This window comes from Lygodium microphyllum, chromosome 16 (assembly GCF_053477565.2).
Source record: "Lygodium microphyllum isolate KBCC chromosome 16, Lygodium_microphyllum_v1.1.10, whole genome shotgun sequence".
In the NCBI taxonomy this organism is placed as follows: Eukaryota; Viridiplantae; Streptophyta; class Polypodiopsida; order Schizaeales; family Lygodiaceae; genus Lygodium; species Lygodium microphyllum.
Window position 1 is genome coordinate 136,003,850 of NC_141150.1, and position 288,358 is coordinate 136,292,207.

Consider the following 288,358-nt stretch of genomic DNA (forward strand, 5'->3'; position numbering starts at 1 on the left):
ATACATTACTATGGGAGAAATATGAAAGTAATGTGAAAAAATAAGGAAACAAAAAGGGAAAAAAATTAGTTATGGAAGGAAAGGAAGCATTTCATTATCATAACAAGCCTCACCTTAAGAAAAGGTGGCAACATCCTTAGGGTGAAAAGCTAACTAATGAAAAGGTGGTCACTCTAGTTAGTTGAAATCCCTTTATAATATTCCACTCAAAATCATTTTTCCCTTCTTCTTATAACTTTTTTGTCCCAAAAGCACTTTAGTTCCTATTCCTTCGTATAAGGTCTAACATGCTCTTAGTATCTAATTAATGCGTTGTAAAAGTTTAGAATGATTAGTGTTCGAGACAAACATATATATGCTCTATTTTTTTGTCTTCAATGTTAAATGTTCAATACAAACATATATACGCTTTATTTTTTTTGTCTTCAATGTTAAATGTTCTAATTTAGCATTTCTAGGGGGTATTAGCAAAGCTAATGCATCCCTAGTTATGATACTAGCTAGGGGTAGGATCTCAATTACACATTCATACATATAGTGGACTTGATGAATATTATGGTCATGCATATGTGGTATTGAGTTGATGTTGCATCTTTCAATTGCTATAGTGGGATGTTAGACATAACTCTTATTCATTCAAGAGCTTTGAACTACTCCAAACAAGCTACCTCTCATATAGCTATCTCACTCTCTCTCACATCGATCCATCCACTCTCCTTTGAATTAACAAAGCAAAAACAAAATGTTGATAATGGTTGTAGTGAGCTCACCTTCTTACCTTCATGTTGTTTTGAAGACTTGATGGCTCATTGATGGCTCCACTATTCAAGTGATGCGCCTCTATGAGCTCTCCTACTCCATTGTCTTCTCATTGATCCACACAAGCTCCATGGATAGAGGAATGGAGAAAAGAAGAAGAAGAAGAAGCAGAAGACGGCAAAGAGCTTCTCCCTAAGGTCTCTCTCTCTCTCTCTCTCTCTCTCTCTCTCTCTCTCTCTCTCTCTCTCTCTCTCTCTCTCTCTCTCTCTCTCTCTCTCTCTCTCTCTCTCTCTCTCTCTCTCTCTCTCCACAAACAAAAGAATTGCAAGAAGCAAGAGTGGCTCTCACAAAGTTGCACACATAAGAATGAGCTCTTATATTCACATTTTACTTTTTATACATTGAATTTTGAGTTTGGGCTTCCCCCTATATGAAGTTGGGCACTCTACTGATCTTTTTGGTCTTTGGCTGGTCCTCTTTCAATTTATGTATACATCTTAGGACAATTGGACCTATCCTCTCACAAATGAATAGAACCTTAGTGCCCACAACCTCATCTACCTATGGGTCTTCCTATTTAACTCCAAGATATGTTACTATTTGCACAAGAGCGAACTCAACTCTCCAACTATATTACAAAACAATAATGCAATTGCAAAAATTAATTGAAATATATTATATTGAGATATCAAGCTCCACATGAGGTAGCATCCACTACATACCTTAGTGATGTGGTAGGACTTTACTCATTCATTGCCATGTTAGGTGATAGAAATGGAGGATATACCAATAATTTTACAATTGAACTACACCCACCATGTAGTCCATCTCTTGATTATGGCACGTTCATTATATCATCTCATCTATCCTTAGTAAGTTTACCCTTAATAACTGCATGTGTGTATGTTTTAGTACTTTTATATCAATCTTTCACAATATAGACTAAGCCTTTTGTATGGAATAATAAGAAAGAATAAGAAGATTTCAACCCTAATGTGCTTAAGTGTCCATTATGTGTTTGTGCTCTTGGTCGCTTCACCTTTCTCTCTTCTTGTTTGTTTACATGGTATTAGAGCTGTCCCATGGTTATAGGGATCTCAATTAAAGGCCAATGTGAATGTGACAAAGTGTAAAAGTAAGCAAGCAAGTAACAAGTAAGAAGCTCTTTCATGTTATTTGATTTGCCTTGAAATATAGATGTGAGAGACCCCTGAGGCTAGCAAGACTGTAGTCTTTGATTTTGCAATGAAACTTGGTAAACATGAAGAGCAACATATATATTGCAAATAAGCACCATAATATATTTTTTGCAATTGTTTTTACCATCTGAGGTATATAAGCAACTTGGTATATTACAATTCAATTGTGCTTGTTATTTATAATTATAAAAAGATTACAATTTTTTAATCTATAAGGTATATAAGCCCTATAAGCAACTTGGTATATTACAAATGTAGCTATGTTTGCTATTTACAGTTGTAAAGATTACAAATTTTGAATCTATAAGTAAGAAAAGTTGGGAGTAGACATAAAGTAATGTATTGGCTATTTGTGAGTATCACAAATAGTGTGATGAGCTATTTGTAAAAAAGTAAAACCCCCACTATCACTTGGAAAAATTTAGCAAGATTATTTGAGATAAACACAAAGGTGAGAAAGCTACAACTTAAGTCAAAGCTAAATCAAATTAAAATGTGGAAATTGTCCATCAATGCACTATGCGTTAAATGTCAAGAGTAGCGTGGAAGCTCTTGGATCTATTAGTATAGCATTTGAGGATGATGATGTTGTACAAACATATTTAGATAGACTTGGAGATGAATATAAGAGCTTCGTGTCATCTACAAATACCAGGGATGATATCCTCAACTTTGTAATTTTGATTTCTATACTAATGCTTGAACCTTAGCTTGGATTCCTCTTCTTCTCAAGGTAAGAGCTAGTTTGAACATATGTTTTACTCTACTAGCAAAGATAGAGGTCGTGGTCGAGGCCAAGGTGGTAATTGTGGTCAAAGTTGTGGTGCATAGCAAAATAGGGGAGGGCAATCCCGAGGAAGGCATAGCCAACTTTAAAGTTTAACCGATATAAAAATTCTAGTGATAGTAGGGAATGCTAACATTGTGGTGAGAAAGGCCATATTTCTAATAACTATATCAAAAAGAAAGGTTGAAATTAAACATGGGAAAAAGTAGCAAGGTAATTATGCTTCTACTTGTAAAAACGATGGTGATATAAGTGAGCATTTATTTGTCATGTAGCATTTTATTAATACTATGACTGGTAATGGTTCATATAAGAACAATATATTAGACTTAGGTGCCTCTAACTACATGATTTCTCATGGAGAGTGGTTTAAAGAGATGTGCAATGCAGAGTCTCTAGGTTATATGGAGATAGGGTATGATATCTACCCCATTACTCACATTGGAAATATTCCCTCGAGTATACATGATGGTAAAATAAAGTACTTGGTTGATGTGCTACACATGTCAAATATAGCTAAGAACTTGGTTTCTTTTAGTGAAATGTTGGAATATGGATTGTGGATTTGGTTCAAATTTGATTATTGTTATATAGACAACCTTGGAAATGGTTACAAGTTGATTTTAAAGATAAGAATGTTGGTAAATCATTTACTCTTGATGTAGGTTTGCTTAAAATGGATGCTAATATGGTTGCACAATTTACAAAAGCTCAAAGTTGATAGGATGCATAAAGTATGTGCATCGTATCAATTTGAAAAGTAGGCAAGGCATGCATTTCCACATGAAAAGCATATATGCAAGAAGCCACTTGAGTTGATAAATTCTATTGTGTGGGATTGTACAAAGATTGCGACTATGAGTGGTTGTAATTATCATTTCTCCTTCATTGATGACCATATTAGAAAAGTATGGGTTTGTTTTATGTATGAAAAAAATGAGGTGTTCACTCGCTTTAAAAGCTTTAAAGCTTTTTGTTGAGAATGAGACATAATTGCTTATTAGATACTTAGGGTTATATGGAGGGGGAGGTACTCCAATGAGTTTTATGATTTCTTGGAGTAATTGGTATCATGAGGCAATTTATATACAAGTATACTTTGTAGCACAACTGACTTGCTAAGCTCAAATAAATGCATATTGTAGAGGTGGCTCAAGCATTGATATTTAAAAGAGACTTGCCTCATTACTCTTGGACTAAAGCAATTGCTGCTACTATATATATTATGAGTAGGATGCCCACAACTAATGTATATTGCATGACACCTGAGGAGAAGTATACAAGTAAAATGCCAAATGTGTTCCATTTGAAAGTATTTGGATGTATTGCTTATGTTCATAGTCTTGATGAGTTGCCTAGTAAATTGGATTCCAAAGTAGAGAAATGTATATTTGTAGGATGTTCTCTTGAGAAGAAAGGATGTAGATGCTATAATTATGCTACATGTGAGTTGAGAGTTAGTAGGGATATTGTCTTTGATCAAATGAGTAGTTGATATAGTAATGTGTAGGATACAATTGGGGTTGATGTACATAAGAGTGTGGCTATGTAGAAAATAGGTTAGTAGTCATCACATATGTTGAGTGGACCATGTGAGTCTCCTAGTCATGTATCTATTGATAGTGCTTAGAGTTATAGACTAGAATCACAAGTCACTATGCCAAGTATATCGTGGGTGTTAAGGAAATGCAAGAAGAAGGTTAGGGGCTCACTTGTTTATGATTGATGTATCATCATGTTTCTCTCATGTTGATCCGATTTAGATGGTTTTGAGTAAAGCTTGAATGAAAAGTTTAGGATTCCATATATATTAAGCCCCTTGGTGTGAGGAAGGCATAAGAGGATGCTAAGGCACTTGGTAGTGATCCAAGTCCATACAGGTCAACTAGCATAAAAAAGCCCATGCAATGATTGATACACGATAGCTATGTAATTGATCACTATGCATGTCTAGGGTTGTGCAGGATGCAGAGCCTACTAGTTTTGAGAATGTAGTAGATGATGAGAATTAGGATAATGCTATGGATGAAGAAATCATTGCACTTAAAGCAAATAATACATGAAATTCAATGCCTTTACCATAAGGTAAGAAAGCTATTGGTTGTTGTGAATGGGTTTACAAGGTGAAGCATAAGTTCAATGGATATATTAAATACAATAAGGTGAGGTTGGTTGCCAAAGGGTTTCACAAACTAATGGCATTGATTATAAGGAGACTTTTGTTCTACTAGCTAAAATGGATATTGTGAAGGTTGTCGTATTAGCAAATGAATCGAAGGATTGGATCATGCAAGCATAAGATGGATGTTAAAAATTCCCTCTTGCATGGGGAGTTTCAAGGAGAAGTTTATGTTGAGTAGCCAACTAGTTGTGTGGATAATAGTTATCTTGATTATGTATACAAGCTTTGTAAGGCCTTTTATGGGTTGAAGTAAGCATCACGGTATGGCATGATAAGATTGTAGAATATATTGTTAGCATTGGATTCTATAGAGCATACGATAACTACTCGCTTTATGTATGTGAGAGTGATGCAAGTATTATGGTCATTACTATATATGTAGATGACTTGATTATTGTAGGTGATAGTGAAATAAAGGTTTAACCATACAAAGAGTCTTCTCAAGGCTGATTTTGAAATGAAGGATTTGGGAGCTATTTTCTTGGCATAGAGATAATCGAGACTCCAATGGTTGGGTATATGATTGTCACATAGACAATATGGTTTGGATATGCTAAAAGAGTATGGTATGGTTTATAAGCCAATCTTGATACCTTTGGATGTTAATGCTAAGCTTAGTACACATGAGGGTGATGTGATTGAGGATGCCACTACATCAAAAAGATTATGGTAGCCTTATTTATTTGATGAGCATTGGGCCATATCTAAAATACACAATTGGTTTAAAAAGTCTAAAGAAATTCAATTTTCCTTTTGAGCAAAAATAGAGGAGCTAAACGAGTGCATGCTTTTTAGGAAAATGATACTCTCAATAAGACCGATATTAAAAAAAGAATGCTAAAAAAAAGGGAAAACGGAGGAAAGTATGTTATCAAAGTAAAAGAATGCTTTTCAAAAAATATGGAGAAGTATATCACACTTTTTCTTTTGTCTCTCTCCCTAAAAATCTATATAAACCCCTCTCTTTGGTTAATGTGGGCCAACATTATTTAACAAGCCACTAATGCCCCTCATTTCCTAAAGTATGTTCACATTATCTTTCTCTCTTCCTAATAACTTATTTCATGCCCCCATTTTTCTCTATAATCCTCAAAGGCCCTTGAAAGGTACAAACGACTTCAGAACAAGTCATAAAAAATTATGGGAGTTTTTGTAGCTATACTCTACCCGTAAGGAATAGCAATCCTAGGTTTTAAAGATTATTTCTAAGTGTTTGTGATGATAATGTTCGAAAGTCTATTTGTAGGGCAGCAAAGCAATGTAGAGAAGCTGTGCAAGCTCCCACCAATTAAAAAAAGATTGTTGATGCTAAAGTTCAACCTGAAGATGTTCTTGATCCCATGCAACCCAAAGAAACGATCGTTGCAATTTGAGATTGCACTTGTCCTTGTAACAACAGTGGATGGTTGGGTGATAATAATTAGGTTTCGTGTAAGAATTAAGGGTTTTTTCAATGTCTAGATTTATTCTTAAATTTTTCTAAATTTTCTATGTGGTTGTTTATATGTACTTTATGTTAAATTAAAAAATGATATTGTGATGGTAGAAAAGGCAATGTAGGATGAGCCATTTTGCTCAAGACAATTATATATGGTTGTTCTACGTATAGTTACAACTATCTTTGTTTTTGAGAAATATCAGAATATATATCTTATGGTTCCATGCTTGAACAACTAAATGAATTGTGGATTATGGCAGTTCAAGATATTGGAATCCCTAGCCCAATGCTCCTTAGCATTCTACAAAATGTCAGAAAACTCACTTGAGGGTGGAGGTCCTACACTCTTGAAAGAGGTAGGTGTTTTTGCTTTTTTGATCACTTAAGCACCTTAGAGGACAATGGGCCAAGTGATGAGTACCCTCGATATGTAGGAAAACTCTCAAGTCTCACGAAAGCTTAGCAAGGCTTTGAGCAAATAAATTCTCTATTGTCTATATAAGGAGTGCAATCACATACATCCCAATTCTATATGATTGGAAGTGCCTATTTTAGGCTAGATAGTATTTTCTTTGCAACAAAGAAATGGTATTTGTACCACTCTGTTGAGTGAATTTTTGGCTATTTTATTATGAAATAAAGTATCAATCTTTAAATTATGTCATTTGCTAAAGATTGAGTTTAACCAATCCTATTTAACGAGATAATAAAAGAAAGCGGCTTTTACATGTCAAAGCAATGTGGCAATATGCTTTGCCTAATTAAAAAACCAAAGCAAGTCTAATTGAGAAACGTGGAAGGCTTCAATCCTAATGATTGACTACCTATGGTTGGGTGGACCCGAACTTTCCAACACTAAATAGAGCTATTTAGTTTGTGACCCCCAAGTTTCGGTAGGACTAATTATCGGGTTTAACATCATTTTAGGGGACTAGAGCTAAGATTTTATCTTATGGGTAGGGGAATCAAGTTACGCTCTCCCCCATCTCTTTCTCTCTTTGAACCAAGTGTGGTATTGACCCTTCTCTCACCTCTAATTGATAAAATAAAGTGATCTTTCTTAGGCAGATACTAGATTACTACTATGGGTGACCTATTTATGGTTCCCTTGCAAAGTAGAACCAAGATGGCCATGCTCAACTAAGTTTGATGTTTTCCACAAGAAGACTCGGTAGTGATGTGAAAGGATATGTGTAAAAGAGGCAATTCTCACAGCAAACAAAATAACTGGAAAATACAAGAATACACCAAATATGCCAAAAAAACCATAGCCAAGGTGGCTAGGCATGAAAATGTATTGCCATGAATGGCTGAGAATCAAAGATGAATGCTGCAACAAGATACTCACCTATTGCTATGGTGGACATAGGTACACACCCCTATGATAGGTGGGAGGAAGGATCCCTCAATCTTGTATTCTTCAAATGGCAAAAAGATCCTTCACATGTTACATCTCCACCTTTTATACCCAACCAAGCATATCCTAGACTAAGGTATTTTATGCTTTATTACAAGCCATCCGGCCTAGAAGAGCTTTGTCCTCAAAGTTGAGTTGGGAACAAATTATAAGGATTATTACAAGGATAGCTTGAAGCATATGGAATCATGTTGAAGTAGAGCTCTTATGTTGATGAAGAATCAAGAAGTTGATGAAGAAATGACCATGTAAATGGAACACACTGCTATAAGCTGTCCAAAACAGGCTATATACAAAATTGGCCATATCTTGAGCTAGAAATGTCCGATTTCCATGTGCTATATATAGAAACGTAGAGGACAACATGTAGTATCCATCCATCCCTTCAAAATCAAATTTTGATGAAGATAAGCCAATTAACTTTCTGATAGAAAATTATTACAGCAAGCTGTTTACTGTTCTGTTCATGAACTGTCCTCTTGTAAAAGCCATGGAAATTGCTCCAAGTATGATGCTTGTTGCCAAGAAGATTCTTTGATAGACCAACCTTTCCATTTGATAAGGTATTCCATAAGAATTCGGTTCCTTAGAACCTTCTCCCTCTTACCAATAATCTTTTTAGGCTCATAGATGATCAAACCATCATCATCCAAGGGAGGGAGTTCTCCAAGAACTTGGATTTGAGGACCAACATACTTTTTAAGCTGAGACATATGAAAAAATTTATGAATTCTTTTGCTTGAAGGTAAATCGAGTTGATAAGCAAGATCCCCAACTCGTTTGACAATGCGGTAAGGACCATAAAATCTATGAGCAAGTTTATTCTGCCCTCCTTTGAGAGAAGCATATCGTGACTTGGGAACCTTCAAGAATACTCAATCATCTTCCTCAAACTCCACATGTCTTCTTTTCTCATCTGCATAGGCTTTCATGGTCTCTTGAGCTTTCCTAATGTTGTCCTTGCATTGCTTCATAAGAGCCTCCATCTTTTCTAACTCCTCACACAAGCTTGTGGATTCACATCTTCATGGAATAAGGTGGAGGGTACTTGCACTTTGTACCATATAGAGCTTTAAAAGGAGGCATTCCAATACTCATATGATAAGTATTGTTATAGCAAAACTCCGCAAGGTGAAGCTAATGGTCCCAAGCATTTTTTGTGTCATGGCAAAAGTGCTGCAAGTATACCTCTAACCATTTGTTAACTCTTTCTATTTGCCCATCGGTTTACGGATGGTATGTTGTACTAGGAGTCAATAGAGTCCCCATTGAAGAGAATAAACCCCTCCAAAAGCTGCCCATAAACTTAGTGTCTCGATTAGACACAATCTTCATTAGCATTCCATGAAGCTTGAAGATAGATTGGATAAATTGTTCAGCCACTTGCTTTGCTGTAAATTGAGCATTGGTAGGGATGAAATGGGCTGATTTAGTCAATCGGTCTACCACCACATAAATGCTATTCCACCCATGCTTTGTTGTAGGCAATTCCACAATAAAATCCATAGTAATATCAGTCCACTTACCATGAGGAATAGAAAGTGGTTGAAGTAAGCAGCCGGGTAGAAGAGAAGAGTCCTTGTTTTGTTGGCATGGAAGACATTGCATAACAAAATCCTTAACATCCCTCCAAATACCCTTCTAATAGAAGCTCTTATAGATATTATCAAAGGTTTTGAACAACCCATGGTGTCCCGCTAAAGGTGAAGAGTGCATCTCATGCAAAATACGGTCTTTGAAAGAAGATTGTGGTGTCAAGTAGACTCTACCATGATACCATAGAAGACCGTTATGCCATTTGAAATTGGAATACTCTTCTCCTTTGCCTTGCTAAAATGCCTTCATCATCTTTGATGCTCGCTCATCAAGCAAATACCCTTCTTAAATATCATTGATCCAATCCTTATGCACAATTGAAATTGTAGAGATGGAGCATGCCCACATTCTTGATAAAGCATCCACTACAATATTGTCTTTTGTAGCCATATAGGATATTTCAAATTCATAGTTTTGAAGAGTAGCTAGCCACCTCTGTTGTTGAGACAAATTTTGTTGGCAAAGAAAATATTTCAACACATGGTGGTCACTTTTAACCTTGAAATGGCTACCATATATATAATGATGCCACTTTTTAATAGCATGCAAAATTGCTAGCATCTCTTGTTCATAGACATGTAGTTGACACTCCTTATCATCAAGCTTGCAACTCTCATATGCTATAACTCCATGGTCTTGATAGAGAACAGTCCCAACTCCTCTTCCACTAGCATCCGCGCATATAGTGAATTCCTTAGAAAATTCCGGGCAAACAAGAATAGGTGTTGAAATTAAGAGAGATTTCAGCTCGTTGAAACTCTTGTCGGCTATGGAGTCCCAAAAGAAAGACTCTTTCTTTAGCCTATCGGTTAAAGAAGCCGCCACATGAGCATAATTTTTTATGAATCTTCTATAAAATGATGATAATCCAAGGAATCCCCGCAAAGATGTAGAAGAAGTCGATGTAGGCCATTCTTTGACATACTTCACTTTGTTAGGATCCACTCTTATCCCTTTTTCCCCCACAATGTGACCTAGATATTTCACTTCTTCTTCCATGGAAGAACACTTTGACATTTTGGCAAAGAGTGTGTGTCTTCTTAATATGTCAAAGACCTCTCGTACATGCATCAAATGCTCCTCCTTGGACTTGCTATAAATGAGAATGTCATCAAAAAATACAAGGACTGTTTTGTATAAGAGAGGCTACAATATTTTATTCATGAGAGCTTGAAAAGTGGCAGGGGCATTTGAGAGCCCAAATGGCATGACCAAAAAGTGGTATAACCCTCTTTCGGTCCTAAAGGCTATTTTATACTCATCTCCTTCCTTCATTCGAATTTGGTGATAGCCCAAGCAAAGATCAATCTTGGTGAAGACCTTTGCATCCTTAAGTTCATCCAAGAGATAGTCAATACGTGGAATTGGGTATCTATTCTTCACTGTGGACTTGTTCAACTCTCTATAATCAAAGCACATGCAGAAAAATCCATCCTTCTTCTTTACCAAGAGCACATGAGAGGCAAATGGAGATTGACTTGGTTGAATTAGACCCATTTGCAACAACTCTTTGACTTGTCACTGCGCCTCTTCCTTTTCAAACTTTGACAAGCGATAGGGAGGTTTGTTGATGGGCTTAGTATTAGGCAACAAGTTGATAGGATAGTCAATTGCTCACTTTGGAGACAAAGATGATGGTAGCTGAAATAAATCTTTGTACTCCTCCAATACCTCTTCCAACCTTGGATCCTTTTTCTTTGAAGAAGAAGATGGCTGATTTGGTGGCTGTTCTTCATCTACTTTCGCAAGCAAAAGAGTGAAGATATATGATCGTGCATTGATTTCTTTTCTTAACTTCTTCATGGATATGAGTTCCAACTATTTTTTACCAATGCCCTTCAATTCTATATGCTGTCCATTCCATTTGAACTCCATTTGCATGTTCTCCAAGTCCAATGAAAATTTTCCAATGGACTTTGTCCAATCGCAGCCAATGACAATATTAATAGGTTCCATTTCCAAAGTAATCAAGTCCACTTGTATGGTACATGAAGAAGATAGAGTAATAGGAGTTTGTAGACACACTTCAGTGCTTGACTCATAAGCTCCATTCGCAACTTGGATATTCAATGGCACTTGCATTTGTTGAGGTAACAATTTTAGCCTATGTAAAGATTTGGTATTTATGAAGCTATGGGTGCTACCTGTGTCTATCAAGAGATGAACCACTTTGCCATTGATCAGCCCTTCAAGTCGAAGGGTATTTTCTCCCTTACAACAAGTCCATGCATCATGAGAAATGACACATAAAGAACCACCCGGATCAAAAGGAAAGCTATCCACAATGTCGTAAAACTCATCATTGGTTCCATCATCCTCATCATGCATGTCTTCAACCATAGGGTTTGCATCCACTTGAAACACATTTGCCTCTTGATTCTCTTATCCTTCATCTTCATCTTGTTCATCAATGATGACAAAATTAAGCTTGCTATTTTTAGATTTACATTTCAACATATGGTCTTGTGTCCACTTCTCTCCACACTTAAAGCATAAACCTTTGGCCTACATGTCCCGAATTTGATCATTAGAAAGGACCTTGCTGTAAGTGCTGTTTTGAGATCCCTTTTGTGTATTTTCAGCCCTTGTAAAATTTTGTTGTGCTTCACCCATATTTTTGAAAATTTTCCCTTGTTTTTGTGCATAATTTCCACCCGATTTTGAGGTATAAACAGTAGGAAAGATTGGTACTTTGCTGTTATAACTATTGGGACTGTTATACCCCCTGTTTTCTTGCCTAAAAGTGTCCTTTGGCTGGTTGAAATAAGCTCCAAACTTAGAGGACTAATTTGATGAAGAATACCCTGCACCTTTAGGCTGAAAACCCATTGAATCTTTCCTATATTTCTGTCCACACCTTTCATCATATTGAATAGCATCATGAATGCTCTTGGGCTACATTGCACCTACTTCTGAAGAAAGGGTCGGATCTAAACCAAAGATATATTTGTATAATTTTGCCATATCATCAATTCCATCAATGTACATAGAGAGGTTGAGGAACATATTGGAGTAGTCACGCATGGACATGCCTCTTTGTTGAAGATCATACCATCTTCGTTGCAACTTTTTCTTTTCCATTGGAGAAACAAACACCTCAACCATTGCCTTTTTAAAATCTTCCCATGAAGCAAAAGTATGACTAACTCTTTGCATGTATCTCCACCATGTATGAGCGTACTCTTCAAGATGGAGTGCCTCAAAGTAGATCTTAGCTTCATCATGGCAAGGAAAAAGAGTGAATTACATCTCTAGTTTGCTTACCCATTCTTCTAACTCCATTGGAGATGCATTATTATCCTTGAAGTTGGAAATGGTGATTTTATCTTTGTATTCCCTCTCGTTATATGTTAGCTGAAAATTGTTAGAATGCTGTCCAAAAGATGGTTGTCTCTAAGATTCTCTATGCATTGAATCCCTTCCAAAGGAGTTTGATCTAGAAGCATTACCGCCTTGATTTTGTTGATTAAATCCAAATGAATGATGCTATCCACTAGTGGACTGACCATAGATTGTGTTCTCTTTGTTAGTGATGTCTTGAAATGACCTTCTTTCTTCAAATCTTCCATGGAACTCTTCATTCTCCATTTCTCTTAAGTCTTCACCCCCTACATAAGTTGCCTCATGTCTTGGATTAAAATGTGGACGGGCATAATACTATGATGGATGACCATAGGTATTCTTCAATGTAGAAGGCTCTCCTCTCTCAAAAGTGGACATGATTAGTTGATCAATCTCTTTTTCTTTCACATTAGATGGCTAGACTGAAGTATTTTCACCATGAGTAGTGGGTCTATTTGGAGAAGAGTGTGTATTTTGAACCTTGATGGGTGGCTGATAATACTTCATCAAACCCATTTTTCATAGCTTTGCTACTATATTTTCAAACCCATATTGCATGAACTTGACCAATTGTTGAATACTCTCATTCATTGCATTGGTTGTCTTTTCCATAGTCCCCATTGGCTTAGAAAGTTGTTCAAATCCGTCATGCATTCCAATGCTCATCATATGTAACTCATTTGAAAGTGTAGGATCCCCAAAAGGTTCATGGAATGCTTGGTTCTCTTCATTTCCAAGTTGCATACTATGGGCATTACGAACACTTACATCATCATCATGTTGGTCTTGATTTTGGGTTTCATTAGTGTTATTTTTCTCATTGGCATACTCTCTAATGCCTTCTTGAATTGTCTCCATCACTTGGTCTTTCGTTTTGCCTTTGGCCTTGGAAATGGTTGCAGTAATAATGGACTGTCAATCACAAAATCCCTTGTATCTCTCAAACTATTGCTTCAATCCCGATGCTTAATAGCTCTAAAGAAAGCTTATGATGTAGGGATATACCAGATTTGAAGAGATTTCAACTTGGGATGAAGGTCTTAGGTGAAATACTGACAAACAGTGAGTCCATGTTATGTTGTCCAACTGTACCCACTGTCACTAAAACTAAAATATCTTGAGCTACAAATGTTAGATCTCTAAGCTTCCTGATTCAAATCGAAGCTTATTATGCCCTCTATCCAACAAGCTATTAATGTCCAATTATGGATTTATACATAATTTTTTGTAATAAGATATTTACTGTTGTCATGGAATTTCCTGCAACTTGTCAACAACCTGTAAGTGCCCTGTGTAAGAATAAACCCTACAAACCCCTGTAGGTACTTGGAGAGGGTAGTGGGGCACCTGTAGGGCTCAAGAATGACTTGTAAATAGTGGGTACCTGCTGTATAAACCTGTGAAAAACTATGCCTTGTAGGTATCAAGAGAGTATGAAATGCCATGTTCTTATTTGTGCCAATAGAACTTCTAACACTTGTAATTCCCTGATGTAATTGAAATGTCTCTGCTAATCACTGTTAAATGGATGTACCTGCATCTGCACCTAAACTTGAAAAGTACGTGGGTTCCGAGACTATGAGAGGTGTGCAAAGTTCCTCCCGTGTTGGGTTGTGCACCCTGTTAGGATCATAATCGGGAAGGGAGGGTCACCTCTCTTTCATCTTCCCAACTCGCCTGGCATCTGCTTTTCCTCACGAGTATCGACATGGCAAGTACATTCTAGGCTAAGAAAACAATGATGCTATGCATAGACGGAAAAAGCCTTTGATTCTTTGATAAAATGCAAGTGGGAAATGGGAAAGTTTGCTAAAATTGAAAGAGCTATGGATAGGGAATCACCCTTTCAGTGACTCACTGATTTTACAATATCCCACTTAACATTTTCATTGGCATTTTTCAGTCCTAAGCATCAGTGTTAGCTCAACTAAGTCAAGTACAAGTTAGGCACAAAATATGAGTAATGAATCACTCTATGCAATCATTTGGGCATCAATTTATGAATGGATAGAGTTGGAAATTAGTAAACAACCTCAATCAGCCCTAGGTAAGGTACTATATGATCATAACATCAATTATTTACTCTTAATTTCTTCCCTTTCAACAATTGGAAGGCTTGAACAAGTGGATTACTAGGGAAATTAAGAGTAGAGAACAAGAATTACCTCTTGATTGTTGTTGAAGAATGGTAGATGAACCACAATCGGTCAATATTCCATAAATTCCATCATCAAATTGATCCAAATTGAAAAGTATAGGCCCAGCTTCAAGCAAAAATTTGTCCCATGATGGTTGCTTCCATGTACCATAAGCATTACTTCTAATAGAGAGCTCCAATGATTCAAGAGAATCCAAAGCTTGAAGAAATATCCATAATGCTTGTAGGAGAAGATACTTTGAGCCTTGAAGAATCCAAATTCTTGATAGAATCAAGAATTGATGAAGATACCATACACTCAAGCATTCAAGAGAGTGAAAATGCTCTCAATCTTGATGAAATGCCCCAATGTAGACCGATTCTTGATGGAATGGCTTCAATCAAACCTTCTTGGAGTTGTAGAGCACAAAAGCCCCATGGCTTGAACCTTGTTAGACCAAATTTTTTGAAGAATTGAGTGGCTGCCCCTATTTGCCCCAATTCAAGAGAGCAAGAATGCTTCAAATCTCCTCAAAGAGCTCCAATGTCGGTTCTATTTCAAGCATAGAAGCTTGCCTTCATCTCTAGAAAGCCACAGATCTTGAAATCCCCATCAATACTTCAAGAAATTCTTGAAATCTTCATGCTGTCCATTTCCAACCATAGCTAAGGTTTGAGATAAGCTTCAATCTTGAAGAGAAGGGAAAGAAGGATGCCTTTGATGCCACTATAGTGTTCCAACTAGCCTTACCATGGTGCTCAAGGCCTCAAACATAAAATCGTTTTGATCATGTAGTAAGAAGACATGTTGAAAACTGGCGCAAATCTGCCATTGACATACTCCTCTACAACAAGCATCAAATGGAGTCCAAATATACCATATGGGTACTCTACACAAAGCTCATGACCTGTAGAAAAATCCTGCCAAGCCATTTGATGGATGGAAGTTCCTAGAAGGAGATATGAGTAGAGATTTCCATGGTAGCTTGTAGGGAAGCTTGAGAGAAAGAGGAAAGAGAAGAAGAAACCCTTGGTTAACAAAAAGTAACCTTGATTACTCCTCCCTAATCCTTGTTTAACTCCAGTTAGTCCAATCTCCCTCCAAAATGACCTATGAGTTGACCACAAGCTACTATTTTTACCATAAAGCCTCCATGCACCTCCAAGATAGTGATGACTTGATGCATATAGCCATGGCTAGTCACGGTTTGAATTGTAACTAGTCCTATGACCAAACTTTGTCCTCCCAATTACTTTGTACCAAGTCTGTGACTAGATCCACCATGAAAATGACCCTTCCCATGGATCAAAGTCCATACTCTGATACCAACGTAAAAGAGGCAATTCTCACAGCAAACAAAATAACTGGAAAATACAAGAATGCACCAAATATTCCAAAGAAACCATAGCCAAGGTGGCTAGGCATGAAAATGTATTGCCATGAATGGTTGAGAATCAAAGATGAATGCTGCAACAAGATACTCACCTCTTGCTATGGTGGACATAGGTACACACCCCTATGATAGGTGGGAGGAATGATCCCTCAATCTTGTATTCTTTAAATGGCAAAAAGATCCTTCACATATTACATCTCCACCTTTTATACCAAACCCTAGCATATCCTAGACTAAGGTATTTTATGCTTTATTACAATACATATTTCAATCAACAACTAGAGGACTCCTCCAGGTTTGTTAAAGGAGGCACCTTATACATTGTATTAGGACCAAGGCTTTAAAAGATAGGTAATCAATGAATAAAAGAAATTTATTGAATAACAATATTTGTTTAAATAAATATTGGCATTTATTGGTTTTAGTAAGTGCATTATGATCCATATGAAATCAAAGAAGAAGAGGCTACACAATTGAGTGAGATTTTCCCATTGATTTATCATGTGGTCTAAGATTCATGGGACTTCTCATATCACGAACCCATATTCGAGAGAATGGAAATAATGTTTATTCCTTTAAATGTGTTGCAACCTCACCAAGGAGATTGGTACGTGAGTAACTTTTGGCCATGAAATAGGTCACACATGGTAATATATATAGGATGTAACTTCTTGCTCCAATATGAGTTGTGAAGAATCCAATGGGTTGAGTAACTAAAAGGTGGGCTTCCTCAGCTATTGGCTTTTGTTTAAGCAAAAACCTAATGGTCCTAAGATAATTACAAGTAGTTATGAAGACTAGGTTCGAGCAAGAAGAGAAATCCTTGAGGAAGCAGTTGATGGATGGGCGCAAGTCCCCTGCTCTAAAGGCCATGCATTCCTCGGGAGTTGCTGCATTGACATTGTAGATCTTCGAAAAGTCATATCTACCATGCATCCCCCTATCGTAATCCACTCCGTGTTTGCAAGGGTAGGGCATGTAGATAGGATCATTCCGTTCTTCCTATAGTGTGCCACAGAAGGTGTGAACAGACTCTTCTCCCCATCATAGGCAAAACCGCTTCCCTCCTAATTCTTTTGCTCCATATACTTGTTGAAGCTTCCTAATGATCGTCCAACAAAGGTTTTTATTTTAAATCCCATCATTCCTGATGGTGGGTGTTAAGATATTCTCCTGGCATGATTAGGACAAAAGAGAGAAGAATTAATAGTTCAAAATTTAAAGAGTAGAGTAGCTATAAAAATGACCATTTTTTCTTTGGCAAGCAACCATGGAGGGAAATACAGTCAGTTAAGTAAGGTGCTCTATTTGTGGCTTTTGATGAACAATTATAATTAGTTTGCAATGATTTGGTATTGAAAACATTATGGGTTTATCATGAAGTGGGAGCTCACACTCAACCGCCAAGACCCACGGACCGCTTATTGCTTCAAGTGTTTCAAGCAAGCACAAATGGCTATCTCTCACCTAGTCGATGATCCCACGAGGGTGCAGTGAGCTTACCTTGATACCTGAATGAGTAGCCCCCTCCCTCAAGCAGACCGATAGCTCCATGATTCAAATGTGAGCTCAAGCCTCAAGCCTCCACCTCCAAGCTCCATCCTCCATAGTTGTGTGCGAGATAAGAGAAGAGAAGAGAAGAGAAGAGAAGAAGAAGAGAGGAGATGATGGAAAGCTTCTTCTCCAAGATCCCTTACCCTCACACACTCACTCCCTCACACTCTCACACTCCCTCTCTCAAGCATACACAAGCAAGCAAGAAGGAGAGAAGAAGAGACTACTTTAGCCACACACCAAAGAATGAGCTTCTCATTCACTTTTTGAGCTTATATACAAGCCCTAAATTCCTTGGGCACCCATCTCCTTTTTTACATGATTGGTCATCTTGCCAAGGTTCTCTTTCCCCATTCCCTTCTACTTGCCTTATCCCTTCGCCTATGCCTTTTTAGACTTTACAATTTACAAGAGGGAGCTTGGGATTCTTTTACAAAATTTTAGTGCCTCCTTTGCATTTTAAGTTGCGTGTTTGTCTTCGACTTGGCCTTTGAGGTCACCCTTGTGCTTTTGGCCTTTCTTCTCTTATTAATTTGCATAGCTGTCTTTTTTTGCATTATTCCACATTTTTGAATTTTATTTTTTCCATCTTGCATCGAGGTTAACATTACTCCCCTCTTAGACGAGTGCCAGTCCCATGGCACTTGCGAGTCTGTGTTGATGAGGGTTCAGTGATCTAAAGGGTGGTTGTGTGAGTCGATGATGATGGGGCCTTGTGGGGATTGGTCCCGGGGAGAAGCTGATCACATGATTAAGGTGGTGGAGGCCGAGAGTGGATTGAGTGGAGGACAGGGCCTTTGAAGTTGGTAGTTTGCAACATTTGGATTTACCTTAAAAGAAAAGAAGGTACACTACCTGGGGGATGTGTCTACCTTACCGTGTGGTGCATTGTGATTATGTTAGTGAAACTGGGAGTTGGGTCTTTGACCACATGCAAGCTTGGGTGTTGTCCCACACTTGAGGACCCAGTTCGTGTTTAAGGGTGGTACGGTGAGTGTGGCTTAGAGAGACAAGTCTAACCATAAGCGATGATGACCTCCTTAGGTATGTCCTGTCCTTAAGCATGGTGTGGGGAATCAAAATGGACTAGGGGGTTAGGGATGGAGTTGGCTGATCGAAGTGATCAAAGCCAATAGACGCAACTAACTTGAGGACCCTTAGGTGTAGTGATTGTGGCCTACATGTAGTGATATGATTCGTTTACTTTCTCCTGTGATTTTCTTCTCGTGATCTCTTATTCTTTTCTCTTTTCTTTGTCTTTTATCTTATTTTCTTTTCTTTTCTCTCTTTCACTCTTTAAAAAAAAAAAGACGAAAATCTAATCTTTGTCATCAGAGTCGTAAGAGGAAGGAGTTGGGGGCTTAAGAGATTTGTTAAGGAATTTCTAGCCTTGCATGTATCCTTTGAGGTTCATTCATGCCCTGAGAGGAGTAGTGGAAAGAAATGGATGATTACAATGAGTGAAGCAACTATCATTTATATCTTCTAAGAGAGCTAAGCAAAAAGAGGGAAGGAGGCTAGCTTGCATAATTAACCTAGTCATAACGTAGTTGTCTATGCCATTTGGATCAAAAAAGAGTGGCGGTAGGTAGTACTCTTGCGATGTAGACTCTTGCTTTAGTAGTACTCTAAGCAATCTAAGATAATTACACATAGTTAGGAAGGCTGGGTCTACGCATTAAATGAATTCATTAAGAAAGTGGGCTATTGAGTCATATAGGTCTTGCAGCATGAAAGTGAGGGCTTCCTCAGGCTTGGTGGCGTTGACATTGTATATCCTTGGGAAGTCATATCGACCGTGGATGTCTCGATGGTAATTTACTCCTATCCTTCTTGGATATGGCATGAAAGTAGGGTTATTTGGGTAGGGTGTTACAAAATGACATCCAAGCATCTGTGTTACCTTCCTAGATATGCCTCCTCCACTTCGATTGGCACTCATAACCCTTCACTATTGATAGACTTTGTTCCCCCACAATAGTCTCAACCCTCTATTCCCCATTGGGTAGGATTCATCTCTCTCTTAGAGGTCCACTTGTCTCCCAATATTCTTTCAATGTTAATCACCTCTTCCACCACCGTGCTTGATAATACTTTGCTCAATGTCGTGGGGAATCAGAAATCAAAGTCGAATGGTTCATGGTTATTCTCTCTTTGCTATGAGAATATGAGTTCAGCATTATAATTTACCATGAAGCAATCTTCCCTCGGTGGGATGGGCACTGCTGGCACCACTGCTCCGATTGAGCATTCAGCCTTCTTTGCGCTTGCTCTAGCATCTGTTTTCTCTTCTTTTTGAGCTCAACTTTCCTTTTATTAGAGGTGTCCACCTGCTCTGTTGCTGCACTTCAGGTTGTGGGACTAGCTCCTCCTCTTGTTGTCGCATTTTAAAGTGTTCTTCCTCTTCCTCCTCCCTATTTTCATGTGGTGCTCCTTTGGTGAATCCTAGGGCATCAACTTCTTACATCATCAAGCTTGCCCTCAGCAAATAGCTCCTCTAATCTTGTGGGCTTAGGTTGACTCCTGCGAATCAATGGCCTTCCCTTCTTCCGTTTGGGTGACATCCATGATAGTGTTGAGGAAGGCGTGTTGTTGGGATTCTAAGCTTACTTGTGTGGCCTCTGCCGCCTTGCTCTTTGTGAGCACCTTGTCCCCTTCTACACGAGCTAGAATGTGCGCTAAGTCTTTTACTCTTCTTTCACTTCTAGTTGTCCATTCTTTTGCCTTTTTTTTAATTTTGTTGAAGTTTTCTCCATGCTTTGTGAGCTAGGATCATTAGCCTCTGCTCTTGTTCCTCAATTTCCCTTTCTAATCTCTTGTGCTCTTCTAGCTTTAAGGCTAGATTCTTCTTTAATTTTTCTATGTCTTGTTGATATCTTCGAGCTCTCTCTTCTCTTGCTGCTTCTAACATTTTTGTGGCATCCTGGACATTTTTCATATCCCCTTGCAGCTCTTCATATAGCACTACTAGCTCTACATTTAGTTGTTGCATGCTCATGAGAGTCTGTGTTTCTTCAATGTGCTTTTCTTGCTACCTTTATTCTTCTCCTTCCTTGGCCTTGAGCTCCTCCTTTAGCTCATTTATTTCTCTTTGACACATGGCCACTTGGCGGGTTTTTTCTAGTTGAAAGGCTATCATAGTCTCCTTTTCAGTCTTTAACTGAGCACAACTATTTTCTTTTCTTCTTTGCTCTCTCAAGCTGTTGTGACAGAAGTTCCTTAACATAGTCGTCATAGTTCGTGGACGATGAATGTGCAATGGGGGTAGCAGTTGTGGACGTTTCAATTCTTTGTCTCTTAGGATCTTGCCTCGACTTGACATCTGCTGTTACGCTCATCTCTTCGTCCTTGTCGTAGGAACTCCTTAACCTCCCTCTTGGGCCATTTCTTTATTGACCAAAAACTACACCCAGGCCATGATGTTGCTGGCATTGACTTTAGGTGTAGAGCCTTGGGTGGTTATGGTTGTTGGGATGGTCGCCACTAGGCTGGCTGGAAGTGGGTGCAAGAGACCTTTACCCTTGCCCTCCGTAACTGGCGGCGCTGCGGCTTCTAGCACTTGGGCTCTAGAACTTGGGCCTTCGTCTTTGGGTGGGCTCATGGTAGCCAGCTCTTCTTCCCTTGAGGGTTTCTCCACTAATAGGTGGATGGCCAGGGCTATGTCTTCTTCTTCTCTCCTTCTAAGCTCCTCGGCTTCTTCATCTGATTTCCTCTTTCTCTCCTCTTTAGCCCTCTTGGATTCCTCTTTTATCATTTTTACCTCCTCCTTTTCTTTTCTCTTTCTTTTGTCTTTGATGTTTTTGGACTCTCTTCGGGCTCTTTATAGGTATGCTCTCTCTTTCTTTCTACTCTCTTGTTTGTCACTCTCCGTCCTCTCACTGGATTGTTCCTGTTCTTGGTGGAGAGGGGACCTGTCTGTTGGTGTTTCACTAACTCCCTCATCTTCTTGTGCTTTCCCCACTACCTCTTTGATGATGGCTATCAATACCCCTCCAAACCTAATGGTCGAGGCCTTCAACGACAACTTCTTTCTTGTCTTGGAGACCGAAGACTCACCTCTCCCACCACTAGTCTTCCACATGTGGCCGATGCTTTTGCTAAAGTTCCTATTGTCTTTCGCACAAAGCCGTTTGTTAACCCTAACACGAAGAAAGCAAAAGAAAATAAAAAAGATGCAGGGCAAGGTGGAAAAAAGGTAGCTCAACTGAAGAAAGAAGAGGAGAAAAGGCCAAAAGCGCAAGGGCAACCTTAAAAGTCCAAGGCAACTGCAAAAGGGAAAATGTACATTTCAAAATACAAAGGCGCACCCTAAAATCGTGTAAAAGAGTGCCAGGTGGTGGAAAATCTGGAAAGCTAAAATAAAAGACAAAGACAAAGGCCAAGGCAAGAGAAATGGAAGGCAAAGGTGCACAAGGAAAAGCGCAAGACAAAACTTGTGTAAAAGAGCGCAAGCGCATCACGGTTTAATTCAAGGAGCGTTGGGCTCTCACCCGTGCAATTTGTAAATATAGATGAGCGGTGGAAAGGAAGCTAGGAAGATAGAAGGACAATGGAGAAAAGGGCCTAGGCTACGATTGCGACCATGTAAAAAAGGGGAAAAGGGGATGACCACCCAAAAGGGATTTAGGGTTTTGTATATAAAGTTAAAAAGTGAATGAGAAGCTCATTCTTGTGTGTGGCAAAAAGCGGCTCTCCTATTCTTCTTCTTCTTATTCTTCTTGGCTGCTTGAGCTTGTGCTTAAGAGAGGGAGTGTGAGAGTGTGAGGGAGTGAGTGTGTGAGGGTGAGGGACCGTGGGGTGGAGAAGCTCTCCATCTTCTCCTTTCTTCTTCTCTTCTCTTCTCTTCTCTTATCTTGCTCACAGTGATGGAGCTTGGAGCGTGGAGCTTGAGGATGGAGCTTGCACTTGGATCGTGGAGCTACTGGAGTGTGCGAGAGAGGAGGTAACTCGAACGGCATGGAGGTAAGCTCACTACACACGTAGATATGGATGGCGCATCGGCTATGTGAGAGGTAGCCATTAGTGCTCGGCTTGGAACGCTTGAAACAATAAGCAGTTTGTGGGTCTTAGTGGTTGAGCGAAAGCTCCCACATTTTGGTTCCGTTGCCGGGACCAACGGATTCAAGCCTTGAGCGCTTGCGCGCTTCGAATCAAGCATCAAAGCAAGGGTTTTCCCCCGAATTGGTGCTCGAGATAGGTAGGAAGTCCTCGGGTTGAAGATGGTATTCGATCTCTTTGGCAAGTAGGTGTTTTGTTTTTTTTGAGGTTTATGTTGTGAGATGGAGTAGTGTAGGTATTTACTTTGTGATTTGGATGCATTAGAGTAGGAGAAAACAAATAAAAACAAAGAAAATCAACATTAGGATTTCTGCTATCAAAACATGGAAAGAGGGTTTGATTTGCTTGCCGATTTGTACTTTGGAGGTTATTTGCTATTCCAGGGGTATAGAATCCTTCATTCATGTCTATTCTTGCATTCTGGAAGTTTGTGTGACCCCTCAAGACCAAAATCATTAAAAATGAAGCATTATTCATCAAGTTTGCCAAAACTGCGCTACGCTCAGTGTGTCCAAGTGACGGCGATTCTGGGCCGAGTTCCAAAATCGGCCCTCGGCCCACTACCACTCGGCCCAGTACCACTTGGCCCACTTGACTCGGCCCACTCGACTCGGATACCCACCGCTCGACCTGTCCAAATTGATCATTTGGACCAACTTGAAATTCAGCCCTCGGCCCTGCCGACTCGGCCCACTTGGCTCGGCCCACGTGACTCGACCCTCGGACAACCAGACTCGGACTGGCCGAATTTGACATTCGGACCAGACACATCCGCACCTCCCCCAAGTAGGTTGGAGAGAAAACGCGTGCCATGATAGGTCCTCCAAATTGGACCCTAGTGTAGTAATGGCTCTACACGAGCATGGATTTTCAGTTGCAAAAGAGTAACCAAAAGCCCATACCCAAACAGAGAGAAACAAAGACCCTAGAACATCAATGGGCCAATTTAGCCATCAAGGGAAAAAAGGCCACACCACGAGAACACAAAGACATTGTGTTCATACCATGTCTAGTTAGAGAGAAATGCAACATCAGCAAGCTACAAATGCCAAGATGACTAGACATGACACTCTTGACGAGAGATGTACCTTGAGCAACACTGCACAGACATCCCAAGACATTGGTGGAGAATCCACGTCTGGTCGTGTAGTTGGGGACTCAAGGGCATTTGTCAGAAGGCTTAAATTTACAAGCCAAGACCCGGAAGATGAAGACATAGTACCACCTGCTTATCTTAGGGTCAAAGTCACCGTGAAAAGAGAGCATACTATCGATGCTCTGATTGATGAAGGAGCAGATTTTAATGTCTTGACCTATGAGGCATGGACCCTACTAGGCCAACCAGAGCTGACACCGACTAATGCAACTCTTAGCCCTTATGGGGGACCTCCACAAGCACTCATAGGGAAGTGCAATATCCTTACAACAATTGAAACTAAAAGCTTGCCTATCCTATTTCATGTTCCTCCAAATAGTGCTGAATATGGTAAGGAAACCTTCCTGGGAAGACCCTTCAAAAGGGCGACCAAATGTGAGGCCGACTATGTACAACAGAGGATACACCTGACACTACCGGGTGTGAGGATAGTCACAACCTTTAGCAAGGGTGACCTCATCGAACCTTGAGGGAAAGGCAAGGAAGGTGCTGATGTAACAGTCAAGCCTATTAACAAGAGTAAGGACTTGTTGGAAGAGTTGATACAAGCATAGGTCGAACAACGAGAACTAGTGAGTGAGGCCATGCCTGAAACAAGAAGGTCAAGAGACAATGCCAAGGACGGGCTTTGGACTTACAAATATCGTAGAAGACCCCAAAAGAAGCCCAAGCCTTATAGACGCAGGGATCGATGGAGGGTCAGCACAACGCCGCGATGGATATCCAAAGCGTTGCTACGTGCTCAAGGGTACTACGCAGGTAACCGATGGATTTGGGTACCAAAATCCCCTACTAAACCTCCTCTATCAGTTGAAGGCCAGAGTGCATCAAAAGCAATGAAGCACAAGAGGAAATCTAAGAGAAACTCTAGGTCTCAAGGCAAGAAACCAGACATGATTGTTCGAAAGAAAGAGCCTCAACCTAGCATGCTAAATAGACAGATGTCATATGTAGCCATTGAGCATGCACAAAAATCATTAATGCCCAAAGAGCCATTGATTTCCCAAGGGGAGAACAAGCATAATAGGCACAACATTGCTCATGGCAAGGCTGCTCGCTCAACAAAGCAAATGGCACAATCGTCTAATAGCCTTGAGCAAATCATTCAGCTAGTGCCACGTCCACCTATGAGTCCTAGATCTCCTACGCCCTCTTTTCCCAAACAGACATAGGAAGCACTACAGCAGTTGTCAAGGGCAACTGCTCAATTCCAATCTCTATCTCCATCTAAGCTTCCAAATTTCCAAGAGGTGGGACATGACACCATCTGTAGCTCTCGACCCAAGGATATGCCTAAGCAACCTAATGTGACTAGATCAACTCATGCTCAATCTACACAGATGAGTGCTCAAAGGGCAACAAAAGACACAACCATTTCCAATCACCCTAGGGACTTGACACCACAATCCACCAAGGGTAGTCAGGCCACTAAACTTGCTGCTACTACTTTCAATTAGGGATCACAGCAGTCACAGCCCTTGGCTGTGACAATGCCCCTTGCAGAACGTGTCCTTAGCATTTTACATGTGGAGGAGGTGTCGCAACCAACTTCATTGACAACTCCAATACTTCCAAAGTGCCTAAAGCCTAGGTTAGAGGAGTTAAATAGAAGGGAAGAGCTAGACTCTCCAAAAAGGGAGGCAATTGTATCCTCACAACCTAGCAAGGCTATTCAGCAGGCCACGTCTATGTCCAATAAGGACACACTAGAGAAAGAGAATGCTGAGGCCCAACCAAGCACATCAACGGTTGACCTAGTCCAGGGTCCTGAGTCGTTGAGAGATGCACCTTCACTGACCAAGAAAAAGAGGAGAAAACAACGAAAACAACAGCAGCTACAGGTGGTTATGGACCCCAAGGACATTGAGACGAAGAGTGCTAGAGAGCTGATGAATAAAGCATCGAGTCCATCCACCAATGAACCCATTGATGCCTCTCCTAATAGTGGTGAAACCTCAGACACATCCGTGTGTTTAGACAAATCAAAGTAGTTGTTACCATCAACAGTTGCTTGCAACACTCAATCCACTGACAACAGAACTCGCATTGACCAATCAAGAGTGGATACAACACTGTCACAACAGGATGCTAAGACCACGCCGGTCATATCTAAGGAAAACCATGACATAACTACCATAAAGCCTCAGGAGAAACATGAAAACCTCGAAGGCATAAGCAATCCTGGCATTGATCAATCTTGCTCATCTAGGCCTGAGCCCCCAGCTATGCTAAAGCCTAAGGAAACCCTTAGAACTTTGCATGAGATAGAAACCGAGCAAGCCCTCATAGAACATAGAGATGTCGTAGAGTGCTTGACCGAGTGGGACACTAAACTGAAATTATTCGCACGTGTCTATGTTCATGCAGACATGGGCACATTCCCTAGGGAGCAGCTTGAGGAATATTTGCCTTATTCGTTATCGTGGGAAGAGCAAGAATATCTTGATGGACATTATGACAAGCTCTTACATGAATGCATGCGACTCATCTCTGACGAGGAGGCTGACGAACTACCCTTAACCGTGACATTTAATGAAATGCTCTGCCAGTCAAATCTCTTAAAGATAGAGCAACTAAAGCGACAATCAGAGGGTAGAAGCCAATTTGAAAAACGTTGGTTTGAAAACCACGCTACAATGGCCGAACTTGGAGCCCAAATCATGACAGTCTCAGAGGAGCGACTGGCCAAATGGCGGTCCCAACGAGACCCGACCTATGTGGCACCAACTTCATTTCGAGTTCTAGCTACAGTTCAAGGTATGGACCTAGCTGGAACTAGCCTAGAGAGCCCTTTGATTGATAAAGTTCTCACTGAGGAGGAGCTACATGTTTCCAGTAGACTCGGACAAGGCACTGTGCTACTCGATGTTGCCAAATATTATTATTGCTAAGTAGGCTACCACAGAAGCTAGATATGTGTGCCACACTCAAGTACAATCCTGAGTTCTACAATTGGTTTTTATCCTCACGGAGTGACATGGTTTCATGAACATGTACATAAATAACAACGTGTTTTGTGACTATGTAAATAACACTAAAAGAAGCAAAGGCCAACACACCCCATGAGCAATGATGATCAAGTGCAGGTGATACACATCAAGTCAAACTAAGGGATTCAGGTTGGCGATGTCTTGTTTAGCTGGACATTTTCATTATGGTTGAAGCATGTGACTTGCATGTACTCTCACGCCTTTCTAAGTGAATGCAGAATGACACAGGTGAATGTCTAGAAGCGTTTAATATCCAAGTCACCACAATACCACCAACCCGACAAAGAACCATTATGGAGGAAGTGACAGGAATACCAAGAGACAAAAGCCATGATGGAAACGCCATTGGATGAGAATCCAAGGACACCGCTGCAGAAAGCACATATTGCAAGTGAGCATGGCCAAAGCATAATCATTGATTATCTCCTCCTTCTTAGCCAAACTCTATGTTCGGGCAGGAGCCATGGTCTCAACAAGGGTGAACGTCTCTTCATCATCCATGATTCAATTCGGAAGATGCTATGCCCTTGTCCATGCACAGCTCACTCCAAGTGCTACCTCAATTGTTCGATGTCTCACATGTTACAAAGAGGTTTGCAAAATCTCAAGTGTATCTCTTCATCTCAACAACAGTTCCTCTAGCATCAAGGCTAGTGACACAATCATCTCTGTAATATCCATTCTTCATAGCCTTTGGATCCCAACATTTCTCAATCCAAATGAAAGGCTAACAACCTCAATGTATGGCATTGATTGTATTCATTTTTTCCACCCAAAAAAAAAAAGAAAAGAAAAGAAAAAAAAACACACACACAATCACAGCACCGCACCTAGGGGTCCTCAAATTAGGTACTTCCAGTGACCTTGGTCGGCTGGCTCCGTCCCTAATCCCCTAGCCCTTTGTACATCTCCCACAATTGTTCAGGGCACATTAAGGGCAGGACATACCTAGGGAGCTCGCCTCGCCTATGGTTAGACCTATCACCCTGAACCACTTGCACAATTCTTTTGCACTCCATCTCAATGCCATTACAATCAATAGTGGTAAGCAAGGCATGAAAGACAATGGATAAGTACACCATCCTGTTCAAGCACTACAAGTAGCCACTGGCTACCAAAAGCTAAGACATCAAGGAGCTCAATTACGCTACACTGCCTTGACAAGACCATAATGATGTCTCAAGCAATCTTCAAGTGTACTCCTTGTCTTCATCGAATAAATTTTCCATCAACTTAGCCCCTTGTTTCACTGACCCATTGCTATACAAGGAACCAGGCCGATAGTCTTCTAACTAAGTAATACCTAAATACACACGTGTACTCACTTAATATTCTTACTATAACCTATACACGGTTTGGGTCTTCAAGTGCAGGACAATACTCTAGGCTTGCTTAGAGTTCGACCTATCTCCCAAACTAATCAAAATATGTCTTGTTCACGATAAGAAGACTAGCACTACCCCTTAGGAAGAGACCACATGAGACGTTTTTCAATTGCAGGTATTGACGACTCCAACGAAGGTGTTATTCGCTCTTCATCAACACTCAACTCTGAATTCCTATCCTCATCACCCTGTAAGCCTGCCAAGAATCAGTATGTACAGAATCCCCAACAAACTGCCACTTGTACTCCATCAGTGCAGCCCCCCCAAAGAACAGCTCTACCACCAACTCCCATTGCCCTACCACCTATCACTTAACCCACCAACATGCCCCCCATGACCTTTCTCCCCACCACTACCAACACTCTGCCATGGCAACCAAAGACGTCCTTGCCACCCACGTCTTTGGTGCAGCTAACGCCTGCTACCTACGACGGTGAGTGCCATGGGACTAGCACTCGTCTAGGAGGGGGTAATGTTAATCCCAACACGAAGAAAGCAAAAGAAAATAAAAAAGACGCAGGGAAAGGCAGAAAAAAGGTAGCTCGACTGAAGAAAGAAGAGGAGAAAAGGCCAAAAGCGCAAGGGCAACCTTAAAAGTCCAAGGCAACTGCAAAAGGGGAAAGGTGCATTTCGAAATACAAAGGCGCACCCTAAAATCGTGTAAAATAGTGCCAGGTGGTGAAAAATACAGAAAGCTAAAATAAAAGACAAAGACAAAGGCCAAGGCAAGAGAAATGGAAGGCAAAGGTGCACAAGGAAAAGCGCAATACAAAACTTGTGTAAAAGAGCGCAAGCGCATTACGGTTTAATTCAAGGAGCGTCGGGCTCTCACCCGTGCAATTTGTAAATATAGATGGGCGGTGGAAAGGAAGCTAGGAAGATAGAAGGACAATGGGAAAAATGGCCTAGGCTACCACCGACTATGTAAAAAAGGGGAAACAGGGATGGCCGCCCAAAAGGGATTTAGGGTTTTGTATATAAAGTTGAAAAGTGAATGTGAATCTCATTCTTGTGTGTGGCAAAAAGTGACTCTCCTCTTCTTCTTCTTCTTCTTGTTCTTGCTTTCTTGAGCTTGTGCTTGAGAGAGGGAGTGTGAGAGTGTGAGGGAGTGAGTGTGTGAGGGTGAGGGACCGTGGGGTGGAGAAGCTCTCCATCTTCTCCTCTCTTCTTCTCTTCTCTTCTCTTCTCTTCTCTTGCTCACGGTGATGGAGCTTGGAGCGTGGAGCTTGAGGATGGAGCTTGCTTGAAGCTTGCACTTGGACTGTGGAGCTACCAGAGTGTGCAGGAGAGGAGGTAACTCGAACGGCATGGAGGTAAGCTCACTACACCCGTAGATATGGATGGCGCGTCAGCTATGTGAGAGGTAGCCATTAGTGCTCGGCTTGGAACGCTTGAAACAATAAGCGGTCCGTGGGTCTTGGCGGTTGAGCGAAAGCTCCCACACCGTTTAGGTTTAATTCATCTAGGGATTTGGTTTCAATGCTTTCCAACATAGGTACATTGATCTGGTTCATCAATGCATTGTACATATGACTGGAGAATAAGGCATGGACCATATTTGCTTGTAACTAGACTTTTGGATTTGGGATGTCGGCGAGATTGATGCCGTCATTGGTGTGGACCAAAATCTTGTCCATTCCTAGCATATCATACACATCTCTTCTAGGCCGTCTCTCTCGACCTTTTTGGGTAGGGCCAATGCTCTCTCCACCAACTCAGGGCTTAGCTTGATCTCCACCTAGTAGGTTTCCCTTTCTTGATGCACAATTACGGTGTCGCGGTTCCTATTGAAGGTTTGGAGGAATTCCACACACTTTTCATAATCCACGGCTTATCCGACTTTCTCTAGGTTCTATAGATTGCATTGCTTCATAGTTTGTTTTACAACACGTTCTTCCATGGCCACATCCTCCACGTTCAAGACATGCCTGAACCCGAACTGGTTGAAAGCCCTTGTCTCCATTGACATGCCATACTTAGCTTGTTCCTCTCCGAGAATGGAAGTTTGTTGCTCTTCTCCTAACCTGCCATTGTGGGTCCCTGTCATAACACAACAACTCACCATTAGTTTTCTTAAGATAATGAGTAGAGAGTGATTGTGCGCTTATAGAAAAATGAAAAGCTTAAGTATAGAAAGAATTTTTATTTACAATTTGCACAATCCAATGAAGATCCATGAGAATTTTCTTACAGTATGTTTTTCCACCTTACCCCCTCCCCCTTTGGAAACGAGAAAAATCCTTCCTAGGATTAGAGGTTGAAGGGTTAAGGCAATTCACTAAATGCTCATGGTGTTTCACTTTTACATGAGCGAAGTATAGAAGTTTGGGTTGTACTCCATGTCAGCATAGTGGTCCACATCCACAGGTTGGATGCTTACATGAGTGATGTAGGTGAGGACATCCATTAGGAAATCACCAAAAGTCTATTTTGTTGGCAATGTGTACCTCCTCCTCTGTCAAAATGGGATCTAGGGAGGGGTGAGTCATGATGTGCTCTTTGAGGGGCCGGTTGCGAATGGTGGTCAACACCTTATAGGAAGTTAGGGCTATGTAAGTTGGATTGTTTTGAGGTCTTGATTGCATGTCTCTGCTCAGCGCTGGTCATGGTTTGGTAGCCCCTTTTCTCCCATTGAAGTCGAAGAGTATACCATTGTTGCAAGAAAGAGGAGTCGGTGGTGTCGGCAAGTTGTTTCAACTTCTCAATTTCTTGGTCGATGGCAAGGACCGCGTCCTTGTTGTAAGACATAATGAGGCATTTCTTGTGTGCTCATTCGTGGGAAATCTCGGTAGCAATGAGTTCCTTATCTGCTTGAGGAGCTTTAATGAACACAAATTCATATTCTTCCCATAAGCAAGGCAACATGTGTACATGCATTGCTAAAGGCTCGTTTAAAGACCTAGGTCTAATCGATCATAGCTTTTAGCAAGTGTGGTAGATGTGGCATCCAAATGCCAAAGGCAAACAACCAAGTCATCCCCGGTATTTGCAACTAAGTCTGTGGCCAATGTAAGAATCGATCATCATTCATAAGAGGGTTTAAGACCTGTCAGAGGCTGGGGTTTGTTGATTGGATGTCGATAGCTTAGCATGACTGACGTTTGTGGTTGCGGCTACTCCTGACTATGTAGTTTAGCCTCTTGTGTGCTAAGCGTGGTTTGTTATTTTGACGTTGTACTACCAGATGTTTGTGAGGCTTTAGGGGCACTAGTAGTGCTAGGTTGGGTCAGTTTGAAGTCAGCAAGCCGAGGTTTCAATCAATAGAACCGTTGAGGGTTTGTAGGCTTAACAATGTTGGGCTCTATGGGCTTCGCACCTTGAGTCTTTTGTGGCTTTAATGTCTAATGTGTCATGGGGCTTTGTGTGATCAAGTTTGAGGGTGGCTTTTGAATAGTGCCACTGGCCCTCTTGGTTTTAGGCACCTGTATCTAGGCATTGCCCTTATAATAGCCTTGTGCTTGCAATAAGGTTTTGGGGACCCATTAGGGTTTGACCGTTTTTTGATGTTTATAGTTTCTTCATTGCCTCCTAGGTTTCGAGTATGAGTTCCTAGGCTTGTGAGGTCGTGGTTGTATGCTCCTAGGCGCCACACGGTCCTTGATGTTTAGGCACCCAATTGAATTGTGGTTCAGGGTTTTTAGCTTTGTTCTCAGTGGTTTCCTAGCGATATGGCTTAGTGGGCTGTGACAAGCCTCGTTGAACCCCCTCTTTAGGCTTGGTGGTGGGTTTCTCTATCGGTGGCTTTATAGGCTCTAATGGAGTTGTGTTGCCCTTGCTGAAAGTCGTGACTATTCATACATTGCCAATAGCAAGGTGAATATGTTGAGACTTGCAGTCAACATTACAATGTGCTTGCTTTTTAAATGAGCATCTTAACAACGATTCCTTACTAGCATCTTTTGTATTCGATAACACATAAAAAAGTACGGGCATGCTTTCAGACTTGATAGAGACTACGACTTTGCACTTTCTTGAAAGAGCATACGATCGGCTCCCAAATGGGCTGAGTTTTGCATTGGTAGATTGTAGTTATGGGCAACCAATTTGAGTCCAGTGATTGTGAGTTAAGATAGTAAAATCTGCTCTCTCATCGATCAATGCATTGAAGGTATGTGTTTGTTGGGCAGTGATCATTATGTGCAGGTGAGCAATGCTACTACCTCTTTCTCCTCCTCATCATCAATTTCCGTTATTGTGACAACTCAAACGTTCACAAGGGACTCTAGCATGGGAGCCTTGTGTAATGGATGTGTGGGAGGGTAGTATTTCTTTATGCGGCTACTGTTGAAGAAGCTTATGCCTTCTCCATTTAGGGTCTTGAGCTCTATATTTCCAGTTCTGACTGATAGCGTGGACTCGGAAAGGCCCTAATCCCCTTAACTTCATCTTCTGTTTATGGCATTTTTTTGAGTACAACAACACCAAGTCACCTTGCTCAAATTCTCACTCCTTGATGTGCTTGTCAAACCAACTTTTGTGTTGTGACTTTTCGCAAATCAACACATGGGTGGCTAAAAGTTGAGTCTCTGATAAGCGTTCTAGCTCATTTAGGTGCTATGTCCATGCCTCCCTTCCATCCCATCTCTCTTGGATGGCTACTCTTACGCTCGAAACAAAGAACTCTATAGGTAGAATGGCTTCAGTTCTATAGGTTAACTTGAAGGGAGTCTGTCCTACTGTTGTTTTACTGGCTATTTGATAGGCCCATAAGGTTGCCATCAATTTGTTGTCCTAGTCACTGCACGAGGCATAGACTACTTTGGTCAGGATGTTCACTAAGATCTTATTGGTAGACTCAGCCTAGCCATTCGCTTGAGGGAGGTAGGGTGAGGATTTTCGATGGATAAACACAGAAAGGTCGATAGGAGATGAGCAATCACTTCATTAATGAAGTGTGTGCCTTGATTACTAACTAGTTCAATGGGGCAGTCGAATCATGAGATCACTTGCTCCTAAAGGAACTTAGCAATGGTTCTAGCATCATTTTTCCTCATGGCTCATGCTTCTACCCACTTTATGAGATAATTTGTAGCAACGATGAGGTACTTGGCCTATAAATACTATGCCGTAAGGCTAATTGACCCAATGAAGTCAATTTCCCATTTCTCGAATGGTTGTCTTACAATGATTGGACTTAGCTCCATTTTGTCCTTGCGAATGGATACCTTGGTTCGTTGGCACTCGTCACAGTGCTTTACAAATTGTGTTGCATCTCGAAAAAGAGTAGGCCACCATAGTTGAGACTGCAACACCTTGCAGGCCGTCGTGTCTTCGCTGAAGTGCAATTTTGCCATGTGCTTTTATAAGTATGTCATGCATTTCATATTTGCACACCTACCTATGCAGCAAGCTATCTTGCCCTAACTTATAGAGTTGTCCTGCTATCAACTGATACGGTTGTATTTTAAGAATGAGTCGCCTAAGTTGGGCCTTCTAGATGGGTCTTTTAGGTAGTCTGTGCTCAAGTACTTGGACTATGTCATCTACCCAATATAGCATCAAGTCAGCTCTAAACAAGTCACTTCACTAGATAGGCTAAACAAATGCACGTTAGGTAAGTCATTTGTGATGCCCTGTCTAGTGGCTTCTCGTGTGGGTATGCGTGTGGGTATGCGAGACATATGGTTGGTTGTGTAGTGCTGCTTCCCTTTGCATATAACCATAGAGAAGTCGAACTCTAGAAGTAAAAGTAACCATCGAGCAATGCATCCTGTAGCACAAGGTTTGTTAACAAGATAAAGCAAGGATTTATGGTTAACAAAGAAGATGAAATGTGTAGCCAAGAGGTAATACTAAAATTTCCTCACAGCAAACACCATGGCTAACCCTTCTCTCTTCGTAGTGGAGTAGTTCATTTTAGTATCCATGAGTTGTCTAGCAACAAAGCTCATTGGATAGTCTAAATTGTGTTCACTAGGCTGGCAGAACCTAGCTCCCATAGCAAACTTCGAGGCATCAATGTGAATGTGGAAGGTTATGGTCCAGTATGGGGCTCTTAGGATTGGTGTTGTGGTTAGAGCCTTCTTCAACTTTTCATATGCATATTGGCATTCCTTGGTCCATTCAAATATTATCAGCAATTTATATAGAGGTCTAGAAATTAATGCATAATTTAACACAAATCATCAATAGTATCCTGTATTGCCTAGGAAGCACTGAACTCCCTGTTAATCGCTTAGTGATGGAAGATCAATGATAACCCTAACTTTTGAGAAGTCGGTGGCAATGCCATTCTTTGACACCATGTGCCCTAGGATGCATCCATGCTTTACCCAGAAATGGCACTTCAAGGGGTTCAACGAGAGATATATACAATCTACGTCTTTCAAAGATTGCTTGGAGCTTGTCTAGGTGTTTCTTCCAATTAGAGTAAACACATAAATCGTCAATGAATACTTCTAAGTATTGCCTAAGCATGTCTTTGAAAATGGCACACATGAGCCTCTGGAATGTGGTTGGTGCATTCGTCAACCCGAAGGACATGACTATGTAGACAAAGATACCTTACTCGGTAGCGAATGCAGTCTTGTGCCTACCATTAGGATGCACTTGCACTTGATTGTATCTAGAGAAGCCATCCAAGAAACTATAGGCCTCTTTACTAGCTACCCTCTCGAGCATATGCTCAATGTATGATAGTGGATAATTGTCTTTCTTCATAGTAGCATTCGCTTTCTTGTAATTGATACACACTCTGATCTTTCCATTCTTCTTCATTACAATCACTATGGGTGAGACCCAATTCATGTGCTCGATTTTATAAATGAATCATGCTCTTAACATCTTATCGATTTCCTCTTTGATAGTGTGAGTATGTTTGGGATTCATCGGATATGGTTGTTGCTTGACTGGCATTGCATTGGGTGTCATCGAGATGTTATGAGTTACTACACTTGAATCTACCCCTTTCAGCTCATCGAGGGACCAAGTGAATACGTCTATGCACTCTCATAAAAGAGCAATAAGAGTTGCCTCCTCTTCCTCGATCAAGTCATTGGCCATGAAAATAAGTCGGGGTGTGTTGAGAATCAGCAATCACACTCACTAAACAGCCTCTTTGTATGGAGCTTCAGGGCCAAGGACATGCAGGCTAACCTATCCCATATGCACAGTGGTGCCTACTGCAGTTTCCTACTTTCCTATAAAGCATTGTACTTGCTTCCTTTTCTTAATGCAATGATAGTGCTCTTTTCTTTTTAGTGAAGTGTCAATGTCATTGTCCACATACACAAGATTGTGTTTATGAGTCCAAGTCTCAATCTTGGAACCTAATTCACTTGTGTAACAAACAGTGTCTTTGTCTTCTCCATCATGAGTCCACACTTCTCCTTCCATCCACCATAACTCACTGCCATGCTCTAGATCCCGCATCTTTAACATGGTATCAGAGTGCAGCTGAGCATGGCTTAGCATGTTTCAGGTCCTCTCTCTACTCTCTCAGTTTCTCACAATCTCTATCCAGCTCAGCTCAAGTGTTTGACTTCATCTCCAACTCCATTTTCACTCTCTACCCCTTGGCAGCCATAGCCAACCTGCAACCTACCTCTATTGGAGGAGCTGGATCTCCACTTACAGGGCATATCTTCACTTTCTTCCTTCTGAAAAATTGTCCCTCACTTCAAGGCACTTCATCCCAACACCTCAATCCATAACATTGGTGACCTGTAACTCTAGCATTGCGAAAATTCGTCGTCACTGTCCAGACTGCGCTGCTACTGATTCGTACGTCATATTCCACCTGCACATGTCACGATGCTGACGAATATCATAGGGCTTTGATAGGCCTTGGAAAGAGCTACATTTCCATAAAAAAAGTTTTGGAAATGATCAACCATAGCTCCTGCAATTTGCAAAAAACCAGGCCCCTATCTGAAACCCTAAACTGTCAGCCATAGCCAGTTTCATCAAAGCTAAAAAATCTCATCATTTTTTTCTCTCCTGCCACTTGGAGAAACCCACTGCCACTTTGATCTACTGTTCCAACACCAAATCAAGGAGGGGAAGGACCTGAGAAGATTGAAGAACGACCGAACGATCCCGAACAAGAAGAATCAAGCTCAACATCAAACACTGACATAGTGTGTTTTCACACTGTCATTAACTATGTCTCTTGACACATTGCAATCTTCTCTTCTACTGATAAAATCTCAGAATTCTGGTGTTGATTTGCTGCTGATCTTGCAACCTCAACATGGGAAAAGACTCTCCAAATGCTCGATTCAAAGGAGTCGGGTTCCACACTTGGCAAACCCGCATCAAGCTCATCCTGATGAAGAAGGGTCTTTGGGCCATCACAAATGGCAAAGAGAAGAAACCTTGAGATGCGGACCTTGCAGTTACTTGGTAGAAGAATGATGACAAGGCACAAGCCATCATCAGACTGGAATTGGATGACAGCTACATCCATCATGTGGATGCCCGTGACACGTCCCATGACACTTGGGATAAATTGGATACCCTATTTGGTGCACAGTCAAAGTCGTCTAAGTATGGTCTATTAATTGAAATTTTTTGACTTGATATGAAGCCTCATAAATCCCTGGCATCCCATCTGAACTACATGGAAAGCCTGCTTACTCAACTTGCATGAATAAAGCTAAAAATGGATGAAGATGTTTGTATTGGTGTCTTGTTAAAAAGTTTGCCTCTTGCTTATGATAATGTATCAACCACTCTAACCAATATGCCTAATCCTCAACTTGTTGACATTAAATCCTCTCTGCTAGAGGAAGAAAAGAAACTTAAAAGCAAAGAAGAGCCCAGCACTTCAAAGGATGAACAAATGTTATATGTAAACAACAGATACAAAGGTAAAAAGGAACCGCTCTTCTGTGACTTCTGCAAAAGGACCGGACATACTGAGAAGTTCTGTCATGATAGGAAGAGGTCCCAAAAAGCCTATCTTGCAGCTGTGAAAGAAGAAGAAGACCATGGACCAAAAGATGAAGAAGATGAAGATGAAGACCACTAGGATCAGAAGGACAAGACTCATCAGTCCTTCTACTCTCATTACTCTGATAGACTGTTTTAAAAGCCTTGTATTTCCTTGCCCTAATGCTTCCTGCCATAAGCTTTGTAAATTCCTCATGTAACTTGGCATTACTGTCCCTGTACACTTTGTGAGGCCCCTGTTACAGCCTCTGGATGTCCATCATGTTTTGGTGCCCACACTTAGCCTTTTTCTGCGATAGCCTCTGGTGTCTACCATGTTTGTGGTGTGTCCACACTTTGTAGGTGGTTCTCATTACAGCTTCTACACACTTTGTGCCTTTCTAGTTGTGATTGAGGAGGGGTGTTGAGAATCAGCAATCACACTCACTAAACAGCCTCTTTGTATGGAGCTTCAGGGCCAAGGACATGCAAGCTAACCTATCCCATATGCACAGTGGTGCCTATTGCAATTTCCTACTTTCCTATAAAGCATTGTACTTGCTTCATTTTCTTAATGCAATGATAGTACTCTTTTCTTTTCAGTGAAGTGTCAATGTCATTGTCCACATACACAAGATTGTGTTTATGAGTCCAAGTCTCAATCTTGGAACCTAATTCACTTGTGTAACAAATAGTGTCTTTGTCTTCTCCATCATGAGTCCACACTTCTCCTTCCATCCACCATAACTCACTGCCATGCTCTAGATCCCGCATCTTTAACACGGCATCTCTCCTTCCGCCCCTTAACTTTGGCGAGTCCTTCTATAGGCTCACTCACTTGCCCTTGTCTTTTGGCTCCCACCAAGATTACTACCCTATTGCCTTTTTTAAATCTCATGAATCATTTTGGTAGGTCTTGCAGCTTCATCTACTCCTTAGTTTGCAGATCCCTAGGCTGTTTCCTTCTTTTCTCCTTCAACCTTTGGTGCCTTAGGTGGATTGATAGGTCTCCTTTGGTGAGTTTGGTCTTAGATAGTTAGGGTATCTCAAGATCATTGTTTGAGCTTACTTTTAACTCAGAATCAAACTCTCCATCTTTGCTAGAAGAGGGAGTCTCTCCTAGAGGTTGTAGCTCTGATGGTGATTCCGTTGTTCTGAATACCGATGCAGCACTTGGTTGGGCAAGATTCGCTCATTCATAATCAATCGCTCCTATGTGCTCCAACCAGGTTTGATCACAATCCATTTGCATGGCTCCTTTCTTGATTCTGAAGATTTTCTTCTGCGGTTTGGAGTCTACCCGTTATTGTTCAATCACATGTCCCTCAGTGTTGTACTCCATGTATTGATCTCTTCTTTGCTCTCGTCATCTCATTGGAGGAACAATAGTCTTCGTACTCATCATTTGAACAATCCTCATCCAACTGCTCGTCATCTCCTAGGTCTTGATACTGCGTTTCCTTGTCATCGGTGACTAAGGCCCAATTGTACATCAAGTTTAGATTGTGCACCTTGGTCCATTGCCACTTGGGTTCATCCAAGAGATCTTTGAGTGGTTTAAGGTTTGCGGTTGGGCTACTAGCTAACTTGTCTGTTAGGTGCTCTAAGATCTTGTGGAGGTCTCGTTTGTTGTTTGAGACATGGAATGTGATAGAGGTGGGTCGTCCATGCGAGCTTCTAGCCATCATGCAAAAGACTGGTACTGAGGGCATGGAGTGTCTTTGGGCTCACCGACTACCTTAGCAGCTTGCTCCTGCTCATCATTATCTGAGAATGGAAGATTGATTGTGGCTAGCACATGCATCCAATCTCGCTCATCCTCAGGGCGGCAAGGGATGTACTTAGTCAGCGACCCGTAAGATTTTCCAATCTGAGCATCGCCCTTTAGCATAGCTGAGATGGTGTTTAGGTCGACCGGTGTAGTCTTCCAAGTATCCATCTCCACTCTCACCACTTTTGTTTAATTGCCTAGGAAAATCAGACCATTGCCCCAATCTTTTATGACTTGTGCATTGCACATCTAGGGTCGGCCTAATATGATATCGTAGTCCACTCCTTTCATGACTATGAAGTCCATAGAGAATTGGACTCATGCGATCTTCAATTGGCCAAAATTTCAACACTCCGAATGGCTTTACTTTTGTTCTGTTAGCAAGTGTGATGTTGAACATAACATTCTCGACAGGTGGGTTAACCCAAGCCTGGAATACTGCATGGCTAAGCACACTGACTCCTAGAGCTAGGATCGGCAAGACGGCATTACTGCATCATGGTCATGCAAGTCAACTCCCGTTTGCTCTAGTGATCCTTCCACCCATTGCTTTAACTCCTACCATATCGTTGGGTGCTACCTAAGCAGATCTCTTAGGCTTAGAGTTACAAGGGTGGTCGCTAGCTTTGTGAGAAGATTGTTGGCTGCTTGCTTTTCTGCTAATTCTGCGGTCCTTGGCCAATGGCCTCTACTAGTTTGTTGGCTCGTGGCATTTAAACTTTATTTAGGTAGCACAATTTGAGGTGCAGATGCGTCTCTTGGTCGTGTGGGAGAGATTGGTGTGCTTATGCTAGAGAGATCATTGATCTCATCCTCCAACATGGGCTCATCATTCTTTAGGTGTTCCTAGGCTTCTCTCACCCACGCCTTGAAATTTTCTATGGCTTCAAGTTGGCATTTTAGAATGGTGTACTTCCCCACCTTAGCACTCCCTTTCTCAACAGTCTTTGAAGCGGTTGTTTTTGCCTCTGCATTCGTGACTTTCTTCCCCACAGGTAGTGTCATTGAGCTCTCGATTTTAAGCATAACCTTTACATCAGTTTTCTTTTTCCTTTGCCTATGGCTCTGCTTCCCTATCAAGGCTATGTCCAGGTTACTGGGCCGTGGCAGTGATATGTGGGCTTGCTTTGTTTGTGCTTGGGTCATAACATGTAGTAGGATGGGTGTAGCCTCTTCATTGAGTGTATTGACTGTGAACAACCCTAATGATACTGAAGGTACGATTGCCGAACTAAAGTATGGTGTTTGACTAGGGAAATCGACAAAGAGGTGAGTGATCCCACACTCTACACATCTGAGGTTAGCCTTATCTTAGTTGGCTTGCTCCCTCTCGGGGTAGCATGAAGAGATGTGTCCCGGATGACCGCAAGTCCCAACATGAAATCGGCTCTTCGATCTACCCTCCTAAGCTCCTAACTCTTCCTCTTCCTAATGCCATCATTGGTACGAGTTGATAGTCCATGAGAACTGGATTGCCCTCTTCATCATATGAGATGTAAGGGTTCCTCATAGTTTGGCTCTAGTCCACTACGTGGAGGAGCCAAAGATGAGGAGTCCTAGTGGATTGGAGCCAAACGATGAGGAGACTTATGTGAATTCTTCATCATATGAGACGTAGTGGATTGGAGCCTCCGAGAATCTCTTAATTTTGTCTTCCATTTCCCAAAAAAAAAGGATAAACCAAGAGCCTATGTAATAAACTCTAGGAGGTTTATTACAAGTTTATTACATAGGCTCTAGGAGGTTTATTACAAGTTGTAACCTCCTAGAGCCTATGTAATAAACCTCCAAGAGCCTTGTAATAAACCTCCTAGAGCCTATGTAATAAACCTCCTAGAGCCTATGTAATAAACTTCCATTTCAAGTTTTGTCTTCCATTTCATAGGCTCTTGGTCTCTTGATTGCAACCATGTATGGTTTTATCTACCATACAGATGATATCACGTAGATCTTCTCATGAAGAGTTTAGTGAGCACTTTGTGTAGCAGAGTACTAATGGGCATTGGATAGTATCTTTACTTTATTCTTATATTAACATAAAGGTGTTTTCACCTTTAAGTGGAAGATTATTAGGGTAAAGGCCAATGGCCTACAACTGGGCAGGCAACCCTTGCATATGTACATCATGTATAGTTCTATATAAGTGAAAAAACAAAGAATAAGGATATCATTCATTTTGTACCCACATAACTCTCCTGTGTTCTTATCTCTCTCAATTATCTTGCAGTCTATGGTTTCCACCTTGCATTTCACTATTGCTTCTCTCTCAACTGTTGCATTAATAATGAGAAACCTCATTATTTTGTGCAAAAATCTAGGTATTGTGTGATATTGTAATACAATCTTGAGGGGTTGGGAGTCCTTGTAGGGAGTGAGATGACATTGTGAAATCTTGGATCCTTGTGGGGTTTGTAAGAAAGGGAATCCTTTCTACTTTATAAGAGCTTGTGAGCTATGCCTAGATAGGTAAGTGATGAGCCCTCATGAAGGCTTGATGTGAGTTCTCATGAGAAGAAGTGGAAATGCACCCTGAACTATTGAAGTGGTTCAAGGAGCCTAAGCTAATTGGACTTTATAAATATAAGTCCTTTGAAGGTATGTATATGGGTAGTAGGTAGAGAGTAGGCTAAGAAAATTTCCATGGCCCATAAAGAACCTCGTATAATTTCTTCACGATCAATCTTGATCGAATTAGAAATCATTGAGTTGATCTTAAGAGAATTTGATGGATGGAAAAGTTGAAATTAGTTTGTTGTTTCTTGTTTGAAGGATAAAGGACTAGTGATACTATTATGATAAATGGAGAGATAATGACCTTACGTTGTTGGGTTTATGATCGAGTCACCTAAGTTATACCTTCTAATTGTGTAGTGGTACATGGGACACTTGTCTAGAATGGATATGCTATCAATGGATATCCTCCTTTACCTATAACCCTTAGGACCTTGGAAATAACAAAGAACCCCCTATTTTTGTGACTATGTCATTGCACAAAGTTCATGATTGTAAATCTATAATATTTCTTTCTTTTGAGTTAATAAAGGTTACCCTAGTCTCTAAAACTATCTAAGAGAGAAATGACTTAAAATATTGAGTGATTGAATCTAACATTCAACTCGTGTATTAATTAAAATTTCCAACTAATGTGAATCGATAATACATACAAAGAGATTTAAGAGAAAAAGTTTCTTTTGAAACACACATCACCACCTAGGTTTAATGGGGAATGATCCAAGGTAGAGCAAGATGAAAAAGCTTGGATTGAAGACATGGATAACTATTTCTTGGTTGTTAAACCTATTGTTACAATCCAATCCATGACAATACTCCTTTGCCTCATTGGTGAAATTAAGCTTTGGTAGAAACAATGGTGCTAAAGTAAGGAAGTGATGGAAGCTTCCTAGAACTGGGAATAAATCAAATAAGCTGTAAAATGCTAATACCTTTCCCCATTCTTTGAGTTGATCAAAATGAATAAATTTTATAGCATGTGTAAACTAAGTCTAAACTTAGAAGGGTATTACTCCAAGTTTATAAGTTTTTACAAGTATGCACTGCTTAAAAGGTGAAGCAGAAGGTGGAACCATGAGTGGAAGCAAGAAGAGAGCAAGAGCTATGGAGGTTCAAGCAAGAAGAGAGAGACCAATGTGTGGAAACTCCAATAATGACAATGTGTGATATGTCTTTCCTTATTCTAGTACCACTGAAAGAGTAAAGTAAAAAGTAATAGTGATGGGTGCTTACCACCTATAGTGTATATGTGTGTAGATATTATATATAAGTAAATATAGGAGGCTAGTAGTAGGGACATGTGATCTTTAACCCCAAACAATCTTTCACTTAAAGGTGAATGTGCCTCAGTGAGGAGTGATAAAGAGAGAGAGAGAGAAAAGTACGATATGTATATAGATGACAATAGGATGTGGAAATACATCATCTTATCCTACACCCATCAACTTTCTAAGGAAGGCATATTGTTTCATTGGGAGACTTTTAGCGAGTAGATCTGCAGGATTCATATCCATTGGGATCTTGACAAGCTCAATGGACTTGCCCTCTACCACCTCTCTGATGAAGTGATAGTGCACCTCAATGTGCTTTGTGTTTGTATATGGAAGACTAGATTACAAGCCAATTGAATGACACTCATCGAATCAAATGCAGTATAGGATTCATAGTTATACCAAGGTCTGCAACCAAATGGCCTCACCATAGGGCCTCCATGCAAGCCTCACTAGCTACAATGCACTTAGCCTCATAGTAGGAGATAAGGAAATATATTTTTGCATCCTAGACATCCAAGAGATAGCATATCCAACATAGGTAAAGACATACCTAGAGATGGACTTCCTACTATTTGTATGTACCATTCTGCATATGAAATTGCTCAAATACTTTGTGAATGTACTCCTTCTAGGACAAGTAGATAAGCCCCTTAGAGTGATTGCATATAATATGCATATCAATTATGTGTGAGGCATGTCCCATGTATTTCATCTCAAAGGTCTTGAGCCGAGTCTTTAAAGCATCTATCATAGCATGAGAACTCCTAGCAATAAGCATATCATCAACATAAAGCACCAAGATTATAAGGCTACCACTATGGGCCTTCTTCATGTATAGACACGAGTCCATATCATTGCAAAAATGCCCCTATGAATGCATGAAAGCATCAATAATCTTATGGGACCACTCCCTAGAAGCCTACTTAAGCCCATAAAGACTCTTTCTCAATTTGCACACTAGGTATTCCCTATTAGGTTGTTGCATATAAATGTCCCCATGTAGAAAGTCCGTCTTGATATCCATTTGATAAAGATCTAAATATTATTGAGCAACCAAGGCCAAGACCAAGTGTAGGGTAGTCATCTTGACCATAGGAGAGAAGATGTCATCAAAATAAACTCCCTTTTCTTGATTAAAGCCCTTAGCAACCAACCTAGCCTTATATACTAGCTTAAGGTAACCTAGGTATTCTTCAACTTGTATATCCACTTTCATAGCAATGCACGCTTTCCATTATAAGCAATGAAACTAAGTCATATGTATGGTTCTTCTACAAAGAATCAAACACATATTGCTGCATATCCCTCTCCCAAGAATGAAGATTATATCTATGCATAGCTTCCTCATAAGTAAGTAGCTCAGAAGAGTTTTCCATCATGACATAATCCATAAAGAGCTCATAGCGTTAGGACAATATGAAGCTCTAGTAGAGCACCACGAAACTAGTGATGGGCTTGTACTGCTTGTTGTCTCTATCTAGTATCATAATCCTATACTTCCTATCCTCTCTGTCTAACATTATGATCCTCCACAATAAGCAGATCTTGGGCCTCTACATCATCAATAACTGCAATAGGCTGTCTCATTGGGACTGGCTATATTGTGACGACATGAGGCTTCTCTTGAAGGATTACCATGTGTACCTTAATCACTTGCTCTAGTCTCATATGCATCTTCTTGTCATGGAAAATAACATTGTGGCTATAGATAACCTTTCAAGAAGATAGTCCATCTCACCTACATTCCCATATCCAAGAAAGATGCATTTGATAGACTTAGGATCCAACTTACTAAACTTTTCTTTGGAATTATGCAGAAAGCCTCACATCTAAAGACTCACAAGTGTGCATATGAGGGAGGTTTACTAGACCATACCTCCTCTACAACTATACTAGTAAGAGCAGTGCACATGGGGATGTATTACCAAGATGCATGGTAGTAGTAATTGCCTTCGCCCAAAAGTGCCATGGTAAGCTTGCCTAACTAAGCATACTATGGACTCTTTCCTAAATAGTCATGTTCATGTGCTTTGTAAGACCATTTTGGGGTGGGGTGTATGGGGCAGTCAACAGACACTTAATACCCCACTCATGACATAGCTGCTCAAAAGCCAAAGAGCATATTCACATCATTGTTAAACCATAGGCATTTCAACCTATAACCAACCATTGCAAGAAAGTATTGAAACGTAGGCCAAACATATGATTTTTGCTTAGTTAAAAAAGCCCAAACCTTGTATGAATAACCATTTATGAATGTAACAAAGTACTTCGTGCCACCAAGGACTGGTAGGGTATGGGGCCACAAGCATTTGAATGCACAAGAGCCAAAGGCTCACCCATATGTGTAGAACCAAATTTCTTATGCAAATTACAAGTCTGCCTGCCATACAAACAATGATCATATGAATAAAAAAAAGAATAATCCAAGGACAAGATACTGTAAATAGGTAAATGCTTTCATTCTTTCAAACACATATATCCCTAGGGCAACAGTACCATAAAGATACATGTGGAAGATCGATCACAACAAAAACATGGTTAATAGACCCAGAAATAAGCAAAGGATAGAGGTTGCCAACCTTGGCATCTTTAACAAAAACAAGGCTACCACAAATGATCTTTCGTGAAGAATCACCAAAAGATACACGGTACATGTTATCATCTAATTGTCTAGCAGAGATAAGGCTTTTAGTCAAAGTCAAGGCATGATATACATCATCAAGCACAAAAGAAGCACTAGTATTAAACAGCTATTTAATATCACCTATGTTGATAATGCAATGTAGTGTTATCCCCTAGTTGAATAGAATCTGTAATAGTACGGTAGCTATGAAACCAATGGCAATGCACGGTAACATGGAATAAAGCCTGTGAATGAAGAAGCTAACATTGAGAGTAAGTGGATGGTGCATTAGACAATTGAGTAGCATCAAGAGATGAAGTTGCAAGAATCTAGTCATTAGAATTATACTCCAAGGCATGTATCTTCTCTATCTTCACATTGGACTTAGGCACAATCTCAGTGGACTTTGCATTTTTCTATACTTTTTCCTTGCCTTTCTCGTTGCACTTACCATTGTGCATTTTATGGCACTGTGGTCTAATGTGATCCTGCTACCTACAATAATGACATGTCAAAGACAATTTATGATTGCAAGACTTACTACAGGATTGCCCATGAGACTAAGACTTGCCCCCATTGGGATGTAAGCCTCTACTATGATTATTATTACCATTTCCATCGTTTTTGCCTCTAACAATGAGTGCATGAGAAGTGTGGGATGTATTATTATTATTCTTATTTACTTCTTTAATAGGTAAAGCACTCTTTATACCACTGCATTTTAAAACATCCTCAAGAGGATTAGCACTCATAGCAATACAAAATATATCCCATGACATTGGTAGCATGATAAGCAAGAACATAGATTTTATGTTATCCCTGAACTTATGTCGTGCAAAACAAGCTTGCTTAAAATAAAGTGGAACTCATTCAAATGACTAGACATAGGGGTGCCCTCCAAGTGAAGGTCCATAAGTTTCTTCAACTAATGCAACTAAGATACAAGACTTTGCTTGTCATAAAGATCAAGGATCTTCTTCTATAAATCATATGCATCACCCTTAATATTAAAATACACTTTCTTAGATAAAGACAATGTGATAGTGGACTTGTATGCTTTCTACCCTTGGTTTTTAAAAGCTAACTTGTTTCTTTTGCATTAATACTTGCCATAGTTTCCTTTTCTAGTATTAGAAGTTGTTACCATGAAGCTTTTCAATGTTGAAAATAGCACTATCGAGTGATGCATGAGAAGTATTTTCCATAATGACTACAAATGATTGCAAAATACAAGAGTATGGGCTATTGTAATTACAGCAAAACAACCCCAACAACTAAGCCAAAAGGGGGAGCAATAGGCCTGAACAAAAGAAAGTATAGTTGTCCACAAATAATATGTAGAAGAGTGCTCAAACAAGGTATGCCTTGTGCTCAAAGAAATTGCTCATAAACAATATTCAACATATCTATCCATAAAATTGTAGTATATGACTATAAATATTTAGACAAATGACCAATGGAGTAAGCTCTCATTGCTAGGAATATCTAGGTAGCAATTGAGGATATATAGTATGCAACTAGTAGTGTAGCAATAATCAAGTACCAATAACTGTCAAATCATGTGGAGTGTTAGATACATAGATGCATACAATCAATGTGTGTCAAGTATCCACCACTAATAACCACCATTGACAATGATAGACACTAGATATACAAATACTGAAAAGCAAATCATCCCACAAGAGTCAGTATCTATAAGAACAATGTATGTATATATTAACTAAGCATATACATGAGTAAGAGACTCCCATTGTCTCTAAAGAACCAAGCTCTACCAAATAAATACAATTGTCTCCCATCAGAAGTGAATCCAGATTTGTAAAGTGAGCAAGCAATGCTCAAGACATAGGTGTTAGCATTCAAGAAGCCCAAGTACATCATTAATATATCTAGGAGTATATACATTCAATATGCCTTCAATATGCAAGTGAATAATCAGTGAAAGAACTATCCAAAGCTCAAATACATCCAATGGAGCTCAAAGGCAAAGCTTAAAATGCATCATAGATATCTGCACACACATACATTAGCACCAAGCATCCATATAAACATGTAGAGTAGGCATTCAAAGCATGAAGCTCACTATTGTATGCTCATTGTCCAAACTGTTATTACAACAATAAACACTTCAATGACTGAGCTAATCAAGCTCTAATCAGCCCAAAATCTTTTTTGAGCATCAATAGATCATTTTGGTATTGCAAAACATTTCCCATAAGCAGCAGTAGGCCATAAATTGATCAAATGCTTACTATCCAAATTGTGTACAATAGTCTGCCTTGAATTTTAGAGCAATGGATGATCCAAAACTTTTCAATCAATGCCAAAGACAAAGTTGAAGGAAGTCGAAAATACCTCGAAATGGTGGGAAAGGCAAGAGAGTAAGATTGTTGGGCTCAATTGGTTGGGGGGATGACCACTAAAGGAAAGGGACAGATGCATACCTTATTGAGTGGTTGCCATGAAAGTTGAGTTGAAGCTTCTTTCCTAAGGTGAAGTAAGGATTGATAAAGCTCATGAAATGCTTGCTTTGATACCAATTGAAAGGTGGAAACATGAGCTAAAGCAAGAAAAGAACAATAACTATGAAGGTTCAAGCAAGAAGAGAGAAGTTAGTGTGTGGGACTACAATAGCAATCACAATGTGTGACTTGTCTTTCCTTATTTTATTACCACTAAAGGAATGAAGAATAAAGTGATAGTGATGGGCACCTACTATCTATAATGTGTACACATGTGTAGGTATTGTATACAAGTAAATGTAGGTGGCTAGGCATCGATGGCCTTTAATCCCCAACACTGCTGCTAATGATCGTTACCTGGAAGATTAGAAGGTTTTGCCAAGGATTGAATCCGCCCTTATACACTCACTCGCATTGAACCAATGAGATTAGCAATTGTCAAAGATGCTTTGATGCTAGTAAAGTCTATACCCAATGAAATTACTTGGAACGGCCAAAGGAACCACCCCATAAAGAACAACTATAGAATGAATTATCTAAATAGTGGTACCAACATGAGCAAGGCCAAAGGCAATGGTAGGGACAATGCCCTCACCTAATGACCAAATGGGATAGGCAACAAGAAATGCTACCAAAGTAGAAACACTGAACATCTAAGGCCAACTATCTTAATCATCCTCAAAATCCAAACCCAAACCAATTTGCTAGAAGAGGCTGTTGAAATGAAAACAACAACCAAGGCTCTAGACATGAAAGAGTGGTGAGAGCCTAAGTAAATATCATGATAGGGCAACTTGAAAAGTGTCCCTTACGTGAGGAGATTGAAAGAGGATCCACAAATGCAGCCATTAAGAAGCAAGAAGCGGACTCCAAATTTTCTATAATCTAATCTCTAGGCTAGTTACAAGGGCATATAATTCAAAATTGTGATTGCTTGTGGTAGGAATCATTCCTTTCCTGCACCCAAAATAATTAAGAGATTGCATTTAAAATCCATGGGAACGAGGAAAATGATAGTATAATCGGCTAGCACAAAGTAAATTACCTCAATTGGAACTATAAGAAAACTTCAATTTGAGCTAGACAATCATTCAAAACTGAAGTAGAATTTTTCCTACCATTGGGATGCTATGATTTCATTTAGAGAATGGATTAGCTTAAGAAAAATAGAGTATGCATTCTATGTGCCGAAGAGAAAGTGATATTTCAAAACCTAAAAGGGGATATCGTAAAGGCATATGGAAAAGTTGGAAGAACTAGGATCCATTCAAAGTGCCAACTCTTGGACTATTGTAATGTACTTGTTGCTTAATTGTAGAGGGTAAGGTTTGGCAGTCGGTCTATCCCAACTACCGCCATCCACACTCCACAAGAATAATTGGACTTTGGTTTGATTGGGCAATGCTGGGTATATCTTATTTTGAAGTGCTTGGCCTCAAACCATGAGGCCAAGCACTTCACAAACCAAGAGGATCAACTTAAAGGTTCCTACAAGACTTAATAGTTGAACCATGAGGATTAACTTGATCCTCGAACCACGAGGATCAACTTGAAGGTTCCTACAAGACTTCATAGTCTCTAACAACATTCTAGCACTTAGTCCAAGTGATCACATTGTGACCCTACAAGATTGAGAGTAGGTTAGGAGAGGAGGGGGAGCCAAACACTACCCCTCCTTCCATAAGGCAAAATCTCATCTTTGCCCCCCTAAAATGGCACATGAATAGTGAGTTTGTTTCACACCTTCATTAAGCACAACATGAAAGCAATGAAGATAGTCCTTTCAACCAAGGCAAGATAACTTAGAAAAGGGTTAAGGAAAGTTCAACTAGTTTATATGGTTTAAGTAAGGTCAAAAGCCCTAAATAAGGCACTCTATCTTCCCAAATCAATGATTTCAAAGATGTCTTTCTAGAAGACTAGCTCAGTTGCCCCTGAACTAGGAAGTTGACCATGAGATAGAGTTGCTTTTGGGAGCCGAACTAGTATCCAAGTGACTATATAAGATGTTTGTGCACCCAAGGCTATCAAGATTAAGAAGTAATTGTGGTAAGTGGTAGAGCAAGGACTAGTATCCAAGTGACTATATAAGATGTAGGTGTGGCTGAGGCTATCAAGCTTAAAGAGAAATTGTGTCAACTGGTAGAGCATGGATTTATCCACCCAAGGAATTTGCCTTGGGGTGCACTTGTTCTTTTCTAGAAGAAGAAAGATGGATCTATTAGACATTGCATGAACTTTAGAGGACTACATGAGGTATAATGGTCAAGAACAAGTATCCTATACCTAGGATAGATGAATTGCTAGACCAATTACATGGAGTAAAGGTCTTGTCAGCAAAGATAAATTGGAGGTTTGGATATTACCAAATCCAAATCAAGAAAGAGGACACCCCAAATATTTCCTTTAGTACTAGTTATGGTTAATATGAATTTTTGGTCATGCCCTTAGGATTAACTAATATCATGGCAATGTTCAACTAGCTGATGCAACATATCTTTGACCATAACTAGATGATGTGTTGGTGTTCTTTAACAATGTGCTAGTGCACTCCAAGTCAATGCACGATCATGGCCATTTAAGTATTGAATTGCAAACACTCCGTGAATGAGGTGGCACAACTACCATAAGTATGAACGCCTACTAACATGCACAAGTACAATAAGTGTGAACACGAGAGTTCACTAGCTATCCAACCGAATTGGCTAGATTTGTCTAAGATAAAGAGACCACCATGGCCAAAAGAGCCAATTGTTGGTGCTTCATCAAGGCGATCATGTGGAGATTGGACCGTTTATAAAAGCCAGGTGTTGGTGCATCGTAGGATTGATGGAAGCCATCATCATTAGATGGTCTTAATGCCTTTGGGCCACAAATCACAAGTTTTATATCTCAAGAGAAGTACAACAAAAAGATAAAAAGAAAGAATTGTCGTAGCCAATGCCTATAAGGAAGAGGACGATGAAGAGCATAGTGGAAATCAAGATGGAAAGAGAGACTATCCATGTAACCCTCAATAAGGAGGAGCCAAATCACCAATTCTTTAGATGATCTAGACATTGGTAGATCTCTACTATAATTCTTCAAAGTTTTGATTGACTATAGAAGCACACATTATTTTTTTTCCTTGAAATGTGCAAGAAGCTGAAATCTAGAAATTGCACCACTTTCTAAACTCCTAGTTGAATTAGCAAAATGGAAAAGAATTTGTATCTTTGTGTCAAACTATGAATGTGGAATCAAGGCTAGAAGTCCAAAGAGAAACCCTCTTGGATAAAGGAGTTTGTGTATATCCTTTCAAAGGAATTAACCAAACTTCTACCTAAGACAAAAAGTCAACAATGAAATCAAGCTTGTGCAAGGAGCAAGTCTAGTAGCAAAGAGGCCTTATTGGATGGCTATCTGAAAGGCCATTGAGTTCAAAGGAAGACTTAAGAAATTATTGGGTCAAGGCTACATTTGGTCAAGCAATTTGCTTATCAGATGTCTATTTGAAAGGCCATTGAATTCAAAGAATAACTTAAAAAATTGTTGGTAGAGTAATTCTCCATGGGGAGCCATGGTTTTGTTTTAAAAGAAGAAAGATGAAACCCTTGTCGTTGTATTGACTATCATGGGCTAAACTAGGATGCAATGAAGGACAAGTACCTAATTCCCATGATTGACAAACTTCTTGATACGATTCAAGGAGTGAAGTTATTTTCCAGGATCAACCTAAGATCATGGTACTATCAAATCATAATCAAATGAGGAGAACTATGTTACTATGAATTCATCATAATGTCTTTTGGGTTGACTAATGCTTGTTCTACTTTCAACAAATCAATACATGACATATTTTGGCCCTATTAAGCAAGGCAAATAATAAGTGCATTGACTATGCTTGTCTTTTACAAGAGAAAATTTTCCATGGGACTATAATCATCCATGGTGAGTCCCACATTCTCTAGGTTCCAACAATGGAATCAAAGAAAACACGGATTGCCTTTGTTGTGAACCTATGTGAGTTTCCAAGGCACTTTTGCCTAGATTTTGCTCTTCATGAATCGAAGTTGGAGACCAAGATGTCTTTATTCATTTATATTTTGTGTTCATTAGTGTTCTTGCATTGGAGCCCTCAGTACATAAATTCATGTACTAAGTAGCTTTAACAAAGTTGGAGATTACCCAAGCATTATCAATGTGTCACAATCTATCCTTTGCATATGGCATTTAGATGATGGTTTGTATTTGGAAGTGAATTTTGGATTTGATAGCTATGATGATGTATTCCTCATCTTAGTTTTGTTGGGCTCAATGATTGATTTTGAAGGGAACACCTAGACTATACTATTTTGTGTTTCATTTATGTATTATTAGCATTTGGATACGAGTTTTGACTTGGTAGGCTAGGACAATCTCTTTCAAATTTTGGAAAGGATGCTATCCTCCTAATTATGGCCTAAATATTTCTCTGTTGTTGTAGGATGGTGTGTCTGGTTTTGGTAGATAAAGGAGAGTAAATGTGCCCTTCTTATAAAACTATAGATTGGAAATAGTCAATATTGCATCAAATCTCATTTGTACATGGTTAGTCTCTTTCTAATTTTTGCCATAATAATGTCCTTCAAATTGTGGCCCAAATATTCTTTAATTAGTTTAGAGTGGTATGTTTGGTTTTGGCAAGTATAAAAGAGTAAATAGACTCCTTTAATAAAGGTAAAATATAAAAACAGCCTATCTTACACCAATTCATGTACATGCTTAGCCCATTCATGCACACTTTCTTACGTTCCTTGCTCTAGGTTTGCTCAGTTTATTACAATCCTTGCACAAATCTAATGTAGCAAGAAATCATGCTATACAATGTCCATATTTAAGCATCCCTTCCAATTACCAATTTCACACCTGATAAAGCTATCATCATCATAAACCACAAGTTGTGCAATGACAATACAATAAGTGACACCAAAGCTCTTTTTAATGTTTTATAAGTTGACCAGCTGAACAACTTCGATCAAACATTTTTATTTTTGTTTAATTTAAGCAACTCATCACTCTATATCTAAACAATTGATTCCTAAACTTACATGGATGGAGTCAAAGACTCTTGTGCTCTTCCTATAGTTAAAATGTTCAATTTATGCTTCATCGCTTCAAACACAACCTTGGTCTCAAAAGGTTGATAGCATATGAAGGTACATAATTATATATTTATGTCAAGGTCCTCGTAGTGAAATGAAACTTGATAATATGTATCAAAAGATATCACTCTATGTTAGGACACTTGTGGATGGAGATGATAATGCTCCACTCAAAGTAAAAGAGATGGAACCTCTCATGTGGTTTCAACTCAATTTACCCTAGCAATTGAGGCAATTTTCTCCATCTCAATAGGATCCATCTACAAAAAGACAAACAATTATATCAATTATCAAGTCAATATAACATGATGATGAAGGATGGGACTAGCTCAACACAATAAGATAGGGATTGTGGGACATCCTTATTATTTAATTGTATTGACCTATTCTAGGGTGTGTCTAGCCAACACAAATGATGAGCAATTTTGGGATGCACTCGTGGCCCCTACTCGTGTCTCTGTCATGTTGGTCTAATATATTATGATACTTTATTATCATATGGAGATTGATTATATCAAAATATACATTCTTATTGTAGAATCAAAACATTTAAAATGGATAGAAGAGGTCAAATTACAATGAAGTTGGGAAAGTACCCAATTTGATCAACATAGTGTGACAAGGCCTTTCCAAACTTTATTCTAGTTTTTCTGGATTTTGATTCCATCAAATTTATATGCTATAACAAAGTAGTTTTTTGATGTAGCTTTCTCTCTATCCAACGATTTCCTCCTCTTGCTTTGACACTACATAAACTAAATACAACAATAACACAATGTGACAAAAGATCCTTTAATGGTCCCAAATGTCCCTTATCACCTTGTGTTGGCACTACTCAATGAATTGAGCATGAGGTTCACACAATGTGATATTGGGCCCCTAATGGTCCCCAATGTCTAGTATCACCTTGTGTTGGTTTTCATAAGAAACTTGAACCCCAAGCCAACACAACAAGATTGACGGTCCCTAAAATTGACCAAGGGCCCTTATCATGTTGTGCTAGTTCTAAACCAACAATATGTGATTAATGGTTCTTAATAACAACAAGGCCCTTATTGGCTTATGTTTATCCTAAATTGATCCATGAGCCTAAATTGTACATAGAACCAATATAACATGATTTAATATTCCTAATGGTTACGAAGCCCCTTTATTGTGTTGTGTTGGTTTTCAATTAAGCCTTTAGCCCAAGTCATACCTAAATAGATGCGTAAAAACACATTATCATTCCTTCTACAATATTTTCTCTCTCCTATTGGGAACACAATATGCACTTGATTAAGAAATTCAAGTAGGAACTTTTTGGTCAACAGATGGTGATACATCCAAAAAGTGCTTGAAGTAACTTAAGAGTGATTGCACTCTTATCTTTTTTTCTTTCCTTGCCATGAAGACAATTGGATATACTTGTTCTAAGCAAAAGATCCTTGACATTTAGATAATTACTCTAGATCATGTTTAAGTAAAGATGGTTACTTGATCGGACAAATGAGCAATAGTATTATAGGTTAAAAAGTTACTTTAGTTTGCATATTTGGTCAGGTAGCAATGATAAAGTTATTTAATAACTCACCAATTTGGAGTCTCTATCTCACTCCAAATGGGAGTAGATTTAACCTTGGACAAGAAACAAAAAGATAGAATCCATGCCATAGCTAACAAAAAGATTAACCAACTACTAATCTTGCATCTTTTGAATTCTTGGAAAGAATTGATGCTACTTCAAACCTTGTGGGTATTACACGTAGAATGGCTTGAGCCTTTAACTACAAAAGTCTTTTCTCATCAGCCATTGTTTTGATGTATAGAAAGAAATGGTTACCCTAAAACCATTGTTTTGGGTTGCCAAAGAAGGCACTTGTAATTACCTCCCTGATGAAGGGTTAGGTTTTCTTTGCTTAAAAAACCATAAAAGGGTTCTGTAATAGCCATTTCAGAGCTTCAATGAAAGTGTTAGTAGCCAGTTTAGAGCTGTAATGAACTGTTATGGGTAACTGCTTCACTCTCACTAAGCCTTTGAACCTAGTCTTTGCTCGTATCTTTGCCATTTTGTGCATAACGGAAAACGGTTTACCCGAGGGGGTGGCTAATAATAGAGAGGTCAAGCCTTTGACACCATCATTTCAATGGTAATCACAATAAGCAGCTATCTCAGACTATTTGCTCGCCGGCGATATTCAACTTCATCCAATATTAGAGGTGGTATGGTCCATGACCCCATGGGAGAAGCTGTCAAGCTACTGCCACCTGCATTATAAAACAAGTATGCCGTCAGTTTTTCTTTTAGGATTTCTGCCTTAGACTCTCAATCAACGGTGATACACACGAAAGAGACCTTCAAGTGCTGCCTCTTGGCAGCGTCTCTGGTACTGAAATGATAGCCCTGGTTCTAGCTTCCCCAACAGGTCATTATATTTCTCTTCAGCTTCAGATATCGTTTGTGCCTTGGAAAGCAAGAAAAACAATCTCAGGACAAGCGGCACAACCTCACCAATCGTCCAACTGACATGAAATGTATAACGTGTTACTCTCTTTATCAATCAAACATACGAGGTAGTTCTATCAGTCTACTAGAAAGCTACGCTGAATGAGAGCTTCTCCTAGTCACTTTAAACATAGTTTGCTTGAATGCAGCATATGCACTTAACCAAAGCTGCTTTCTGGGTGAATGCTCTCTTAGATTATTACACTGATCAATTTGATTGCGCATGGCTTTGAGATATATGTGGCAAACAATGTTTCATCTCCAAGGTGCGCCTACAATTCCACTATTAAACAATGTCAGAAATGCATCAGCAGCTTTATAGCCGTGCAAAAACCCGTAGGAGAATGTCTGGCATGAGAGAGAGAGAGAGAGAGAGAGAGAGAGAGAGAGAGTGTGTGTGTGTGTGTGTTTGACGCACACGCATAAAGAGTATGCAAGCCTCATTTCCATGGATGATTTGGCATCTTGGCATGCTGCGGTCTTCAGTCTCCTTGCTGTAAATATAGTTCTCTAGTGACTTTTGTAATTTACATTCGTAGTAGCCAATACAATTACCCATTATGAAAAAAGGAAGTGCATACACATGCATGCACCAGTGCATGTGCGCGTGTTTTTCACTCTTCTGCTGTAATACTTTGTCCTAGCTGAAATGTAATTGGCTCTGCCGGAACAGAGTCACCATTGCAAAGTACAGACTCTAACCCCCAGCACAGTTGGACTGCTGTGAGTTTGACTTTTCGTTGGTTGACTTATGCTCCAGAGAACTGTTTCGCTGAAGCACTGGTGATTGGCCACCAACCAGGAAGACGTTCAGCTTATATACAATCCTCCGTGGTTGTTTGTGTGTTAAACTAGGCCCATGCGGTGGATGTTAGGGACTGATATCAATGGCACGCAGTTGACTGTGTGACTAGAGTGAATTCAGGATTACATTGCTTGGCTTTTGCAACCATTCCCATTTTCTGGCTGTGCATGAGCTGCTTATTGGGTGTCAACAAAACTAGTGTCATACTAAGTTGGAAGATTTCATACATCAAATATTAGCAATAAAAGAGCCGTTTATGTATGGCTGTAGGCATGATAAGTTAACATGTACTAAACCAATGATTTTGTTATGGCTCCAATAAGTACCTTAATTTTAAGATTTTGTTAACACTCAAATAAGTACCTTCATTTGACTATGTCTGAATGCCAAAAGTCATAAAATGTCTTCATCTTCCTTTAAGGCTCAATTTTAGATATTTATCTTCGACTAACTTCTAATTAATATTATGTGTTTCTAAAATGCAAGCATAAGATCAATTCCATGTATGGGAAGAAGGCCACTATTATGCCAGTTCAGAAATCTTAACACTTACACAGCAAAACAAACAGGAATTATAAATGACAACTCCAAATATCAAAACATAAGTAGTGCACCTGTAATCACAATTTCTATGATGTAAGTGACTTTAATAAATAAAATTGACCTAAACTTTGGTTTTCAAGGCCTCAGCAAATTCAGCTGGAGTCCTCATTCACCTGCAGGCTCTGAAATCCCTGATATCTGCTCCCAGCCCCAATTGCCTATCTCTATCTCACAGATAAAGAGTTAGGAACTCACCCACAAGCAAGGGTCTAAGGAAGATGTTTGCATCCAAAGCCAAAAGAATGGGGGTCTAGTTGAAGAAACGGGTGCCTGCAAGCTGCACCCAGCCCATGTGCACATGTGGGCTTCTGATGACTCGCATCATCTAGCGTGCGCACATTATGCATTTAAAAAACATTGTTCCACTCATCCAAACTCAGAATTAAGTGTTTGAAGAATCACTTGGTTTTGAGGTGTCCTAAATTCTGGATCAGCTGGCACTACAATATTTATCTAAAACACTTCATAAGAACTCTACAAAAATTACACATTGGGAGAGATTAAGCAGCTCCAAAATCTAGAGTCCAATTTCCATCTCAGGATATGTCCAATTCTATAATGGTGTTCCACTCATCCAAACTCAGAATTAAGTGTCTGAAGAATCATTTGGTTTTGAGGTGTCCTAAAATCTGGATCAGCTGGAACTACAATATTTATCTAAAACACTTTATAAGAATTCTACTAGAATTACACGTCTGGGGAGACTAAGCAGCCCCAAAATCTAGAGTCCACTTTTCATCTCAGGCTATGTCCAATTCTATAATGGATCTTGTAGAAGCTGTCACAGGGACATGAAATTTTGAGATTCTTTAGTCTTGCCGATAACAATTGATTAAGTTACTAATCAAATGTACAAGGTTGTTTAGCACATGTGATGCACATGGCAGTTATTTCATGGTAACAAGCCAAGGACCTTGCGAATGTAGTGGGTATCAAAGAAAAAATTATGATTACTTATGCTAACAAGGTTTTGGTGGTTAGTTGGTGTCAATTTTGACCCTAGGACACGCGTTTGGCTAACAAGTGTTAGTGGTGACACTAGGGACTAGGATTAATTAATTAATTAATGCCATTGCAAATGGCCTAGCCAATTTACTTATGGATGGGCACATTTAGTTTTGGGTAGGGTCAAAAGGGCTGAAATTAAATTTCAGAATTATTTCATTTCCCATGTGAAAATCAGGAATTTCTCTCTTCTCTGGCATTCTCTCACCTTTCCAGTCAATTCTCAAGGGATCTCAATTTATCTCAGCCATTTGGAGCAAATCTCAGCTAAATTTGGTGGACAACAAAGGGAATTCTGTTGTAAACCCTAAATTTCTGCAGCAATGAGAATTTAGTAGCCACCTTGAGACCTGTACCATTAGTAGAAGGCGTCATACACTGAAATCAGCACTTGGAATTTGTGGTATTGAAGGGATTTTAGATGCCAAGCCATCCTTTGTAAATTTGGGGGAGCATTTGGCTGATTCGGGTCCAACTAGATCAAGTCCTAGTCAAAATGCAAGGAGCAATTTGCCTAATTTGTGTGCTAATTGTTGGACCAACAAGGGGCTTTTGGATTAGCCAAGGAGATTGTGGGATCCCGGGTTTTAATAAGTCCATTGGGATTAAAAAAAATAAAGAAATACTAAAAAGGCTGCAAGTTTTAGCGCCAACAAGGTCTCCATTGTCCAAGAATTTTGAAGGTAAAGTGTACATTTCAACTTATGTTTATTTGCTAATTGCTGTAATTAGGTGCTTGATCAGAGAATTACTACCTTTTCTAAGAAGGAAGATTGGTTTATGGTTCCATAGCCAGGATACCACTCAATCCCTTGATTTGGTGGATCTGAAACAGCTAATTATAAGCCAAATCTTCATGCTAGTGCTGATTTTTACTCTCAACTGAGAAATTACAGCAATGTCTTCATATATTGAGATATAATCAAGCAGTGATGCTGCCTCTCAGTATGGATAGTCACATAGGGAAGAAGGAAATGCAATACCTTATCTTGGACAAGGCTCAAACCATGGACAGTAAGTTGAAAATGTTGCTGATGGGCAAGATGCATGGCCTTCAAGGCATAACGAGGTTGATGATCAACAAAGCGAAAAGGAATTTGATAGCTAGTTCAAGAATCGGATGAGGATTGCAAGAAATCTCTTTGCTGAATTGGCAAAGGATCCTCAATTTACCCAATTTTTGAATACTCTGAGGAAGGAACAAAAAGAGCAAGAAGAAGAAGAAGTCATCTTCTATAACTTTGGGATAGCAAGGTGTACCGAAGCTAATGTTAAAGTCTTCACTTGAAGCTTCCAAAGATGCTAATGAATCAAAATAAGGTACCTACGTGGTAAGGAATGCAGATGCAAGGCCATCATCGAAGTGCCAATCCAATGGAATTTGGACAACCAGGCATGCATGCTATGATGGGACAACTAAGACACTTTGGTGGTAGCACGATTTTTCATGCTATGATTGGACAAAGACCACATACGAAAATGTATGGCACAAATCCCTATAGTATGTAGCAGCCAATGTATAGTGTGCACATGGTGTGGAAGGTCTAATGCATTTGGATATGGTTGAAAATGTGCAAAACCCTATGTATAGCAGCATTGGCTTGATGCCTAGGACATAAAGTAGTATGTTTGGTAATGTATCTGCACCCTGAATGCTTATGGGGCTTGAGAAATGAGTGCCAGTCATGCAAATGCTTTGTTTGGTGTTGATTTTGATATAAATTCAACAAATATACCCTTCCATGTATAATAACTTAATACCCTAAGGGGCAGCAAAAGACTATGATGAGGCTGGAAAAGTAGTGAAGTTTGAGTCCTTTAGTGGTACACAAGATAGCCTGAAAGCTTTGACTTTCATTAAATAATTTGATACAACCTACTTAGGGGGGGGATTTCATTAGGTTCTCAAAGATTAGACAGGAAGCCACATCCTTCAAGGGGAATGCATTGCAACGGTGGTCCACTCTTTTAATGCAAGTTAGAGCACTATCAACATAGGTACAACTCAAGCAAATGTTTGCATTGAATGTGATTGACAAATACAAATACCTTCGAGATGGACATCTTGATAACGGGAATAAGCTGGATGCTAAGGAATGCAAGAATTTGAAGCAATATAATAAGAAGTTTTGGGATGCATTGTTGTCGGTCACTTCTCATTGCCCCATACCCCTTCATGAGCAAGTGAAAAAATATGTTTGTGGGCTGCCTAAAGGAATCAAGGATTTTTGCATTAAATTCATAGTCTCTAGCATGTCTCAACTCATAGAGATTACTACTACACTAGATGCTTTGCTGCATGGGAAGGATTTGGGCTTCCTAAAGAGTGAAAAAAAGCCGAATAAAAGATTGTTTAAGGCTGATAAAAGAGGTAGATCTGAAAATCAGCTTGAAAAGAGGCCAAAATAGTAAAGAAAGGGCTTGAAAACATTAGCACAATGTAGGAAATTGATGGTTGCAAATAAATGTTTCATTTGTAAACAGCAGGAACTATCCCAATAGGCAGCAAGCTGGAAAATCTGAAAATTAGGGAGGGGAAAGAGGCCCAAAACATCAATAGGATTGATGCCCAATGTTATTAGTGATTAGCTTAACGATGATGCTATTGAGTTGTGTTGAGCATGGGGAAAAATTAGGAATAAGCATTTATCGATATTCTTTGACAGTGCTACATGAGCCAATTTCATCTCTATAGATATGGCAGCCCGTCTAGGCATCAAAGAGGATGAGCAAGGATCCATGGAAAAAGCTGAAATGATATGTAAAGTTTATATAGAGTCTCCCACAGTGCTCATTGGAAAGCTTCGGTTGCATATATAGGAATATGTGGATAACAAAGAGTTCTTCATTACTCCACTTGAGGGTTGTGATGTGTTGCTTGATATGCCATGGCATCACTATATGCATGCAGTGATTGATTCATGTGCAAAAGAGATTACTATTCAATATAAGGAAAATATATTCACACTTGATGTAAAGTTAAAAGAAAAATCTATCCTTGTTCTATCTGCAAGCTACCATTTCTAAAGTAGTGAAAAATCATCTTTCAATATACTTACTTTTTACTAAGGATAAGGATAATAGTGAGAATGTTGAGAATATGTCTACGTTAGAGAAAGCTTGCATGTCATTTTTAAAAATATATGCTAATTGCTTCTCTCAATCACTTCAGGGTAGCTACTGCCAGAAAGGCCTGATGATCATAGCATAGATCTTATCCCTAGAAAGAGCCCTCAGCCCACCCAATAAGCCACCCTATAGAGTTAGTGCAGCCCAACAACAGAAGATAATGAGTCAGGTGAATGAGCTGTTAGAAAAAGAGCTGATTTAACCCAACTCATCTTCCTTTTGTTCTCCAATGTTGGTGGTGTAGAAAAAGGATAGGTCATGGCATATGTACATTGATTATCGTACTCTGAACAAGATCATGATAAAGAATCGGTTTCTCATCCCTTGAATTGATAACGTTATGGATAGATTGCAGGGGACAACTATATTCAGCCATAACGATTAAAAAAGTGGGTATCATCAAATAAGTATCAAACTAGAGGATGTGCCTAAGATAGCATTCAGGGCATCTTTTGGGTTGTATGAGTTTCTTATCATGCCTTTTGGACTTACAAACACTTCTACCACTTTCAATCGGATGATGGATCATGATATGATTCTCTATTCAAAGAATGAGGCAAAGCATAGAAAGCATTTGGACATTGTGTTCAATGAATTGGATAAGCATAAGCTAGTTATCAATGACAAGAAAAGTGAATTCTTTTTGTATGAAATCCACTTTTTGGCGTATATTGTATCGGTTGATGGTATTCACATGGACTCTGTAAAGGTTGAGGCAATATGATCATGGCCACCTTTGAGAAAAGTATATGAGATTTGTAGCTTCTTGGAGTTATATTCTTACTATAATAAGTATATACACAGGTTTGCTGAAATTGCATCTCCATTACATGCTTTCCAAAAAAAGAATGTGCCATTTAGATGGACAGTAGTGGAAATTTCAGTATTTGAAAAGTTGAAGGATAAGATGACTTTAGCTCGTGTGCTTGTGTTGCCCAATCTAAGGAAATCATTCTGGTTTAGTATGATACACGTGGTAATAACATTGGGCTATTTTGATGCAGGATGGTTGAGTTGTGGCTTATGAGAGTCGAAATCTCCATTGTGCAGAGAAGAATTTATAGGTTTGAGAAAGAGCTCTTGACTGTAATTCATGCATTGTCTACGTGGAAACATTATTTATTGGGAATTGATTTTAGAATGTAGACAAACCATCAAAATTTAAGCTACTTCTGACGTACATAAAGTTATTAGAGAAGCATATGAGATGGACAAATTCTCTCTATATTTCATTTTTAAATTGTACACGTTGATAGTAAAAATAATATTACGGCTGACGCATTGTCACGTAAGCCACAAATTTCAGTCTCGTCAACATGCTTTATTACTCTAAGTTGGATGCCATGAAAGTACAATATGCTACTGATTCCGACTTTGCTAATGTTTATGAATGACATTGCAATGGCTAAAGAAATGAGCACTTTTTGCTTAGAGATGGATTTCTGATGATGCATGGACGACTATGTGTCACAAAGTAGTCGAGGCCTAGAGTTATCATTGAAGGTCATACTCTTTCGTATGTAGGACATAGAGGTATTGATGCCACAGTCAAGGCAGTGGAGCATTTCTTTTATTGTGGCCAGCTTTGAAACATGATGTAGAGCAGTTTGTTAACACATGCATCATATGTCAGAAGGTAAAGCATGATAGGCAAAAGATGCCCGGCTTGTTGCAACCCTTGTCTATTCTAGATAGGCCTTGGTAGAGCATTGTGATGGATTTTATTATTTTGAAGTTTTCTAGGACACCTACAGATATTGATGGGATATTGACTATCATTTGTAGGTTTAGCAAAATACGTCTATTTCATTCCAGTGAGAAAGAAAATAAAGATTGATCATATGACACGATTGTTTTTACAAGGCATCTTTAAGTATCATAGTATGCTAGAGTCAATTCCGAGTGATCTAGACCCTCAGATGACCAGTTTATTTTGGAAGCGGTTGTTTGAGAATATGGTACCATGCTGAAATTCTCATTATCCTTTCATCTGTAAACAAATGGTTAGTTTGAGAAAGCAAATTTCATTGTGTTGGATCTTTTGAGGTGCTAGATTTCAGCCCACAAGCCACAGTGGGAGCAGTATTTGCCATTGGTTGAGTTTGCTTACAACAACAGGGTATATAGTTTCCTTGGGAAAGCTCTATTTGAGCTGGTTGAGGGTGGCAAAAAGGTACCACCTATCTTGTAGACCAAGGATAAAATCTTTGAGGCTAATTGTTATGTAAAAAACTTGGATGCAGCCTATGCAAAGATAAAATATGCACTTCAAAGATCACAAGAAAAGCAAAAGATGATAGCTGATTGCCATAGACATGCTTTGTCGTTTGCACAAGGCGATTATGTATTGCTACATTTTGAAAAGACAAGGCTGAAATAGATGAAAGAAAAAGAGAGGTTGTATCTGAAGTTGAGTATGAGATACTAACGGTCTTTCCAGGTGTTGGAAAAGATTAGTGATATGACATATTAGCTAAAATTACCTCCACATTGGTGGGTACACAATGCCTTGCATGTCAGTTTGTTGAGGCCTTTCATGGTGATGTAAATTTAGGGCAGCATTTGGCTAGTTGGGGTCCAACTATAGCAAGTCTTGGTGTGAAATTCAAGGGGCAATTTGCCCAATTTGTGTACTGATTGTTGGACTAGCAAGGGACTTTTGGATTAGCCAAGGAGACTGTGGAATCTCAGCTTGCAATAAATCCATTGGCAATTCAAGATAAAGAAATATTGAAAGGGACACTAATTTTGGGGCCAACACGATATCCATTGTTTAAGAATTTTGAATGTAAATTGTGCATTTGAATTTATGTTTATTTGCTGATTGCTGTAATTAAGTGCTTGATCAAGGAATTACCACTCTTTCCAAGAAGGAAGACTGGTTTCAAAAGGAGTGGTTCTTATATCCATAGTTACCAAGAAACCTATTTCATAAGGTTAGGAAACTCCAAACCTAGGTGTTGCATAAAGATATGAAACATCTATTTGAAACTCTCATAAACGCCATATCCTAAATGTCTTGAAACTTTCATAATCATGGTTTATCATGGATTTATCTAACACATTGACATGGGTATTGGCATTGATTGCCAAAGTTTTGCTTTGAGGAGTTGTCCATGATGATTGCATATATTGATGGCTCCTTTAACAGCTAAAGTTGATGTTGAGCATGGATAGTGGACCGTGATGTATGCAAATATTGATGCTATGTTGAATGTTCATTTGTATTGTATAGAATAATGAAGAATATTAATCTGTGTTTTCTATGTCATAGTTATATAGTACATGTATATAAAACTTTCATGCTTTTTTTCATCTCGAATGAAACCTGTTTCTAACATTTTAGAAGCTCATATGAAACCTATGAAACCCATTTCTACCTCCATGTAAAGAAAAATACCCTAACACAGAAACATAAACAGAAACTGTATGACAAAGCATAGATTGATAAAAAGAACACAGTTAAGGTTAGGGTTAGAGTAACTCAGAGACAATGAACACAATGAATAAATGAAATGATATGACTACTAATAATACGATGCTCATGTAGCAAACACACTATGCACTGAATGAATATTAAACCTCGAACTCCTGTATCTCTAGAATCAGGGTAGGGGTAATGAGTTGGAGAGTATGTTGTACTCCGAACAGATCCCGAATCGTAGCAAGGCAGCCTCTGGATGTCGAACACCAGCAAACGCAGCAGTGAGAAGCTGGATTTGATGCAAACAGCAGTGAAGAGAGAGAAAAACTAAAAATGGAACTTGTAGGAGAGAAAGACTGCAAACGGAGCCTGTAGGAGAGAAAGACTAAAAACGCAGGTAGGAGCCTGTAGGCGAGAGAAAGATTGAAAACGCAGGCAGGACAGCTTGTAGGAGAGAGAAAGACTGAAAACGCAGGCAAGACAGCCTGCAGGAGGGAGAAAGACTGCATCGACTGCAGATAGGAGAGAGAAAACTATCAGGGCGGTAGCTGGAGTCTGCAAATGCAATAGTTTACTGGCGTGAAAGGCTGTACGACAATAGTGCAGATGAACAGCAATCAGTCGCCAGGCAATAACAGCAGCAATCAGCGTGTGGAGGGCTGGAAATAAGCGCCAGACTGTAGGGAACAATGATGGATAGCAAGGGCTGAGATGCCCTCCGTGACCGGCGTGTAGGCAACAAGCTGGTAATACCTGAAACCTGCAAAAGCGAGATTGTAAAAGAGTAGAGGACTGGCTGCCAATTTATAGAAAATTAGGATTTTAGATCCTCTCCCACTTAACTTTCTCGATCCGCTCTCCGTTTTAGGATTTTGGCTAAAATAAGCATGTTTTGGGACTGTTTAAGTGGCTAAGTGCATTTCTTAGCACAACACCCCTTCTCACGCCCAAAATAGGGTGAGAAAAGTAGGCCATTCTAAATTTTGATTTGCTCAAGGCGTCCCACCCCAAAGCAACCAAGGCATCGGACAAAAGGTGCACGTTGACTGCCCAATGGCCTATCAAGACTACAGAGGCGATGGATATCTTACCAAGGGAGCCCAAGTGATCACCCCAGAGAGGTCAGGGCATCGGACCAAGGGTGCTTGTTGGCTGCCCAAGGGCTTACCAGGGCCTATAAAGGCGGATGGAATCAACAATGGACTTGTTTGTTTTATTTTTGAAAAGTGTTTTGAAAATACATAAGTAATATAGGGATAGCGGCCGATTAAGTGACAGATAGGAAAAGATAAAGAGAGTTTTAAACCCAAGTTATTCACAAAACTAGCAAGCCAATCTCTCGCACTGGCGAGGATAAGTGCCTACGAACAATAAAAGTGAGTATATGTGCCAATCATGTGTTGAATATGTGAGAGACAAAAAAACGGTGGGCTTAGCAAGACAAGCAAAGCAAGCAAGTAAGCAAGGGTAGGGAAACTGCCTTTAGGAGAACTGCCATGTGTTATCCTACGAATATGGTGGATCCTAGAGTCGACCACTCCAAAAGACCGAAAAGGGATAAATGCGCATAGATGCATGTTGACATGAACAGAATGCCAATGCATAGGGTAATGCAAAGGGAGATGCAAGATGTCATGCTCATGCAATATGCTATGCAACGGTGCCACTGGGACAGTGTCCTCGCAAGGAAAGTGTTCACTTGTCCAAGTGTCCTTTTACAATCAGGTCATCCTGATAGTGTGGATGAAGTTACAAATGCCCATAATACAATACAAAAGAATACGTGAATGTAATGTCTAAAAAACTGTAAGCATCATCATTGTCATGATCAAGAGTAGGAGCCGCTCCCTCTCAAATTGGAAAGAAAAGAAAGAGGAAAGTACCCTCTCCCCGTCAAGCTGAAGAAGTAGGGAAGGATGTACCCAAGCCGATCTTGGGTAGCAGGTATTGAAGAATTGGCCGGTTGATCACTTTGGTCAAGATATCTGTAAAATTATTTGATGAAGGCACAAACTCTAGGCGAATAGTGCCTAGCTTAACCTGCTCTCTGGAAAAGTGGAAGTAGACTTCCACATGCCGTGTCTGTGGTGTGATGATCGGATTTCTCGCAAGAGCAATGACACTTTGGTTGTCGCAGTACACAACTGTGGAAGAGTCACATGAAAAATGAAGCGCTGCCAGTAAACTCCTCAGATAGATGGCCTCGGTGGTGCCATCGAAGAGAGCCCGGTACTCAGCCTGGCCGTGGAAGCCACCACCGTCTCTTGCTTGCGGCTGGACCAAGAAATGGGAGCCGTGCCCAAGGTAAAGAGGTTGCTACCATGGGAACGCTGGGTGTCAGGATCTCTTGTCCAATCAGAATCAATGTACCCCTGCAAATATAAACCAGAACCATATGTCAAGCCATAAGAAAAAGTACAGCGCAAATGACGCAACACATGAAGACATGCAATCCAATGTGACATTCTAGGTGCTGTGAAATATTGACTGAGTATCCTAACCGAGTAAGCTAAATCTGGCCTAGTGTGAATTAACCGAAGAAGTTTTCCTACAACAGAACGATAGGTGTGTGCATCGAAGGGCTATCCTAGGATATCCCTCTTGTCAAAAACAACATTCCATCTAACGATCACCTTGTTTGTCCAAGGATCGAACAAACGATAGGCTTTCGCTTCAGAGGAATATTTCACAAAAATAAGGAGATTAGCTCGGAGAGTACGCTTACCTATCTTGTCATCAGGCGTGTGTGTATATACGCACGACACCTGAAGACTCTAAAATGAAAAATAACAGGCCGAGAGGCAAACATGCCTCATACGGGGTCTTCCGAGAAAGAGCCACAGTCAGCTGACACCAGTTGAGGATATACACCAAAGTGTTAACAGCCTTGACCCAAAGGCACTTAGGAAGCTCTGCTGTGAACAGCATAGAGCGTGCCATTTCCATGACTATGCGGTTGCTACGCTCTACGACTCCATTTTGAGAGGGGGAGTTGGTAGAGGTGAGCTGGCGAGAAATGCCATGTTTCTATAGAAACTCGGAAAACTCGTGGGAGATAAACTCACCACCGCTATTACTCCTCATACACCCCACACAATGACCAGCCTGGTTATAAACCAGCAACACCCAAGTAGAAAAATATGTGAAAGCATCTGACTTATGCTTGAGGAAGTATATCCACATGAATCGAGAATGATCATCCACTATAAAAAAAAAGTACAGCGCGCCATTTAAAGCAGCAGTGGATGTCGGCCCACAAAGATCAACGTGAATTAATCTAAGAAGCTCCTCAGCTCTATATGTAGATTGCAGAGGAAATGGGGTACGATGCTGCTTTCCAAGCTGATAGGCTTTTCAGACATCTCGAGCTAGCTTCAGGCCTGGAAGACCCTCAACCAGCTTACGGCATGACAACTAATAAAGTGAGTCATAACCAAGATGCCCTAAGCAAAAATGCCAAAGACGCTCATTTTGCGTAGGCTCTCGAGATGTGGCTAAGGCTTGGAAGCTATGAAACACGAAGCCTTCGGCAGTCGACTCGGTTAGAAAGTGTCATGTAGTATAGGTCATTAGGCTACGCCTCACCGCGAGCAATCACTAAACCAGTCAGAAAGTCAAGGATCTCGACTATGGTTGCTGTAAAGAAAATTGCTCGCCCCAATCGGCAAAGCTGTTGAACAGATAACAAGTTTACCCCAAGCTGAGGGACATGATATACATTGTTCAGCAAAGCCAGATCCGTATCCTTGTCAGTGGCAAAACTGACACAACCTTGAGCCTGAATCTTGACCGAGAAGTTGTTTCCTACACGGACCCGCCCGGCTGCAGGGACTTGGGTACGGAAAATGTCCTCTATAGGAGTCATGTAATGTGTAGCTCCATTGTCCACAATCCATACTGGAGTTGAAGTGCTCGGCTGTGATGAGTGGGCCTCTGCAGTAATCTCGTCGGGAGGCAACTCATAGATGTGGACGAGACTCGCATCTGATGTCTCTATGGAGATGATATGGACCTCTGCAGACCAGTCAGACAAGCCCTCTGGAGTTGAGAACGTGTCGACTGAGATGACTATGCGGTGGCAGTGTGAGTCTGGCCTTTAAACTGCCCCTTACCATCACCTTGCCTCCCCTGTTGGGGGTTGCCAGACTAAGGGGCGGGGGTCTGAGACTTGGGTTTTGGTGTTGTGCCTTGTGCCTTTGATCGACACTCGTCGTCAAAATGGCCAGCCTTTTGACAATGTTGATAATACCTATTCTTTTTAGGTACATTTTGCCACCCAAGTTTGAGTTGTGATGGGGAGTTTCCTTGAGAATCCCCAGATTGATTTAACTTTTGAGTGGAGATTTGGTTTGGTTTGCCCTTTCCTTGTTGCCCTTTCTGAGAATGAGCAAGAAGAGCCCCCTCTGAAGAGGAATTCATATGAAACTGATCGAACAAACGTGCGTAACGCAACAACTGACACTCAAATTCATAGAATGTAGGCATGGTAAGCTTTGAAACTATTTCTTCCACAAAATTAAAATATTTCTTCGGGAGTTTATTTAAGAACAATGTGACCTAATCGTCAGAGAACTTGGGAGTCCCCGCAGTGGAGAATTCAGCGAGGAGACGCCGATACTTAGCCAACTTGACTTTCAAGTCATCCCGGTCAGTGATTTTGAAAAGCTGAAGCTCATGGTCAAGATTAATACAACGGGTCCTATCTCAAGCCGCATAGCGGTCAGTCAAGTGTGCCCATCGCCCACTCAAACGCTAAGTCAAAATGCTGTGAGTAAGAAGGAGGGGAAAGAGGTGGGTAGGCAGACGTAGGCTGTGAGTGTCCAATGAGTGTCGATTGATGCGGAGGCACTGGAACATGAATGTTTTTATAAGGTGCCGATATAGATAGAGGCACTGGGACACAGTAGCCTTGTCCAAAGTAAGGCTAGAACACATCATTATGACTAGAAAGTCCACTTGGCAATGCCATGGAGGTAGACTGTGGAGACAACTGATCCACACTCGGGAGAGATTGAGTGGGATACCCAGGCTGTAATGATTCCGAAAGTGTGTATGAGGTAGGTGGAACACCACCCGACTTAGGGAAGGATGAGGTCCCAAAGGATGTGCCTATGTTTCCATAATCCCCTGGAGTGATATGCGGTGTGACATGAGGTGTCTGAAATGGAAATATAAATGGTGTAAACAGAAGTGATGAAGCAACGGAAAAATGTGGTGGGATGGGTGGGTTTTGAAAGTGAGGTGGATGAGGTGCAGATTCTTTTTGTTCATTTTTATCATTTAAAGACTGAAAATGAAATTGTGAAGATGATGATACACCATATAATGAAGTGAAAGGAGTACCAAATTCATTTTGATTATGTGAAGTAGAAGGAAAAAAAGGAAGAACAGAAGAAGAGTTACCTAGCTTTTTCTTATAGTCCCCGCGACGTGTGTTAACATACAAGAATAGGTTCTCTAGAGGACCTTTTCCATAGTCAACAAATTGGACTCTTTCTTCCACATGATCTCTATCAGTATATTGCAAAATAGAAGAGGTAAAAGAAGGAGGCACAAAAGACGAATCAAAAGTACCTTGCACCAGAGAGGACGGAAGAGTTTGAAAAAATGGAACTTGCTCTCTAAGAGAGGGGCCCATCCCTGATGGAGGTCTCGACGACCCTGCAACATCATCAGACTTACGCGCAACATCTGAAGAGTGAAATCCATGTATACCTTCATTTAGAAGCTTTTCTTGAAGGGCAATTCTTCGGTCCAGCTCCTCAATCTTCTTTTGTCGATAGGCTATGATCAATTTATATTCCTGAGAGGCCAGCTTGCCTATCTTTTCTTCCATGTACTCAGACCACCATGTTGGAACTTTGTGGAGCAAGCTGATCGGCCCACTCTCACTTGGTTCTCTGCATAGGCTGATCTAGAGACTGAATTGGTGTTGATGTGTTCGAAGTCATTTTAACCTATTGTTTTTCTTGCTTCTTGCGAAGAGCTTTCAAATCAAAGGCCTAGGTTTCTCAGAGAGTACCAGGCTCTGATACCATGTAAAGAAAAATATCCTAACACAGAAACATAAACAGAAACCGTACGACAAAGCACAGACTGATAAAAAGAACACAGTTAGAGTTAGGGTTAGAGTAACTTAGAGACAATGAACACACTGAATAAATGAAATGATACGACTCCTAATAATACGATGCTCATACAACAAACACACTATGGAGTGAATAAATACTAAACCTCGAACTTCTGTATCTCTAGGATCAGGGCAGGGGCAATGAGCTGGAGAGTGTATCATACTCCGAACAGATTCCGAATCGCAGCAAGACAGCCTCCGGATGTCGAACACTAGCAAATGCAGCAGTGAGAAGCTGGATTTGATGTAGATAGCAGTGAGGAGAGAGAAAGACTAAAAACTAAGCCTGCAAGAGAGAGAAAGACTGCAAACGGAGCTTGCAGGAGAGATAAAGACTGACAACGCAAGCAAGATAGCCTATAGGAGACAAAAAGACTAAAAATGGAGCCTGCAGAAGAGAGAAAGATTGAAAACACAAGCACGACAGCCTGTAGGAGAGAGAAAGATTGCAGCGACTGCAGACAGGAGAGAGAAAACCGTCAGGGCTAGCAAATGCAGCAGTGAGAAGCTGGATTTGATGTAGATAGCAGTGAGGAGAGAGAAAGACTAAAAACTAAGCCTGCAAGAGAGAGAAAGACTGCAAACGGAGCTTGCAGGAGAGATAAAGACTGACAATGCAAGCAAGATAGCCTATAGGAGACAAAAAGACTAAAAATGGAGCCTGCAGAAGAGAGAAAGATTGAAAACACAAGCACGACAGCCTGTAGGAGAGAGAAAGATTGCAGCGACTGCAGACAGGAGAGAGAAAACCGTCAGGGCGACAGCTGAAGCCTACAAACGCAGCAATTTGCTAGCGTGGTAGGCTGTACAATAGCAGTGCAGATGAACAACAGTCAGTCGCCAAGCAGAAACAACAGCAATCAGCATGCGGAGGGCTGGAAACAGACACCAGATTGTAGGGAACAATGATGGATAGCAAGGATTGAGATATCCTCTGTGACCAAGGTGTGGACAGCAAGCTAGTAACACTTGAAACCTGCAAAAACGAGATTGTAAAAGAGTGGAGTGTTGGCTGCCAATTTATAGAAAATTAGGGTTCTAGATCCTCTCCTACTTAACTTTCTTGATCCACTCCCCGTTTTAGGGTTTTGGCTAAAATAAGTCTAAAATAAGCATGTTTTGAGGCTGTTTAAGTGGCTAAGTGCATTTCTTAACACAACATTCTGGTCACTATATTTCTTCTCCTATACAGTTTGGTGGGCAGACACATCTTACGTTGCCATAGGTGAACAAATTGGGTCCCACTTGCAGCCAATATTAGGCTGAGCAGTATTGTGCCTTGTGGTGCGAGGATCGAGACACGCACTGCTTACACACAGTAGAGAGACAGAGAGAGAGTGCAGAGTAGAGAGGAGAGTGAGCACGACTTGTGGGTACAATGACGAGTGTACCTCTTTAGGTTTTTAGATAGATATATATATGAAAGTACAAGTGTGCTAAGGGTGTGTTCACACCCGAGCATATATAAAAGGCACGACGGTCCTTTATTCCCAACAATCTCCCACCACCTAAAGGCAATGTGCCTTAAGAGGAGAAAATAATCAGCTAAGTCTAGATATGTATAAAGCTGAAATAGATATATCTATCCAACTTCCATTATTTGTCGGCAATGAGCAGACCGCTCTATTGGAAGATCCTTCGTGAGAAGGTTTGCAAGATTATCATCTGTATGTACTTTAACAAGCTCAATGCTCTTGCTATCAAGTACATCGCTGATAAAGTGATACTTCACCTGTATGTGCTTCGTCTTTGCATGAAAGACAGGATTCCGTGCTAGCATGATAGCACTAGAGAACATGTAACTCTGTAATGCCAAGCTCTTCCACCAGACGTAAAAGCCATAAAACCTCTTTGCATACCTAAGTGGCAGCCACATACTCTACCTCTGTAGTAGACAATACAACACACTTTTGTAGCCTGGAGATCCAAGAAACTGCTTCTTCTGTGAAGATAAACACATACCCAGAAGTGAACTTTCTGCAATCTGCATGACCAGCATAGTCTACATCCGTAAAGCCAACGATAGATACCTTATGCTTTCCAAAGCAGATGCACAAATTCTCTGCGCCTTTGAGGTATCTCATAATACCTTTCATTGCTTCCCAATGCTTTTTACGAGGGTTTGCCATATATTTGCTAACCACTCCCATTGCAAAGGCAATGTCAGGACGTGTAGCAACCATAGCATACATTAAACTGCCAACAGCTGAAGCATATGGTATCTTGGCCATTTCAACCTTCTTATCATCAGATGTAGGGCTGTCCTCTGCACTGAGTTTCACATATGGAGGCAATGGAACCCCAATTGTTTCCCCCCCTCCATATTGAAACGCTGCAAAATCTTGGAGATATACTCCTGTAGAGATAGATAGAGTAATCCTTTTGACCTATCTCTGAGTATTCGCATGCCAAGAATGTGATTAGAGCTCATACAGATGGATGTAAAGACTGCGTTCTTATATGGTGATGTGCATGAAGACATATATATGCAGCAGCTTGAGGGGTTTATGGCACAAGGGAAAGAGAAGATGGTATGTAAACTCTAAAGAAGTTTGTATGGGCTAAAACAAGCACCAAGAGAATGGTATCATAAGTTTGATACATTTATGTAGCCTCAAGGTTTTCATAGAAGTCAAGTGGATCACTGCTTGTACACCAAGAAGGCAGCAGATGATAGCCTAATTATCTTGGTTCTCTATTTTGATGATATGCTGATTGCTGGTAGGGATACTCATGCCTTGGATTGTATGTTGATGGCATGGTGATTGCTGGTAGGGATACTCATGCCTTGGACTCACTGAAGCAAAGTCTTTATGGCCTTCATATTGTAAACCCATTTACATGGAAGGGTTTTCTACCCTTTAGGCAACTGTACGAAGTCCCAAGTGCCATTTTTCTCAAGAGATTCCATCTCTGACAACATGGCTTTATACCATTTCTTGTTGTCCTGTTTGTCCATTGCTTCCTTGAAGCAAGACGATTCACCACAGTTTATCAACATGACATAATCAGCCACATTGTTTGCACCAAGAACAAATCTATCAGGTTGTCTAGTAGCCCTAGACGATCTCCTAACCCAATGATCATTGTTTGGTGGCTGTTCCTGCAAATTTCCATTTTCAGCTTGCTGTCCTGGCATTTCAGCTTGGGAATCAAGATTAACACTTTGCTGTCCTGGCTATTTCTGCATATCCAGTGGCTCATTATTATGGGCAAAAACTGGCTGATCATTTCCAGCATTAAATTCTGCATTTGCAGGTTCATTTACAGCAAGTATTTGCTGCTGTACAAGGGGTACATTTTGCTGTCCAAAAGGTATTTCTTCCCGGAATACAACCCTACGGACCTCCTCAATCTTTTCAGGCTGTTTATGCATGCGATCTTCCCGGAAGATAACATCATTGCTGCGCACTACTTTCTTTTTCTCAGGATCCCATAATCTATACCCCATTTCACCCTCGTCGCCATATCCTAGGAAAATGTATTTATAGGACTTTGGCTCAAGTTTGTTGCGTTTTTCTTTACAAATGTACACAAATACTTACAGCCAAATACTTTCAAGTGTGTATACGAAGGTGGCTTGTCCGACCACGCTTCTTGGGGAACTTTCCCCCCCCCCCAAAGACCTGTTTGATGACCGATTAATTAAGTGTACGACTATCATAACAGCCTCTGCCCAAAAACCATGGGGTAATGCAACATGAGATAGCATCGTATGGACCTTATCCTGTATGGTCCGATTCATATGCTTTGCAACTTCATTTTGGGGTGGATTATGAGGGGTAGTGAGCTCCCTCTTTATCCCTTTGCTGCTTGCAGCAGCTGTCGCCTGTCGCACTCTCCAACAGCCTGCCTTTTGCAGCCCACGACGTCATGTCTCCAAAGGCGTGCACTCCTTGCCCACTGTGATACCGGTTTGTTGTGCCTTGCGGCGCGAGGATCAAGACACACACTCCTTACACACATCAGAGAGAGAGAGAGAGAGTGTAGAGTAGAGAGGAGAGTGAGCACGACTTGTGGGTACAATGACGAGTGTACCTCTTTAGGTTTATATATATATATATATATATATGAAAGTACAAGTGTGCTAAGGGTGTGTTCACACCCGAGCACATATAAAAGGCACGAGGGCCCTTTATTCCCAACAAGCAGAGCATTAAGAGCTTTCCAGACAGACATCCTGGAAGAGCCTTTGAGGCAATTGGTGAGTGAGGGTCTCATTCCTTCCTTGGGTGCTTGTTCATGGTGAACTAGCTGTAGGCAATGGTTAGCACATGCAAGAAGAGGGGACACATCAGTGTTGCCTGTAGCACTGCTCAGAAACCTGAAGCATAATCTCTGGTCTTGTGAAGAGGTCCAATTGGTGTTGAGAGGAGCCTACAGGATTCTGCTGTGAGCAGAGCCGAGCCTTAGGATGAAGTACTTGGGGTGCTTTCTTTTGACAGTCAGTCTGCCCAGGCCATCACCTACTCTACAAGGCTAAGATACAGGACACCCTGTTCACTCAGGCTGGATCCAGTGCTGTGGTAGGCCTGGGGCCCCTCCCAGCTGTCAGGTATTAGAGCCTTCTGCACTGAGAACAGGGGTTTGGAAGCTTACTGGGGGTCTTGCAGAATGTTATACCTAGAAGGCATACTATGAGGCATTCGTCAGAGTGAGCCCTACACCCTATGCTATACTAATGGATCTCTAGTCCTCCATCATCCCTTGTTCGAGGTACGATGGGAGAAGCTCCAGGGGGACTCCACCACCAACAGGAGCTTCATTGGTGAGTTCTTCACGTTAAAGAGCACAACCTATTTTTCATGCTGGGAGATGGCTGCCCAGATGGTCCCCTCCCTGGCTTCTCTCTCCCACCCCTTCCAGATCATTTTGAGACTCCAGCTACATTGTTGAGCCCTTGTACTCTTTTGACATTGAGTAACATAATCAGACACACCCTTTTTAAGCACTCAATACTTATATGCAGCTTGCAAATTTGTTTAAAGGATCAAATTAAGCAGTTTCTTTGTTTAATTAGCATGAAGCACAAAAAGCATACATGATTCATACAAATTTTGCATTACATTGGTCAGAGAAAATATGTTTAAAAACAGTACAAACGAAAATTTACAATGCTCAGGAACACCAGGAAAATTTGCTGGGAACTGACCAGCATGAATGGAGCATGGGCAGAACCATAGATCCTTATGAACATTCGGAGTATGTTGAAGCTGTTTTTCAGAACATCATCCTGCACTAAAAGAACCCATTTTGAATATAGCTCAACAAAAAACAGAACCATTTAATCTCTAATGTGCCAATTAGAATTCCAGAAAAGCTGCCCCTCTGCAGACCTCGTAGTCAAACCTGCAAATTATTTGACACCTGCGGTTTAGAAAACGCTTTTCTATTTCATTATATAATGCATGTGAATATGTAAAGACTCACAGATCATCTGAGATCTCTACAAGAAACTCTGATGCTGACAAAAACTCCATATGCAAATTATTCACCTACATACAAGGTTATGAAACAAAAATTTGTTCAAAAGGAAGGTTGTGTTTTCTGAAGTGCTTTGCAAAAGTTTTTACCATCATAACCACAAAATAAAAGAAACTAATCCAGAACTTTAGGCTACACAAACACTTGAACAATACCCGCTGATGGGATAATCCATATAACAGAAGATTGAGCACTCGATAGTCAAAAGATTTCAACTTTATTGCTCTCATAACATCTGGAAGAGAGATCTGAAAAGCATTGATTCTAAAAGTTAAAAATAATTAAACTGACATGCCAGCCCCTTAAAGCTGATTTTGTGAATGACTGGCAATAGAAATTCAAAGGTTTTTCATGTAGCACACATCCTCATCTATTAGAAGGGCGTTGCATAAGGAATGCTCCAAAGTCCAATATTCAATCCCGTCTCTCAGTTCTTTTAAAATCCTGGGAAATGAAAAGAAAACAAAAGGTTCTGCACATTGATAGCTTCAATATAAGCACATAACTACTATTGATAACTTCAATACCAGCACATAACTACTATTCTTCCCAATGGCTGTTTAGTTTAGTATGCTCTAGTCCTCATGTCTTAGTTACTCAACATCTTTGCGTGGTAATCACCGGTCAGTTAATAAGCCTCTGCTTTCCAAGATTTTCTTTAAATATTTAAAGTGGTCTTCCTGATCATCAATGAAGGTAAGGTCTTCAGCCTGCACAAATAATACATGTGAAATCCAGAGACCAAGAATGATATGGACAGTAAAGTGTAATCCTGTCCTTCAAAGTTCAAACGTTCACCTCTTGTGAGACCTTGCTCCTTGTTAGAAGCCTTTCTTCTTTCTGTTCATCTATCTGGAAAAGGACATAAGTTTACAAACTGAACTGACAGGACTATAGAACATACTCTTTACACCATTCAGCTACTACATTGCCGATTTTAAAACATCAAACCAATCAGAAGATGAACTAGCACAGGAAATTACTCCTCAGGAAAAAGGTTACCATTCATTTGGCTTCTGTTCTTCGCCCAAAGAGGAAGCCTATAGAGAAAAACTGCTATGTCTGCAGAAAAGTTGAGCCTATGGAGAAGTAGAATGTTGCCAGGAAGTAGAGAATGCCGCAGAAAACTACAGAGAAGTAGAATGGAAAGACTAGAGAGTTGTTGTGGGGAACTAGGAAGTAGCAAGCAAAGACGAGAGAAATTCTGCAAGATCAACTTGATAGAGTTGCTGCAAAGGAGTGAAGAAATCACATTCCACAAAAGAGGCTACCAGCTCAACACATTCGCTACTCCAATCTCCTTTCTAAGCACACAATCTGAAAACTTAATTGGAAACCGTGGTTTGTTTCAATAAATTCTTGTAAAGGGGAAGGGGCCGGTTCCCCTCTCAATGTGGTCTCTCTCTCTCTCTCTCTCTCTCTCTCTCTCTCTCTCTCTCCCCCCCAATTTTCATGGTGATAATTGATCGAGTTGGTTAAGTTCAAAGTATTGTCATTCTCACGTTCTTCCCCACGCTTACATTGGTATTACAGCAAGGACTTCCTCTTTGCAATAACTTTTTTGGGGTGACAAGACCTTTGAGTCCAACTTTCTCACCATGTCAACAGGCGAAGAGGAGAATTTTGGTGAATTGGAAGGTTCCCAACACTCTGTATTTGTATGCTACTCTGATTATGAGAAGATACAAAGATACAAAGAGTTGGGAGCTGATCCAAAAATTCAAGCTTTGATGGAAAGAAGGGCGAAAGTACGGGTTGAAGCGAAGGTATTTGAAGATTTCCTTATCGAGAAGGCTCTTGAGACAAATGGTATTACAGCTGCGAAGGCCTATCTTAGCATAAAAGCTATCAATGTTATTGATGCAACCAAGTCTATGAAAGGTAACATATCACCTATCATTTGAGAATCCACCCAAGTGGTGACTTCAAAGTCTCACCATAAACAAGCTGCCTCCTCTTGTTCCAAGAACCCGTCCATGGAGAAGGGTAAGGAGAAAGTAGCTATTTCCATGGTAGCTGAATCTTTAAAGATGCTCTTAGCAAAGGAAAATGATGCTAAAAGGGACTTTAATCTTGGAGAGAAGTGTGTGAAGTTTGTTGTTTTCTATGGTAAGAGAGATTCTTAGAAAGCTGTGTCTTATACTAGACAATTTGATGCTACTTTTGGTGGTGAAGATTATATAGAAAAATAAAAAATTAGGATGGTTAAAATACATTTGAAGGATGCCACTTTAAATTGGTGGCTCAAAGTTGTTCAAGGGGGAAAGAAACCCAAGTCTTGGAAAGAGTTTAAGACGATGTTCAACAAGAAGTTTCTGTTTTCATCCTTTGAAGTTGATGTGCAACAAGAATGGGATGAGTTGAAGCAAAGTCATGGAGACAATGTTGAAACATATATCAATAGGTTTGCAGCTATTTCTCTTAAATTTACATCTCTTAATGAAGTTCCTTCCAATTTGGAGATGAGAAAGTTTATTGATGGATTATATCCAACGTACGACGAGCTGTCAAGATGACAAAGCTTGATACTTTGGAAGTAGCCCAAGATGCAGCCTCAAAAGTTGGACTACATATGCTATGGATGCTTGGTAAAGGCTCAAAAGAAGAACCACAAAGGAAGAAAACCAAAATGTTTGACCAAAAGAAGTCAAATAAACAAGAACCAAAGCATAAGGATAGAGATAGACCACCTTTGCCACCCAAAAAGAAGCTAACATATTAGCAGTTAGTTAGCAGAATATACAAGAGAAGGATGATGTTTCTCTTGCGGACAAAAAGGACACATGGCTGGTCAATGCCCTAATAAGGCAAAGAAGGAAAACTAGTCCCAAAAGACACCTCAAGCAAATGCTATACCTAAGGAATACTTGCAATGAGATGAAACTCCGTTAGAGAAAAGGAAGCTTTTATGGCTTGAGGTAAGATTACTAATCAACCTATTCTCCTTCATACCTAAGGAATCCTTGCAATAGGGTGAAACTCCGTCAGAGAAAATGAAGCTTTTTATGGCTTGGGGTAAGATTGCTAATCAACTTGTTCTCATTTATTTTGATATAGGGGCTACATATCGTTACATCCATCCTCGGATTATTGAAGTTCTATATCTACCAAAGGAGAGGTTTGGAACACCAGAAATGCCAGGTGTTACTTTTCAAGGAATGGAGTCAAAAGTTACTCCCATTCTTGGAAAACTACGAATTGAGATAGGAGATTATATAGATCATAAGAGTTTTGTCATGAGAGATCTTGGTTATTGTGATGTTGTATTAGGAATACCTTGATATAGAAGAATAGATCCAGCCATTGATTGGAATCAAAATAAGTTTAGATTTTCTTTCAAGGGTAAAAATGTATCTTTTGATGTGAAAGTGGAAAGAAACTGTATTTCCATCTTATTCCATGTACAAATTTGTAAAGCAATTAAAAAGTCTATTTCCTCGTACTCGATTTTTGTCAAAGATTCTGACAAAGAGTCTAGAATTGAAGAGTCTATCTTAGATATGAACTAGGACCAAATGAGTTTCTTAAAGGAGTATGAAGATTGTTTTGCAGACACTTTATCTCATGAGCTATCACTAGAGAGGCTAGAAGATCATCACATTGATCTCATTCCTTGGAGCTCACCTCCAAATAGGCCACCCTATCGTGTAAGTCCAACACAACAAGGTTTCAAAAAGTGAAACCAAATGCTCATGATCAAAGAAATAAACCATGAACTGGTGAACATATATAATGAAGCTCTCAAATATCTAAATTTGGCAACTTTTAAAATTTAGGAGATTATTATTTTTGGAAAATTGCTTAAATGGAAATTCTGTTCTCGTCAAAGACTCCGGAATTTTACAAAGAATAAATTTGTCTTTAGTAGCTATCTCGAATTCTTAACTATTCAAGAGATTTTAGAGTTAAATATTTAGAAGCTTCTTTCTCTAAAAAAGTGACACGTGACATCTAGAATAGGAGATGTGTCATTTTGAAGAGACAAGTATCCCTACACTTGTCATTTGTAGCCTCTACTTTTCACTTTTGAAAAGCCAAGCCCCAATTTATATAATGGAGATCTCTCTCTTCATTTGGAATAAGCACTCGAGCTGAAATTTCAGCCACATTCTTGTACTCTCCTATCTTTCTCTTGTCCAAGAAGCACTTTTTACTTAGTTTGATCTAATCTAAGCACTAAAGAAGAAAATCAGCTGAATTTTGCAGAAATTAGGGTTTCAAAACCCTAATTTTTAGAATTCTAGTAAAGGGACAGTGACCGATGTTTCTCTTAATGTGGTGTCGACTCCTCTCTCTCTCTCTAGTTTCCACGGTGATAATTGATCGAGTTGGTTAAGTTTAAAGTAATGTCATTCTTACATTTTTTCCCACGCTTACATTGGTATCAAAGCAAGGACTTTCTCTTTGCAAGATTTTTTTTGGGGTGATAAGATCTTTGAGTCCAACTTTCTCACTATGTCAAGAGGCAAAAAGGAGAATTTTGGTGACGTTCAAGCCTAAATTAACTTGTTTTTTGGGTTGCTTTTTATTGTTTTTTTAGTGTTGAATCTTTGGTTTTGTGGTTGATTGATTGGTCTTTGATGAGTTTGGAAGTATTTCAAAGTGTATAGGGTTAGGTTAAGTATGTTTAAGAAGCTCATTATAATTTTTGGTTGAGTTATTGAAACCAATATTCCTTCCATGGATGGGTGGCAATTTCTTGATTATAACTTAGTTACAGTAGCAACATTTACCATAAAACTGAGAAATGCAAATTAACTTACAATCTTGGACAATGGACACCCTATTGAGTCCCAAAATTGATGCCCCTTTCGGTATTTCTTTAACTTAATTGAAGGAGTTGATGTATAATGGGATTCTCCCAATCCCTTTTGGTATTCCAACTCCCTTTGCTGTCCAAAATGACAACAAGTCTTCAATTTGATTTGCCCCTTGATTCGGGCAGTCAATTGACCTTCACAAAACTAAAGAAAATTAGTCATTTATTGTTGCTGCCTTGTCTCAACACCTTGTAGATTCTGTTAGTTCTTGTTGATTGGTCTTCTTTTCCCCCTAGCTCTCTCAGAAGGTTCTCCAATGGCTGTAAACCAGACCAGCAATATCTCCTCCCTCCCTCTCTCTTGCAAGTTGAACGCACTAAAAAGCCTCTCTTCAACCTCTAAAGATATTTTTTAGTCTTGCATGGTCATTTTTAACAAGTGACAATATTTCCAAATGGTTTTTTTAGCATTATCTATAATTACATATTAATTTTCAATCTTTAAATACTAAAAAGTAATCTGATAATTATTTTGGTGCCCAGAAAAATAATCTGACTAGCCAATAATTAAATTGGCTAGGTAACTTCCATTCTCGAGTGTCTCTCCATCATCTTTGACCATCAGATTGGCATTAGGTACCATTAAATATCACTTCTCTAGTGTCACGAACTAACACTTATGGCCAAATGAATGACCTAGGCCAACAATTGACACTAGATACCACCAAGTAGTTGTGCGGCATAACTTATAACAGCTTTTGTCTTTGACATCCTGTGGTTTCCTTGGATCTTACACTCGTAAATTTACTCTAAACCTAGTTATATATCACACGTATAACATTTACTTAACCATGTGATTAAAAATTAATCCATATACTAAGTGAGGTTTTAAAAATACATATCCTCATAACACTTATGATGTTTTGATAGGTTTTGTGATATATCTGTTTAGTTTTGTTAGGTTCGATTTGCTTGTATTTTGATTTGTTTTCTTTCTATTTGAGAGACTATGATTGTGAATGAGTGATTTGAGGAATGATTGAGAGTATGTTGGATGGTTTTTAATGGGTTGAGTTGGTTTTGGTTTGAGCTATATGGTTTTTATGCTTTATGTAGATCTTTTGTAATATATTGTTGAGCTTTTGTATATTGTCTATTGGTTTCTGTTTGTTTTTGCGAGTGTTCTATTGGATGAATGTTTAGCTTGGGGACGTTTTGTAATCTTGAAAGAGAAAGAATACAAGCTCAAAATGGCTAGCTCAAGCAAAAAAGTAGCTAATGAAGACCTGAAGTGAAAACTAAAGTGACAATAATATTGATGAGCTCTTAAGGGACACTATAGTGGCTTTGGTGTCTCTTTATATTAAGCATACCTCTTGGGAGGTATATCCATGACCAATAGAGGATTATTAAATGTGATTTTTTGTTATTCTTGTGTACTATTGAGAGAGAGCAAATGTGAGAGAATAGTATATAAAAGAGAGCTAATATCTATGAAGAAACATTGTATCTATATGTAAGAGATTGAGAGAAAGACTGAAGACTATAAAAAATGAATACTATGTGATGAATTCCATTTAAAGTTGAGCATTTCCTTGTGTTCTTTTGGTTCTTTGGTGGTTTCTATCATGAATACGAAGAATATAAGGAAGTTTTATTGTGATAAATCCGTGGAAGATTCATTGTATGATGCTGTGTAAAGATTGGTTGTTCTTAGTGTTCTTTTTCTTCTGGTGGTTGATTAAAGTATGAAAAACATTCTTGTTGGTGAGACAAGATAGCATTTATTGCAATAATTTCCTAATTTTCTTAGTGTTCCTCTTAGGGCTCTATGTTTTTGGTGCGCAACTGGGAAAAACTGCCATCAACAAGCACTTACAGAGGTTGAAAATAGAAGAAAAGACACTGTTGAAGAGGAAGAAAAGTAATGGAAGAGTATAGAATTCCTGCTACCCTTAAAGAGTTAGAAATTTTCATTGCCAAAGTCACTTTCTACAAGAAATTTATCTCTCAATAGCAAAAATATATCACCATCATGATGTGGGCTCTTTGTAAACAGACTATTTTCACTATCTTTTGAAGCTACAAAAAGTTGTGTCATTATAGCTAACTATCTTTCAAGAAATTAAAGAGCAAAGCAAAAATACAGAGAATGATTATCAATGGGAGATTTGGCCTTCATTGAAGAGTTTCCAAACATTATTAAGCCGGATATTGTGAATAAGCTTTAGGAGTTGTGATTTGTGGAGGTTCACAAGAATAACAAGGAGAAGAGCTGGAACTTGTTTATGGATACTCAACAATAAGATACGTGAGACTCTTAGTGTTCGGATAATCTTATGTTTGTCCGATTGGCGATCCACTAGATGTTAATAGACAGTGTGTTTTTCAAAATATATACCATTGAAACCCTCAATAGTTGGTGCTACTATCATGATAGTACCATGGCTATTCTTAGAAGATTGAATTTTCATACCTTTAGGATTGAATATCTTCCCCTTTGTAGTGGCATAAAAGAAAAATTTAGAGATGTTGAAAAAAAGCAAGTAGAAGAAGTATTAGCAAAAGAGTCCTTCAAAGATAGAAGCCCCCAGCCCCTTTGATCCTCTTTTATTGAGCACAAACAGATTGGGTGGAGCTAACTCCTTGATGAATAACGTAATAAAGAGGCAAGCACTAGAATGAATTCACAGGTATGAGAGAAGAGAAAATGAAAAAATCAAAGCCAAGAATAAGCTAGCAGTAGGAGCTTCCTTTGACGCCCTTGCGGCATTGTTTACAAAAGTCCCAATGGTAAACAAGGTTTCCTTCCGAGCCAAATTCATCCTAGAAATGTGGATGACAGACCGGAAGAATACAATGGAGACCTCGATTTTTATATAGTTGAGTTCATGATAGCATATGTAGCCAACAATGCAAGAATCCTCAAGCATTGGTTGGCAATATTCCCCATCACTTTCAAAGGTGTAGCGTTTTAATGGCATGAGAGACAAGCAACATAAAATTTTGGCACATGGGATGACTTGAAGGTGACATTTCTTACCAAATTCAAGTGCCAAGGTTTTGAAGAGGAGATGTGAGAGGAGTTCATAAACTTAAGTCAGTTCTCTGGATAATAGGTAGAAGCATGTCTCTAGAATTGAATCCATATTGAAGAGATGGACCAACCATAACTTGGATGAAGGCATCCGAAATGGAGTTTTTCTTGGAGGCCTACAACCAAAAGTTCATAAGTTTGTGAAGCTAAGGAGACTAGTCAACCTCCTCTAATGGTAGGAATGGTGTACCCACCAAAGGTTGTCCCAAGGATTGTTTCCTATCCCTATCCATAAATGCCAACAGTATTGTAGTATAGTGCACCGAGTCCATAGTGGAAACAAACAGTAATTCCAATGATAGTTCAACCACAACAACAGTGGTCTCAAACAATTCTCCCAATGGCAAATCAACAACAATGAAACACTACTAATTGGAATCTGCAACCAACAACAATTCAAACAGAGGCCTTGAATCAAAATCAAAACAAAGGCCCTTCTATATCAATCTAGCTAGTCTATGTTGTGATCCTAGAGACTCCTAAAAATCCCACTGCCGTGCACCAAGAGGAGAAAGTTTAAAGGACTACCTACCCAACTTAGTTGCAAATATTAATAAGTTGATAGATGTGATAACAGAGCAGTTGCAGATTCTGAAAGTAAATACTCCTAGTGTCTCAAATCCTACAAGAGCAGCTCGAGATGCCATTTAGTCTAATACACGGTGTGGAAATTGTCATCAAGTGGAACATTTAGCCACATAATATATCCGAAAGCCAACCATTCCTATAGCCTTTTTGTTCATATTGTCTGAGAAAGAACCATATAGAAGATATCTGTTCTTTGAAGAAGATGCATAATAGAAGGAAGAAAGAAGAAGAAGCAAGATTCAATCTTCTAGAATTGAAGATGACAATTCAAGATGTTAGACCAAAGCCTAGAGTTTGGTCCTAATTTTGGTCCAAGGAGGTTTCCCTCCTAAAGTTACAGAGGATAGTCTAGTGGTGGCTAGAGATCATAAGTGGAGTATTATAAATACGGAGAAAAGAGACATATTTCACCAAATTGTCCAAATCCTAGAAGGTCTATGGATTACAAGTCCTTATGTAGTCGACACAAAGGAAAATGCCACACTGCAAAAGATTGTCGAGCCAAATCCCAATGAAGACCAATGCCACTGATAACCAATAGAAGGCCCAAGAGCCTACCTCCAATTTAGTAGAATTGGAAGTTTCCGCAATAACGTGTCCTAAGAAGAAGAAACCACTCGTTTAGAAAGAAAACAATCCCCTTGCCAAAACTGTAAAATTTAAGCTTCCAGTAGAGCCATAGAGTAATATAGTATAGGACAATACAGTGCAAAGCACTCAAGTGCCACAGAAGGATACACAAACAATTACAAAAGTAGGACCAGAGATCCACGAGACAAATGAGAAGGATGTATCTCCAGTGATAGAAAAAGTGGTGATACAGTCATTGCTTGAAGATAAAGGAAAAATAAAAGTGGGTGCTGCCTAATTTCCCAATTAGTAAGAGAGGCCAGTGGACCCCATAAAAGAGTATGAACTCGTGAAGGACTTGGATACCTTCTGTCTTAACCTAACATTCCAACACTGTTGATATTGTTTCCCAGTTGTCGTAAAAGGTTTAAAAGTATTCTAACTCGAAGACATGGATGACATGGACTAAGACTAGCCAATTGGATATCTACATCAAAAGCCAATAAACCTATAGAGCCTGTAAAGAAAGCGGATGTGACCAATGCCTTCCTTGATCCTCGTATTCTAGAAGCCAGAGTATCGATAGAAGGTTGCTTCATTGCAGATGCATTGATAGACGGAGGTTTCTCCGTGAACATAATGACTGATGTGACGATGAAAGACTTGGGCTTGCAAGGCATGCAAGCTACTCAGTGGCTCATCAGACTGGTAAATCAAATCACAATCAAGCTCTTAGGCATCCTTTCATATGTCAAGACCACCTTGGTAGGACAAGATTATTGGCTTACTTACTTGGATGTGAAGCCGTAGCGCAACTGTTATGTGACCATCCTAGATGCATCCTTAGAATATGAGTTCTGGAGTCAAGAAGTAATTAACTCTTAAATAAAATCCGAAATAGCCTTGATACCATTTCAGTATCCCAAAGAGTCGGACGAGTCCTACTAAAGGTTGAAGTTGGTTTCAATGGAGCATCACACGAGGACACCACTCCCTTGAAGGGGTTGGATATGTACCCACAAGCAGTCCACAGACCTTCATTTAAGAATTGGAAGGTAAAAAGCAATTAACTTTTGTGGATGCACATGGCACTGAACGTCACTTGAAGGTGGATTGCAGCCTTCTAAAAGAGGAGATATTGGTCCTACGTGACCTATTATAAGAGAACTTGGATGTGTTTGCATGGTCTTACAAAGATCTAAAGGGGATTGATCCCACTATGTGTCAGTACCGCATCGACCTAGAGCCTGATGCTAAGCCACTGCGGCTACAATAGAGGTGCATGAATCCAAATTACTCTGCCTTGGTGAAAGCGTAGTTGTTGAAGCTCTACATATTGGACGGATTGAGGTGCTATTCAAATTTACATAACACACACACACACACACACACACATAACAAACACACAGAATTTCAACAGTGAAGAATAGTCTCTACATATTAGATGGATTGAGGTGCTATTCAAATTTACATAACACACACACACACACCACAGACACAGAAAGATACCTAAAAAAAGTAAACATAGCACTTATAAAATTTTGAGCAAAGAAACTATGTGGATACAATACCACCAACCACCCCAAGCAAACCATAGTCCTACGAAAAAACTTTCATATGATCTATACACACCTGCAGCTGATGTTTTGGTAATATACAAACAAATAGACACCCTAGTTCTTGTATCAGGTAGTAAAAACAAAAGAAAATACAAACCTATTCCAAACGTGACTGACAAAATACCATAAAGCCAGCAAATCAAAATGCATCAACTCTATACCATAGATGGACAGAAATGAACACAGTTATAAAGACTCACGAGATTGCATCACCCACAAACCCTTGTAGTGCATTCATTAATTAGATGATAGATGTGCAATGTGGATTGATCAACATTTAATGATAACTGGATTTTAAGAAATTATTAGCAATGGGCGAAACTTTTGTATTAGGTGATCGATCTTAGAAAAGATTTGTTTGTTTTGTTGTTTAAAAAATAAGAATAAATTAAATTAAATTGATAAAAAAAAAAGACAATCGAAAGACGGTTTCTCCCCATCCTTCATATGTGAGAGAGGTGGGGTTAGGTAAATTTGTGCTGGTGGGAGCAGCAAGCCACACAGGGGCACAAATGGGTTAATGCGACATGTCGGACACAACAACGCATGTCATAGAACGAAATACGGATGGTCACGTGGGCACACAAAAGCAACACACTCGAAAAAAAACAAAAATTTTAATTTCAAAAAATCCACTTATCTAATTGAAGTGTTAAAAAAAGAAAAATAGGCACGGCAACAGGGGAAACAGATTGCACAACATGAATGATGCGTCTGGTGTAAAAGCGGATGCCCCTATGGAAAAATGTCAAAAAACACATACGAAAATACGATCGAAAATTAATAACAAAAAATTCGTTTGCATAGGCCAGCAAGAAGAACAAAATGCAACAAGAAGAAAATACGTCCACTTTGACAAGTTGCATAGGCAAGCAAGGTAGGACATAGTTCCAATGAGGAACGAGAGTGTCCACATGGAAAAACGAAAATAAGAACAAAATGCAGCAAGAAGAAAATATGTCCACTTTGACAAGTTGCATAGGCAAGCAAGGTAGGACATAGTTCCAATGAGGAACGAGAGTGTCCACATGGGAAAACGGTAAAAATGCCAAAGAAAAATACACGCGAACACACAAAAATTAATAACAGCCAATCTGTGGGTTGGAATGACAAGCTATGGAAAGGAAAAATATATGAGGGAATGGGAGAATTTGGACTATAAAGTCAAACCATAGTTCCGGAGCAAAAACAGTGCATTCACATGGAAATACATTTGATTTGCATAAAATCCTTTAAAAATTAATAACTTATGAACAATTGCTTCGAACGGAGGGCAGTAATAGGAAAAAGTGTCCTATTCAAAGGTATGAACAAGGCTGTAAGGTCAAGTTTCAATTCTGGGATAATAGGGGACGTGTCCATGGAAATACGTTCGAAGAGTGTAAAAGTGGTAAAAAATGAATAAGGAATGAACCATATGTCGGAACAAGGGACTGTAAAAGGAAAAAATGTCCAGCTCGAAGGGACAATAGGATTGCGGCATTAAAGTGCAGTTCTGGTAAAGCAAGGGTACGTTCATATGGAAAGACGAAAAAATGAGAGAATTTGCCAAATGGGGAAGAGAAGACTCTAGATACGGGGTAGAACAAGACAGGTGGGTGGGGAACGCACTCTAGCAGGACATAGAAAAGACATTGCATTGTTTAAGGATCGGATAGCGGTGTTTTCGTAAGTATATACAAAATAGACACACGGGGACGTGTCCCCACACTTAAAACCTTAACAAACTGGTTTTGTTAATCAACAAGGACCTAGGACTTGACAATCAACTGAACTCTCATGTCTCCGCACTTAAGATAGGACATACACATATGAACGCAAGAGGTAGGGTTAGAAACACTTAGCGCATTAAGTAGATAGTTGATTTTGACAGTTGTTGATGTGCTAAGTATCAGAGTCAATTGCAAGAGGTACCATAGCTTGCGACAACACATTTCAATCATGGCATGGATCATGCAACAGTACCTAAGGAGGTAGCATTGTTGATAAAGACCCGTTTAGTTATCGATAACCATGAATAGAACACTCGGCTTAACAGCCACTCATGTTAGAATGATAGATTAGTCTCGTACCCCATAGCTACATCACTCAGACAGGAATGAAGGGAACCTATTAGAAATTGACAAGAGAGATGGCTCAAAGGGAGTATACTAGTGTGCACAATTGATGGTGCATTAGTACATTCCAACCCATGTGGCAAAGATGTAAGAACAAAGACTAGGGAGCCTTATAGTGCGTTGCATGGAATAAAGTGATATATCTTGATATGGTGATAGAGGTTCGTCCCATGTGTGCTTAGGGAAACGTGAATGTACCTAGTCATGAGTGTTAGAATGTCTCTCGGGGTCCTTACCTCTCAATTGATTGAAGGAAAGATTACTCATCTCAACCCTTCCTTTGTCTCCCACCTGTTGATAGATATAAAAGAGCAACCTAGTTCCTCACACCCATTTATGTAGTCCTCATTACCACTTGTGCAAAGGTTTGTATGCCTTGTGCTTAATTGATAGTGTAATAGTGCATCTTGCTCTGTGTCGGCATACAGTGTGAGAAGGGAGACCAGGAAACCTTAAAGTGTTATACATAGAAACAAATTGTGCTTTGTGCATTGAGAGACCCAACCTTTGTGTGCAACACTCCATTCACATATTTCACCTCTCATTTGGATTTGAAGAATAAGGATTGGTCACTTGCCCTACCCTCTATCTCACACGCTATTGATAGATACAGAGGATAGCCCATACTTACATCCCCATTCAGTCAAGATGAAAGCTCTCATCACTCAATAATTATCAATGAAGATCGGCTTCATCTTGTCGATGATGCCAAATAGTGTCTACTAATGAAGAGGCGTACCCAAGGAGATAGCCAACAAATTAGGAACTTAGATTACATGTAGGAGATTTTGTTTGTTGTATGAGTCAAATGCATTTGTGGAAGCATAGGACACAATGCACCAAGGGAGGTGGCTTCGGAGCTGCATCTTAAAGATTGCGATGTAGATTTTAGCCGTTTTGGATTGCGGGTGTTGCCACCTTTTCCACGGCTAGCTTCCCGTTCAAGGGTATTTGCCACCTTTTCTTAGTGTAAGGCTTGTTATGACAACAAATTTCATCATTTTCTTCCATAACAATTTTTTTTTCTCTTTTTTTTTCTTTTTCCCTATTCCCAAGGGTGTTGCTATTTTTTCTCAAAGAACATGTTGGCATGACGGCGGGACTGAAGTTCTTTTCTCCGATGACCCTTTGTTTTTCTTTTCTTTAAAAAAATATAAACGACAAGAACACCATGTATCAGAAGCAACCTAGCCACATCTATTGGATTGAAAGGGAAGGCAACATAACAAGGGCAGGAGATGGAGGTGAGGGGACAGAAGAGTGCCGCCACCTCATCAAAATAAAAATGATGGCTATCAATAATAGCATAAAAATTAGTAATAAGTGACGCCCAAGAGAGGGGAGTACTATTGGCTGTGATTGTCAAGATTCCCGAGGGAAATACTTTTTTAAGCGGTAGCCATTAATCAAGAAGGGATCATTAGAGGCATCGACGGCTTGCACTTGAAAAAAGTTGTTGGGATTGACAACATATACCTTGTAAGGACCTATCCAATGTTATTGGAGTTTGCCCGGAAATTTGCCAAAACTTAAATCATGGACGAGGACTAGACTACATTTCTTGAATGATTTATGCTTAATGAAGCTGTCACGGTAACCCTTTCACCGAGTGTATGTGGCTTCCATACTCTGTAAAGCCATCTTGCGAGTCTTATCCAGACATTACTCCTCATCTCCTAGTCCCTCTTTGATGGCCACTCACAGAGAGGGCAATTCTAAGTTCTAACTCAACAAGGAATACAGTTTCTCCACCATACACCAATTGAAAGAGTGTCTGTCCTGTTGTTGCCTTATGAGAGGTTCTATACGCTGAGAGGGCCTCTGTAAGTTGATCATCCAAATCACGGCGATGTGTAGTAATCGTCCTTATCAGGATCAAACATAGGCATACGATTAGTGACTTCAACTTGGTTGTTGGCTCTAACAAGCTCTAAGGGACTGCAAAAGCAAGTAATGATGTTCTCATGCAAAAACAGAGCCACGCTGTTGTCGTCATCTCGTTTGAGAGCCTTGGCTTTGCATCACTTTGTCACATGAGTACATACCAAAATGTATTTGTTTTACTTCCTTTTAGTTGGAGGTCAATTGGACCCACAAAGTGGATGCCCCACTTCTCGCATGGCTCAATAAAGGAAAGGATGGGCTGTAGTGGCATGGCATTGGTTCTGGTAGGTTTTTCCATGCATTGATAGACATCATAGCATTTACAATAATAATAGGTATCTTTGTGGAGGGTTGACCACTAGTATCCTGGAGCAGAGTCTTCCTCACCGTCGCTTCCCTTGCAAAGTGTCTGCCACATGGCTTACCATGGCATGCTTTCAGTATGATCCGATCTCATCTCTTGCAACACATCTTAGTAGCACTTCATCTTTGTCTTTCTTATACAGTGCACCACCTAGCACGGTGTAGGGGGGTGATTCCAAAAGAAGCTTCTTCTTCTCCCTGCTTGAGATGCCAAGAGGATATAGTTGTGTAGTCCGGAGGTTGGCAATGTTTGCATACCATAGGGTTACAGTCTCCACCAGAAACAAGAAAGCATCAAGAAGGTCCAATCATCTTGCTCCTCTTCTTTAGTCTAAGGGATCCACGATAGATGATTGGTTAGAACATGGGAGTGATCGGGCTTGGTAAACACTTCAAAATCAAACTTCTAAAATAACAGTAACCACTGCATCATTTTTCCTTGTTCATTGGGAAGAACAGAGCCTCATGATCCACATAAAACTTTTAAGTATGTGGACAATAGGTAGTGTTGAAACTTCTCCAAGGTAAGCACCATTGTAAGGCACTCTAACTCAGTCACTATATAGTTTCTCTCTCTATCAATGACCTTACGGCTTGCATAGTCTAATTGGCTGATCTAGCTTCAAGGAGCCTTGTTGACATAGGACTATACCCAAGCCATTGATTGATGTATCAATATGCACATAAAACTCCATCCATTCAGGAAGTTGTAGAATGGGTGCTTCAATTAGACACTACTTCAGAGTGTTGAAGGCTTCTTCACAATCATCTGTCCAAATGAACTGTGCATCTTTCCTTGGGATCTTATGCAAGGCGTGCCTTTGTATTGCAAAGTGTGCAATAAACTACCTGTAATAGCTCACATGGCCAAGAAATCCCCTCAACTTTTTAAGGTTAGTTGGTGCTATTAGAGTTGCAAACTTCTCAATCTTTATAGGGTCTGTTGCTATCCCATGTACAGAGATAATGTAGCCCAACAGAACTCTTGAAGAGACTCAAAAAAATACAGTTGTCAGGGTTAAGGGAGATCCCATATTCCTGACATCGATTAAAGCATTGTTTCAAGTGTCTCTAATGCTTATGGATTAGACTATAGTCATCCAGGTATACCTTAATGAAATCATGCAAAGGATTTTGGAATGTGGCCATCATCACGCATAGGAATGCACAGGAATGTGACAAGGACATTGCATATGCCAAACAACATCGCCCTATAAGCATAGGTCCCCCACTCTGTAGTGAAGATTATCTTGGACTAGTCTTTTTTTGCTATCTACACTTGATTATATCCACTGAAGCTTCAGGAGAGTAGATCTCATGTCCTGCCATTGTCTTACAGTTGATCCATGAAAGGGATAGGGAAATGATCCTTCTTTATCTTGGAATTCAACTTGCGAAAGTCCACATAAATTTGTAGCTTTCCATTTTTCTTGGATACTATCACGATAGGTGAGACCCATTCACCTTTCTCATTTTGTAGCTCTTTCATTGCCACTGATTTGAGATGATCCTGCTCTGTATGACGAGTTCTTATTCTCTTATAGCAAGTGGGTTGGCTTTGTTTGAGATACCAATATTACAATGATATTCAAAGGCTTGGGAAAAGCCTTGTCTCTTCCTTACCGTGAGGAGGTTTTTCTAGCGGCCCATTAGCTCTTAGCTAATGAGGACATTATCAAGGTATTATAGAAACAAATCCGTAACATCCTAGATCCTAATAAAGTTCTCACAATCTCAAGTGTCTTGGTAGCAATGTTCTCTAATCCATTTTGAAAGCTGTTGTGTCAATTTTTTCACAACAGGTTTATATATGTTAAGAGTCCATTCAATTACCTATCTAAGGAGTTGTTCACTACCTCCAGAACGGTGCTTAAAGGAGTGGTCATTGACTAGAGTTCACACCTTTGTACAAAAATAATTCAACATTTTATCGAGATCACTAGGGTTAGTGTGACTAATGTCAACTATGGGTTGTATATGTGTGCTTTTTTGATAAACTTTGCCTCTGTTAAAGAAATTCCACCACCTTCTGAAAACCCTCCACTAGTTCCTTCTCGTACATAAGATCCTGAACCCATTCTTAAAGATAATGATTCTTCTTCTCCTCTCGTGAATCAAAGAAAGCGCTTAGAGCGCGTAACTGACATTATTCTAGCTCCAGTTCTTTCAGTGTCAGTCCCTGTTACATTAGAAACTGGTCTTCTTGAATGCCTTATATCTACAAATTTATTTAGGGTAATATCGAGCTATTAGTTCATTCTCTACACCACCTGGTAGCAAGAGATGCCATTGCTTTCTTATGAAGTGAGCAATGCACAGTGAGCAAGAGTAGGGAGTGAGAGAGAGATGCACGATGTTCTTGGGTACAATTTGTATGTGTACCTCTTTAGGTTTTAGATAGATATATATGAAAGTACAAATGTGCTAAGGGTGTGTTCACACTTGTGCACATATAAAAGACACGATGGCCCTTTATTTCCAACAACCTCCCACCTAAAAGCAATGTGCCTTAAGAGGAGAAAATAATCGGCTAAGTCTAGGTATGTACAAAGCTGAAATACATATACCTATCCAACTCCCATCATTTGTCGACAATGAGCAAATTGCTCTGCTGGAAGATCCTTCGTGAGAAGATCTGCATGATTATCATCTGTATGCACTTTGACAAGCTCAATGCTCTTGCTGTTATGTAGATCTCTAATAAAGTGATACTTCACCTGTATGTGCGTTGTCTTTGCATGAAAGATGGGATTCTGTGCTAGCATGATATTACTCTGACTATCACAATGGAGAACATGCAACTTTGTAATGCCAAGCTCTCCTACCAGACATGAAAGCCATAAAGCCTCCTTGCATGCCTTAGCGGCAGCCACATATTCTACCTCTGTAGTAGACAATGCAACACACTTTTGTAACCTGGAGATCCAAGAGACTGCTCCTATTGTGAAGGTAAACACATACCCAAAAGTAGACTTTCTGCAGTCTGCATGACCAGCATAGTCTGCATCCGTAAAGCCAATGATGGATGCCTTCTACTTTTCAAAGCAGATGCATAAATCCTTTGTGCCTTTGAGGTATCTCGTAATACCTTTCACTGCTTCCTAATGCTTTTACCAGGGTTTGCCATGTATTTGCTAACCACTCCCACTACAAAGGCAATGTTAGGACGTGTAGCAACCATAGCATACATCAAACTGCCAACAACTGAAGCATATGGTAGCTTGGCCATTTAACCCTTCTCATCATTAGATGTAGGGCTGTCCTCTGCAGTAAGTTTCACACATGGAGGTAATGGAACCCCAATTGTTTTCCCACCCTGCATATTGAAACGCTGCAAAACCTTGGAATATACTCCTGCTGAATTAGATAGAGTAATCTTTTTGACCTATCTCTGAGAATTCCCATGCTAAGAATGTGATTTGTGTCACCAAGATCTTTCATGTCAAAGCCGCCATGAAGACTTTGCTTCAGTGAGTCCAAGGTATGAGTATCTCTGCCAGCAATCAGCATGTCATGAACATACAGAACCAAGATAATTAGCCTGCCATCTGCTGCCTTCTTGGTATACAAGCAGTGATTCACTTGACTTCTATGAAAACCTTGAGACTGCATAAATGTATCAAACTTATGATACCATTCTCTTGGTGCTTGTTTCAGCCCATACAAACTCCTTTAGAGTTTACATACCATCTTCTCTTTCCCTTTTGCCACAAACCTTTCAGGCTCCTGCATATATATGTCTTCATGCAGATCACTATGTAAGAATGCAGTCTTTACATACATCTGTATGAGCTCCATATCTTCAGCTGCAACCAAGCCCAAAATGGTTCTCAATGTAGTCATCTTGACTACAGGAGAGAAAATCTCATCAAAGTGAACTCCATGTTCTTGCTTCTACACTTTCGCAACCAATCTTGCTTTGTACTATGGCGAGGAACCAAAAGTGACCTTCATCTTGTAAGCCCATTTGCATGAAAGGGTTTTTTTTCCTTTAGGCAACTCCATCAAGTTCCAAGTGCCATTTTTCTCAAGAGATTCCATCTCTAACAACATGGCTTTATACCATTTCTTGTTGTTCTGCCTATCCATTCCTTCTTGGAAGCAAGACGGTTCACCACAGTTTGTCAACATGACATAATCCGCCACATTGTTTGCATTCGGAACAAATCTACTAGGTTGTCTAGTAGCCCTAAAGGATCTCCTAACGCAATGATCATTGTTTGTTGGGTGTTGAGTCTGCAAATTTCCATTTTCAGCTTGCTGTCCTGGCATTTCAGCTTACAAATCAGCATTAACAGCTTGCTGTCCTGGCTATTCCTGCACATCCAATGCCTCATCATTATGGGCAATGGCTGGCTGATCATTTCCTACATTATTCTCTGCATTTGTAGGTTCATTTATAGCAGGTATTTACTGCTGTACAGCGGGCACATTTTGCTGTCCAAAAGGTATATCTTCGCGGAATATCACCCTACGTGCCTCTTCAATCTTTTCAGACTGTTTATGCATGCGATCTTCCTGAAAGATAACATCATTGTTGCGTACTATTTTTCTTTTTTCGGGATCCCATAATCTATAGCCCATTTCACCCTTGTCACCATATCCTAGGAAAATGCAATTACAGGACTTTGGCTCAAGTTTGTTGTGTTTTTCTTTACGAATGTGCACAAAAGCCTCGTAGCCAAACACTTTCAGGTGAGCATATGAAGATGGCTTGCCCGACCATACTTCCTAAGGGATCCCCCGACCATGCTTCCTGAGGAATCCCCCCCCGCCCCTTTAAAAGACCTGTTTAGTGACCGATTAATCAAGTGAACAACTGTCATTACAGCCTCTTCCCAAAAGCCATGGACTAATGCAGCATGAGACAGCATAGTACGGATTTTATCCTATATGGTCTGATTCATATGCTCTGCAATTCCATTTTGAGGTGGATTATGAGGGGCAGTGAGCTTTCTCTTTATCCCTTTGCTGTCACAAAATGCCTCAAAGGCCTTGGACACATATTCCCCACCATTGTAAGAGCGCAGACACTTAAGTGTCTTATCAGTTTAATTTTCAACCAATGCCAAGAATTTTTGAAAGTTCTCAAGCACTTTGTCCTTGCTACAAATAGGGTAAACCCATACCTTCTGTGTAGCATCATCCACAAAGGTGACAAAGTATTTCTTTCCCCCTAAAGATAACCCTGGCATCTGACATACATCGGAATGCACTAAACTCTAGAGGGGAAGATTTCAACGAAAGATATTTCTTATGAGACGTCTATGCATGTTTACCATAAAGCAATGATCACAATGCTCAAAATCAACATAATGAAGACAAGACAAGTAACCCAAACGAGAAAGCACTTTCATTTCAGTTTGACTCATGTATCCCAACTCGTCATGCCACAAAGAAACACTTGGCTGCTCAGTCACTGCAACAACATGGTCATGCACACTAGATACATGGAGAGGATACAAGGTATCACTTTTACAACCTCTGGCAATCACTCTAGATCCCTTACAGATCTTCCATTTCCCATCACCAAAGGTGGTATGAAATCCATCGTCATCTAGCTGCCCTGTGCTAATCAAGCTCTTCTTGAGTTGAGGTATATGCCGTACATGTTGAAGTGTGAAGACAGAACCATGCTGAACTGCAACTGCTTATTGCCAATACCTGCAATGTCACATGTATAGTTGTCCCCAAGATGGACAACACCATATCGACCCCCTGTATAGTAAAAAAACCACTAACAATGAGGCGTGACATGAAAGGAAGCACTTGAATCTAGAATCCAAGTGTGCATATCATCATCTGTATCTGCAAGTAAAGCATGTGTACTAAAGTGTGAAGAGACAAAGAGTATGTCATTCCCACTGTCACTATCATGAGTGACTACATTCACCTCTTCAATTTTGACACTGCTCTTTTTAGGCTAACTCTCTTTCATCTGTTCCTTTCTATCATCTGTCTTCTTGCTCTTTCCTTCCTCTTTCTTCCATTTGCAGTAGTCACGTTTAAAGTGACCCTTCTTGCCACAATGATGACATTCAACATCCTTACTACATAACTTACTGCGTCCGTTGCTATTATATTTGCCTTTTTGCTGTGATCTGTCCCTAGTATGCAAAGCACTCGAAGACTTACTGGATGCATTGTTCTGACAATTCATTTCTTTCATGAGTAGAGCACTCTCTATATCAACATACAAAAGCATTGCATTAGAATTGTTCATAGCAATCTTGAATGTATCCCAACTCTCTGGCTGAGTGAAAAGCAAGAATGTGGCCTTAAATTCTTCATCAATCAAGAACTTCAAGGCAACTGGCTGGCTGAAAATAGAGTTAAACTCACTCAAGTGAGTAGACATTGCTATACCCTCTTTCATACGCAAATCCATAAGCTTTTTCACCCAATAAACTTTGCTTGTGGCACTCTTCTTGGCATACAGTTCTTCCAGTCGAGTCCAAATAGCATAGGTAGAATCCAAACCTTCAATGTTAAACAGAAAGGCATCAGAAATCGATAGCTCGATGGTTGAGCGTGCAAGCTCATTTAACTCATCCCAGCCTTCCTGTTTCATAAATGCGGACTTTTCCCCTTTGGACTTAATCGGCCTTGCCTGCTTCTTCTACAACAAGATATTATAGCACTGTTTTTGCCAAACTGCAAAGTTATGTGCTCCTTCAAGCGTCTTAATGTGCATGAGATGACTGCTGTCATGCTGCTAGCCACGATTTTCAGCCCAAATGTGACAAATTTTTTTAGCAAATGTAGGTTCAAACTGTCACACAAGAGACCAAGGTATAAACAAGTACCAACCAACAATAAATAACCACGTAAAAATTTCAGATCTGCAAATAAATTTTCAGAAGCACTAAACCTTGTGCTACAACACTCCACAACTGATTACAGCTGTTTCAAGGACAAATACATCACATTACATGAGAAGTCCCAAATTTTAGTTGCAATTTCTGTTGTACATGCACCCATGGGCACAAAATTTGACATGCACAATCAAAAGCCCCAAAATTTCTGTGCTCAAAGCATCAACCATATATTTGCATTCTCTAACATGCAAAGAATAGGCCAATTTTGCCAAAATAGGGAAATTTCAATAAAACCCCTAAAATTTTACTAACAAATCTGCATTGATTGCATCAATACATAAACCTGAGACCATAAAACAGGCAAAATTGGCAAAGTTTGCCAAAATCTTGCAAAAGCACCAAAAGTTCTGAGGTCAATTGTGCACCAATGTCAACAAATTTGACTTTGCTAAGCAAAATTTCATTGATTTGAGAAAAGCCCCAAAGTTTTAGGGACCAATGTGTGCAATTTTTATAAGTTTTTGGTCAGATTTTCTTGTTATATATTACTAGCAACAGATTTGGGAAAACCCCTAAATTTTCGGGTATAAGAATGCAGTGGTCTGAAGACTGTGCTTATACACATAAACCAAGGCTTAAAATAAGCCACTTCACAACCAAAAAATTAAAAATTATATATTGGCCGTCGCCTGTCTAGTCATGTTGAGTTGACATGTAATGTCGATGACTCTGGTTGGCCCTATTTTGATTTCGTCTAATGTTGAAACGTCAAAACTGGTTGCCCGCTGGCGTGCACTAGTTTGGTTGCGCCTGCTGGTACTCTGGTCGCATGCTCGCTGGCACCTGTTGGTCCTCTAGTCATTTGCTCGCTCGCACCCGTTGATACTCTTCGCTTCTACTCGACTTGTACTGCACATGTCATTTTTTCTTCACGTCAATCTGTGTTGGTCATTTTTCCTTGAGCTCGACTTGTATTGGTCGCTCTTTCTTGAGCTCAACTTGCTGCACACTATCCTAATCTGCCACACGTGTCCTGTCATACGACCTATGACACTCTTGGGAAGCGCAAACGCTCTGACCAAGAGCTCTGATACTAGTTTGAAGTGAGCGATGGCCAATGGCGATGCAATGTCGGATGATGAAAATGTCAGGTAGAGAGCAAAACGTGAGCAAGAGTAGAGAGTGAGAGTCAGATAGAGAGATGCACGGTGTCCTTGGATACAATTTATGTGTGTATCTCTTTAGGTTTTAGATAGATATATATGAAAGTATAAATGTGCTAAGGATGTGTTTACAACCATGCATATATAAAAGGCACGATGGCCCTTTATTCCCAACATCTTATGTAAGGATATTCAAAGCTTGATTGAGATCTTGGTTACTACTTGTATTCAATAGTTATATTTTTCTTTTTATGAGATGCAGTAGTTTAAGGAGGAGTTATGAGGCCACTATAGAGCTTGCCTCCACTAAAGAAACCCTATCTGATTCATTCAAACAAATGGAGTAGCAGACTAAATTATTAAAAGCCCAGAAAGTGAAAATATCCTCTTTGCAAGCCCAATTAGTTGAATCAAAAACTTAGGTGGCTATTGTCATGAAGTAAGAGATTATCTTTCTAATGAAAATCAAGAGTTTAAAGCTTTAATCGTTGCATAAATAGTAGAGTTACAGTCAACAAACTTCACAATTGATAGTCAAAACACCCAAATCACGAAGCTAAAAGAATAGTTGGCTCAGTCATGCTTTGTTCAACCAAGTCCTAGTGTATCCCTAGTGCCTTCTTTGTTAGATACAGACTTAGTTGCTCTCCAACGTAGTGTGATGCTATATCCACTATTTTAAGCCAAGGAGGAGACTATAATCTAAAATGGAACTTTTATGGACTTGCTTTCAACAATTTATGAAATATATCCTCTCAAATCACTTCTTTTTTGTGTATTAACAACAACAAAAGCTAGCCTTTTATATGAAGTTGTCCAATATGGATTTGTGGCTAGAGAATGGATGGAGTCGTGCTTGGTCCTCTGATCTCATTGTGGAAGTGGCAAGGAGGGTCTTTAAAGCCTTTCTTACACCTGACACCATACTGATATCCTATATGTATATTCAAGGCGATCTTGTGATTTCGAAGGATGAGGGTTTGTCCCGGTATGTGGGAGATACTATTTTGCAAGCTGTCTTTTGTGTTCGACATCTGAAGATAAGGATAGATGAGATTTTTCAAGCTTATTCATTCAAAGTGACTAACTACCTTGAAGTTTCTTCACATCCAATGATAGATTCTATTGCCGTGAATCCTCAACTCTTCAAGGCCTCTGCAGATCTACAAAATGCTAACAACTACGGGAGAATATTTTAGCCCATATTTCTACACAATCTCCTTTTAATACATCATTCTTTAAAGCTTACAATCATCGCTTTGTTTTAGGCCCATCAATATCTTCACTCATTTATTAGCAACAAATGACCTATATATTTGATTCTTATTTGTCCATACTTCAATCGCCTCCCCATATTATATATTCTCTTCTTTTTCAACATCAATTGGATCTCTAAATTCTTGTTTTTACTCATTGCTCGTTCATTGTAGATCGTATTTTCTCCCCTTCTCCTTCTTATGCTCCACCATTTACTACACTACTTCTACTTTTCGAGCATACTTATCGACTCCTTTTATATCAAATTATGTTAAATTATCTAAATCTCTATCTTTAAGCCTTTCTCTTTTTTTTTATAAATTTGCATATCCGTCACTTAATCCTTTAATGCTTGTTTATAATTCTTTTTCCATATCGTTCATTCCTGATCCACCTTAGTTGGTTAGTAGTGACTTAGGTTTTGATTTGCAGATATCTAGACACAAAGAATGGAGTTAGATGGATTCGTTGATTGGTCCCCAAATTAATTGGCATGTCATTCCAAGGCAATGGAATACTTCTATACAAACTAATCAAAGTTATTTGCAGTTTGCCCAAATATATTATCAATCTACTGATCCTTCACATAGATTGGCTGCTCATTTTGCTTGGTACTAAGCGTACATGTGCCATCATTCTCATAATGATTAAAAGCCAATATCTAATTTGTGTCTTAATGCTAATGTGCGTGTGATCCCCGTCAATGGAACATATTGTATTTTCATGCTGTTTGTCTTCCGACTAGATATCTTGTACTTGTGGAGAGAATGTGCTGTTCGTAGTTCTTTAAAAACCTTCCCAAGACATTTGTGGATGAATCCCTTTCCATAGATAAATTTTGAAATCATTAAGCTTTTAAGCATGATGTACTCTATTGATTCTTGCTATATTCTTGTTGAGTTATAATGATATTTCTTTTTTTTGGAGGTGTTATTTAAGTGACTATTATGTCTAGTTTGTGTATGTGGTGTGTGACTTGTGTATGAAGAGATTATGGTTTGATGAAGTTGATCGAGATTATGGTTCTTTGGTGATCGCCTCATTTTTTACAAATTGCAATGGACAAAAGAAACCTGTTATGTCCGTTATAAGTTTATCATGATTTTATCTTTTTAAGGTGAGTTTATGGATAAAATGTATTTTTATTTCATCAATCTTTTTGATAGATCCAAGTTATTTTGGAGCTTTTTCAAGGTCGTGATGATACTCCTTGATTAAGTGTGGGGATATATTGAGGGTTGAATTGACTTGTTTTTTGGGCTGTTTTTGTTGTTTTTTGTTGTTAAATGGTTGATTTTGTGGTTGATTGATTGGTTTTTTATGAGTTTGGAAGTGTTTAAGAGTATATTGCATTAGGTCGAGTATGTTTGAGAAGCTATGATGATTTTTGGTTGAGTTATGATGTTTTGATAGGTTCTGTGATATGTATGTTTGGTTATGATTGTGAATGAGTGATTTGAGGAATGATTGAGAATGTATTGGATCATTTTTAATGGATTGAGTTGATTTTGGTTTGAGCTATATGGTTTTTATGCCTTCTGTAGATCTTTTGTAGTGTATTGTTGAGTTTTTTTATATGTTATGTTGGTTTTTATTTGATTTTTTGAGTGTTTTGTTGGATAAATGTTCAGCTTGGGGACGTTTTGTAATCTTGAAAGGGGAAGAATACAAGCTTGAAATAGCTAGCTTAATTGGAAAAAGCATCTGAGATAGATTTTTTTACAGTGGTTTTCTCATTTTCTTGGTATTCCTCTTGGGGCTCCAAGTGAACAACTGGAAGGCTTTACAAAGAGCTGAAAGTCCATTCAAAAACTTAAGCTTTGATGGAGGGAAGGGCTAAAGCACGAAGATCTTTGAAGATTTCCTTACCGAGAAGGCTCTTGAGATAGATGGTATTACAATTACGAAGGTCCATCCAGCATGAAATGTTTCAATGCTATTGATGCAACTAAGTCCATGAAAGGTAACACATCACCTATCATTTGAGAAACCACCCAAGCGGTAACTTCAAAGTCTCATCATACACAAGTTGTCTCCTCTTATCGCAAGAACCTCTCCATGGAGAAGGGCAAGGAGAAAGTCAAAGAATTGGCTATTTCCATGGTAGTTGAATCTCCAAAGATGCTTTTAGCAAAGAAAAATGATGCTAAAAGACACTTCAAGCCTTGAGAGAAGAGAGTCAAGTCTAACGTTTTCTATGGTAAGAGATTCTCTCAAAAAGCCATGTCTTTTATTAGACAATTTTATGTTACTTTTGGTGGTGACGATTATATACAAAAATCAAAGATTAGGATGGTTAAAATGCATTTGAAGGATGCCGCTTTAAATTGGTGGCTCAAAGTTGTTCAAGAGGGAAAGGAATCCAAGACTTCAAAAGTGTTTTAAGGAGATATTCAACAAGAAGTTTCTACCTTTATCCTTTAAAGCCGATGTGCAACAAGAATGGGATGAGCTGAAGGAAAGTCATGGAGACAATGTTGAAACATATATGAACAGGTTTGTAGTTGTTTCTCTTCAATTTACATCTCTTAATGAAGTTCCTTTCAATATGGAGATCAGAAAGTTTAACCATGGATTACATCTAACGATATGACGGGCATAAAGATGAAGGTACACTACCTTTCTATCCAAAAAGAAGCTAACGTATCAATAGTTAGCAAAATATATAAGAGAATGACAATGTTTCTTTTGTAAAGGAAAAGTATACATAGCTGATTAATGTTCTAATAAGGCAAAGACGGAAAACTAGCCCCAAAAGACACCTCAAGCAAATATTGTACCTAAGGAATCCTTGCAATAGGATGAAACTCCATGAGAGAGAATGGAGCTTTTTGGCGTTTTTGGTATTCTAAACCTCTCCTTTGATAGATGTAGAGCTTAAACAATCTGAGGATGGATATAATGATATATAGCCTTTGTATCAAAATGAATGAGAACAAGTTGATTAGCAATCTAAGCCCAAGCCATAAAAAGCTTCCTTTTCTCTCACAAAGTTTCATTCTATTACAATGAGAATAAGTTGATTAGCAATCTAAACCCAAGCCATAAAAAGCCTGATTAGGATATTGACCAATCATGTGTCCTTTTTCTCCACAAGAAAAATATAATCATTTTCTTGTATATTTTGCTAATGGTTGATAAATTAGCTTTTTTTTGGATGGTAAAGATGGTGTACCTCCATTCTTATGCTTTGGTTTTTGTTTATTTGACTTCTTTTGGTTATAAACATCTTGGTCTTTATCCTTTGTGGTTTTTCTTTTGAGGCTTTTCCAAGTATTCATAGCATATGTAATCCTTTAGCTTCTAGGGTCAAACCTTGAGCTGCTTCCAAAGTATTCAACCTTGTAATCTTGGTAGCTCCTCATACCATTAGATGTAATCCATGGATAAACTTTCTGATCTCCATGTTAGAAAGAACTTCATTAAGAGATATAAATTTAAGAGAAATAGCTACAAACCTGTTGATATATGTTTCAACATTGTCTCCATGACTTTGCTTCAGCTCATCCCATTCTTGTTGCATATCGGCTTTAAAAAATAAAGGCAATATCTTATTGTTGAACACCTTCTTAAAAACTTTTCCTCTTAATAACTTCAAGCCACTAATTTAAAGCAACATTCTTCAAATGCATTTTAACCATTCTAATCTTTGATTTTTTTGTATAATCTTCATTACTAAAAGTAGCATAAAATTGTCTATTAAAAGACATAGCTTTCTAATAATCTCTCTTACCATAGAAAACGTCAAACTTGATGCTCTTCTCTCAGACTTGAAGCCTCTTTTAGTATCACTTTCCTTTGCTAAAAGCATCTTTGGATATTCAACTACCATGGAAATAGCCAATTTTTTAACTTTCTCCTTGTCCTTCTCCATGGAGGGATTCTTGGGACAAGAGGAGATAACTTGTGTATGATGAGACTTTGAAGTTGTTACTTAGATGGATCTTTGAATGATAGGTGAGAAGATTTGGAAGCTTCTTTCTATAGAAAAGTGATGTGGCATCTAGAATAGAATATGTGTCATTTTGAAGACCTAAGTGTCCCTACACTTATTATTTTCAACAAACACTTATAATCTATAGCCTCTACTTTTCACCTTTGAGCATCCAAGCCCCATATCTATATATTGGAGGTCTCTCTTTTCATTTGGAAAAAGATCTCACGTTGAAATTTTAGGTATATGCTCTGTACTCTCCTATCTACCTCTCATCCAAGAAGGAATTTTTACTTTGCTTGATCTAATCTAAACACTAAAGAAAAAAATCAGCTTGTTGCTTGGAGTTTGTAAAAATTAGGGTTTCAAAATCCTAATTTTCAGAATTACAACAAATTAATCCTTTTATATATGGCTCGAGCACTTGATACCACTAGTTTGTTAAAATAAAATATTGTAAATGGAGAGGGGTCAGTTCTCCTGTTAATGTGGTCTGGACTCCTCTCTCTATAGGGAAAGCGGGTGTACTGTTGCTTTGTGGACTTCTGCAAGGCCTTTGATACTGTTCCCCAAGCTAGACTCATGCAGAGACTGCAGGAGCTCGAAGTCTCGACAGAGATGAGATGGGGAATTCTAGCTCTATACGAGTCTGTCGCTGGATGGGTCCAAGCACCGAAGGGTTGTCAAAGGAGATTATTAGCACTATTGGGGTAAAGTAGGGATGCCCTCTCTCCCCCACCCTGTTCAAGCTCTACATTGACGAGATATCAAATTATGTGGACAGACTTGGAGGGGAGGGGTCCTGCCTAGGGGGTACACTTATACCCATGCTACTATATGCAGATGATATAGTTCTCCTCTCTAGCACGCCAGAGGGATTGCAGTGCCACCTAAACGCATTACAGACCTTCTACCAAGACAGAGACCTCACAGTGAACCTGGGAAAAACCAAGATCATGCTATTCAACACATCCACCCAAAGGATCCGCTCGTCAGTGCCCCATTGAAATACGGAGAGGATATAGTTGAGGTGGTCCAAAAATATGTTTACCTGCGGATCAGGGCCGATATTCACCCTGAGGAAGGCCGTGGTGGATATACTAGTACGTGGCTATGGATCCATGGAAAGCCAATGTGCACGTCTACAATTTCAAGAACCTTGGACGAAGCTATGGGTCTTTGATACCTTGGTCACAACAACACTTCTGTATGGGGTCCCGATATGGGGATCTAGTCTCTATTATATATGGCAAACCACACAAGATCAGCCATTGCCCGAAGGGGAGGAGAGATACAAAGGATGGGAGTAGATGGAACGCCCCCTGATGATGATGATCTCCCAACACTGATCAGGAGTAAACCATCAGTACCACACGAGATCGTAAGGGCAGAATTGGGAGCACCACCTATAGTAGCAAAGGCCCTATCCCAAACGGTGACTTTCATGCAAAGGCCTTGGAGCCTACCGTGACTTTGAAAGTAATGCTATGGCTCTCTCTTCACAAATTTTGAGCTCAAATAGTCCACTATAGAAACTGCTACATTAAAAAAAAAAAGTTAGGCCCAGGAAACCCTAAAGGACAGCCATAGCTATTGACCTTCAAGCTAGCTTCCAAGAAATCAAGTCAACAAGGAGGGTAAGATTCAACATCAAGCTCAACAAGCATAGTATCTTTTGATACTCATTTAGTGCTTCTAGGCACTATTGCTCTTGTGTCTCTTGACACAATTGGGCTCAACTTTTGTGCCGGTCTAAATTTAAAGATTTGTTTCTACTCCTGCCATCCAGTATGGGCAAAGATTCACCATCATGCCACTTCAAAGGAATGGGCTTCTACACATGGCAAATGAGGATAAAACTAATCCTCATGAAGAAATGTATATGGTTAATAACTAGTGGACAGGAGAAGAGACCTAGAGATGCTGCTCTTGCAGCAATATAACAAAAGAATGATGATAAAGACCAATCAATCATCAAGCTTGAGCTTGATGACAATTATATCTACCATGTAGACACATGTGATACTTCTCATGCCACTTGGAAACAATTGGACACATTGTTTGGTGCCCAATCTAAATCTTCAAAATATGGATTATTGATATTGATTGAGTTTTTTAGGTTGGATATATAAAGGCTATTACTTCTACAACTCACCTTAATTATATGAAAAGTCTAGTAACTTAACTTGTAGGGAGGGATTAACTTAAAAATGGATGAAGATGTATACATTGGAGTCTTGCTCAAGAGTCTTTCTCTAGAATTTGGTAATGCCTACACCACACTAATTAATATGCCAAATCCAAAGCTAGTAGACATCAAACAATCACTCCTTGAGGAAGAGAAGAAGCTCAAAGGTAAATAGGAAGCAAGCACTTAAAAAGAAGAATAGGTGCTCTATGTTAACAACAAGTACAAAGGGTAAGACATTGTTTTTGACTTTTGCAAAAGAACTGGGGCACATTGAAAATTTTTGTCACGCCCAGAAAAGATCATAGAAGGCCTACCTTGCAACTATCAAAGAAGAAAAAGACCATGAAGAAGAAGAACAAGAAGAAGAAGACACTCAAGAGCAGAGGCCCTGGTTGCAGCCTTCTATTGAGAGCACCTCCTACGCCTCAATCCTGACGGCTTCATTATACGCCCGAGATACATGGATGTACACCTATCCCATGGGGTCCGAAGTGCCATCGGGCAACTCCGTACGTCATCACACCAGCTACGGATCGAGACAGGCAGATACGGAACAGACTCTCCCCCCCTAGAGAACAGGATTTGCCAACTCTGTCAGCTGGCACCAGAGACAGAAGAACATTACATATGTAGATGCCCAGTGTACTATGAGATTAGAGGCCGCTTCCACCGTCTCTTCAAGAAGGGATTCGGGCCACTCTCCCAAATACTAGACCTCCCCGACCAGAAATGCCTCGGGCTTTTCCTCCTAGAGCTACATTGACATAGAGACCACTTTCTATGGGTTCGGGACTAAACAACCAGGAACACGCAGCAACGCACCCTCCAAGAGTTCTACAGACCCTCGGCCACCCCCTCTACAGCGAGGATTGCAGCCAACTGACCAGTGGCACCACCCCAAGGAGTCGCCTTAGATAGAGCTGTAGAGAGAGGTAGAGTTCACCACCCGTACCCAGTAGGCCCACACCTCCGCAGAAACCATCACGTATAGATACAACGGATACTACAATGCCACCGAGGAGCCATACCTCGCCGCTTCAGCCTCTCCATGCTAGATAGGCCCATGCGGGACATCTTAAGATGACCACGCTCCATGAGCAGTTCCACACTGCACTTGAAGTGCATCTAGATTGTATTGAGTCTGTATACCATTTTGTACCCACTCACCGAGTTCACCGTAACACTAGATAGTAGCTTTATTGGGACTTGGAAAACTTCCCAGACATTTTGTATGTAACCTTTTGGTCTCATAGACCAACTTAGCTTTTGTAGACGTTAATATAACTAACTCACTCTCTCTCTCTCTCTCTCTCTCTCTCTCTCGTTTCCATTGTGATAAATGATCGAGTTGGTTAATTCAAAGTATTGTCATTCTCATATTCTTTCCTGTGCTTACAATGCTCCCAAAAGGACATTTGGTTAAGTGAACAGTTCCCTATATGAGGACACTACTCAAGTGGTACCATTGCATTGTGCATTGCATTCTATTTGAGCATAACACTTTACATTACCTATGCATCAGTATTCCGTTAATGTGAAAAGGAGTGCTTTGGATGGGAAACGACCTATGTTTGCAAGCACCCATAACTCCTTGCATTATGTAAGCATGTTTCACTTTTACGTCATCAAACAAGTGATCAACTTGGATGCACCATATTCACAGCACCTCACATTGTGGCAATCTACTATGTCAAATATTACCTTAACTATACTTCATCATCCTTGCCTTGCCTTATATAAATTTTGTTTACGGAGGATGCTAAATTCCCCCTCCTACTATCATCAAGAGCCATCCCTCCAAAAATTGTAAGACCCTTTAAATAGGGCTATCTGAAAGAAGATATCCATTGCTTTTGTAGTCTTGGTAGTTTCTTGGCAGCCAATGTGCACCCATTAAACGATGGCCTTGTTGTCTATGAGAGTCTATTCTATTTATCCTAGGATCTACAAACAAACTAAGTGCATAAATAAATGATTTTTCTTAACTACTAATGCTGAGTAGTGTGCGTACTTATTCTATTAAAGAATTTTTTTTTTCATTTCATTAACATAATTTAGTAACAAAATAATGATTTACTTCTAGCTAGATTAGTGCTTCTTTCCCTAACTCTACATATCTTAGGCTATCTAGATATTTTTAATGCATTTATTTGTTCTATTATTCATTGCTAAATGTATTTTTATGCAAATCCCCTAACCTTTCACTTATGAAAAAGGAGGGGATGTGACTTACACACCATCTCAGGCACAATCCTTTTCGCATGTTGAGCCACTAATATTAGGGTTTGCACTCCAACATAGCTATGGTGCATTGACCTCTAATTAGTCTCCTTAAATCAGCCCCAAAAAGCAATTTATGCTATACTACCAAAAATGGATGCTTTATTTTGATAGTAGTACAAATGCTCCCCCAACCCTCAATAAAAAAGAATCTTGTGTTTGTGCATTGTTATTCCCTCATTCCAATCAGCCATACCTTCAGACCTCTCCTCACCCCTTTCAGAGGAGATTGCCAATTCATGAACCTTCTTGGAGTGCTGCCCCTACTGTTCAGTTGTACATCTCAGCCTGGCAACCTGCATACTAGCTGGAGACCTGATTGGCACTGCTCCAGCATCTGTTTTTTGCCTACTGGTGATCTTCCTGATTTCCGTGACGTCCTGCAGACTGTTGCCTACTGATCAGCACCTGCTTTTGCTGTTCTAGAGTTCTCAACCAACTGTCAACTGCCCACACCACTATGTTTTGTCATCAAGTAAGCTGCCTTGGTGTTCGCCCAACCTGCTGCATCATCTCAGAGTGCTGTCATGTTCATCCAATCAGGGAAATATGCATTTTCTGCACAGTGGATTGCGTACACTTCTGTTGCCATCATCCAACATCATCAGGGCTCTGTGGACTGCAGCTGCTAGGCTTTTGGAATCTGTTGGACTACAACACACTCAAACACCCACTCCTTCAGCCACCTTTGTCCCGATCTCGGAGACATGGAGGTTCAAAGCCCTTTGATTGTATCATCTTCCTTCTTATGCATTCTTAACATTTGATATAATCTTCATTCTTGCACATTCATCTTCATCTTCATCTTCACTCCAATACAAATATTATCATTCGGCATTCTACAGATTGTGTCCTACATGTTGTTGTACACTTTGCTTTTCTATGTTTGCCATACCATTTCTTTATAGTGATATGTACAACCTACTCTCTCTAGACCAGATAGCCAACCCTTCTCGGTTCCATCACATCCTAATCCGAAATCAAGCCTTCCAAGGTCCACTGCATTGGGCTCATGGGGTTTCGCTCTCCATAATAAGACTAGTAAGGAAATTACCAACCATGACCACTAGTTTTCCCACTACCATAGAAGTAAAATGCCCTTCCCAGAGACCCACTACCTCAGGTGTTGGTCAACGCTTTGAACACTTATTCCTAGCTCCTTGTGAGGGAGCCTCGCCATTCATTGATGGCTGGCAAAGACCTTGGGGAGGTTACAACACCATAGTTATCCTTGCCTGGCTGAAATGCACAGAGATCTAATTAGTAACTTTGCAACAAGTCCACACAATCAAGTCCTACGAATGCTTGGAAAGCAGTCCTTTTGCAAACAAGTTTTTATTCAAGTGCCAACTTGGCAAACAAAGATTCGTCACTATTTTTAATATCAATTTCATGACTCAATTCAATATCCTTAACAGGGTAGTAGCATTGCAACATTCAGCAGGCCCTTTCTTAAGGTCAAAAAATGTTTGAGACCCCAACAGTGTGGCAATTTCCCATGATTGGGGCTTCATTGTATTTGAACTTCTTATGGTATATTGTATCTAGGGTTTCTAGCCATTTTTAAACTACCTGAGTTTCTCAAAATATTAAGGTGTCTCCACCACTCCATTCCTAAGGTCAAGATAGTGAAATTATTATGGGTTTTTATTGCAGTTTTCTAACAAGACCTCCTCACTAGGCGAACACAAGTTTTTCTATGAATAAATGATTCAAGGTTCACAGTCATATAAGGTTCATCCTCAAAGTATTAGAATAGTATTCATCTAAATGAAGCATTTAGTTAGGTTTTCCCTAATGTGGGTTTGAGTGAAATCTTACTCCCATTTTGAACAATTGGCACTTTTGAGGTTTGTGGTTCCTTTGGAGTTTATAGCCATGGATTTTGATTATGGAGTCTCTTTTAGATGAATGTAGTTAGTAATCCTAGCATTTCTTCTCTTGTGCAATCTTATCGATTAAATTATTTTCCTTGCTTAATTTGTGGCTCTTAGAACTTCCTATATTACTCTAGATTTTTAAATCAAGACCTTGTCGTTGATTCAAATAAGGTTCTAACATTAGGTCCATTGTTCATTACTTATTTTTACAATTCGTTCATATTTTCTTTGGTTACGTTAGTCCATTGTTTTTGTTTTTGTTTTTTGAGCCGGGTGCCTAAGCAAACTCAAAGGCGGAACCCTGTGCCACTAGCTTATGATTTCGCTACTTCCTTCAGAACCAAAGTTCTTGGAAGACTCCTCTCAAAGAATGGAGTGTGGGTAGACACCTAGCACCCCAGTGCAGGGGTCCAGGTAGTACTGGACTCTCACCAGCTAAAACCTCTGATCCCGGCGAGTTCCCTCAAAGGGATGCCATACCCCAAGGTTGGGTGTCGGCTCAAAGGTGGTGTCCCGTCGCACTCAAGCAAACACTGCCTCCCGACAACATTCGCTTGACCTCCATAGTGTGTGGGACATTAATTAGGTGTGTTCGTCTAGGACTTATCACCTATGGTTTATTAACTAAGTCGTTGAGATTTTCCTTGTGTGTAATGTTCTTCAAGGTTTTTGGATTCTTATTGTAGTCCAAGGTATCTATCACTACTAATTTTCAAATTCCTTTAATCCCTTACTATGCTTAAAAGGGGTCTATAACATTATTGTCTACAAGACTAAATTTATCCTTGCCCCTAATTTGAGCTATGTTAGTTGTGAGTTCTCCTTATTAATCAATTTGTCTAGGTACTAATTAGTCCTAGAGTCCAAATTCTATGGTTTTACTTAAGCTTATCGACTTGAGTTACTATTGTTGTCTTAACCTTTGGATGTCTATATCCCTTTGTCTCTAAGTATTTTCTCTTAGAATAATAATGTTGTATTACATTTTCTAATATGTACCATAGTCTCATCACTAATATTTAATCCTCTTAAGATTGATTATTTTAATGCTCTAATAGTCTTGATCTGACCATCTATACTATGACTAATCAAAATAAAATCGAGATTAATTTCTTATGTTTCATAAACCAAATTGTTAACTAAGTATCAACAAATTGATCCAACCTGGACATCTTGAATCACATGAGGTTCAACCAAGGTGCCATTGGTGGTTGATAAAAGACTAGCAATGTCATGTGTCCCTTTCGTGCCATTATACACTTTGTCGGTCTTGATGTCATTTAAGAGATTTAGCTTGCTGGTTTAAACCTTCTCCGCTCTTTTCCCAACAACTGAGCTTGTATGGACCGTTCTCAAGCATGGAGAAAATGAAGGTAAAGAAATGGTGAGGTTCAGAAAAACAAAGATTAAGGAGAATTAAAGATGAAATAATTAAGGTCATTGGAGACTAGAAGCAAGAGCTAACAGAATTTTGTGATGATTAATGGCGACGACGATGATGGACAGATAATATAACATAGAGGATAGAAGAGAACACATGAGACATTGTCAAAATGAATATGCCATTACAAGATACCCTCCTCACTCCTAATCTATACAGTCTTGGAGATAATGGTCTGGTTTAATGGTGATGATGATGATGGCAATGAGGTGGCAATAGACATTGACTCAAGCGAGGCCACAACTGATAGAGCAAAGAGAGAGAGAGTGGGTCTAATGGTGATGATGACAACGACTATGATGATGATGACGAGGTGGCAGTGGACGGTCACAATGGCTCAAGCAAGGCGAATGTCATCATGTTGTTGATGTAATAGTCCCAAACAACAAGCATGGGGAGATGATGGTGAGAACGGCAACGGCCATGACGAGAAGTTGCTAACAAGGTAGCTATTAATGCAATAGATGATAGGGATGAGGGGTAGGGAAGTAGTCCATGCGCATAGGGAAAATCAATGCTACGAGGTAGCAACAAGCTCATTTGGCAAACTGTGATGATGATGATAGGTGTTAAACATTGATTGGAGTAGGAACCAAGCCTAGCTAGATGACGGTAGCAACATATGTTACTCGTGCAATAGCAGCCCAAGGATGCCAATGACTAGAAGGAGGGAGTCACAGCTAGCTCTCTCTCTCTCTCTCTCTTTATGTGGCTATCACTATGTCACGAATTTCCACCCCCTAGAGGATGAGATTTTCTAACTTCGTCAACTTTAGTCCAAGATTGAGGAACACTATATATGCATGTGCCCAATGTACTATGAGATTAGAGGGCGCTTCCACTACTTATTCCAAAAAAGATTCAAACCACTATCCAAGATGATGGACTTCCAAAATTAGTGTTTCCTTGGACTCTTCTTCTTGGAGCTGCACCATCATAGAGACCATCTTTTAGTTCCATTAAAGTAACCTTGGGGATACACAACAACACACCCTCATGGATTTTGTTAAAGCTGCAGCCACATTTAACACTAGATGGATTTGTGGTTCCTCCACAAGGAGTCATCTTAGACACAGCCATTGAGAGGTAGGGTGCCACCCCTAGCTAGCCAATCCACATCTCCACTTGAGGTACCACCAGAGCGTACAGATGACACTAGTGAAACCAACCTTCCTTCTCGGATAGGGTGGTAAATAACCTGATTTAATGCTAATTAATGCAAGCATGAAATTCAAATAAACTGAAAATGCAAATGTTACCACTTAGTCTTGGACATTGGACACTTGGGTGGCCCCAAAACTAGTGCCCTTTGCGGTATTTCTTTATCTTGTATTGCAATTTGGATGGAATACACTAAGATTCCTTGGACTCCTTCACTCTCCAAATGCCTCTATCTGTCACAAATGTCTAGCAACGAGACTTCAAACCAATTTACCTGTTTGCTTGGGGAGTGGCCTTCAGTTTGCTCCTTATATGACAAATTCTGCCCCAAACTTCCTGTTGGCTGGCTGGCTCGTAGACCCCAAACTTCCTGTTGAATTTCGAGTATTAGGACCTGAATTCTGAGCACTCTTCCCAGGGTGGCTCGTAGACCCTAATTACTACTATAAATTGGGGTTTAGTAGCAGAAATTATTAAATTGCATCCCCTTGGGACTGAATTTGGCTGAGAACTCAAGGGAAGGTATGTATTCGTTGAGAGAATGGAGAGGAAGCTTTAGACAGAGAAACTTCAGAGTTTTATCGCCAAAATTGGCTGAAATTTAATGTTTCACTGCTGTGAATGGCTGGTTTACTCCAGCTCACCATCAAAGGACCCCTGCATGCAGTTGCCCGCCCTTGTGGACCCCAAAATTGCTGTCAGTTGCTTGTAGACAGCCTACAGCGGCTGTCACTAAAACTCCAAGCCACTGTAGTACAATCAGATTCGCAAGTGTATCAGACAATTTATGCACAGTGTGTAGGATTCAGGAGCAGAACAGTGTGGATTTATGATGGGCAAGGTAGATAGCACATAAACAGCAGTCAGCACAAGTGTTAAATACGATTTCAATCAACAAAAATGAGCACGTTTTTCCAGAAGAATATAAGTTACCAGGTGCTCAGTAAGCAAGAGAAAGCATTGGGCAGGAATCGGAGAGCAAGAAGCTCCTATTTTCTGCATTTAGCATACTGATGAATGCTACATGAGAGCTTTTTGAGTGTAAAAACATGCAACAAAGAAAAAACGTCATGAATTTTCATGGAGTCTAAGATGCTGTCACTTTGAAGATTCCAATTGCTACAGACTCTTCATGAAAGGTTGCCCTATGCTACAGCATGGCACACATACCTTGGTTGCAGATTATCTCGCCCTTCTTAAACTTCCCAATACATGTTCAAAGCTGCCATCTAGAGCATCGAAGAAAAGTGACCATCGAAGCAATCTTTTATTCCCGATTTCATTCGGGGCCTTTTTGGTCAAGTAGCTTGGAACATGCTTCAAGTCACTGCGGATTGTGAAGTGGACAAATTCGATGAAGAATCGAAAGGCTTTGATGGCCTTTAACATTGCCAGTATTTTCCTTTGATAAGAGGGATAATTCTTCTGTGTGCTTGAGAATATGCCTGAGGCATATCGGCATGGATATAATTTTGAAGATTCTTCTTCACAGCGACATGCTCCCCATCCAGAATCTGAAGCATCCATATAAAGAATAAGGGGATGGCTAGTTGGCAACCTTAATGGTAGAAGATTGCTAATTAATTTTGCAATGTTTTGCACGGCCAGTGTGTGAATTTCCTTCCATTGCAATTATCTTTTCTTAATAAGGGATATAATTCTTTAGAAATAAAGGGCTTGGGGATCGAAGAGTCAATGCAATTTAAACAAAATAAGAATTGCCGTAGTTGTTTAACACTGGCTAAATTATTTGGCATATCAAGGATTTTCTTCAACACATGGTCATGCAGCTGAATTTGTCCTTGATTTATCTCAATTTCCAAGAACTCAATTGAAGTCTGAAATATAATTGATTTTTTTCGTGACAAAACCATTCATGTGTCTTCATTTGCTTTAGCAAATTGTGAGAGGTGGTCCAAGTGATCTTGGACTATATTTTAGAATACCAAAATATCATCTATATACGTCAGCCAAAAAGAAAATTCGCCAAATATGAAATTTGTTCATTCTTCGAAATTTGTTGGGGAAACCTTAATTCCAAAGGAGAGCACGGTCCACTAGTAGTCACCTTGTGGGACACAGAAAGCAATCTTATATATGTCTTCTTCTTTAATAGACAATTGTCAAAAGCCAGATTTTAGATCAAATTTGCTAAACACATTTGCCTTCTTCACTTTCTTCAAAAGTAAATCCTTTAAAGGAATTGGGTGACCGTGTCCAATCAGATACTTGTTTAGTGGTTTATAGTTGATCATCATCATTTTCTTATCTCTCTTTTATTCTGAATGCTTATTGACATAAAATGCCTCACAAGCCCACGGGAATCAACTGGCTCAATTAAGACTTTTACCAAGAGGGATTGTATCTTTTCTTTGCAAAGCATTGGGCCTTTATCTTTCATACCAAGATGAACAGCTTTTTTAGGGACAGCATTTGGCTGGATTGGAAGGGAGATAGCAAACTTGTTTCTTTTCTCTCTGTTAACTAGAGACTCTTCATGCATAAACTGCTTGAGTTGTTCCTGCATTTTCTGTATCTCTGTATCATGTTTTTTCATTTCCATTTTTATTAATTGATCCTAAGCATTTGCCTTGGAAAGATTAGTAGCTTCAGCCTATTGAATAGACTGTTCTACTAATCTTGGATAATAAAGGATAAGGGGATGGCCAGTTGGCAACCTCAATGGTAGAAGATTGCTAATTAATTTTTTAATGTTTTGCACGGCTAGTGTGTCAATTTCCTTCCATTGAAATTTATATTTTCTTAATAAGAGATATAATTCTTTAGAATAAAGGGCAATGCTAGAGGTCGAAGAGTCAATGCAATTTAAGCAAAATAAGAATTGCCGTAGTTGCTTAACACTGGCTAAATTATCTGGCATATCGAGGATTTTCTTCAACACATGGTCGTGCAGCTGAATTTGTCATTGATTTATCTCAATTTCTAAGAACTCAATTGAAGTCTGAAATATAATTGATTTTTTTCGTGACAAAACCATTCCTGTGTCTTCATTTGCTTTAGCAAATTGTGAGAGGTGGTCCAAGTGATCTTGGACTATATTTGAGAATACCAAAATATCATCTATATACGTCAGGTAAAAAGGAAATTCGCCAAATACGAAATCTGTTCATTCTTCGAAATTTGTTGGGGAAACCTTAATTCCAAAGAAGAGCACGGTCCACTAGTAGTCACCTTGTGGGACACAGAAAGCAATCTTATATATGTCTTCTTCTTTAATAGACAATTGTCAGAAGCCAAATTTTAGATCAAATTTGCTAAATACATTTGCCTTCTTGGTTTTCTTCAAAAGTAAATCCTTTAAAGGAATTGGATGACCGTGTCCAATCAGATACTTGTTTAGTGGTTTATAGTTGATCATCATCATTTTCTTATCTCTCTTTTGTTCTGAATGCTTATTGGCATAAAATGCCTCACAAGCCCACAGGGAATCAACTGGCTCAATTAAGCCTTTTACCAAGAGGGATTGTATCTTTTCTTTGCAAAGCATTGGGTCTTCATCTTTCATACCAAGATGAACAGCTTTTTTAGGGACAGCATTTGGCTGGATTGGAAGGTAGATAGCAAACTTGTTTCTTTTCTCTCTGTTAACTAGAGGCTCTTCATGCATAAACTGCTTGAGTTGTTCCTGCATTTTTTGTATCTCTGTATCATGTTTTTTCATTTCCATTTTTATTAATTGATCCTAAGCATTTGCCTTGGAAAGATTAGTAGCTTCAGCCTATTGAATAGACTGTTCTACCAATCTTGGATAATAAAGGATAAGGGGATGGCCAGTTGGCAACCTTAATGGTAGAGGATTGCGAATTAATTTTTTAATGTTTGCACATCCAGTGTGTCAATTTCCTTCCATTGAAAATTATCTTTTCTTATTAAGAGATATAATTCTTTAAAATAAAGGGCAATGCTCGAGGTCGAAGAGTCAATGCAATTTAAGCAAGCTAAAAATTGCTGTAGCTGCTTAACACTAGCTAAATTATTTGGCATATCGAGGATTTTCTTCAGCACATGGTCATGCAGCTTAATTTGTCCTTGATTTATCTCAATTTCCAAGAACTCAATTGAAGTCTGAAACATAATTGATTTTCTTCGTGACAAAACCATTCATGTGTCTTCAATTGCTTTAGTAAACTGTGAGAGATGGTCCAAGTGATCTTGGACTATATTTGAGAATACCAAAATATCATCTATATACGTCATGCAAAAAGGAAATTTGCCAAGTACGAAATCTGTTTATTTCTTAGAAATTTGTTGGAGCAACCTTAATTCCAAAGGAGAGGACGGTCCACTGGTAGTGACCTTGTGGGACACAAAAGGCAATCTTATATATGTCTTCTTTTTTAATAGGCAATTGTCAACAGTCAGATTTTAGATCAAATTTGCTAAACACATTTATCTTCTTGATTTTCTTCAAAAGTAAATCCTTTAAAGGAATTGGATGACCGTGTCCAATCAGATATTTATTTAGTGGTTTATAGTTGATCACCATTATTTCTTTATCTCTCTTTTGTTCTAAATGCTTGTTGACATAAATGCTTGACAAGCCCATGGGAAATCGGTTGGCTCAATTAAGCCTTTTACCAAGAGGGATTGTATCTTTTCTTTACAAAGCATTGGGTTTTCATCTTTCATACCAAGATGAACGGCTTTTTTAAAGACAGCATTTGGCTGGATTGAAAGGGAGATAGCAAACTTATTTATTTTCTCTCTGTAAACTAGAGACTCTTAATGCAATTACTTGAGTTGTTCCTGCATTTTCTTTATCTCTGTATAATGTTTTTTCATTTTCATTTTTATTAATTGTTTCTTTGCATTTGCCTTGCAAGAATTAGTAGCTTCAGCCTATTGAATAGACTGTTCTACCAATCTTGGGTAATAAAGATATTTTGGCATTTTTATCTTTATATGAAATGTCGAAACGGGCTGCCCAAAAAGTGTATGGTACAAGATGTTGCAGTATATCCATGCCTATAAGGAGGTCATACCTCATTTGCCTCATTAATTGTATTTCAATAAGCACTTTTACTTTTCCAAGATGTAGATAAGTCTGAGTAAGATGTATAAGGATCATTTTCTTGTTATTGGACAGCTCCACTATAATTGGAGTAGTGGTTTTTATGCAACTCTTTGGAAAGAGTTCAAATGGTTGGATCTTGTATCAAGCAGGGAATCCATAAACAATGAAAACTGAGGCATGTTTTTTAATTGGACACATACCATTGGAAAGGGTCCACCTGTATCCAGTACATTGACCTTGTATGTTTTGGGTTCAGATAGCCTTATCTTATTGACAGGGATTGTTGGTATTATAGAACTAGAAGGTGCACCATTAAGCTCACGAAGTATTGCTGTAGTACCTTGGGCAATTTCATTTAGGCTTGAAAGAATTCTTCTATAGACTTTATACAAAGAATGGAGTTCCTGTTGCATTTGAAGAAAGGCATTCACCATTTTATTACCTATGTGTTGTGTATAGAAAGTTGTTAAAGAGAGAAACTGGAAAAGTTCGAAGGCAATTCTAGACTGATGAATATTCTCCAGCTTGTGGAGTAGAAACATATTAGCTTGATTTTTGGTTTCTGGTCCAAGATTTCCCAATTTTGGTAGATCATAAGGATTAGCAATGAATTCTTGTCTAATCTTGTTCTTATATGCTTGGATGAGAAAGTATATGATGTGTCAAATTCACTTGATTCAGTGGAACTGATCTTTACTTGCTTTCTTTTTGTTTCTTTAAAAAGTCATTCTTGAAGTAGGAAGTAGAAGCCAAAGACATGAATTTTTTTTTTCTCCCTCGGAAATATGTTTCATGAACATTGACGAGATGGAAACTTGTAGGACTAATAGTGTCTTCATCCGTTACTTCAGTAGTATCTGATGCAGTATCTTCTTCTGAGGATTCTTTTTCTGAAGCTTTTTGTCGTGTTTTCTGCTCGTATCGTCTCACGTGTGTGTGTTTATCCATTTCACTGTGTCTCTTTGTGTTTGATATTAGAGCGAGATTTTCATTTATCAATTGAAAGGAAGTGAGGCTATTAGTGACATTAAGAGGTTGAGCATGTACTTAGGCATCTAGGCTTTGTGAGTGCCCTGTTGCTGCTTTTAAGCGTTTCATCCTCTCCAAGTCCAATAAAGTTCTCATGGCTTCCAAGTAAGTTGGAAACGTTTTCTCTTTACCACTTAAGCAACTGTCCGAAAGATACAAATCATTGGGAAACTCCACTATCTTCATTGATGAATCTCAGCCCATTTCTAAATGGATTTTGCCGGAAATCAGTGCTTCACGGATCTATGGAAAAAATGGAATTTTCAAGTTTAAAGCTTCGACCTTGTATATCGAAGATCAAGGTATTCTAATTGTTGGAGACTCTTTTAGAAGATCAACATGTGAATTTGATGTCTCTTGTGTACCCAAAAATCCGAAAACAACAGAATAGAAAAAAATATCCTTGTATATATCTTGGCTACATTGCTATAGGCATTATACTCTTATTTTGTAGAGGTCTAAATGTATCTTGTATGGCAGCAGTACTAGATGCACGCCATCTCAACCTTCATGACATGATTGTAAGAGCAGCAGTGTTAGCACTGTCTAATGGTCCTATCTTTTTTGAGTTAAGACCAAACTATGTAATCGCGGTAGATGATTCCTATTTGCCTGAACTGCTCATGTTACATATTAGAACAATGGAACTGCAGATGAAGGCGTTATCCGCGCATCTATCAATACAATACAGAATGGTCTTTAGATGTATGTCCCTAGCCACTTCTAGGGTTGTAGAATGAGTGAACTCATCCCATGATAAATATCAAACCATTATCATGAAATAAAACAAGATTACGCAAAGGTTCTTACTTGATTGCGTAAACTGGTCTGAAATCCAATTGCCTAATGAGTGGCAATTAGATATCACCTCCATCAGAAAAAAGGAATTGCTCCCTCCAAAAGTTATAAAAGTATAAAATATTTTTCAAAAAACATTATTGCTTCCACAGAAACAGATGATCGACAAGCCTCCTCCAGAACAGTTATCTTCATCATCTTGAAAGGCTATAGTGCAGCCACAATTGAGATTTTCACCCTCACAAATAGCTAATACACTAAGTTTTATACCCAACCATGCTCTCATGATCAAGTTATCCATGGTGTTTGTCAACAATGTAAGAAGCTGATTAAAAGAGCCACATTATTTGAGCTTAATGTCATTCAAGGATTTGAATATGAAAGCAATCAATATAAGGCAGCCCCTTATCTGCATCCTCAGGATACTAGTTCTTGGACAACAGAAATATAGGCTATGAATTGGACACACTTTGCACTAACAGGTTTTATAGAGAAGATGGAATCTTTGCATCAAATCTCAGATGAACTACTTACTCTGTATCAAGAAATGCAAAAAATATGGTTGCAAAACCAACTAAAATAGTACCAGCTCATGTTTCTTCTTCATTGATGCCTACAACAAGTAATGTGACAAATTGGTCCAATTTCTCTAACAAGAGGGTGGAAAAAGGATGGAGATCACATTTTACTTTTCCTTCGACTGGAACACTGAATATACATATTTCTACAAAAGGTAAAGAAAAAGAAATCATACCCACTGGAGAAGGAACCTTCAAGTCTATAAATGACCCTACTACACCATCTATTCCTGATAAGGATTTATATTGTTATGAAGATTTGGAAGCATCAGACCACCCAGAAGATTTATTTCAAGAAATCCAGAATATCTACTGTCTAATGGTAGAAGGTATACAGGACCAAGCCACTGGTTCCTGCTTACATCAGTCCACACCTCCATGATTTTTTTAGAAGCCCATTCAACCACGTCACATAGCAACTGAGTTAGCAGAGTATTTAGAATTCATATTTCCTGACGGGTCAAAAACTGACTACAGGACTGCTTTTGATGAGATAGACAGTTTTGACTTTGAAAATTTTCAAAGACAAAGAGAAGAAAAACTAGTGCTAGATCAGATGCCCTTATGCGTCGACCCAGAGGAAAAAGACGATGATGAACTTACCCGTCATCTTCACAAAAGACTGGATTCCAGAATTATGGATGAGAGCATAGAACAAAACCCACCTCATCATCCTCCAATGGAGTTATCTGCATGGTATTACCATGATCAGACCTACTTCAGGCAAAATAGAGAATATGACATAACCTCCTCAGATGAGGATGGAGAAAGTGTAATCGAAGAAGAATTTGCACCCATCAATCCTCATAGGACAAAAAGATCCCCCACATCAATAGCCAGAGCTCAAATGAATGCTCATCATCATCATCATCATCATTCTCTTGAACCCATTTTGTGTACCATAACTCTACCACTTAATGCTAGAAGCACTGCCTCAACATCCAAGACTTCTTATAACAACTTTGATAAGAAAATAGGAGTGTCTGAAAGCTTGGATCTTTTCCTATATGGTCTATTGATGGAAAGACATCAAAAGAAATCAAATTATTGATCTATATGATGTATGCATACATCGGCCAAAAGATAGTTGAGAAACCACAGACAAACAAGATTGACATCCTCAACGCCATAACCCATGGTTTTGTGGGAGGTCTCAAGAACTGGTAGACATCAATTCATCCACAAGTAAAATTGACCATAGTACAAAACCCTAACTTGTACAGATTTTCTTTGAATTGTTACTAGGAGAATTAGTGGAAAATAAGTTAAATGATGTACTGGCAGGTAGAGAAGCTTTCTTTAAATCAAAACTTTGTGATCCTAGAATGTACAAATAATACTTAATATATATGAGAGAGATTTTGTAGGAGGGATTAGGTACCCATGATAACATCATGAAAGAACACCTAGTCTGTTCTTTCCCAAAAGCAATCCCCTTCTACAGCAAACAAAAAATGAAGAATGAGAATCGAGATTTTAGAGACAATGTTGGTTAGATTATTCAGACCATTGAGTAAACCATAAGGAAGATCTATCATCTCCAGAAGATGACACAATTGAACCAAAAGTTTTCTCTGTCTGCCTGTAAGCAAGCTTACAAATTTGATGTTGACTTTGAATGCAGCAAATGAAAATATGACAACAGCCATAAATATGGTCACTCCAATCACAAGCATCGACACTCATCCGTATACTAGAAAAATTATTTCCATTCAAGATCTTATTTCAATAGACAAGACAATAGTAATAATCACAAACCTTCAAGACATTCAAGGATATCATATAAATACAAAAAAGTCAAGTCTCAGTACAGATCTAACAAATACAAGGAAAATCCAAAAGAATCAAATAAGAAGGACTTCAAATGCTTCATATGTGGAAACCCTTTGCATCTGGCAAACAAGTGCTCTAAAAAGAGAAAAGAACAGAACAATTTTGCTAAAGTAAACATGCACTTTAATGATACTGACTCTTTAGAAGACTTCTCACAATATCCTACTCACACTGAGAGTTGTTACTCATATGATGATACAATTGAAAGTCTGGAAGAATCAACTACTACATTAACAACTGAGTCAGATATAGAATCAGAACTATACTCTTCAAATCATTCTTGGCATATAACAGAAGAATCCTTAAAAGAAGATATTGCATTAGATGCTACTGAAGTAACGGATGAAGACACTATTAGTCCTACAAGTTTCCATCTCATCAATGTTCATGAAACATATTTTCCAAGAGGGAGAAAAAAATTCATGTCTTTGACTTCTACTTCCTACTTCAAGAATGACATTTCAAAGAAAACAAAAGGAAAGCAAATAAAGATCAGTTCCATTGAATCAAGTCAATCTGACACATCAGATACTTCCTTATCCAAGCATAAAAAACATAAGAACAAGATTAGACAAGAATTCCTTGCTAATCCTTATGATCTACCAAAACTGGGAACTCTTGGACCAGAAACCAAAAATCAAGCTAATATGTTTCCACCCTACAAGCTGTAGAATATTCATCAGTCTAGAATTGCCTTCGAACTTCTCCAGTCTCTCTCTTCAATAACTTTCAATACACAACACATAGGTAATAAAATGGTGAATGCCTTTCTTCAAATGCAACAGGAACTCCATTCTTTATATAAAGTCTATAGAACAATTCTTTCAAGCCCAAAAGAAATTCCCCAAGGTACTATAGCAATACTTCGAGAGCTTAATGGTGCACCTTCTATTTCTATAATACCAACAACCCCTGTCAATAAGATAAGGCTATCTGAACCCAAAACATACAAGGTCAATGCATTGGATACAAGTGGACCCTTTCCAATGGTATGCGTCCAATTAAAAAACATGTCCCAGTTTTCATTGTTTATGGATGCCCTACTTGATACAAGATCCAACCTGACCATAGCTCCATTTGAACTCTTTCCAAAGATTTGCATAAAAGTCACTACTCCAATAATAGTGGAGTTGTCCAATAACAAGAAAATTACCCTTATACATGTTACTCAGACCTATCTACATCTTGAAAAAGTAAAAGTGTCTATTGAAATACAATTAATGAGGCAAATGAGATATGACCTTCTTATAGGCAGGAATATACTGCAACATCTTGTACCATACACTTTTTGGGCAGACTGTTTCGGTATTTCATATAAAGACAAAAATGAGAAAATATCCTTATTACCCAAGATTGGTAGAACAGTCTATTCAATAGGCTGAAGCTACTAATCCTTCCAAGGCAAATGCAAAAAAACAATTAATAAAAATGGAAATAAAAAAACATGATACAGAGATACAGAAAATGCATGAACAACTCAAGCAGTTTATGCATGAAGAGCCTATAGTTTACAGAGAGAAAAGAAACAAGTTTACTATCTCCCTTTCAATCCAGTCAAATGTTGTCCCTAAAAAAGCCGTTCATCTTGGTATGAAATATAAAAACCCAATGCTTTGTAAAGAAAAGATACAATTCCTCTTGGTAAAAGGCTTAATTGAGCCAACCAATTTCCCATGGGCTTGTCAAGCATTTTATGTCAACAAGCATTTAAAACAAAAGAGAGGTAAGAAGATGATGGTGATACACTATAAACCACTAAATAAGTATCTGATTAGACACGGTCATTCAATTCCTTTAAAACATTTACTTTTGAAGAAAATCAAGAAGACAAATGTGTTTAGCAAATTTGATCTAAAATCTGGCTTCTGACAATTGCCTATTAAAACAGAAGATATATATAAGATTGTCTTCTATGTCCCACAAGGTCACTAACAGTGGACCGTCCTCTCCTTTGGAATTAAGGTTGCCCCAACAAATTTCTAAGAATGAACAGATTTCGTACTTGGTAAATTTCCTTTTTGCCTGACGTATATAGATGATATTTTGGTATTCTCAAATATAGTCCAAGATCACTTGGACCACCTCTCACAGTTTGCTAAAGCAATTGAAAACACAGGAATGGTTTTGTCACGAAAAAAATCAATTATGTTTCAGACTTCAATTGAGTTCTTGGAAATTGAGATAAATCAAGGACAAATTAAGCTGCAGGACCATGTGCTGAAGAAAATCCTCGATATGCCAAATAATTTAGCCAATATTAAGCAACTACAGCAATTCTTAGCTTACTTAAATTGTGTTGACTTTTCGACCTCCAGCTTTGTTCTTTATTCTAAAGAATTATATATCGTATTAAGAAAAGATAATTTCCAATGAAAGGAAATTGACACACTAGCCGTGCAAAACATTAAAAAATTAATTAGCAATCTTCTACCATTAAGGTTGCCAACTGGCCATCCCCTTATCCTTTATACCGATGCTTCACATTCTGGATGGGAACATGTCTCTGTGAAAAAGAATCTTCAAAATTATACCCATGCCGATATGCCTCAGGCATATTCTCAAGCACACAAAAGAATTCTCTCTCTTATCAAAGGGAAATACTGGCAATGATAGAGAACATCAAAGCCTTTCACTTCTTCATCGAATTTGTCCATTTCACAATGCGTACCGACCAGAAGCATGTTCCTGGCTACTTGACCAAAAAGGCCCCGAATGAAATCGGAAATAAAAGATTGCTTCGATGGTTTTCTTCAATGCTCTAGATGTTAGCTTCAAACATGTGCCGGGAATCCAAAACATTGTGGCAACTCTCCTTTTTAGAAAGTCATCTTGAAAAAGCAAAAGATTATTCCTGCTGTACAATATTCTTGTAACAAAAGCCCAATATTGTTCCTGCCAAAAGGCATAAACTTCTCCATGTCACCCGGCACTCAGAAAGATACCATCTTATCTCTTTACACAGAAAACCCTTTGCTTCTTGGCTCAAGCCTATTAAAGCCACCCTTTGTAACCATTGTAACATAACTGAATACAAGAGCAGCATTCAGTAAGAGAGAGTCTTGTTTCCTTCTAAAGCTTTCTGTCGTGTTTTCTCCTCATATTGTCTCATGTGTGTGTTCTTCCGTTCCGTTGTGTCTCTCTATGTATATATAGCAAGAACAGAACAGGATCTGTAACTGAAAATACAGAATGAGGTAAAAATATGTTGTGTACTATTCATTTGAAAGTTTTCGTCAAGTATAAACCTGATAGATATAGCTTTCAACAAATGCCAACATTGGCAGATGTTTAAACAAGTCATGAGGTGTTTGAGCACTCATATCATGAAACATAAAGTATGACCTGCACTGTTAACAACACATTGTTTAGATTAGAAAATAGTTCAGGCAACAAAAGTTCGACCTGCACTCTTAACAACACATTGTTTGGATTAGAAAATAGTTCAGGCAACAAAAGTCTTTTTACTGATAATCATAAAGCTTACAAAGTCTTCAAGAGTTGAGTTTGCTTTTTCCAACGCTCTCAAGCTTATCAGTGGTTCCTTTTCAGAACAAGATTCCTTCTCTTTATTGACATTGTAACTCTCAGGTGCTATTTTGGGTGCAGACAATATTTCTTCATCAGCTAGAACTGTGGAATGTTAGCAGGTTCCAAAGTTAAAATCCTATCCCCTTCCCCTTCCCACTCCCCCCCCAAAAACAAAAAAGAAAGCAAAAAAAAGAACCAATCACCCCATCAACAGAATTTCAAAAGAGTAATGAGAGACACTCTACAGGCATTCTCCATATTCACAAGATGACATCATTTTCCAGACTTCTATATCAACAGATGAATCACACATACATACAGCCAATCTAAGATGGATGAACTTCATAGCAAAGCTTAAACAGCTGAAGTACAGTATAAACAGACAGTAGTTATTATAGAAATCTATGCACAAAATATGTGGAAGGGACAATGAAACACAGAGAAACATGTGATACTAACAAAGGATCGAGCCAAAAAACCAGAAATATGCCTGTTTTCATAGAAGATGATACTGTAACATTGCTGGACAACAAGAGTCAAGTGTAGCCAGATACAGATACCTCAAATGTTGAGTACACACCTCCAAAGGTTTGAAAAGAATGCAACAAAGCTTGAGTACAAAGTTTTGTGTCTCATATGTCAATTTGGCCTCTAGTAGAAACTCTCTCTCTCTCTCTCTCTCTCTCTCTCTCTCTCTCTCTCTCTCTCTCTCTCTCGCGCACACGTAATGAGTGATTGTATTATATCAAATGACTAAAAGCGTACAAAAAAGGTGCAAAATTCAGGGCAGGGTCACGGAAGAGACCGCCCAGCGCCAAGGTACTAAATCATCTCTGGTCAAGTTATCAGAATGCTGAATAAGATCAAACTGCCACTGAAGAAGTCCCTTAAGCTTCACAACATGACGTTGGATGCACACAGCAGCATAAAAAATGATAAAAAATTAACACGTGAGTGACCCAAATATGCCAACAATTGCAGAATCTGAGAAAGTGAAACAAAATCTTCATATGAGGTTACGATAAAATACGGTACTAATTGGTACCTTATGATTTTATAAGGTACGGTACGATATTAGTGCAAAAAAAAAAAAACAAAAACTTGGTTATTTTGGATTATAGATAATTGAACACATGTTTAGAGCTAAAATAGCGATGTCACTTGAGTTAATAGCACGACGAGGAAAAACCTCATGCACAACATGTGCAATGCACTACTAGAAGACAGATGGGAGTGTATATGTAATACATCAAAGAACAAAGTAAAGTTTAGGGTGGATGGACAAACAGGCTCTTCATTCTTTTGTGTGTGTGTGAGACGGGGGGGGATTGCATACTCATCTTCGAAGTTGGGGGAAAGAGAGAGTGTGTGTGTGTGAGAGAGACTTGGAATTATGATAATAAATGTAAGGTTTAGGAGTTGGAAGATATTGTATGGTCTAGTCTTCAGAGGCCAAAAATAGCCTGTTTTTTTGTACTAAATGGTACGGATACATACTGTACGGTACGGTACGAGCCGTACGAAACGAACTAGTCCGTATGTAGTATGAATGCAACTATGAACATTAGTCCAAGGCAACAATGACAAAAAGTAAGTAACCATAGGAAGCATAATGGTTTGCATCACTATAAGGCACGCACATGAAATGTCCAAGCTTGAGATTTCCAATAAACAAACTTGGCTCCCAATTTTTGCAATATACATTTCAGCAAGAGTTTTGGCTACACATCAACACCAGAGGAATAACCAAGATGCCTTGCAATGCCTCCCTACTAAACAAGCATACCCTGCCACCCTAGATCTAGCAAATACCAGCCAATACAAGTAATAAGGGAGGATTTGGAAGCATTAATACGGAGACTTAATGCATGCCCCAAAAATTTCCATACATCCAAAGATTTGTGAAGGCTAGAAGCATCTGCTTTCAAAACCTTGAATGTGTCATCAGCAAGCACTTGGCCAAGAAAATTTTGGCGCAAAGGGAGAGACAAACCAACCAACTGTCCCATATTAGCAAGATGCAATAGCATAGAAAGAATGGGATGAGTAGCAAGTGCAAAAAAGGAGAGGGCTTAGAGGGCAACCTTATTGGACCAAGCGTGTCAGGAAAAAGGACTCAGTGACTACACCATTTAGCATAACATGGAATGTAGCGTCCACATTGATAGTATAGATCAACCTAGATATACAAGGCCCAAAACCCATGGTTTGCATTAGATCCACAAGAAAAGACCATTCAAAGGCCTTTTCCAAATCCAACCGCACCAAGTGGAGCCAGCTTTGCTGATAAGGAGACTAGAAAAGCATCATGTGGAGAATCAAGCAATAGTAAATGAACCAAGGCCAGTATGCCTTCCACAACATGCAAATGCTGCCTCTAAAGCAAAGCATGGTAATTTTTATATTTCCTTGAAATTGTCTACACATTAAGAAGCAGCCTTTCACATGAGGCCAAGCCTTCTAGTGAAAAATTGCACACAAACTTTTCAAGAAACTAGCTCTTGTATCCCATGAAGACAACATGGCTTAAAAAGGAAGAGTTATCGCAAGGGTAGCTCGCCCAAGAGACATGTGAAAGCAACCACAAGCTGCCTAATCATATCAAGCTGTAATTGTTGCAACACCTACATTTCCAAAATTTCTCGTAGTACAGTCAAATGGAGACCACACAACCAAGTATTGGGCTGAGTGAAATGTAAACTCCAAAGCTGATGGAGAAAGCCATGACCAAAGACACTATTTGAGAATGACAATTGCAAAAGCATTCCAAGCCTAACTTTCTTGTGCATCCATCAGAGAGTGCTCTGAAGCAGACCGGGGAAGTGTCAACACACATGTTAAAATCGCCCATGAGCAAACTTGGTCTATCTAAAGTTAGAGAATCATGAAACCGGTTCCAAAAGGCCTGCCGATGCAATGACGGATTAGGCACATAAATGCCAACCAACCATAAAACTTGCCCTTTAAAAACAATTTCGACCACTAGAAAGCGCCCATGGATATTATTCTTAATAAGTACTAGTTGAAATTTCTCATGCACCACCATAAGGATACCTGAGTAGTGTATTTATTGCCTTGCTAGTAAAAGGTGGAAACCATGACAATCAAAATTTGACTAGCATCATCAAGACTTTTATGCTCAACAGCACACAACACATCCCAACTGTTCTCATGCAAAATACCCATTCCAAGTGGCAATCCGCATATCTGAACATTAAAAAATCAATGATGAGGCTGCTCCTCCCTCACTTGAACTTTCTCTATCCATATCTCAAGCATCCCGTCACCCAAGAAATCTGCCACCTACGGGTCGGGGTATGGAATTGGGGATGGCCGAGGCAAGGGTTGTTACCCTTATCCATAGGCCTCTGTGGAGGGGTTTCGCCATCCTTTGGCTCCTCATATAACATGTCTCCATCCATCATAGGAGCAGCATTTCTATCCACCTTATCAAGGAACTAAACATAAAGTGACCCAACTTCCAATAAGAAGAGCAATGGCCTGCAAATGTCACCCATTTGAGCCGAAAAAGCAATGAGCGCATACTAGAGCAGTTTATATGCAGCCAATTAGGCCTCTTGTGGGCAGTGTCCCACAACATATATAAACGGTTCCAATCTGTAGCACACAATTTAGCTAGAATCAAAACAATGCCAATGGCAGCCATGGCACCCTTCAACAAAGGCCAATATACCACTAGACAACCTTCAACTTCCACCGATATGGGACATTCATGCTGAAGCAAGCATTGGAAATCCACAAGAGGCCTCCAAGATACAACATGGACAAAGCAACGGTCAAAAAACAAAGGCAACTTTGCCAATAAAGTGTCCTACATCTAAGGAGAATGCAGCAGCACTTTATAAAAGCCCCTAGTGCCTACAAAGATTTCAGCAACACAGTTTGTCTGCATCAAGGAAGACAACCATTGACGGATTCTAGCAAGCATCAAAATTTTGCATATAAAGAACAAGATAACACCCTTCTTATAAGATCTAAAAAATGAACACAATATTGCCTTGGTATCCACGATGGTATCCAAGACATCATCCTCAACCTTGTCAAAAGTGCATGAGAGATTTTCGTGAATATAATCACCAAACAATGTGTTTGCAAATTGAAGCAAGTGATCCCAATCCAACTCTTGAGATTTTCATTAGAAGCCTTGGCCACCTACGCATAATAGCAGATGAGACTATGTGCCAATATAGGAGCCTCTGAGAAGCCCATGGCTTCTTCCAAAGCATGCTTGAGATGCTTGCTGCATGGCCAATTATCAGAATAGGGAAACATCTCTTCTATGCATAGAAGTATTTCCTCACCTTTATCAACCTCTAAGTCTAGACCAAGGGATTTGATCAATGAATGCAATATCAAGGCCATGTTAAAAAATACCCTAACACAAAAACATAAACAGAAACCATATGACAAAGCACAGACTGATAAAAGAACACAGTTAGGGTTAGGTTAACTCAGAGACAATGAACACAGTGAATAAATGAAGTGATATAACTACTGAATGATACGATGCTCATGCAGCAAACACACTCTGCAGTGAATGAATATTGAACCTCAAACTCCTATATCTCAAGGATCAAGGCAGGGGTAATGAGCTGGAGAGTGTGTCATACTCCAAATGGATCCCGAATCACAGCAAGGCAGCCTTCGAATGTCAACACCAGCAAACACAGCAATGAGAAGCTGAATCTGATGCAGACAGCAGTGAGGAGAGAGAAAGACTAAAAACGTAGGCAGCAGGTGAGAGAAAGACTAAAAACGCATGCAAGTCAGCCTACAGGAGAGAGAAAGATTGAAAACGTAGGCAAGATAGCCTGCACGGGAGAGAAAGGCTGAAAATGTAGGCAACTGGACTGTGATGACATGGCAGACTGTATGGCAACAGGTCTGCACAGGAACAGCAGTCACCTGACTGAAATCAGCTCCAAACTGCGTAAACAAGGCTGGAAATCAAGCGCCAACTAATGGAGACAGCAATGGACAGCTTCGGTTGAGATGTCCTCTACGAACAGGGTGTGGGCAGCAAGCTGAAACACCTGAAATCTGCAAAAACGAGATTAAGGGAAGAGTGGAGGGCTTGCTGCCAATTTATACAAAATTAGGGTTCTAGATTCTCTCCCACTTAACTCTCTCGATCCGCTCCCCATTTCAGGGTTTTGGCTAAAATAAACCTAAAATAAGCATATTTTGGGGCTGTTTAAATAACTAAGTGTATTTCTTAGCACAACACCCCCTCTCAGTCCCAAAATAGGGCTAGAAAAGTAGACCAACCTAAATTTTGATTTACCCCAAGATATCCCACCCCAAAGTAGCCAGGGCATCGGACAAAGGGTACGCGTTGGCTGCCCAGTGGCCTACCAAGACTACAGAGGCGATGGTTATCTTACCAAGGGAGCCCAAGTAATCACCCCAAAGAGGCCAAGGCATCGGACCAAGGGTGCACGTGGGCTGCCCAAGGACCTACCAAGTCCTACAATGGCGGATGGATACAACAATGGACAGTATTCGTTGTGTTTTGGTTTTTTTTTCCCGTTTTTTTTTTGTTTTGGTTGGAAAAGTGTTTTGAAAATACATAAGGAATATAGGGGAAGTGGCCGATTAAAGACAGATAACAAAGTATAAAGAGAGTTTTAAACCCAAGTCATTCACAAAACTAGCAAGCCAATCTCTCACATTGACTAGGATAAGTGCCTAAGGATGATAAATGTGTGTGTGTGTGTGTGTGCCAATCATGTGGTGAATATATGTAGAGGCAAAAAAGATGATGGTGGGCTTAGCAAGACAAGCAAAGCAAGCAAGCAAGCAAGGGTAGCGAAACTACCTTTTAGGAGAACAGCCATGTGTTATACCAGAATATGGTGGATCCTAGAGTCGACCACTCCAAAAGACTGAAAATGAATAAATGTGCACAGATGCATGTTTACATGAACAGAATGCCAATACACGGGGTAATGCAAAGAGAGATGCAAGATGACATGCTCATGCAATATGCTATGCAACGGTGCCACTTGGACAATGCCCTCACAGGGGAATTGTTCTTTTACAATCATGTTATCCTGACAGTACGGATGAAGTTACAAATGCCCATAATACAATACAAAAGAATAAATGAATGTAATGTTGAAAGAATGTAAGCATCATCACTGTCACTATCAAGAGTAGAAGCAGCCCCCTCTCAAACTGCAAGGAAAAGCAAGAGGAAAGCACCCTCTCCCTGTCAAGCTGAAGAAGTAGGGGAGGGTGTACCCAAGCCGATTCTAGGTAGCAGGTACTGAAGAACCAGCCGATTGACCACTTTAGTCAAAATGTCTGTAAAATTATCTGATGAAGGCACAAACTCTAGGCAAATAGTGTCTAGCTCAACCTGCTCTCTGAAAAAGTGAAAGTGGACTCCCACATGTTGTGTCTGTGGTGTAATAATCGGCTTGCCCGCAAGGGCAATGGCACTCTGGTTGTCGCAGTAGATAACTATGGGAGAGTCACATGGTAAATCAAGTGCCGACAGTAAACTCCTCAAATAGATGGCCTCGGTACTCAACCTCGGCCATGGAAGTCGCCACCATCTCCTACTTACGGCTGCACCAAGAAATGGAAGCCGTGCCCAAGGTAAAGAGATAGCCGCCATGGGAGTGCCGAGTATCAGGATCTCCTGCCCAATCAGAATCAGTGTACCCCTTCAAACATAAATCAGAACCGTATGTCAGGCCATAAGAAAAAGTACACCGCAATTAACGCAACATACAAAGACATGCAGTCCAATGTGACATTCTAGGTGCTGTGAAATACTAACTGAGAATGCTAATTGAGTAAGCTAAATCTTCCCTAGTATGATTTAACCAAAGAAGTTTTCCTACCACAGAGCGATAGGTATAATCATCGAAGGGTTGTCCTAGGGTATCCTTTGACAACTGGACAGTAGGATCAAGAGGTGTGGCCACTGGCCGTGTATAATCCGTAGTGTACTCGTCCATGAGTTGAAGTATGTACTTCTACTATGACACAAAAATACAACCCCCAGAACGAACTACCTCCATCCTCAAAAAATAGAACAACAAACCAAGGTCTGTCATTTCAAATGTAGCTTGAAGCTTAGCCTTAATTTCTACTATGGCAACAGCAAAATCTGAACTTGTGATGAGTAAGTCATCAACGTATAGCAGGATATAGCTAATCCCCTCTACAGTAGATCGAACATATAAGTTCGGGTCATAAGGGGTAGAATGGTATCCACGAGTTTGTAAGAACTCATCCATCCTATGGAACCAAGACCGCGGCGCTTGCTTCAGCCCATAAAGAGCTTTATGTAGGCGGAATACCTTATTCCTCGGGTTGCCAGAACAAAAGCCTGGTGGCTGCTCCACATAGACCTTCTTCTCGAGAAAACCATTTAGGAAGGCACTCTTGACATCCATTTGATGTATCGGCCAACCGTGGTGAGCGGCTAGCGCGAGTAGCAACCGAAAGTAAGTCAACCGTACAGTAGGAGCAAAGGTCTCTTCATAATCAATGCCATGCTTTTGTCGAAACCCTTGCACTACAAGGCAAGTCTTCTACTTGTCTAAAGCCCTTCCACTTGTCTAAACCCCCATCAGCTTTTAGCTTAGTCCTAAAAATCCACGTTGTCCCGATGACTTTTTTGTGGCTCGGACGATCTTCCAATGTCCAAGTCGCATTTCGGTCAATACTCTCGAGCTCCTTCTCCATGGCCGCTCGCTATTGAGAGTGTTGAAGAGCCTTCTACCATGTATCCGACTTAGAATGTGCTATGTAATCAACTGTAAACAGCAACGCAAATGATGTCTGAGGAGCCAGCCGGGAAGATCTTCTAGCTCCCTACATAGTGGAATTTGGTGGTACGATCCCCAAATCGCACAAGGTCTGCTGGTACAAACGAGGTAACGGGTCTCGCTAAGGGGGCCTAGGAACTGAAGAATCCGCGAGAAGGTCAAGAGCAGGAAGTAGACCAAGCTCAGTAGCCACGATCTCCGATGATATGGAAGAAGGAATCGCATCGGAATCCAATGCAAAAGATTGCACAATATCCCTCTCGTCAAAGACAACATTCCACCTAACGATCACCTTGTTTGTCCAAGGATCGAACAAACGATAGCTTTCGCCTCAGAGAAATATCCCACAAAAATAAGAAGATCAGCTCGAGGAGTGAGCTTTCCTATCTTGTCGCCAGGCATGTGTGTGTACACACGACACCCGAAGACTCTGAAGTGGGAAATAACAGGCCGAGAGCCAAAGAATGCCTCATATGGGATCTTCTGAGAAAGAGCCGCAGTCGGGCACCGGTTAAAAATGTATACCGAAATGTTAACAACCTCAACCCAAAGGCGCTGAGGAAGCTCTGTTGAGAACAACATAGAGCGTGGCATTTCCATGACTGTCCGGTTCCTACACTCTACAACTCCATTCTGAGAAGGGGAGTTGGTAGAGGTGAGCTGGCTAGAAATGCCATGCTGCTGTAGAAACTCGGAGAACTCATGGGAGATAAACTCACCATTGTTATCACTCCTCATGCAACCGACACGATGACCAGTCTGGTTATGAACCAACAGTACTCAAGCACAAAAGTATGTGAAAGCATCAAATCTATGCTTAAGGAAGTACACCCACGAGTATCTAGAATGATCATCAACTATCAAAAAGAAGTACAATGCGCCATTCAAGGCAGTAGTGGATGCCGGCCCACAAAGATCAACATGAATCAATCTAACAAGCGCCTCAGCTCTATGAGAGGACTGCTGAGGAAATGGGGAACGGTGCTACTTCCCGAGCTGACAAGCTTTACACACATCTCGAGCGAACTTTATGCGTGGAAGGCCCTCAACTAGCTCACAGCGTGACAACACATAAAGTGAGTCATAACCAAGATGCCCTAAGCGAAAATGCCAAAGACACTCATTGTTCATAGGCTCCCGAGAGATGGCTAAGGCCTGGAAGCTATGGAACACGGAGACGTCGGCTATCACTAAACCAGTCAGAGAGTCAAGCATCTCAACTGTGGTCCTTGTAAAGAAAACCGCTCTTCCCAACCGACAAAGCTACTGAATAGATAATAAGTTCACCCCAAGCTAAGGGACATGATATACATTGTCCAACGTAGCCAGATCCAGACCCTTATCAGTGGCAAAACTGACACAACCTTGTGCCTCAATCTTGACCGAGGAGCTGAATCTTGACCAAGGAGCTGTTTCCTACGCAGACCCGCCCGGCTACAGGGACTCGAGTACGAAAGATGTCCTCTATAGGAGTCAAGTGATGTGTAGCTCCACTGTCCAAAATCCAAACAGGAGCTGAAGTGCTTGGTTGTGTCGAGTGGGCCTCTGCGGTAACCGCATCGAGAGGCAACTCACAGATATGGATAAGACCCACATTTGATGTCTCTATGGAGATTATGTGGGCCTCTACAGACTAGTCAAGCAAGCCCTCTAGAGTTGAGAACGTTCTCGACTGAGATGGCTATGCAGTGGCAGTGTGAGTCTGACCTTTAAACTGCCCCTTGCCATCACCTTGCCTCCCCTGCAGGGGGTTGCTCGACTAAGGAGCAAGGGTCTGAGACTTAGATTTTGGTGTTGTGCCTCTTGCCTTTGATCGACACTTGTCATCAAAATGGCCAGTCTTTTGACAATATTGACAATACCTATTCTTTTTAGATACATTCTGTCACCCAAGTTTGAGAGATTGGGATGTTCCTTGTGATTTCCCGGATTGATTTTGCTTTTGATTTTGAGTTTAAGTGGAGGTTTGGTTTTGTTTTTCCTTTCCTTGTTGCCCTTTCTGAGAATGTGCAACAAGAGCCCCCTCTGAAGACGAATTCATATGACACTGATCGAACGACCATGCATAACGCAACAACTGACACCCAAATTCATAGAATGTAGGCATGGTAGGTTTTGAAATTATGCCTTCCACAAAATTGAAGTATTTCCTAGGGAGTTTGTTTAGGAACAATATGGCCTGATTGTCAAAAAACTTAGAAGCGCCCGTAGTGGAGAATTCAATGAGGAGAAGCCGAAACTCAACCAACTTGACTTTCAAGTCATCCCGGTCAGCGATTTTGAAAAGCTGAAGCTCATGGTCAAGATTAATACGACGAGTCCTATCCCGAGCCGCATAGCGCTTAGTCAAGTATGTGCACATCGCTCTAACGCTAAGTCAAAATCCTGAAGCTAAGAATGAAACTCAAGCATTAAGCCCTGCATCAGCTCAACAATAGCGGAGGCATTCCTAGCCTTCCATGAGCGGACAACCTCCTATGAAACAAGTGCGGAATCGGGTTGGGGTTCCAACCCCTATACAAGATCCCATAGGTTCTAGGAGTCAAGGACATCTCTTATTATGTTCGACTAAGTAGTAAAGTTTGACCCGTTAAAACAAGTCTTGACATTAAATGTATGCTTGGCAAAAGACGAGCTAGAATCATGAGGTGTCGAGTAGGTAGGATAAGATGGATATGGGGGATAAGATTGTGAAAGGTAAGATAGAGGACATGGATATGTCTGATAAGAAGAAGAAGGAGGGGAAAAAGATGGGTAGCCAGAAGTAGGTTGTGAGTGTTCAATGAATGCCGATTGAGGTGGAGGCACTGGAACATGAATGTTTTCATAACGTGCCGGTGTATGTGAAGGACTGGGACACGGAAGCCCTGTCCAAAGTGAGATTTTGACACAACAGTATGACCAGAAGATCCACTAGGGAAAGCCATGGAGGCAAACTGTGGAGTCAACTGATCCACACTCGAGAGAGATTGGGGGGGATACCCAGGCTGCAATGATCGCGAAAGTGTGTGTGAAGTAGGTGGAACACCACCCGGCAGAGGTAAGGATGAGGTCCTAAAGGATGTGCCTATGTTTCCATAACCCCCCGGTGTGATGTGCGGTGCGACAGAAGGTGTTTGAAATGGAAAAGTAAATGGCGTGAATGGAAGTGGAGAAGTAGCAGATGAATGTCGTGGGATGGGTGGGTTTGAAAATGAGATGTATGAGATACAAATGCATTTTGTTCATTTTTATCATTTAATGATTGGAAATGAAAATGTGAAGATGATGATGCACCATGCAATAAAGAAAAAGGAACACCAAATTCATTCTAATTTTGTAAAGTAGACTGAAAAGAAAAAAGGTTAGAAGAAGAGCTACTTGGTTTTTTCTTATAATCCCCACGACATGTGTGAACATACAAGAATTGGTCCTCAAGAGGACCTTTTCCGTAGTCAACAGACTGTACTCTTTCTTCCACGCGATCTTTACCAAAATATTGCAAAGCAAAAGAAGTAAAAGAAGAAGGCACAAAAGACGAATCTAACGTACCTTGCATCGGAGTGGATGGAAGTGAATGAAATAAATGAACACACTCCAGGTTTTGTTTTCCAATAGGGAGACCCATCCCTAATGGAGGTCTCAACAGCCTTGCAACATCATCAAACTTATGCGTAAAATCTGAAGAGAGAAATTCGTGCATACCTTCATTTAGGAGATTTTCTTGAAGGGCAATCCTTCGATCGAGCTCCTTAATCTTCTTTTGTCTATAAGCTATGATCAGTTTATATCCTTCAAAGGTCAGCTTGCCTAGTTGTTCTTCCACATAATCAAAAGTGTCATCCACCATGTCAAAACTTTGTGGAGCAAGCTGATCAGCCCACTCTTACTCGGTTCTCGGCATAGTTGGTCTTGGAAACTGAATCGGTATTGTTATGTTCGAAGTCATTTGAACCTACTGTTGTTCTTACTTCTTGTGTAGAGATTTTAGATCAAAAGCATCACCATCAATAGATTTACTAGTTGATGTCTCTTAGATAGCCAAATTACAGTCCTTTTTCTTCTCTTTGGCTAATCTCTTACGGCATTCATCAATATAGTGACCTTGCTTTTTGCAATAATGGCATTTTCCCTTCTTTTTAGACTTTTCTATGTCTTGGATAGCCTTATTTTATAGCTGTCCAGTATCACCCTTTTGCCGATTTCTTGCATTCTGCTTGACTTTTCCTTTGCCTTTGAACTTGGAAAGCATAGCCACATCTCCTGAACGCAATGTAGTATTCTTCCGAGTCTATTCCTCTTACAAGAAGAGACCCTCCAACTCAGCAAATGTAAGGGGCTGTTGCTCCCCTCCACCCAAAAGACAATATCAAAAACGTGTGGAAATCAAGATACGACTTTGGAAGAGAGTTCAATGTGATCTTTATCAATTCAACATCTTGAATGATTTCATCCACATTGAGCAGCTGCTCGCACACATCCTGTATGTGAGTAAGGTGATCTGTCGTCATGCTATCACCCTCATCCATGTTCACATTGACCAACTCTCTACGAAGATAAGAACTTCTGGCCTCGTTACGTGTTGCAAACATATGCTCAAGTACATCCCATGTTGATTTTGAGAATTTACAAGACCGGATGTGTCGAATAATCGATCTTTTCACTGACAAGGCAATCAGAGAAAATGTATGTGCCTCTTTTGAGTACCATCTCCTCTGATCCTTGGTGGGAGGGGGAGAAGCGATAGTAGCACCAACATCCTGCCATCTAGCGTTCAACTGAGGTGTTTGAGGTGCAAGACCTTCTAGTCGTTGTAAATCATCTGTAACATAGTTTCACAAGTCCTTTGCTACAAGAAGATTGCAAATCATAAAACTCCACAACGGGTAGTTTGATTCCTCAAGTTTATCCTCTTGAGTGAGGACACCAAGAACATTGCTCTAATATTCGTCCCCTAACATGCCATGTTGTTAGTAATGGACAAAAATCTGTAGCCAAATACTTCTCTGCTGAAGTATAGATTGTACTCCTTAGAGTACCAAAAATCCCTTTAAGATTATGCAACAAGTACCAAAGTGTCACACAAATACGAAAGTGTGTCCAGTTTAACTCAAATCAACACTCAACTATGAAATAACAGCAATACACTGTTGTACCACACCTACCTCGTAATGTATACCCTCAAAAGTACAAATTACATTAACTTAATGTTGATTCTTACAAAAAATTTACTGAATTTACGCAAAATATTCTACTCAATCTAACTCTAATAGCAATTAAATGCTGCTATACCACTTGATTGCTGCCTTGGAATGTGTGTTGGGCAAGAGTCCTAAATTTCTTCCTAGAATTTCAAAGAAATTGAAATTTTAATTTTTGCAGTAACGTCATCTCGCGGTGCATGCCAACAGCGAACAACATTTGGAACCTACCTCATGATGCATGCTCGAGCCTCTAGGACAGAAAGTCCCAAATTTCTTACACAAATGTCAATGAGATTGTGCAATGACGGCGTTTCCAATAACGATTCGCACATGGGATTGCAAATCAAGCAAAAGCCCAAATTTTTCAGCGAGAATGTCAAAGAAATTGTGAAATTTCTTTCAATTGGTTGTCAATTTAAACTCAAGGAGCGAACGTTGACAAAAGCCCCAAATTTTAGACGGCAAGAGCTAGGATTGGGAAAGTCATGGCCAAAATCGATAGGAAATTGCAAAAATTTTGAAAAACCCCCAAATCTAAAAATTAAGGTTTTTGCACTTTTGAGGGTTTGTAGTAAATCGCAAGCAGGCCTACGTGCAAGCTACGTATAGAGCTGTGCGTATGAGTGTGCATAGGGCTGCGTGCAGACTGAAAACAACAACAGCTTGTCCTTTTCTTTCTTAAGTAGAGAGTTGGTTGACAGCAACAAGACCTTAGGCAAGGCAGCACCGATTGACAATGGTTGAACTAAATCCGCGCCTAGAACCTTGCTCTAATCCCAAATGTTGGAAAATGACAGCCAGCTATGGAGGAGAGAAAAGAGAGACGATGAGAGTGTGCTAAGGCAAACGAGTAGAGTGTACTTGATGAACTGAAAGAATGAGAATAAAAAGAACAAGATAGGTCTAAGATAGACCTAGCTCTAACTCAACTACAATTAATTGACTCTAGTTCTAACTCTAAGAGTGGTGACACAACTTAAAGCTTTGGTTGTGTTCACACTTAGAACTGAAAATGAACTAAAGAATAAAACATTGGGCATTGCTCATAGAGTTGGCGAATTCTAACAAAGTTGGCGACCCTCTGGAGTACACATATCCTTAGCCTGTGCCCTAAATTAAACGTAAACTTGCGGCATCATGATGTAGTCATGACTTGTAGCCTTGCCTTGACCTGTTTACTAGTTGACCTCACGGTACTCTATTTGTCGGGACACAATCATTCTAATGTGACTTGCACATGTGTGATGCAATCTAATTATTTCACAGTCTGGAAGTCAGAACCTTGACATATTAGTTGGTGCCAAATGCAAAAGTTATAATAAGTTATTTGCCTGATGGGTACTAGGTGGTACCCAATGTCCAATTTGAGCCTAGACCAGTTTGTTGGCCACTAATGTCAATGGTAACATTAGAGACTGCATTAATTAATTAATTAATGTGAGTCTAAGGACTAATAATTGCTCGGGACACTTGGGAGACTAGAATAAGTATTAATTAGCTTTCGGAATTAAACTTTTAAAAATCCATTAATAAGTTGGATAATGCTGGAAAATGGGATTACAAGGCTTCCACTTGGCAAAACTTGCCCATACAAGTGGGAAAAACGTTTGTGGAGATTGGTTGAAGTCTATTCCAACCACAGAGAATCATTCCTGTAGCAGGTGACAATAATTTCGAGCCCTCTAGGAGCAGGTGACAACAACCCAAGGTCCTTTCGATGCAAGTGACAGCATTAGGGAGGGGACAACAATCTTTCTCGTGGTCCTAAGCTATACATGATAGCTTCCATGGCTGTCTGAGTAGGGCAGCAACAGTTTTTCAACATTTCTCGCAATGGAACTCTGAAATTTCTCTCTTTATAGCATGCTCTCTAATCCCCTAGCCAATTCTCAAGTTATCTCAACATTTTTTAGTAGTTTGAGCCATCAGAGGAAGGGATTTTAGTCAATCTCTCCTGTAATCCTATTTTACAATAGAAATTAGCAACTGAAATTAAGGAATTACAAGGAGATTTAAGAGGCCAACCAGCCAATATCAAATTTGGGGCTGAATTTGTCTTTCAAAGAGCAGGGCGAAGGCCAATCCTTGAGCAAACCAAGGGGCAAATTGGTTTGGAGGCTTTTTGATCAATTTTGATACCAAGTGACACTTGGATTAGTAGAGGAGGTCAAAGGATCTCGATTGTACTCCATCCATTTCTAATAAAAGTTCAAGAAATACTACAAGGGGCACCAATTTTGGGGCCAACAAGCTGTCCATTATTCAAGATTCAAGTGATACCATTCACATTTTCAATTTATGTGAAGTTTATGCTTGTTGTAATTACTATTAAATCAGGTCATTACCACCCGCTCCAAGGAGGGAGGTTGATTTCACACGCACTCTCAATTGAGACCTAATTTCAGCATTATCTAGTCATTAAATTAATTTTCAAAATTATTTAATTCTGAAAATTAATTTGAAGCCTTCTTAGCCTGCCCGAAATTAAATATGCCCATACATAATTAAATAGGCTAGGCCATTTGCAACCTAGAATGGTCCCCAACCTTTGTTGATCCTTAGATTGACATTACTTAATTAATTAATACTAGTCCCTAGTATCACCATTGACACTAATTGGCCAAACAACTGTCCTTGAGTCAAAACTAATACCGACTAACCACCAAAGCCCAAGTGGCATACTAGTCACAACTTTTGCCTTTGACATCCACTGCATCCTCGAGGCCTTGGTCTATTACCATGAAATAACTGTCATATACATCACATGTAATAAATAACCTTGCACATTTGATTGGTAACTTAATCAAATATTATCAGCAAGATTAAACCATCTGAAATTTTCTCGTCCCCGTGATAGACCCCCGCTTTCAAATCCCTACAGTCGTCCTCAATTACACTACATTGTGCCAAAGGAAACATATACTGCACTAGAATTTCCATAAGGCATCTCAATCACGACATTGACCACTGTTGTCTAACCATACCACATACCCCAAACCTGTTGATAATTTCCAACGAGCACAAACATCAAAGAACACTGAGCAAAAGTCCAAAATGTTGCCAGAAATCCATTGGATACATCCATAGCTCATGTTTCTCAAGTGTTCTGACTATCAACCATAGAAAAGTATTAATTTAGCATAAACCATCGCTGAGATTCTCAATGGCATTTGCTAATATGCTACTATCCATAGAATCAACTATAAACCATTGAAAATTGAGCATAGCCTCATTGTAAATCAATCACTTACTAATCTGAGAACTTATCACAAACTACTGTAAATGTGATCCCAAACTGATCACAAACTAATTGCAAAAACTGATTAATAACTGATGCAAAATTAATCCCAAAAGTGATGATAAACGGTTCTCAAAGTAATTAAAAACTAAGCTGAAACTAGTCAAAATTTTGTCCCAAAACTGAGGCAATAACTTATGCCAAACTAATCATAAACCAATACAAAAGTATAGTTTTAGCACCCGGGTAAAACTCATACTCATCTACATACATCTCATAGTGACTCGTACACTAAGTAATGACCTCATGGCAAACATATTGTCAATATAGTATAGTATCTTGGATGCATGCTAACTGCATCCGAGATCCCCTATTTATGAGAGTTGTCCACAATCGGCGAAATGGAAGTGCGACCTCCCCCTTGAGCATCAAGCAATGCTCTTAACCCTTGCTCTATTGAACCTAACTGAGCCGAACCAATGTCATCTCTAATTAAAAAGCATCTAGGTAAAGCTGTAATAATTGAGGATGATCTATCAAGTCATCCTCTTCCATCAATTTTGCATCTATTGATGAACATATCTAAAACTTCATCAAGTATTTCCTAGAAACTTTACCTCTAACCGGCCAAGATCTGCTCCGGTACCAAGATCTCATCCAGCTCCTCAAGCCGAATTTCAATACACATATCCTCTAGCATATCACTACAAAAAGGCCTCAATAAATTGACATGAAAGACATTGTGTATCCGCCAATGTGGAGGTAATTTCAGCCTATATACCACATTGCTGATCTTTTCTAATGCTTGGAAGGACCCATAGTATATTATACTTAACTTTGGATACAATCTCTTCCTTTCATTTAAGCATGTTTATAGCGATGAACTGCCTTCTTTTACTATTCCTTTAACCTCTGAAGTGCATATTTTATCTTTGCATAGGCTACATCCAAGTTTTCAACATAACGAATCACAATCAGTCTCAAAGTATCTTATCCTTAGTCAGCAAGATAGATGGTACCTTCCTACCACCCTGAACCACCTCAAATGGAGCTTTGCCAATGGAACTAGCACCATATTGTTGTAAGCGAACTTAACCAATGGCAAATACTACTCCCATTGTGTCTTGTGGTCCGAAGCGCGGCACCTTAAGATATCCAACACTGTGGAATTTACTTCCTCAAACTGACCATCCGTCTGCTGCAAATGGAAGAAGAATGAGAATTTCAGTGTGGTACCCATATTCTCAAGCAACCCCTTCCAAAATAAACTAGTCATCCTAGGGTCTCAATCACTGATGATCTCTGGCATACAATGATACTTGAAGATGTGCTGCAAAAATAATCGTGCCATATGATCAGCCTTTATTTTCTCTCATTGGAATGAGATGGATCTGTTTGCTAAACTTGCAAATGATAGCCCATATTCCATCATTCCCTATAGATGTCTTAGGAGGCTCCAAAATAAAATCCATTAAAATGCTCTACCAAGGCTTATCCGAAATAGGCAACAACTGCAACAAACCTGGTATCTTTTGCCTATAATGCTTTACCTTCTGACATACAAAGCATTTCCTAACAAACTGCTCTACATCATGCCTCAAAGATGGCCAATAAAAGAAATGCTCCAATACCTTGACTGTGACATCAATATCTCTATGTGGTACATACAAAGAAGCATGACTTTCAATGATAACTCTAGCCCTCAACTACTTTGTAACACACAGTCGTTCATGCACCATTAGAAATCCATTTCTAAGCACAAAGTGCTCATGCCTCTGGCCATTGCAAAGCTTATCATAAACATTAGCAAAATCAGAATCAACAACATATTGTTTCTTCATGGCATTCAACTCAGTGTAATAAGCCCCACAACAGTTGGAATATGTGACTTACGTGACACTACATCATCCACAACATTCTTTTTTCCATCAAAGTGTACAATTTGAAAATGAAACATAAAAAGAAAAATTATCCATCTCATATGCTTCTCTAACACCTTTGTTTGTCTCAAAAAGTATCTTAAAGTCTGATGGTCTATATGCACTATAAAATCAATCCCCAACAAATAGTGTTTCTATGTACACAGTGCATGAATTATAGCCAAAATCTCTTTCTCTAAATTATAGCCAAAATCTCTTTCTCAAAGACCTGCAAATTCTACACAATGGAGGATTGGGCTCTCACAAGCCACAATTCGGCCATCCTCCATAAGAAAAGCCCCAAGGCTATTACCACATACATTGCATTGAACCACAAATGACTTCCTAAGCTCGGGCAATACAAGCATAAGATCTGAAGTCATGTTTTCCTTTAACTTTTCAAACACTGAAATCTCCACTACTGTCAATCTAAATACCACAATTTTCTTTTGCAAAGCATACAATGAAGATCCAATTTCAGCAACCAAACATATATGCTTACTGTAGTAAGAACACAAACCCAAGAAGCTGTGGATCTCGTAAATATTCTTCAAAGGTGGCCATGCGCATATTGCCTCAACTTTTGCAAGGTTCATACCGATACCATCAGCTAATACAATGTGTTCCAAAAAGTAGATCTCATACAAAAAGAATTCACTTTTTTTGCCATTGATAGCCAGCCTATGCTTATGCAATTCATTGAACACAATGTCTAGATGCTTTCTATACTCTGCCTCATTCTTTGAGTAGACAATCATGTCATTGAAGAAAGTATCCACAAATGTCCTATGTGGCCTGAAGATATAATCCATCATCCGATAGAAAGTGACTCGAGCAATCATAAGTTAAAAGACATGACAAGAAACTTATACTATTGAGCTAAAACTACCTTAACTTCACTTAAACAGCCCCAAAACATGCTTAATTAATGAAGGCACCTTATTGTTTTAAAAATAACGGAATCCTAGAGAGTTACTATGTTCCATATGCCAAATCCTAATTTGCTTGCCCCAAACTTTCTATAGATAGGTATGCAGCCCACCACTCTCTCTTTCATGGAGACATGAAAATTGAAGGCCCCAGCATGGAGTAATTGTGCAATTAATTTAATGGAAAATGAATGAGAATGAAAGAATTAATCTATGCATAGTAATACTTAATCATGAATAAGAAGTAAAGAATCAATGTGTGTGTGTGAGAGAGAGAGAGAGAGAGTACAAAGCTGAACAAAATTTCCCCAATTTTTTGCACTATGTTTGCAAAATGTCATTGTTATGCATGAACTGCATCAAATTTGAGAAAATCCCCAAATTTTGGGCATGAAATTGCTGAAAAATCATATCTGTGCTTCCACACGTAAACTGGGGCCTCTATAAATGTGCCAAGTCGCACAAGAATGTCAAACAAACTATCGATTGACTGTTATGGCCTATCATGAGCTGTCGCCTACGTCCCGCCGGTCAAAACTGACTACCACCTGATCACGTGGGCTGTCGCTTGGTCAGCGAGCTCTCGCCTGCACTCACACTGACTTGGTAACTGTCGCTTGTGACCTGGGAACTGTGGCTTGCACTTGCCTGGTCAAAACTGACTGAAAAGACTGTCGGTTGCACAAATTTAGCCTTTCTGACTTGTTGTATGTCTGGCAGTACACACACGTGCCTGAAGCTATTGTCTACACTCGACCTAGCCTAAACTGACACTTCTTCACGCAAACAAGTTGAAGCTGACATGCACAGACCTTGGGAAGCGCACACACCTTAGTCGCAGCTCTAATACCAATTTGAAGGCAAGAGAGCGCAATGGGAGTGCGAGTTAGAAGTGGACCAGCAATGTTGAGAGAGAGTGTGTGAATGCCAAGATGAGTGCACCAGATTGTATCGGTACACAAGAATAAAGAGTATATTTATATCTTAAGGTACAAATAAGGATGTGTTCACACCTGTATAACTTTACACGGAGAGGAAGGAACTTTACATCCAACATCAACAAGAGGAAGAGAAATTTGATGACCAATTTAAAATCAACTGAGAATAGCAACTAAAATGTCTATGCAATTGGCAAATGATCCTTAGTTCATGTGCTTTCTCAACCCTTTAAAGAAGGGCAACAAAGGCAAGAAGAGGAGATTGTCTTCAAGAACTTCGGGACAGTAAGATGCATTGAAGGAAGAGCCAATAAAGCAGCATGATGTTCCAAAATGTGGATAGTGAGCATAAACAAATGGTGCCAATGGGGCAATTGATGCATATCCAAGGCCAACTTGGAAGTGCCAATCCAAATTGCTTTTTAGATCGCAGGGCATGCATGCAATGATGGGGCAAACATGAGACTTTGGTAGTGGCACCAGTGTCCATGCTATGGTGGGTCAAGGACTACACATGGAGATGTATGATATAACTCCTTATGGTATGCAGCAACCAATGTGTGCCCAATCTCTCTGGATTTGACTGGTAATATGCATAACCCCATGTATAATAATGTTGGCATGATGCTAGGGTACAAAGTGGCGAGTGGCGAGTTTGGCAATGCAGCACACTATGTTTGGAACTCATGGTATTAATGTTGGTCATTCAAATGCTCCATATAGTGTTAGTCATAAGGAAAAACGCAACTAGTAATGCATGGAATGTATGGGATAATGTATCTTGGTATGGCTGATACTATACAAATTCCCACGCACAGTCACATTGCAATGGTCCAAAGTATGCAAACAAGAATGTTTTCTTATGTATCTAGTACTCCTAGCATGTTATCTACACATGAGGGGCTAGTCAATTAGATGCAATGTTGCATATTAGTTAAGTTGGAATTACAGCACTGTCAAAGTATAAAGCATCGCAATGCTTAAGGGAAAGAAAGGCCTACAACCTAGTGGAGGTTTTGGGCAAGTAAAGTTAGAGGTAAAGTTTCCATATCCTTCTTAGTGAAGCTTTAGCATTGTTTCACCAATAGATGCAAAGTGGATGAAAGAGGATGACTTGGCAAACCATCCTCAATTCTTGCAACTTTATTGAGATGCCTTTTAGTTAGAGCCAACTTCACTTCGGGCTTAATCAAGTTCAACAGAGCAGGGGCCCGGAGTATTGTCTCATACTCAACGGGGAGATAGCACTTCCACTCATGTAGTTGTGGACAACTCTTGTATGTAGTGGATCTTGGATGTATTCACCATACATCCAAGGTATTGTGCTAACACTATGTCCACCATGGGGTTACTACTCAATGTACTAGTTACTATGAGATGTATCCAAATGAGTATGGTTGTTACTAGAGCTCTGAAACTATACTTTTGCATCAGTTTCGGATCAGTTCATGAATACTTGGGCATGAGTTTTTGCCTCAGTTTTGATACCAAAATTCTAATCAATTTCAGCTCAGCTTTTGATTAGTTTGAGAACCATTTATGGACACTTTTGGGATCAGGTTTGCATCTATTTTTGCATTAGTTACTAATCCGTTTCTACAATTAGTTTGTGATAAGTTTGAGGCGCATTTGCAACCGTTTGTGATCAATTCTCAGATCAGCAAATGATCAGATTATGCTCACTTTTCAATGGTTTACAACTCGTTCCATGGACAGCATCATGTTTGTAAATGCCGTTGATAGTTTTAGCCATGGTTAATGCTAAGAATATGCTTTACTCGGTTTTGAAGTTAGAGCAGTTCAAAAAGGTGTGTTATGGATGCATCCAATGGGTTTCTAGCAATGGTTCTGTACTAACTTTCAGTTTTATGTTATATATATGCACGCTGGAAATTTCATGCAAGTTTGGGGCATATGGCATGGTTGGACAATAGTGGTCAATGTTGTGATTGTAATGCCTTGTGGAAATTCCAATATAGTGTGTTTTTCCTTTGGCACAATGCAATGCAATTAAGGAAGATACCAAGGATTTCGAGATGGAGATCTGTCACGAGGACGCGAAATTTTGAGATGCTTTAATCTCGTTGATAACATTTGATTAAGATTTTAATCAAATGTGCAACGTTGTTTTGCATATGTGATGCGCATGACAATTATTTCATGGTAACAAACGAAGGACCCCGAGGATTCAACGGATGTCAAAAGTAAAAGTTGTAATAAGTTATGTCTAACAATAGATGGTACCTAATGTTAAATTTGGGCCTAGACTAAGTTATAGGCCACTAATGTTAGTAGTGACATTAGAGACTAGGCATAATTAATTAACTTAATATCAGTGTAAGGGTCAATTAACTACTCAAGGATACTTGGAAGGCAAATTGACCTAGCCAATTTAATTATTGGTTAGTGAAATTAGTTTTCTCGACATTAGGATAATTATGAAATTAATTCTCAAAATTAATATTTTAAAACTTGATAATACCAAAAAATGGTATTAGAAGGCTGTGACTTGGCAAAACTTGCATATATTAGTGAGAAAAACGTTTTCAGGGACTGGTGGAGTCTATTCCAGCCATTGTGAGAGAGAAGGAAACTGTTAGAGAGCAACGAGATGCTATTGATGTGATTTGCAGCCACCATGGACCGATCCTACAACAAATGACATAAATTTTGGAGCCCTCCAGGAGTAGTGATAGCAACCCAAGGTCCTCCTTGTGCAAGTGACAGCATTAAGGAGGGGATAGCAGTCTTCTTGTTGGTCCTAAGCTGTAGCTGACAACTCCCATAGCTGTTTGAGCGAGGCAACAGCTTTTCACCATTTCTCAGTATGAAACTCTAAAATTTCTCTCTACAACATTCTCTCATATCCCCTAGCCATCTCTCAAGTTATCTCAACATTTTCCAATAGTTTGAGACATCATGTGAAGAGATTTCAGTCAATCTCTACTGTAAACCCTAATTTACACAACAAAAAGGTTTTGACAGTCACCTCGAGATGCGTACTCAAAATTGAGGGCCTAGGACTCGAATTCCAAAAGCTAGAATTGAGAAATTTCAAGGAGATTCAAGAGGCCAGCCAACCAATATCAGATTTAGGGCTGAATTTGTCTATAAAGAAGCAGAGTGAAAGCCAATCCCCAAGCAAACTAAGGGGCAAATTGGTTTGAAGACTTGCAAATCAGTTTTGACAGAAAGAGGCACTTGGATTAGCGAAGGAAATTGTAGGATCTCGGTTGTATTCCTTCCATTTGCAATATAAGATAAAGAAATACCGCAAGGGGTACCAATTTGGGACCAATCAGATGTCCAATATCCAAGATTAAAGTAGTATAAGTATGCATTTTCAGTTGTGAATTTTATGATTGTTGTAATTAGTGCTGAATCAAGTTATTTACCGCCATGTTCGAGGAGGAAGGCTGTTTTTACTCCCTCAATCTCGTTTTTGCAAGTTTTAGGAACCGTATCTCTATTGCTTACACCCCTCTTTGTGAAGGATATCACAATCAGACCTTCCCCTTGCTGTATGCTATCATCCGGCACCTGATTCCAACCTTCATCTCCACCTGTGAAGTATCGCCTACATCTTGAAGCTGTCGCCTAGTACCCTGGAGTTATTGCCTACACTCAAATCCCTATTTTTGTTACCGATGTCATCATGTGGAATTGTCGCCATCAGTCTAGCACTTTCAGCATCATCTACTTCCTGCGTTTGTTGTGTCTCTCTCTCCTCTAGCTATCGCCTAGACTTCCAACACAGTTGTCTACTCTTTCCAAATGTCGCCCAGTTATTCTCTCTTCTTGGGTACTTGCCTTTTAGTCTCTCTCTCCTCTCACTGATTGTCTACATCAAATCCAGTCTCTCTGGCTGCGTTTGTTGGTGTTCGACATACAGAGGCTACCTTGCTGCATTTCAGGATCCATTCCAGAGTACGACACACTCTCCAACTCATAACCTCGACCTTGATCCCAAAGATATGAAAGTTCCAAGGTTCAATATTCATTGCATAGTGTGTTTGCTGCATGAGCATTGTATATTTAGTAGTCATTCACTCCATTATTCATTGTGTTCAATGTCTCTGAGTTAACCAAACCCTAAATATGTTCTATAGTATCAGTTTATGTTTTGTCATATGATTGGTTGTATGTTTTCTATGTTTAGAGCATTTCTTCACATGGTATCAGAGCTGCATACTCTCTAAGAAACTTTGGCCTTTGATCAAAAAGCTCATCCGCAAAAGCAAGAACAATAACAAAAGGGTCAGATGACTTCGAACGCATTAACACCACTACTCCACTCTACACAGCTCAACGTGGACAGAAATGATCAAGAGTGTGCCTCCCAACTTGCTATTGCTCAATCTAACATTGGCGGAGAACCATCGAACTACCATGGAATCCACATACCTTATTATATTTTCACCGTTGAGTATAATCTCATCCTTTTGCACACGGCTCAACAAGTGATTGAAGCCAAGTCTGAGTTATCTATCTCCTTTAGATTTTATGCACAAAACTAATGATCTTGCAAGACCTTCAGAATCTCCACTACTGACTGCCCATCTGCAAGTGGAACCTGGCTTGGATTACACTTCAATTCCACAATACTTCGTTTCATCAATGTCAAGTACGAACCCTATTATGTCAAATTCTATACAAACTGATTTCATATTTTCTATTGCATTGGGGGATTCTCATCAAGAAGGGACTTCTCAAAATAACCTTTGGTTTCTGAGTGTTGAAGAAGACAAGTATTTCTTTTTGAACTCAAAACTAGGTATTAAACTGAAAAAAGAACTTGTAAACATTCCTTCCCTTTTTCTTTAAATGATTTTATTTCTCATGGTCAATTTGGAGTACCTGCATCTTCATCTAATGCATTTAATGGACAAAAGAAACCGATCATGTTTTCTACAACAACATCTATCACTAATCCATTTGGGCTCCCAACCATCTCTCCATCTACCGCTACATCTTCCTTTCCACTTCCATTAAGTGTACCACATTTACCACCACACATCACACTAAGGGGTTTTGCGTACTTAGGCACAATCTTTAGGACCTCTACATACCCGTTTCCGGGTGGTATACATATGACAAAGGCTCAACCTCTCACACACACACTTTCGGGTTATCCTTCTTGAAGTACATCTTAGGAATACTCGAGTGTGGATCATTTGATACTACAATTTGTCTCTATGGCTTTACCTAGTAGACCATCCAATTAGTATGTTGTGTCCCATCCAACATTTGGACACAGCTATCATGTCCTAGTGCTTCCATCTCCACCTACAGTACCATATGGACCTATGTTTGTTTTCGTACCTCCACATCAATTGGCACTCATTGCACATTAGCAACCTATTTCTCCCACCATTACCCCCTCCTCCTTATCCACCACCACTATCACCATTTTATCCTCCACCCTAATCCACCTATCCATCTTCACAAACATCTCATAGTTTAGCTCCTCATCTGTCAAGCATGCTTTTAATAACAAGACTCGTTTAAATGGGTCAAACCACACTTGGTCTAATTTGATGAGACATGTCTTACTCTCTCACAACCAATGGGATTTAGTGCAAGCGTTCGAACTCCAACCTCATCCCACACTTGTTCCATACAAGATTGTTCGCTTATCGAAGGCTTGTAATGCCTCTGCTATTGTCGAGCTTATGTAGGGCTTATTGCCTAAGTTTCACTCTCAACTTTAGCATTTCGACTTAGCATCTGAGCATTCGGCACACTTAAGTAACCATTATGGAGCTTTGGATAGGACCTATAGCATTAATTTGAATCATGAGCTCCAAAAATTTTAAAATCACCAACAAGGATGACTTAAAAGTCAAATTGGCTAAGTATCAGCATCTCTTTGCTGAGTTCTCAACCACTAGGCCTCCTAAGTCCTCTAGCAATCAGGTTATCCTATTCCTTAACAAGCTGCAAATAAAATATTTCTATTTTGTACATCAGGTGATTTCATAGCCTCAAATGTCTACATTTTATGAGTTTAAGTGTCGGCCATTACATTACACGTAGTTGTTCGATCAATATCATAACACGTTCTCAATAGAGGGGACCCTTCTTGCATCTTCTCAGAAAGGGCAAGGGCAAACAAAATTCAAATCAAAATCAAAATCAAAACAAGGCTACTAAATCCCAAGGAGCCACACAATCTACTCTCAAACCTAGATGGCAAAATGTACCTATGAAGAATAGATATTATCGACATTGTTAAAAGACTGGCCATTATGATGACAAGTGTCCAAGGCAAGAGGCACACAACCAAAATCCAAGAATCAAACCGCCACACTGCAATCAAGTAAACCCTAGCAAGGAAAGCAAGGTGGTGGCAACCCCAACAAGGATAGTGGCGAGGCCAAATCCACTCTCCCACTAGTCAACCATCACAATCGGTGAACTACTCAACTCTAGAAGGTTTATTTGATTAGTTTGCATAGGCTCACATCGTCTCCTTAGAGACATCGCATACGCCTCTCATTCACATCTGTGAGTTGTCTCCTGATGAGGTGACTACAAAGGCCCACTTGTCACAACCGAGCACATTAGCACCTATTCGGTTTATGGACAGTGGAGCAACCCATCACGTGACTTCTATAGAGGACATTTTCATTTCTCGAGCCCTTGCAATTGAGACAGTCCGCGTAGGAAATAGCTTCTAAGTCAAGATTTAGGACTGTCCGGCCCTATCTACTCCTATGGATCCGAATTGGAAGGCCACTTCCCATTCAGCTTCTCCTTTGGCGGATGCATCCCGCTATCGTCAGTTGATTGGGTCCTTGATTTGGCTTCTCAACACTAGGGTTGATCTATGTTTTGCTGTTGGACTCTTGGCAAGGTTCATGAGTGAACCTAAGACGGTGCATTGGCAGGCTGCTCAGAGGATACTTTGGTATTTGAGGAGGACGTCTGATTTAGGGATTCATTACCCCGCAGGGACAGATGGGTCAGATCTTGTACTTGCAGCTTGGAGCGACTCGGATTGGGCCGATGATGTGGACCACAGGCGGTCTACTACAGGTTACTGTTTTACCTTGGGTGCAGGTGTTATTTCATGGAGTAGCAAGAAGCAGCCCACGGTAGCCCTTTCGTCTACTGAGGTGGAGTATCGGGCCGCGTCTTCCACCACATGCGAGGCTGTGTGGCTTCGGAGATTATTGGAGGAGCTTGGGTGCCCCGAGACTCGTCCTACTTTACTGCGATGTGACAATGAGAGTTGCATTGCCTTGGAAAGGAACCCTGTTTTTCATGCCCGGACGAAGCACATAGACATCCAGTACCACTTCATCCAAGAAAAGCTTCTAGATGAGACCATCACTGTGGAGTACTGCAAGACGGAGGACAATCTTGCGGATTTGTTTACGAAGGCCCTTCCTCAGGCTTTACTTCGGAGACATTACAGATGCCTCAGGCTTCTGCCCTGCCCAGGCTCTGAGAGGGGGTGTTAGAGATCAGATCAAGGCAGCAGGGCAGGCCTGGTGCAGTCGGACTGCATTCAGTCGGACTGCCACGTGGCAGTCCGACCTGCAGCAGGTAGTCGGCTGCATTAAATGCAGCCGACTGGGCATTTCTAGCGCCCTCTTTTGCCCGGTTTTTCGGCTATTTATACCCGACTTCTTCAGCAGTCTAGTACACTTCTCTGCTCACAGATTACAGACCGGTGACACGCGCAGATTCTGTCTCTGTTCGCAGATTTCAGACAGCAGACAATGCAGACTGCAGCGGACTTCGAGGTGAACAGCAGGTTGCATCGTCGAGGTGGAGACACGCAGTCCAGCGCACTGCGCCCATGTATATATCTGCATATCTTTGTATTCAGCATTCTTCATACAGCAGATCTTCATCGTCCACTGTCTCTTTCTCTCTCTTCTCTCTCTGCGTTCTCTCGCTCTCAATCCTACGCTTCCGCATCGCTGCACTCTGACAACTACAGGGGCATCAATCATGACATGCATACAATGACACCATGGCATATCCAGCAATACATCACAACCCTCAAGAGGAGCAATCAAGAACTCTTCTTTGTCCACATATCCTTGTACATGCAGCCAAAGCTTTCCAATGAGCGTTGTGACGAGCTCAGCATGGCTTTACATGCCATTCCAACTTCCCCCATGGGTCCCATCTCATCCTCTCTGATGCCTAGATGGGCTATCATGTCTACAAAGATGAAGTTGACTTGTGCATCATTATCAAGGAATATCAATGCATGGTAATCCCTAATTTTTCCCCATGTTCTGCACAACTCAAAAGCATCATTACTGGGTTGATCACTAGCAAAATCAAGCACCAATCCCACTGATGTTTTGGGCTTTTTTCCCTTAGGATTTCCTTGATTTTCTAATTTTCTAGCTTGCTGCCTATTGGAATAGTCCCTTGCAATGTGACCCTCCTATTCACAAATAAAGTATTTACTAGCAGCCATCAATTCCCTATGCTATGCCGATGTTTTTGAGCCCTTTCTTTGCTATTTTGGCCTCTTTTCAAGCTGATTTTCAGATCTGCCCCTTCTCTCAGCCTTAAATTTTTTGTTCAGCTTCTCCCCACTCTCTAGGAAGCCCAAGTCCTTCCCATGCAGCAAAGTATCTACCGTAGCAACAATCTCTATGAGCTAAGTCATGCTGGACATGCTAGATTTTATGCAAAAATCCCTAATTCCTTTAGGTAGCACACAAACATATTTTTTCACTTGCTCGTGAAGGGATACGGGTGATAAGAAGTGACAGACAACAATGCATCCCAAAGCTTCTTATTGTATTGCTCTAAATTTTTGCATTGCTTAGCATCTAGCTTATTCCAAGCTATCATGATGTCCACCTCAAAGGTACTTGTCAGCCAATTCAATGCAAACATTTGCTTGAATTGTACCCATGTTGACGTTGCTCTACCTTGCATCAAAAGCCTGGACCACCACTACAATGCATTCACCTTCAAGAAAATGGCTACCTTTCAAATCTTAGAGGATTCGGTGAAGTTTCCCTCTGAATAGACTACATTAAACTGCAGAATGAAAGTCAAAGTGAAACCGGTCTTTCTCCTCGAATAGGGTGGTAAATAGCCTGATTAAGTACGAATTACAGCAAGCATAAAATTCATGTAAATTGAAAATGCACACTTTACTCCTTTAATCTTACGCATTAGACACCCTCTTAGCCCCAAAATTGGAGCCCCTTGCAATATTTCTCTATCTTATATTGCAAATGAAAGGAGTACAACTGAGATTCTCTGATCTCCTTCGCTAATCCAAGCGCCTCTTGCTGTCAAAACTGACCAACAAGCCTCCAAACCAATTTGCCCCTTGGTTTGCTTAAGGATTGGCCTTCACCCTGCTCCTTGAAAGAAAAATTCAGCCCCAAATCTCATATTGACTGGCTAGCCTCTTGAACCTCCCTAAAAGTCCTCAATTTTAGCTAATAAAATTCAAGTCCTAGGCTCTCAATTCTAAGCATGTATCCCAAGGTGGCTGTTAAACTCTTTTTTTTTTTTGTAAATTAGGATTTATAATAGAGATTGATTGAAATCTCTTCCTTTGATGGCTCAAACTACTAGAAAATGCTAAGATAACTTGAAAGATCATTGGGGAATAAGAGAGAATGCTATAGATAGAGAAATTTCAAAGTTTCATCACAAGAAATGTTCGAAAGCTACTGTTTCCCTAGTTAAAGAACCATGGAAGCTGTCACCTACAGCTTAGGACCATAAGAAAGACTATTGCCCCATTCTGTATTCTATCACCTATACTAGAAGAACCTTGGGCCGCTGTCACCTTCTCCTGTAAAGCTCCAAATTATTGTCACATGCTATAAGATTGATCCCTGGTGACTGCAAATCACATCACTAGTCTCTCATTTCTCTCTAGCAGTCTCCTCTCTCACATAGCTGGAATAGACTTCCACCAATCCCTAAAAACGTTTTTTCCACTTATATAGGCAAGTTTCACCAAGTGGTAGCTTTTTAATCCCATTTCCCAGCATTATGCAGCTTATTAAATTAATTTTCAAAATATTAATTATAAAAATTAATTTAATCATTATTCTAGTACTCAACAATTTAATTTCACCGACTAATAATCAAATTGCCCAGGCCAATTTGTCTTCCAAGTATCCCTGAGCAATTATTAGCCCTTAGATCAATATTAATTAATTAATTAATGCCTAGTCTTTAATATCACCACTGACATTAGTGGCCAATAAATTGGTCTAGGCTAAAATCTGACACTGGGTACCACCTAGTACCTGCCGGACATAACTTATTACAACTTTTGCCTTTAGCACCAACCGATATCTCAAGGTTCTAGGTCGCACACTGTAAAATACTTGACTTGCACCTCACATATGCAAGTCACATTAGCACATTTGATTAACTTTTAATCAAATGTTAAGCAAAGCAATAAAATTTTACATCTTTGTGGCATAAAGCTTTCAGCCTATCTTGTAAACCACTAAAGGACTCAAACTTCATTGCTTTTCCACCCTCATCATAGTCTTTTGCTGCCTCTTTGGGTATCAAGTTGTCATACACTGGCTGCTACAGAAAGGGTGCATTTGCTGAATTTACATCAAAACCAACACCAAATTGAGCATTTGCATGACTAGCACTCATTCCTTGAGCCCCATAAATCTTCGGCGGTACAAATGCATTACCAAACATGCTACATTGTGCCCCCCCATGCATCAAGCCAATGCTCCCATACATAGGGTTTGCCAATCTCCAACCATACTTAAATACATTGCGCCTTCCACACCATGCATTTGCTACTAAATAACATAGGGATTTGTGTCATACATTCCCATGTGCTATCCATATGTAACCATCATATGAAAAAGCATTCTACCACCAAAGTATCCTAGCTGTCCCATCATAGCATGCATGTCCAAACTGTCCAAAATCCATTGAATTGGCACTTCCATGTTGGCCTTGCATTTGCATTCCTTGCCCCATAGGGGCCAACTGATTTGCTTCATTGACCTCTTTAGGAGCTTCAAGCGAAGGCTTTGGCACTACCTTTGGTGCACCTTCTTGTCCCAAAGGTTTAGCACATGACCTCTTCTTCTTGCCCTTGCTATCCTTCTTCAAAGCATTCAATAATCGGGTGAACTACGGATCCTTTGCCAATTCAATAAAGAGATTTGTTACTGCCCTCATCCGATTTCTTGAACTGGTCATCAAATTTCTCTTCAGTTTGCTAGTTATCAGCCTCATTATCCCTTGAAGGCCCTGCATATTGCCCAACAAGTAACATTTTCAACTTGCTATCCATGGTCTGAGCCTTGTCCAAATTCTGAGAGACATCATCACTACTTGATTCCATCTCACTGTATGAAGACAGCTTGCTGTAATTTCTCAACTGAGCACAAAAATCAGCACTTGCACAAAGCTTTGGATTGCAATCAGGTGCCTTGGGCCCACCAAATCAAAGGATTGATTGGTATCCCAGGAATGGAACCATGAAACCAACCTTCCTTCTCAAATAGGGTGGGAACTCTTAGTCAAGCACTTAATTACAACAATCTATAAATAAACATTAACTAAGAATGCACAATTTACTTTAAAATTCTTAGACAATAAACACCCTATTGACCTCAAAATGGGCGCCCCCTTTCAGTGCTTCTTTAAGTTTATTGACTACTCGATTGGATATAAGCTGAGATTCTATAATCTCCTTGGCTGATCCCAAATCCCCTTGCTGTAGAAGGATTGATTGGTATCTCGACAATGGAACCATGAAACCAACTTTCCTTCTCGAATAGGGTGGTAATTCCTAATCAAGCACTTAATTACAATAATCGATAAATAAACCTTGACTAAAAATGCACAATTTACCTTAAAATTCTTGGACGATAGACACCCTACTGACCCAAACTGGGCGCCCTTTTCGGTACTTCTTTAACCTTATTGGCTAATGTATTGGATACAAGCTGAGATTCTACAATCTCCTTGGCTGATCTGAAATCCCCTTTTTGTAGACGCAATCAGCGCACAAATTGCCAAATTGCCCCTTGAATTGAAGTTCACCCAAGGCTTGCTCTAATTGGATCCCAAAAAGGCAAATGCTGCCCCAAATTGGCAATGGATGGGCTGGCACTTGAATTCCTTGATAGCTAATTTTTGCAAAAAATTAGGGTTTACCACAGAATTCCCTTTGCTGTCCACCAAATTTGGCTAAGATCTGCTCCAAATGGCTAAGATAAGCTGAGATCTCCTGAGAATTAACCGAAGAAGATGAGAGGATGCTAGAAAGAGAGACACTTCAAAGACTTCTCACAGAGAAACCCTCCATTCTACCTAATGCTTGTTTCAACCAGCAAGAAAAGCAGTCGCCTACAGTCTAGGAACACCAGAATTGTTGTCACCAGCTAGCTAATGATGTCCTTTCTCTTACTGTGGCCTGTCTATTGATCGCTCCAAATGGCTGTCACCTGCTGTATTCTGCTATTTTCTGCTCACAAAATGGACTAGCAGCCTTCTCTCTCTCCTCCTCCAGCAGCTGAAAACTCATCTAAGTGGTTGGGACCAAGCCTTAAAAACATTCTCTCAGTTTGCATGAGTATTTTTGCCAAGTGACAGTCTTCTAAACTCAATTTTCATTTATTATCTAGCCATTAAATTAATTTTCAAAGTTATTTAATTCTAAAATTTAATTTTAGCCCTTCTAACCCTGCCCAAAATTAAATGTGCCCATCCATAATTTAATTGGCTAGGCTGTTTGCAACCTGGAATGGCCCCAGCCTTTGTTGACCCTTAGACTCGCATTAATAAATTAATTAATATTAGTCCCTAGTGTCACCACTCACACTTATTGGCCAAACAACTGTCCTAAGGTCAAAACTGATACCAACTAACCACCAAAGCCCAACCAACATAACTAATCACAACTTTTGCCCGTAATATGAAAGGTATGATATAATACGGTACGATAAAATATAGTACTAAATGATACCTTTATATTTTATAAGGTACAATATGATATTAGTACGAAACAAAAAAAAAAACTTGATTAGTTTGGACTAAAGATAATAGAATAGTCAAGTCTACATAGCAATGCTATTAGAGTATATAAGATAAATACTTGAGGCTAACATGCTAAAACATAATGCTGCATCCGCAACATGCACGACTCGTATCTACAACTTACAACTACATAGATGGGGGTGGATACATCATACATGAATGATCAAACCAATAAGAAAAGTGTGGGCTTGAGAGAGAGAAGGTTAAGAGAGGGGGAGAGGCTAGAGAGAGAGAGAGAGAGAGAGAGAGAGAGAGAGAGAGAGAGAGAGAGGCTTGGGGAAGAGGGAAATAAGAAAGCAAGAAGAAAAAGAAAAAAAATGAGAAAAAAAAAAAGAAGTTGTAGGCTTGAAGGAAAGTGACCAAAAAGTGCCTATTTTTTCATAATAAATCATACGAGCACGTACCGTACCATATCATACGAATCGTACTGTATGGATCAATCTGTATTATGTACAGAGACGACCATGCTTTTGCCTTTGACACCCATTGTATCCTTAGGGTCCTTGGCTTGTTACCATGAAATAACTACCATGTACATCACATACGCTAAACAACCTTGCACATTTGATTAATAACTTAATCAAACGTTATCAACAAGATTAAAGCATCTCCAAATTTTGGGTCTCCGTGACACTAAAGTTAAGGCAAAGGAAAATGCCATCAAAGTCATTCCTCCATATTCGATAAAATCAGCTAGTAACCCCAAGACACCTCAACGTATTGACATATAATATGAAAAGAATAAACCCAAGACAAACTAGGAATGATAGTATCTTGTATAGTGCTAACTACTTAAAGAGGGGGAGAGAGAGAGAGAGAGAGAGAAGTTGGAAACTATGTGATTGCCAGCACAAAAGCTTTCGCCACTATCTTATCTGCATTTTTACCATTGTCTTTGTTTTGTTTTGTTTTGTTTAGGGGGAGTTTTGGACTCTTTATATTTTGTTTGTGGTGGTTGGAAGGGAGGTTACAATCATCGGAAAGGGTACGTTAAATCCACTTCCATTTCCATCACAATAGCCTGTCACATTGCTAATGGCAGCTATGCCCATCAAAGGTGAGTGATGTGATAGGGGACAACCCTCCCCCTTGTAAGAATGTACAGATAATTGAAAGCATGAAGAGAATCATGAATATTGACAAAAATAAAGGACAAATGAACACAACAAACTCAATATGAACGGGCTATGAAATCCATAGATGAAGCACTAGATGTATAGTACAATACCAACAAGACAACAACAGAGGATGACCAATTGTAGTGTCTCAATCTCCCTCTCTTCAAGGACAACAAGAATGAGAGGAGTGGAGGTTGGAGCATAAAAAGAACCGTCAGAATGAGACACGACAACTGGAGAGCCCTAAGACATAGTCACGAGTGACAGTCATTTTTAGACTTAAGGATTGCACGGATAATAGCTTCTTTCCATCCTGTGTCCCATTCCATGTGACTATATCGTCACAACCGACAGGGATTCCTCCCTATCTCCAGTCCCATTTTGCATCACTTGTGACTATGTCATAAAAGCCTTGAGAGGAGACATGAGACAACTAAAGAAACCCTAAAATGGGCCACCCAACTACCTCTGTCTAGCATCCAACTAAAGGCTAAACATAGTGCCTAAAGCCTATGATGCATATTAAACTAACACACTCTCTCAAATCATGGGTGATCAACACAAAGAAATATAATCATGCCCCATGCAATAGCAGTGATCTACTAGAAGCCATAACATCATAACACATATGAACAATGACAATCTATTAGGACCACGGATACCCAAGCAGTGGCTGATCAAGCCACCAACAAGGTGCCTCAAAAAGACACTTATGTCAATGTCAATCGTACCTAATCCCTGATCACAGAAACTGAAAATAGACCAAAATCTTGATGCATGTCACCCAATGACTTGCAAAACCACATCATGACCATAATTTCCCTCCTTCAGCCACAATACTGAACTGTCCCTCAAATGTGAGAACAGCCTGCAAGCAAGCATTGCTGCTGTCCAAACCTTTGACACCAACTCCAAGGTTTGAGCTGCTAGACTACATGTGGCAAGTATCCCTCATGGTCCACTGCATTAAGAAATCAATGAGGCCAACAAGCCCCACCACCACCCTCTGACAATTACTCTCTAGCCTCAAAATTTGTGAGGGATGATAAAATCACTAGGTCTAAAAAACTTACCCCTGGGTCACATGCAATCCTAGCAACACGATCAAAATCAAAGAAGTCAAAGTTTGAGGATGATGAAGAGCCCCAATTGCCCTTGCCCTTCTTCCCCTTCTTCTACCGAAAAGCATCTCGTCATCCTTCTGTGAATGCCCCTTCTTGCCACAGAATAAGCATGTCACATTCTTCTTCTTGTCATCCCTCTCTGCACTTGCAAAAGCTTGAACATGTGGAGTGCCAGCTTGAGATGGCATCCTCCCTCGTAGCTTCGCCAAACCACGCCTCCAAAATATAACTCCAAGGTGGGCAATCAATGCCTTTAAGCTTGTCCTCAGTAGAAGAACATAGCGGTGCCATGAGAGTGAACGAAGATAGGAGTTAGAAAGAGATATCTGGGGCACTTCATATCAAAGTCAGCCTATTCAAACATGAGTTCAGCAGTTCAATAGTTCATATACACAAGCACGTAATAGAAGTCAATGTAGTAAAGAATCACAACCACCGACACACAAGGCCCTCTCTGAAAATGAAAATGCAAAAGTGCAGGGTGCAGATAGCAAAAAACAGGTTTTACCAGCCATTGGATAACATCAGCTCATAGACAAAGATAAGTGAATCTTCTGAGTCTTCAGTGAGTCTTCAGCACAGAAGGTGGCAACAAATCAGGCCTTGGAGAAGTAGTTTCAGCCCTAAAAGACCAAGCATCAGGCAAAAACAGAAGGAAAATAGCTCCGGAGACTGAGAAAACAGGTTGCCCAGCACCAAAAACAGTTTGCTGAGCACAAAGAGAGGTTGTCAACCAGGTAGGAAGGGATAGAAAGCTGAAACTTAGGTTTAGAAAGCTCCATCAGCAGAAAATGCAGAGCTTCAGCCAGAAAACCAGCAACACTGGTCGTTTGATACCGTGTGAGAATGCACCGATGATCATAAGCATGAAAGAGAAAGGGTGAAACACTGATGGAAAGAAAGAACGCATGAACACAAGAAACTCAAAATGAACCAGAAATGGAATCCATAAGATGAAGCACAAGATCTATAATACAAACAAGGCACCAGTATGATGATCATTGATGAGGAGCAGCAGTGCCCCTAGCCCCTAGTCTCCCTCTCTTCAGGGATGCAAGATGATTTGATACAACAAGAATGAGAGGAGTGGAGCATACATAGTAGCCTCAGCTGAGACACGAGAAACTGAAGAAAGCCGAAAATCCTCAGGGTGAGACATGAGACAACCGAAGAGACCCTAAAATGGGTCGTCCAACTGTCTCTACCTCGTGCCCTACTAAGGACTAAACACAGTGCCTAAATCCCATTAAATGTGCTAAACTAACATTCCCCCGCACACACCCTCCCCCCCATTTCCCCCCCCCTGGCGGGTGGATGTCCAACATGTCCCTATATAAGAACATCATGGGGAATGTATTTCTAAGTCCAAATGCTCCATCGAGCCTGGAATTGCGACTATGAATCATAACTCAGATGTACTTGGAGTGAATGACAAATACAAAAGTTAAAGATAAAGTATGGCCCTGGTTGAAGTTCTAGTCATGCTTCCATGTTGAGTTCATGACTACCAAAGAGTAGTTTCTATATCCATTCAGTTCACCAATTTTAGCACCCCTTTCACAAACATAGATAGAAACATGAATAAATTGTCTTGCTTGTAATAACTTTATGCTAAAGATAATCAGGGCAACTTTAAACTACCTTCTTGCCTATTTTTTAGTAGCTCCAAAAAAGTAGTGGACTCGCACACCTATGAAGATCCCAAACAAAGAAAAAGGGACTCAGCTGAATATTTCATGAGAAACCAGTAAACATTTTATAAAACATTACATGATGTTCATTCAATTTGCTATTTGAAACTATATTTGTTGACATGAATATCAACAGATATATTAATATATTACTAGAGCTCTTCAAAAACCTAACAAAGACTTGAGGATGGATCTAAAACTAGGGTTACAATAATTATGTGGGACATATACAAGGAGATGCTCTTTAGTTATTCAATCGACTATGTAAGAGGCACCAAGTGAATAAACCATGCGTTGTGCAAGACTTGTGGCATTGTCACTCAAACTCTGCCTCTCTCCACAAGTGCTCTCCTTGAGACAACTTCCACTTCATGTCATGTTGCCCATGTCTCTTAATACACCATGATTTCTTTCATGGTACTAGAGCCAAATGCCCTCCTTCTCTACCCTCAAATTACCATTTCCTACCCTTCATCTCAAGCTCTCAACCTCATTGCTTAGAAGTTGAACCCCTTGCTTAATTCCCTAGTCTATCACACATCCTTCTTAAAGGCCCTACTTTTGCAAGTCCCTTGCTTTGCTACAGACAAACAAAGAGAATAAATCTCCTTATTGAGCTTTCAATGCAAGAGTCCAGTATTATCGTGCCCACAAGCAAAGCATTACATAGCTTAGTGACCTCCACTACTCAGAAGGAACAAATGTGGATTGCAATTAGTGCTTCATCTTGTCTTATCATCATTTTCTATGTTTTAAAAAGCTCATTTTGAGCTCCTTTAGCTTACAAAAATAGGATAAGATTTAAAAACCACTAAGTTTGCTTTCTCTATCAGCTCAATGTATACCAAAACGGCCTACATACTCAAGAAAATGCTTGATACCTCTTTCGAATTTATGTTCATGATGTATGTATAATGTGACCATATATATTGAGAGGAGAAATGTATGCATGTATGTGAGAAAATATATGTCATATTTCGTGGACAAAAGACCTCTGTACTTAAGATTATGTAACCCCGCCAAAATCTTGTTTTTGCAGCTTGCACATGCTCTCTCTCTACTGTCCACACCCCATTTGCGGAGGATATCAGGAGGATATCTCAGCTGAAGCTATCCATCATTGCTATCTACCACTGGACACCTGCTGCCAAGCATTTTGCTGCTGTACCAGAGCCCTCTATCAACTGGGGACTGCTGTCCAAGGCTGGAACAGCCTGCATTTACAGTTATCCCACCTTCCGGAGCTGCCATACAGTTTGTTTTTCTTCCACCCAGCTCTTCATGACCACCAGACTGCTGCATTTTGCTGCAGCCGGCTCCGTCCTACCCAACACATCAGCCACAACCTGCATTTTGCTGTTTGCAAGTCCACACTGCTTCCACCTCATCATTGTTGTCTGCATTTGCAGATTTCCAACATCCAAGTGCTCATCTGTCACACTAATCCAACATCCACTGCTGTGTTTCCTCCTGCCAGCCCCTCACAAAGGCTGCCTTGGTACATTTCAGGATCCATTAGAGTATGACACACTCTCCAGCTCATGCTCTCTACCCCGGTCCTCAAGACATAGGAGTTCAAGGGTTGTCACAGTATTCTTCACTACATGATGGTTTGTTGCATTGACCAATGTATTCTATTCATTATTCGTTCATTATTATTCACTATGTTCACTGTCTCTATGTTACTCTAACCCTTAACTGTGTTTATCAATCTATGTGTTTGTCATACTATTGTTTTTGTGTTTTCTGTGGTAGAGCATTTCTTTACATGGTATCAAAGCTAGGTACTCACTAAAGAAACCTAAGCCCTTGATCAGAAAGCTTACCTCGGAATCATTCTTGTCAGATGTTGCACATAAATCTGATGCGGTTGCAAGGCCATCAAGACCTCCATTAGGGATGGGGCCCCCTCTTGGAGAGAGAGATCCAAAGTATGTTCCTTATTTTCAGTCTCTCTCTCCTACTTCAGTGCAAGGTACACAAGTTTCTACTTTTGTCCCTCATATTTCTTTTTCTTCGCTACCTTTGCAACATTAAGGTAAAGATCAAGATGAATCTAGAGTACCATATGTTGATCATGCTGAATCTCCCATTGAAGATCCATTCATGTATGTTAATACAAGTAGGGATGATTATAGAAAAAAGATTGATAATTATTGTTCTTCCTTTCCTCCTTTCAATTTTATATTCCGCATCATCATCTTCATTTCAATTTCCATCCATTAATCAAAATCAACTTAATGCATCTTCATTTCAAAACCCACGTCTCCCACCCACTGCTTCAATCACCTCATAGCATTGCACACACCACAACGGGGGGTTCTTCAAACACATGCACAGCCTTTAGAACCTCTACATCTTTTGTTCCGAGTGATGCTCATGCACATTTGGGAGAGGCTTAGCCTCAATCCTACGCACCTTTGGGTTACACCCAGCAAGGGGTCCCTACTACCTCTACTTACCTAGGTGTCAACCAATTGACACCACAGCTTGCCTCCATGGCTATTCCTAGTGGGCCTTCTAGTTATGCTATTGTGCCTCAATTGACAGCTACACAAAGTTTGAGAGTCCCCATGCCTACACCACAGGTACCTTTGGGTCCCACTCCGATTTTTTCTACCTACCCACCTTGCCCCCCTTTCTATCCTTGCTACCCCTGTTACACTTCCACACCTCACAGTTCTTCATCCTCATTTACCAAGCATGTCTTTAATGATAAGACTCGTTTTAACGGGTCTAACTATACAACTTGGTTGAATCTAATGAGACATGTTCTTGACTAACACAACTTGTGGAATCTTGCCAAATGCTGGAACCCCAACCAAACCCATTACTTGTTCCACCTAAGGTTATCCACTCATGGAAGGCTAACTTTTACCTGAATTCCAGTGAGAGCTATAGCATTTTGACCTAGTATCAAAGTGGTGGCAAAACTTGATTGACCACTATTCAGCTCAAGATACGATTGTCATATTAATCTCACCATGAGCTCCAAAATTTCAAGATCACTGACCCAAATGACCCTAAGGTCAAGTTGGCTCAGTATGAACGACTTCTTGGCAAATTCCCTACTACAAGGTCTCCTAAGTCCCTTGACGACCAAGTCACATGGTTTCTGAACAACAAGCTGCCTACAAAATACTTCCATTTTGTGCAATAGGTGGTCTGAGTCCTGACAGCCCACCATGCCTACGTTCTATGAATTTGAACTATGTTACGCTCGAGTATTCCATCAGTTTTATAGTGCTTCCTCCATAGGGGGGCCTTTTTTTGTTTCCTCTCAAAGGAGGCAATAAAGACAAGGCAAGAAAAATCAAAATTAAAACTAAAGACGAAATCAAAACCAAAACTCAAATCAAAACTAAAACCAAGTTGGCGAGACCCAAGCAAACTCCCAGTCATCCTTAAAACCTGGGTGGCGAAATCTACTAACAAAAAACCAGTATTGCCAATATTGTCAGAAGGCAAGCCACTTTGATGACAAGTGTCAATCAAAGGCCACAGGCACGCAACCTAAAAATACTCAAACCCCCACAGTCAACTATCGCAACCAATATCATTCTCAACCCTAAAGGGTATGTTTGACTAGTTTGCTAGACATAAAGCTCACCTCATCTTCATGGAACATCCAAGGCTTCAAGTTTTGTCCACATTCGCAAGTTATCTTCCGATGATGCGACTAGCAAAAGCCCACTCTATCTAACCGAGTGTTGAGAAACCACTTCTTCAGTTTCCCCACTTCAGTTAGGGTTTTGCACTGATAGCCCCAAAAAGGACTAGTGTCCACATTCCGGTCATTTCGTTAGTGGGCAACCACACAATGCTAAGCCACCCTAGATGGCTTAGGCCTGTAAATAAGTTGTCAATTCAATCATTCTTCACCCCTCTACTTCCATCATAAGACACCCTTCCCTTCTCTCTCCAGCACTTCCACTGCCCTCACACCCCTTCAGGAGGACATTGTGGTTTATGGTGCATGGCTTCCTTTAACCATCTGCTACCTCTACTTTAGGCACCCTCTTCCCACACTATCAAGCTTTGTGTTTAGCTTTTCCTTGCCTAGCATCATCATCTCGACACAAGTGTCATCTCTCTCTCTCTCCCCTAGCGCCATTAGATTTGCATTTGTTTGCCTGGAGACCTCCTCCACATCTACTGTCACTTTCCCCAACTAGGCATCAACATCTTCTTGCCAAGCATCACCCCACACCCGGCATTAGTTTCTGCAGCCCGCTGCCCCAAGTACCTACATTATTGGGTTGACAAGCCTTCACACGCTGCATTTACCCTCCTAGTGGTTGCCCCTTCACCTAGTGACCTCCATCTCATCGGACAACAGCTCACACATGCCTCAGGCATTTGCATTTGCTGCCCATGCCATCTCTTCGCGTCCAAGGAGTGCACTTTGCTCCCTCAACATCTAGTGATCATCTTCTTCCTCCCCAATGGCATCAAAGGTCTACGCTTTACTCCCTCAACAGTTGTCCTTCACCATCGGCATACATCTTCAATAGCCCACCGCCCAAAGGACTATCTATTGCCTAATTCAAACAAGACAATGCAATCATCTTCTGAGCTTTGGATCCACTATATCAACTTTCCTTCTCAGCATATTTCGATGCTTTATTATCTTGTTCTCTTGTGTTTTTGAGTTTCACTTCTTGAAGTGAACGATACGCAATGGAAATGCAATGGTCAACGATAGCGATGGCAGATAGAGAGAAAAACATAAGCAATAATAAAGAGTAGTAATTTGAGAGAGATACACGATGTTTGGGTACAATAGAGTACCTCTTTTAGGTTTTTGAGATAGATAGATATGTAAAAGTACCAAGTACTAAAGACCAATCTATGTTCTAGATGCTCCCCGCCATCATGTCGCGAAGCTCTCCCCCCCATCGTGAAGCGCCAGTCCTCCCCACCCCCCACCATGCTCCCTCTCGATAATCCTCCTCCCCTCCCCCCCCGCACTACACCTGCCTACCCGCCCTGCGCCCCCCGTCTACCTGTGGCCACCTGCCCACCGCCTACCCGTGGCCACCTGCCACCCGCCGCCTACCTGCCCCCTGCCTTGCCCCGCCCCCCCTTGCGCCTATCCCGCCCGTTCCCCGCTCCGCCTTCCCCCCTAGCCGCCCGCTGCCCCCCCCCCCTTCTCGATAGCACAGCAGCGTGATAGGTAGGTTTCCAGCAAGGACGTGCAATGGAAACCTCTGATCAGATACCGGCGCATTCTGCGAGTGCCTCCCAGTCAAACACCTTGCCCATCATCCTCTCTAAGGAACAGCTCTTAGCCGTCCGTGCCACAAAGCTGGAGTTGAAAGAAAAAGCAATCTTTGGTCAAGTCGTTAGACACTCCCCATGAAGGGCCCAGCTACCGGATTGGCTCCACTCCACGCTGCACATTGGCACAGCGCAAATCGTGGAGGCAGTCCTCATGGGCCGAGGGATCTTCATGGTTCGACTCACCTCTGCGGACATAGCTCGTGAGTTAGTGGAGAGCTCACCCTATGCCTTCACGAAGGGGGTCATTTACATGGTTCCTTGGTATAGTGGCTTCACAGTGGAGACACTTGCGCTCCACAACAGATTCCTCAGACACCTAGTCACCTTACTTTTCCCCGGACTGGCGCTTGAGTACCGCCAGTTAGTGGTGGACTTTTGATGGCTCTTCGGCACAGTTCATCCTGCCTCCTTCGCGGATGCAGTGATAGCTGCAAGAGTCCCAAAGGTATGAGTGGCCGTGAAAGACAAAGAGTATACCAAAGTTCCTGGAGAGTGGCCGTGAAAGACAAAGAGTATACCAAAGTTCCTGGAGATTGAGACAAGAGGTTACTCCTTTAGGCAGCAAGTCATTGTGACTGGGCAACCAAGGCAGTGCCTACGCTGCCACGACTTTGGCATCATGCAGTAGATTGTGCGCATTTCAAAGCCAAGGCGGCTCTGCCGACAAGCCCACAAGTGGACGCTAATGGCTTCACACGGGTCCAGAGATGACAAAGAGGGAGACGGCAAGGGGGCCACAATCAGCTCCTCAGACGCAGCCTTGACAGCAGGGAGCAAGAGAGCGAGCGACGCCCCCTCTGCACAGTACTCCACAGCCCCCTCTTCCTGCCCCACTCGACAGGATCCTCCACATCCACCACCCGTGCCACAGACTACCTCACCTAGGAGTCCACAGCCCCCACACCCACCCTCCCCAACCTCCCATGCCCCCCCACTAACCCTGGCCCACAGCCCCCCCCCCCCCTTCCAGGGCCACCAACTCCCCCCACACCCACAACGTACATCCGACAATCCCACCATTCCTCAATCCTCTTCCCTCCCACCACCTCCCCTACCGAGCCCCCCCTTGATCCGCACCCGGTTCAAGTGATCCCCCCAAACCCACCCCCCCTCCCACAAGAGGTGATGAGCCACACATGCCTACATCCTCCTCGCACCAACAGTTTTCCCCCTCCCACACAGCCACCAACTCATCTGCCCCTGTCGCCCATCACACTTTCACGAGACAGGCACAACTGTTGCCACACGAGTTCCGTAGTGGCCCATGGTCCTACCTGAGAGTTATGGAGCGTGGAGAGTTCCCACTACCTCTAGAGGTGGGGATCTTCGTGGTTCATAAGTCAAGGAGGGGCAAGGTCCATCTATTAGCACCACCAGATGGACCAAACTACACTTTTTCCTTGAGTCTTCTCACTCAGGGAATTGGACGACAACACAGATAGAGGAGTTGAAGAGTTAGGTGGCGGACCACATCGCCCAATGGATGGGAAAAGAAGGACTAGCACTGTTTGCACAACAGTGGCCTTGTTGCATGATGCACATTAACTGACGGGCTAGTGCCAAGGTTCCACACTTGACCATTATCTTTCGAGCCCCTCCACAGTGGAGAGCTCCGAGGGATGTGATCAAGTGGCCCCTGGAACAAGCAGCCCGTTTCTACCAATGTACAGAGTCACGACTCTCAGCTTGGCTGATAAACCCATTGATAGTACCACCTGGAGCATCTATCACCCCTATCGTCTGGCCGAGGGCCACCATGGGGGACTGAAGTTTCCCATCGAGACCTGCGGCAAGCATACTTGCATGGGGCACGTGGTTCTAAAAAGTTGATTGTTCGATAGGAGCTGCAACCTGCCCTTGCCGGACGGATCGACATCTTACTTCTACAAGAACACAAGCTCACTCCCACCCAAGCCCAGCGGGTAGGAAAGGTACTCCCGGGCAGCTCGCACACTTACTGGGAGTACGCCATAGATACCCACGGCAGGAGTGGAGGCGTATGCACCTCTATTGGCCCGAATCTCTTGGCCGGAGTCTCACTGCTTATGTGTGAGACCACGGGACGATAGCGACAGGGAGGGTTCTATGGATCAAATTGGATATTGGGGACTCGTACCTTGGAGTCCTCAATGTCTATGCCCCTACGGAGATTAGAGCACACAGCAAGTTCTGGGTGGAGATCGCAGATGGACTCCCAGAGGTGGACTCCTAGATCGTTGGAGGAGACTTCAACAACCTGGAGGCTTTGGAGGACTAACACGGAAAAGGCAGAAACTACAAGGGCATGGCTGGGGAGGAGCAGAAGGCATGGGAGATCTTTCTACTGGCAGTAGGAGCACGCGATGCCTGGAGAGACCCTGCCTTCCACAGGAGGGAGAGGTTGTTGGACTTCTCTTGGGGCTAGGTGGAGTCCTGCTAGAGCGCTTGGACAGCTTTTACATGGGAGAGTGGGTAGGCTCTCGTGGAGGCCAGATTGGGCAGTTGGCGGGCACCACGTTGTTTGCCCAATTCTCCTGACACTTGATCCCCCGGCATCTACCCTAAACACACGATCTTCTCGCATCCCTAACTCATCCCTGACTCGATCTATAGGAGGGAGGAGGTGACGAGACAGATAGAGCAGATTTGGACTAGGGAGTGGGCAGGAGGGACCGGATCGCAAAGGAGGTTGCAAAGGTCCTAGCCAAGTCGAGCAGAATCTACCAAGAGGCAGCCATACAAGCCACACAATAGAGCTGGGAGGAGGAGAGAGCACTCCGGCGGGAACTTGCAGACAAGCACAGATTATTACAGGAGGCACCAGGGAATCCCACCCTCTACGCATAGGAGGTGCGCACGCGAGCAACCATTGCTAGCCTAGAGGACAAGCGCTCGGAGTTCTCTTTCCACACCTCAGCAACTTTTTCGGCGTGGAAGGAAAACACGATGTGCAGGGAATTTTTCCACGTGCACCAGCCTCGCACCTCAGGAGAGCTAATACACAGCCTTCGAGATCAATATGGAAGGACTCGTTCTAGCCCAAACAAGGTGATGGAGATTGCCACCGACTACTACAGACGCCTTTTCCAACAGGAGACAGCCTCAGCTAGAGAACAGCGATGTAGACAACAGGTCTAGGATCACATCATGTCCCTCTTCACAGAGGAGATGGGACGCTCCCTCCTAGCCCCCTTCACAAATAAGGAACTAGAGAAGGCTTTCTATACACAGGACGAGCAAAAATGCCCGGGAGAGGATGGCCTCTCTAAGGTCTCCTTCACTACCTACCAGGAAGTGGTGAAGGACTCCCTACTGATGGCCTTCTAGGAGATTTTCACTTCAAGACAGATGCCAGGGAGTCTTTCAGCAGGACTTATCAGTCTTCTCCCCAAAGGGGGAGACTGGTTGGAGTTTTTCCAGTGGAGACTGATCACCTTATTGCCACTGGCCTAGAAGGCACTGGCAAAGATGATTGGTAGGTGACTATGCCTCGTGCTTCCAGACATCATCCATGACACACAAGAGGCTTTGTCCAGGATAGGAGCATCCTGGTCAATGTATTCACCCTCTTTGAGACGAAAGAGTGGGCTCAACACACTAAGCAGATATTGGCCATAGTACTTTTGAATTTCAAGAAAGCTTATGATAGGGTGGATTGGGATTTCCTAGAGGGCATCATGGTGAGGTTGGGTTTCCCCCAAACTTGGATTCGTGGGGTCTCCGCACTCTACAGATTGGCTACCAGCAGGGTTCTCATAGGTGGTAGGCGAGGGGAGGAGTTTCGGCTGGAGATATCGGTCTAGTAGGGCTGCCCCCTGGCCCCATACCTGTTCCTACTCTTTGCAGAGGCGATATCACACTTCCTCAGGTCACATGTGAGTGGATTACACAGCCTCCAACTTCTCGTAAGAGAGGAGACTGAGTTGTTAGACTAAGAGTATGCAAATGATACATCACCCTACATAGAGAATGATGAGTTGATGCTGGAGAGAGTGAAGCTGGATCTTGAGGTGTTCTGTTCTACAGCAGGAGCGAAAGTCGGTTGGTTTCCTCACAGACCCGAACTCTAGCACGGAGTGGGGTGTCCACCTGGGATTTAGATGGGTGGACAGAGGGCAGTCAGACCGTTCATTACCTAGGGTCTAGGTGGGTCTCGACGTCACTCCCACCCAGCAGTTTCTTCCAGTCCTCGATTCTATTCGAAGGAAGCTGACCTACAAGAGCACGGCTCGCCTCTCACTAGCAGGTCGAGCCCTGGTGGTTAACCAGGTCCTCCTTGCAACGGCCTGGTATATCGCCTTGTGTTGGTGCTTCTCCTCATCCTACATAGTGCATCTTCGCCACCTAGTGCGGAAATTCCTTTGGTCCGGGTGAGACGGACCCACGGATTCTAGGGCCAAGGTGGCGTGGGCGACCATCATACGACATCGGTCAGAGGAAGGCCTTGGGATCAAACCCAAAGTATCAGACTATAGCCCTCTTGGGCAGGCTAGTTGTCCACGGCCTCACATCAAGAGAGCATACATGGAAGGTCCTAATACATGAGGATCTTCAGGATTGTAGACCGAGGCTTGGTGGTGTGTGGAGGCTATCCCTGAGATGGATCTTCACGTCAGTCCAGATCACCCCCCCCCCCATATCATCTTTCCTACGCAGCTTGCTCTGCGTGTGGCAGGGCCTCTATAAGGCCCTAATCCAGAGCCCCCCAGGTTACCAAGAGGAGATGGACCGTCAACCGATGATCTGGAACCCCTAGGTCAAAGGTCGAGAAGGGGCACAGATTGGCGAGTGCCCCCACATCAAGTGGGCTGGTTGGGAGGCCGACCCGGCTCATACCATCAAGACATGGCGGGAGGTGTATAGGATGGTGAACGAGAAGGTACTGCAGCGAGTATCAAGCTGCCAAAGAGGAGTGGAGCTAAGGAGAAGGGAGATAGATGCAACAATATCTCAAAAGTGGCTTACTCCCCCGGTACGAGAGCCAATAGAGCCCGGGGAGGTATGGGCCACTAGGTTTTCACCAACAGGTATCCCCCTACAGGTGGCAAGTAGAGTGGGTAGCACTCCACCTCGGACCCTCTTCACCATGCAAAAGGGGGGGCGTCTGGCTCTTGACAGAGGACAACAGGATGAGGGAACAGTTGTCCTTTCATGGAGAAGGATCTGGATGATTGGCCTTCAGGGGAAGACATGGCGGCTAGACCCTTTTGTCTTCTGGCAAGAGCTCAGGGAGTGGAGCCTCTAGAGTTGGGAGGGTAGGCCACTTGATGAGCTAGAGTGGGATCCAAGAGAGTGACTATGGCCGGCCACTATGGTCACCAAGAAGCCACCGAGGTTTCTGGTGTACACTACCAGGATTGGCAGACACGTATTGATGCAAGAGGATATGGATTGGGCGTCGTCGTGTAGCAGACACTGGGCAGAGTACAGCATCACTGAGCCTTTCGACGTTCTAGCGCTGCCTATGGGATAGTTGGAGGCCGAGGAGGGTATCGTATTTCTTATGGCTAGTGGCACATGGAGGCTTGGCGGTGGAAAGTTGACTTGCCCAGATGCAAGAGGGAGGTTGTAAGCGTTGCACACAACAGCCTCTAAAAACCCCAAAGCACCACCTTTGGTCGCGTGAAGTGACACAACTCGTGTGGAGAGGAGCATGCCACATCCTTCACCGTATAGCACCCAGCATTGATTGTATCTCATGGGGAGCTTTCTACTGGCAAGCACTCAGCCAAGGCCATCACCTTCTATATGAGGTCGAGATGCAGGACACGATATTCATTATCGAGGCAAGGTCGTGTGCAATGGTCGGTTTGGAGACTCTACCCATCCACCAGGTATTGGAGCCAACAACAAACCACTTTGAGGTATGGGAGATCATAGGGAGTCTTACTGGTTGGCATATCTGGAAGGCGCAGCATCAAGAGGCTTTCAGCGGAGAGGGAATTTCAGTACATGCAACCTTAGTAGAGCTCTGGACCTCCATCATCTACTTCCTCCGCAGCTGATGGGATCAGGTGCAGGGTGAGTCCAAGGCTTGTCAGGAGCTCCGATGTCATTTCATGCGTACTTGGGGCAGCCAGGACCTGTTTTTCGTGATGCAGGCAAGTAGCCCCAAATGGCGATACACCCCCCCTCCATGGCTTCTTGCCCCCATCCTCCCCAAACTGCCTTGAGAGGCTTGTATACATGATATATTTGTGACTTTCATCAGCTCCAGCTAGTCTATTGAGCATGAGCACTCCGTTGTAATCAGTTTTTTTTAGTAATATAATCAGCCACATTTTACTTGTCAAAAAAAAAAAAGTACAAGTACTAAGGATGCGTTCACAAGCATGCACCTATAAAAGGCACAATGGCCCTTTATTCCCAACAATCTCCCATCTAAAGGCAACGTGCCTTAAGCTTGAGGAAAGGAATTTACTAAAATACAAAAATATCCAACTCCCATCATCTATTAGCGCAATGAGAAAACCACTCTCTTGAAAGACACTTCGTAAGAAAATTTGTAGGGTTATCATCTATATATACCTTGACAAGCTCAATGCTTTTGCTATTAAGTACATCCATGATAAAGTAATACTTCACCTATATGTGCTTTGTCTTTGCATGAAAGACACGATTCCGTGCTAGCAATATAGCACTCTGACTATCACAATGGAGAACAAGGATCTCAGTAATACCAAGCTCTCCTACCAGACGTAAAGGCAATAAAGCCTCCTTGCATGCCTCAGTGGCAGCCACATACTCTGCCTCTGTAGTAGACAATGCAACACACTTCAATAGCCTGGAGATCAAAGAAGCTCCTTCCCTTGTGAAGGTAAATACATACCCTGAAGTAGACTTTCTACGTCAACATAACCAGCATAGTCTGCATCCGAAAAGCCAAAGATAGATACCTTCTGCTTTCCAAAGCAGATGCACAAATCCTTTGTGCTCTTAAGCTATCTCATGATACCTTTCACTATTTCCCAACGCTTTTTGCCGCAATGTGCCATGTACCTGCTAACCACTCCCATTGTAAATGCTATGTCAAGACATGTAGCAACCATAGCATACATCAAGCTACCTACAGCCTAAGCATAGAGAATCTTGGCCATTTCAGCCTTTTCATCATCAGATGTAGGATCATCGTCCTCTACAAGGAGTTTCACATATGGACACAATGATACACCAATTGCATTCCCCCCCTCCATATTGAAACATTGCAAAATCTTGGATACATACTCTTATTGTCACAGATAAAAAATACACCTCAATCTGTCCCTGAGTATATGCATGCCAAGAATGTGATTTGCCTCACCACGATTCTTCAAGTCAAAACTACTGTGTAGGTTCTGCTTCAAGGTGTCCAAAGCATAAACATCCCTACCAGCAATCAGTAGTCCAAAGCATAAACATCCCTACCAGCAATCAGTATGTCATCCAAAACTGTTGTGTAGGATCTGCTTCAAGGTATCTGAAGCATAAATATCCCTACTAACAATTAGTATGTCATCCACATACAAAACCAACACAATAAGGCTGTCATCTATTGCCTTCTTGGTATATAAGCGATGATCCACTTGACTCCTTTTGAATCCTTGAGATTGCATGAATGTATCAAACTTATGACACCATTCACGCAATGTCTCTCTCAGCCCATACAAGCTTTTGTTGAGTTTACATACTATCTTTTTCTTCCCCTTTGCTGCAAAACCTAATGGCTATTGCATATATATGTCCTCATGCAGATCACTATGTAAGAAAGCAATCTTTGCATCCATCTGTATGAGTTCCATATCCTCACATGCAACCAAACCCAATATGGTCCGCAAAGTATTCATCTTGACAACAAGAGAAAAGATCTCATCAAAATCAATCCCATGTTCCTACTTGTACAATCTTTTCGAGCTGTTTATGCATGTGATCTTCCTAGAAGATAACGTCATTACTGCATACAATTTTTGTTTAGTCGGGATTCCATAATCTATACCCCATTTCGCCCTTGTCACTATATCCTAGGAAAATGCATTTACGAGACTTTGACTCCAATTTGCTGTGTTGTTCCTTGCATATGTGCACAAATGCCTCACAACCAAACACTCTCAAGTGTGCATACGAAGGTGGCTTGCCCAACCAAACTTGTTGAGGGACTCTCCCCCAAAATACCTGTTTGGTGACCGATTTATAAAGTATACGGCTGTCATAACAACCTCGGCCCAAAATCCATGGGGTAATGCAACATGAAACAGCATAGTACGGACCTTCTCTTGAATAGTCCTATTCATACGCTTTGCAACACCATTTTGAGGCTGATTATGAGGGGCAGTGAGGTCCCTCTTTATCCCTTTGTGGTCACAAGAGGCTTGGAAGGCTTCTGACACACCATTTTCAAAGCAAAGACACTTTAATATCTTGCTGGTCATATTTTCAGCAAGTACCAAGAATTTTTTAAACTTATCTAATGCCTCATCTTTACAAGGGATTGAGTAATCCCATACTTTGTGTATGGCATCATCAACAAACGTGATCAAATATTTATTTGCCCTTAGAGACAACCCTAGCATCTCACATACATCTAAATGTATCAACTCTAAGGGTGAAGACTTTAACGAGAGAGACTTTTTATGTGACATTTAAGCATACTTACCAAATATACAATGATCACAATGGTCAAAATAAGCATACCTTAAACACGGCAAATAACCCAAACGAGAAAGCACTCTCATTCTAGTTTGGCTCGTATGTCCCAACCAGCCATGCCACAAAGACACACTTGGCTGCTCAGTTATGGTGACAACATTGTTACACACACTAGATACATGTAGCGAATACAGAGTGTCACTCTTAGAGCCCTTAGCAACAATCCTACACCCCTTACATATCTTCCATTTGCCATTCCCATGTGGTGTGATAGCCTTCATCATCTAGCTGCTTTGTGCTTATCAAGCTCTTCTTGAGCGGGGGTACATACTCACATTATGCAAGGTAAACACTGAACTATGCTAAAATGCCAACTGCACACTGTCAATCCCTACAATGCTACATGCATAGCTGTCCCCCAAGTGGACAATACCATGTCTACCACTATTGTAGTCAGAAAGCCATTCACACTGTGGTGTCACATGGAACATAGTATTTGAATCAAGAATCCAAGTGTACATAATATCATCAGAATTTGAAATCAATTGTTGTGCACTAAAAAAATAAGCAAAGAGTACATCACTCCCACTATCACTCTCGTGACTGACTAAATGACTTCCTCTATCTTTACACTTCTTTTCTTTGCATGTTGGCTATCCTTTTTCTCATTTTTGCTATCATTGCTACTTTTGCCCTTGCCCTTCACTTTCTTCCACTTAAAGCAATCCCACTTGAAGTGCCCTTTCTTGCCACAATGATAGCACTCTACATCTTTTCCACCAAACTTGTTGCGTGCTTTGTTTTCAGACTTGCTCTTTTGCTAGGATCAATCTCTAGTATGCAATGCATTGTAAAACTTGCTGAATTATTTTGCCTATTTAGGTCTTCCATGAGTAAAGACCTCTCCATTTATGAATATAACAGCATAGCATTGGAGTTACTCATTGATATCCTAAAAGTATCCCAATTTTCAAGCAAAGTGCATTGCAAAAATATTGCCTTGAACTCTTCATCAATGTTGAACTTCAAAGCAAACAACTAGCTGAAAATAGAGTTGAACTCATTCAAATGTACAAACATGGTTGTACCTTCCTTTATACGAAGGTCCATCAATTTCTTCAACCAGTAAACTTTGCTTGCTACAATTTTCTGAGCATATAACTCCTCAAGTCTTTGCCACATAACATAAGCAGAATTCAATTTCTCTATGTTAAATAACAAAGTGTCTAACATTGAAGGCTCTATGGTAAAGTGTGCAAGATCATCTAACTCATCCCACTCATCTTGATCCATGGTTGTTGGTTTAACCCCCTTTGTCTTTATGGGCTTCACCTATTTCTTTCGCACCGAGACGTTATAGCACTGCTTCTGCCATATGGCAAAATTGTGTGCACCCTCAAGCTTCTTGATGTGCAAAAGATTGTTGCTATCACTGCTGCCAGCCATGATTTACAACTCAAAAATGACTCAAAAGTCAACAAATACAAGCCCAACTGTCACACAAATGACCAAGGTACAAAATAAATACCAACCAACAATGAAAAAACCAGGTAATTGCAAAAATTTCAGATCTGCAAGTCAATTTTCAAAGTCACAAAATGTGTGTTACAGCACACCACAAGTTATTGCAGCTGTTCCACGGGCTAATACTTCAAATTGCATGAGAAAGCCTCAAATTTTAGCTACAATTTCTGCTCCAAATGCATCTTGGGCACAAATTTGACCCACACAGTCAAAAGCCCCAAAATTTCTCTGCTCAAACTACTTAAACTGCATCAAGCATAACTCCTAAGTAGATTCCACAAGCCAATTTTGTCAAAATTTCACAAATTTTGCAAAATCCCCAACTTAGCTTGAGGTCCAATGCACTCAATTTGCATAGAAATTATACCCCAAGTGCATTTCAAGACCAAATTTGAGACGCAATTTTGTAAATTTTGCGAAAGCCCCAAATTGTGTGGGGTGCAATGTGTCAAAATTTCAAGAAATTGTAATTGTCACTGTGCGATTTCCACAAATACATCAAAAAAAAAGAACTCAATTTCTGAGACCCAAATGTATGCAAAGTTCACAAATTTTACTCAGACAAGTAAAATCTCCGAGCATACATCAGAAGCCCCAAATTCCAGGAGTAAATGCATGCACAATCTCTGAGATGCTTCAATCTGTGCTTAGTAGCACATGACAGCCCGCAAAATTTGCCAAAAGGATGAACCTTTGAAAAAAAAAAAGTGATTTTTACGCCCCCCCCCCCCCCAAAAAAAAAAAATGGTGATCTGCCAAGCTGCTGTGTGTGACCTGCGCTAACCTGGAAACTGTCGCCTGACTACCAAACTGCTGCATGGGGCCTGCATCTGACCTGCGCTGTCCTGGAATGTGTCGCCTGGCTGCCAAACTGACTGAAACGTGACCTGGAAGCTGTTACCTAACCTGCACTAACAGAGAACAACTCTCGCCTGTTGGAAACAGACCACACCTGACCTATGAACTGCCTAAGGCAGCTGTGCTTGACCTGTGTGTGTTACCTCTAACCTGAAATGAAGACGACCTACTATTTTCTTCGCGTGGGACAAGCTGGCACAACTCGAACAGACTCCAGGAAGTGCGCTCACAATAACCGATGTTTTCATACCAGTTTGAAGTAATATGCAATGGAGATGCAATGGACAGTGATGGTGATGGCAGATAGAGAGAAAAACATAACCAACAATAGAGAGTAGTCGTGTGAGAGAGAGATGCACGATGTGTGGGTACAAAAGAGTGTACCTCTTTTAGGTTTTTGAGATAGATAGACATATAAAAGTACAAGTGCTAAGGGTGCATTCACACCTGTGCACATATAAAAGGCACAATTATCCCCAACACTTCTCTCTGTGTTTGCCATACACACTGTTTCTCCCCGCAAACCCTGCTCTCCCTCTACATCGTCACATATTCTCACATAGTATCAGAGCGCAAGAGCTCAAAGAGCTAAAGACCTTGTTCATCAAAGAAGGAAAAGACAGGTTGCGGCATCAGCATCATCCACTAATTTTCCCCTTCCGCAACACTTCCTCTCCCTCCCACCCTCCCTTTTACACGTTGACACTCCAATGCTACGACTTCTCCACAAGCAGATGGATAGACAACGGGGTGCTCCTCTTCCAGCATCACCAAACCTCCCACTGATGCTTGCTGGCATGGACCTTTGCTCCCTACAGCCCCGGAGTATATGCATCTTCCCCCAAACACTCGTTATGCCACCGCTCCCTTCTTGGCTACAAAGTTTTATTCTGCACTGGATTTCAGATTTTTATGCTCAAGGCAATAAGACACATCCAATGCACACTAAGTCCTATCAAGCACAAGGAAGATCATCAAGCACCACGGCCTCCTCGCATAGCTTTGCAGTCCACTCCATTGAGAGATAGCAATTGTTGCCCACCTTTGGCTCTCAGCATGAGCCTCACCTCTCCCCACCCTAGAGTACTCAAGTTCAAGAGGCCACCTCTAGGAGTCCTTTGACATCCTCAACACCCCAAAAAACCTTCTTCGGTATAAGTGGCAACACTTCCTTCATCATCAAATGATCTGGAGTCCATGATCCATGAGTTGTTAGATTCTCCATCTCCTGCTAAGGAGCATTTAGAGGGGGATGTACATTGCCCTCAGAGGGGGACTCCTTTGGCTTTAGAGGGAGTCCCTACGTCTCTAGCCTTAGAGGGGGCACCTACTCATCATGAAGTTATTCCCCATCATTTACTCTTTGGGGATGGCTATCTTCACAATCACTTTTCCTATTCATACCCAGGATCTTCAAGTACCATCTAGATCGGAACCTTGCACATAGGGTTGCAAAGCTAGTGGCTTCTTTCCCAAGGTGGAGTCAGGTTCTACAATTCATCTCATCTATTGTTCCTTACCACAAGTTACATTTCAAGTGGAAATCTTGGATCTCTGGGATCTTCTACATCTTCTTCATATCTCTCTTTGCTCCCCTTTCTTCATCCCTTTTTGGACCTAAGAGAGGGTGTTGAGAAACCACTTCTTCAATTATCCCACATCAATTAGGATTTTGCACTGACAGCCACAAAAAGGGCCGGTGTCGACATTCTGGTTATTTTCGTCAATGGGCACCCCCGCAGTGGTGCACCACCCTAGATAGCATAGGCTTCTGAATAGACGTCACTTCATTCATTCTTCACTCTTCATTAATACTTTCCCCCTCTTCTTCTATCATCAAACACCCTTCCCTTCTCTCTCCAACCCTTCCACTACCCTTACACCCCTTCAAGAGGACATTGCGGTTCGTGGTTCGTGGTTCGTGGCTTCCTTCCACCATGTATACCCTTTGTTTCAAGCACCCTATTCCCACACTATCAGACTTTGAATTTGGAGCTTTCCCATGCTTGACATCATCATCTCCACACAAGCATCGGATCTCTCTTTCTCTTTTGACGCCATCAGATTTGCATTTGATTGCCTGGAGACCTCCTCCACATCTCGCATCACCTTTCCCACCTAGGCATCAGCATCTTCTTACCTTGCATCACCCCACACCTAGCATCAATTTCTGTAGACCTCCTCCACATCTCGCATCACCATTCCCAGCTAGGCGTCAGCATCTTCTTGCCTTGCATCACCCCACACTTGGCATCAATTTTTGTAGCCCCAAGTACCTGCAGTATTGGGTTGATAGGCCTTCATAAGCTACGTTTAGCCTCTTGGTAGCTGCCCTTTCACCTAGCGACCTCCATCTCATAAGGCATCAGCTCACACAAGCCTCACGCATTTGCATTTGCTGCCCATGCCATCTCTTAGCGTCCGAGGACTACACCCCGCTCCCTCGACAACTATGATGATCTTCTTCCTCCCTGACGCATCAAAGGACCGTGCTTCACTCCCTTGACACTTATCCTTCACCATCGGCATACATCCTCAATAGCCAATTGCCCCAAGGACTATGTTTCGCTCCCTTCACTATGACGATTCCCTACAAGTGCTACCGCCTGATTCAAATAGGACAATGCAGTCATCTTCTGAGCTTCAACTCCATTGTATCAACTTTCCCTCTCGTAGCATGATTATGTGCTTCATCATCTTGTTCTCTTGTGTTTCTGAGTTTCTCTTCTCTCTCAATGTTTGCCATGCACATTGTTCTCCACCCAAACCCCTTGCCTCTCTACATCGTCGCATATTCTGACACCAGGCACATCATCTCCTGTTTGGATCGTGCATAGTGGAGCCACCCATTACATGACCCCCATTCATGAGATTTTTCTTCAGAGCCCTTTCAATTGGGAATGTCCATTGTGGGAACAGCTCCTTGGTCAAGATCCATGGTCTAGGTCGTGTCAAGTTCGATATTAACTAGGGCCGAGATATCACTTCATTGAACAATGTGTACAATGTCCCTCAGCTTGGAGTGAACTTATTATCTAGTTAATAGCTTTGTCAATTGGGGTGAGTAGTCTTATTTACAATAACCACAATCGAGGTCGTAGACTCTCAAACTAGTTCAGGGATTGCTTGCAACGAGGCACAACCTAGTAGCCTCTACAAGATGACTCAGTTTCTTTCCCAGTCAACAACCACGAATTGGATGTTCCACCGCTTCCAGACATTAGCCACCACACGAGCCTATGAACAATGAGCACCTTTGGAATTATCGCTTCGGACACCTTGGGTATGGCTCACTATATGAGTGTCACACGGTTAGATGGTTGAGAGCCTTCCACGCCTAAAACTGTCCAAGGATGTCTGCCCAACTTGTCATCTTGGGAAGCAACACCGCACACTATTTTCTCAGTAGACCACACATAGAGCTAAGGTGTCTCTTAGATTAATCCATACCGATCTTTGTGGGCCCACATCCACTGCCCCCCTTAATGGCCCACTATACTTATTTTTCATGTCTAGCCTTGGTCAATTATCCTATTTCTTAGGAATGGAGGTAGTTCAATCTGGGGATTGCATTTTTGTGTCACACCAGAAGTACAACCTTCAGTTAGTGGAACAGTATTGTTCTAATCAAACTTGTCATGTGGTCATGCCACTTGATCCCACTCTCCACTTATCTAAGGATTCCCTAGGTCAGCCCTTCAACGAGCACACATATAGAGATGTAGGTCGGATATTGCATATTGTGTTCCTTTACTTAGTTGGTATTTCAATGCACCTAAAATGTCACATTGAATTGCTTATATGCGTGTGTTGAGATATGTTTGGTATACTTTTTCTTATAGTCTGACTTATTGTCATGATTTGCTTTTGCAAGGGTATACTAATTTGGGCTAGGATGGAGATCTCAACACTCGGCGGTCTCATGACGGCTATATATGTTCTCGTGGGGCATCGATCCATTTTATGATCAAGTCGTAAGCAAGAGACAGTGGCTACTTCCACAGCTGAGGTAGAGTATCAAGCCCTCTTTGATGGCACCACAGAGGCTATCTACTTTTACATTTTCTGTGGAACTCTCCAACTATCATCTACCTTGACAACCAAAGTGCCATAGCACTTGCTAGTAACCCAATCATCATACCATTGACGCAACGTATTGGAGTTCACTTTCACTTCACCACAGAGTAGATTGAGCTAGGCACCATCCACTTAGAGTTTGTGCCTTCATATGCCAATTTTGCAAATATTTTGACTAAGGCGGTCAACCATCCAATTCGACAATACTTGCTACCCAAGATCGTCGTGGGTACACCCTTCCCTACTGCTTTGAATTTATCAGGAGGGGTGATTCCCTCTGGCTTCCCCTTCCACATTGAGAGGGAATGGCCTTCTTCTCTTGAGGGTGACAAGATTTTAGTTCAAGTTATTGCTTCAAAGACATTTATTAGTTTGTACATTCTATTATTATCCACATCCTCTAGATGACCATGATTGTAAAAGGGCACTTGGGCAAGTTCAACTACAAGGGCCTATCCAAGTGGCCCCATTGCATTGCATTTTGCATGACCATGATCACCTAGGTTGTCTCTTGCATAACTCCAATGCATCGGCATTCTATTCTTGTAAACATATACATCTTTGCACATTCATCTCTTTTCAATCTTTTGGAGTGGTCAACTCTAGATCCACCATATTCACAGCAAGTCACGTGGCAATCTCCCAAGGTACTTTCCCTTGCCTGCTTAGCTTGCCTAGCTTGCTTCCACCTATCTTTTTTACTTCCCCCACATACCCTCCATAGATTTTCTTCATCGTCGACACCCAGTGGTGGTTGGGATAGCTTGTCTGTTTTATCAAGGTCTTGGGTGTGACCACCCCTTTATTCTCCCCAAAGGACACAGATTACTCAATAGGACAAAATTTGATTAAAACCCTCACTTAAAGTTAAATCTATTCAAAATAATCAAAATCCCAACAAAAAAAAAGGATCAAAGTCCACTGTGGTTCCATCCACCTTTGCAGGTCGTGATAGCCCACTAGGCAACTGACAAGTACCCTTTGTCTGATGCCTTGGCCTCTTTGGGGTGATCATTTGGGCTCCCTTGGTAAGATAACCATCGCATCTATAGTCTCGGTAGATCACTGGGCAGTTGATATGCACCCTTTGTTAGTAGATATATCAGCTCATGTGTGAGTCTATGCATGCCAAATTCGGTTGGATACATCTCTATTCTTTTAGACATTTTTATTGTGCTTTATTTGTAGCATTTTAGGGCATTTTATGCCAAACGACTAACATTTAATGTTGGCTGTCCAATTGCTATTCATCGCATATTTTTTGCCTACATATTGTGCTCCTCCTCCTCCTCAGTCATTGTATTCATCACCTAGAGGTCCTAATTGGAGAGAGGAACCAGTGAGTGACTCACTGTTGTACACGACTATCTCATGACTTGGTATATGGATTCCACTTCTCGAGCATTCTTCTGAGTTCTCTTCTTTTGCAGAGTTCTAATTTTCTCTCTATCTTCTGTTTAGAAGTCTATTTCAAAATACATATACACTTCCCTTGCTGCATCCACTTCTAACATGGTATCAAACTACAAGATCTATGTTCCTGCTGATGTTTTTCTGCTGATTACAGCTTTGTTTTACCCATTCTGATCAAGCAACCTGCTGTGCTTGCTATCCAGCCTCTCTCTCATCTACAGCAGCCTAGTTTTTTGCACTAGAATCTGTGTTTGTAGCCTACGTCAGCATTCTGCCCTGTTCTTGTCAATTTGCTGTGTTTATCACTTCATTCAGCCTGCGTTTTGGTTTTATGACATTGACCATCGCTGTGTATCCAAGTCGTTTTTGTTGTTTCTGGCATTTTTTGGTTGAATTTTTAATTTCTTGTAGCAATCACCCTCATCTTTTGATCAGATTTTGGTTTCCACTACGTGTGAACTGTCATTTTGTGCAGTTTTTGCTGTTGGTTTAGCTGTCTTCTCTCTGTGTCCACCTTCTATCCTCTATCTTCTCTTCCTATCCTCTCCAAATGGCTCCTCCATGCACTGCTACTGATGATAAGTTACATAGCCCCAACTATCTAACTCGAGCACTATTATGAATACCTTGGTTCGTGCAGAAGCGGTTAAGGTACATTGTTTGTGGAGCTATTCCACGTCCTCAGCGTCCTTTTCCAGCTCTAGACAATTTTGATAAGGACAATTATGAGGACATTGTGCTTACATGGGATACGGATGATACACGCGACTATTCTGCTCCTCTTCGATGTATTTCTAAAGAAGTTCTACCGGCGGTTACCTCCTATAGAATATCTCCAAAAGTACGGTCGAAGCTTCACATGTTGTACAAGACACCTTCCACCATGCGTGCAATGACACTTTATAAACAACTCCAACAGATGAAGCTCAAGCCTAAGGACACTATTCAATCATTTTTGCTCCATATTATACAAGTATAGGACCATCTTCGACACATACGATCTATTCTTCCAAAGGCACATCTTGTGGGGATAGTACTCTACAAGCTCCACCCAGAGATTGATGGAGTGGTCAATGCTTTGAGGGCGCAAACATCCTCGATCCCTTTGAGCTTCACCTATATATCCGCTATGCTTCTTGAGCATGAGGCATCTTTGTGTCTACAAGGGCCGCTTCCATCTCATTATATAGGTTCTAGTGAGGCTCTTGCAGCTTTCAAGAGGGGTGACAAGAAGAAGTCGAATGCCCAATGCTATCATTATGATAAGAAAAGCCACTTGCAAAAGGATTGTAAAGAGTTAGCGGCTTCAAGGAACAAAAAGGAGAAGAAGATGAAGGAGGACCCGGACTCTTTTGTTGAGTTATCCTCTTCCTCAGACTCTGATTCAGATCCTCCAACCCAAGCAAAGGTCAGGGTGTGAAAGGGATTCTCATCTTCAGATCAAGGGAAGGGCTCGGTCACCCCTTCCTCTGCTACTTTCTAGTAGAAGTGATGCGCTCATCCCTAACAACTCTCCGGTGCCAAAGAGGGAGAGAGAGTGTGGTGAGATGGGATAGGTGAACCTCATCCATACAAGTATACCAGTGCACAAGTTCCAAAAAGGGATGTCCTTGATATATCGATCAAAGTCTGGTAGATTCAAATCCTAGAACTAGGATTGACATCCAGGTTCATGATAAGCTGGTATTCGACAGTGTGATTGACTACTAGTTTGAGCTCACATGAGGAGACACTTTGGCAATCTGCCCAAAGGCAGGAAATCCAGTCACATATGTTCAAAGGCATTTTTTACGGGACAGACTTATATACTATTGCGAGACATTGTTGAAAGATATTCAGAGCTGCTTTGATTCTTCTCTCTTTTCAATAACTAGTACAATCATTATCAACATTAAGTCCTTTTTGAGGCACCTTGGTGGTGGCTTCTATACCCATTGCTTGGGTATCCATGGTTCTACTCTAGTGGACATTGTTCTATGTACTATGATAGGACATTATCCTTGTAACATGTATTGCATCAGATCATCCATGATCTAAGAGAGGGTGTTAGCAAATATGTCAACTCATGTTTTATACCAGTCGACCAGCTTTTAATACTGGCCTACCATCTACTATTCGTGGTATATTTAATGCATATATAGTGCTCCCCTTCTCAATCATTTTATTCATCACTTCGAGGTCCTGATTAGAGAGAGAAGCTATCACAAGGACATGAAATTTTTTTCCTTTGCTTAGCATTTGATTAAAAGTTAATCAAATGTGCTAATGTGACTCGCACATGTGAGGTGCAAGTCAATTATTTCATAATGTGGGACCTAGAACCTCGAGATATTAGTTAGTGCCAACAACAAAAGTTATAATAAATTATATCTGACATGTACTAGTTGTTAAATTTTGGCTTAGATCAATTTATTGACCACTAATATCAATGATGACATTAGAGACTAAGCATTTATTAATTAATTGATGCCAATCTAAGGACTAATAGTTACTCAAGAATACCTAGAAAACGAATTGGCCTAGCCAATTCAATTATTGGTTAGTAAAATTAATTTTTTAACCACTAGAATAATTTTAAAATTAATATTTTAAAATTTAATTTACTAAGCTAAATGATGATGAAAAACAAAATTAGCAAGTTACCATTTGGCAAAACTTGAACATGCTAGTGAAAAAAACGTTTCTAGGGGCTGGTGGAAGTCTATTCCAGCCATTGTGAGAGAGAAGGAAGTTGTTAGACAGTAGGAAGAGGTTGTTGATGTGTTTTGCAACCACCAGCAATCAATCCGATAGCATGTGACAACAATTTGGAGCCCTCCAAGAGCAAGTGACAGCAACCAAAGGTCCTTTGGTACAAAGGACAACACACAAGAGGAGGCAATAGTCTTTTTGGTGATCCTAAGCTGTAGATGATAACTTTCATGGCTGTTTGAGCAAGGCAGCAGTAGATTTTTAGCTTTTCTCGCAATGAAACTCTGAAATTTCTCTCTCTACAACATTCTCTCTCGTCCCCATGCCATCTCTCAAGTTATCTCAACAAAATACATTCATTTTTGTCATCAAAGGTGGAGATACTAGAAAAGCTCTATTGTAAATCCTAATTTACGACAAAAATTAGGTTTTGACAACCACCTTGGGATACGTACTCACAATTGAGTACCTGAGACTTGAACTTTAACATCAAAATTTGAGGAATTTCAGAGAGATTCAAGAGGCCAATCAACCAATATTAGATTTGGGGCTGAATTTGTCTTTCAAGGAGCAAAGTGAAGGCCAATTCCCAAGTAAACCTAGGGGGGAATTGGCCTGGATGCTATAATTACTATTAAATCAGGTTGTTACCACCCTATCTAAGGAGAAAGGTTGATTTCATGGTTCTGTTGCAAGGATACAATCAATTCCCTTGACTTGGTGGGCTCAAGGCACCTAATTAAAGACAAGAATGTTCTCAAATAGTGAGATGAGATCAAGTAGGGATGATGCCTCTCAATCTAAAAAATCACAACGTATTGGCGAAAATGCAATGCCTAATCTTGGACAAGGCACATAGCATTGATAGCAAGTTGATAATGTTGATTTAGATCAAAATGTGGATTCTTCTAAGCCTTTGAAAGCTGATGATCAACAAGAGAAAGAAGATTTTGATGACCAATATAAAGATCAAATGAGAACAGCCGCTGAAATGTTCACACAATTGGCAAATGATCCTTAGTTCATGCCTTTTTGTACCCCTAAAAGGAGGGCAGCAAAGACAAAAAGAGAAAACCACCTTCAAGAACTTAACAATAAGATGCATCGAAGAAAGAGCCAATACAGCAACACGATGTTCCAAACGTAGGTAGTGAGCATAAGCAAATGATAGCAATGGGGCAATTGATGCATATACAAGGCCAACTTGGAAGTGCTAATCCGAAGTTTTTTGGACAGCAAGATATGCATGCAATTATAGGGCAATCAGGTTACTTTAGTGGTAGCACTAGTTTTCAAGCTATGGTGGGTCACACAATATCACGAGGATGTGAAATTTTGAGATGCCTTAATCTCATTGATAATATTTGATTAAGTTATTAATCAAATGTGCAAGGTAGTTTAGCGCGTGATACACATGGCAGTTATTTCATGGTAACAGGCCAACAACCCCGAGGATGTAGTGGGTCTCAAAGACAAAAATTATGATAAGTTATGCTACCTGGGCTTTGAGGATTAATTGGTATCGATTTTGATCCTAGGACAGTTATTTGGCCATAAAGTGTCAGTGGTAACATTATGGACTAGTATTAATTAATTAATTAATGCCAGTCTAAGGGTCAATAGAGGTTGGGGACCACTGTCACAAGGACGTGAAAATTGGATGCTTTGCTTATGTTTAATTGACATTTGATTAAAGGATTAATCAAATGTGCAATTAAAAGATGCACATGTGTTGCACATGTGGAATGCAAGCTACTTTTTCATAGTTGAAGGCCGAAGGACCCTGTGAAAAAGATGGGTGTCAAAGGCAAAAGTTGTAACAAGTTACACTTGTTAGATTCTAGGCAAATTTTGGTGTCAGTTTGCTCCTAGGACCATTAATTGGCCATTAAGTGTCAGTGGTGACACTAGGGACTAGGCATTAATTAATGGGTTAATGCGTGTCCAAGGGTCAATTAATGCATGGGACGGCTTTGGGTTGCAAATGGCCTAGCCAATTAATTTTTGGATAGGCAAGGTCAATTTTCTGGGCATGGATTAAGGGCTGAATTAATTTTCAGAATTAATTCATTCTGAAAATTAATTAAATGGCTGGAAATTGCTGAAAATGAATTAAGAAAGCTGCCACTTGGCAAAACTTTCCCATGCAAGTGGGGGAAAGGTTAAATAGGGCTGAAGAAAGAGGAAAATTTCGTTTTTTCATTTTGGAACTGTTGGGAAGAGGTGTTGGACTGTTGCTGCCAGCTTCTAGGGCCATTTCCCAACCATTGGAGACCATTTTGGGAATAAAGATTGCATATTCTTGACCTTGGGAAGCTGGCAATTGCTCCTGATGCACTTTCTCCTGAAGATCACAGTCTCTGATGCTCCTATTGTTGTTGGTGCATCCGATTGGGGCTGGTACAGCAGGGCAGCAATTGATTTTGATCAGTTCTTCACGACAAATCTCAGAATTTTCTCTCTCTACAGCATTCTCTCATCTCCCTCAGCCTATGCTCAGCCATTCTCAGCAATTCTTAGCCATTCGGAGGAGATCTCAGCCATTTTTGGTGGGCTGATCAGTAATTTCTGTAGTAAACACTAATTTACAGCAGAAATTAGAGTAAGCCACCTTGGGATCCGTGCAAGAGATTGAAGACTCAAGGGACTGAAATCAGCAGCTGATAATTGAGAATTATCAAGGGATTTCAGGAGCCAGCCCATCCCAAATTGATTTGGGGCAGTGTTTGGCCAGCCGAGGGTCAAATTGGAGAAGAAGTCCTAGGTGAATCAAGGGGCAAATGACCCAAAAGGCTTGCTGGTCATTTATGACAACAAGAGCAATTGGTTAGCAGGAGAAGATTGAAGAATCTCAAGTTGTACTCCTTCCAATTGAATGAAAGCTAAAGAAATACCGCAAGGGGTGCCAGTTTTGGGGCCAACAGAGAGTCTACTGTCCAAGAATGTTATGGTAAAGTGTGTATTTCATTTTATGTGCATTTATTTATTGTTGTAATTAACTCTTAAATCAGGTTATCACCACCCATTCCAAGAAGGAAGGTTGGTTTCAATCACTCCAAGTTGCAAATGGCCTAGCCAATTTAATTATGGATAGGCACATTTAATTTTGGGCTAGATTAGAAGGGTTGGAATTAATTTTCAAGATTATTTAATTTTGAAAATTAATTAAATGGCTAGATAATGCTAAAAATTTGGGTTGAGCAGGCTGTTACTTGGCAAAAATGCCGCTGCCAATTGAGAAAACGTTTTTGGGGGCTAGATCTCAGCCATTCAATTAGTTTACAGCTTGAGAGAGGGGGAGAGAGAGCTGCTTGTCCATTTTCTAATCAAAGAACAATAATTTGCTGCAAAAGACTGCCGTCTGGGGGCCTCGACAGGAAGGGGACAGCAAGGAGTCACCTTCCAGGGGTTGGCAACAGCATTGCTGTTCAGGTGACGGCATTTTGGAAGTGCCTGGTAGTAGGTGACTATATTAAATGCACGCCGGAGCAGACAGTAGGCAGAATTTAGGGTGGGTTTTCTCGCAAAGAAAATCAAATTTCTCTCTCATCTTGGTTTTCTCTCACCTTCTCCAATCCATTCTCAAGATATCTCACTTTTTCTCAGTCATTTTGAGTAGATCTCAACCAAATTTGGTAGACAACAAAGAGATCTCTGCTACATACCCTAAATTTCTCTAGAAATTAGGGTCAGACAACCACCTGGAGACGCATGCCAATTGATATAGGCACTGTCCACTAAATTCAACACATGAAATTTGTGTAATTGTCAGGAAATTTCAGATGTCAACCCATTCATTGTAATTTGGGGTAGCATTTGGCCAATTCGTGGTTCCATTTGTGCAAGTCCTGGGTGAAAAATCAAGGGGTAATTGGCCCGAATTAATTGTTGATTGTTGCTACAAAAAATAGGCTTTTTGGAACAACAAAGGAGATTGTGAATCTTAGCTTGTACTCATTGCATTAGCAATCAAGTTAAAGATATACCGAAAGGGGCGCCAATTTTGGGGCCAACAGGGTGTCCAATGTTCAAGATTATTAAGGTAATTTTGTGCATTTCACTTGCCGATTGTTGTAGTTAAGTACTTAATCAAGGAACTATCGCCCTTTCCAAGAAGGAAGATTGGTTTCATGGTTCCAACTTCCATTGCTAGGATACCACTCAATCCCTTGATTTGGTGAGCCCAAGGTACCCAATTGCAAGCCAAAGCTTTGTGCTAGTGCTGATTTTTTCTCTCAGCTGGGAAATTACAACAATATATCTTCATACAGTGAGATGCAATCAAGCAACGATGATGCCTCTCAATATGAACATTCACATGGGAATAAAGGAAACGCAATGTTTGATCTTGGACAAGGCTTAAACCATGGAGAGCAAGCTGAAAGTATTATTGTTGGGCAAGATGCAAGGCCTTCAAGGCATAATGAGGCAGATAACTAACAAAGTAAAGAGGAATTTGATGACTAGTTCCATTTTTCATGTTATGCTTAGACAAGGACTGCATACGAGAACGTATGGCACAAATCTCTATGGTATACAGCAGCGAATGCATGGTGTGCAAGGCCCAATGTATTCGGATGTGGCTAGAAATGTGTAAAACCCTATGTATGGCAGCATTGGCTTGATGCTTGGGGCACAAAGTACCATGTTTGGTAATGCATCTGCACCTTCAAATGCTTATGGGGCTCAAGGAATGAGTGTTGGTTATGCAAATGCTCCGTTTAACTCTTTGTATATGTGTCTCAAGTTTGAAATGTAGTTTTGTGATTCCAATATTGTTTCTGCATTGGTTTGGAAAAGTTTTCATTAGATACCAATATTGAGGTTGAATGCTATGTAGCCATTGCTAATAACCATGAGTTTTTCATCCCCACATGTAGCGCTATGCTTTGGAGCAGGTCCTAGAGTGAGAGCTAAAACTTGTATATTGTACTATAAGGGATATCGTGGCCGACCTCTTTTTTAAGCTCTTCATTTGTCTTTTATTCTTTATCACTTATGCTTTATGAAGGAAGAATAGCACCGAGACAACGCTCATGCTACTATCCTCTTAATTAAAATACTACAAACCCTATATCATGATATACATCAACAAAATTAGCAATAAACAGCACCCAAATCGCCTCATTCAAACACCCCACCCCCCACTTTTAGGTAGTGCTTCTATTGCATAGGTGTAGGGGTTCATTTTGTCATATTTTGATGTATGAAAAGTGATAAATTACGAACTTTGATAGAAAGATAGGGCAAATTGAGGCTAAACCTCATGGTCCACCACCACCATACATTCACAAACACTCATTATATTTTTTTACTATTTTTATGAAGTGTATTTCTATTTCTTTCCTATTTTTCTTATTTTTATGCATTTATTTATCAATAATCACTATTATTTTCTGATTTTTCCATACTAATCACTTTACCATACTTAAATTTTATTTTATTTTCCATTTTTTCTCATAGGAATACATTTCACCTACCCGAAGAAAAAACAATCATTTTACCATTAAAACTCGCATTTCGGGTTTTACGAGATTTAAATAGCGCATGTAAATCATTATGAAATCAAAATTTTTGGATAAACGACAATTAAACATGAGACAACCAGCACTCAAACAATTTTTCATCACATAAGAACATCATTTCCATCATAAAATGTCGAAAAATCTTCATTTCCTTCATAAAAATTAGTCATAACGTGTAAAAGCCCCAATTTATCGGATGCAAAATTGCACAAATCTGAGTTTTGTATTTATGCACCCGTCAATGAGCAAAGGGCTTGCTTGTTGCAGAGAACCTTTGAAAAAATTTAAATTTTTACAAAGGAAAAAATGACGAATCTTCCCCATTTACAAACGCTAACCCATTGCCTAATCGAGTGACCTGCGTCTGACCAGAAATAACATCTAAACCTGCGCCTACAGCCACGTAATTGAATCTGACCAAGAGATAGCGTTTTAACCTATGTCTAACCAGAAATGACATTTTTGACCTACCCTATAACCTGGAACTGTCGCTTGGCGAAAACGTGACCTGTTGACCTGCACAAACTCCGAGAAGTGCGAACACCTTAACCACAGCTCCGATACCAGTTTGTAGTGACCAGGAGGCACGAAGATCGAGACAATTAGTCTTCATTAGCCATAGCAAGACAGAGTGAGAGTGAGCAGAGTAGAGAGTGTGCACGATTTTGGGGTACAATGACGAGTGTACCACTTTAGGTTTTTAGATAGATATATATATATATGTAAGTACAAGTGCTAAGGGTGTGTTCACACCCGAGCACATTAAAAGGCACGAGGGTCTTTATTCCCAGCAACATAATGCCAAAATAGACTAAGATTGAATAACCTTGGCAATACACACACATACATATGAGTATACAAAACAAAAGGGTACAATCTCCAGCTTTATTGAACAATTTCATGATTATGTTTTACTTAGCTTGTCCAAGGGCTTTTTCTTTCCCTTGCAATTGTGCAAGGTTATCTTTCCTAAAGTGATCTCAATACATACTGACACTTGCTATAAACTATCCACTCTGAATAGGCAGCCCCATGGTACTATACGGTACAAATTCAAAACTTTACAAAAGCATTTCAAACTATTATGGGAAATATAACTATCCAAAATCCATTGGATTGGCACTTCCCTGGTAGCCTTGCATTTGCATTCCTTGCCCCGTAGGTACAAACTTTTTTTTTTCATTAGCATCTTTGGGAGCTTCAAATGATGGGTTTGGCATTATCTTCAGTGCATCTTGCTGTCTTGAAGGTGTAGAAGATGTCTTCTTTCTTCTTTTTCTTGCCTTTGCTATCCTTCTTTGAAGCATTCAAAAATCGAGTAAATTGAGGATTCTTTTCCGATTTAGCAAAGAGATTTGCTGCTGTCCTCATCTGATTCTTGAACTGGTCATCAAATTCCTCTTCACATTGCTGGTCATCAACCTCCTTATGCCCTCAAAGCTGCGCATCTTGCCCAACAGCAACATTTTCAATTTGTTGCCCATGGTCTAAGCCTTGTCCAAGATCAGGCATTACATTTCCTTCATTCCCATGTGAATGTTCATACTAAGAGACATCATCACTATTTGAGGCCATCTCACTGTATGAAGACATATTGCTGTAATTTTCTCAGCAAAGAGTAAAAATCAACACTAGCACAAAGCTTTGGCTTGCAATCAAGTGCCTCGGGCCCACCAAATCAAGAGATTGAGTGGTTATCCCAGCAATGAAACCATGAAACCAACCTTCCTTCCGTGGATGGGTCGTAATTCCCTAATTCCAGCTTAGTTATAGCAATAACTTTTATTACAAAACTGAGAAATGCAAATTAACTTACAATCTTGGACAATGAACACCCTGTTGGCCCCAAAACTGACGCCCCTTTCAGTATTTATTTAACTTAATTGAAAAAGTTCATGTACATCTCCCAATCTCTTTTGGTATTACAACTCCCCTTACTGTCCAAAATGACCGCAAATCTTCAATCTGATTTGCCCCTTGATTCGGGTAATCAATTGTCTTCATCCACTTTGATGGAGATGAAAAATGCCCCAAATTCATTGATTTGCTAGTCCCTCCACTTGAATTTGACTAAAAACAGCTTCACCCTCGTTGAATCCAAGTCTTGGAGCTTCCAATTTTTGGCACACTTGCCAAGGCTGCTATTAAACCCTAATTTTTGCTACATATTAGGGTTAACAACAAAGAAATCTGAAATTTCTCAACCTCTGGTGATCTCAATGTTGTAATCTTCAGAGCAAGGCTGTAGAAAGGCTGGGAGATGAGAGAGAATGTTGAGGAGAGAGAAAATTCAGATTTTCTTCACAAAGAACTAAAGAAAATCTGTCATTTACTGTTGTTGCCTTGTCTCAACAGCTTGTAGATGCAAAGAATTGAAGAAAATCAGTCATTTATTGCTGCTATTGCCCTATCTCAACAACCTGTAGATGATGTCACTTGTTGTTGATTGATCTTCTCCTGCCCCTGGCTGCCTCAAAAGGTCCTTCAATGGCTGCAAATCACACTAATAGCATCTCCTCTCTCTCTCTTGTAGGCTGAATACCTAAAAATGCCTCTCTCTAATCTCTAAAGACGTTTTTCAATCTTGCATAGGCATTTTTGACAAGTGGCAGCCTTCCCAAATGGTTTTTCCAGCATTACCCATAATTAAATATTAATTTTCAATCTTGAAATATTGAAAATTAATCTAATAATTATTTCAATGCCCAGAAAAATAATCTAACTTGCCAATAATTAAATTAGCTAGGCAACTTCCATTCCCGAGTCTCTGTGTCATCTTTGACCATCAGATTAGTGTTAGGTACCATTAAAGGCCATTGTTCTAGTATCACCAACTGACACTTATGGCCAAATGAATGACCTAGGCAAACAATTGGCATCGGATGCCACCAAGTACCCATGTGGCATAACTTACAGCAACCTTTGCCTTTGACATCCCGTTATCTCCTCAGATCTCGGGCTCGTAGATTTACTCTAACCCTAGTTACACCTCATATCTACAACATTTACTTAACCATGTGATTAAAAATAAATCAACATGTTAAGTGAGGTTTCAAAAATACATGTCCTCATGACAACCGCTCTTATTGCCATAGCGAAGAATGCCTTCACGGATAAGGCTCGTTTTAACGGATCAAATTTCACCACTTAGTTCTCAGGGACTTTGGGACCTTGTCATTGATATTGAGCATATACCAAACCCTCAATTAGCTCACCCTGATCACATCTATCAATGGAGAGCCCGCAATGCCATAGCCAACATTGAGTTAATGCAGGGATTGCTTCCTAAATTCCACTCTCAGTTATAACATTTTCCCCTCGCATCTAAGTATTGGAGTCTGTTAGCAGATACGTCAGTTCATGGCTGAGTCTATGCATGTTAGTGGGCTAGGGCAACAAGATCTTATCCTAATTACTTAGGCATTTTTCTTGGTATTTTATGATGATCGTTTTAGCATTTATTGTTGGCCGACTAGCATTAAATGCTAGCCCACTTGACATGATTTATGGCATTATTTTTGCCTATTTATTCAGGCTTCTCCTCCACAGTATGATCATTCATCACCTAATTGGTTCTAATGGAGGGAGAGGAGCACGTGCCAGTGCCTTCACAGCCGGTGACCCACATTGGTTCTATATTGTCTCATATCTTGGTATATAGATTCAATTTCCTGAGTATCTCTTTACTTCTAAGTTCCTTGTGCAGTGTTCTTTTGTTTGTCTCATGTTTTAGCAGCCTATTACAAGAATTTTCTACACTTCCATCACTGCATCCACTTTTGACATGGTATCAAATTGCAAGATCATTGTTCCAATTGCTGTTTTATACTGTTTAAGGTCTGAATTTTGGCTTTTTGTTTGCTAATTGGACTTGTTCTGACTGCTGCAACTGATTGACAACCTTGGCGACCATCTTCTGCTCATTTTTAGCCTGTCTCCTCAACGTTTTGTAGACTACCATTTTCATTTTCAGCTTTTTGGGCCTGCTTCAGGGCTAGGAACCTATACTGATCCTTCCAAATCTGTGTTTTGGTACTTGCTGCCTACATTTTACTAATCAGCACCTACGTTTTGGCTGTTTGCTCCTATACAAGACTGGGCGACAATGTTTTCAAGCTGATTCTGGTTATTTTTTGTCCATCTTCTCATTTTGAGATACACTGCTCAGCTTTAGAGAGGGTTCATATGCATCCGATTGTCACGTTCTCATCACTACACTCTGATTAATGTCGATATTTTCTCTATGTGCTTTCTTTACTACTTGGAACTCATGCAATCCTTGTGAGTCTATATTTTTTACTTACTTTTCTCCCTAAAGATCCCTTGTATTTCTTCATCTTCTCTGTATCTCCCTCATCATGGCTCCTCCAGCATCTCCTCCTGATGGTCAACATGCAAATATTCTTTACTCATCTACAAGTATTATGTTGGAGACTTGTGTTCCACTTCAGGTTTCTGTGAGGATGTAAACGCCCCGAACAACGTAGTATGCTTAACAATTATGAAATTCGCTTGTTTTCGAGACTTAATATAAAAGAGAATGAACACTTAAAGCTGAAAATGAAAATTACTCACAAAATTACAGCCATGAAAATGTAAAAGTAATGGAGACAAGATTGAGGATTGAAAATGGGCAACCCCCCTCCCCCCCCCGAAGGAATGTATTTCTGCTCAACCCAAGTCCCTTAGGAAAGAGCTCAGTTACAATCAACCTGAGAGTGAGGAGAAGTAATTCTCACTCTCACAAGATCATGCAAAGATATACAAATACACATACATTATCTATTATGCAATGATAAGAACTGATTTCTTTACAGTATGAGAGAAGAAAGAGGGGAAATCAGCCTTTCTCAATCGTTGATCAGCAGTACATGGATAGGGCTTGCTTCTTGTTGCTAAAATGGAAGAAAGAGCTCGAGAAGGAGGTGCTGTAATGAATTTATAGACTTGCTGTCCTATAAAACAGCAGTGATAGAAGAAGGAATATGGAGGAATTTGATAATGGAGAAGTGGGGGATGATGATGGGGATGGATAGGGCCAGTTTCTGGCTATCTGTGGGTGCTGTACATGAGTTTACAGCAAAGAAAAATGATGCTGAATGAAGAAAAACGAGCTCTTATTTATAGGAGAGGGAAGAGCTAGTACAAAAGGGGAAAGTGGAGTAGCACAAGACAAGTGTCCAGCCACATGTCATGAGATGTGAAAAGTGGTGGGACACTTGGAAACTTGTGTGACAAGTGTCTTGACACTTGTCTCTTCTCTATGGCCTTCCTTTTTGGGCTGAATACTGTCAAGAATAGAAACAACCAAATTTAGTAAGCACAGTCAGAGTACAGAATTTACTATTTTTAGAATGACATCCCTATTTTTTAGGACTAGCATTTTTAGGCTAATTCGAGGCTCCTAAAATTTAGGGACCTCCTAAAATTTAGGGACCCCCCAATATGGGTGTCATATGAAAGCTTTTTCCGTGTACATCACAAAAACGGTATCAGAATCTTCATGTGACTTTCCTATGCAAAGAAATGTGCATTTCAAGCTTTCAGCCCACACATGCACATTGTACAAGCATTTCATGATCGTGCCATCTTATTGATTGTAACTGTCTGTTCTGTGTGCGAGTCTAACCCTGATATGCGTGAGTTCTGGTCACACTTCAAGGCATCAATCCTTTCTGTGTGCGAGTCTAACCCTGATATGCGTGAGTTCTGGTCACAGGCGCCCAATCGGGCCATATAGGTGGAAGTGTGAACTATCTTTTCTCTAACCCACCGCGTGGGTCCACCATAACCTATGACCACTTATCAGTAGCCAGCTCCAATGCACTTTTCTTTATATCTAATTAGTGCAAAGGAAACAGATTTAATAAATCATTATATAGACAAATTAATGAAAAATGATACAAATTCTGTTTCTATAGAGTTGTGACAGAGGATACTATCTCTTGGTACTTCAGTTGTTGCAGTTCCAGAGAGGGATGTCATACCATGGAAGGAAAAGATGTCTCGGTGCTATAATTGTTGCAAGAAGGGACACCTCCGACAAGACTACAGGACATTAGCAACTTTACAACAAGAGCAAGTGCAAACGGTGATGACGGGTGATGACTCTCTCAGCAAGTCTTCCTCTTCTCCAAGTCTAGGTTTAGGCTCCATCTATGTGGCCCCGGCGATGGCTGCAGGGGCCTCTCTTCCAAGTTGCTAGTACAAGTGATGGGTTCATCCCTCACAACTCTCCAATGCCAGAGAGAGAGTGTGAGAGGATGGTGAGATGGAGTAGATATACCTCATCTATACACATATACAGGTGCACAAGTTCCAAAGAGGGATTTCCCTGATGCACCAACCGAAGCCTGGCAAGTTCAAATCCTGGAGCTGGGATTGACATCCAGGTTCATGATAAGCTAGTTCTTTGACAAAGAGCGAGATTGGCTCCCAATCTGAGCTCACATGAGGGGACACTTCGGCGCTCTAGCCAAAGGCAGGGAATCCATGGTCACATATGTTCAGAGGCATTTTTAACAAGATGGTTTTGTATGCTACTGCGTGACATTGTTGACAAATATTGAGAGCTGCTATGGTTCTTCTCTATTTTCAAGTACTGGTAAGATCGACATCAACATCAGGTTCTCTCCAAAGCACCTTGGTGGTGGCTTGCACACCCACTACTTGGGTATCCATGGTTCTACTCTGGTGGTCCTTGTTGTATGTACTATGATGGGACCTTATCATTATATATTGTATTGTATCAGATCACCCATGATCTAAGAGAAGGTGTTACCAGATATGTCAGTTCATGGCTAAGTCTATGCATGTCAGTGGGCTAGAGCACCAAGATATTATCTTGATTATTTAGGCATTTTTCCTAGCATTTTATGATGGTCAACTTAGCATTTATTGCTGGCCAAGTAGCATTAAATGTTGGCCAACCTGACATGATTTATGGCATTATTTTTACCTATTTAGCTTCTCCTCCACATCATGATCATTCATCACCTGACTAGTTTTGGTTGAGAGAGAGAAGCAGGTGTCAGTGCCTTCACAACCGGTGACTCACAATGGTTCTCTACTGTCCCATATCTTGGTATATGGATTCCATTTCTTGATTATCTCTTTTCTTCTAAGTTTCTTGTATAGTGTTCTTTTCTTTGTCTCTTGTGTTCAGCAGTCTATTGCAGAAATTTTCTATGCTTCCATCACTGCATCCACTTCTGACAAAGTCATCTCATTGACCACTATGCGCCACGAGATCGCACTCGATGTATCACTCTTGATTTTGAGCTTCAAGAGTTTTTTGTTATGGAAGAGAATGATCTGAAAGTCAAGTTGGCCGATTATCAACGTTTACTAGCCGAGTTTGCCACTACTGGCTCCCTGCAGTCAAATGACGATCAAGTCACGTTCTTCTTGAACAAGTTGCCCCACAAATACTTCCATTTTATCCAACATATTATCTCATTACCTAGATTGCCAACCTTCTAGGAGTTTGAGTGCTAGTTCTTGCGCTACGCGAGATTGCACAATCAAGTCCATAAGAAGTCCTACAGACACATCCATTCAGAGGGGCGAGGATTGGTTGCCTCTTCTTCATGAGGGAAAACGAACAATGGTAAGAACTCGCAAGATGCGAAGACAAGCCAAAACAAGGATGACACCAGTTCCTCTGATGGAACAAAAAAAACACAACCCCATTTGGTAGCAAATTCCTAAGAAAAATAGGTTTTGCACACACTGCCAAAGGTTGAGCCATGTGGACGAGAAGAGTCGTACAAAAGCCTGAGGTCTTTTTCCAAGAAAACCACCATTGCTGCAACTCCCTCCACTTCGTCTGGCCAGTCCAGTGTGGCTACACCTCCCACTGCTGCATCATTTGCCCCAGTGGCTACTAAACATGTGGCACATGGACAGCCTCAGCAACCTATATCCTTCACTACTCCTAAAGGCTTAAGCCAATTGGTCTGCCAGTGGCTCATCTACTGCACTCTACGCATCCATTCCTAGGGTATCCACTACACCTTCTAGGATCACTTCCCATCTTGTTGTACGCGGTGGTGGCCACGCACTTAGTCTTTTCTTTTTATAACTTTTGTTGTATACTTACATACTCATTGTATTGCACTTAGCTTTGCTTCCTTCTATTTTCAGTTTTGTTTTTTGGAGCATCTCACTACTTACCTCTATGTTTGCAGATTTTTTCTTTTGCAGGGTTTTATATTTCAGTGCAGGGCTAACATGCAAGATTGCACCGGTCCTTTCTAAGCTAGAGAGAAAATATGCCCACCGCTTCTTTCATGGTTCCATCCACTTGAAGTTTTGCTACCAACATGAAGGCTTTCCCTCCCGTGGCGGATTGTGCAACACCTCTCTTAATGCTATCATGGCGGTGTCTTCTATCCTTACTCTTCCGATAGGGATGCTTCATTATCTTCATTCACATGGTTCTCCACACCACATGAAGACCATCCTTAGACCCCTCTTCTTTCTTCAACATCAATATTGAGGTTAAGGGGGGGTTCCTAATCGAATCGTTTGGAATTTTGAAGTTCGGGAAATCATTTTATTGACGAGCAATGGACGAGTTAGTGTATTGCCTAATCACGCTAGCTTCTTATAGCTTTGGATATGAAAGTGTCAAAAATACATCATGATGAACAGTGGTCTACAATGGCACTAATAAGTGGTTTCACTGTGATAGACGATAACCAAGTAACAATACTTGTTAATGAAGCGAAACAAACTACTAAAATCGATCCCGAAGAAGCTCGAGAGACGTTTCGAATAGCTCAGGCTAACTCAGCTAAGGCCAAAGGGAAAAAAGAGATGATCGAGACTCACTTAGCATTCAAAAGGGCCAAAGCTTGATTAGAAGCTTTAGATCCTAATTAATTACAGTTTTTCTATCTCCTAAATTCTTCTTGGTATTCTATAGGTTTCGGCACTTGTTTTCAACATCAACCTTTCCCCCTTGTTGTACCTTCCCCTATGCATTGCATGATTTCACCATCTTTATACTAGGGTGCTTGGGCAAGTGAATGATTTTCCCATGAGGGACGCTGTCCAAGTGACACCTACTGCATAAGCATTCTCCAACATGTAGCTGTCAGAAGTGGAGCAGCGGTGGAAGCATAAACATGTGCTGAAATAAACTGCTGAAACACAAGACAAAAAGAGAAAAGAAAAGAACACGATACAGATGAGAACTCAGATGTATGCACGGGAAATGGAATCCATATATCTGAACACGAGACAGTCGCATACAACAGTGAGTCACTGGCTGCGTGGGCACTGGCACTGGCTCCTCTCTCCACAGAGTCTGCAGATGGTGAAATGAAGTGACTGACTGAGGAGAGCCACTAAGTATAAATAGGCTGAAAAAGTGGGGAGCAATAATGCTGGTTGGACAGCATTAATGCTGGCCGACTGGTGCATAAAATGCTCCACTGGCATAAAATGCCACACCAGAAAAATACCTAAAATACCTAATAAAAATGCCCAGCCCAAATCATGCTCAGACTCACACATGAGCTGACAAATACTCTGATAATACCCTCTCTCAGATCATGAGTGATTTGATACAATACAATAGTACAATGAAAAGGGATCAGAAACTATACAACATAGAACCACCAAGTAGAACCATGGATACCCAAGCAGTGGGTGATCAAGCCACCACCAAGGTGCCTCGGAGAGAACCTAATGTCGATCGTACCAAACACCTGAAAATAGAGAAGATCATAGCATGTCTCTGTGTCCATCACCAATGTCTCGCAGTAGCATACAAGACCAGCCTGTCAAAAATGCCTCTGAACATAGGTGACCATGGAGTCCCTGCCTTTGGCCACACCGCCAAAGTGTCCCCTTATGTGAGCTCCAGACGAAAGCCTCCCGCTCTCTGTCAGAGAACCAGCTCATCATGAACCTGGATGTCAATCCCAACTCCAGGATTTGATTCCGCCAGGCTGAAGTCGATGCGTCAGGGACGTCCCTCTCTGGAACCTGTGCACCTGTATAAAAGTATAGATGAGGCACGGCTGCCCCACCTGAACACCCGCTCACACTCTCTCTCTGGCACAAGAGAGTCGTGAGAGATGCCCTCATCACCACCACTAGAAAGCAGCCGAGGAAGGGGCCACCAAGCCCTTCCCGTGATCCGAAGAAGAGGATCCCTTCCACGCCTTGGACTTCACCTTGGTCGGAGGATCGGAGTCGGAGTCTGATGAAGGAGAGGACTCATCGGTAGAGTCAGCATCCCACGTCGTCTTCTGCTCCTCCTTCCTGGAAGCCGCTAACTTCTTGCAGTCCTTCCGCAAATGTCCCTTCTTGCCACAGTGGTAACACTGGGCCTTCGACTTCTTCTGCCCATGACCCCTCTCTGAAGCTACATAAGCCTCACCTCCATAATGTGCCGGAAGCCGCCCCTGTAATCTCAAGGATGCCTCATGCTCAAGAAGCATCGAGGTCATATGTGTAAAACTGACAGGAGTCGATGATGTCTGCGCCCGCAAAGCATTGGCCACTCCATCAAACTCCGGGGGGAGCTTGTAGAGGACCGTCCCGACAAGATGCACCTCGGGAAGAGCAGATTGCATGTGCCGAAGCTGGTCCTGTACCTGCGTAACACGAAGAAGAAAAGACTGAATAGTATCTTTCGGCTCAAACTTCATCTGCTGGAGCTGGCCATAAAGTGTGACGGCCCGCATGGTGGAAGGTGCCTCATACATCTGCTGCAACTTCTGCCATACTTCAAGAGATGTCCTACAGGAGGTAACCGCCGGTAAGACCGCTTTAGAAATACACCGAAGCAACGCCGAGTAAGCACGGGCATTGTCCGAGTCCCATGTGAGCACCGCTTCCTCATGGTTGTCCTCATCAAAGTCTTCAGGAAGAGGAAAAGGACGGAGAGGTCGAGCAATAGCTCCACAGACGATGTGCCATAGCCGCTTCTGCACAAACCAAGCTTTCAAGACAGCACTCCATGTGAGATAATCAGGTCCATGTAACTTATCATCAGTGGAAGTGCACGGAGGAGCCATATGGAGAGGATAAGAAGAGAAGTAGAGAAGAGATGGAATTTAAAGAGGAAACACAGCCAAAACACAAGCACAGACTACAGAAAATGAGAGTTCACATGCAATGGAACCCAAAATCTGATCAATAGAAGACAAAATCTGCTGCAGAAAGTCAAAAAATCAGTCAAAAACTGCCAAAAACAGCAAAAACGGCCTGAAGTAACAGTCACCCAGCCACGAGAGACGCTAAATCAGCAAAACGCAGGCTGTAAACTGGAGAAAAACAGGTAGAAAACTGTCGCCAGCAGCTGCAGATCAAAAACGCAGGCAGTAGAGGGTGCGTAGGCAGCAGGCGATGGCAAGACTACAAAAAACGCAGGCTGAAAACAGCCCCAAAACAGGTCGCCTGGCTGCGACAGCAGTCGTCCGATCAGCAGGGGTACAAAACAATCCTGAAATTAGCAAGAAAACACAGCAGAAACACAAATCCTGAAAACTGATACCATGTCAGAAGTGGAGCAGCGGTGGAAGCATAAACATGTGCTGAAATAAACTACTGAAACACAAGACAAAAAGAGAAAAGAAAAGAACACAATACAGATGAGAACTCAGATGTATGCACGGGAAATGGAATCCATATATCTGAACACGAGACAGTCGCATACAACAGTGAGTCACTGGCTGCGTGGGCACTGGCACTGGCTCCTCTCTCCACAGAGTCTGCAGATGGTGAAATGAAGTGACTGACTGAGGAGAGCCACTAAGTATAAATAGGCTGAAAAAGTGGGGAGCAATAATGCTGGTCGGACAGCATTAATGCTGGCCGACTGGTGCATAAAATGCTCCACTGGCATAAAATGCCACACCAGAAAAATACCTAAAATACCTAATAAAAACGCCCAGCCCAAATCAAGCTCAGACTCACACATGAGCTGACAAATACTCTGATAACAGTAGCATACTATGCATCCAATTGTGCAGAGCACCACTGGATGGACTAAGCTATTTCCACCACCACCATCCTACTTTCCATGACACTTCGTTACCCTTTCCCTCATCATCGACATTCTCGAGTAGTAAGCTTGTACTATTTTGTGATGTGTTGGGTGTACTATCCCTACTCCTGTCTTCCAGGTCACATTAACTTAATTGGCCATCACCCCTAAAATTAACTTTCCACCAAAAAAAAAGTTCAATGTGGTTCCATTTGTCTTTGTAGGGCTTGGTAGGCCACTAGGCAGCCAACGAGCACCCTTTGTCCGATGCCCTATCCTCTCTGGGGTGACTACTTGGACTCCCTTCATAAGATAACCATCGCCTCTATAGTCTTGGTAGGCCACTGGACTGGACAACCAATGTGCACCCTTTATCCAATGCCCTAGTTGTTTTGGGGTGGGACACCTTTGGGGTAAACATTGCTAGCCTTCCCTTTCAACTCAATTTTGGGCTTGAGAGGGGGTGCTAAGCTAAAACACGCTTTATAGCTATTTAGCATCTTTAACAGTCTTAAAACACACTTAATTAATGAAAAACACAAATTTGGTGCACGGTCCAAGAGAGTTTCAATGATCCTCCAAAACCTAAATTTTTTGGGGCACCCGTCAATATCTATAAATAGATGGCCTACCCACCATTCAGCCTTATCCTTTTGTATAGGTTTCTCACTCTACCGTGCAAATTTAAGCCAGCAACCATCTACTATCTACTGTCCAATCATCACCCACTACCTCTTTTCATCCATCGCTCTACTATTTGGAGGTCACCAAGCAACTGTTGTAGTACTTTGTTGTTTAACAGGCCATCTAAATCAACAAACACTTCTATTGTCAACTCAGTTCCCTGACACTCTGGTAATCAGTGTTTGGTTTTTTTCACACTACATCACTTTAATTGGTGGTCGCAGCACTTGGGATCCATCTCCGATGTACATCACTCTCTGACATTGGAGTTTCTTCTCCCTGTCTTTATCTTTGTGTTTGAGTTTTGAGTTTTTGCGTTTTGCATTTTGCATTTAGGGCTTGAGTTTTGCTTGTCTTTGTCTGAGTCTATGTCTTTCAATCTTGGATGTACATGCTATATTTCCTCCATGCAAACCCTAGCATATCTTCAGACTAATCTGTAGGTGACAGCTTCCATGGCTATTCGAGCAAGGCAGTAATAGCTTTTCAGCATTTCTCACAATGAAACTTTGAAAATTCTCTCTATAGTATTCTCTCTCATCCCCTAGCCATCTCTTAAGTTATCTCAACAAAATCCAACCATTTGAGAGCAAATTGGTTTGGAGGCTTACTAGTCAATTTTGACACCAAGAGACACTTGAATTAGCGGAGAAGACCAAAAGATATCAATTATACTTCTTCCATTTACAATATAAGATAAAGAAGTTTTGAGGCTAACAAGATGTCCAATGTCCAACATTAAAGTGGTAAAGTGTGCATTTTCAATTTATGTGAATTTTACTCTTGTTGTAATTACAGTTAAATCAAATCGTTGCCACCCTATTCGAAGAGAAAGGTTGGTTTCAAGAGCCAGTGCCAGTGCCCGCGTAGCCAATGACTCACTATTGGTTTCAAGAGTCAGTGCCTACACTATCATACGTAAGTATCTCATGACTTGGTATATGGATTCCATTTCCTAAGCATTCTTTTGAGTTCTCTTCTTATCCAATATTCTTATTTCTCTCTGTCTTATGTTCATCAGTCTATTTTAACATACATATACACTTTCATTGTTGCATCCACTTTTGACATCCTTGGCCCAATACCCTAGCTACTTTGGGGTGGGATGCCTCGGAGAAAAGAATAGAAATTTTGAATTGGGCTAGTATAATCCCTTTCTCGTTTCAATTTTGAACCTGAGAGAGGGTATTGAGCTAAAAATACATTAGTTTTATTAAAACAACCCCAAAACTCAATTAATTAATGAATTAAACCTTTTATTGAAAAGAAATGTATTCCTACAGAGTATCTATGTCTGTCATGAGGACATGTATTTTTGAAACCTCACTTAACATGTAGATTAATTTTTTATCCCATGGCTAAGTAAATGTTGCACATGTGAGTGTAACTGAGATTAGAGTAAATTTACGAGCCTGAGACTTCAAGAAATCACAAGATGTCAAAGGCAAAAGTTGCTCTAAGTTATGCCACAAAGATACGTACCAGTTGTTAGCCTAGGTTATTCATTTAGCCATAAGTGTCAGTTGTTGGTGACATTAGAGAAGTGGCATTTAATGGTACCTAACACCAATCTGATGATCAAAGATGATGCAGCGACACTCGAGAATGAAAGTTACCTAGTCAATTTAATTATTGGCAAGTCATTTATTTTTTTGGGCACTTAAATAATTATTAGATTAATTTTTAATATTTCAAGACTGAAAATTAATATTTAATTATGGATACTACTAAAAAAAACCATTTGGAAAAGCTACCACTTGTCAAAAATGCCCATGCAAGACTTAAAAACGTCTTTAGAGGTTGGAAAAATGCATTTTTAGGTATTCAACCTACAAGAGAGAGGGAGAAGATGTTGCCGGTTGGATTTGTAACCATTGGAGGACCTTCTGAGGCAGCTAGGGGCAAGAGAAAATCAATCAACAGCAGGTGACATCATCTATAGGTTGTTGAAATAGCGCAGCAGCAATAAATGACTGATTTTCTTCAATTCTTTGCATCTACAAGCTATTGAGACAAGTCAACAGCAGTAAATGATAGATTTTCTTCAATTCTTTGTGAAGAAAATCTGAATTTTCTCTCTCCTCAGCATTCGCTCTCATCTCCCAACCTTTCTATAGCCTTGCTCCAAAGATTACAGCATTAAGATCACCAGAGGTTGAGAAATTTCAGATTTCTCTGCTGTACACCCTAATTTGTTAGCAAAAATTAGAGTTTAACAGCAACCTCAGGAAGCATGCCAAAAATTAGAAACTCCAAGACTTGGATTTAACAAGGGTGAAGTTGTTTTTAGTCAAATTTAAGTGAAGGGACCAACAAACCAATGGATGTGGGGCATTTTCCATCTCCATCAAAGCAAGTAAAGGCCAATTGACTACCCAAATCAAGAGCAAATCAAATTAAAGACTTGCTGGTCATTCTGGATAGCAAGGGCTCATTTTACATCAACTTCTTCTTCAATTAAGTTAAATAAATACCGAAAGGGATGCCAATTTTGGGGCCAACAGGGTGTCCATTGTCCAAGATTGTAAGTTAATTTGCATTTCTCAGGTTTGTAATAAATGTTACTACTAGAACTAAGTTATAATTAGGGAATTACCACCCATCCACCAAAGGAAGGCTGGTTTCAATGTCCCATAAGCACAAACCCTAATTGGGAGGACCCAAACTTTCTATAAACAAGCGTGCCGCCCTCCACTTAGCCATAATCTCATTTTTGCAACTTACAGGTGCTCTCTCTCTCTCATGTTCACACCCCATTAGTGGATGATATCTCAGCCGGAGCTGTCTGTCGTTGCTATCTACCACCAAGCGCCTGCTGCCAAGCCTTCTACTGCTGTATTGGATCCATCTATCAGCTGGCAACACTATCCAAGACTAGAACAGTCTGTGGTCACAATTTTCCCACCTTCCAATGCCCATACAGCCTGCTCTGCTGTCGGCATCGGCCCAGCTGTCCATGACCACTAGACTGCTGTGTTTTGCTGTAGCCTACTCTGCCCTTCCTACCACGTCAGCCACAAACCTGCATTCTGCTGTCTGCAGGGTCCGTACTGCTGCCACATCATCATTGCTGTCTGTGTAAGCAGATTTCCAGCATCCATAGTCGCACTAGTACCACATATGAAGGGTTCGCACTATACTCTACTTTAGCTGCCATACCTTACATATTAGTACCATAAGGTACCAACTTTATGGATATTTATTTTCCTGTCCGAACCGCACTTTGGGATAAGCTATATGCTCCTTACACTAATATGATTCTCCCATGGGATTAGGTCATTTGAGATTCAAATAATTTCTCTACCTTATTTTGTCAAAAAGAATTAGGTTATGATTTGCTTTTAGGATAGAGTAATGTATTTTTATTGTACCATACCTTAAAAACTCTTAACATACCATTTAGTACCATTATTTTATCGTACAGTATTATATCGTAGTTTTTATACCTAACAACCATGCCAACATATGATTGCTTGCCTATCACTAATCCAACATCCATTGCTATGTTTGCTGCCAGACCCTAATGGAGGCTGCCTTGTTGTGTTTTTGGATCCATCAAAGTACGATGCACTCTCTAGATCAACTTCTTTGCCCCAGTCCTTGAGACACCAGAGTTCAAGGGTCAGTATTCTTCACTATATAGTGTGTTTGCCACACTTGGCATTGTATTCTATTCATTACTCATTCATTATTATTCACCATGTTATTATCTCTACGTTACCTTAACCCTAACTATGTTGTTTATCAGTCTGTGTGTTCATCATGCGATTGTTTTTGTATTTTCTATAGTAGAGCATTTATTTACACCCTCTCTCTCTCTCTCTCTCTCTCTCTCTCTCTCTCTCTCTCTCTCGTGACATAATCAGAATAAAATGAATGGGGCCATGCTGATTGGACAAGCCTAAATAGGCTGGAGACAAGGGGGAGGATGGACCAAGATGACCAAATTTACTTTACTGGCCTACTGGATGCAACCAATTGCCACATGGCAATCCGACCGAGCTGCTTTACTTGTCTCCCAACCATATGTTGGATGCAACCAATTGCCACGTGGCAATCCGACTGAGCTGCTGTACTTGTCTTCCAACCATATGCTGCCCGCTGTCCAATGCACTATCCTATTACCCATTTGTAAAGCTCGCAACTGTCCACCTACTCATAGGCTGCCTAGCTTGCCCACCATGCATCCAAATTAGGGTTTACAGCAGAGAAAATTGCAATTTCTTAGCCTCAAGGGGAGTTTTGTCGCGAAGAATGACTGAAAATCAATCAAATGCAGCTATTGCCTGCCACAATAGCTTGTAGATGCAAAGAACTAAAGAAAATCAATCATTTACTGTTGCTGCCTCATCTTAATAGCTTGTAGATACTGTCACCTGCTATTGATTGGTCTTTCTTCTTTTCAAATCATAGATGGAACATGAGGGCCAAGGCTCAAGAATCTAGGGACTAATATAAATTGGCCTAAGGAAGAGCTTTGATGAAGACATCTACCAAGATAATCTTTTTTCCTACGATACTCCACAGCCATTGTACCCTTTAAGATCTTCCCTCGAATGTAATGGTACTCAATCTTAATGTGCTCTCTTTGTGCATGAAACACCAAGTTCTGCACAACGGCTTGCAACATTGGTTGTCGCATGGTAGAGGAATGGTGTGGCTCTAAGGACAGCCAAGTTCTCCTAGTGATCTCCAAAGCCATATGGCCTCAAATGTGGCAGTCCATGATATTGTGTTTTGCGGCCTCCGTACAAGCTAATGCCACCATCGGTTACTTCTTGCTACTCCAAGAGATAGCATATGTACCAAATAAGAAGAAATAACTATTAATCGATCTCTAAAGATTAGCATCACTATCCCAATGGAACCTATACATCCATGTTGGAAGTATCAACAGTCGAAGAATCTCCATAGGCTGAAATCTTCCAATTTGGATCCATAGGAGTCGAGATGGGACAATAGGCTAACATCTCAAAGGCAACCAAGAGCTCTTACACAACGTTGTTGAGAGAGAGAGAGAGAGAGAGAGAGATCACCCTATAACTCTGCCAAATCTCATGGCCAAGGAAGAAATGTAGTAGACTCATGTTAGTCATCTCAAACTTCTAATTCAAGGCATCTTTAGTCTACACCACCTTCTTTTGTAGTCCCCTATTAAAGTGAGGTCGTCCACGTACCACACAAACACCACAGTTCACCCTACTCAAGTGTGGGCATACAAATGGGTATCGAAGTCCTTGATCCATTCTCTGATACCCAAATGTCTTTCTCAAAAAAGTTGTCAATTTTCTTATTCCAAGCCCAAGGCCCCTGCTTAATGCCATAGAGAGCCTTCCTCGACCTGTGTACCTGTCCATTCAACCTACAAAACTTAGGAAGCTACTCAACAAAGATCTCCTTCAAGTCTCCATTCAAAAGCACAAACTTCACATCCAATTGGTTGGCTGGCTAATGCAAGAACTTGAATGGGATAGGAGCAAAAGTGTCACCAAAGTCAAGTACGAATTTCTAAGCAAACCCTTTGGCCACCAATCAAGCCTTGTGTTTGTCCAAATGATATTTGTTCTAAAAGACCCACTACACTTCAATCACTTTGTGTTTGGCTAGTCGAGTCGTCAACTCTCACATGCCATTCTGCTCAATAGCCTCAAGTTCCTACCTATGGCTCTACACCAATCATGTTAAAATGCTTCTCCAATGCATGTGGGATCCCTATCCGCCACGGCATGGGTCATCAATCCATAGTTGGTGCGTAAGAACTCCCTTGCATGTGACTAGGTACGAATAGACAATCATGGTGCTTCTTGCCACTCCCACTCCTCTGAAATACCCTTGATACACTACATCTCAGAGGGTCTAATGTGCCCATTAGGGAAAAGGCTGATACTCCCCACTCCTCTAGCTCAAACACTAGTATTCAGTCGCGGAACCTCTCTCTCTCTCTCTCTCTCTCTCTCTCTCTCTCTCTCTCTCTCTCTCTCTCCGACATCAAAATACAATGAATATGACAATGTTGGTTGGTTGGGTAGGCAAGAAAATAGACCAAGTTGACTAGACTTGTTCGCCAATTGGATGCAGCCGACTACCACGTGGCAGTCCAACCAAGTTGCCTGACCACCTATCTACCCAGTCGTACGCTACCTACTGCTTGATTTATAGCCCAATGCTTAATTTGCTGCCCGCTACCCATCCATGCAGCCCACAACTGCCCACAATTGTCCGCATGCCAATACATTGCCCATCCAAGAGGTATCCTCTAATAGCTTCTCCCTCCTATGGCATCAACATGATGGGATAAGAGGGAGTGCTTACTTCTCCTTCCACCGTTCACTAGTGAGAGAGAGAGGTATCATTCTGTTCGTACTTACAAGATCTTGGTCACTGTATTGATATATTCATGCAGTCACATCATTATATGTTTGTGCCTTGATGATTGTGCTTGTAAAAGGATGCTTGGGCAAGTGAACAATTCCCTATGAAGGCATTGCTCAAGTGGTACTGCTACATAGTATGCATTGTATTAATGTGAAACGAGCTGCTTTGCATGGGGGAAAACCTGTGAAAGCAAGAGCCCATTTAAGGTGAAGACTCCTTGCACTATGTAAGCACGTCTCCCTTTTACCTCATTAAAGAAGTGGTCAATTTGGATCCACCATATTCATAGCATATCTTTATGGTAATATCCTATGGCAGTTACCACCACAACTTACTTATTCTACAATTCATCACCCCATCCTTGCCTTGCAACAATTCTTTTTATGAAGGATGTAAAAATCTTGAGTCTTAGTCCCCATTAATAGCCACCAAAAGAAAAGTAGAGACCCATTAGATTAGAGTATTTGACAAAAGATATCCATCGCCTCTATGATCATGGTAGGCCCTTTGGCAAACTATTGAGGCACCCTTGGTCTAATGCCTTGGTTTTTGTGGGGTAGAACCTTTCAAGTATAAAAGAGGGTGGAGACATGATTTACCATCTTGGAAGCACGATACTTTTGTGCTTGAGTGGGGGTATTGAGCCACTCATATTAGGGTTTGCACTAATCACAAATTCCAATGCACTAATCGTTAATTATTTCTCCTTAAAACAGCCCCAAAAAGCAATTAATGCTACCATAAATAAATGACTTTATTTTTTAACAATAGGGCAAGTGCACCAAAATCCTCTAGAGTTAGAGGTTTGTGCATATCTCTTATCCCTCATTATTACACCCTCAACCTTCAGTCATCAATCCCCTATTCTCACACTGCTGCCCACAACCCATCCGGAGCTGTTGCTGGCAACGGGAGCTGGGGTTGATGTAATGCAGCAACTGAGGGCTAGTCAATGCAGTATTTCTGATGTACAGAGCTGAAGACAATGAGGCAGCAAGCTGAATGTTGAAACGCAACAATCTCTAGGGCTGAAACAGCAAAATGCAGCAGTGGACTTCCTAGCTACAGCCTCTGTGTAGCAACAATGTCAAGAGCTGACAATGAGGCAGCAAGCTGAATGTCGAGATGCAACAATATATAGGGCTGAAACAGCAAAACACAGCAGTGCACTTCCTAGCTACAGCCTCTGTGTAGCACTGTTGATGATGCAGAATCTAATGTCATACTGGAGAGGCAGCAAGACACAGATAAAATCAGCAGACAAAGCAGACCCAGACGAAAACACTGCAGCAGAGATGGTCGCGGAGAGTCTGCAATGGGTCGCCTACTATCTCAGTGTGAAAATGCAATCACTGGACAGGTTGTGATGGATGTAGCAAACCTGAAAGACCTCCAACAACAGCACCTGCAATGATGACAATAAGCTAGCAGTGAAATGCAGCAAATGGAACCAGCTGCAGGCTGGCATCAGCTGATGGAGGGCTATGGACTGGCTAGCAGCAGCCTTTGGGGCAGGTGGGTATGGCTGGCACCATGGTATAGATGAGAGTAGACAGATGATGACAGCATATGCGGGCTGAAGGGGATGAAAGTGTGGTGTGCATAACAAGTCCCTTTTATAAAACTGTTGGAGCCAAAAGAATGTCTAGAATGTCATACAACTACCTTTAGTGTCATATAAAATGGCAAAAATTACCATCATATCTGTTTGGGACTGTTTTAATGAGCCCAATGTGCCAAAAAGATATGATAATTTAGAGGCAGGTTTTAATAGCTCAACACTGGCCTCAAAAGCCAATACAAATTGAGAAATGCTTGGACATGCTAAAAGGAATTATGGAAAACTAGATTTGACTTGGTAATGTTTTGTAATGATCCGTTTCTATGCCTTCTTCGGGCCATCCTTCAGCACTCATGCTCGTAGCAATAACTCTATGCTTCTTCAAATTACAAGACATCCGGTTTGTTGTGCACAAATCCAAAAGCATCTCACTAGCAGCACATGACATCAAAGAGTCACCGTTGAGAGCCTCCCCTATGATGCCAGGGCATCCTAGACATTTATCAAATAAAATCTCTTGAGACGCATCACCTAATAAGTCAGATATCTGCAATTTCCAGACGGCAAACTAGCTTGCACAAAATTAAGAAATAGAGAAGGGCCCTAACCTCATGCAACTCGTCTGTTAGAAGCCTACATCTCCATTCTAGCTCTTTCGCGTCCTTGCAGGTCGGCGCCTGTAACAAAACAGATAGATGCGTCTGGTTACCCCTCTGTGTGTGTGTGTGTGTGTGTGTGTGTGTGTGTGTGTGTGTGTGTGTGTGTTCTGGAGAGAGCAACAGAAGTTACTAAGAGGAGGAGAATTTCAGCAAGTAGACGATCATTTGAAGGATGCTGCGAGCACAGGGAGAAGCTCTGTAACAGCTGCAACACAGCCTGCACAGCCGCAAGATGCCGAAAGTTCCCCATCATCATCATCGTGACCACCCAACTTCCAAGTCCTGGTTTCTAAGGTCTTCCTCGTGTCAGAATCTCTCCTTCAACACATGCACCTTATTGAGCCAGAGTATTAGGTAAGGGTTAGTCCTAAAGCGTGCATCTTATTGAGCCAAAGTATTAAGAATTATTAGTCCTAAAAGAATCTATACTTCTATATCTATATCTATATTTATACTATCTATTACTTTGGTTGTAGGTTTGGGAAGTCTTGAACCTCCAGAAGGTGTCCCGCACCTGCAACAATACCCATACCAAATTTGAAATTTGAAATCTTCACTTTACCATTAGAGCGCCCACACACACACTCTGTGTGTGTGTGTGTGTAATGGATGGCAAGTGCATTGGCTATGTAGGTAGCAACAACGGCAAAATAGGCAAGAGACTCTAGTAGTAGCTCTAGAGGCAAGATGGGCAACAAAATCAAGCGGCAACAGATAGCAAGAGGTAGCAGCAAATGGCAACAAGTCGACATGTGGGCAATGGAACCGACGGACAAGTGTCATCGAGAGAGAGAGAGAGAGAGAGAGAGAGAGAGAAGAAAATGGAAAGTCTTAAACATTTGAGAGAGAGAAAACGGAAAAATCGAGAAATAACTTAAAGAGGAAAGGAATTGAGAGAGAGAGAGAGAGAGAGAGAGAGAGAGAGAGAGGAAAAAATTTTGAAATGAGAGAGGAGAGTTTTTACGAAAATAAAAATTAAAGGGAGATGTTGGGGGTTAAATGTCACTAGCTACCTACATTTACTTGTATACAAACATACACACTTATACACTTCAAGTGGCAGGCGCCTATTACTATCACTTTATTCTTTATTCTTTCAATGACAAATAAAATAAGGGAAGGTAGGTCACACATTGTGACTGTTAGAGTTCCCACACATCGGTTTCTCTCTTCTTGCTTGAATCTCCATAGCTCTTGCACCCTTTTTGCTTCCGCTCTTGCACCCTTTTTGCTTCCGCTCATGCTTTCACCTTCTACTCGCCTTTCAATTGATACTAGGGCAAGCATTCAAGAGCTTCATTAATCATTTACTTCAACTTGTGAAGAAGCTCCAACTCAATCTTTCATTGCAACCACACCCCAAGGTATGCATCAATCCCATTGATCTTCAGCTCACTCTAATTTGTTCCAATCTTTTCGAGCCCTTCCGAGGGAGTACTTAAGCTTTGGGAAGTTCTCCATTGAGCCATAGCTAACCAACAGTAGCAACAAAGCCCTAGCAACATCAGTGCGAGGAGTTGCACCTAGCTGTCGAGCCTCTATTCTTAGTAGTAATCATCTCACCTATGACTCCTAGAGCTCCCAGCTATTGGGCAAACACTTTGGTTCTTGTCTCGCCATCATTGGCTTCCATTTGGTCATCATCCAAAGTGTTACAATCAAGCTTTATGCCTATTATGCCTACATATGCTTCGAGTATGCTACTTGGGTATAGTGATGCTTAGCATTGTTCTACATGCCTAAATATGCATATGACATGCTTTGAGGCTTGGATTTGAGTTACACCTGATGCACTTAAGCTTTGGACTGTTGCTTTAGTAATTATTTGCTTATAGGTTGAAGGAATATTGGATATATGGTCCCTGATGTATTTATGATGTACTTGGGCTTCCTGGATGCTGTGCCACTCATATCTTGAGCTTTGCTTACTCATCTTACATTCTGAATTATGATATGCTATGCCACTCATGTCTTGAGCTTTTCAATGTTTAAGTCCAGATATGGTTATGACATGCCTTAGTACTTTGATTTGAGCCACATTTGATGTACTTGGGCATTGGTCGATTGCTTTAAGCTTCAATGACTAGACACATAAGTCACTTTTATAAGCATTGAAGATTCATTAGATATTTATGCTCTTGATGTATATTTGATACTCTTTGGGTATCCAAAAATTATATGCTTGATGCATTGAGCTTATCATTGTGGATTGCTTCTAGTGGGAGATGCTTATACGTACTTGGCAAAGCTTGGCTCTCCGAGATAGTGGGTCTCTCTTGATTTATTTCTATGCTCTCATGTATGCTACTCGATGTAGTCACTTTCGCTTATGGACTGATTTGATTATGTATGCTTTGGACACTTGCACTTACCTCTTTCATTAGTAATTTGTACTTACCTCTTTCATTAGTAATTTGTCAATGATGTATACATACATATTGGTTATGTATTGAGTGTCATTGCTCTTTGCTCAGTCAATTGTGCATTTGGCATATCTCTACAATTACTCTTGAGATATATTTACATGCATGATGTATATATACTTATGAGATGTATGGTTTACTAATGCCTTGAGTTTGTGATAGTCTTTGGCACTAGTGGTCTATGCCTATTCACTACTACTTGCATTCTTAATATCTTAATTGCTATATGGATATTCTTGGTAGTGGGAGCTTGCTATTTTGTTTGTTTGCCCACAGTTGGATTGACATATATTATTGCATTTACTAAACAGTGTTGTAATTATTATTTTTAACATTCTTTTAGAGAGCAAATACTTTGGTTTGACACTCTCTTAATTACAGTTTGTAGATAGCTATACCGTCTTCTATTCTCATCCTTTTGCCCACCCTTTTCGCTCAATTTTGGGGATGTTTTGCTATAATTATATTGGCCCATACTCTTATACTTTGTAGTTACTTATAGTCATTATGACAAGTACTTCTTATGCATGGATGATAGTGCTATTTTCAACATTGAAAAGCTTGATGTAACAACTTCCAATATTAAAAGACACAAATATGGCAAGTACTTCATATGCATCGACTGATAGTGCTATTTTCAACATTGAACAGCTTGATAGTAACAACTTCCAATCTTTAAAGACATAAATATAGAAAGTATTGGTGCAGAAGAAGCAAGTTAGGCCATTGAAGACAAAGGGTATAAAGCCAAAAGGTTGGGATAGAGAAGATTGGGATGAGCTTGATAAGTTATGCAAGTCCACTATCATACTATCGTTGTCTAAGGAAGTGCACTTCAATGTTATCTCTATCGAGGGTGGTGCATATGAGTTATGGAAGAAGATCCTTGATCTTTATAACAAGCAGAGTCCTACATCTTAGTTGTATTGATTGAAGAAGCTTATGGACCTTTGTATGAAGGGGAGCATCTCTATGTCTACTCATTTAAATCAGTTTCTCTATTTTTAGCTAGCTTATCTCACAGGACCTTAAGTTTGAGGATTACATAAAGTCTTTATTCTTGCTTGTTACATTATCTAAATCACGAGATACATTTTGTACTGCTATGAGTGCTAATTTCCTTGAGGATGTTTTTAAATGCAAGTGATGTAGACATTGCTCTATTGATAGAAGAATATTGATACAACCTAGACTTCTCGTCCACTAGTTATTAGAGGTAGAAATGATGGAAATAGTAATACTAACCATGGTAGAGACTCACATCCCAATAGGGGCAATAGGAGGCAATCCTGTAATAAGTCCTATGGTCATTAGTCCTCTTTGACATGTCATTATTGTGGGCAACAGGGTCACATTAGTCCTTAGTCTCATAAAATGCACAATGAGAAAGGCAAGGAAAAAGTATAGAAAAATACAAAGTCCATTTATATTGTACCTAAGTCCAATATGAAGATACGGGAGATAAATACATTGGAGTATAGTTTGGATGATTATATACTTGCATCTTTGTCTATTGATGCTACTCAGTTGGCCAATGCTCTATTTGCTTACTCTCAGTGTTGACTTCTTAATTCGGAGGCTTCATACCATATTACCATGCATCGCCATTGGTTTCACAGCTACCATATTGTTATCGATTAGATTGGGAAATGGCACTATATTCGATATCATTGGTATAGTTAGACTACACTAACAACATAGCTCGAGTCTAGCCATGTGATAATCATGTAAATCAAACTTCCTACTATCCTCTTGAATATAGTAGGGTATTCTATCTCATCCCCAACATCATCACTCAACTTCACATTTTGCTCCAATGGCATTGAAAGAGGCTTACGTACTCTTATATCATACTTAGATAACATATCCAAGCCATACTACTTTTGGGATAGCCGTATACCATTGTCACATCTAATCATCTCAATACCAAGAAAGTACCTCAACTCACCCAGATCCTTCATCTCAAACTTCTTCTTCAAAAACTCCTTAACTTCAGCAATCTCACTATCATTATCACTTGTAATAATCAAGTCATCCTCATAGATAACTATGATGATTGAGCCTACATCTCCCTTTCTCACATAAAGCGAGTGGTCAGGATAAAAAACACAAAAGCCAATCTTGACAAGATACTCTCCGACCTTGTCAAACCATACTCTAGGTGCTTGTTTCATCCCATAAAGTGATTTCTTTAACTTGTATATATATGTGAGATGCTCTAAACCTTAATAGCCTATTGGCTGCTCCATATACACCTCTTCTTGCAATTCACCATGCAATAAGGCATTCGTAACTTCCATTTGTTGTAAACTCCAACCGAAAGCAATCACACATCTAACACTTGCCATTCTAACAACTAGACTAAATCTATATAATCTATGCCATATATTTGAGTATAGTCTTTTGCAACCAACCTAGTCTTATACCTACTAATACAACTATCTGCATCATGTTTGATTTTGTAAACTCACTTATAATCAATAGCTTTCTTTTCCTTAAGCAATGGTACTAGATTCCCAGTCTTATTGGCTTCTAATGCAGCCATCTCCTCATCCATTGTTGCATCCCAATGAGTATGATTAACAACATCCTCAAAGCAAGTGGGCTTAACATCCTCAACCACCTTTACCATATAATCATAAATGGTGAGCTAAATAACCTTTAAAACCAAATCTTTTAATAGGATATCTAACCTTGCTAGACCTATGTACCAATGGATCATTTAGTGGAGCCTTTACATTACCATGTACTCTTTTTACATCTAGTGTCTTGACTGAAGAAATACCAAGCTCATCATCCAAATTCTTTGAACCACTAGAATCTCCATAAAATTCCAAATGACTAGTAGATCCATCATTATCATCTAACACTTTCTTCTTGTCTTTTTCTTTATCTATAACACTCGTAGATGCACCTGAAGATGTCAGGTTACTCCTTAGTTCTTAGACCAAGGGCTAACTGTAGATGTAGTACTAGATGATGTTTCTAGTCTACTAAGGCTTTGTGATTCTTACTTTTCTTTCTACAGATAACTATCATGATCATCATTATCATTCAATGCATCACTACTAGATACATACCAATTGCTCATCTCATAAAAAATAACATCCTTACTTATTCGGAACTCACCTATGACAGGGTTATAACAATAATACCCTTTCTATTTTAAAAAGTATTCAATAAAAATACATTTTTTAGCCTTTAGATCAAGCTTCTTTCGTAGTTGATCTAGCACATAAACATATACAATATAGCTAAACACTTTTAAGTGTGACACATCTGGCTTCTTGTCTATATAACATTATTTGGGGGTTGTCCCATGAACTATAGCTGTGGGAGTTCTATTCATAATATAGATAGTAGTATGAACTGCTTCATACCAAAAGTATTTTGGCATATTCTTTTTAGCCATCAATGCCCGTGCAACTTCTACAATATGTCTATCTTTCCTTTCTGCAATTTCATTTTGGCGTGGGGTATACTTGTAAGTAAACTATCTCTTTATCCTACGAGACCTCAAAAAGGCACTAAACTAATTAGAGAGGTACTCTTTTCTTCCATCTAATCTTAAGCACTTAACTTTCAAGTCTATTTCTATTTCAACAATAGCCTTGAAAGTTTTGAAGTGCTCAAATACATCACTCATTTTCTTCATGAAATATACCCCTAGCTTTCTTGAGCAATCATCACCAAGCTCGACAAAGTATTTGCTGCCAACAAGACGTATATTCTATGTAGGCCCCCAAACATTTGTATACACGACATCAATTATATTTTTGCTTATATCTTTATCATGAGAAAAAGGTTGTCTTACCTCCTTACCAAACTGACATGCTTCATACACTTTATGAAATTTTGCAACTCTAAAAGCATGCAACCCTGTAACCAATCCTTTGGACTGCATTAATTTTAGCCTTTGCAACTCTAAAAGCATGCAACCTTGTAACCAATCCTTTGGACTATATTAAATTTAGCCTTTGCACATTTTCATATCCAATACATTTGTCCCATATTTCAATATATGCAAACCACTCATTTTCCTTTAGTATACATAGTAGCATTCTTGGTAGGAATTCCAGTATCTAAAGTGATTATTCGAACAACTCTACTATATTTTGTGATCGACCTCCACTTATCATTAAAGTCTTCTATAAAACAAACTTTTGTATTAAATCGAACTTGCAACCCATGCTCTACCATTTGGCTAATATACACTAGATTCTTTGTGATTGATGGCACATGTACTACATTCGACACACTCTTTGTTTGGCCATCATACAAAGGCAACAAAACCTTTTCAATGTGTGAAATTGGATGGCATCAATCATTATTCGTCTGCTCGTAACTTGGACTTTGTAAATTATGCATCTCTCCAAACCATTCAACATGACTAGTCATATGATTAGATGCACTTGAATCGACATACCAAGCATCATTATATGTGTCCCCTTTATTGTAACATCATTCATCATATGTTGCATAATAAATAGACGCTCAATTTTATCTTCATTCTATTGTGAAGATGATACATAATTTCCTTGCTACAATTTACCGTTGTGGATATTATCATTCTTATCATAACAATGAGTTGCAATATGATCTATTTTGCCACAACAATGACAAACAATACCAAATTTGCTAGAATCTCTATTCTACTATCCTTCTCTTCCTCTAGAGCTTCCCCTACCTTTAGAGTTTCCATGGCCTCTTGAAACCTATACTTCACTAAATTGCTAATTTAGCATGTTCTATTGGTTATCACTAGCACATCCCATACCATGACCTCTTGAAGAGGATCTACCATGTCCCCTTCCTAAACTTTAGTAAAATGCTTTGATATATTCACCACTTCTTTCAAATTATTCACTGTGTATACTGATTCATTCGATGATCATGAGAGAGACCAACTCATCAAAATTTGAAAATGACTTCTATATATACAAAAGTGACAAATGATTTTCAAGCCTTTTCATTATTAATGCTACCTAAAGTAAATGAAACCAAATCATCATCATCAGGCATTACATCAATCACTACCAAAGTATCTACAATGCTCCTCACCTTCAAAATATACTCATTGATTGGTATTTTTACTTTCTTCGAGGTATTCAACTCTTACTTGAGTTGAATCTTTTGTGCCTTTGTATTTACTAAAAACGTGTTCTAAAAATTTGTCCAACCTACATGTGAAGTTTTTGTATTTTTTATATGCCTCAACATAGTATTATCAATGACTATAGATAGCCAATACAATATATTTTTTTCCTTTGCATTCCATTCTTTCCATGCTTTTAATTCATCTGCAGTCGTTGTAAGGTTACTCAACTCTGGATCTTTTTTTTCACATGAAATGAACTCGTAAAGCTATTTTTCAATAAGAAAGCCCGTCATATGAAACATCCATAATGGATAATTGTTATTGTCTAGGTTCTCAACAATGGGGTTTTCACTATTATTTACCATCATTAGAAAGTTGATACAAAATAGTAAGTAAGTCTTTAACAACCTTTCACAACAAGTGCACAATAATGCATCATGTAGCCTTTTCCACTAACTGCTCAACAACATATATAATCTACAACTTGTTTGCAAATAGACTTGTGTCTGCTTCCCCACAAATACTCGAAGACTTCCAGATTCAAAATTTGTAACCTATGCACCCACTTTTGGTCAATACAACTGAAATCACAATATACCCTAAAACTCTTGTCTGTAACCTTGTGGCTCTAAAGCGGGGCCCAAAATAGCCTCTAATGTGGCAAAAAAGGCCTCAAATGGTCCGAAACAACCTCTCAAATGTAGAATATACACTGCTTTTCTTACACCTAAGAGAAAGAGTGGAAGAATGCAAGAGCTTTTTACCCATTGCTTACTTGTTAGAGTCCTTGCTTCTTCTTATTCACTTCAGCCTTCAAAGCCAACCTCTCTCAATGGTCCCGCTCTAATACCATGTTAGGAATCACATGGTGAGGAGACTTACTTAAGCTGCTGTGCCAAATATACACCATACATACAAGAAGAAGCTCACTCAAGGAATCACCCTTGTTGAAGGTTGGTGGACGAATCCTTAATGTTTGAATTGTCAGTATAGTAGCAGCATCATTTGATGCGTTAGCACCACTATCTAATGTAGCAAACAACATTTCTCCTCTTCATTGTTGAAGCCCTTGCCTCTCGCATCCTCTTTACTCCTCAGAGCCCCTTGGGCTTTGATACAATGTAGAAATTACATGACACAATGGACATAATCTAAGCAAGGAGTATAGAACACACAACAAATATGAGAAGATTAGAAACAAGTTTAATCTCAAACAAACCGATACAAAGATGGCTCTGTCCACCCATACACTTCTACTGTGAAGCTTAGATGGCGATCTAGACAAACGATATGTAAAGAGCTTAAGGGTAGCTAGAAGAACTCTGATTGGGTGAATGATAGATTGACAATGGCTTGGGAGGAGTCTTCCTTTTATAGCTCAAGAAGGTAGCTTCGCTGGCATGTCCCGCCCATATTATAAACCTTTCCTAGTTAGCCAAGGATCCTTGATAACTCCCACACACCCACAACTCAATGCATTGTGCCTCCAATTGCTCCTACCATCATAACTACTTTATCTAACCTAAAGCTAGATCCACAAAGGTCATATTTTTGCTATCTAATCACATAGATCTTATTTGACATATAAGTCAGGACCCAACCAATGTCCATGCTCACACATAGCTCCTCCTCATAATGGGGGCCTTACAATGTAGAGCACCATGGACCATTGGTCACACCTTACAAGGGTGGGGCATTGAGCATATCTAACAAAAGCGAAGGAAACAAATACATTTATAGAGAGAGAGAGAGAGAGAGAGAGAGAGAGAGAGAGAGAGAGAGAGAGAGATTAGGAAAGTGAAATACAATGCGAACGAAAGAAATGAAGGAAATGAAGATAGCATGGCAACTCGCCACTTTGTGATAGCTTTGAAGTTACCGTGAATCAGCACATCATTCCTTGTGCGTAAGGAACACTAGTGTTCTTTATTTTGCTTTCCCTTTCCTTATATACAGTAGAACTATAGCCAATATTTAGCCCATAATGTCATAAGAGGTTGTAATGATTGCTTTTAGGTGGTTTCATCCTTCTTTCTAGAGACAATGGAGTTAATTAGATTATGATGAAAAACACCTATAACTATATGAGGAGGACTTTTTCCCACATACTTCAAAACTTATAATTTTTTTAAATTAAAAACTATTGACCCTATCCAATGCAAAACACGCTCTAATTATTTGGCATTAATGACTCAAGAAATACTATTCCAAGCTTACTACGAGCAAAATATTCCAAGATTACTATGAGTAAAGGCAACAATTTCCAAAAGTAAAAATCTTATTAGAACCCTTCAACATTTTTTTTGAGTATTTAAGATTAATGTTTAGGTATTTGCAATAAAAATAGATTCTAAAAATGAATACTTTAAGGGAATGACTTAAAAATATACACATAAGATTTAAAGTGGTATTATTTAAGGCTCATTCACATTGTAGAAACATTTTGTAGTAAAGCCATATCTACCATCATGTTCCTCACTATACATAGGAGAAGAGAGGGTCTATGAGATACGCTTCGAGTACAGGTGGTGGATAGTTATTGTTTAAATGGGGAGCATGAAAGTTTCTTCTTGAACTATGTTTGTAGATGGTCTTGTGGCTCACTTCTTTGCCATCCACCTAATTAGACAACGTTGCAACATTTGGATTGTCTATTGTGACATCTATAATGTAATTCAACATGGACCATTCACATGTTCATCTCCCTTTTTCACATGCAACTTGAGGTGATCTACCTTGCTTTTCATGTGTCTTCCCCTCCAGTATGATACATGTATATGCTCATGTAAACTCTCTATATCACATGCATTCTGTGAGGTGCCTCCTCTAACAAACCCAGAGGAGTCCTCTTAGTAGCCGACCGAAATTCATATCCATGCACATCACCATCCAGTCTCCCCATGGGAAACCTAGGACTTAGTTGGACATGGGAATCTTTCTACTTGACAGGGGAAACGTGGACAAGTCACCCCTAACAACAATCTAACGCCCACCTAAGAAAGACCACTTTGTAATCAATCAAAGGTAGGAGTGAGGTTAACACTGCACTTGGTTCAAAGTGAGTGAGAGACAAGGGAGAGTGTAACTCGATCCTCCTACCCATAAGGTAAAGTCTCAGCTTTGGCCTCCTAAAATGGTGTTAAACTTGGTAACTAATCCTACCGATATTGGGAGGGTCATGATTTAATCAACTCTAAATAGTGTTGAAAAGTTATCCGACTTATCGGGTCCACCTAGCCATAGGTGTTCGATTTTCAAGATCAAAGCCTTCCACTTTCCTCGATTGGGTTTGCTTTAGTTTTCTAATTAGCAAAGCATACTACCACATTGTTTGGACATATAAAAAATAGTTTTCTTTTATTACTCCGTTAAACTAGGTTCGTTAAACTCAATCTTTAGAATATAATAAATAATTTGGAAATCAAATACTTTATTTCATAAATAACAAATAGAACCATCACTCTGCAAAGTGGTACAAAATCGTCTTTTTGTAGAAAGACACTGTCTAGTCTAGGATAGGACCTTCCAATCCCTTGGGATTGAGCTATATGTGATTGCACTCCATTCACGGTCAACAGGGAATTTACTGGTTCAGAGCCCCTCTAAGCTTCCCTAAGCCTTAGGAGGCATCCTACATAATAGGGGCATTTATCACTCGGCCCTTTGCCCTCTTAGGTGCTCAAGTGATGAAAAACCAAAAATACCTACCGCCCTTATGAGCGTAGGACCCCCACCTGCAAGTGAGTTTTTCCACACTCCGCAGAGTGTAAGGGAGTATTGGGTTGGGGACCCCAATGTCCTGAACCACCACAATCCACAACTCATCTCGTTTGTGCAAGCATGGAATCATAAGAGCCATAATTCATCATTCACAAATCCAAAAGCAGTCATAACCATAAATTTTTTTTATCCATCTTGCTTATAAGTTTTTTTTGACAATTTTCCATGTGAACCCATATTTCTCATGTTCGAACTATGTTCTATCTAGATAGCCATGTTTGGCTCATCCACCTAGGTATTTTGACTTCTCGTCACCCTTTGTTTTGGCAAATAGATCTTCCAATATTAATTTTTTCGCGCTTTTGTCCATGTTGGCCTCATGCGTTCCCCTGTGATGGTTCGTTTTTCACCTCGCCTTGCATGACGTTACGTTTACCACATTATATTTGTCTTGTCCATGCACTTGCACGACATCCCGATCCTATTAAATTTTTTGCCTTGCGAAGACGTGCCACACAATATTCACTGGTTTTTATTTTTATTTCTTGTTTAAAATTCAATTTTAAAAAAAACCAACCAACCACTCCGTAACCGCCCGCTCCCACTTCTCTCCTCTTCTTTTTTGTCTCTTTATTTTCTTTCTTTCTCTCACCTCCCCCTCCCTCTCTCCTCACCCCTCCCCATTTGCCTTTTCTCTCTCCTCCTCCCCCACCCATGCTCTCGTTCTCTCTCCCCCTTCTTTCTTCTTCTTCCTCCCTTTGTCTTGTTAGCTTCTTCTTCTTCTTCTTCAATTTCTTTCTTTTCCTCCTCCTCTCCTTTGGCTGTCCCTCTCCTTTACTCGCCTCCCTCCCCCTTCCTTGCCAGTGTTGCTGAGGCCATTCGTGCCTCCTTCATCCTCCTCCTCATCATTGCACTTGCTACGCAGTTGCATGCCCTCAATTGCCCGTTGTAGCGCAACTCGACGCCGTGGTCCTGCGAGTTGCTTGCCACAGAGCCGCCGCCCTCCTTCGCCGAATGCCATCCACTACCCGATGCCATAGGGTTGCTTGCCCCGCACCACCACTTCCTGCTCTATCACTCCCCGTTTGCCTTGCTTCACCGGTTCATCGTGCCACCGCCTCTACTATTTGGTCACTGCTTGCGAGGAGTTGTGGCTTGTCATCCTGTGAGGCCCATGTTTGGGTACTTGAGGCCCGAGGCTCCGTTGCCACTACCTTGCCATCTGTTTCGTGCGGTTGTGAGTGCCCTCCCACTCCCTTCTCCTCCACCTCCTCCTGTAGGTGGTAGGGGCAAGGCCCTCCCACTCCCTTCTCCTCCACCGCCTTTCCCCCACCTCCTATTTCTTCCCACATCCCCCATTTCCATGTAGGCCCATGACTATTCCACCTTTATGCATCCTCATGGCTGTTCACCTATGAGGAGTTTTTATTGTCTGTTCATTTTCATATGCATGGTTATTTGCTTCTATTCATGCGCAAGGACGCTTGTCTCGTTTCATTCGTGTCAAAAAATAATTGTTGTTCACATGTAGCATTGTGGACCATGGACCTTCACGCCAATTTAAATTGCTAAAAACCTTTTTCAAAAATAAAAAACAAAAAATTCAAAAAATTATTGCCATTTTGGACAGAAAAATATAAGGTGAAAACTGTCACAAACAAATTGAACAACTAAAAACACCCAATAAAAACTTGCAAACTACATTAAAAATCCTTAAAAATTGAGAAAATAAATAAATAATACCATAAAAATATGTTTTTGGGGAAAAAATCCCATTCAAAATTCCAAACCTTCTATTGTTGTTTGCCTCTCCAATTGGTTTATTTTAACCAAACAAAAGATAGGAAAAAAATAAGAAGACTATAAATTTTTAAAAATCCATAAAAATACAAAAATTATGTGGCAAAAAAACATATTACGCTTTTGTCCTTTTTCCATTGGTCAACTTGCAGATTGATTAGATTGCATTTTGGTTTTCTTCTCATGGACGTGGCCATTACTTTTTTGTGTGAGCATTCAGATTAAGGTACATATACATATCTTATAGGTATCAAAATTTTCATTTTTATTTTGTACACAAGAAACCACATTTAATTCCCAAAATGAACCCAAATTGATCACCTTTCTCATGAGCATTCATTCCCAACATACCATGAAAATAAAATAAAAGAATCTCACCATTCACATTACACGTGTTTCATGCGTCAAATACACCATTTTAATTTGTAATAAAAGGAGCTAGTCGATACTCATGCATAAACTAAACAAAAAGAGTTACACACGTAATACTTTTTAAGAATAAATTTGCATTTAGAGACCTTTTGAGTTGGGTACAAAGTCTGAGCTACACACCTTTTAATGGATTTTAAAAATCATTGTTTTTCTTGCTAAGGTTTGTCACCTACTAAATTTTTTATTTAAAAAATCCATCAAAAATTAAAATTGAATTTACTCACTTCTCATTTGTCACTAATTCCTTGAATGCACTACATTAGTGTGGATGCCAGAGTCTACTAGTTTGTCAGTATCGTCATGATCATTCAATCTTGGTTCAGTCGTATCCATGTGTTGTGGTTTGTCTAAGTTTTGATATTTTATTGGTGACAATGTTGTAGTCATGGGTATGATATGCATATATATATTTTTCAATTATTACCTGTTGATACGGGGATTAGGGTGCCTATGTATTGCATATCATGAAGCTTTTAGTCACATGAGTATGTAGGTCATGTCAATATTTCTACAGGATGTGGTTTTGCTTAGGGTGACCTGTGGTTCTGTATACGAGTTGATACTTTGTTAATCTCTTATCTATTTTCATTCTACTGGTTTGCAAGCATTCTTTTTGTTTGTGTGGTGTGTGTCTTGTTATCATCTGAATGGCACCTCAACCTGTCCAATATGTTCCTCTAGTCTGTAGAGACTATTCTCCACTATTGAAATCAAACCTTATTATTAAGGCTAGCCCTTTCAATTATGTGGCTATTTCATTGCCATTGATTCTAGATGATTGTGCTTTGTGTGATGCATTCTTATTCTCTTATATCAAGTGGGTTAGGTTAGTTTTGTTCAAGATACTAATGTTATGATGATATCTAGAGGCTTGGGGAAAGTTTTATCTCTTTCTTACTATGGATAGGTTTTTTTAGTGGCTTATCAACTCTTAGCTAATGAGAACATTATCAAGGTATTGCAAAAACAAACCTATACTATCTTGGATACTAAGAAAATTCTTACCACCTGTGGTGGCTTAGTAGCAATGATCTTTGATCCATTTTGGAGGTTGTTGTGTCAATTTCTTTAGGACAGGTTTACACCTACCAAGACTCCATTCAATTACTTGTCCAAGTAGTTGTTCACTATCTTTAAAATAATGCTTAAAGACGTGGTCATTGATTGGAGTTTGTACCTTTGTACAAGAATGAATTAACATTTTATCAAGGTGACTAGGGGTAGTGTGACTAATTTCACCTATGGGTCTTATTTGTATGCTCTTCTGATATACTCTACACCTGCCAAGGAAATTCCACCACCTTCTAGAAACCTTCAAGTAGTTTCTCCTTCAAAAAATCCTCAGCCCATCCATGAAGATAATGATTCTCCTCCTCCTTTGGTGATCCAAAGAAACCACTTAAAGTATATGGTTACAATTGTTCTAGTTTCAGTTCCTCCAATATCAGTCTCCCTACTACATCAGGACGTGCTCTTCCTACACATGCCTTACATCTACAAATTTGTTTAGGGACTAGATTGTAATATAGAAATATCAATTCCTTCTCTACACCACCTAGAAGTAGGAGATTCCATTCTCTTCTTGTGTAAGGATATTCAAAGCTCCATAAAGATATCAGTTATTGCTTGTATTCAATAGTTATATTCTTTTTTTAAATGAGAAAATGCAACTATCTAAGGAGGAGTTATGCAAGGTCACTACAGAGCTTACCTATATTGAAGAGACCCTATCTAATTTATTAAAATAAATGGAGTAGTAAACTAAATTGTTAGAGGCACAAAAAGTGGAGATACTCTCTTTGCAAGTCCAATTAAATGAAGCAAAAACTCAATTAGCTATTGTTACCAAGGAACAATATAATATTTCTAATGAAAACCATGAGTTCAAAGCCTTAATTGCTACACAGCCAATAGAGTTACAATCAACAAACTCCACAATTGATAGTCAAAATATCATGATCAATGAGTTGAAAAGACGGTTGGCTTAGTTATGCTTTGTTCCACCAAATCCTAGTGTTCTCCGAGTGTCTTCTTTGTTAGATATGGGCTTGGTTGCTCTTCAACGTAGTTCAATGCTATGTCCACTATTTCAAGCTAAGGTGTGAACAGGTTACAATCTAGAATGGAACTTTTGTGGACTTACTTTGAGCATGGAATTTATCCTGCTAGATCACTCCTTTTTTTGCATTTAAAAAAAAAGAAAGATGGCCTTTTATATGAAGTTTTCCACTATGGATTTGTATCCTCTAGAGGATGGATGGAGTGGTGCTTGGTACTTTGATCTCTTTGTAAAAGTGGTTCAGATGGTGTTTGAAGCCTCTGTTACACTTGTCACCATGCATCTTACATATATTCAAGGTGATCTTGTGATTCTGGAGGATGAGGATTTGTCTTGGTATGTGGGGGATATTATTTTGGAAGCTGTTCTTTATGTTCGACATCCAGAGATAAGGATAGATGAGATTTTCCAAGCTTATTCATTCAAAGTGGCTAACTGTCCCCTTGAATTTTTCTAGCATCCAATAATAATTTATGCTGCCTTGAATCCTCAACAATCAAAAGTCTTTACATGTTTACAAAATGCTAACCAACTATGGGAGGTTCTTTTAGCTTATATTTCTACACAATCTTTTGATACATCCTCCTTTGAAGCTTCTAATTGTCAATTTGTGTCCAATCCATTTATACATTTGCTCATTTATTATTAACATATGGTCTATAGATTTGATTTTTATTTGTCCATGCTTCAATCAAGTCTCCATATTATTCCTCCTCTTCTTTTTAAACCTTAAGTGGATCCCCAAATTCTTGTTTTTACTCACTATTTGTTCATCATTTGGATTGTGTTTTCTCACCTCCTCCTCCTTGTCCTTTACCATCTACTCCACTCCTTTTTACTTTTTTCGCATATTTCTTGACTCTTTTTTTATATGATTTTGCTAAATTGCATGAAGCTCCATCTTTAAGATGTTTCTTTAAAAATGATTTTGCATATCCATCAACTCATTCTTTAATGCTTGTTTCTCTTCCTTCTTCCACATCTTTCATTCCTATTCCACTTCTCAGTTGGTTAGCAGCCACTCAAGTTTTGATTTGTAGATACCTTAGATGCAGAGGATAGAGTCAAATAGATTCATTGACGGGTCCCCATATTAATTGGCATGTCATTCTCGGGAAATGGAAGACTCTTATACAAGCCTATCAGAGTTATTTGTAGTTGACCTAAATATATTATCAATCTACTAATCCTTCAGTTAGATTGGCTGCTTATTTTACTTTGTTCTTAGCATACATGCATTGTCATTCTCATAATGATCAGAATCCAACACCTAAATTGTGCCTTAATGCTAATGTGGATATTGATCCCTAGCAGTTGGACATATTGTATTTCCATGCTCTTTGTCTTTCGAGTAGATATCTTGTACTTGTGGAGAGAATGTGCTGTTTGTAGTTCTTTCAAAATCCTCCCAAGACATTTGTGGATGTATACCTCTTCATAGATAGATTTCAAAGCCATCAAGCTTTTAAGTGCAATACACTCCATTGATTTTTGATGTATTATTGGTGGGCTATAATGATATATTTTGTCTTTTGGGAGGTGCCATTCAGGTGTCTATTGTATGTCTAGCGTATATGTGGTGTGTGAGTTATCTATGAAGTGGTTGTGGTTTGATGGAGCTGACCACGATGGTGGTTCCTTGATGATTCCATGATGTTTAAATCCTTCTTGACCTAGATTTCCTAGAACTTCAAAGAATATCAAGGGCTAGTAAGACACATATATAACCAAGAAGCCATTTGTAACTAAGAAGCATGCATCTACAAGCAAGACTAAGGAGCTTGTATTTGGTAGCACAATAGACTCAGTGTCTAGCATGTTTGGAGTAAACCAAGGTTGTTCGCTCTCTCCTTTGCTATTTGGATTGTACATTGATGAGATTTCAGATTACATACAAAGATGGGGTGGTATGGGAGCTAGCTTGGCTAGGGTATTGATACCAATTTTATTATATGCAGATGATATTATGCTCCTCTCAAATTCACCTAAGGGGCTACATCAACACTTGGATGCATTGCATGTGTTTTGTGAAGAGAAAGACCTCAAGGTTAATCTTGGAAATACTAAAATTAGGGTGATAAAGCTCCCCATACTAGGGTATCTCCTTAGATACCTAGGAATATCCCATCGAGGGATGTATCAAACAAGGCCCTTGTAAATATAGGTAACTTCTTATATTCAATAAAAATTAATACTATATCAATGTTTCTTAATCATTTATTGAGTTTCTCTCTTATTTTCTTGAGAAATGTAAGTTTTTATAAATTTTCCTATTTCATTCCAAGCATGCTAGTTTTCTATGAGCTAAAGCACTTAAAAGGAAAACGGAAAAATATTTATAAACGTGATAAGTTCAATGCTTTGAAAATATTACAATGCCCTCCCACGGTAGCTCAAAATATATATACGCTTTTTTTTGCAGAGATTTTTGAATCAAAGTACATGCATTTGCAATTTTTATAACTAAATTTTTAAAGAGTTCAAGGTTTTAAACATTCTTCTTTCAATTTTGGAAGTTTAAAAATTTTTGAAATTCACTTTACATTAAACCTCTATTTTTCGTGAACACTGGGGTAGGTAGGAGTGGAGGTACTCTCCCCCCTTCTCTTTCTCTCTTGCTCTTCATCGGTATGAATCAACCCCCCTTTCTCTCTGTCTCCACCACAAACTAGCAAATAATAGAGCGGGAGGCACTTGAGTGGACCCCTCTTTCTCTCCTCTCGTAACCCGTTCACAAGGCAGATGCTGATCATGCATGTAGGTAGGTAGGAGTGGAGGTACCTCTGTGTGTGTGTGTTCATAGACATTCTCAAGCTAGCAATAGAGCAGAGCAGGTAGGCACGAGTGAAGCCTCTCTCTTTCTCTCTCCCACAAACACACTAGTGAGAGGGAAGGGCATTACATAGTAGACAATAGGCAAGCAAGAGAGGATCTCTCTCTCTCTCTCTCTCTCTCTCTCTCTCTCTCTCTCTCTTTCTCTCTCCTCTTTTTCTCTCTGTGTGTAATGCATAAAAAACTGCTCACATCCACGCAATCTATCAAGATTACGATTTCCAATTTCCTTACATATGATAACATGGCTTTTCTCCTCTCAGGTTGGCTGAAAGCTAGCCTACGAGCTTTATAATATGTACATAATGTGGCTATGTCATATGGTTAAATGATCTACCATCTGCGAAATGGAAATTAGGATCTTGGCACAGAAAAAAAGTATTGGCTAGTTGCTTAATCCATGCATGACTATATAAAATAAGGAATCTTCGATAGTAAGTTTCATATAAGGCTATAATAAAATTGCCCCCATTACCAAAAGACATGTTGCTCTAATACTATCCTCCAAATCCAGCTGCCACACCTTCCTCACATGCTTTCCTAAGCTCTCTCTCTCTCTCTCTCTCTCTCAACATACCATTAGGGATATAAGATAGCCGATAGGAGGGAGGGGAGCATCAATTGAGATATGTAGCAAGGTAGGCAGCAAAGGATGTGGGCAGACATGAGAATGCAATCACGAGCAAGTGGAGATGGGTGACACACATCTCATTCAGGTAGTAGGCAGGGCTTATAAGTGAGGTGGCAAGCATGCATATGGATAATGGATTAAAAATGTTATTAGAATTAATAGTTTATTATACTCTTGAATTACATGTTATTATAATTAATTGTAAAATTTTAAAATAAATCAATATTTCACACTACCCCCATTGGTCTATTTTGTGGTGGGGAGAAAGGGGAAGGGGATCTACTCAATTCTTGATCCTATCCATTTTGTGAATATTAGATCATGACACACACACACAGTCATGAAGGAAAAATACAACATTAATATTTGCACCTTGGATTAATTCCAGCCTTTGTAAATTCAGCCCTAGCCTATGTGTACATGTGTGAACAGCCCTTAAGTTTGGAAAGAGGGTTAGAATAAAAGGGACTAGAGGCCAAAGGCAAGACATCTTTTGATCATTGAATAATCTTGGCTTTTCCATCTTCTTGAAGTTAGCTTCTTCTTAGCCTATGAAGCACTCAGCCATGGCCGTCATGTATTCTTGAAACCCCAACCATTAATACATGATGAGGATGTCTTGGTGCAATAGACTTGTTAATTCTTTATTGTTGCTTAGTTAATTTTCAATTCCAGTTAGATTTCATTCCATGGTTGATTGCTTTCTTACATTGGTATTAGAGCCTTGCTTTGATCCAAGGCAGGCTTTAATTCCATCATTTTCATGATTATGATCTTGCTGGGGAGGTCATTTTCATGGAAGATCTAGTTACAGGCATCATTTCTGTGTAACTGGACTTGAAGACACAGTTACATGGTTTGGTTTCTCCTTGACAGTGACTAGACTGGTTGTACTACTTCAAACTGTGGTTATTTTAGTGCTTCTTCACAGAGATATGGAGGCAAGATGGAGGTTCATAGCTAATTTGACAGGTCGTCATCAAATTTTACCCCATTTTGAAGGCTTATGGACTAAAAGAGGGTTAGACATGGATGGAGGACACTTTAACTGTGGTTACTTTTGAGAAGGAAGGGTTTCTTCTTCTCTTTCCTCTTTCCTTCAAGCTTCCCTACAAACTGCCATGGACATTTCTTCTCAGATCTTCTTCCCATGACCTCTAGTGATCAAATGGCTTATGCAAGAATTTAGTATGGGTCTTGAGCTACCTATTGAATACCTATATGCTTCATATCCATCTCGTTTTCATCACCTGCTATAAGAGGACATATTGCAGCACTTTGCATTGTTTTTACAGCCCCCCCCTCTTGATCAACAAAACGTGATGCATTTGGAGATTATACTCTTCATAGGATGATCAAATGGAGTGCAACTATGGAGTATCCATCATCTTATACTTGATCTTTCACTCTTTTTGAAGATGGGAGCTTTCTCAAACCCTAGGTATGGAGCTTTATGACAGTTTTGGACAGCACTAAAATTTCTCAAATTTCTTTATCAAGATCAAAGGGTTTTTGCTCTATTATACTCCCTGAGGCTTCTACATACATCCTAGTACCAACATTGATTGATCTTGAAGCTTGAAGCTTTGATGGAGCATGGATATGGAGATTGCAAACCCTATGCATAACAGTTTGGGACAGCATCAAAGATTCCTGCAATTTTTGAAGCAAATCATGGGGCTTTTGTGGGCAAAGCATCTCTGAAGCTTCCTCAACCATTGTCCCTCAAGAATCCATCAACATTGGACCAACATTGAAGGAGATTGAAGCCAATGGAGGTCTAGGTATTCAATGGACAGCATGAAGCTTTTATGCCATTAAATTTTGGCATTCCCTCTCAAATTTCGGGATCTCTTGGACACATTGAAGCCCTCTCTATTACCTATTGCAACCTCTTCAAGTAGAGAAGGTAATCGGTCTTCATCAACCCTCATTTGGAGCATTCATGGAGTCATGGAGCTTTCATGGGATTAATGAAGCTGAAGCTTATCAAGGAAGGGATTATTCTTGAAGATTGAAGATCTCTTGGACTGATTTTAGAAGGATTATCAAGCTCAACTCACCTATGTCAAGCATTATGGATTGAAGGTCATTCCATCAACAATACTCTTCTCCAATTAATCAAATGAGGTACTCTAATCACTCTTAATTTCTCTTTACATCCAATTGCTGATCTCATTTCCAATTGTTGAAGAGAAATAAGAGGATTAATGAAGCTTTCATTCTTAGCCTAATGCATTACATGAAGCCTATAGGTTATGTCAGTCATTGTCTTTACTAAACCTCTTCGATTTACTGAAATGGCAATCTCTAAATGTCTCAAACTCTTCCATAATGAATGAGCATTACCCATCTACTTTCATTTATTGAAATCAGTAATTTCTTGATCTTCATTACTCAATCTTTATTGCCTAACCCTGACATGAAATTGATTGCCTATTTTGCCTCTTGATCATAAGAAAATCATTACCCAATTGGTAAGTGAGAAAAGCTTTGTAAGCAGTGAGTCACTGCTGAGGTAAATACCTCTCCATTTCTCATTTACATTTCAGCATTTTCAATTCCAATCTTGCATACCATGAAAGGGCAAATGAAAGGCAATTGTATTTCCTTCCTATTCCATGCATATCATACTGATTTTTAGAGCTAGAATTCACTTGCCATGTACATTCCCACGAGGAAAAGTGGATGCCGGGCGAGTCGGTAGGACAAAAGAGAGGTGACCCTCCCCTATCGACGAGGACCCTGAAGGGGAGCGCAACCCGGCTCGAGAGGGAACTTTGCAAACCCCTCGGGTCTCGGATCCCACACATTTTCAAGTTTAGGTGCAGGTACAAATCTCAAAGGCACTTGAAATCAGCCTACAGCATGAGTTTATGGGCAGTGAGTTCTTGAGATATTGGCAAATTGAGAGCGGAATTTAGGAGACGGCAAGTGCTTAAAAATAGCTAAAAATTATGAATATCAAGGGAAAAATATTCACTGTGAAAGGCGGCGGCTCGATCTAGGACGATTTTAAGCGCCAAAGTGCTTTAAAGGCGCCCGAGCGACACTTGGTGATTTTTCATAATTTTTCAGACAGTCGTGCGGGTTGACACAAGCTACTGGCCAATGCGGGATGCTAAGCTGGACGCCCAGGATTTTTCAGAGCTCGATTCCGAGTCCGGACGGGGGAAAGGCCACAAACCGGTCAAGATTTGAAAAGGTGGACATGAGTTTGGCCAAGTGGGCATGACCCTTGGGAGCCCAAATTAAAATGTCACATGAAACTTTGGGGGAGAGAGATGAAAAAAATCGTGATGAAGATGGAGAAGTCGTGATCAGAGATGGCGCCGAAATTTGCGCCCCATGTTGATCATGGCTCCTCCCTGCCTGCAAACAACCCCCCTATCTGACATTGGCCCTTGCCTACACTCCGTATGCTGATCATATCGCCGCCCTTCGCCCGTGGAATGGTGGCCTGGTTTGAAATTTCTGATTCTAGTCTTTCTCTCTCCTCCCTCTCTCTCTTCTAAAGGCAAGATCATGTGGGGAGAAGAAGGAAGAAGAAAGAATGATGGAGGCTTGTTCGGCATGGACCGGATTGCTACACGGGCTGAGAATGGTGATTTGTGATGTTGCTGGACATGAAGTGTTGCTGTTTTCCAAATCTACAGCCATGGACACAAAACCCGAAACACGCGTTTAAGCGGTAAACTAAAAAATTACAAAGAAAATTTAGTGTTTTATGCTTTTGATTGATGGAATGCCGTTCATATGGACTAAGATTTGATTATGCTGCTGATTCTTCTGAGTTCTTACTGTTTATAACCAGAAATTATGAAAAACATGCATTTCATGGCTCGAAATAATGTCAAGAAACCCGAAAACCATGAAAAATGGAGAAAAACAAGGGTTTTGGGCGTATAAATGGGGAAAACCGTCGATACACATCAACTAATCTTTCAATTTTGGTGCAAATGAACTAAGGGCCACAGCCCACAAACTGGTTTCAATTTTCAGCAATTTAAAAATTACAAGAAAATGGAAAAATGGCGGGAAAATGATAAAAACACCATGGAAAATAGGGGAAAAATACATTTGGGGCTACGAAAAATACAGAAAAATAGGATTTATGTTTGTTGATGTATAACAAGGCTGGGGCATGAATTTATGCTTCAGTTCAGCCTTGTTTATATGTTTTAGTGCGTGTTTCCTTCCTTTCTCCACATAAAATGACAAGGAAACCCTAAAAGAAATGAATGCAATGATGCCCTATCAACGGGGAAGGGTAGAGTTGTGGAAAAAATGGTTAAATGCCGCTAAGCATGAGGAATAATTTGCTGATTTTATATGCATTGCATCTAGGACGGAATAATAATGATAAAAAATTAAAACCTAGTAGCACGAAGATCACTTCGGTGCTAGGTATTGCAGCGAAGCACAAAGCGGTTAGAAAGAAAAGCATGAAAGAGATGTTTTGCACTTGCACGCTGCTGGTTTTTAAAATGTTTGAGCACTAGGCATCCACCTCTTTGCATGATCATTTAGAGGAAATTAAAAGTATCAGAGTCAGCTCCTGGATATGCATAGCAATTGTTTTCAGTAGGCCTGTGACCCACCGTTGAGAGCGTGAGGTTCCTATGCTGTAGGATAGACGAGGGTTATAGGGGACAGCAAGTGAGGAAATGGTACATTCCTGGATACGTTTATTTGGTACCTTGAGCGACGTTTGTGCGAAATGTTTAAATGTTGAGCGGCGCATCGAGGGGCCAATCCCCAAGGTGTAGGAGAGTCGCAAAGGGTTGACGGCATTAAGCCGTAGGAGGAACCCCATGTGTATGTGATTCGAGCCTTTTGGCTATGTGAAAGGGACTCCCTCTGAGGAGCAATATTGGGTTAGGATCAGTTGGACTACAACGTATTACAAACGCAATGTTTAGGAAGGCAGAGATTTTGATAGACGCTCCTGGCCGCGAGGCCGAGGGGTTGTCTTGTGCATAGTGACGAGGTCCGGCTAGTGCATGAGCCAGTGCCGGCCCGTTTTTAGGTCCATCAGTGGTGCGTCTGCCGGGAGCTGCTTAAAAGTGGCGGTTCTCGAATCCTGGTTTTCTAGGGACCAACTAGCAGTTTATGCCAAAGGATACTGAGATCGATCCGTTATTTATTGATAAGCATCGTCTAGCAGAAATCCAAAAGCAGGAAAGAGACGAGAGAGCTAGGCGACGTGCTGAAATCTTTAGGAGATATTCCCCTAAGCGTAGCGGTGCTGAACCCTTACGAGGGAGTGGATCTAGTGGTCTTAGGACCACAAGAAGTAAGTTAGGAGAAGGTGGAAGCTCTAGTGCTCCCCTTCCTTCCATAAGCCAGTCCACGTCAATTGCGGGAGGTGTAACCCCACCGTTCCCTGTTCCTAGTGCAAATCCAATCCTCGTCATGGCACAGCCTATTGCAATTCCAGCAGGAACAACGGATTTGCCGGCTCTAGGTTACCCGCTACCCATTTTTAATGGGCTAGTTGAGGAAGATGCGGAACTCCACATTAGGGAGTTTCAAAAGCTGATGTTTAACTGTCGCATTCAAGAAGAAGGGCATTTAATGATGTTCTTCAACATGACTCTCAAAGGAAGAGCCGCTATATGGTATCATGGTTTAGAAGCCGGAACCATATTGAACATTGATGCATTTTATGGAGCTTTTCGAAGGGAGTTTGCCCCTGAAAGGGGTGGGCAATATTGGTTGCGTGTACTCAACGTGACCCGCCAAGATCCACATGAGGATATTCGTGCTTATGCGAAGAAGATAAAAGAGGTCTTCCGTAAGTTGGACACCTCTATTCCTATCCCCGCAGCTGCCCAATTGCAATATTTTCTACATGGGTTGGACTTCAATATCCAATTGCAGTTGAGTAGTGTCCCCTTGGGGGATATAGACACTGCCATTACACGAGCACAAGAGGTGGAATCCCGACTACAAGCAGCTTATGCTTCTCGAGGCAATTCGAATATGGGTTTAGTATTGGGAAACAATATGGCAATAGCCAATGGCAGTAGTGGCCAAGGGATAGCGATGGCTAACCCTAATGGGAGAGGGAACATGATACAGAATGTTCCTCTATTACCAGCTCCCCCTAGCATGTCGATGCCTATGGGCAGTCAAATGGCTCCAAGTAGTGGAGGCCAGGCGGTCAATTCTAACACCATGCCTGTAGCTCAACAGCCTGTGCCTAATCGAATTGTTAGGCCGATTGAACGACATGGTAATGACCAAGGCTATGAGTCGAGTTCTTCCAATGTTCTTGGCGAGGTTAAGGACATGATGAAGCATTATACCGACATGATTACGGAGCAGTATCGACAAATAGCCGTTGATGTCAACTTCCTTAAAAAACAACAAAATTTGATAGGAAGTAGATACCCGGAGGAGGGTGCACCGTCGAGGTTTAGTTGCAAATGGTGTGGCGGGCAGCACTATCCAAGAAATTGCCCAAATGTTAAGTGCGACATTTGTGGAAAATCCGGCCATTTAGCAGCTACTTGCTGGAGTAAGATCAGTTCCCTCCAGCGAGGAAGTCGGCAACCAGGGCCTGTCGATCATCATGCCTAAGGAAATGATTCCCAGCGAGAGGATGGGCCTAAACAAATACTTCAACGACCAAAGACTACAGTGGAGGAGCTACCAAGTGGTAGTGGGGTTAGTTTGATTGAGGCTGTATGCGTTAATGATGCTGAAACCTCTAATCTACGAGCTGTTCTTACAAGAGGTAAAAAGGGTAGAGAAGCCGACATGGATAAGCCTGTCGACGGAAACCCTAAACAAGGCGACAAAGGAACGCAAGTTTTGGATCCTGCCCTAGAAGGGGGACCTTTGAAGCCCGTAGAGAGTAAAGCCGATAAGGAACCACCAAAGAAGAAGGTGAAAGTTAAGAAAGAGGCAATAAAGCCAGCTCAGCGACCTAAAGAGCGGATGATTTGGCGTGAAAAGCGAGCTCTTTCGAACTATCATGAATTCGATTTGGCGGGCTCTCTTTGCGAAGTCAAGCCGGATGTGAACCTTTTGCAGCTTATTAAGCTTTCCCCAGGAGTACGCAAGGAATTTAGAAAGATCCTACGTACCGGGTATATTGTAGAACCTTTGGGTATTGCGCGAGTTGGTGATGACTGGTTCGAGCATGCTGAGAAGCATTGCCCAAGGGTTGCAGCCTATGTCGATGGGATATTAGTAGATTATGCCATTGTCGACACGGGATCATCTGTTAACATTATGAGTTCTGAACTGATGGAAAGGTTGGGTCTTGCGATTCAGAAAGATACTTCCACAATTCTCAGAATGGCAGATGACAGTTTGAGACAGCCGGAAGGCTGCATTACTAAGGTCCATGTCACTGTTGCAAATGTAGAATGCATGTTGGACTTTAGGGTGATTCGTTTTGCAGGGCGGCCAAGTTACCAAGTATTACTTGGACGACCTTGGATCTTGCAAGCGGATTGCCAAGTGGATATACCCGCCGGTCGATTGATATTCGGCAGAGGTGCCCAGCGTGTGGTGATTGATGCTTATCCTGAGTCCCCGCAGAGTGAAAGAGCTCCTCTATCTTCTACAGAATTGGAGACATTAGAAGATTTATCTGGCAGTGAGACATCATCGAGTGATGAGTCCAAAGAGGGATCCACCACGGAGGACATCTATCAGATCACTTTGAACGAGCCGATAGAGGCCCAAGATCGTATAAGAGATGCAGATGTTATCGAGCTAGACCTTGGTACGCTTGATGATTTGCGGCCAATCAAATTAGGGTCCATGCTCAGCACAGCAGAAAGGGAGGACTATGTGGCCTTGATCCAGGAATTCCGTGATATCTTTGCCTGGAGTTATGATGAGTTGAGAGGCATCCCTCCCAGTCTTGCTGTTCATACAATTCCGTTGAAAGAGGGCAGTCGTCCTGTACGGCAGAAAGTAAGGCGTATGCCTTTCGAATTGAGGGACGGGCTGTTTGAGGAGTTAGAGAAGCTTCGAAAAGCGGGTTTGATTTTTCCTGTGCAACACACGGAATGGTGTTCGCCAGTTGTGATTAGAAAGAAGAAGAATAATCAAATCCGTTTATGTGTAGATTTTAGGGAGCTGAATAAGCAGACAGTTAAGGACTACTACCCGTTGCCATTTATTGACCAGATTTTGGATCAATTAGCGGGTAGGGAGATATATTCGTTTATGGATTGCTTTGCAGGATACAACCAAATGGCAATTGCAGAAGAGGACAAGTTGAAAACAACTTTTATCACTGTATTTGGCACTTTTGCTTACCACGTGATGGCTTTTGGTTTATGCAATGCGCCTGGTTCGTGGCAACGAACAGCTGATAAGACATTCGGTGACATATCCCTTGAAGAGTTGAGGGTGTTTATTGATGACTTAGGGGCTGCCACCGTGAGAGAAAGACAGTTGATCATTTTGAGAAAATGCTTTGAGCGCTGTAGACAATTTTGCATCGCCCTAAACCCACGGAAGTGTGCTTTTGGAGTACCTTATGGGCTATTGTTGGGTCATGTGGTTAGTTCGGTAGGAATTGCGACAGACCCCGAGAAGGTCAAAGTTATAGTTGCCATGGGTCCACCACGCACTCCGAAAGAAGTTCATAGCTTTCTGTCTTCGGTTGGTTACTACCGTAGATTCATTAACGCCTTAGCAGAAAGAACGTTGCCGCTTACAAATTTATTGTCCTTTAGCTGTTCGTTTGTATGGGGTGACCCTTGTAAGGTAGCATTCGAGGATGTGAAACAAGAGCTAGCAAGAGCGCCCGTTTTAAAAGCACCTAAAAGAGGTGAGGTGTTCTATATATTCTCAGCAGCCACCATGTATAGTATCAGCTGCTGTTTAGCCCAAATTTGGGAAGAGAAGTGGTACCACCCGATTGCTTTTGCTAGTCGGAAGCTGGGGGTATCCGAACTCAATTACACCTACATGGAGAAATTATGTCTAGCGATGGTCTTTGGGACCAAGAAATTCAGGCATTACATTCTCTATGAGAAAGTCGTGCTTTATACGAAGGCGGAGGGACTTCGACTATTGATGAATAAGTTACAGCCGCCTGATCGTTTAGCAAAGTGGTTAATCACTTTGCAGGAATTTGATTATGAAATCAAGAGTAAGCCACCAAGGTTGCAAGGCATCGTGGAATGTCTAGTGGACTTTGGGGAGCCGAAAGAATCTGTGGCTGAAGGTAGTGACATGGAGATGATATTTAAAATAGATACGGCATCTATTCCCTCCTGGTATGCTGCAATAACGCATTATTTATCAACGGGAGAGGCGGGATCCGAATTATCTAAGGCTGAGAAAAGGAAAATTAAGCAGCAAGCGTTAAAGTTTGCCTTGATCGCAGGTACATTATATCGGCAAGGGGTTGATGACATCTATCGCCGATGTGTGATGCCTGACGAGGTGCCATTCATTTTGGAAGAGTGCCATGATTCTGCTTGCGGTGGCCATTTTGCTGGACGGCTTACAGCACAAAAGGCTTTAAGAGCAGGTTATTGGTGGCCTGCCATCTTCCAGGATGCGTTTGCGTATGTTAAGCGATGCGATATTTGCCAACGACATGATAGTCGAGAGAATAGGAAACGACCACTCACCCCTATTATGGCGATACTTCCATTTGAGAAGTGGGGAATAGACTTTGTGGGTCCTATTACTCCGTCATCGACTACGCAAAAGCGATACATTATTGTAGCAACTGACTACTTCACAAAGTGGTCAGAAGCACGTGCAACAAGGAAAGATGATGCTAAAGAAACTGCTAGTTTTCTTTTAGAGCAGATAATATGCCGGTTTGGTCCACCGAAAGAATTAGTGTCGGACCGCGGAACTCATTTCCTGAATAAGGTGATCAAAGGTTTGACAGAGTTGTGGAACATCAAGCATAACAAGACAACCCCATATAATCCGCAAGCCAATGGGCAAGTTGAAAGCACCAACAAGCAGCTTGTGGGCATCTTGTCCAAAATTGTGTCAGAAAAGAAACGGGATTGGGATAAAAAGTTATACGTGGCAGTGTGGGCTTATAATACGACTTTCAAACGAGCCACTGGCCATACCCCGTTCAAGTTAGTATATGGGGAGGAGTGTGTTTTGCCTTTAGAGATTGAGCTGCCGACTATTCGGTTTGCCATCAATCATTCTTTGAGCGATGAAGACGCTCTTTTTGAGCGCTTGACGACACTGGCACATTTAGACGAGCTTAAGTTGCAGAGCTTATTGCACCAAGAAGTGGCGAAGCACCGAATGAAGAAGCTACACGACCTCAAAGCCAAGAAATACACCTTCAAGAAAGGACAGCTTGTTCTGTATTATGACGCACGACGTGAATTATTCCCAGGCAAGCTAGAACCCAAATGGGATGGGCCCTATAAGATCGTTAGGATAGGAAAGAATAAATCTACAGTGTTGTTAGCTGACCTTGAGGGGATAGAATTTAAAAATAAGGTTAATCTTAATAAGATTAAACCTTATTACTTTTGATTGTACTAATGCTATGACTGCCTTGCAGGTCTAGGAAAGATCAATCAAACATCTGCAAGGAAATCGTGATAGAGGTTGATGGGTCGGCTGATCCCTTATTTAGAACACCCATATTTGGAACAGAGGTATCATCACGGAAAGCTCATTTGGTGGAACAAAGGATACAAGGTGATTGAGCAAGAAGGCGGGACATTTATTTGGGAAATCAAGGTCTTCTGCCATCACTGCCTACAAATTTTGACGAGTATCCCTGTTGAATTCAATGATGATGGAGGGATGGAGCCTACAGTCCACCCGTTGAATATGCTGAATTTCGATTACCATAATTACGCGTAGAGTCCAGGATGGCAGGATATGTAAACCCTTTATGGACGTACACCTTGTACTTTGATGGGGCGTCCAGGGGTGCATGCAAAAAAGGAAGTGTAGGAGTTGTCATCCGCGATCCCCGACGACGCATTGTCATGAAGTTAGCTGCTTATCTCGGGGCGAATTTCACTAATAATATGGCCGAATACAAAGCCCTGATCCTGGGTTTGAATATTGCAAAAAAGGGTGGTATCCGCCAGTTGTTGGTGAAAGGGGACTCTCAGTTGGTTTTAAATCAACTCAATGGGACGTTCATGGTGCGGAACCCGATCCTTTGTATGTACCATCACACTGCCATAGCCCTGCTAGACGAATTCGATCGAGTGTCTTTTCAGCTGATTCCACGGAATTGGAATCAGTTTGCCGATTCATTGGCTAATCTTGCGTATGAAGAGGACCTCTTCTTTAATTGTGGCCCTTGTCCCGATATATCTATTGATGGTGAGACAGGACCTGGTCGTTTGTGGGGTATGCTCTCTGAACATGCCCTCTTTGGCAGACGATGGTTGATTTGGGTGATGCAGAGGGTAAGCGAGACTCATCTACCTTTATTATCTCGGACCCACAGACTGATTCGACGCCATGTGATGCGAACACCTCTTGCAATATACGCAGGAGGGATAGGTCATAATCTACTACACCTAGTTTAGGGCTACAAGCCCTTTTTCCCCTGGGAATGGTATGCTTTGCTGTCTATCATAGTTGTTTCCAGGAGGATGTTATGCAAAGTCATGTCTGATTTCATTAGGCCAAGAGGGCCATTTCCCTGTCTAGTGCGGGTGCGTTTAATTGGGTTTTTGTTTAGTGTTGTGCTGGACAGGTTTCGTGGTGCGTGGAATTTGGTGGAGCCTGGAGGAGCCTTTGCTGCGATGGAAGCTTCTTGTGGCCACTCCAGGTGATATTTCTCCTTTACAAGTACCTTTCTTTCCTGTTATATGTGTATTTGTACTTGTTGAGGGGATACTTTTTGTTGGGGACCGGCGACCGAGGCATGAAGTCCCAGGTTTAGGCTCAGTATGTTTGAGGGAGGTCGGAGTAGCCATTGCCTCCTGTAAAGACATTGTTAGACATTGAAAGACCTGTTTTAGAAGGCAGTCCTAGTGGCTCTGTTCTGCTAGCCCGCTAGGCAGCCGTTCTAGGAGTTCTTGTTAGCAGTGAGGCAGTTAGAGAAGCCTGCTAGGCGATACTAATAATGATGCCAAGAAATCCTGAATATCCTAAAAGATGAATATAAATGCGAAGGTGTGTAAAAAGGGGTTCTAACCCCTATCAAAGAAAAGAAAAGAAATGAAAAGATATAAGCAGTTGATCATTGCCTTGCGAAGGCCTGGTAGGTTCCTGGGGACGAGTCAGACCCGGGGCCGATACCTTGTCTTCCTAGGGGTGGCTTCTTGCTGGAAACAATAATATCAAAACAAGGAAGGTTGAAGCGAAAATAAAAGTGAGCGTTAGAAAAGGATTAAGTGTCGCCTTGCGAGGGCTTGGTAGGTTCTTGGGTGCCGAGACAGGTCCTGAGGCCGATGCCCTGTTCTCCTTGGGTCACTACGCTCAGCTCCCTCCTTTTTACATGCCCAAGTATGTTCATCCAATCAAAATCCTAAAAGAAGACATGTACTGACAGAAAATATCCTTTGCTCAGGCTATAGGAGTCCTCGCCTTGTAGGAGCTCCTAGTTGTGTTGTCTTTCGTTGGTCAGTAGTTCAGACTACCACTTAGGGCAACCTCTTTGGCAGTTCTTTTTAGTTTGGCTGTGTTGGAGCAGCTGGTTAGTGACTCACTTCGGATCTTCTATTAGATGATGCTAGGCCTATTCCTTGTGGATGTCATGCCTTGGTTCTGTCCAGGGGTAGGGGGAGCATTGTGCTGAGTTTTATGATAATAATTGTTTTGTATCAGTTTGATGCTTCTTTGGTTGTTTATGTGCAGATATGTTCGTGGATTCGACGGGCTGAGTCGCCCTATCCCGTGGTCGCCAATGAGAGCGGAATTTAGGAGACGGCAAGTGCTTAAAAATAGCTAAAAATTATGAATATCAAGGGAAAAATATTCACTGTGAAAGGCGGCGGCTCGATCTAGGACGATTTTAAGCGCCAAAGTGCTTTAAAGGCGCCCGAGCGACACTTGGTGATTTTTCATAATTTTTCAGACAGTCGTGCGGGTTGACACAAGCTACTGGCCAATGCGGGATGCTAAGCCGGACGCCCAGGATTTTTCAGAGCTCGATTCCGAGTCCGGACGGGGGAAAGGCCACAAACCGGTCAAGATTTGAAAAGGTGGACATGAGTTTGGCCAAGTGGGCATGACCCTTGGGAGCCCAAATTAAAATGTCACATGAAACTTTGGGGGAGAGAGATGAAAAAAATCGTGATGAAGATGGAGAAGTCGTGATTAGAGATGGCGCCGAAATTTGCGCCCCATGTTGATCATGGCTCCTCCCTGCCTGCAAACAACCCCCCTATCTGACATTGGCCCTTGCCTACACTCCGTATGCTGATCATATCGCCGCCCTTCGCCCGTGGAATGGTGGCCTGGTTTGAAATTTCTGATTCTAGTCTTTCTCTCTCCTCCCTCTCTCTCTTCTAAAGGCAAGATCATGTGGGGAGAAGAAGGAAGAAGAAAGAATGATGGAGGCTTGTCCGGCATGGACCGGATTGCTACACGGGCTGAGAATGGTGATTTGTGATGTTGCTGGACATGAAGTGTTGCTGTTTTCCAAATCTACAGCCATGGACACAAAACCCGAAACACGCGTTTAAGCGGTAAACTAAAAAATTACAAAGAAAATTTAGTGTTTTATGCTTTTGATTGATGGAATGCCGTTCATATGGACTAAGATTTGATTATGCTGCTGATTCTTCTGAGTTCTTACTGTTTATAACCAGAAATTATGAAAAACATGCATTTCATGGCTCGAAATAATGTCAAGAAACCCGAAAACCATGAAAAATGGAGAAAAACAAGGGTTTTGGGCGTATAAATGGGGAAAACCGTCGATACACATCAACTAATCTTTCAATTTTGGTGCAAATGAACTAAGGGCCACAGCCCACAAACTGGTTTCAATTTTCAGCAATTTAAAAATTACAAGAAAATGGAAAAATGGCGGGAAAATGATAAAAACACCATGGAAAATAGGGGAAAAATACATTTGGGGCTACGAAAAATACAGAAAAATAGGATTTATGTTTGTTGATGTATAACAAGGCTGGGGCATGAAGTTATGCTTCAGTTCAGCCTTGTTTATATGTTTTAGTGCGTGTTTCCTTCCTTTCTCCACATAAAATGACAAGGAAACCCTAAAAGAAATGAATGCAATGATGCCCTATCAACGGGGAAGGGTAGAGTTGTGGAAAAAATGGTTAAATGCCGCTGAGCATGAGGAATAATTTGCTGATTTTATATGCATTGCATCTAGGACGGAATAATAATGATAAAAAATTAAAACCTAGTAGCACGAAGATCACTTCGGTGCTAGGTGTTGCAGCGAAGCACAAAGCGGTTAGAAAGAAAAGCATGAAAGAGATGTTTTGCACTTGCACGCTGCTGGTTTTTAAAATGTTTGAGCACTAGGCATCCACCTCTTTGCATGATCATTTAGAGGAAATTAAAAGTATCAGAGTCAGCTCCTGGATATGCATAGCAATTGTTTTCAGTAGGCCTGTGACCCACCGTTGAGAGCGTGAGGTTCCTATGCTGTAGGATAGACGAGGGTTATAGGGGACAGCAAGTGAGGAAATGGTACATTCCTGGATACGTTTATTTGGTACCTTGAGCGACGTTTGTGCGAAATGTTTAAATGTTGAGCGGCGCATCGAGGGGCCAATCCCCAAGGTGTAGGAGAGTCGCAAAGGGTTGACGGCATTAAGGAACCCCATGTGTATGTGATTCGAGCCTTTTGGCTATGTGAAAGGGACTCCCTCTGAGGAGCAATATTGGGTTAGGATCAGTTGGACTACAACGTATTACAAACGCAATGTTTAGGAAGGCAGAGATTTTGATAGACGCTCCTGGCCGCGAGGCCGAGGGGTTGTCTTGTGCATAGTGACGAGGTTCGGCTAGTGCATGAGCCAGTGCCGGCCCGTTTTTAGGTCCATCACAAATGTATGGTACTCATGAATATATGGCAAATGTATGAAGACATATGGCTACAATAAAATGTATGCATCCTATGGTAAAGACACTATGGTTCAGCATTAAAGTTTGGGACAGAGTATGCATGCATATCCTCATTAAAGATTGCAGTCTACATTGAGTTAGACAGCCATTTTACTGATTACAGAGGTCATTTTCAGTATGGGCAGATGTATGAGACTCTCCTACAGGGTTATGAAGTTGATACATGCTTGGTATTGATGGTACAAGTCATTAATTGACTAGAACAGGGTATTCACTGCTTGCAGGAATTTTCAGACAGCAACAGAAAATCATTTACAGAAATTTCCGTACTCATCCATTTTCTGCACTTGATAGCTTGTTGGAAAGAGGACTCTTCAAGCTTCGAATAGAGACAAAGACCTCGTAATTTGGATCTCTAGAAGTGAAGATAATCAAGTTTTTCTACTGCAGGAAATTCAGGACAGAAATCAACCCATGGCTAGGAATAAGAAGAGAGACACTATTTTGGATACTATCAATGAAGAATTGAAGGAATATCAACAGGAAAGGGGTGAACATCAACAGGAAAGGGGTGAACATGACTCTTCTCAAGATGCCATTTACCAAATGCATTATGAGAACGAAGAGGTCGATGCAAGTTCCACCCACTCCCCTACCAATCAACCCATAGAGATGTCTCATATCTCAATGAATTCAAACAGTTTTCAACAATTGTCAAATGACATAAAGGATATGAAATCAGGCTTCGAGGGTATGAGGTTGGGTATTGACAAGCTTGTAGCACTTCTTGGTGAGAAAATGTTGCCTACAGCTAGTCTTAATGTCCCACATCCTCATATGGCTGAAGAACCACCTAAACCACCTACTCCTAAGGTGGTAGGTCAATTTGAAGTTGGAGAGTCATCTAAAGCTAAGGATTTTGTTCAGCCCACTTCACTTCAGCCACAATTCCATCAACAAAAGGGTCATTTACAGCCACATGGGCAAGATCCTCAAGAGAGAGTGCAAACAAACTCAAAGCATGATGAAGACATCCATGGGTGCAACTCTTTCTACAAGCAATTTTACCCTCAAGCAAATGTTGGTGGCTATGAGCAAGGGCATGTTAATTCAGCCCCAAACTCTTATGGGCAGCCACATGGACATGTGAATTCAGCCCCAAATGCTTATGGACAGCCACAACATAATTTCTCTACTCAAGTGCAGCCCAATAAGCCAAGTCCCATGTCAAATCATGGTTGGAATCAGCAAAATAATGGGCAGCAACCACCTTTCAACTCACCTGTGCATGGACAACCTCAAGGGTACCATTGACAACCTCCTAATGTGAGCAACACATACTTTCAGCCTCCAGGACATTATTTCTAGCCACAAAGTCATGGTATGCATTATGGACAGCAAACTCCTTATGCACAAGGGCAGGGAAATAATGAATATCCTAGGTAAGGATCTTTTGGCAATTCTTTTGGGCCACAACACCGTAGTGGGCAGCAGCACCATAATGGACAACCTCCTCAATACGAGAGAGAGTACAAGGAGAAAATAGTTATCTCAAACTTCAAGGGAGAGAACCCTTCACCCACGGAGTTGGAGGAGTGGTTTGACAAGTTAGAGATGTATTTTTCCCTTTACCCAAGGCCCGAGAAAGCCAAAGTAAATTTTGCAGCCCTTCATCTAGAAGGGTATGCTCACACTTGGTGGAGATATATGGCGAGGATGGGACATGACTTCTTGTCTTGGGATGCATTGAAAAATGCTATGATTGAAGTCTTTGTTTCCCCTATTGAAAAAGAGCGGTTAGAGAAGAAGTGGTATGCACTTGAGCAACATGGTCTCTCGGTTAGAGAGTACTCAAATCAGTTTTTGAACCTTTCGATGTATGTTCATGGGGTCTCCGATAGTGCCAAGTTGAATAAATACATATTTGGTTTGGAACCTACTATTTCTTCTGAAGTTGGAGCCATGAATCCTACATCCCTACAAGCTGTTATTCAATTGGCTGAACGTTATGGGCAGAAATACAAGGGTTTTCAGCCAAAAACAGGGCATTCTTTTCAGCCTACGCAGTTCCCAAGGACATCAGGCCATTATGGGCATGCTAAAACTGATTTTCAGTATATTGGGAAGCCATCAAATACTTTCAGCAATACCTACAGCAAGATACCCACTTTTCCTACTGTTTTTGGGTCAAAACAAAGCAGTAATTTCAGACCTAATGCTGAAAATAGATTTGATGGAAAGAGAACTAATATAAGTGCCAAAACTTCAGCCCCTACTCAAGGCAAACGTGTATCGAATGACAAGCTCAAAGATATGTATGCTAAAGGACTATGCTTCAAATGTGGAGAGAAATGGACTCCCGATCATAAGTCCAAATGCAAGGCCAAAAATTATGAAGATTAGCATGATCATCAAGGATGATTCCGATGTTGAATCTATTGAAGGAAGCTTGGCTCAGCTTGATGTCACATCAACTCAAGAAGAGGCGCATGAAAATGAAGAGAATGTCCATGATGAGTTCTATGATCCGATGGATGGGTTTCCTTTTGACCCGGGCGGTCATTATTTGGATGATTCATGGACTGGTTTACATCCATCGCTATGTGCCATATCAAGTGATGCATGGAGTGGTTCAAGAGGGGATAATACCCTACGCCTTAAAGGTCAAATCAAGGGAAGGACCGCTCATATACTCATTGATACGGGAAGTACACATAGCTTCATTAATGCCAAGTCACTCAATGGGCTGAAATTGAATACGCATGAAATGCCTACATCACTCAAAATCCAAGTGGCAAATGGAAATTTTGAGAAGAGCAATCAATGCTGTCCAAATGTACCTATCACCCTTTCCCCATTGTGCACTATATCGGTGAGTCTAATTGCATTAGAAATGGGTCCCATTAATATAATACTTGGCTGCAATTGGCTGAAATCTTTGGGCAGATTTACCATGGATCTCAACAACATGGAAATGGGGTTTAAATGGTGTGGACAACAAGTAACACTACATGGAGTTGAAAAGAAAAGAATGGAGATGATCAGCCCCAAGAAGGTTAAGAAAGAGATAAATGCAAAGGCATGTATGTTCACCATTCTTCTTTCCAAGATTGAAGAGGATCATCCCTCTTCTCCTACCAACAATATGGACCCACGTCTTTGTAAATTGCTGAAAGAATATGATGATATTTTTCAGCCACCTACCTCTCTTCCTCCCAAAAGAGAAGTGGATCATCCCATTGACTTGCTGCCCAATACAAAGCCCATCAACAAACCACCGTATCACCTCTCCAAAGTGGAAAGAGAAGAGGTAAAACGCCAAGTCAAAGAGCTTTTGGAAATGGGTCTCATTAAGGCAAGCCAATCACCTTTTGCTTCTCCAGTCCTTCTTGTGAAGAAGAAAGATGGCTCCTTTCGAATGTGCATTGATTACCGCGATCTCAACAAGGTCACTATCAAGAATAGGTATCCAATACCTAGAATAGATGATCTCTTAGATGAATTGAAGGATGCCAAGGTGTTCTCCAAAATTGACTTGAGATCGGGATATCATCAAATACGCATGAAGGACGGGGATGAATTTAAAACAGCCTTCAGGACGGAGAGGGGTCTTTACCAGTTTATGGTTATGCCTTTTGGGTTATCAAATGCTCCAGCCACATTCCAGTCTCTCATGAATAAGATACTTTAGCCATTGCTCTTTAAAACAGTTTTGGTATTCTTTGATGACATTTTGATCTATAGCAAGAATAAAGAAGACCATTTGCAGCATGTAAAAGAAGTCTTTGACATATTGAGGATACACAAACTGTTTGCCAAGGCCACTAAATGCTCTTTTATGACAAAGGAAGTTGAGTACTTGGGTCATATAGTGGGAGAAGATGGAATCAAAGTGGATCCTAAGAAGGTTCAGTGCGTCAAAGAATGGCCTACTCCAACCAATGCCACTTCATTAAGAGGTTTCCTTGGTTTGTCATCCTTTTACCGAAGGTTTATGAAGAACTATGCTCATGTTGCAACTCCTCTTACCGATCGGCTGAAAAAGGAGGCCTTCTTGTGGGATGAGATTGCTGACAAGAGCTTTAATGAGCTGAAGCAATTGCTTGTTTCAGCACCCATACTAGTTTGCCCTGACTTTTCCAAGACTTTTACCATTTATGCAGATGCCAGTGGTAGAGGTTTGGGGGCAGTTTTGGTACAGGAGCATGGTGTCATTGCATTTGAGAGCAGAAAATTTGATGACAAAGAGAGAGAGATGCATGTTTATGAGTAGGAGATGCTTGCTATCTTACATGCAATCAAGAAATGGCACCACTACCTCTATGGGACACACTTCAAAGTCAAAAGCGATCATAGGGTCTTGAGATATTTTCTCTCGCAGCCCAATCTTTCTCCCAAGCAAAAGAGATGGTTGGCCACTTTGCAATCATATGATTTTGAAATATCATACATGGCTGGCAAGGATAATGTGGTGGCTGATGCGTTATCAAGAATGTGGGCATGCAGTCTATCTACTGTGTCTACCATCTATAAGGATTGGATTGAAGACATTCAAGAGGAATATGTGCTTGATGAGCATGCTGCCCATATTTTACAGAAATTACAGCAAGGGTGTGATGCTGAATTTCCTAATTTTAAAGTGCATAATGGCCTCTTATGGTTTAAGGGTAAAGTGTACTTGATTTCCAGCAGTAAATTCAAGCTGAAGGTGCTTCAAGAGATGCATTCATCGCCAATGGCTGGTCACTTGGGCCTTTTCAAGACGTTTGATAGAGTTCATCAAAGCTTCTATTGGAAAGTTCTATGGAAAGATGTTAAAGAGTATGTATCTCAGTGCTTGGAGTGTCAGCAAAATAAGGATTCCACTCTATTACCAGCCGGCTTACTTTAGCCTTTACCCATACCTACGGGCAAATGGATAGATATTTCCATGGATTTCATAACGGGATTGCCTACTACCAGTCATGGATGGAACAATATCTATGTGACAGTTGATAGATTGACCAAATCAACCCATTTTATCCCAACTAAAGTCCAATTTTCAGCAAGGCAAGTCGCCGAGCAATTTATGGAAGGTGTGTTCAAACTACATGGTATGCCTATGAGAATAGTATCAGACCGTGATTCGAAGTTTATGGGCAACTTATGGAAAAGTCTATTCTCATCTATGGGTACTTTCCTCACTCCTAGCACGGCCTATCACCCTCAGACTGATGGGCAAACGGAGAGAGTCAATCATTGGGTGGAAGTGTACCTTAGGCATTATTGTCATGACACACAAGCTTCATGGGATCGTTGGATCCACCTTGCTGAATTTTGCTATAATAACACGCACCACATGAGCATTGGGATGTCTCCGTTTGAAGCTCTTTATGGGTATAAAGTCCAACTTCCATCAGTTTTATTCCATGAAGATATCAACCCACAAGCAAAGGAAGAGTTGGAAAGAATGGAGTTGCTCATGAGGCAATGCAAGGACGGCATAAGGAAAGCACAAGAGGTAATGAAGGTCTACGAAGATGAGAAAAGAAGACATTTAGATTTCAAGGTTGGAGATTGGGTATTTCTCAAAGTGCCCAAGACGCATTATGCTTCATTAAAGGGTGGGAACAATAAGCTTGCTCATAGGTTTTATGGGCCATACTTGATCTTGGACAAAATTGGAGAGCTTGCTTACAAACTTCAACTACCATCTTCTACTAGAATACATGATGTATTCCATGTTTCACAACTGAAGAAGTATGTTGGGCCCGATATACAAGTATTGGAAGAGTTACCACCATTGGATGAGGCAGGACTGATCATATATGAACCTGAAAGCATAATTGGAAAGAGAGAGAAAGTTCTTAGAAATCATACTCTCATTGAGTATCTCATTAAGTGGAAGAATTTGCCCATTGAAGAGTCTTCTTGGCAACCATCCACTTATGTCAGTAACTTTCCTTGGTTATTACAGGATGATATATGATGCAGTATGCAGTGACTGTGCAGAGACAGCTTGCTGTATGAAATTTCTGCAGACAATAAAACTGTCCTGACTTCATTAGAATTTGATTTTGATGTTATGGGGTGATGCTTGGGAGTGTATACTTCGTTTTTACACCTCATACACCTCATTTGGACCAATATATCAAAAGTTATGGCAGTTTTAGTGAATCAGCCCTGTTTGGACAGCAGCCAGTTTTCTCACAGTTTGGCATGCAAAAAGGTATTCTTTTCATGGACAGTGCTTTCTTATCACTTGGAAGATGAATGGGCATGATTACTATCATCCTTGACTTGGATTTAGTCCATTACTTCTTGGTTTTGAGGACAAAACCATCTTCAGGACGGGATCGTTTGTCATGAAGGAAAAATACAACATTAATATTTGCACCTTGGATTAATTCCAGCCTTTGTAAATTCAACCCTAGCCTATGTGTACATGTGTGAACAGCCCTTAAGTTTGGAAAGAGGGTTAGAATAAAAGGGACTAGAGGCCAAAGGCAAGACATCTTTTGATCATTGAATAATCTTGGCTTTTCCATCTTCTTGAAGTTAGCTTCTTCTTAGCCTATGAAGCACTCAACCATGGCCGTCATGTATTCTTGAAACCCCAACCATTAATACATGATGAGGATGTCTTGGTGCAATAGACTTGTTAATTCTTTGTTGTTGCTTAGTTAATTTTCAATTCCAGTTAGATTTCATTCCATGGTTGATTGCTTTCTCACACACACACACACACACACACACACACACACACACACACACACACACACACACACACACACACACACACACACACACACAAGAACTACAAATACTTTTCAATGATCCTTTGCTTTGTGTTAAAATTAAACATGATTTACTTTTATTTTTTGAGGCGATTTTAAATACCCCACTTTTTAAAAAGGTTCAAGAAAATGTCATCATCAATGACAAACCCTTTGATTGGAATAATTGCCTTGTGTGGATAACTTTAGAGGCTCATTTTACTTTTTTACTGGAATTAGAAGAAATTTGGCAAATTAGTAAAAAGTCAAATGTTACATTGGACCACAAAAGTAATTTTCCATTGGGCAATTCACAGATCTCATCATTAGTGAATGCTAATTAAAAGGCTATTTTTTCCTCAAAATTAGTTGTAATGATTCAATAACATACCTTGAAAATTTATACCTTTGGTCTATGTAAGATGCTTTGATATCACCAAGATCCATGTAAGGTACCCATTACTTTTTTGTCATTAGCACAAGGTTGCTATCCATAGTTATCTTTATTCATGATTAGCAAACCATATCATTTTGGGATGATTACTAGACACTCCATCACTTCTACAACCAAGGTTGCTATGATTGCTTGCTAATAATACTAACATTGTCCATAAGATTGCTATAGCATAGGATCTTTCTTTCATTTTTCTCTATTAGGTTGATACCTTTTGGCCTATGTAATATGCTTTGATATCACTAAGATCCATGTAAGGTACTAAATACTCTTTTGCCACTAGCACAAGGTTGCTATCCATAATTATTTTCATTCATGATTAGCAAACCATATCATTTTGTGATGATTACTAGACACTCCATCACTTCTACAACCAATGTTGCTCACTTGCCAATAATACTTTTTTGCAAAATGTGTTGGTCTCTTGGTGTGTAAAGACTTTGTGCCAATGTCCATGCCTAGTTTCAAAAATTGTATGCCCACACTTTGGGCAAGGGTTAGGTGTCTGTCATTTGGTGTATAACTAGCCTTATTCTCCTTGTTCTTTTGGAACCTTTGTAATCACATCATCTCTCTCCTTTCTCTTTATTGTTCTCATTCTTCACAACATCTCTCTCCTTCCTCTATATTATTTTGTTTTGTGAGACTTTGCAACTGCAACATCTCTCTCCTTTCTCTTTATTATTCTCATTAACAACAACACTCTTTGACCTTTTTCTCCCTTTTAAGCCATGGCCCACCCCCTATACCCCTACTTTGTTCATGAATCACCAAGTCTATGTCGCCAAGTAGCTTGTTGAGTAGGTCACAATATTTGTATGTATGATGTTATTAGGGAAGACTCTCCTTTGATCAAGTATTTTAAAGACTTTATTGTAGAGGATGCTAGTCTTCCTAGTGGAGCATAATAACAATTAGCTGGCATGGTTGGCATTGTCGGCTGGGCTCGCTCCCGCGCTTTGGTTGGTGTGAATCATTACAAAGCTCATGAGGCTACACCTTGCTCGCTTCACATTTTTCCACACAAAAGATTTTTCTCAAAATAATTACTTTTCAAACATGTTTCTTTTATCAATGCGGGCCATGCATGCTATCGCACTTCGTAGGATGTGAATAATTGTGAAGCTCTACACGAGGCTATGCCTCGCTCATTTCACATTTTGCCATGCAACAACTTTTTCTCAAAAGAATTACTTTTCAAACATGTTTTCTTTATGGAACATACATATTTGTAGGAGAATATTGTTAAGGTTCATAGCATCCAAGTTGAAGTGCATATGCCATTAACTCCTCCAAGCATCCAAGTTGAAGTGGGTGCCATCATCTTTTTACTCACAGAAAACCCCAATAATAGAGCGCGCGCGCACACACACACACACACACACGCACGCACGCACGCGCACGCGCACGCGCGCACACACACACACACACACACACACACACACACACACACACACACACACACACACACACACACACACACACACACACACACACACACACACACACACACACACACACACACACACACACACACACACACACACACACACACACACACACACACACACACACACACACACACACACACACACACACACACACACACACACACACACACACACACACACACACACACAAACTCTCCAAGCATCCAAGTTGAATTGGACGCCATTAACTCCTCCAAGCATCCAAGTTGAATTGGGTGGCATTACCTTTTTACGCACAAAAAACCCTAATAACAGAGCTCTCTCTCTCATTAGGTTGTCTTAATTCTCACATTGAAGATGATATAATGCATATTTTTCTCCTTATACATGACGTAGGCCATATCATACATCATGTGGATTGTAAGCTTTGAGAGTAACTCTAATAGCCTATGATTGTGATGTAAAGATAGAAAGATTGTGGTTATATGAGTGGGGAAGTCTCTACAATAAAAGAGCACTCAAAGCATATGTGCCACTACTAGATTAGCCTCAAATCATATGTGTCCTCATTTCATGCAAATGAACAATACTACAAAAGAAATCCCTAGGTATTAGTACACATTCAACATTATGCATGTATAACCTTATGTTTTAAAGAATATTATTTTGTAATATTGATCCATCTCACTTAAATGCCTTTGTTGCTCCTTTACTTTTGAGACCCTTAAAAATATAAATATCTTTACCCCCCCTTTTTCTAACATGTAAGATGCAAGACTATCCATACAACATGTAGTTCATATGGGAGACAATTGAGAGAGAGAGAGAGAGAGAGAGAGAGAGAGAGAGAGAGAGAGAGAGAGAGAGAGAGAGAGAGAGAGTGTGTGTGTGTGTGTGTGCACGCGCCCATGCACATGTGGATGTATGTGTTTGCATAAGTTAGTGTGATTGATCTTCGTTATGTGTATGTAGGTGTGCATGTGTTGGTATATATTAGCGTGATTGTGTATGTATGTATTATATTATGATTTATAAAAGATTATTTTGTAATATTGATCTATCTCACTTAAGCTCTTATTGTTGTTCCTTTACTTTTGAGAGACTATCCATGCAACATATGGAGAGAGAGTGTATGTGTGTATGCACATATGCCAATGTGTTTGCATTAGTTAGTGCAATTGCTCTTCATTATGCATGTGTATGTATGTACGCATGAGTGTGCCTATATATGTTAGGATATAAAAATGTTGCTATAACTACAAAATTTGAAACCTTCCAAATGCAACATAGTGTAAAAGACATGCATGATTGCACAAACTTGTGTCAAAGCTAGTGCTATGTTTGATACCACCTTCTAATAATGGGCATAGCACCACAATCTCTTGCCAAAACTTGAGATGATATAATTGGGGATGTGATGACCACGTTTTCTAGTAAGGTAATATTGTGCATGGAATGGGACATGTTCAAGGACACGTACTTGCAAAATAAGTCCATGGAACCATCACTATGAACATCTTCATGGAAATTCAAATCATGTGCTTTAGCACACTAAAATAGGCCATGAAGCATTGAGATGAGGTTAGATACTTCACACAAATGGTTCACACTTTACAATTATCACACATGGCCAAATATCATTAAGCTCTCTCTCTCTCTCTCTCTCTCTCTCTCTCTCTCTCTCTCTCTCTCTCTCTCTCTCTCTCTCTCTCTTTCATTAACTATATTGTGAAACATTTCTATAGACTCATTGTATCTATATATACTACTGTATTATTTTGGTTGTAGGTTTGGGAAGCCTCGAACCTCTAGAGGGCTTCCAAAACCTACACCAATCCCCAAACCAAAATTGAAATTTGAAAATTTCCCTCCATTTCTATTTGACAACAACCACCTCTATGTCACTCTCCCTGCTTTTCTCTCTTTTTCACTCACTTTCTCAGTGATCTCTCCCCCCCCCCCTCTCTCTCTCTCTCTCTCTCTCTCTCTCTCTCTCTCAAGCACGTAGGCTACTGGCTTCTATAGCATCTATACTACTGCATTATTTTGGTTGTGGGTTTGGGAAGCCCCAAACCTCCAGAGGGCTTCACGAACCTACAATAATCACCAAACCAAAATTGAAATTTGAAAAATTTCCTCCATTTCTATTTGACAACAACCACATATATGTCACTCTCCTTGCTTTTCTCTCTTTTTCACTCACTCTCTCACCCATCTCTCTATCTCCTCTCTCTCTCTCTCTCTCTCTCTCTCTTCCCCCACATAAGGCAACATACAGAGAGCTAGAGTGAGTGTGAGCCTTTGTCTCTCCTGCTCTTTGCATGCAAATGGCAGCTCTCTCTCTCTGAAGAGGCTCCTGTTTATGTGAGCCATGGGAGCTAGCTTTTGTATCCTCTATGTGATGTGCCCCATCTTGGAGAGAGGAGTCAGAGGTGCCTGTGTGCTACTGGGTGCTTTGGGCTAAATGCTACATGAGATGTTTAGGCATAGGGAGAGAGGATGGGGAAGGGTGGGGGTAGGCCCAAAGTAGAGGATACCCAAGAATAGAAGTTGGGTAGCCAGGAGGACAATCAGCAAGGCACGCATGGTTGAAGAGGACGGGGATGCCAATGATGAGGCATGGATGTGGCACGATGGAACTAGTAGCTACTACTGCAAGAAAGATTTGTTGCAGCAGCAGTAGATAGTAGGGTGGTGGTCTGTCGTATATTTGGACAAGCGGGGAGCTCCATACATGGTCTTGGGCCAATCAATGATCCTCTCTCTCTTTCTCTCTCACTCAAAGAGTGGATAGTGGGCATATAGGCATCATAATCAAGCACATAACAAGCAATAATGTGTCCATTCATCGGGTGCAGACTGTAAGGAGTGAACGATGGTGGACGGGGGGAAGAATAGGCAGTGGACATACTACAAAACAGGGGGCACGTGCATCGCATCTCTCTCTCTCTCTCTCTCTACGATAGTGAGCGAGGAAAGAGCACTCGGTCCACATGTAGAGAGGGGGAGGATTGTGCATGTTCAAGCCCCCTCTCTCTCTCTCTCTCCGTGCATGTCTGGGTCACCAAGCACGTCACTCGGGTGCATTCATGTGATTAGTGAATAGTTGCACACACATGGGGGGTGCATGCAGCAAGCAATGAAGAGTAGCACACAAATGTGCTAGCAGTTGGTGTGCAAGAGGTCTCCTTTGGTAGCCCAAAACACCTCAGTCAACATATGTTCAGTGGTGGTAGGTAGAATGGGGGGGGAGAGAGAGAGAGAGAGAGAGAGAGAGAGAGAGAGAGAGAGAGAGAGAGAGAGAGAGAGAGAGAGAGAGAGAGAGAGAGAGAGAGAGAGAGAGAGAGAGAGAGAGAGAGAGAGAGAGAGAGAAGAGCACATTGAAATAGGAGGAAAAGAAGAGGATGATGACATTGACAATGATGAGCACATGGAAAGTCATGGTGGCACAAACAATGGATAAAGAGGGTAGTAAACATGCAATGGTTGGAGGGGCAGATTGTGTAGCAGGTTTAGAGGCTTGAGGGAAGCATAAGGTGGTGAAGTTGGCTAGGTGAAGTAGTCGCTACCAAAGCAAGCAAGGGTGGGCATAGTGGTCAGAATAGTCATGGTGGAAGCTATACATGCATGTGTGGTAGCACTAAAGAGGTGGTAAGCCCAACAATGTGAGCTTATGTCTCCTCCTTCATGGTCAATGTGTATTTTTTCCACTATGCTTGTGGTAGAAGTTGTGAAGTTGGAGTTCGAATGCATGATGTGCCCATTGTAGGACCTATATTTGCAATACCTTAAACCCTTAGGGGATCTTGATCATATGTCCCCATACCTTAACACACACACACACACACACACACACACACACACACACTCTCTCTCTCTCTCTCTCTCTCTCTCTCTCTCTCTCTCTCTCTCTCTCTCTCTCTCTCTCTCTCTCTCTCTCTCTCTCTCTCTCTCTCTCTCTCTCTCTCTCTCTCTCTCTCTCTCTCTCTCTCTCTCTCATAACAAGACCTAGGCCCATAACATAGACTTGATACCACAAGCTCCTTAACCTATCTAAAGCCTTAAACTTTTTTCCAATTAAGGCCTAACTTCACCTTGCCCCTTTTGTTTAACAAACCTTGTTTCAAGAACTATCTCATTAGCCATGGGATCCTTGGGTTGGGGATACGCTGTTACCATACTATGTAATTAGTCAGGGGATGATTAAGAAAAGGGATGGGAAATACATAATTAGTCACGAGATGCTTGGTTTAGAAACTACCTAGTTAGTCGGGAGATTCTTAGGTTGGGGGTGCTTGTTTCATGAACTACCTAGTTAGTTAGGGGATGATTTGTTAGTCATGCTACTCGAGGGATGCTTAGGTTAGGAACTATGTTTTAGGAACTACCTAGTTAGTTAGGGGATGCTTTGTAGTAGCCAGTTAGGGGATGCTTAGGCCCGGAACTATGTTTTAAGAACTACCTAGTTAGTCAAGGGATGCTTTTTGTAGTAGCTAGCCAAGGGAAGCTTGTATCAGGAAGCTAGTTAGTTAGGGGATGTTTGGTTAATGTACTACCTAATTATTCAATGAATGATTTGCAGAGGGGATGGGAACTACATAGTTGGTTAAGAATTACCTAGTAGTTAGGAACTACCAAGTTAGTTAGGAGATTCTTAAGTTAAGGGTATTGGTTTAAGAATAATTAGGCAGGGGACACTTAGGTCAAGGGATGATTTGTTAGTAGGTAGGGGATACTTAGGTCAAGAACTATGTTTTAGGAGCTACCTATTTAGTCATGGGACGCTTTGTTAGCAGCTAGTCAAGGGAAGCTTGTTTCAAGAACATAGTTAGTTAGGGGATGCTTAGCTCACCAAAAAACATTGAGAATTGACTAGGTGGCACCTATATAGTTAGTAAGTCCGGATTTGCATGGGTCCAATAGGGAATGTACTTCCTATGTACATTTGTTAGTTGTAAGTTGACGATATCACTAGCATAAGCATAATGTAAAAGCAATGTTATGCATAATCATGGTATAGTAGAATTTGATGTCTGTGTACAATATATCATTGATATTAGTAGCCACTTTGAAGCTTCCATTTCTTATAGAACTTCTTTATTATTTGATATGTACCCAATATTTGATATATGTTGTATGTTGTTTTTTGAGAATACATACACTTCTTTTCACATGTATTTTTCTCAACTAAAATTTTCATCCTTTTCATTGTAGGTGGAGTTGTTTATACAATTTAAAAGGGAACATCGAGAGGTCCTTATGCAACAAAGGAGTTTTGAAAAGTTGAAGCCTTATTTTGTATGTAAGTTGAATGATAGAAATACATGATGTTGCATTCAACATGTCCAAATTTTGTTCTTGAGAGATGCTTTTAGCTAGCTACATCAACTAAGGATAGGTTTGCATGGGAAACAATGCTATTGCAATTGTTAGATTTGCAAATTTGCTGAGACGGATATTTGTAGTCTAGACACTCAAATTTAGCTCAATGCCACCCAAACATGGGAGAGCTTGCTTTGTGCCCGAGCTGAAAACTTTGATTACCACTAAAGTATTTGCGAGGCAAATGTTCAAAATGTGGCATACAAAATCTACCATGTTGTCCACATGAGATGAAGAAAGAATCAAAATCTATCACAATTATAAACTTCAAAGATGTTGATGTTGGGGTTGACAAGAAGGGAAAGAAAAAGAAGAGAAAAACTTTTACTTTTAAGGAGATGAGCTACAATTGATTGATAACAATGTATAGAACAGACTTGAAAAAGTTTAATGTTCATAGCTTGATTGCCAAGCGGCAAGTATATTGGTTCAAATTGTGTGTGTAGACATTCAATGAAAAGATAATTGTGTCAATCATAGACTTTGTAGAGAATTACGCTTCCAAGAATAGAATGAGATATAGTTGATGTGTTGGCATTCTAGCCAAGTTACAATTTTAGTTCTCATTGTGCACTTTTGGAGGGCTAGTATAGTTCGAAAGGCTCTTCATTTTTCTTCTCAAATGATATGACCTATGATACACTCTTTGTTCAACATTGCTTTATGCTACATCATGGTTGGTTGAAGGAGCAAGGCTAGCAATTGGGAGAGCACCGGGTCTAGTCAAGGGGGCTGCATCTCAATTCAAAGCAAAAAGACCATTTTATTTTGTATCTAGGTATAAATAAATGACATGTTTAACCATGGCACACCACTTCTTTAGATTTGTCCATAGGAAAGGAGAACATGATGGAGTTGGTACAATTGTGAAAACGACAATGACTCATGAGCATCTTAAACAAGATAGAGCAAAGCTATAATGTGCTACTAATGTTGTAACCTTTTTGAGACAACACATGAATGCAATGCGGAAATCGTGTATGTTGCTAGTAAAGACCATGTGAACAAAGTATTTTGGGAAGTAAAACTTGATGAGGTTGACAAAACTAAATCACAGGATTGTGAACCCATTCTAGGGTTGTGCTACTTGAATGTTGTTTGTGGTTATTCAATTAGCACAAAACTAGTAATAAGAAATTTGGCATGCTTTTGTGGTGCTTGTATGCAAAGCAAGTGCAGATGATACCCAAATAGGTCGTATATTGAAGCATGAACATATCATGTGCTTGAGCCTCTGTTGGAAGATAGTGAGGTTGACTTTGAGGATGATGATGAGCCAATGTATGACATGACATCCTTTTTGATGCTTTGGATATTGGAGACAACTTTCAGTTGTTGAAGAGGAGAACAATGAGGAAGGCTTGAATTTTTATGTGCTGAAGTGCATCTCACCAAAGGAGAATATACCTAATGCAATGATACACAACTAGGGAAATGAGATTGCTACAAATACTTATGTGATCAAAGGACGTTGATACAAACATGTGGATGGTGTCTCGTTCAGATTGATGGATCGACATGAAGAAGCTTTGATATACATCCATTTAGTACATGCCATCAAGTTTCCAATGGAATTGATTGATACAAAGATAAAACCACTCAGATCCATTATCAAAGTAGTTTTAGTTTCAAAATTTGGATTGCTAGGGTCCTCCCACGGCCTATGCCATATGTCTTTGGTACTCACAATAATGAGAGAGTTGAGAAGGTCCACAAGCTCATCTTCCATGGACTCTTTCTCACCATTGTGTCTCATTGTACCATTGTGCAATTGGCATGCTCTTTCTGAGCCTCCGTAGGATCATTTGAGAGTCTAGTACACGACTTTGCATGTTGTCTACCCTCATCTTGTTCTTCGTGCAAGCCATAGCTGCAACAACCACCTTCATCTTCAATTACATGCGGCCTTTTTGATCCAAGGAATAGCAAAGATTCCATTCCATTAGTGTTTTATATAATAGTTGTGCCCTCATTGTTAGACTGCTCAACATGCATATCTGCACCACAACTAGCAATGACATTCAGAGCATTCGAGAGCCATGTAATGATAATGATTAACTTATAGCAATATCTTAACAATCATGCATCCTTTTTCTTCCATATTCTTACCCATCAAGTAATAAATTCTTAATAGGCATGCCTTCACTATGACTATCTTGCATATCATTAGTGGTTGTGGCATCTTGGCAATGAGGCATCCCCTTTCTACCATAAACATGCCCACCATGTGATATATTTTCAGCAAGCATATGTTCACTCGTGTCCACTGTGCATCACTTTTCTACCATAGTCCTATCTAATAAACATCAAGCTTTTCCTCACTTTCTTTGAATTAGTACTAGAGCATGCATCCATATATCAAAATTGTCAAACAATTGTAATGACGAAATAGCCACCGTTCATTATCATAAAAGGAAGAAGGAATGACCTTTCTTGCACTTCTTCTTACTGACCTCCACAAATGAATTTAGAAGGTAGTCAAAATCATCGTCCCCAATATTGCCATCTTTCATACTATTGTTTTCAAAGGTTGTCTCATAGATGGTAATCAATCAAAAATATCAATGAGAAGTAACAAAACCGAGGTTTGGATGTGTGAGCAAGTACACTTAAATTGTTGGGGATTAAGGCGCCTTTGCCTAGCCGCCCGTGTATTACTACACTGATAGTAACCACCACTACACATTGCAGGTAGCAAGCGCCCATCATCGTCACTTTATACTTTATTCTTTTAGTGACAGTTTGAATAAAGGAAGGCTTGGTCACACATTGTGACTGTTGGAGTTTCCATTTGGTCTCTCTCTCTCTTTCTTGCTCTTGCTCTCCCACCATAGCTCTTCCAAGGAAGCTTCGATCCTTCTCACCTTTCAACTAGTATTAGAGCATGGTTGCTTGAGCATTCTGACTTGGTTTGTGACTCCTTCAGCTTCCTATTGATTACCTACACTCATTGGGTCTCCTTCCTAGCAGCCATAGCTGACTCTGTTGAGCTCCTATCACTCCTCGGCTTCCCAGCACCTATCTGGCCCATTTGGGCACCCTCAGGGCATTCCTTCAAAGGTATTGGATCTCTCTTTTGCTATTTTACTTCAGTCCACATGTTTTGTGAAGCAGGGTAGCCATGTCCTCTTGCTTCTTGTGATGCCTACTCTCCACTGGTGACTTTGCCCTTCAAGAGGGAGCTCTTGGGGGTCCTTGACTACTCCTTCAACCTTGCCTTGACCTTGCCACAGCCCTTCCACAAGCCCCAAATCAGTTTGGGCTAGCTTGAAGACTTGCAAAAAATTCGTTTTTTACTTCAGCTCTCCCTTGGCACTCATTGGCAGCTTGAAAACACTTCATTTGGCACTTGGAAACACCCCCTTGATGCTCGATATTGGTGGTTATCATTGGCATTGATTTGTGGACTAATTTACCTCAGTCCAAGACAGTTTTTCACAATCCATAGGCAGCCAAAACAGTGTTACATCAACAGTTTGTGTTTATGCTTGGTTGGCATTGACATTGGTTGCTCGGTTGGGGTCTCGAATGCTAAGAGAATGTATGCCTATGATATGAGATGCTTTTGGGGCTGAATTTGTTCAATAATTGACTGTTTTACATACTCCATAGACATCCCAAAATAGGGCAGGCCCCTATGATTACACTTTATGCTCATGCTACATCGTCATTTGATGCATGATTATGCCAGGTTGGTGCCTATACATATGGGAAAGTATGCCTATGGTTTGTCTATGGTTTTGAGCTTGGATTGAGCCACTGTTTGCTCAATTTTGGGCATTTATTTGTTGCTGGAATATTCAAGGCTAAAGCTTATTTATTTATGTTTGCATATGCCTGATGGATTCGGGTTATGTCTTGGATGTATACATTGATGTAGTGACTCTTGGGGATTGACATAGAGCTTGGATTTGCTCTGGAATCATTGGTTGAGCTCACTTCACATAGCATTTGGATCTTCATCTCTGATGTACTTATGGCATGTACTTTGCTTATGTCTGACCGGTCTTGACATGCTTGGCCTATGCCACTACTACATGCCAGTTACATTGTTTGGAGTTGGATGCTACTAAACCTTGCTTTGGCTTGACATTTGATTGCCCGAAGCTTACTTTGGCTATTTCTCGGCTTGCCGGAGTTACATTTTGGTTGTACTTGATGTCTATGGATGCTACGTGGCCCATATGCTCATGAGGTATTATTGATGCTTGATCTTGGATATTTTGGCACTGGTGCTATCATACGCCCTTGTTGAGCTTCTTTGCTTGATATTTATGGCTTTTGTGCCAGTGGGAGCATCTTGATATGCTTGAAAGACATTGAGCAGGCGGTTTATGCTAGTTGAGCATTCGGATACTTGAGTCTGGGATCTTCACTTGAATATTGCATGGTTGATATGTCGTGGTCCTCACAGATGTACTTGGGTTGATTTGGGCTTTGCACTCCCTGAGCATACATCTCTTTGTGTTAGGTCTTGCCAGTGTTGTGTACACTTTACCCTATTACATAGGGGATGTGCTAGCTTACTTGACAGATTCATTTGATATGATTGGGTGTTTGCTCGATGTCCGTATGATTGTTAAATGCTGATTTATGCCTGCTTGATGTCGGTTATGCTTTGACAGTCAGCAGTTGACTTGGTGCATTCATTTTGCCTATAGTTTGCTCTCATTGTACTTGGCTATAATTTATTACAACAAGCAATTATTCATGGACCGACATGCAATTTTCATGCTGAATCATCATGATATTATGTACTTTTGATGGTACTTGGTGGATAACATCATTAGCTACCAGTTTGTGGTCATTTTGCCTTGGTTTTGGTGGTATTTTGGATGTTTTTAGCAAAAAGTAGCAAGTAGGTTTAAACTGTATGCACTATTTTAGACTGTAGTATGGCATCTTCTTCCACTGACAATGCTATCTTCAATATCATTAAGCTTGATGGTATGAATTATGCCTATTGGAAGAGCCAAGTTTGGTAGGTGTTAGTGCAGAAATTTCAAATCAAGCCATTAAGAATGCATGGCGAGTAGCATGAAATTATGACTGATGACAAATGGGATGAGTTTGATGAGTTATGCAAGTCCACCCTAATCTTGTCTCTCACTGAATAGGTGCATTACAATGTGGTTGAGGAAGCACAAAGTGCTTGGCAGCTTTGGGATAAAATTAAGAACCTCTATGACAAGAAAAGTCCAGCAAGTCAGATGTATTGGTTGAAGCAACTTATGGACCTGCACATGAAGGAGAATATGACAATGTTTGCTCATTTGAGCCAGTTCCATGCTAGTCTCAAGAACTTGACTTCGCAAGGCATTACCTTCAATGATGAGGTTATTCCATTGTTTTTGCTTGGGACTCTAAGTGAGTCATGGGATGTATTTCACATTGCCTTAAGTGCTCCTGCTACTTTTTGGAGAGTCTAGCTCTTCCCTTCTGTTTAACTCCTCTAGCCTAGGCTTTAGACACTTTGGAAGTGTTGGAGTTGTCAATGAAGTTGGTTGCGACACCTCCTTCACAGGTAAACTACTAAGGACACGTTCTACAAGGGGCATTGTCATAGCCAAGGGCTGTGACTGCTATGATCCCTGATTGGAAGTAGTAGCAGTGAGTTTAGTGGGCTGGCTACCCTTGGTGGATTGTGATGTCAAGTGCCTGGGGTGATCGGAAGTGGTCGTGTCTTTTGTTGCCCTTTGAGCACTCATCTATGTAGATCAAGCATGAGTTGATCTAGTCACATTAGGTTGCTCAGGCATATCCTTGGGTCAAGAGCTACAGATGGCGTCATGTCCCTCCTCTTGGAAATTTGGAAGCTTAGATGGAGATAGAGATTGGAATTGAGCAGTCGCCCTTGACATCTGCTGTAGTGTTTCCTGTGTGTGTTTGGAAAAAGAGGGCATAGGAGATCTAGGACTCATAGGTGGGCGTGGCACTAGCTGAATGATTTGCTCAAGGCTATTAGACGATTGTGCCATCTGCTTTGTTGAGCGAGCAGCCTTGCCATGAGCATTGTTGTGCCTATGATGCTTGTTCTCCCCTTGGGAAATCAAAGGCTCTTTGGGCACTAATGATTTTTGTGCATGCTCAATGGCTACATATGACATCTGTCTATTTAGCATGCTAGGCTAAGGCTCTTTCTTTCGAGCAATCATGTCTAGTTTGTTGCCTTGAGACCTAGAGTTTCTCTTAGATTTCCTCCTGTGCTTCATTGCTTTTGATGCACTCTGGCCTTCAGCTGATGGAGGCGGTTTAGCAGGGGATTTTGGTACCCAAATCCATCGGTTACCTGCGTAGTGCCCTTGAGCACGTAGCAATGCTTTTGATATCCATCGCGGCATTGTGCTAACCCTCCATCGATGCCTGCGTCTATAAGGCTTGGGCTTCTTTTGGGGTCTTCTACGATATTTGTAAGTCCAAAGCCCGTCCTTGGCATTGTCTCTTGACCTTCTTGTTTCAGGCATGGCCTCACTCACTGGTTCTCGTTGTTCGACATGTGTTTATATTAACTCTTCCAACAAGTCCTTGCTCTCGTCAGCAAGCTTGACTGTTATGTCAGCACCTTGCTTGCTTTTCCTTCAAGGTTTGATGAGGTCACCCTTGCTAAAGGTTGTGACTATCCTCACACTTGATAGTGTCAGGTGTATCCTCTGTGCTACATAGTCGGCCTCACACTTGGTCGCCCTTTTGAAGGGTCTTCCTAGGAGGGTTTCTTTCCCGTAGCTAGCACTATTTGGAGGAACATGAAATAGGATAGGCAAGCTTTCCATTTCAATTGTCGCAAGGATTTTGCACTTCCCTATGAGTGCTTGTGGGTGTCCCCCATAAGGGCTAAGAGTTGCACTAGTCGGTGTGAGCTCTAGTTGGCCTAGTAGGGTCCATGATTCATAGGTCAAGATGTTAAAATCTGCTCCTTCATCAATCAGAGCATCGATAGTATGCTCTCTTTTAACGGTGAGTTTGACCCTAAGATAAGCAGGTGGTACTATGTCTTCATCTTCCAGGTCTTGGCTTGTAAATTTAAGCCTTCTGACAGATGCCTTTGAGTCCCTAACTGCACAGTCAGACGTGGATTCTCTACTGAGGTCTTGGGTCATTTGTGCAGTGCTGCTTAAGGTACATCTATCATCAGCACTGTCATGTCTAGTCATCCTTGCATTGATGGCTTGATGATGTTGCATTCTGCTTCGACTAGACGCAATTTGAACACAATGTACATGTGTTCTTGTGGTGTGGCCTTTTTGCCCTGGATGGCTCGATTGGCCCGTTGAGGTTCTAGGGTCTCTGTTTCTCTCTGTTCGGGTATGGGCTTTTGGTTGCTCTTTTACAAGTGAGGATCCATGCTTGTGTAGAGCCATTATTACACTAGGGTCTAATTTGGAGGACTTGTCATGACGCGCGTTTTCCCTCCAACCTACTTGGGGAAGGTGCAGAGGGGTTAGAGCCCCCTCTGCGGGGGTCCCGAGGGGGGGGGGCAGTCCCCCCCGGCTCGCAGGGCCATTACGGTAAACACCATGCATAATTTGGAGAACTGTTTATAGCCAAATTTTGAACTACTTGCTTTAAGTTTCAGCCCAGTGAGACGGATCTGTGATGTGCCTTTAGCTCTACGTAGCCTTTGGGGTCAATTTCGATTAGATGCGTCAAAATTTGTGTTCTAGATACCTGTCTGATTTTGACAGTTTTTTGTTCGATTCTCAGATGTCCAATTTTCAGGAGTCCGATTATCAAAATCGGACGTCCGATTTTGGGTTGGTCTGATCGGCCCACTCGTCCGATTTTGGTTATGTCCGATTTTGGGAGTTGGATCGAAAAAGTGGTCCGATTTTTGGGGTGGTCCGATTATGGGTTGGATGGACTGGTCCGATTCTGGGAATCGGATCGGGAGGGTGGTCCAATTTTCAGAGTGGTCCGATTCTGGGACTCGAACGGCCTGGTCCAACGGTGCGGACGGTGGCCCGCGAGTTGTGCGTGATGCCTCTAGGTCAACGTCTACTCCACCGAATCATCCAGCGCCTTCCAAATAGGTACAAAACACTACAAGAAAATGCCAGACATGCCTGGAATCACTATGGTGCTGGAATCAAACAGCACTCCAAGGATCTGTGCCCCTATTTTCCTCTTTTAGCCGATTATACAGCAACAGAAAACCCTACTGTTTGCTTCTTTTTCTTTGTTTTTTCCTATCCTAAATGCATACAAATCACAAAGCAATCACCTACACTACTCCAACATGCTTTTCCAAATCCAAAAAACCAAAAACCTACTTGCTAAGGAGATCGAATACCTCTTCAAACTCCCTCGCTTCCTACCTATCTACCTCAGGCATCGATTTGGGGAAAACCCTACTCCAATGCTCGATTCGAAGTGTGCAAGCATTCAAGGCTTGAATCTGTTGGTCCCGGCAATGAAACCAAAATGTGGGAGCTTTCGCTCAATTGCCAAGACCCACGGACCACTTATTGTTCAAGCGTTCCAAGCCGAGCACTAATGGCTACCTCTCACATAGCTGACGTGCCATCCATATCTACGGGTGTAGTGAGCTTACCTCCATGCCGATTGAGTTACCTCCTCTCTTGCGCCTTCCAGTAGCTCCACGATCCAAGTGCAAGCTTCAAGCAAGCTCCATCCCCAAGCTCCACGCTCCAAGCTCCATTGCCGCGAGCAAGACAAGAGAAGAGAAGAAGAGAGGAGAAGATGGAGAGCTTCTCCTCCCCGGTCCCTCACCCTCATACACTCACTCCTTCACACTCTCACACTCCCTCTCTCAAGCACAAGCTCAAGCAAGCAAGAAGAAGAAGAAGAAGAAGAGGAGGAGAGCTACTTTTGGCCACACACAAGAATGAGCTTCTCATTCACTTTTCAACTTTATATACAAAACCCTAAATCCCTTTTGGGCGGTCATCCCCTTTTCCCCTTTTTTACATGGCCAGCCATAGCCTAGGCCCTTTTTCCCATTGTCCTTCTATCTTCCTAGCTTCCTTTCCACCACCTGTCTACATTTACAAATTGCATGGGTGAGAGCCCGGCGCACTTTTATAAGATTTCAGGGTGTGCCTTTTTATTTTAAAATGCACCTTTCCCCTTTTGCATTTGCCTTGGACTTTTAAGGTTGCCCTTGCGCTTTTGGCCTTTTCTCCTATTCTTTCTTCAGTCGCGGGCTACCTTTTTTCCGCCTTTGCCCTGCGTCTTTTTTATTTCCTTTTGCTTTCTTCGTGTTGGGGTTAACAAAGATGAATTGACTAAGAATGAAACCTTGAAGAAACTAGCCAATGATATAGTTTTAATTTAGAAACTCTCATAGAATATTAAAAAAAAAACCAGAAATCACTCTAAGTTGAAGAGACTGACTTAAGGCCAAGAAACTTGGTTATAAGAATAAACCCTAAACTGGGAAGTTAGAGACTCCAAAATCTAGATACCCTTAGTTAAATTCCAAGGGAAAGAGTCCATTATGTGAAGTTCAAGTATCGATTGCTACTAGATCATCACTTGAAAGTTGCATGATTAATTGAATTCATAACTGCTTGAAGACATCAATCTTGTTTTGTGATTTTCTAGATTAGATCCTAATTGAATTAAGTACTAGAACAAATAAAAATTGAGGAGCCCTATATCTCCCCCAAGGATAGGTGTTGATTCCCCATACCAAGAGGGGATGTTTTTACCACCGTGGAAGCATGGACCGCCTTCAATGGCGAGAGGTCTCCAAGCAGGGATTGTATTAAGTAGGAGGTGGATAGGGTGCCAAGCGGGCTCTGGCTAGTAAATCCTTTACGCACCTAGGAATTACTTGGTCCCCTGTATGGCCCAAGTTCTACTTGGGAGACCTAAAAACGCTAACTATAGGTGGATTTGATCTTGGTGACGTGCAGATGCGTCGTGCAAATGCGATGGATGAAGCAGCATGTGAAATCGTAAATTTTCTCCTGTATGGGCGGGAGAACACACATTATGGAGCATAATCAATGAATTCATTTTAATTTTGATTGATATTTCCCCTACAAGGTAGACCTAGGGTTATAGATCCGAACAAAATCCGATCATTCTGGTTAGAGTATGGATGGACATGACTGGAAGGTAAACTCTGGGTGACTACTAAAATGTTACTCATCATGTAATAAAGGTAGGTATGTTACAACAATGACACGTCACGCCTTCACTTGCATAGGAGTTTGGCCTGCAACAAGTTGAATTCTTGAATGATTTTTGCTTGTTGGAAGAATTGCCCATCTATCTCTTCACAACACTGTTGATTTAAATTACACTTATATATCATCTTCATATCATGTTCCCACATTGTTGCATTGTCAGTTGATTGTAATTGTACTTATACATTGCCTGCATATCATGTTCCCATAAATGTCATCATTGATAACACTATTTAATTGTTATTGTTATGATGACCAATGTGCTTCGCTTTTCTTTCCTACTCAATTACACCTTTCTAACACCATTGCATATTTTCTTTTTATTTTTCTATCAACAAAAAACAAAAGCCTATAGGATTGTAGCTTAGGGCTATGAAATAGGCCTTCATGCACATGTCAATTCAATGTGCACAAGTTGTGAAAGTTGAAGTTATTGGTGTGTGAGTTAGTGACAAAACTTTGACTTACAAAGAAAGCATAATTCTAGCAAGTCGAGCTAGCACCTCTCAAAATGGAGATACTTGGTGAATCGACTAAATTCCATATTATGTGGCATCACAAGATTTGTAAGCCTAGGATTCTCTCTCCTTTTGTGCAAACCACTCTCTGCACAAGGTCATTCTTTCTCCTACATAGATGGTTCCACCAAACTATGGACTTATGCAGGGCTACTCTAATCCATGTCATTCTTACTCCTTTATGCAAGCTAGCAATAGACATACACAAGCCTCATCTCTTCGTCTTTGAGTGTGGTTGAGTATGTCAGGCTCGTGATCTTAAACCATCAATTGCACATCTCCTACAACATATTGAGAATATCTATTCATATCCAAGTAAAAAACGTTAGCTCCTCCTTAACCCCACCAATAATTACAAATTGCAATGAGTTTTATCCATCCTTAATTTTAATTTTAAAAATAAATAACATTATTCTAGGTGTCATTATGTGATTTTCTAAAAAGTGACATAGTAGTGGGCTCTCAAATCTCACATTACTCTTTTAAAAAAGCATAGTTTTCCATAGAAAATTCAATAAGCAAGATAAAGATACTAATATTGGGTTGATTCAATGCATCTTAGTCTCATGAATTTAACCACATACTATACTTAAATTTTGATTTGATATAATCTAGGAACAATTGATATTTCCAAGTTGGCTTTTTTTTCCAAGCAATATCAATTAAAGTTGAAAAATCTAGTGAGCTTCATCATGTCTTCAAAAGAGCAATTCCCAAACTTTGCAAAATTTGGAAAAGATTACATACAACTAGAGTTCAAAATATTCATACATTTTATGAGCTTGAACATGTCACACAACTTATACATACATTAAACTCTATTTTACAAAGTCAAATGTATTACCTAGTCTACTTCTTAGCCGGTGCTAAGACTTTTATACCATGAATCACATGAGATATATATTTAATGCTAGGCCCTTGTTCAAATGTCATCTATTTGTATTCGTATTCCTATTATATATTCGTTGAAATTTATGACCTTATAGACTATAATCTACATAGATTGTGTTTCACGATTTCTTATAAACTGTATGTGTTCTTTGAGATTATTATGTTGCGTATAAATATGTGAAACAAATATATATTATAGTTAAAAGCACACATAGTCTTTCTTCCATACACAAATGTACACACACATACATATATTACCCTTTTTTATCCATTTTATTATAAGAGAGACAAAGCACACACGCACATAAATTGTTATGCACCCGTGGATACCTTTCCTTCAAGGAGCACAATAATTAGGAAAAGTTCGACAGTTAACCTCCTAGCCACTCAATATTATAGCCTCTTTTAGCACCATGTTGGTATCTTTAGGAAAATCCATGGACTATTTTTAGATGCCAACTTTTAGTGAGTCTATTCACATTGATTATCTACCCTTTGACCCTTTGGTCAAGTTGTTTTTGAACACAATGATATGTACAATGCTCATGGAAATCCAAGATCCATTCTTGTTCATGAGGTTGAATAGATGGTTCAATAATTTTTACTAACACTCCTTGGTCCACCAAACTATCATTATTATCAAGTTGCCTTTGCAATTAGCTAACATGAAGTAGTGGATGAACTCTACTAGACTCAAGGTAGATCTAACTTGCATGCAACTTCACTAACACATTTAAGGATTGTAACTGGACCACAATGGTACTTAGATTAAGCGTTGTATCTAGCCTTTTGAATACAACTCAAAAATGGCTATCAAACTTTTGGTCTTGATCGCTTATAATATTGGCTGGCAATCTATAGAGCCGATAAACATTCTACACAAATAGTTGCCCTAATTCAGGAGTTTTAACAATTGTCTTTGTTGGAATGAATCTACACATCTCAATGAGTCTATCTACTACTATCTAAATGGCATCATGACCACAATTGGTAGTAGGAAGTCTAACAATAAAATCCATAGAGAGACTTTTCCACTTGCCATTAGGAATCTCTAAAGGATGTAAAAGCCCACCTACCTTTAGGTGCTCGGATTTGTTCACTTAACACTTTTGGTATTAAATAATATATTTATCTGTATCAGCATGTATTCCAAACCAATAAAAGTGTCTATGTACATGGGTATAGGTCTTTCATATCCTGAGATGACTTACATTAGGCCTATTGTGGCACTCATAAAGAAATCAACACCGCATGTTTAAGTCATAGGGTACACATATTCGACCTTTGCGAAGCAATTATCAATCGTAAAGTTCTTCCATCAATTGAGCTCATCACTAGCAAGAGAGGAGCCTTGTGTGCAATTCACATCTTGTGCATGAGTTGGTGAGGGATCCCTTCTTTTAACCGCACTCCATACCTTTGCATAAGATTGATCATGCTCACATTTGCCTCGTAGAGATTCTAATATATCACTCTTCAATATTGTAAATGAGAGGGTATCAATCTCAAGCATTCTACTTAAAGCATCAACTACAACATTATATCCATCCTTACGATATTGCAGAATGCAATCGTACTCTTGAAGAAATTCAATCCATCGAGCCTTTCTTCCTTTTAAATATTTTTGGGTAATAAACCATTTGATACTCTCTTGATCAAATACTACCTCAAACAAAGCTCCAAATAATATTGCCATTTTTTCAAAGCATAGAAAATTGCATAGAACTCATCTTCATCATAAGCAAAATAATTATGTTGAGTCTTATCTACATGTTTACTTTGCGAAGCCATAGGTTGACCCTCTTGGAGGAGGATGGCTTCAATGGCTATGGCACTAGCATCAATTTTCACCACAAATAGTTTGTGGATCTACTATAGCTAGGATTGGAGTAGTAGCAATAGCTACTTTAAGTTTAACAAAACTATGTTGTTGATCCTTAGGCCAAGAGAAAGTGTGACCTTTATATTTCAATTGATTTTTCATAGGAATAGCTATCTTAGCATAATCTTTGATAAACTTATGATAAAATCTTGCCAAACTAAGGAATATTTGTGACTCCCCTAAAATTGTAGGATAAGGCCATTGTAAGATAGTTTGGATCTTTTATGGATCCATTCGAATATCTTCTTCAAATATGATATGGCCAAGGTAGTAAACTTCTATATTAAAAAGTTGTATTTAGTTTCCTTAGCATTAAGTTTGTGCTGCCTAAGCCACTCAATGACTAAGCAAAGATGTTTCCAATGTTCTTCTTTACAATGACTATAAATAAGAATATCATCCAAGGAAAACAACAACGACAAAGTTTTTGAGATATGGACATAAGACACTATCCATAAGTGTCATACACACTTAATGCTATCCTAACCTCAAGTCAATCTTTGTAAAGTATCGTGCTCCTTTAACTTGATCAAAGAACTCATCCACTTGAGGAAGTGGATACTTACTTTTAATGGTGATCACATTTAGACCACGGTAATCTATGCACATATGCATGGACCCATCTTTTTTTGTTCACCAACAAAATTGGCAAAGCCCATGGAGAATAACTAGGTTGAATAATTTCTCATTGGAGATAATCAATCGGTTATTTCTCCACATTGCTAGCTTCACTAGCACTAGGTCAATAAGGTGGGTCAACTAATGGGTTTACTTCCTCATAAAACATCAATACTATACATTACATTATATTTAGGGGGTAAACCTAGATGCAAATCTGGAGGAAACATGTTGTTATATTTGTTAAGCAAGTAGTTGGTGGGCAATTGGTATGCTTATTATGTATTTGTGGTAGAGAATGAGAAGAAGAAATTTTAAGAGAATGCATGGTGAGGAATTTTCTTTTAAAGAGAGAGAGAGCATGCACTCACTTTATCATTGGAGTCTGGTAAAGAAATATACACAACGCCATTAATAGAAGACAATGACTTGTGCAAGAAACAAATAAAGATACTCTGTACACCATCTAGTGGCAATGAGGCCTTTTGCAACTTAGTGTGCTTTCTCCTCCACATTTGTCTTTCCTTGTACATCCTACATGAAGCCAAAGTAAACCATTTAGTTTATCTAAAATGAGACAAATAAAACAACTTAAAATAAAGATTACAATCATTTGTGACACACTTACAAAGGTATTTGGAGGAGATAAGTTGAGCTTTAGCTTTTTATAAGTATGTTATCGCACGCATCTCCTTAAGAAGGTAAATGACCATAATTTTTCAATTGTCATTTTAAAATTTTTGTATATTATTAGCGATCATTATGAGTAAAGATGCATATCCATGTAACTAATTACAACCTAATAAATCATATAGTTGAAACGCACAAAGTGGCTTCAAAATTTGATGTGCCCATCCTATCAAGATATGAAAAGTGGTCAACTACCACTATAGCACTATTTGTGTATGAGGAGAAGCACCAAATAGTCCTATAAATACAACTCCATGTCAAAGGCTAGAAATGGACATGAAGAAGGCTATTTGAGCAGTGGAAGGTCACTTAGTAGAGGAAAGGCCTCTTTGTCAGAGCCAACAACTCCATGAGATAATAACATTTATGAAAGGTGAGAAGGGTCGTGGAAGAGCTATGGCGGGAGAGTAAGAGCAAGAAAGAGAGAGAGACCAAATGGGAACTCCAACAGTCACAATGTATGACTGGGCCTTCGTTTATTCAAATTGTCACTAAAAGAATAAAGAACAAAGTGATGGTGATGGGCGCCCGCCACCTACAGTGTGTAGTGGCGGGTATTGTAAGTGTAGTAATACACGAGTGGCTAGGTAGAGGCAGCTTTACCCCAACAACCTCCCACTTAAAGGCGAATCTGCCCCAGTGAGGAGTGAAAAATAAAAAGAAAATACAGTACAGTGTACAGATGTACAATAGGATGAGGAAAAATGTCATCTCATCCATTGCCCATCAATCTCCTTAGGAAGGAAAAGCACTCAATAGTGAGGCTTTTCGTGAGTAGATTTGCAGGATTTTCATCAGTGGAGATCTTGACAAGGTCAATAGACTTGTCCTCCATGACCCAGGTATGAAGTGATACCTCACCTCAATGTGTTTTGTCTTTGCATGGAAGACCGGATTCTTGGCTAGCTAAATAGCATTCATAGAATCCGAATGCAGCATAGGTATAGAATCAATCCCAAGGTCATGAACCAAACGGCCCAACCATATGGCCTCCTTGCAAGCCTCAGTAGTAGCTGCAACATACTCGGCCTCAATGGTAGAGAGAGCCGTACACTTCTGAACCCTAGACATCCAAGAGACAGCACCTCCAGCATAAGTGAATGCCAGAAGTGGATTTCCTACTATCTACATGTCCTGCATAATCAGAATTTATGTATCCCACAACTCTTGTATCTTGGCTACCATAGCAAATATACATATCTGTTGTGCCTTTCAGGTATCTCATGATACCCTTCACGACATCCCAATGTTTCTTGCTAGGTGTAGCCATATAGCTTGCCACTACACCAATTTCAAAGGCAATATCTGGATGAGTGGCTATCATGGCATACATCAAGCTGCCCATGGCTGATGCATAAGGGATCTTGGCCATCTCGGCCCTCTGCTCATTTATCTGCGGACAATTGACCAGTGAGACCTTCATATAAGAAGGTAATGGACATCCAATAGGCTTTACGTCCTACATGCAAAAATGCTCAAGGACTTTATGACTATACTCCCTTTGTGAGAGGTAGAGTAGTCCTTGATGCCTGTCACCCGTAACGCGCATACCAAGAATGTGAGAGGCCTATCCCAAATCCTTCATCTCAAAGATCTTCTTTAGCTGAGATTTAAGAACATCTAGCTCATCATGAGCTTTCCCTACTATCCGCATAGTATCCACATAAAGTACTAAAATAAGCAATGAGCCATCATGGGCTTTCTTTGTGTAAAGACATAGATCCATAGCACTCCTGCTATAACCCTATGACTACATAAAGGCATCAAACTTATGATACCACTCCCTAGGTGCTTGTTTCAAGTCATAAAGACTTTTCTTCAACTTGCATATTACGTGCTCCCTACAAGGTTCTACAAAGCCCTTAGGTTGCTCCATGTATATCTCATCATGCAAATCCCCATGCAAGAATGCAGTCTTGACATCCATCTATTACATGTCCAAGTCAAAGCTATGCAACTAAGGCCAAAACCAAGTTATCTTGACCACAGGAAAAAAGACATCATCAAAGTCAACTCCATGCTCCTGTTTAAAACCCTTGGCAACAAGACGTGCCATATAAACCGGCTTGGGGTTTCCAGGGGTACTTTTCAGCTTGTATACCCATTTGCATAGCAAAGCCTTCTTGCCCTTAGGCAATGCAAGATTGATCAATGTCACTAAATTTAAGTTATGTTGACCCAATCATATCCTTGATGAACACAACGTGCCAAGTCATATTCTTATGTAGGGAGTCCATCTCAAACTGTATAGCCCTCTCCTAGGAGTGATTGTCACCCTTGCATATAGCCTTATCATAGGTGAGAGGCTCTCTTGTATCTATAACCAACATAATGCATCAAGGACTCAGATCGATCAAGTGGACATCTAGCTCTAGTAGACCATCTCACTATAGACTCTGCTGCATGTCTAGCATCCTGTCCAACACCCTAGCCATGTGTACCAACTGTTGCTGCAGGTTGTCCAACTGGCTGTGCAGGAGCACGTGGATCCTCCTAGAATATAACCCTACATATCTCTACCACCTTCTTAGGCTGCCAATGCAACTTGTCTTCATGGGAGACTACATCATGGCTGCGGATGACTTTTTGTGGCTGCGGATCCCAGTGGCGGCAACCCATCCCGCATGCATCTCCACAACCAAGGAAATTGCATTTGACACTCTTAGGATCCAACTTATTCTGCTTGTCCTTGGGAACATGGCAGAATTCCTCACATCCAAAGACACGTAGATGTGCATAAGACAGAGGTTTTCCAGTTTGTACCTCCTCCGCAACCTAGAAATCCAAACCACTGGAAGGTGATCTATTGATAATATGCACAACTATTCTGACTGCCTCAGCCCAAAAGCTCTGTGTGGTAGGCCTGCATGGCTATTCATACTGCATACACACTCCTAGATGGTTCTATGCATCCGCTCAGTCAAAATTAACGCTTAATGCGCCTCTCATGATATAGCAACTCAAAGGCATGTGACATATATTCTCCCCCATTGTCAGTCCTAAGGCATTTCAGCCTATGCCCAATCTGGTTCTCAACTAATGCAAGCCATCTCTGAAACACAGCTAAGACATCGGATTTGAGCTTAATGGGATAAGCCGAGACTTTAGGTGAAAAATCGTCAATAAACGTCACAAAATACTTTGCACTACCTATAGACTGGCAGGGCATGGGCCCACAAACATTCAAATGTACTAATGCCAAGGGCTCACTCATGCATGTCCTACCAAACTTCTTATGTGTATTCCTAGTATGTTTGCCATAAAGACAATGCTCACATGAATCAAAACATGCATAATCAATGGGTGATAAGTATTGCAAACCAAAAAGCATTTTCATTTCCTTCAAGGACATATGGCCCAAACGGGCATACCAAAGAGATACATGTGGGATGGAACTCATTGAAAAAACATGGTCAACAAAGGATCCATCAACTACAAGAGGTTAGAGGCTACCAATCTTGGCACCTCTAGCAAGCACAAGTCTGCCACAGGTGATCTTCCAAGCATAATCCCCAAATGAAACATGAAATCCAACATCATCAAGCTGCCTACAGACATAAGACTACGCGTAAGTGTAGGTACATGACGTACATCCAGTAACAAAAAAGCATTGCCAGTAGAGAACTACAGCTGTACATCCTCAATGCTAACAATAGTAAGTGACATGTCATCACCCAAGCAAACTAAACTAAAGATAGTGTGGTAGGAATGGAACCACTCATGGCATGGTGTAACATGAAATGAAGCACCAGAATCCAAAAGCTAGCACTGTGTATATATAGAGTAAACCTTGATCAATGGCCTAGTATCACAAGAACTAGCTGCAAGTATGTACTCCCCATCGGAGTTGTCAATCTACATGACATTTATCTCCCCAATTTTCACATTGAATTTCATAGGCATAATGATGTGATCAAATGACTTTTCTTGTACTTTGTCTTTCCCCTTCTCTTTGCGTTGCTCATTGCACAATTCATGACACTGTGGACATATATGACCCTTCTTACCACAATGATGACATGTCACATTACATTTCTCCCATGAGACTTGCTACATGACTTACCACACAACTTAGACCTAGACTTCTGCAAGTCTCTGCCACATCCATACCCACGGTCATTCTTTCCATTACCATCTCTGTCTCTCACAGTCAAAGCATACGACACACAAGAGGCATCCAAGTTCTTACGGTTGATCTCTTCTTGCAAAAGAGCACTCTCTACATCAAGCAAGTTCAAGGTAGTTGTATCCTCACAACCTAGCGAGGCTATTCAGCAGGCCACGGCTATGTCCCATAAGGACACACTAGAGAAAGAGAATGCTGAGGCCCAACCAAGCACATCAATGGTTGACCGAGTCCAAGGTCTTGAGTCATTGAGAGATGCACCTTCACTGACCAAGAAAAAGAGGAGAAAACAACGAAAACAACAACAGTTGCAGATGGTTGTGGACCCCAAGAACGTTGAGACGAAGAGCACTGGAGAGTTGATGAATAAAGCATCGAGTCCATCCACCAATGAACCCATTAATGCCTCTCCTAATAGCGGTGAAACCTCAGACACATCCGTGTGCTCTGAAAAATCAAAGTAGCCATTGCCATCAATAGTTGCTTTCAACACTCAATCCATCCACAATAGAACTCGCATCGACCAATTAAGAGTGGATACAACACTGTCACAATAGGATACTAAGACCACGCCGGTCACATCCAAGGAGAACCATGACACAACTACCATAAAGCCTCAGGAGAAACATGAAAACCTCGAAGGCATAAGCAATCCTGGCATTGATTAATCTTGCTCATCTAGGCCTGAGCCCCCAGCTATGCTAAAGCCTAAGGAAACCCTTGGAACTTTGCATGAGATAGCAACCAAGCAAGCCATCATAAAACATAGAGATGTCGCAGAGTGCTTGACCGAGTGGGACACTAAACTGAAAATATTTGCACGTGTCTATGTTCATGCAGACATGGGCACATTCCCTAGGGAGGAGCTTGAGGAATATTTGCCTTATCCGCTATCGTGGGAAGAGCAAGAATATCTTGACGGACATTATGACAAGCTCTTACATGAACGCATGTGACTCATCTCTGATGAGGAGGCTGATGAACTATGCTTAACTGTGATATTTAATGAAATGCTATGCCAGCCAAATCTCTTAGAGATAGAGCAACTAAAGCGACAATCAGAGGGTAGAAGCCAATTTGAAAAACGTTGGTTTGAAAACCGCGCTAGAATGGCCAAACTTGGAGCCCAAATCATGACAGTCTCAGAGGAGCAACTGGCCAAATGGCGGTCCCAAAGAGACCCGACCTATGTGGCACCAACTTCATTTCGAGTTCTAGCTACAGTTTGAGGTGTGGACCTAGCTGGAACTCGCCTAAAGAGCCCTTTGATTGATAAAGTTCTCACTGAGGAGGAGCTACATGTTTCTAGTAGACTCGGACAAGGCATCATGCTACTCGATGTTGCCAAATATTTATTATTGCTAAGTAGGCTACCACAGAAGCTAGATATGTGTGCCACACTTGAGTACAATCCTGAGTTCTACAATTGGTTTTTATCCTCACGGAGTGACATGATTTCATGAACATGTGCATAAATAAACAACGTGTTTTGTGACTGTGTAAATAATACCAAAAGAAGCAAAGGCCAACACACCCCATGAGCAATGATAACCAAGTGCAGGTGATATGCATCAAGTCAAAACTAAGGGATTCAGGTTGGCGATGTCTTGTTTAGCTGGACATTTTCATTATGGTTAAAGCATGTGACTTGCATGTACTCTCACGCCTTTCCAAGTGAATGCAGAATGACACAGGTCAATGCCTAGAAGCATTTAATATCCACGTCACCACAAGACCACCAACCCCACAAAGAACCATTATGGAGGAAGTGACAGGAATACCAAGAAACAAAAGCCATGACGGAAACGCCACTGGATGAGAACCCAAGGACACCTCTGCAGAAAGCACATATTGCAACTGAGCATGGCCAAAGCATAATCATCGATTACCTCCTCCTTCTTGGCCAAACTCTATGTTCAGGCAGAAGCCACGCTCTCAACAAGGGCGAACGTCTCTTCATCATTCAGGATTCAATTCGCAAGATGCTCTGCCGTTGTCCATTCACATCTCACTCCAAGTGCTACCTCAATTGTTCGATGTCTCATATGTGACAAAGAGGTTTGCAAAATCTCAAGTCTATCTCTTCATCTCAACAACAGTTCCTCTAGCATCAAGGCTGGTGACACAATCATCTCTGTAATATCCATTCTTCATAGCCTTTGGATCCCAACATTTCTCAATCCAAATGAAAGGCTAATAGCCTCAATGTATGGCATTGATTGTATTCATTTTTTTCCACCAAAAAAAAAAAAAAAGAAAGGAAGAAAGAAAGAAAAGAAAAGAAAAGAAAAGAAAATAAAAGAAAAAAAGAAAAAAGAAAAAAGAAAAAAAAAGTGCACACGATCACAACACCGCACCTAGGGGTCCTCAAATTAGGTACGTCCAGTGACCTTGGTCAATTGGCTCCGTCCTTAATCCCCTAGCCCTTTGTACATCCCCCACAATTGTTCAGGGCACATTAAGGGCAGGATATACCTAGGGAGCTCGCCTCACCTATGGTTAGACCTGTCACCTTGAACCACCTGCACAATTCTTTTGCACTCCATCTCAATGCCATTACAATCAACAGTGGTAAGCAAGGCATGAAAGACAATGGAAAAGTACACCATACTTTTCAAGCACTACAAGTAGCCACTAGCTACCAAAAGCTAAGACATCAAGAAGCTCAATTATGCTACATTGCCTTGATAAGACCATAATGATGTCTCAAGCAATCTTCAAGTGTACTCCCCATCTTCATCGACAAAATTTTTTCCATCAACTTAGCCCCTTGCTTCACTAACCCATTGCTATACAAGGAACCAGGACGACAATCCTCTAACTAAGTAATACCTAAATATGCACGAGCACTCACATAATATCTACACCGAAGTATATACACGGGTTGGGTCCTCAAGTGCAAGACAATACTCCAGGCTTGCTTAGAGTTTGACCTGTCTCCCAAACTAATCAAAATATGTCTTGTGCACGATAAGAAGACTAGCACTGCCCCTTAGGGAGAGACCACATGAGAGGTTTTCCAATTGTAGGTATTAAAGACTCCAACGAAAGCGCTGTCACCTCTACATCAACACTCAACTCTGAACTCTTGTCGTTGACTTCATCATGCAAGACCACTAGAAAATCATCACGAGCAGAATCCACCATGAGCATCCCAAGAACACCAATACCTGTGCCAGCTATGAGTGACCATTCCCAACAAAGAGTAGCCCTATCGCCACCTACAACAATCATATCACCAACCAATCAGAATAGGAAAGTGCCACCAACGACTTTCATCCGCACCAACATCAGAACTCCTCCAAGGCAAGCCACAATAGTCCCTTCCACCCACGTCTTCGGTGCAAGCTCCGCATGCTACCTACGATGGCGAGTGCCATGGGACTGGCACTCGTCTAGGAGGGGGGTAATGTTAACCCCGACACAAAGAAAGCAAAAGAAAATAAAAAAGACGTAGGGCAAAGGCGGGAAAAAGGTAGCATGATTGAAGAAAGAATAGGAGAAAAGGCCAAAAGCGCAAGGGCAACCTTAAAAGTCCAAGGCAAATGCAAAAGGGGAAAGGTGCATTTTAAAATAAAAAGGCGCATCCTGAAATCTTGTAAAAGAGCGCCAGGCTCTCACCCATGCAATTTGTAAATGTAGACGAGCGGTGGAAAGGAAGCTAGGAAGATAGAAGGACAATGGGAAAAAGGGACTAGGCTATGGCCAGCCATGTAAAAAAGGGGAAAAGGGGATGACCGCCCAAAAGGGATTTAGGGTTTTGTATATAAAGTTGAAAAGTGAATGAGAAGCTCATTCTTGTGTGTGGCCAAAAGTAGCTCTCCTCTTCTTCTTCTTCTTCTTCTTCTTGCTTGCTTGAGCTTGTGCTTGAGAGAGGGAGTGTGAGAGTGTGAGGGAGTGAGTGTGTGAGGGTGAGGGACCGGGGAGGAGAAGGTCTCCATCTTTTCCTCTCTTCTTCTCTTCTCTTCTCTTCTCTTGTCTTGCTCGTGGCAATGGAGCTTGGAGTGTGGAGCTTGGGGATGGAGCTTGCTTGAAGCTTGCACTTGGATCGTGGAGCTACCAGAGTGCGCGAGAGAGGAGGTAACTCAATCGGCATGGAGGTAAGCTCACTACACCCGTAGATATGGATGGCGTGTCGGCTATGTGAGAGGTAGCCATTAGTGCTCGGCTTGGAACGCTTGAACAATAAGCGGTCCGTGGGTCTTGGCGGTTGAGCGAAAGCTCCCACAGTCTTGAATTCACTAGTCTTCTTTTCTATGGGGTTAACATTAAATTTCTCATGATTTCTCTTGAGTTCTAGGTTTTCATAGTTCCCCTAATAGTTTCTAGCCTATAAGATGTTCTAATAATTTACCAAGTGAATATTCTAAGATCACAACATTTCTCAAGAGACTTATCCTATTTCTATTGAATTTGGATAGAAATTTAGAAAAACTTGTGGTATCATGATTGATAAAGGGTTGTTATCCGCGCCCATGACTCCGTCAGTGACTCCCGTGCTTGTAACTCCAATTATTGCTTCCACATTAGTAGGGTCATTCATGATTTCTGCTTTTGAATTCTTTTTCTTTGGGGCCATGATGGAAATACGATTCTTAGAAGGAGAAGAACATGCTAGTAATACTAGTTGGCAAGGGTGTAAGATTCTCGATGATGATGATGATTATTGCAGGATTCAATGATGTAGGCCTCGCGGATGTTTCTTCTTGTTTCGTGGAGAGCAATACTTTTCTCTCTCTCTAGTAGACGAAATAGAGACGAGAGTAGAGGTATGACTTCTAACCGGATTGATAGAATAGGATAAAGTTCTTTAGTGTCTTCTCTTCTCGGATTAGAGTAGAAGAGGATGAGAGACCTTTTGTATATCCGCTTGCTTGGGTTAAATGGAGTGATGTCTCTTCATCTCACGGAATAGAGTCTCCTCCTTCTCGATTAACATCTCATCCTCATCAAGATTGCTCTTGTCCCTCCTCTTGGTCATCCCCAAGCTCTTAATTTATAGTTTTGTAGGGGGTAAAAGAGATGACACTTGCTTTTTTTAGAATTTTTTGATGACATCATGAATGACAAAGAGAGAATGCTTTTTTTAGTGTTTTTGATGACATCAGAGAGGGAGCTCCATTTTTATAGCGTGAAGATGAAAATATACAAATATATGGGCGAGCACCGTGTGGCGCATCATTAGGCGACCATCACTCCAAGGCTTACGACTAAGGCGAAGACCAAGGCATAGACCTTGGCATATTTGGCAATGGGCTATGAACGCTTCGTTGGCACTGTTGGCTGCGTGTGAGAAGCTCCCACTAGCTTGTAGAAAAATCTTCCTGAGAAGTCACCCATCCCAGCAGTGTGGTCACCCAAGTGCACTTAACTGCCAAGTGACTATCCACTAGGCTAGTTATTTTTGTTGTTCTATACTACAAACATAGTTTTAATAAGCTAGTCTTGGGAGGGTCTCCCAAGTCTTTCTTCCATAAGTGATATATAATACTTCAATAATAATAATTATTATCTTCATAATGAGAGTCAGTTTCATAATTCAATTTTCTTTGGAATGTATACGCACATTAAAATAAACTAAGTAATGGGAACATTACATTCTTCCCTACTTAGAAAAACTGAGATGTCCTCATCTCAAGAGAAATTGGGAGTATTCTTTCATAAGGGTTACCTCATCGACCCAAGTGGCATCGTCTTATGGATAATCCTTCCATTGGATGAGATATTATCTAAGGGTCCTATTTCTAAGGATTCTTTCTATTACATCCAAGATTCTATCAGGTTGAAGTTCAAGTAATCCTTGGCTCAGCATTACAACTTGTTGATCATCAAGAATATGATTAGGATTAGGTACATAGGACTTCAAGAGACTTACATGGAATACATCATGAACTTTTAGGGTTTTAAGAAGTTACAGCTTATAAGCATTAGGTCCAAGAGCCTTTATGACTTTGTAAGGTCCATAATATCTTAGGTTTAGCTTCTTGAAATTTCCCAATGATAAAGAACTCCTTTTTGGGCATGCACAGATAAAAACCTTGTCCCCTCCTTGGAAGATTCACTATTTTCTGCCTAGGTCAGCATGGACTTTCTGTCGATCCTTTTGGCAACTTATATATCTTGCTTGATGGTTTTGACTTTTTCGTCCATCTGTTCAAGCATCTTCTTAGAAGCTTCAACCTTCAAGGTAGGGTCGGAGAAGTTTAACGGAGTTAGGCATTCTTGCCCATATAGAGCTTGAAATGGGGTCATTTGAATGCTCTGATGATAGGACACATTGTAAGCAAAATCCACCAAAGGTAGATATTTATCCACCGTTTGTGGTCTTTGCAACAATATGCTCTAAGTATGTCTTCAATGACTTAATTTACATGCTCTGTCTGCCAATCAGTTTGAGGGTGCTGTACTAAAACAAAGTTGTGTATCGAGAGCTTCAAATAATCCCTTGAATTTCTTTCTATTCAATTTGATTATGTCGATAAGGTGGTTTACATGGTGGTTGAGAACCTAGAATTAATTCTATTTTGTGATCTTCAGTACATGTAGGTGGTAAACCAAGTGGTAAGTCAGAACAATCTTTAAATTGCAAAAGAAATTGTGCGTGCTTAGGATGCATCTGATTTTCTTTAACTCCAATTTCATTCACCCATATTAAGTAGGATTTGCTACCCCTTTCTTAATGCATGTTTAGCTTGTGTATGACTAAGCAATGGAAAATTATCGAAAGTGTGCATACCATGCAATGTGATTTGTTTTCCATTAGAATAAATCTCCATTGAATGCGTGGAATAATCTATATTAGGATTATATTGATGACGCCAAGGCATTCCTAAGATAATGTCACTAGATTGCAGAGGCACAACTAAGAAATTTCTGCGCTCAACATAATCACCAATTTTGATTTCTGAGTCATGCACTTCTTGTGTTCCATTGTATCTAGTGCCTAAGAATGCATCCTTGATGCGATAATGAGTGGAAATAGTATGTAAATTCAATTCTTTGACCAAATTTCCAAAAATAATATCGTGTGTGCTCTCGTCATCATGTAAAACAGTCTTTTCTCTACCATGCATAAGACATTTCATCGTTAATAAAGAATGGGGATTTGGCATACCTGGTAAAGTATCTGAAGTAGTGCCGATATCGTCATCGTCTTCCGTGAGATCTGGCATTCCTTCATGGTCTTCATCTTCAGTCACTCCCAAGTAGTTAATGTGAACAGTTGGCTTTTTGGA

The 288,358-nt window shown here is 40.6% G+C and overlaps 1 protein-coding gene across 3 annotated transcripts; it reads right to left on the reverse strand.

Moving 5' to 3' along the window:
- Window positions 1-54,562: 54,562 nt before the first annotated feature.
- Window positions 54,563-214,633, reverse strand: LOC148023475 (ATP synthase subunit B). Of its 3 annotated transcripts, XM_087696461.1 has the most exons (14): window positions 214,380-214,633; window positions 214,199-214,267; window positions 162,945-162,993; window positions 125,977-126,122; window positions 125,738-125,839; window positions 76,896-76,949; window positions 76,719-76,807; window positions 76,460-76,541; window positions 76,253-76,345; window positions 76,044-76,108; window positions 75,950-75,962; window positions 75,766-75,846; window positions 55,368-55,476; window positions 54,563-55,279 (listed from the first exon to the last, which is right to left on the reverse strand). In XM_087696461.1, the coding sequence occupies exons 1-14, from the start codon at window positions 214,506-214,508 to the stop codon at window positions 55,179-55,181; spliced, it is 1,182 nt and encodes a 393-aa protein (XP_087552587.1). In that variant the 5' UTR covers window positions 214,509-214,633; the 3' UTR covers window positions 54,563-55,178. The 3 variants fall into 3 exon arrangements, with proteins under 3 accessions (XP_087552587.1, XP_087552588.1, XP_087552589.1); XM_087696462.1 differs by lacking the exon at window positions 125,738-125,839; XM_087696463.1 differs by lacking the exons at window positions 125,738-125,839; window positions 125,977-126,122; window positions 162,945-162,993.
- Window positions 214,634-288,358: the final 73,725 nt, after the last annotated feature.

What these genes read in the sequence shown, in the direction of transcription:
- LOC148023475 (XM_087696461.1), bottom strand. Translation starts at nt 214,508, where the DNA reads ATGATGATGATGGGGAACTTTCGGCATCTTGCGGCTGTGCAGGCTGTG. An exon ending in ACTAAAAAATAGGCAAGAAG is followed by an intron (nt 126,123 to 162,944) that starts GTAGTTTAAAGT and finishes AACATTCCACAG; the next exon opens with TTCTAGCTGATGAAGAAATA. An exon ending in GGAGCAAGGTCTCACAAGAG is followed by an intron (nt 76,808 to 76,895) that starts GTGAACGTTTGA and finishes TTATTTGTGCAG; the next exon opens with GCTGAAGACCTTACCTTCAT.